The sequence below is a fragment of the Pelophylax lessonae genome, assembly GCF_965119305.1.
Source record: "Pelophylax lessonae genome assembly, chromosome: 3".
Lineage (NCBI taxonomy): Eukaryota > Metazoa > Chordata > Amphibia > Anura > Ranidae > Pelophylax > Pelophylax lessonae.
In genome coordinates, this window is record NC_138770.1 from 77,478,964 (window position 1) to 77,767,321 (window position 288,358).

Consider the following 288,358-nt stretch of genomic DNA (forward strand, 5'->3'; position numbering starts at 1 on the left):
CAGCACCTCCAGTCCATGTGCCCTTACCTCGCCAGCCACGCATTTTTGCTCCAAGGCTATATTTGGACAAGCTGCAGGATTCTGATATCAGGAGGAAGTTCCAGCTCGAGCGAGGAGCTATTCTACACCTCTACCAGCTGATAGAGAACAAAATTACATCGGATACACAGCGTGGCCATGCGGTGCCCGGCATGGCCAGGTTGCTGGCCACTTTGTATATTTTAGGGTGTGACAGCTTCCAAACCACTTCTGTAAGTAAAATGGGCTTTAGCCAGGCCACAGTTTCCAGGGTGTTCATGTTGGTCATTGATGCCATTGTGGAGATTGTGCCCCAATTTATCCACTAGCCACAGAATGAAAACGAGTGGAATGAAGTGAAGTTGGGTTTCTACCAGCGGGCACAGATGCCGCAAATCCTACGGGCAATAGATGGCACCCACATAACCATCAGGCCGCCAAGGAGCCATGAAATGGAGTATCGGAACTGCAAGCAGTACCACTCCCTGAACGTCCAATTGGTGTGTGACGCCAAACAGTGCATAATGATTGCCAACACAGGTCACCCAGGGTCGTGCCATGATTCCAGGATGTTACAAAACAGTACTCTGTACCAGCAGTTTGAAAGGGGCGAAATGCCAGAAGGGTGGCTTATTGGTAAGGTCTTATTTTGTGACAACAACATAAACTGTAAGGTTACATAGACATATGAATAAGCTACATCGGTGTACACCCTGATTAAAGCAAAGCCTACATAAAATGTATGTGTTATGAGTTGGCAGGCTGTTTGCACACAACCAGATCATCAGCTTACCAGCTCACAACAGAAACATTTCCAAAGTTGTCTTTAAGTCAAATGAAGGTGGTTACCCAATGTGTAAATGCTGTCCGAATGCCACACAAGCAAAACATAAAAGTGATTCCAATGGTATTGCCATATCCCGAAAGTCCTTTGCATAAGTGAGTCAATATTGGTTTCCTCACTATAGTGTAAGATATCTTCCAGAAGTAATGCCTATGCTAATCTAATTGTAAAAAAATATGGGGAAAGGTGGAACTTTCAATAGAAAGACACCACTTTTGGTCTCCTTTTTTCCATTTAGATTAGGGATTTAGGCAGTTAGACATAGTTGAGATGTTTCATATGAGTTTTTGCACACAGATGAGCAGGTTGTTTTGAAAAATGCATCATTGTCTCCCATTTTGATGAGTCATCTAAAGTCACATGATATGAAGAACTAATGTATATTTTTTTGTCTTTTCAGGGGATGCTGGTTACCCGCAGCTGACGTAGCTGATGGCTCCAATCAGGTACCCCCAGGGCCGAGCACAACAGAACTACAACAGGGCCTTGTGGAGAAGCCGGAGCATCATTGAGTTGACCATAGGTCTTCTCAAATCCCGGTTTCTCTGCTTGGCCCGGCCTGGGGGGGAACTCCTGTACTCTCCTCCAAAGGCTTCCAGGATCATCCTGGTGTGCTGCGTGTTGCACAACATGTGCGTTGCCCGGGATGAATCCTGGGAGCTGACAGAGGAGAGGGAGCCAGAGGTCCATCAGCTGGCGGCCTCCAGGCGGCGGAGCACCGCTGCAGGGATGGCCACCCGGAATGACCTGGTCACTAGCCACTTTACATGTAAGTACTGTAACCGCTCGAGATACGGCATGTGTATTAACTTGCTAGTTTGCAGAGTTGACACTCACAGGGAGACAGATGGTAATTATCATCTGCCAATGACACTTGCCATTCTAGATAAAGTGTAGTCAACATTCCTAAACTGTGTTACTTGAGCAAGAACACGCACCTCAAACCATAAACATGTTGGTATTGTAAATAGTGGAGAGGGATCAGAAGAGCTGTCAGGTGTTTAGTTGTGTCTATGCCACCTGTGTAGTTATTGACAAAATGAAAGGCTGCTTGGTATCTTATGGTTTCATAATTTTTCAGAATCTGGACATCTTGTATTGGAATCATGGCACGTACCCTGAGAAGCCTGTGGTGATGGGCTGTCTGGCATCACAGGTGTGTATTCAAATGTTTGCATTAATGATTTCTGGTTTGTGTAAGTTGCGTGAAAATGTGTTATTTCACTCGTGATGTAGAAATTAAATGAAGTTAAAAATGAAGCAAGCGGACAGTAAGATGTGATTTTCATGATGAAATGGCTTATCCTTTGCTTTATTTTTTCCAGGAGTGGTACTGCTTGCGGTTGTAGCTGGTAGAAACCCACCTTCATGGACTCCACTCGTCTTCATTTGTGGTCAGTGGATATTTTGTGAGGCACATGCCCAGAGCTGGCCTCGATGACCAACATGAACACCCTGGAACTTCAGAAGTGGCTTGGAAGCTGAACAGCAACCTGGCCATGCCTGTCCTCTATGAGCTGGTAGAGGTGCAGAATTGCTTCTTGACTCTGCATGAACTTGCTCAAGATATCAGAATCCCGTATCTTTGCCTAATGTAGCCATGGAGCAAAGATCGTGGGCTGGCGCTGTAAAGGCACACGGACTGGAGACTGTCAATATTACCTTGCTGCATCCCTCCTTATGCTGTAATTCCATGAAAAATAAATACTTTTGAACGGAACATGTCTTTATTTTTTTGTGGGTGGCTACAGACTAAAGGGCCATACACACTATAAGATTTTCTGAAGACTTTTTCCTTCAGATTTACCTTTTCTATGTAGTGCAAGGACCTGCCAGATTGCATACAAATTGAAAGTGTTTAGGTTTGATCTCATATTATATGGTTTTGGTAAGTCTAAAGGAAAAAGTTTTCAGAAAATCAATCTTATAGTGTGTATGGCCCATTAAGCTGCCAATGCCGGAGCTTTGCACTTTGCATGCTGCTTGTACTGGTGATGTGAGGGGTTGGAATGTAGGGTAGGGATGGGACAGTGTTGTGTTGAGGTGTGAGGCAAAGTGTAGTGTTGGACTATGAGGGTCTGTGTTGTTCAAATATGGAGAGAGTCCAATATCAGACACATATGTTTATTGTTCCGGAAATTCTAACAACCATGGTAAATGTCTAAACAATTGCAGCTCCAGAAAAATAGGACCACACTCATACAATTAAAATCGCATTTGTTCCATTAATGCGTGGGATATTTGTGGAGATGGTCAGCCTCGAACCTACGGCAGAGGGAGATGCATTACAGAGGCTATGTGCATGAACCCACTAGACCACAGTGCTATGTGAAACTACTCTGTGCACAAAGTCATAAGTATGAGAATTTGAGAAGCCGCGATCGCCAATCAGCATAGCTTAACGCCGCTGACGGCTAAATTAATTGTTGCTGTCGCGCTGTCCAATTCGCCACTGTGCGAGTTAATTAATTGGAAAGCGGCGAGAAATAAACAAGCCAAAGGAGTCTTAAGCTGGAGGTTTAATAAATTCGGCCCATTGTGTCAGCATTTATTGCACTGGGTTTATTACAGATATTTATTTGATGGTGTTATATCATTGTCACTGTGCTGCACTTTACATATATTCATATAAATACATGGCGGGGGGGGGGGGGTATGATCACCATGTATAAATACATGAGGGGGGATATGATCTCCATGTAAAAATACATAAGGGGGGATATGATCTCCATGTATAAATACATAAGGAGGGGGGGATATGATCTCCATGTATAAATACATAAGGGGGGGATATGATCACCATGTATAAATACATAAGGGGGGATATGATCTCCATGTATAAATACATAAAGAGGATATGATCTCCATGTATAGATACATAAGGGGGGATATGATCACCAAGTATAATACATAAGGGGGGGATATAATCTCCATGTATAAATACATAAGGGGGGATATGATTTCCATGTATAAATACATAAGGGGGATATGATCTCCATGTATAGATACATAAGGGAGGATATGATCACAAAGTATAATACATAAGGGGGGATATAATCTCCATGTATAAATACATAAGGGGGGATATGATCTCCATGTATAAATACATAAGGGGGGATATGATCACCATGTATAAATACATAAAAGGGGATATGATCACCATGTATAAATACATAAGGGAGGATATGATCTCCATGTATAAATACATAAGGGGGAGATATAATCTCCATGTATAAATTGTGACAGGAAGTCAGGTAAATCTGTGAGTGTTGTCACAGATGGGAGATACACTTCTGCTTGGTCTAGACAACTCACCAATTACTATAGGGAGTCGGCTGCAGAAGCCAGCAGAAATGTCTAAAGACGTTGAACAGACTTCAGCTGTTCAGAATGAGGAAGTTAAGGCCTCTATAATTTGTCCAAAGGAAGTCTATTGATCCCTGCCTCCTGACTGTAACGCTCCTGCGTTTTACGTATGATGTGGATTTTCAGCTGCAGAAATATTCCACTTCAGTAGTCATGTAGAGAAACGCTGAGACACCATTCCCAACTCTCAATGACTCATCATGTGTGGATGATCTCAATTCAGCAAGTAAATACACACACTCAATAAGATGTTTCCTAGAGTGACTTATGTATATAGTAACACAGTGATGATAGGCTGAAGAGACAGGTTGGGTAGAGATGGTAGATGACAGACACTTGAAAGGAAATGTTCTTGAAAGTAAGATAGTAGCAGATGGGATGCAGATAGGTTTAGCAATCATGTATGGTAGTAGATGACAGAGTAGCAGGTGGACATACAAGAGAGATCAACCCAGTGCAAGAACAGGTGGTAGTAGGCTCAAGAGCTAGCAATCTTAGATAATGCAGATGTAGTAATAGTCCTTAGTATGCAGAGCTAGATAGTGTAAGCTTTAGTATAAAGGTTATAGAGGTTTCCCCTGTGGGGTACTTATCACTAATAGCAATGTAGCAGAGGAGAGGTTCGGCAAGAGCGGATGATCCGGTAGCGGGATACAGGGATCAGCGCAGCGTGGTTCCGACAGCGAGGTATGCTTGCAAGCATGAGAGCTTCAAGACAGGTTAGCATCAAGGCACAAAGCAGTTTGAACGAACACATGTGAGTGAGAGCCGGCGATCTAAATAGCCATCCAGTCCGGCGCTCAGTGATGACAGCATCAGTCTTAAAGGTGTATGCGCACCTTACCAAAAGAGAATGGTGGGGCGCATACACTTATGAAAGAGTAATTAGGGTACCCAAAGGTACCAGAACATTACACTGACGCTGTGTGAATAGAGGAGGACAGTCAGACGTGTGCCTTCTGAAGCCGTGTGAGCATTGGAGAAGGGAACCCCTCCTGAAGCGATGTGCGCTAAGGAGGGTAAAAAGTGTGAAGACTACTCAAGGTGAGGTCTTGGACTGTTTCTATGTGAAAAGAAATAAATGAACTATTTCAATGTGAAGAGAAAAGCGACATGTTCAATGTGAAGAGAAATGGGACATGTTCAATGGACATTTGTTGTATGAAAAGAAAAAACATGGACTATTGAGTGTCTGCTGTAGGATCAGCAAAGTCTGCCCAACAGTAGGTTGGGGACAGACTTCCTTAGGTAGGTTCCTGTGTGTGAGAAGGTAGCCGCACACAGTGGCAAGGATTTATTTTGTGTTTTATTTTATTTTGGATGTTTTTGATGCTTGCACTTGTGTGAAGAAAATTGCATGAATAAACCAAACTGTTGTTTGCAACATCTTCTCGGCTATCTCCCTGTGTAACTAACCCCCCAAAAGGGGTCATCCACGCCCGCCACCGAGCTAATCCCTCACATTTGGTGGAGGTATGCATTGGGCAGAAGCAGAAATCCCTGCAAAGAAGCAGAAATCCCTGCAAAGAAGTTCATCTGTTATATGAACGTTATCTGGTGCATAAGATTGCACGGTCTGTGTGTGCAGGAGAGGAGATCCTGCAAGAGAGAGGAAAACTACTTGATTTAAAGAGACAGTGGTCTCAAAATTTTTTTCTGGACTTTGAGAAATTTGTTGTTAAGTGACTGAAGATGCCCCATTTCAGGCTCAAAACGCCTGAAAGTAGCAAAGATAGCTGAAATGAGAGACCGAATTCTATGGATGGAGGGGGTGTTACCGCCTGAACGAGCCCCATCCATGCCTGAATGGAGTCTGCTAAAGAGAAAGGTTGTTGTCCCTAGCAACACTGGGGCAAATGCGGATCTTCAGCGGAGCGTTGCAGCTCAACAACAGGCTCATCAAGAGAGCATGGCAGCTCACCAAGAGAGCATGACAGACTGGAAACAGAGATACCGGCAGCAGATGGAGGCCCTCGGTTTGGAGGAAACCGAGTATGTGTGCAGGGCTGAGCTGGAAACCTTGCAACAGAGAATGGAGGAAAAGGAACAAGCCCTGGAGGTACACTTACAGTGGGAAGAAACCACTGCTCTTCTTTTTTCCGAGTTGAAGAACCGTAGAGAGACTATAATGGAGAAAGATATCATCCTCATGGAAAAGGAAATGGAAATTCAGACTTTGCAGGAACAGAATGTCTCTCTGAAAACTACCTTGTCTCTCAGCTACAAGGAGAAAAACGAGAGAGAGGCTAAATTACTGAGTACTGTGTATGAGCTCACCACTTTGAGCAATGTGGTAGATGAATTACGTATAGACTGTGAAAATTGGAAAGCTGAAGACCAACGTGTCCAGCAGCAGTTAAAAAAGAAAGAAGCCTGTGTGGCAGAATTACATTCTCATTCCCAGAAACTAGCCAATGAGGTGAAGGCTCTTATGCAGGGAAAAGGAGATTCTGAACACAAGAGGAAAAAAGTAGAGGCACAGCTGCAGGAATCGCAAGTTAAGGTGTCAGAAAGTTACCGATTGGGTGCTAAGCTGTCAGAGAAGGCAAACCAACTGCAGGTTGAGTTGGACAATGTCACAAATCAGCTTTCTCAAACAGACAGCAAATCTAGAGAAATTGCCAAAGATTTCTCTATCTTGGAATCGCAGCTGCTCTTGCAGGAAGAGAGATGTCAAAGGCTGAGTTTGAGCACAAAACTCAAAAGAATGGAAGATGAGAAAAATGGCATCCTGGAACAATTAAAAGAGGAGGAGGAAGCAAAGAAAAACCTATCAGAGCAAGTCGCAACACTGCAAGCTCAGATAGCAGATATGAATAAACGAATGGAAAAAAGCGTTTGTTCATTAGAGAGTGTTGAAGATGTGAAAAAAAAAAAACTGCAGGAAGACCTTGAAGCTGCTAATCAATGCTATGAGGAAAAAACAGCTGTTTATGACAAGCTTGAGAAGACCAAGACAAGACTTCAGCAGGAATTGGATGAACTGAGTGTGGATCTGGATCACCAGAATCAGATTGTGTCCAACCTGGAGAAGAAGCAAAAGAAGTTTGATCAGATGCTTGGTGAGGAGAAGACTGTGTCTGCAAAATATGCAGAAGAACGTGACCGTGCAAACGCAGAGGCTCGGGAGAAAGAGAGCAAAGCCCTGTTCTTGGCTCGCTGCTTGGAGGAAGCTCTATAGTGTAAGGTTGAACTAGAAAGAGTTAAAAAACAGCTGTGTACAGAGATGGAAGATTTGGTCAGCTCCAAGGATGATGTTGAGAAAAGCGTTCAGGAGCTAGAAAAGTCTAAGCGAGCCTTAGAACAGCAAGTAGAAGAGATGAAGACTCAGTTGGAAGAACTTGAAGAGGAATTACAGGCGACAAAGGATCTTTCCCAAAGACGGGATAGTGTGCCTGATGCAGCTTTTAAAAGGATCAGTGTTTTGTGGTCTGTCCTGAGTGAGCATCAGAAATTTGATTACATGTTGCTTGAATCACCCCTCTGGAATAAACAGTTCCTTCAAAAACTTCAAGCACTGGAAAATGTATCATTGGAACTTCAGCAAACAAAGGAGCTGTGTAAGAAATGTGATGATTTCTCAGTTCAGGCTGAAAGTCTAGTGAAGAAGGCAAGTGATGTAAAGCTTGGAGAAAAAAGCAAACACCACCTAGTGGAGAGAACTAAGACTGTTGATGAAAACGTGAAGCAAATTAATAAGTGCCTTTCCGGGAATATTTCCAAAATGGAACTGGTGAAAGACAGGTGGCAAAAGTTTGATTGTGATCTTGAGATGCATTCCATGGGGAGTGCAGATAAAGAAAAGGAACTAGATGACCTTGAACGGTCAAATAGTTCAGCAGATATGCCATTCAACCAAATCACGGAAATACTAAAGGAGCTACAAGGGAAAAGTAGTGCAGTAGCAGAAAGGGCATTGAAGAAACCTGTAATAGACTGTGTTGTTGCCTTTGACCCATATGTTGGTGGAAAGAAAGTTGATGGTGTTCTGGTTGGCTACTTCTGTGAAGAATCTGGCAAGAAATATAAACTGGATATCAAATCAAATGTTAGGCCTTTACTGCGACTCGCTCAGGAGGGCGAAAAGCTTAAGACGTTGATGAGTGCAAATGCTTCAGATCTGCCTCTAAATATGAAATGTTTTGTGAATAATATTGATATCTCTGGAAAAAGGAACAGGGGTCACTTTGAAGAAATGTGTGACAGCCTGTTGTCGCAAATGGAAGGTCCTCTGCACAGCATCTTAGAGCAAGCCAAGCTCAAGAAAGAAGATCATTCCCTTTTTCAACAAAGAGTCAATGATTGTGTACAGCCGTACGGAGAGGCAGGGCCGCTGTTAGAAATCATGGGGCCCCCTACAGTCTACCTGATGAGGCCCCATTTGATCCCACCGTTGGCCCTGCCCTCTGCCCCACCCCTAGCCCTGCCCTCTGCCCCACCACTGGTCCCTCCCTTGACTCCACCTGTTCAGTTTGTGTTTGCATGCACCATACAATGGACAAGGGTGGAATTGTGATGGCTCTATGGGTGACCATTTGTAAATCTGCTCTGGAAAAAAATAAAAAGATGCAGTCCTTTTCCATAGTTTTTTCTATCCTGAACAGACATAGCGCTAGGTGTAAACCTAAATAGTGCTTTCAATTAGGTCCACAAGAAAAACTGACAGGTGGCCCTAACTGGAAAGCTTGGAAAGTTCTAAACCTCTTCACGCCGGACGCACGCATCAATACAGCCTCTTGGCGGGTGGACCAGAATGTACACATTGCTGTGCAGAAAGCGTGCGCCCTGTGCGCTCCCTGGACAGTTATTGGCGATTAAAGGAAATCTCCTAATCTCTACTTGCGATTGGGAGCTTTCCGATAATGTGTCCGCCAATCATGGTCAGGAACACTGCCCCACCTCCCAGCATCAGAAACCTCTTAAAAAGCTTGGAGGCACTGGCATTAAGGGGTTAAAGAGGAGTGGTTGGGGCAGTAAAAATTCACAGCCCCTCCCCTCAAAACACAAATGTAAAGTATACTCTTACTGTGTCTTCTGAACATCAGCATTAGGATATATACAGAGTACAGCAGGCTCACAGCACATCACATTGCAGTTCATTGCTGACTTTATCATGGCTGTACCGGGCTGCAGTCTGTAGCACTCAGTACAGCCATAACTGAACAAAGTCAGCAATGAACTGCATGTGATGCACTGTGACAGAGCTATAGATCGCCTGCTGTATTCTGTGTATATCCTAATGCTGATATTCAGAAGACACACTGAGGATTCTGTGGACTGTATCTGAATACTAGTGTCACTCACTGTGTGATGCTGCCATGCTGCTGCCTCCGCAGCTGGGTCTAGTGCTGCTGTTTCTCCCTGTCACTGTCAGCAGCCTCCACTCGGTCTCTGCATCTGTCCTGATAGAGCGGGACATGTACATAAAATCACTCCGCCAGAGCAGGCAGCTGACTGACTGACCGGAACTAGATCTTAGCAGAGCAGGTTGCAGCATAGGGAATGTTCTTACGCCCCGAAAAAGATTAAAAAGTCCCTGCAATGCTGCGACCTCCTGAGCCCCACAGCTGATCTGATGGGCCCCAGAAAAATGTGTTTATACACCCCCAAAGCATGTAAGAGTGAGGAGGGTGTATTTTAGTAAGCCCTATTCCCTATTTCTTTATTTGGCAGACACTGACTACAAAGCTTTTGGGGCCCCTAATGGGGCCGGGCCCGGTACAACAGGGCCGGTTGTACTGCCCTATCAGCGGCCCTGCGGAGAGGTAACTCAAGTAACAGACGTCAAGAGTCCCTGTCCATATTAGGAGAATTCTTAAGAATACATGCAGACTCTCTAGGGGTCCTTCAAACCTTAAAAGAAAAAGTAGTGGGAACAGTCAGCGTGGATAAAGACAAAACAGGTCCACCAGAAAAAGTACAGATATTACTTGGAACAAAGCTAAGTGAAGCAGAGGTTCTCAAAGTTTTGTGGAAATCATTTATTGATTGCAGAGAAAGGCGGCTCAAGACTGTTGAAGACATTAAGACTAGCACAATTGAGTTGCCCATGGATAACGGTCCTCCATGGCGGATAGGACAGATGGTTATGCAGGACAAACTTGAGAAGGAGCGAAATAATGCCAAAAATGCAGTTGAAGAATGTGTATATGAGATGAGGGACAAGCTGTCTGACGTTTATGAGAAATCTGTCAATGAAGAGGACAGAAACAGTTTCATCCTGAAGCTTGAAGATACAGAGAAATGGCTATATGAAGATGGAAAGGATCAGCCAAAACAAGTGTATATAGACAAACTAACAGACTTAAAGAAAGAGCCACCCCTACAAGCATTTCAACAAAGGTTAGCAGTTGTTAATGAACTGGGGAGGGAAATAAATTCGTATCAGCATGAAAGACAGTGGCTGATGGAAAAAGCAAAGCAGATTGCCCAGAAGGATGTATCTCTGGCAGCTGAAGCAGACAAAGAATCGAATAGACTGAACATTACTTGGGAAGATACTAGGAGGCTTATCAGTGAGAGTCAAGAGCAGTGCCTGACACATGCGTGCCTGGAAAACTGTGTCCCAACCCCAGGGTTGAGACAGGGGGGGGGGGGGTATGTGACAGGAAGTCAGGTAAATCTGTGAGTGTTGTCACAGATGGGAGATACACTTCTGCTTGGTCTAGACAACTCACCAATTACTATAGGGTGTCGGCTGCAGAAGCCAGCAGAAATGTCTAAAGACGTTGAACAGACTTCAGCTGTTCAGAATGAGGAAGTTAAGGCCTCTATAATTTGTCCAAAGGAAGTCTATTGATCCCTGCCTCCTGACGCTGTGTGAATAGAGGAGGACAGTCAGACGTGTGCCTTCTGAAGCCGTGTGAGCATGGGAGAAGGGAACCCCTCCTGAAGCGATGTGCGCTAAGGAAGGTAAAAAGTGTGAAGACTACTCAAGGTGAGGTCTTGGACTGTTTCTATGTGAAAAGAAATAAATGAACTATTTCAATGTGAAGAGAAAAGGGACATGTTCAATGTGAAGAGAAATGGGACATGTTCAATGGACATTTGTTGTATTAAGAGAAAAAACATGGACTATTGAGTGTCTGCTGTAGGATCAGCAAAGTCTGCCAAACAGTAGGTTGGGGACAGACTTCCTTAGGTAGGTTACTGTGTGTGAGAAGGTAGCCGCCCACAGTGGCAAGGATTTATTTTGTGTTTTATTTTATTTTGGATGTTTTTGACGCTTGTACTTGTGTGAAGAAAATTGCACGAATAAACCAAACTGTTGTTTGCAACCACTTCTCGGCTATCTCCCTGTGTAACTAACCCCCCAAAAGGGGTCATCCACGCCCGCCACCGAGCTAATCCCTCACAAAATACATAAGGGGCATATGACCTCCATGTATAAATACATAAGGGGGATATGATCTCCATGTATAAATACATGAGGGGGATATGATCTCCATGTATAAACACATCAGGGGGGAAATGATCTCCATGTATAAATACATAAGGGGGGGTATGATCACCATGTATAAATACATAAGGGGGGATACAATCTCCATGTATAAATACATAAGGGGGGGGGGATGATCACCATGTATAAATACATAAGGGGGGATACAATCTCCATGTATAATACATAAGGGGGATATAATCTCCATGTATAAATACATAAGGGGGGATATGATCACCATGTATAAATACATAAAAGGGGATATGATCATCATGTATAAATACATTAGGGGGGGGGATATGATCTCCATGTATAAATACATAAGGGGGATATGATAAAGGATTAAAGTGTTTGATATGCGAAACATGTTAACAAAGTACCGACATCCCAGTTGAATAATCAATATGTGGTAGAAAAGGACTACCAAAAGAAGTGGATGGGGGCTCGAGGTGTTCGAGCCTTCATCCAGAAGATACATGGAGAGCCATGGATGAGCATAGAAAGGAAAGAAATGTAGGGAGGGGGAAAAGCAAAGGCTGGGTAAAAAAGGGGGGGACGAGGGACAGAAAATGAAGAAGAAAAGAGAGGGAGGGGAAGAGAAGGGGAACAGGAAGAAGGGAGAAGAGAAAAAAATATAATATAGAAAAAGAGGAAAGAGAAGAAAAAAGAAGAACAAAGAGACAAAAAATAGAAAAATGAGAAAAAGAGAAAGAAAAAGAAGAAAAAAAGGAAAAAAAAAAAAAAAGAAGAACAGAACAAAGTTCCAAGAAAGAATATAAATGAGGGCTGGTGGGATTTTAATGGTACCGTAGAAAAAATCATAGAAAAGGTGATAAAATCAAGTATTTTATTTATACATCATTAAAAACCAGGTAGGGGAAAACATTTGTATATGTATAAAAACATATCAGCGGATACAAATAGTACAGTAACAAAGGTATGGACAATAAGTGATGATAGATTTATAGCTCATCCGGTGTGCAAGACCTCGGAGAATTAACCCAACATGTTTCGCAGCCTGTGTAGGGCTGCTTCTTCAGGGGTCTGTAACATGCTATATAAGAGGAGAGTTTTAATAAACCTATGTAGAAACAAAACAAGTAATGAATAAACAAATAAAATACAACTTAATGGTTAAACATGCACATGCGGCTCCTGTGTGTACAATGCACAGCCCATCACCACAAATCATCACCCGGCAGTGCACCAAGGAGGGAGAGAGCCCGGGATCCCCACAATACGTCTTACCCACGGATGTGGAGGAGAAATAAGACAAGGGTAGTCAAATGGCGTAAGTGTTGTGAACCAACCAAGGTACCCCGAGGGATACCAGTAGGGTTCGAAAAATGAAAAGAGAGAGCACACCAAAAATTTCCAAAGGGATATCCAAGGGAAGTGTTTGCTAAGGCAAGTAAAAGTAAAAATAGAACTTGAAAGGCAATAAATTTACCTTTAATGGTACTGAATTATATATGACTCGATAATGAGACCGAGTGATTTGGAACCCTAAAGCTCCTATCTCTAAAGAGAGAAATATAGAATATATTAAAAGGCATAACTGATCCTAACAAAGAAGCAACTTAGAAGGACAAAACGAAAGGAAGGGAAAAGGGAAGGGAGCCAGAGAACATAGAAAGGAGAGAAAAAGGGATAAAACAAAAGAAGCAACACAGGGAAAGAAAGAGATGGGGAGAAAGAATGGAAAGGGAGACAAAACACACAACAAGCGTTAAAAAAGGAAAGGAGAAAAAGGGGGTAGGAAAAAAGGGGGGGAGAGGAGGAAAAACAAAAAAGGGAAAGCAAATGAATGAAAAGAAAGGAGACGTGAAAGAGATGACTACCTCACAGAGAATGCTGATAAAATATGGAGAGGCCGATTGAGGAAGAAGCAAACAAGCGTCTATAGCTGCAGTGGGTAGTGTCTAATTGTCATGCTCGTTCTGAGGTACGCCAGAGGGAACCACCTATAGGTATCCAGCATTCTCTGTGAGGTAGTCATCTCTTTCACGTCTCCTTTCTTTTCATTCATTTGCTTTCCCTTTTTTGTTTTTCCTCCTCTCCCCCCCTTTTTTCCTACCCCCTTTTTCTCCTTTCCTTTTTTAACGCTTGTTGTGTGTTTTGTCTCCCTTTCCATTCTTTCTCCCCATCTCTTTCTTTCCCTGTGTTGCTTCTTTTGTTTTATCCCTTTTTCTCTCCTTTCTATGTTCTCTGGCTCCCTTCCCTTTTCCCTTCCTTTCGTTTTGTCCTTCTAAGTTGCTTCTTTGTCAGGATCAGTTATGCCTTTTAATATATTCTATATTTCTCTCTTTAGAGATAGGAGCTTTAGGGTTCCAAATCACTCGGTCTCATTATCGAGTCATATATAATTCAGTACCATTAAAGGTAAATTTATTGCCTTTCAAGTTCTATTTTTACTTTTACTTGCCTTAGCAAACACTTCCCTTGGATATCCCTTTGGAAATTTTTGGTGTGCTCTCTCTTTTCATTTTTCGAACCCTACTGGTATCCCTCGGGGTACCTCGGTTGGTTCACAACACTTACGCCATTTGACTACCCTTGTCTTATTTCTCCTCCACATCCGTGGGTAAGACGTATTGTGGGGATCCCGGGCTCTCTCCCTCCTTGGTGCACTGCCGGGTGATGATTTGTGGTGATGGGCTGTGCATTGTACACACAGGAGCCGCATGTGCATGTTTAACCATTAAGTTGTATTTTATTTGTTTATTCATTACTTGTTTTGTTTCTACATAGGTTTATTAAAACTCTCCTCTTATATAGCATGTTACAGACCCCTGAAGAAGCAGCCCTACACAGGCTGCGAAACATGTTGGGTTAATTCTCCGAGGTCTTGCACACCGGATGAGCTATAAATCTATCATCACTTATTGTCCATACCTTTGTTACTGTACTATTTGTATCCGCTGATATGTTTTTATACATATACAAATGTTTTCCCCTACCTGGTTTTTAATGATGTATAAATAAAATACTTGATTTTATCACCTTTTCTATGATTTTTTCTACGGTACCATTAAAATCCCACCAGCCCTCATTTATATTCTTTCTTGGAACTTTGTTCTGTTCTTCTTTTTTTTTTTTTTCCTTTTTTTCTTCTTTTTCTTTCTCTTTTTCTCATTTTTCTATTTTTTGTCTCTTTGTTCTTCTTTTTTCTTCTCTTTCCTCTTTTTCTATATTATATTTTTTTCTCTTCTCCCTTCTTCCTGTTCCCCTTCTCTTCCCCTCCCTCTCTTTTCTTCTTCATTTTCTGTCTCTCGTCCCCCCCTTTTTTACCCAGCCTTTGCTTTTCCCCCTCCCTACATTTCTTTCCTTTCTATGCTCATCCATGGCTCTCCATGTATCTTCTGGATGAAGGCTCGAACACCTCGAGCCCCCATCCACTTCTTTTGGTAGTCCTTTTCTACCACATATTGATTATAAGGGGGATATGATCTTCATGTATAAATACATAAGGGGGATATGATCTCCATGTATAAATACATAAGGGGGATATGATCTCCATGTATAAATACATAAGGGGATATGATCTTCATGTATAAATACATAAGGGGGATATGATCAACATGTATAAATACATAAGGGGGGATATGATCTCCATGTATAAATACATAAGGGGGGATAGGATCACCATGTATAAATGCATAAGGGGGATATGATCTCCATGTATAAATACATAAGGGGGATATGATCTCCATGTATAAATACATAAGGGGGGGATATGATCACCATGTATAAATACATAAGGGGGGATATGATCTCCATGTATAAATACATAAGGGGGGATATGACCTCCATGTATAAATACATAAGGGGGGATATGGTCTCCATGTATAAATACATAAGGGGGGGATATGATCTCCATGTATTAATACATAAGGGGGGATATGATCTCCATGTATTAATACATAAGGGGGGATACAATCTCCATGTATAAATACATAAGGGGGATATGATCTCCATGTATAAATACATAAGGGGGGGATATAATCTCCATGTATAAATACATAAGGGGGGATATAATCTCCATGTATAAATACATAAGGGGGGATATGATCACCATGTATAAATACATAAGATACATAAGAGGGGATATGATCACCATGTATAAATACATAAGGGGGATATGATCTCCATGTATAAATACATAAGGGGGATATGATCTCCATGTATAGATACATAAGGGGGGATATGATCACCATGTATAATACATAAGGGGGGGGGGATATAATCTCCATGTATAAATACATAAGGGGGGGGGATATGATCTCCACGTATAAAAACATAAGGAGGGATATGATCAGCATGTATAAATACATAAGAGGGGATATGATCACCATGTATAAATACATAATGGAGGATATAATCTCCATGTATAAATACATAAGGGGGAGATATAATCTCCATGTATAAATACATAAGTGGATATGATCTCCATGTATAAATACATAAGGGGGATATGATCTCCATGTATAAATACATAAGGGGGGTAATGATCACCATGTATTTTTTTTTTTTTTTTGAAAATTTATATTTATTGAAATTTTACACAAAATAACAGACAACACTATGCCACGCAGGGCAGCACTCACAAACAATGACAACAGGTCAAACACCCCCCATACATCCCCCCACCCACCCCCCCTCCCCAGGCTCCACCCAGTACGTCCAGCACAGAAACAAAAGCCCCCAGCAGTAGTATATATACCCCTCAATTCTGTCCCAGCAAAAAAAGAGCAAGGTCATAGAACATAGAGACTAGTCCAGCACAGAAACTGTAATCAGCAACCTCAGGCCTTATTCAAGAATCGGAGAAACATCTAAGCATTCAACTAGCACACAATGAGCATGAGAATATCATCATCGGTCGTGACCACCCCCCCAGGTAACCCTGAACAGCACCACAACAAAAATCTAAGGCTGCTCAACGGAGGTCGAGGCCGGGGAGTCTATCCATGTTTTGCACACTTTATCAAATTTGCGAGGACATCCCCTACTGAGATACGTAGCCTTATAGAGCGGAGTCACTTTATTAACCAGACCCTTCCAAAAGAGGATCGTGGGGGCTAAGGGGCTTTTCCAGTGTAAGAGCAGGGCCTTGCGAGCATAGAAAAGAAGCAGACTGACCAGAGTACGAATGGCCCTCGCGGGGGCCAAGCCATACACCAACCCCAAGAGACAGACCTCTATGGAATTGGGGACCGGAATCTTAACCACCTCCACGATGCAAGCTAACACAGATGCCCAATAGTCCTTGACCACCGGGCACCTCCAGAAGACATGGCTGAAGTCCGCCGGAGAATGCGAGCAACGCCAGCACTCCGCCGAAGCCATCTGATAAATGCGTGCCAGCCTCGCCGGCGTGTAATAGATCCGATGTAAAAATTTAAAGTGAATCAGGCGGTCCCTCGCAGAGACTAGGTAGGCGAAGGGGGAACTCCACATATCATCCCAGTCATCACCATCTAGGTCAGGCACCTCCTCCACCCAGCGTTCCCTACACCTACGTACAGCTAGCGGAGTGGTAGCAAACAATTCCTTATACAACTCCGAGAGAGGCTTCCGCATATCCGCCGCATGTATCGCCGTTTGAATAGTTGAGGCTTTAATCACCACTCGGGGGGAACCGAACTGCGCCACAAATGCGTGGCGGAGTTGAAGATATCCAAAAAAATACTGATTCGTTAGATCATAACGCGCCTTCAGGGCATCAAAGGTGCACAGCTCCCCGCCGGAGACAATATCCCCCAGCAACTTCACCCCTTTAATAGCCCAGATTGCAGGATCAGGGATCGAGGCAAAATGAGGAAACTTGGGGTTCCACCACAGTGGGGAGGCCGGGGACACACCAGTTGCTCCCAGCTCCACCAGCACCCGCATATGGTCCCAGGCTTTGATGGTGGAACGCATCGTTCCTGTCAGCCGAAATTGAGCCTTGGACCCCCGATGTAGCAGAAGACGAAGGCTCTCGTAGGAGCCCAAAACAGCCGCCTTCAGCACCGTGGCAGAATCCCCATCGTCCCCCGTAAGCCAGCGACGTGCCACCACTCCCTGCCCGGCCAGGAAATATTTATAAAGATCGGGTAAAGCCAGTCCCCCCTGACCCCAGGGCTCCTGCAGCACCTGCATACCAATCCTAGGAGGGGAGTTGCCCCAGATAAAGGAACCTATCAGGCCATGAACGCGGCGGAAGAACGAACGTGGGACCCACACCGGAGAATTTCTAAGGAAATACAGAAAGACAGGGAGAAGTTTCATCTTCACCAAATTAATGCGCCCTAGAACCGACAAAGGTAAGTCACGCCACACCTCCGCCCTGCGTTTAAAGACATCCAGCAATGGGTGAAGATTTAGAGTGAGATAATCTGCCACCCTCGCCGACACCCTGACTCCCAGGTAGGTGAACTCAGTCACCCATTTCAATGGCAACGCTCCATCAGCTGCAGCAATAGCACCGGGATCAATAGGGAGCATGGTGGATTTATCCCAATTAACCCTTAGGCTGGAGAATTTTGCAAAAGTATCTAGGATAGTGAAGACCGCCCGCAGGAAAGCATTGGGATCCTTCAAGAATAAAAGCATATCATCCGCATAAAGCGCCAGACACTCTTTAATGGAGCCCACTTCCAGCGCACCCACCTCTGGAGACGCACGCAAGGCAATAGCCAAGGGTTCTATCATCAGGGAGAACAGAAAGGGCGAAAGAGGGCAGCCCTGCCTAGTCCCTCTACCCACCGCAAAAAAGGGGGACAGGGACGATCCAATCTTCAGCGCCATACGCGGGGAAGAATACAAGAGGGAAATCCATTTTCAAAATTTAGGACCAAACCCCATGCGCCTCAGCACCACCCCCATGTACACCCAATCCACCGTGTCGAAGGCCTTGGCAATGTCCAGGGACACCACCACTCTAGTGCCAAGAGAGGCATGGGACACCTGCAAATGTGTAAACAAACGTCGAAGGTTGGTGTCCGTGGACTTGTCCGGCATGAATCCGGTCTGGTCAATGTCTACCAGGGAAGGCAAGACCACCGCCAGTCTAGTAGCCAAGACCTTCGTGAGTATCTTGAGATCCACATTGAGCAAGGCAATGGGGCGGTAGGAGGAACACAGGGTGCAGTCCTTACCCGGCTTGGGCAGGAGAACAACATATGCTTCGAGCATGGAACCCGGCAGGGCCCCCTGATCGAAACACGCAGCATACAAAGCCTGGAGCCTGGGAGCTAAGGAGTCCGAATATTGCCGATACCATTCCATCGGGAAACCATCAGGGCCCGGGGATTTATTGGGGGGGGGGAAGGACGAGATGGCTTTCTCAATTTCCTTCAACGTGATGTCATTGTCCAACCAGGCACTGTCCTCACCCTCCAAGACCGGAACCGGCAACCCAGACAAAAGGCGCTCCAACTCCTCCAGGTCATATGCAGGCAGGGGTGAATAGGTACAAGTAGAAATGTGAAGCCGCACTCAGATGATTGAAATCAAATGAAAATGTCTTTATTCTTCAAAAAGTATCCAGGACAAACAGACAGTGTGAGGAACAGAATATGTCCAAGGTAGACGCGTTTCACGGCTCGAATGGCCGCTTACTCATTACCAGGTGGTAATGGGTAAGCGGCCATTCGAGCCGTGAAACGCGTCTACCTTGGACATATTCTGTTCCTCACACTGTCTGTTTGTCCTGGATACTTTTTGAAGAATAAAGACATTTTCATTTGATTTCAATCATCTGAGTGCGGCTTCACATTTCTACTTGAATCTTCCTGGACGGCGGATCCAGCCAGCACCTGTTTGGACACACACCTGAGCGGCATTCCCCATTCCCTTCCCCCATACAGGGGTGAATAGGTGTCAGAATAGTAATCCATGAAGACCCGGGAGATCTCCCCCTCTCTAACCAGTTCCCCTGAACTAGACGTAATACATGGAACACTTACCGAAGTCCTCTGATCCGCCACCAAAAAAGCCAACAGCTTACCATTTTTGTCCCCCTTCTCAAAAAGTGACTCTGCTCTATGTTTAAGATTGGCATGCGCAAATCAGTATCCAACAAAGCCAGACGCCTCCTGGCCTCCTCCAGGGCCGCATAAGTCGCCGGTCCCGGAGTAGCCGAGTATTCCTCCTCCAACCTTCGGACCTCCAGCAGAACAGCCTCTCTAGCAGCATTAGCCTCCCTACGGGACGCCTTAATCGCAGAGATGTAATGACCCCGCATCACCGATTTAAAAGCATCCCACAGGACCACCCCAGCCGTGGATGAGGCATTATCTTCCCAATATGCGGGCATATGGGGCTCCACCTGTTGCATCACCTTTTCAGTCTGCAGCGAACCCGGTGAGAGGCGCCATGCACCCCTAGTCCCACCAGCCCCCACCCGCAGAGTCAGCATCAGTGGATTATGATCGGAGAGACCACCCGCCAAATAAGTGGCATCCTGCACCAATGGAAGACAAGACTCATTAGCAAAAGCTAAATCTATCCTGGACGCCGTTCTGTGCACCCCAGACCAGCAGGAGTAGCCCCGCACCCCAGGGTTCTTCCAGCGCCACAACTCCGTAAGCTGAGCCGCAGAAGACCAGGACACAAGTTCAGGGGACGACAGTCTACCCGGGTTAGAGGAGTCCAGTCCACCATCCAGAATAGCATTAAAATCCCCCGCCAATATAAGGGGAAGGTGCATATAAGGGGCCAAGGTCACCAGGAGATCCACCAGAATTTGGGAGTGGAACGGGGAGGCAAGTAAACACTCACCAGTACCACCTGCCGGTGAAATATCTCCAGGAGAACAATAACATATCGTCCGCCAGGATCCGTAATTACCTTTTGAATCGAGCAGGGTGCATTCCTACCAAGCAATATAGACACCCCACGGGCATACGTGGAGTACGTGGCGTTGAAGATCCTCTGAATCCAAGGTCTCTTCAAGGCAAGCACCCTGCCCCCATCCAAATGCGTCTCCTGAAGGAGGATAACATGAGGTTGAACAGCTTTAATATACCGAACTACAGCTGTGCGTTTCACCTTGTCATTGAGACCTCGCACATTCCAGGACATAATCTTAAACAACTCAGCCATAGAACAGCAGAGGGGCACACATCAGGAGGGAGTCGGAAGACCAAGCACAGCCCAGGGGCCAACCGATCCCCCCACTCCATCCATACATCTAGCAATACACATACATAAGTAAAATAAACATTGACCACCGGATGGAGCCTGGAGCCAAGAACAAAAACATCCCTGCTGTGATACCAAAAACTGAAAAAAGAAAAAACACAACAGGGTATCCAGCCTGATCCCAAAACCCAGCAAAAAATTCAAAGGCATGGCTGCAACATACAACTGCAGCCGGCGTTACTCGCGTCTACCAAAGGCAGCCCTAAAAAAGGCCGTCTGTTCGTCAGTCCCAAAAAAGGTAAAGGAGAAAAAGAAAAACCAGAGTCAAAAACATCCAAAACAAGTTGGTTGGTTGAAGAAAAGGCAAAAAAAGAGTGTCAAACTTAAAAAAAGTCAAGTTCAACAACGTGTATGAAACAGAGCTCCGATGAACTGTAGGTCACTCCACAGCCCCAGGGACAGAAGCAGAGGATCCAACCCAGGGCAATCCAGGGAACTTCAGGGCAGGCTCATCAATGTAGGAACTGTAAAGGCCCCCCCAGCAGCAATTATAGAGCCCAACAAGTAGTAGACAGGAGCTCCAAGTAGGGGGCACAGCGGATCAGAACACCAAGAGCCCCAGATAATCCTGGAGAACAGGGTCACAGGAGGAGATTAAATGGATTCCAACCAGTCCGCAGCCTCCCCAGCCGAGTTGAAGAAAAGGACGGATCCCTTATAATCCACACGCAGGCGGCTCAGGTACATCATGCCATATTTCAAGCCCTTGGTCCTCAGGAGTTTGTGCACTTCATTGAAGGATCTGCGTTTTTTCTGCGTTTCCACAGAGAAATCAGGAAACAACATTATCTTGCTGTTTTCAAACTGCAGCTCCTCCTGTCTCCTGGCTTCAGAGAGAATGCGGTCCCTGTCACGGAAGTTCAAAAAGCGGACCAGAAAAGGGCGCGGGGGAGCCCCGGGCAGGCGAGGCCCAGTGGGAACCCTATGGGCCCTCTCCACCACATATGTCGGGGGAGGGGGAGGCAGCTTGAGCAGATCACAGAAGAACTTCTCAGCAAACAGTGTAGAATTTGATCCCTCAGCCTTCTCCGGCAATCCGACCACCCTGATATTGTTGCGACGCTGCCGATTCTCAGCATCCTCCATTTTGTCTGCCATAGCATTCACCTGGGCCTGCATAGCAATGAGTTGCGCCGAATGGGATGCAGGACATCCTCCACCTCAGAAATGCGGCTTTCAGTTTCAGTCAGGCGCCCCCTTATCTTATCTAAATCATGTCGGATCAGGGTACATTCAGAGGCCAGGTTGTCAATCCGGAGCATCAAGGCAGTTTTAGAGGCATCTATAGCAGCCAGGATGGGAGCAGTGATATCCCCCCCCTCCAGGTGGCCCCCCAGTCTGTCCAGCGGCCCCCAGTAATGACCCCTCGGGTACCATAGGCTGTTCCATAGGAGGGTTTCCAGCCCCCGGCAGACATCTTCCCCGACTTTGAGGAGGCTCGGGCGCCTGTGGCTGCTGATGGAGAGGATGAGGCCTGCACTGGCAAGATGGCGACGGCCGCTCTCGCGCCTCGCGGTGGGACCGATCGTTGAGGCCGCGGGGTCGGTATCGAAACCCCGGATTTTCTCCCCGGCATTCGTGCCCCACCTGTGCCCGATGCGGAGGAGGGCAAAACCGCCGTGAACCGAGGCACAGGGGCCGCGGATGGAGCCAGATTAAATCAGGATGGAGAGGAGCTCTGAGAGGACACGTCCGGCACCTTCTACATCCCGGCCACAAATAATGATCACCATGTATAAATACAAAAGGGGGGATACAATCTCCATGTATAAATACATAAGGGGGAGATATGCTCTCCATGTATAAATACATAAGGGGGGATATGATTTCCATGTATAAATACATAAGGGGGGATACAATCTCCATGTATAAATACATAAGGGGGAGATAAGGGGGGATATGATCTCCATGTATAAATACATAAGGGGGGATAGGATCTCCATGTATAAATGCATAAGGGGGATATGATCTCCATGTATAAATACATAAGGGGGGATATGATCTCCATGTATAAATACATAAGGGGGGATATGATCACCATGTATAAATACATAAGAGGGGATATGATCACCATGTATAAATACATAAGGGGGATATGATCTCCATGTATAAATACATAAGGGGGATATGATCACCATGTATAAATACAGAAAGGGGGATATGATCTCCATGTATAAATACATAAGGGGGGATATGATCACCATGTATAAATACATAAGGGGGATATGATCTCCATGTATAAATACATAAGGGGGATATGATCACCATGTATAAATACAGAAAGGGGGATATGATCTCCATGTATAAATACATAAGGGGGGATATGATCACCATGTATATATACATAAAGGGGGATATGATCTCCATGTATAAATACATAAGGGGGATTTGATCTTCATGTATAAATACATAAGGGGGAATATGATCTCCATGTATAAATACATAAGGGGGGATATGATCTCCATGTATAAATACATAAGGGGGATTTGATCTTCATGTATAAATACATAAGGGGGAATATGATCACCATGTATAAATACAGAAGGGGGATATGATCTCCATGTATAAATACATAAGGGGGATATGATCACCATGTATAAATACAGAAAGGGGAATATGATCTCCATGTATAAATACATAAGGGGGGATATGATCTCCATGTATAAATACATAAGAGGGGGTATGATTTCCATGTATAAATACATAAGGGGTCCATATATTGAACTTGGTGAAGAGTTATCACTTTCAGGTCATGAATGAAGACAAGGGGGCACTCTTTACATCTAGAGGAAAAGATATTTAACCTCCAAACACTGAAAGTCTTCTTCACTGTAAGAGATGTGGAATAGACTCCCTCAAGATCTGGTTCTGACCAGCTCAGTAGATTGTTTTATAAAAGTCTGGATTCTTTTCTAAATGCACATAATATAACTGAATACTAATATTTATAGGTAACAACCTCAGGGGACGTTGATCCAGGGAATATCCAATTGCCTCCCAGGGGATGCTATTTTTAACACTTATTTGCCTATTGGCCCTGAAAATGGGCATTTTTGATTTTGCTCCAATTGATTCAGATGAGATTTGGGATCGAAGGGGCCTTTCAGGTTTAGTTTGGATTTCAAAGGGGACCCCACAGGAATTCATTGAAAAAGAAACCCCCTTAGGTTTGTGGGACTTTAAGGGTAACAGTAAAGGCTCTCTTAAGAGAAATTTTTTACGTGTAATAAAGATAAAATTTATTTTGAAAAGGTGTAGTTATAACAAATAATCATCATAAACTGTACATATTTATAATCATAGACTCGAAAAAAGCATGAATGATACAATACAGTTATAGGTACATAGCAGAGTCCAACGCGTTTCAAACCGTTTGTTTAGTACATAAATCTTCCTCAGGGAATCTGCATATGTTCCTGAAATACATAATTGAATATAAATTCCAAGAAACAGAATATACATAGGCATTTTACAATGAAAGTTTTTTTTACATGAAAAAAATATTATTTGCATCTGCGACCACATGTTGCCCTGAAAATGCCCTGGAAAGCCTATTGCTTATCCAGGATACCCCTAGAGAAGAAACCTACTCCCAAAGATTAGGGGGGGAAAAGAAAAAAAGGGGGGGGGAAGGGGGAAAGATAAAGAGACCCCTTGTGTTGAAGAACATACCTGCAAAACAGTAGAGTCCAATAGGGTTCCCCTTCGGGGGGTAAAACTCCCATGCGTTGAGAGCTAGAGTCAGGTATAAAGATTTATTCTTTATCTGAAACAGCGAGTATATTTATAAGAAACTGTCAGAGATCCTGGATTGATGTAAGTATATTTACAAACATTGTTACAGAAAATATTCATGTAAATTCACCTGTTATGATGATTTTCGTGTAGACATATAAAAAAGAAAAAGAAAAAGGGAACGAAACCAGGAAAAATAGGGAAAAAGGAGAAAACAGATTTTTCCCAAAGAAATATTATTATCTTCCGATGTATATATCTCCCAGATTTATTATAATAGGATCCTATTAGGGGAGAAGAAGATGTGTCTTTTCAGCTTTTGTAAATCAGGATAACGTATATAGCATATTCAGTGATTCGAATGTAGTAACTCTTACCTCACTAATTTATTGGAGGGTGTGGGGTATCCCATCGGTCTCCAAGAGTAAGTTGAGGTAAGGGTTTTGGGGAAACCTGTATCTTCCTAATGGGAATATAGATCCTTGCCTGAAAGGTATATGACAGGGAGAATATGCATATGTAGGTATACATTTTTACATATCTTAATGTTAGTTGTAAATAGGTATTCCACCTATAGAGATTATACCGTTCAGACTGAAGCCTGTCGTCACCGTATCCAGTGGAGACAGCGGCGTATCATCCCATGAGATATAGGATGTAATCTAACGTTACTCGTCCTATGGGTCCTGATAATAACATAAGGAGAAAATAAAACCCTCTTTCAATAAGTTGCCATAACGGTTAAGAAAGAAGTTTTGCAGGTCTCCTCCAGAGTACTCACTGTTCTGTGTAGATATCAGAGGGATAAACGTCCTGTGTTGCATCGGAGAGATAGCTCTCCGTTCTGGCTCTCGGCGTCCCCTTAAATACCCAAGTGTCCGAGAGTCTCGTAGTGATTCCCACGGGAACTTTGTAGGTGATTACGTCATATCCGTCTTTTGCCACCGGAAGTTCCTCGGACTGGCGGTGACATCACATCCGCCCAGATCAGGGGCTCCGATGTGTGTCATTTCCGCCTGAAATGCCCGGAGATGATTCCGCTGGACTGGCGGTGACGTAATATCCGCCCTTCTCTCTAATAGACTCCACTGTATGTCCGCCTTAGTTATAGCGGTATAGTCATACAGTGGGTACATAAATGGGGAATAATTTTTTAATTAAATTTTATTTTTTTCAGGAACGTAGAAAAGAGAGGGAAAAGGAAGGAGGAGGAGGAAGATTTTCCTCTCTCCAAGTTGAGTTTGATTTTTATAAATATTATTAAAGTAAAGTTCGTAATTAGGATAAATAATGCCTCTCTATATCGTATATGGAGACTGCTAATGGACACTTATTTTGAAAAGGGGAAATCTCTAAAAGATAACGCCCCGGGCACGGGTAATGCGTATATCCCCTGGAAAAAATTATCCAGGGGTTTCAGGATGAAACATATGGAGCATTGCAACCAACTGTTAACATCCCGAGAACGCTCGTTTCTCCAGATGTTAGGGGCCTATTGATGGTCCCCATAGGAGATGTCTCACCCGTGCCGGGCTCTCATTTGCAGGGGAGCCCCCCGAGGGGAAAGAGAAAAAGAATGATACAAAATGATTATAAATATGTACAGTTTATGATGATTATTTGTTATAACTACACCTTTTCAAAATAAATTTTATCTTTATTACACGTAAAAAATTTCTCTTAAGAGAGCCTTTACTGTTACCCTTAAAGTCCCACAAACCTAAGGGGGTTTCTTTTTCAATTTATGACGGGATTATGGTAACCAATTACCTGGTAGCTATCTACATTATTCTATACCCCACAGGAATTCATACCATCCCCTGTAAAAAAAAATAATGAAAAAAGTATGGAGTCCATATCCAAGCCTGCCTGGCCAGGAAAGGGGAGGACATACATGCACTTCCCTCGCCTCCTGAACCATACCAGGCCACATATCCTCTACATAGGAAGAGTACCTTGTCAAATTAATTTACTTATGGTTGAAAAGTTGAACAAGTCCAATGTATGAGCTTGTATCAGGGAAGATGAGGAATCTGTAGAACATAAGGCATCGGGAAATGTATATATGTCTGTAGAAAACAGGGGAGATATTGAAACTCTAATTCATGTTCACCTGAATATAATCCAAAGAAGAAACTCCACCCAAACCATGAGATTGGTCAGAGACTAACTGGTATCATTCTGTGCAATGCCAGACTGGGTCTTGGTAAACCTCCATGACAAAGCCCCCCCCCCACCAAATTGTACTCACCAGATCATGCACAAACAAGTATGCTTGGGTGGTGCATAGAGTTAGGTAAGTTGTATGTGCCTAACTGTTCATGGACAGTAATGTAAAAACAAGTCCAATGCATTCCAGGTGGGTGAAACCTCAGAAGCTCCTCAGAGACTGAAGGGATGTCTGCAGAAAATACAAAAAAACAATAGAGGGCACCGATCTGGGTGCATAATGAAGTAAACAACCAATGTAAACTCACATGTTAAAAAAAACATGCTCATGTCATCATGATGATGGCTGGATGAACCACTGTGACCCGGAGTGTTGGTGAAGCATCCAGAGATATCACTGCTCAAGGATGCAGAGAACTGCCAAGTTGGTAAGAACCAGGAAGAAGTCTGGGAACACAGAATCCCATGGACCGGAAGTAAAGTCAGTGCCAGGAACCATGGATGGGGGCATGGCTTACGCATTTCAGAGCTGCCTAGCTCCTTTCTCAAAGCCTAGGGGGCAATGACTATGCTAATCGGTATATGTACACACTAAGGGACAGTTATAATCAATTGTAAAGTGGAATACCAGAAGACTGCTGTAATTAGTGACATATGTAGCATGAATATAAGATTTAAATATGCATACAATAAATGGAAATACCATGCTCAGCATTATTAAAAAAAAAAAAATGAAAATAAAATGAATAATAATGAAAATAATCTTGTTCCAATTAGTAAACATAGAAATATAATATGGGGTAATCCTGCATTCCACGGCTCCTGGACTAATTCCTGGTTCCTGACCAACTCTGCATCACTCTCCAGGTCACAGGGGTTCATCCAGACATCACCACATTGACATGCCGATCATTTCTTTTAACAAGTGAGTTGCCATTAATATGTTTTTAATAAACTGTATACTTCAATACTGCACCCAGATCAGTGCACTCTTTTTTTTTGACTCACCAGACCTTGGCATGGCATTGCTGGTGAGTCCCCACAGTCCACCATCTGCTGGTGAGTTCCCTCCTCTCATCTGCAATGGTATCTCCTGTACAGCTGCAGAAGGCACCATAGACTCTTTGGATGGGGAGGACATCAGATGAAGCATGTCACCTCTCCAGCACCCCCATGCTTCTCTCTGCATAGGCAATCACCAAAATGGCCATGTGACAAGTCATGTCCCAGGCTGCATTTAGAGGTTCATCTCACCCTCCACCCTTCCCTCACATTAAACCACTGTGCACAGGGCAGCTGCTCCTCCTGGATCCCCACCCACCCCCTTGTCTTTGCCCTGTACCCTCATGTAGTGTTGACTTACCAGCTCCAGGCCCAGATGTGAACAGCAGGTCATCATCACAAAGAAGAGCAAAACTACCAATAATCCATATGCTTACCTCCCCCCCAAAAAAGTCTACACAAGTCAAAAGGAGAAGTGTGACGAAGGCAGTGTCAGACCCCTCCTCTTCTCACCAACTCGTTACAAAGGACTGGTCAACCTCACACCGCGCGGTCACTGATATAAAAAAATAGCACTCTCTGCCTCACTCTGCACAAAGATTCTCCAGCTCACGAGACCACAACCTAGGTGCCGACTGACTAAGAGGGAGAGGCACTGGGTTAAGGTAACTAAGCAATTAACCCTTTCAACTGCCAGAGTCAGAAACATAAAATAAATGACTGTACACACACGGTCATCACAGAAAGGTATATTCAGGGATGTATCATGTAGTAGCGATCTGCAACAGACAAGGATTCTGTATTTGTGTTCAACCAATAGAGACAGTTTTAGGATTCCGTGTTCGTGTTTGGCCAATAGAGACAGTTTTAGGATTCTGTGTTTGTGTTCGACCAATAGAGACAGTTTTAACACTTTTCAAAATATGGTTTAATAATAAAAAGGTGCAAAAAAAAAAAGGCGCAAAATTAAATATTTACAGAAAAAGTGTGTCACAAAGAAACAAAGAGACAGTAATGCAACAACTTTTTATTATAATTTTACTTTTAACAAGATTGCAGTCAAAGAATCAGGAAATAGTAAAGGAAGAAATCCAATTGGTCAGGAAAATGACTTGTCTGGAATGTGGAGGCGGAGTCGGTAATAATTTGTGTACAATACAATACACGACGTGTTACATTATTATAACAAAGTATTGTAGAAAAGATCACACCATAGAAAATGGGGGAAAGGAGAAAATAAACCCGGATATGAAGATGACATTGGTGTACGAGGAAAACCTTAACAATTACCAACCTTTTATTCTCCATGGCCTCTGCTTTCAGAAAATATGTTTGGGGGTTTTATCTAATCTTTAGGCCCAAATGAATTTTGGACCGCCCCTGTGACGTCACGTTCCTGCAGTCCACGAGCGAGGTGTGCGGTCCACCGTGACCTCGGCTCAGCCCGGGACCTTTCCCTCTGAGCTCCATGTTGTTTTCTTCCATCCAACCACGCTGTTGGACGGCTTCTGGGAGAGAGAGCCTGCAGGGAGCCTTGTGAATGAACCCTTGTGATGTCTCATCATACCTGCTTTTATTGCCTATCATGTACTGTAAGTGACTCGTGATTCTATGTAATAAATGGTTTACATTGTACTCAGAGGCGCCTTCCTCTTTCCTTTTTACATTCCTCCTTCCTGACTGGGGTGGAGGAATGAATGTTAGTAGAGTAGTTGCTGAGCAGTTTGAATGCTTTCCATTGGTTTAAAAAGGAAAATACCATATTTGGCGATTGGATGCTGCTAATTCCTATGATACTTAACGCCAACTAAAGGCCAAATGCAGCATTTTCCATGTAAATGAATAGTTGGTTTAATTAACTTCTATCCTTCAGTATGTACTGTACCCATCAGTGTATGAGTATGATACCAGTTACCAATATGAAGCCATGTCTGATGAAAGGAAACTAAGGGGTCTACTTCTAGAAAATTCATTGGACGAAAAGGACAGTCATTCATCCAGCCATGACAAATTCTGGCCATACTTTAGCACAGGGATTTCCTAAAATCCTCAGCTATATCTAGTGGACATAATGGGATATTTTTCCTGAAATATCCCAGTCACAAAAAATAGCGCAACACGATTTGTTATTGTTATTATTATAGCCAGTAGAAGAAGCCAATGATCAAATAAAATAAAATATGACCAAAACCCTTCACAGCTGGGGTAATGCTGGTCACATTCATTCAACATTATTTTAAATAGACCTCTATGTGTTTGTGGAATCTTACACCACAAAATGTACTCAGCCAATGAAAGGTAATGACTCCATTTTTTTTTTCTACTGCTATCAATGGCCAACACGGTACAACACTTCATCCATGTCTCTGAAGATCTCTGATCTCCTTATGAAGTGTTTCTTTCATGATGAAGATCAGCCATGGAGTATATCTGAGGTGTATATCATAGTTACATAGTTAGTCAGTCAGGTTGAAAAAAGACACAAGTCCATCTGGCTCAACCAATAAAAAAAAAAAAAAAAAAAAAAAAAAACAGTAATGAAAACCCAACCATACAATCCCATATACACAATCCTATACCCGCATTTGATCCAGAGGAAGGCAAAAAACCCCAGAAAAGCTTGATCCAATTTGCTACAGCAGGGGAAAAAAATTCAGGGTGTGCTTCTTCCCCACATGAGAGCTGTCATGTCCAGCAACATTCATATAGGAGACATTTCCTGTACTCAAGGCACTAATACACCTCGAGGGTTGTGTGGGATCTCTGATGTACAGGAAGACAGGACTTCAGTGAGGAACAATTCCCTCACTCTGGAAAGGAAAGTGGCTTCTCCCCTGTGTGAGATCTCTGATGTCTGTAAAGAGTGGACTTCTGTGAAAAACATTTTCTGCACTCAGGACAGGAATACGGCTTCTCCCCTGTGTGAGATCTCTGATGTCTGTAAAGATGGGACTTTTGTGAAAAATATTTCCCACACTCAGAACAGGAAAACGGCTTCTCTCCTGTGTGATATCTCTGATGTGTGACAAGTTTTGATTTTTCAGTAAAACATTTCTTGCACTCAGGACAAGAATACGGCTTCTCCCCTGTGTGAGATCTCTGATGTGTATAAAGACTGGACTTCTGTGAAAAACATTTCCCGCACTCAGAACAGGAATACATCTTTTTCCCTGTGTGCAATCTCTGATGTCTGTAAAGACTGGACTTGTCTGAAAAACATTTCCCACATTCAGGACAGGAATACGGCTTTTCTCCCGTGTGTAATCTCTGGTGTGTGTATAGATGGGACTTCCGTGCAAAACATTTCCCACACTCGGGACAAGAATATGGCTTCTCACCCGTGTGAGATCTCTGATGTGTGTAAAGTTGGGACTTTGCTGAAAAACATTTCCAGCACTCAGGACAGGAATATGGCTTCTCCCCTGTGTGCAATCTCTGATGGCTGTAAAGATTGGACTTCTGTGAAAAGCATTTCCCACACTCAATACAGGAATATGGCTTCTGCCCCGTGTGAGATCTCTGATGTTTGTAAAGACTGGAATTGTCTGAAAAACATTTCCCACACTCAGAACAGGAATACGGCTTCTCCCCCGTGTGAGATCTCCGATGTGTGTCAAGATAGGACCTCCGTGAAAAATATTTCCCACACTCAGAGCAGGAATATGGGTTTTCCCTCATGTGGGAAATTTGATGTCTGTAAACATGGGACTTCACTGAAAAACACTTCCCACACTCGGGGCAGGAATATGGCTTCTCACCTGTATGGGATCTCTGATGTGTTTGAAGATTGTACTTATGTGAAAAACATTTCCCACACTCAGGACAGGAGTATGGTTTTTCACCCGTGTGAGATTTATTATGCACGTCAAGCCGACATTTAAAATGGAAACACTTCCCGCACTCAGTACAGGAAAACCTCTTATCTGTTGGAAGGACTGCACCGTCCCTCACAGTCTGAGGTTCCTTAGGATAAGAGGAATATGATGGTCCGGCACTGTCCCTCACAGTCTGAGGTTCCTCAGGATAAGAGGAATACGATGGTCCGGCAACGTCCCTCACAGTCTGAGGTTCCTCAAGATAAGAGGAATACGATGGTCCATCTACAATGTGTGGTGCCGGATGGACATTTGAGGTAGCCGGGTTTTCTACTGGACTATACTCAGTGATGTCCTCATCTTCTACTTTACAGTCTGGAGACAAAGTGAGACAATCCTCTGAGGTTTTCCTCATCTCCCATCCATGTACTAAAATAGAAATACAAAGATTATTACTAGACATCAGCAGATTGGTTCCCCTAAACCAGGACTCCGCCCACATCAAGCAGCTTTGTCTCTGAGGATCTTACAAATCCACCCTCAAGGTAACTAGTAAATGGGTCCTCTGATCTCCTACCAGTCCATTATTCTTTATTCATGGACCTTAGTCAGAGAGTGAGGAAACAACAAGAACTGTCTTTTATAGCAGTGACAGTGATGAGGGGATTATAGGACGAGTGTCCCCAGCCCCCTCTATCACTCATTGCCATCTTCCCAACACAAGAAGTACTGCACTTCCTTATTTAGTCCATGATTAGCCCCACCAGAAGTCAGAGAGTGAGGATGGGGGGAGAACAACCAAGATGATGACTAGATTGATCCTGAAGATCACCATCATTGGGTTATTGTATGTACAGCAAGAGTCAGTAGGAATATGTAATGTACAACATAGAGTATATCATGCAGGAGTCAGGATTTTATAATGTACAAAACAAAGTATATAGAGTGGAGGACAGGAGTATGTAATGTACAACATAGAGTATATAGTGCAGGGGTCAGGAGTATGTAATGTACAACATAGAGTATATAGTGCAGGGTTCAGGGCTATGTAATGTACAACATAGATTAACCACTTGCCGCCCGCCCACCGTCAAATGACAGCAGAGTGGTGCGGCTCGTGTTCTGGGACGATGTCATATGACGGCGCCCCAGAACGGCCGCTCTTGCGTATCCTCGGGGGCACGCAGCATGGTGATCGTGGCCGCTCCGTGTTCCCAGGACACGGCGCGACCCTGATCTTGGTAAAGAGCCAATGACGTGGCTCTTTACCCATGTGATCGGCTGTGTCCAATCACAGTCAGTCACATGTCAATGAGGAAGTGCCATTTATCAGCGCTCCTTGCCTCACACTGTCGGCTCCTCCTCAGAGGGAAGTGCCCTGATTATAGTAAAGTACAACATAGTAAGAAAATTGTGCCCAATCAATGCCCATCAGTGGCACAAAACAGTGCCCAATCAATGCCCATCAGTGACACCAATCAGTGCCCATTAGTGATGCCAATCAGTGCTCATCAGTGCCTGCTCATCTATGCTGCCCATCAGTGTCGTCTGTCAGTGCCCATCAGTGCCGTCCGTCAGTGCCACCAACTAGTGCCACCTATCAGAGCCCATCAGTACCACCTATCAATGCTTATCAGTGTGGCATATTAGTGCCTCCTCATCAGTGCCAATCAGTGCCCATAACTGCCACCTCATCAGCGCAGCCTATCAGTGCCGCCTTATAAGCGCACATCAGTGAAGGATAAAAATTACTTATTTACAAAATTTACTGACAGAAATGAAGAAAAACTTTTTTTTTTCAAAATTGTCTGTTTTTTTTTAGTAAAAAATAAAAACCCAGTTGTGATTAAATACCACCAAAAGAAAGCTCTATTTGTGTGAAAAAAAATGATTTCGGTACAGTGTTGCAGGGGTCAGGAGTAAGTAATGTACAACATATAATAAATAGTGCAGGGGTCAGGAGTATGTAATGTACAACATAGAGTATATAGTGCCGGGGTCAGGATTATGTAATGTACAACATAGATTAAATAGTGCAGGGGTCAGGAGTATATAATGTACAATATAGAGTATATAGTGCCAGGGTCAGGAGTATATGATCTACAACATAGATTAAATAGTGCAGGGGTCAGGAGTATGTGATCTACAACATAGAGTATATAGTGCAGGGGTCAGGAGTATGTAATGTACAACATAGAGTATATAGTGCAGGGGTCAGGAGTATGTAATGTACAACATAGAGTATATAGTGTAGGGGTCAGGAGTATGTAATGTACAACATAGAGTATATAGTTCAGGGGTCAGGAGTATGTAATGTAGAAAACAGAGTATATAGGGCAGGGGTAAGGACTATATAATGTAAAGCATTGAGTATATAGGGCAGGTGTAGGAACTAAGTAACATACAACACAGAGGGGTACTGTGTGTACCAGCTTTAGTAAATTTTCCCAAGAGTATATAGTGCAGAGGTCAGGAGTATGTAATGTACAACAGAGTATATAGTGCAGGGGTCAGGGTTATATAGTATACAAAAGAATATATGTTTCAGGGGTCAGGACTATTAAATGTACAAAATATAGTATGATGGGCAGAAGTGACTTCTATGTAATGTGCAATATACATTATATACAATGTAAGGGTCACAAATATAAAAAGTACAATATAAATTATACAGTGTAAGGGTCAGGACTCATAATATTGGTATTCAGTAATCAGAGGAAGCCTAAATGTTTACATCAGACAAGTTGCAGAGGTCCCACACCACTGTCTCCCATCTCCTGAGACTGCACTCTGTGACTTGGGTATGAGAATATACAGACATATCCCTCCAACCGGCACAGCCAGCAAACAACAGAACAAGTAATCCCGGGAGAATTGTTCTGTCAGAGATCTTACTACACCCCGGCACGGGGAAGAAAATCCAAAGCACATACCCCAGGCGCCTAGGTCTGATACCACCTATGGTGAAATTAACATTTTGCTGCCAGCTGAACCCCAGAATCTGCATAAATCCAGTCTAGAGAAATAAATTGTGTCTGCAGCACAGAAAAGTAAGATTATCCAAAAGAATTACAGGAATACAGGACGGGGAACACAGCTCAGGAAAGTGACCAGGGGATTACAGGCTGATATCACCCAGTCCCTGCCCTACTCTGGGCCAAACAGTGAGCAGTATGGGTGGAGGAATGTATTTAGTGTTAATGCCCCACCTGTGCTGATCTCTGTAGGCGTGTCCTTCTCTATAAATGTCCCCGTTATTCCATCCTCCTTCATAGACTGCTGATCATCCCTCTCATACGTCTCTTCTTCTTCTGCTTTAACCTCAACTTTTATATCCATCAGATCTTGACCCTAAAACAAGAAAAGGATTGAAATATCAACTGTAAAACATAAGCTTTTATCTTGTAACATCACATTTACAAAAATCAACACATCCTCTCTATGATTCCATGTTCTAGATGCCACCAACCTTGTAATGGTGGGAGATGGTGTGATCTTCCAGTGTGGAATCCCAGGAATACAAAGGACGGGGACATCTCTCTGGTGGGTTTCTGTAACTGGTATGCTCCACCATGGTCTCCTGGTACAGATCTTTGTGTTCTTTTGTATACTCTGACTCCTCCATCACCCCATCCTCATCTTTTATCTCTTTACCATCAACTTTAGAATCTCTCAGGTTTTCACTCTGAATAGATAATAAAAATGACATCAATGGTAACAATGCAGATAATGTACAGATCCTAATGATACTATCAGTGATTGTTCCTCATCTACCTGATGAAGGTGAGGGATGGTGTGACCTTCCTGTGTGGAATCCCAGGAATACAGAGGACTGGGACATCTCTCTGGTGGGTTCCCATTGCTGGATCCATCTGTAGGAAACACACACACTGACTGAATACATTGTTTCTATGTGTTTATCAGATGATGGGGGATCTAGGTGGAGCCTCCGTACTGCTCTCTCCTTCACAATAAAGTCTCCTCTTACCCGGTGATGTGAGGGGCGGCTGATTCTCCATCATGACGTCCTTGTAGAGGTCCTTGTGTCCTTCTAAATACTCCCACTCCTACATGGAGAAATAGACAGTGACATCCTGACACCTTATAGGAACCTGACACACACAAAGATACAGTCACCATCCAGACACATCCCTTGTCTGTTACTGGATAATGTCCCAGAATTCCCAGCACCGCTCACCTCTCCTGTCAGCAGCTCCATCATCTTCTTGGTGACTTCTAGAATCTTCTGCATGTTGTGTCTCTCAGGTCTTAGGAAGTCACATGGAGGCACTGTGATGGTCATATTATCTCCAGACTTCAGAGGAGGAAATGTCTGTATTGAAGAACCAATAGGAATATCATGTTAGAATCCCAGAATCCTCCCAGCCTCTCCGGTCAGGTCTGTGTTTTATTAATAGAGATAAGAGTGATGTCATGTGACCTCCCAGAATCCTCCTCACCTCTCCGGTCAGGTCTGTGTTTTATTTATAGAGATAAGAGTGATGTCATGTGACCTCCCAGAATCCTCCTCACCTCTCCGGTCAGGTCTGTGTTTTATTTATACAGATAAGAGTGTTGTCATGTGACTTCCCAGAATCCTCCTCACCTCTCCGGTCAGGTCTGTGTTTTATTTATAGAGATAAGAGTGATGTCATGTGACCTCCCAGAATCCTCCTCACCTCTCCGGTCAGGTCTGTGTTTTACTAACAGAGATAAGAGTGATGTCATGTGACTTCCCAGTATCCTCCTCACCTCTCCAGTCAGGTCTGTGTTTTATAAATAGAGATGAGAGTGATGTCATGTGACCTCCCAGAGTCCTCCTCACTAGTGATGGACGAACATTGGCCGGGGCGGTCGCGAACGCTATCCGCAAGTTCGCCGCGGGCCCCATTGACTTTAATGGCAGGAAAACTTCAGGTCATATTTTGTGGGCGCCTACGTGTCGTCTATAGACATGTCATCATCGACGTCACCTTCCCCACCACTAACATTTGAGATCTCGGAGTAGGCAGCAACAGCGGGGACCAACCTCCTTTGGCTGATCTGGGTACTGTCGTCAGACTGCTGGGTGGCGGCTGTTGCTACCTCCTCTTCCTGATCCGATGCCAAGAATGGCTGCGCATCGCAAATGTCTTGTGATGGATCGGAAAATAATTCCAGTGACTCAAGTGGAGGGTATATGGTGGTGGTGGTGTCTTTGGGGGTGCACACAGCAGAGAGTGAAGAGGGTGCAGATAGAGAGGATGAGGAGGGTGCAGAAGAGGAAGGCTGAGTGAGCCACTCAACCAAGTTTGGTGCGTCCTTTGACGTAATTGAACGCACCTTCTGAAACTTCACACTTTGGCTCCGGCCTACTGCTCCTGCTCTACCCCTACCACCCCTGCGTAAGGGCCTGCCTCTTCCTCTGCCTGTCATTTTTAAATTACCCTGTGACAAAAGTCTCTAGAGAAGTGCAGTATACAATGCCTTGCGAAAGTATTCGGCCTCCTTGAACTTTGCGACGTTTTGCCACATTTCAGGCTTCAAACATAAAGATATAAAACTGTAATTTTTTGTGAAAAATCAACAACAGGTGGGACACAATCATGAAGTGGAACGAAATTTATTGGATATTTCAAACTTTGTTAACAAATAAAAAACTGAAAAATTGGGCGTGCAAAATTATTCAGCCCCTTTACTTTCAGTGCAACAAACTCTCCAGAAGTTCAGTGAGGATCTCTGAATGATCCAATGTTGACCTAAATGACTAATGATGATAAATAGAATCCACCTGTGTGTAATCAAGTCTCCGTATAAATGCACCTGCACTGTGATAGTCTCAGAGGTCTGTTTAAAGCGCAGAGAGCATCATGAAGAACAAGGAACACACCAGGCAGGTCCGAGTTACTGTTGTGGAGAAGATAAAAGCCAGATTTGGATACAAAAAGATTTCCCAAGCTTTAAACATCCCAAGGAGCACTGTGCAAGCGATAATATTGAAATTGAAGGAGTATCAGACCACTGCAAATCTACGAAGACCTGGCCGTCCCTCTAAACTTTCAGCTCATACAAGGAGAAGACTGATCAAAGATGCAGCCAAGAGGCCCATGATCACTCTGGATGAACTGCAGAGATCTACAGCTGAGATGGGAGACTCTGTCCATAGGATAACAATCAGTCGTATACTGCACAAATCTGGCCATTATGGAAGAGTTATCTTAAAGATATCCATAAAAAGTGTTGTTTAAAGTTTGTCACAAGCCACCTGGGAGACACACCAAACATGTGGAAGAAGGTGCTCTGGTCAGATGAAACCAAAATCGTACTTTTTGACAACAATGCAAAAGGTTATGTTTGGCGTAAAAGCAACACAGCTCATCACCCTGAACACACCATCCCCACTGTCAAACATGGTGGTGGCAGCATCATGGTTTGGGAATGCTTTTCTTCAGCAGGGACAGGGAAGATGGTTAAAATTGATGGGAAGATGGATGGAGCCAAATACAGGACCATTCTGGAAGAAAACCTGATGGAGTCTGCAAAAGACCTGAGACTGGGACGGAGATTTGTCTTCCAACAAGACAATGATCCAAAACATAAAGCAAAATCTACAATGGAATGGTTCACAAATAAACATATCCAGGTGTTAGAATGGCTAAGTCAAAGTCCAGACCTGAATCCAATCGAGAATCTGTGGAAAGAACTGAAAACTGCTGTTCACAAACGCTCTCCATCCAACCTCACTGAGCTCGAGCTGTTTTGCAAGGAGGAATGGGCAAAAATTTCAGTCTCTCGATGTGCAAAACTGATAGAGACATACCCCAAGCGACTTACAGCTGTAATCGCAGCAAAAGGTGGCACTACAAAGTATTAACTGAAGGGGGCTGAATAATTTTGCACGACCAATTTTTCAGTTTTTTATTTGTTAACAAAGTTTGAAATATCCAATAAATTTTGTTCCACTTCATGATTGTGTCCCACTTGTTGTTGATTCTTCACAAAAAATTACAGTTTTATATCTTTATGTTTGAAGCCTGAAATGTGGCAAAAGGTCGAAAAGTTCAAGTGGGCTGAATACTTTCGCAAGGCACTGTATGTGGAAGAAGGTATATAACACCCCGCTTCAATATGTGGTATTGGGGGGCCACTGGTCTATCACACCAGTTCTACAAAAATTGGCCAGTAACTGTTGTCACTGTGTAGCACAGTTAACGCAGCAAAAGAGGCAGGATTTTTGCAGGACACAAATACACTTATAAAAGTATACTGTTAGATAACACCCCACTTCAATCTTTCATTTAGGGGGGGCCACTGGTCTATCACACCAGTTATACAAAAAATTGGCCAGTAAGTTTAGCACTATGTGTAGAACAGTTAATGCAGCAAAAGAGGCAATATTTTTGCAGGACACAAATACGCTGTTATAAAAGTATTCTGTTAGTTAACACCCCGCTTCAATATGTGGTATTGGGGGGGCCACTGTTCTATCACACCAGTTCTACAAAAAATTTGTCAGTAACTGTTGTCACTGTGTGTAGCACAGTTAACGCAGCAAAAGAGGCAACATTTTTGCAGTACCCAAATACACTGTTATAAAAGTATATTGTTAGATAACCCCCCCGCTTCAATCTGTCATTTAGGGGGGCCACTGGTCTATTACACCAGTTATAATACTTTTTTAAAAGTGCTTTTGTCACTGTTTGTAGTATTGCTGCAGAAACGCTCACCACACCAGTCACAATGCTGCACAGTGCACAATACAAATCCACTATAATATGCTTTCTATATTAGAAAGTATATTTTAAGTTTATTACACCCCTATATAGTGCACTGCACACCAAAGAATAGTACACCTATACCAAATACCAGTCCTTGAAAGGACTTTTGTGGACCTATAACAGAGCAATCTGTGTCACTGACAGTCTGTCCCTGCTGCACACAGCAGACCTCTCCCTACACTGACAAAAAGCAGAATGTAAAATGGCAGCCAGGTCAGGTCTATTTATAAGGTAGGGGGTATGTCCATGTGCTGAAATGTCTCAATTGGCTGTCCTGTTCCACCTGATGGATGTGTCATGGGTCAAAGTTCTCCCCAATGTAAACTAATATGGCCGCCGCGAACAACGCCATATGTTCGCAATATCAGCGGACTGCGAACGAGCAAGGTTTGCCGCAAACCACTTGCCGGGCGAACCGCAAGGCCATCTCTACTCCTCACCTCTCCAGTCAGGTCTGTGTTTTATTATTAGAGATAAGAGTGATGTCATGTGACCTCCCAGAATCCTCCTCACCTCTCCGGTCAGCAGGTAGATGATCTCCAGTGTGAGGTTTAGTATCTTCTCAGTCATGTGACTCGGGTCCTCCTCCATCCTCATTGGTGCCGTCATGTATGAAGGTTTCCCTGTAGACAGATAAGCTGGATAACAGAGAATTATCTGGATTGGTATTGGTTGTACAATAATAGGATGAGGATATCAGGAAGTAATAAGGTCAGTATGGTTTAAAAGTGGTTGTAAGGGTTCAAGGTTTTATACCTTCATGCATTCTGTGCATGATGGTAAATATCCTTCTGTGTGCAGCAGCCCCCCTGTAAGCGATGGGCATGAGTGCCTCCGTTCTCCGGGGACTCTGCCTCCTCATGGCTGCTGTCAATCACTGAGCTAATCAGGAAAAAAAGGGGCAGGCGGGGCTGAGCCACAGCTTTGTGTGTCAATGGACACACAGAGCCACAGCTCGGGAGAGAGCCTGCTTGGGTACCCCCATTGCAAGCTGCTTGTGGGGGCAGGAGGAAGATGCCAGGAGCGCCAGTGAGGGACTTGAGAAGAGGAGGATCCAGTTGCTGTGTGCAAAACCATTACACAGAATAGGTAAGTATAACATGTTTGTTATTTCTAAACAAAAAAAAGACTTTTATATCACTTTAAGCACTATTGTTCCCAGTGAGAAGATATTAAAACTGGACAGTTTAGTGATTGCTATGATTTTTGGAGTACAGGGGTCTCAAATTCCATTATCTATGTTGGGTCTGAGCAGGGCCGAAAATAGGGAGGGGGCCGGGGGGGGGGGGGTGTGCCTTGGGTGCCACATTCAGAGGGGTTCTGCTGCAGCTGACAGGAGTAGTGACAGCGGCTTCACTACCCCTGTCAGCCAGCCCATAGGAGTGAGAAGGAGAGAGCCCAGATGCAGTGTGGGCAGTATTCACTCTCCCCCTTCTCCTTCCTACCAGTGCGATGCTCCTGCTGCCTGCCTGTACCGTTCTCCCATTAAGCGCCCTCCCGGATCTGCACTTCTCACAGCCATGAGAGATGCTGAAAGGATAAGTGTGAGCAGCAGAGGATTCTGCATGGCTGTGTGCTGTGCAGCCTTCCCAGAAAAGTTTGTGCATGGGGTGCATGAGGAGAGGAAGGAACATGCCAGGTAAGCTCTTCCCTGGGCAGGCACGGCTCGTCTTCTTCTAGGACCAGGAGTAGTAGAGGGGAGGCTGATCCTTCTCTCTCATTACACACAACCCATCTTTCATCTGCAGCTGGCAGTAACAAGAGCAGCTGCAAGATCTCTTCTGTCTTCTTACTATCACACTGCTCTAAAGCTCTGCACATACCCCCTCCCCCACAGTCCTTGATTGCTAGGACCACTGGCATCCTAACAACCAATGACATCACTTGTTTGCACCACCCCCCAGCTCTCGGAGGAGGAAAGAACTTCCCCATTCATATTTGCTCTGCCTTGCAGCTCCCATTGTTCTGCCTGATACAACCATGCTGGTTAGGTAGGGGGGCACACTAATATAAAGGGGGGCACAGTGAGGTAAGGAGGCACACTCATGAAAGGAGGGTACACTAATGTAAAAGGGGGGAGGATTTGATGTAACAGATGATGCTCTGATGTAAGCGGGGCTCATTGATGTAAGGGGGGGGGCTTATGTAGGGGGAAGCTCTGATGCAAGGAAGGTACTATTGTAAGGGAGGCACTGATGAAGGGGGACAATGATGCAAGATGGGAAATTAATATAAGAAGGGACACTGATATAAAAGGGGAACTGATGTGGGGGGGGGGGGGCTCTGATGTAAGGAGGAATTGATCTCAGGAGGGACATTGATATAAAGGGGGAACTGATGTAATGAGGGGCTATGAAGTAAAGGAATACTAATGCAAGGTGTGGCATTGATATAAGAGGGGACACTCGTGTAAGGTGGGGAACTGATGTCAAAAGGAATTCTGATAATAGGAGGGGCTCTGATATTAGGGTGGGATTGTAAAGCAATGGGGGGCATAGATGTAAGGGGGAACACAAATGAGGGGGGGGGACTGATGTTAAGGGGGATTCTAAAGTAATGGGGTACTCTGAAGCAAGGGGGGCAATGATGTATGTGGGGAATTGTTACTGATATAATGAAATAATATTGTAAAAAAAATAATACAATTGTATTACACAACCCACTGCCCTACTGACACTGTCCTCTTCAGGATGGGGGCATTGAACTGAGACTTTGCCCTGGGTGAAAGAATGTCGAGCTTCCCCACTGGTGTGAAATGAGGAGGAGATCCAGGAATCAGGATAAAGATCAGGACAAGCAACAGAGGAGCGCATCCAAGAGATGAAGCCAGGGTCACTACACAGAAAATCAATCCAAGGAAACAACAGGCAGGACAAGGAATAGCAAGAAGGAGCTCAGAGACAAATGAGAATATTGCTCACTCAATGGGAGATTATCTCAGCATGACTTGAAATTTGCTTTGACTGTACAAGCTAGCTAAAAAAGTTAGGAAACAAATTTTTGTAGCGTAGTGTGAGTTGCAGAGCCCGGGCAAGTCAAGTAATTTGCAAGGTGCAGGGTGCAGAACGTACAACATGGGATGCAAGATAAGAGTGTCAGACACATGGTGCAGAATGTAGGTCATGGAATGCAGGGTGCCAGAGAAGGGTTCAGGACATGGGGTGCAGAACATAAGGCTTGGGGTGCAGGACATGAGTTGCAGGATGCAGAACATGGGGTGCAGTGTGCAGAACACAGGACATCGGGTGCAGGGTGTAGAATATGAGGTGCAGAAAGTGGGACATGGGGTGCAGGATGAAGAATGCAGTACATGGGATGCAGGATGAAGAATGCAGGACATGGGATGCAGGATGCAGAAGACAGGACATGGGATGCAGGGTGCAGAAGACAGGACATGGGATGCAGGGTGCAGAACACAGGACATGGGATGCAGGGTGCAGAACACAGGACATGGGATGCAGGATGCAGAATACCGGACATGTGATGCAGGATGCAGAACACCGGACATGGGATTCAGGATGCAGAACACAGGACATGGGATGCATGGTGCAGAACACAGGACATGGGATGCAGGGTGCAGAACACAGGACATGGGATGCAGGGTGCAGAACACAGGATATGGGATGCAGGGTGCAGAACAAAGGACATAGGGTGCAGGATGAAGAATTCAGGACATGGGATGCAGGATACAGGACATGGGATGCAGGGTGCAGAGCACAGGACATGGGATGCAGAACAAAGGACATGGGATGCAGGGTGCAGGATGAAGAATGCAGGACATGGGATGCAGGATGCAGAACACAGGACATGGGATGCAGGGTGCAGAACAGAGGACATGGGATGCAGGGTGCAGAACAGAGGACATGGGATGCAGGGTGCAGAACAAAGGACATGGGGTGCAGAACACAGGACATGGGGTTCAGAACACAGGACATGGGGTGCAGAACATAGGACGTGGAGTGCAGAACACAGGACACGGGGTGCAGAACATAGGACATGAGGTGGAGGGTACAGGTCACACTGCAGGATATGTGAGGCAGGAGAAGGGTGCAGAATGGAGGACATGAGTGCAGGCTACAGAACATAGGCTGAAGGGTTCAGGTCACTAAAGGACATGGGGTGCTTGGTGCAGGGTGTAGGACAGTAATGCACTCCCCCTGTGTCCTCCTGCGTGTCATGTACTTCTCCCCCAGCAGTGTGTGAGAGCAGAGTGGATGCAGAGGACAGTTTGTGTACATAAAGCAGCGTGTCCCTCCCTGGCTGCTTTCTTAGCCGGCTGCTTTGCAGGATTGTCCTGGTTACTCTTGTAAGGACTCTGTAGTCCTGTCTCTCAGCACCTTGTAGGGATCTTTGTGACAGTGCCGAGGTGGCGCCATGTTGGAGATTCGGTCCCACTCCTTCCTCTCTGTTCTGCTGGAGGGCTCTGCAGGGAGACTGTGGGTGGAAGCAGGAGCCGATGGTGACAGTAATGCGGCCAGGGAAAGGAAAAAGATCAGCAGCGGGAGCTCAGTGAGATGAGTCTCTCATGCCGCACTCTGCTGCTGTCCTGCCCAGTCCACCCCTGACTTCACAGGTCAGGTGCCACCGCTGCCGCCTCCTCCTTTGATTCCCTCACCCTCCCGCCAGGCCCCGCTCCGAGCCATATTCCTGTCTGAATAATGTGTCCGGGTTTCAGGCAGGCACATTATTCAGACTAACAGTGAGAATGGGCTGACAAGAGCCCAGGTGCTAGGACACCATTTCTAGTCGCCATGGCAACCTGGTGCCTGGGATTTGTTAAATCTGGCTTAAAGCGGAGTTCCGGGCAGAGAAACGATTTTTTTCTGAACATACCCCCGGGACAGTCAGGGCTAGCACATTCCACAATGGCTAGCCTCTGATCTGTCCCGGTTCGCACTTACCTGTAAGAAGAAATACTTACTTAGAAATTTTCTTCCACAGCGTTTCCATCTCGGTTGTGGGCAGCTGAAGCCGGCGCGGTCCTCTTCTCTGTCTTCTTCCGCGTCTTCGTGTCCCAGAATGCACTGCACCGGCCCCTCTCGTCACTTCCGGTGCGGCGCCGCATTCCTAAACAGCTTCTGGGCATGCCCAGAAGCTGTTTAGCGGAGGAAATCAGACGTCGCCCGGAAACGACGAGCGGGGCCGGTGCGGCAAATTGATTCCTGGGAGCTATGACGTTTAGCTCCCAGGAATCATCGCGAGGCAGGAAGTGACGGGGTGAGCCTCGGCGCTGGAGGAGGAAGCTGTCATAGGTGAGTATTTACGATCTTCAATAAAAAGGTGAGTAAACAAAAAAAAAAAAATAACTATCCAATTCCTTTTCAGGTGAGGCATACCTAGCGGAGGGGCACAAAAAAAAAAAATATTTTTTGTGCCCGGAACTCCGCTTTAAGGTGACCATATATACATGGAAATTCAGCTGGTTCAGCAGGGATTGGTCACATTTCCATCCATGTGTGGTCACTGCCGGATAAAAGTCACTCTATCAGCGGCTGCAGCCAATAGCATCATCACTGATCTGTGTATTCTGAGAGCGGAGGAGCGCCGCCCATTGTCAGAATACAATAGTCCAGCTGGGAGGATTCCCCCATCCCCCTCCAATGTGTGGATGGAGGAATCACTTCAGTTTTTATCACTCATCCCACTGGCTAAACGATAAAACTGAATGATGTATAGCCAGATTTGGAAGGAAGATATATTATTCATCAACTGATCCCCCTGAAGGGGTTAATGTAGGTTCCACACTATATATGTGTGTATCATCATCTGCTGGAGATAAAAGACGTCACAGTGACTATGGAGGAAGAGGACGGACATGACGGGGGGGAGGGTTATTGGGTGTAAATAGAAAATAAGATCTTATTACCTCCTCTACTGCCACTTGCACCAATGTCTTCTCTCTACTTCCTCCCAACTCACCTCTCACCTGGAACTTCCTGTGTGTATCTGACATCACTTCCTGTCTGTACCTGGCATCACTTCCTATCTGTATTCCATAGAGACTTCCTGTCTGGGAAGAAGTGAGATCACCACCTTGTGGAGCTCAGAGGAACTGCAGCCCTGAGAAACGTCTGGTAGTGTAAAAACGGCCTTGTGCTGTGTGTGTATGTACTGTATATCCTTATAGATGGGTCATCTCCACTCCCACCAAGGGGGATAGAAATATATTACTGCTCGGGGGGGAGACATTTTGGCACTTTTGATTTTGCAGTAAAATTGATTGCAGATTTAGTCATGAAGAACATCTGTTATATGGATACAAAGAACCCCAGCTGAGAGTAAATGGTGGAAATGGCTTCTGATCCCCAGATTTGGGCAAGTATGTCACCAATATAAATGGAAAAAAACCTGTGCTGTGTGTAACAACTCAAATACCTACAAAAATAACTTATACCGGACTGCTGCTGTAACAAGTATTCCCTTTATCAACTAGAAGAGCATTATGTGTCACAGCGCTGTCCTATTGTGTGTGCACATAAATTATCAAATACACTAAAATATGTGGATACATTCATATATAAAGTGCTAGGTGCTCAAAATAATATTCTCTGCGGATCTACTGCTTCCACTTTACACCTACTTCGTTGATCTTAATCATCTTGATCAATAAATCAAGGAAACTGAACCATGTGCAAATTTATATACAACATAAAGTGCTTTGTGCTCAATATGCTGTTCCCTGCAGATCCACTGCTTCCACTTTGCACATACTTCTTTATTCTTATAATATTTTCTGCTATATTAAATAACCTAAAAACCTGTGAAAATTCATGTATCTATACAATATTTTGTACTCAATATAATGTTCTCTGCAAGTCCACTGCTTCCACTTTGCATCTACTTCAATTAACTTATTTTGCACCAAAAAAAAAAGTCCACAAATTAATGAAAAAGTTGATAAGGTGTGAAAGTGCTCCGTGCTCCAAACTGTGCCAACTGTAGTGTAGCCACGCCTTCTTCCACCTCTTACACACGTGATGGTGAGGGCACCCCCTTAGTAGTGCTTCCCTACTCACCAGAGCAATATGACTCCCAGCTTTTCAGCTACCAGAGTCACAAACATCCTTCACACTCTCCTCACCTCCGATGGCAAAGGAACTGGATCCTCCCCTTGCTCACTCCTGTAAGTCTGCTGCACTTTCTGTCAGTCTCCCTCCTAGACTCGGCTTCCTCCTCCGACCGCTGTTCCAGCAGGAGCTCCGCCTCTTCATACACACTCAGGGAGGAGAGAAACACAGTACATACACACACAGCACAAGGCCATGTTCACACTACAAGACGTTTCTCAGGGCTGCAGTTCTTCTGAGCTCCACAAGGTGGTGATCTCACCTCTACCCAGCCAGTAAGTCTCTATGGCATACAGACAGGAAGTCTCTATGGAATACAGACAGGAAGTGATGTCAGGTACAGACAGGAAGTGATGTCAGGTACAGACAGGAAGTGATGTCAGATACAGACAGGATGTTCCATTTGGTAGGACGGAGAGATAAGACAATGCAGGAATTGGCATCAGAGGAGGTAATACCTAGATTAACCCCTTCATGGGGGATCAGTTGATGATTAATATATCTTCCTTCCAAAGCTGGCCATACATGGCTCAGTTTTATCGTTCAGCCAGCGGGATGAGAGAAAAAGACTGAAGCAATTCCCCCATCCACACATTGGAGGGGGATGGGGGAGTCCTCCCCACTGCACTATTGTATTCTGACAATGGGGAGCGCTCCTCCGCTCTCAGAATACACAGATCAGTGATGAAGCTATTGGTTGCAGCCGCTGATGGAGTGACTTTTATCCGTGACCGATCCCTGCTGAACCAGCTGAATTTCCATGTACCTATGGTCACCTCCCCTCCCCTCCCCCTCATCTCCTTCATTATGGAAGTCATGCTGCTATAATCTCCCATTGGCTGAGCAATATTCTGATTTGTCTCCTTCTTGCTATTCCTCGTCCTGCCTGTTGTTTCCTTGGATTGATTTTCTGTGTAGTGACCCTGGCTTCATCTCTTGGGTGCGCTCGTCTGTTGCTTGTCCTGACCTTTATCCTGATTCCTGGATCTCCTCCTCATCTCTCCTCCATATCCTCTTACACAGCTTTTCTCCACACCTGCAGTGACCCTGGGGGGTGGAATCTTGGCACCAACATGCAACGAAATCCATCCCCACCATTAGGAGCTACGTTACCTGCTCACATGAGAGCTTACTTTCACACATTCCTGACAGATTTCTGTATGGTAAATATCAAAGTTCACTCTTCAGTTTAGGAGAGGTAGGACCCACCCAGGAACAATGATTTGGTTTGCATGGGAGCCTCCTATAGAAGGCCCCTCAAATCTCCCCATCCAAATTTCCCTCCATCCAGAGTCGATATGTCCTATGACATCACACTGACCTCACAGCTCCTTCTTCCAATGTCCATCCACCTGTCTTTTTTTCTGATGTTCTTAGGATGTGGGTGGACACTTGGAGTCCTCACTTGCAAAGTGGGACTGTTGGTCCTGCATTGTATGTAACAACATCAGAATGCCTGAAACAAGATTTTACCTCGAATAGTGTGGGGGTTCCTGTGTGGGTAAATAATACCTCAGCCTGAAGTGGGGCTTTGATAAAAATGGATGCCTGAATGGAGAGGTGAGGAGGATTCTGGGAATATAATCTGATTTTACTATTTGTGTTCAGATCTAGAGTTTTTCTCCTGTGAAGTCTGGAGATCATATGACAATAGGATGTCACTGTTTATTTCTCCATGGAGGAGTGGGAGTATTTAAAAGGACACAAGGACGTCATGATGGAGAACCAGCCGCCCCTCACATCACCAGGTAAGAGGAGACTTTATAGTTACATAGTCAGTCAGGTTGAAAAAAAAGACACAACAATACACACATACCAGGCGCTCCTGGGGTGCCTGTGGGATGGAGGGTGAAAACAAGCCTGTGCGGCTCCCCAGAGATTGCTATGCTGCCAACCAACGAGCATGGGATGGGTGCTATCACTGATAAGACACATAAATGGCAGCACATAGACACACTGGGAAGCAAAGGACAAAAAGCCAGGTGAACGTCCAGTAGAAAAGATTGGTCTATTGGTATTGGGGACCAAAGAAAGAATCCATTAAAAAACATACGTCACCCAGGAATGGAGATGGACAAGGGCACCGGCGGCGAGCAATGTGAGACCTGGGAAGTCAATGACCAGAGACCGCTGAGCAAGTTCAGAGCCGGAAACTACCCGGCGCAGAGATGGAATAACTCCGCTGTTTTTCCGGTATAATGATGTAAACCGGAAAGGCGCCACTTGCGGGGAAATCCAGGGACCAGGATGGAACGCAGTCTATCTTGTTGACATGACTACATGTTTCACGCCTAGCACTTTATCAATGACTTGGTGCGTAAGTGGCGCCTTTCCGGTTGATGTCATCATACCGGGACAACAGTGGAGTTACTCCATCTCTGCGCCGGATGGTTTCTGGCTCTGAACCCGCTCAGCGGTCTCTGGTCATTGACTTCCCAGCCCCCACGTTGCTCGCCGCCGGTGCCCTTGTCCATCTCCAGTCCTGGGTGACGTATGTATTTTAAAGGATTCTTTCTTTGGTTCCCAATACCAATTACCTGGTAATCTTTTCTACTGGACGTTCACCTGGCTTTTTGTCCTTTGCATCCCAGTGTGTCTATGCGCTGCCATTTTTATGTCTTATCTGAAAAAAGACATAAGGCCATCCAGTTCAACCAACAAAAGAGAAAAAAAAATCATACAAACCCATATATACAATCCTATACCCGCAGTTGATTCAGAAGAAGGTAAAAAACCCCAGCAAAGCATGATCCAATTTGCTCCAGCAGGGGAAGAAATTCCTTCCTGAACCCCCAATAGGCAATTGGATATTCCCTGGATTACCTTTACCTATAAATGTGAGTACCCATTTATATTATGTACACCTAGGAAAGAATCTAGGCCTCTTTTTTAAGCAAACTACTGAGCTGGACAGAGCTAGCTCTTTAGGGAGTCTAGGAGTAAAGGAGAGGGCATTAAAAAGAGTCTACTCAGATCCCCCATCATCTGATAAACACATAGAAACAATGTATTCAGTCAGTGTGTGTGTTTCCTACAGATGGATCCAGTAATGGGAACCCACCAGAGAGATGTCCCCATCCTCTGTATTCCCTGGATTCTACACAGGAAGGTCACACCATCCCTCGCCATCATCAGGTAGATGAGGAACAATCACTGATAACAATCATTAGGATCTGTACATTATCTGCATTGTTACAATTTATGTCATTTTTATTCCATATTCAGAGTGGAAACCTGAGAGATTCTAAAGTTGAGGTTAAAGAAGATATAAAAGAGGAGGATGATGAGGATGGGGTAATGGAGGAGTCAGAATCTCTAAAAGAACACAAAGATCTGTATCAGGTCACAATGTTGGAGTCATGCAGCTACAGAAACCCACCAGAGAGATGTCCTCATCTTCTGTATTCCAGGGATTCCACACAGGAAGGTCACACCATCCCTCACCATCATCAGGTAGACGATTGACAATTATAATTTATACACAGCATGTTTGTTACAATGAATGTTTTATTATATATTCAGAGTGGAATCCTCGGGGATGAGAATATTGATGTTAAAGAAGAATATAAAGAGGACGATGAGGAGTATGGAGTGATGGAGGAGTTTTCAGAAGGACACAAGGATATGATGGAGACACCTAATACAAGGAACCCACCAGAGAGATGTCCCTGTCCTCTGTATTCCTGGGATTCCACACAGGAAGATCACACAATCCCTCACTGTTACAAGGTGGGTGTGACTGAGAATTTAGAACATGGACTTATGGGGACAGTGTGTGGATTCTTTTTATGTGATGACAATAAAAAAGCTTATATTTTACAGATGATATTCTCTCTCGTCTTCTTGGTTTAGAGTGAAGATCCAATCGATATAGAATTTGAGGTGAAAGCAGAAGAAGAGACGTATGTGAGGGATGATCAGCAGTCTATGGAGGAGGATGGAATAACGGGGACATTTATAGAGGAGGACACTCCTACAGAGATCAGCACAGGTGGGTCATTAACACTAAATACATTCCTCCACCCATACTGCTCACTAATTGGTCCAGAGTAGGGCGGGGACTGGGTGATATCATCTCAGATAATCTTCCTTCTCTGCTGCAGACACAATTTATGTATCTAGACTGGATTTATGGAGATTCTAGGGTTCAGCTGGCAGCAAAATGTTGATTTGTGCAATAGGTGCTACTCATCCAAAGCGCCTGGGGTATGTGATTTGGGTCTCCTTCCCCATGCCCAGGTCTAGTAAGATCTCTGACAGAACAATTCTCCCGGGATTACTTGCTCTGTTATTTACTGGCTGTGCCGGGTGGAGGGATATGTTTGTATAGTCTCACACCCAAGTCACTGAGTGCAGTCTCAGGAGAGGGGAGGCCTCTGCAACTTGTCTCATGTAAACATTTAAGCTTCCACTGATTACTGAATACCAATATTATGAGTCCTTACACTTACACTATATGCTCTGTCGGGGCCTGGATAAGTGTAGGAGGGGGGGGGGGGGGTGGAAGGTACAGGAGCCACGGGCACAGCTATTCACTGGAGAGGGATGCAGGTGGAGTGCGGTGATCACATACTACAGTGCTTGTAAAAGCCAGCCTGAGGGATATCATTGTATAAAAATGCACAGCAGACAGTGCACTGATTGCGGCTGCGGCCCACACCAGACCCGGCACACACAGTACTCTTACAGAGCTGCAGTGGGGAGCTGAGTGGTGGAGCAGTCCCTGCGCTCCTCCTGCACCCGGCAAGTACTACTGGAAGACATACATACATACTCTGTCAGATGGACTGATCTCCGCCCAACAAATGATTCCTAGTCCCGCCCTCTGACATGACGTCATTCAAAAGCGGGGACAGAGATAGTGGTGCCGCAGAGGAGCAGGTATGCGGAACTGAGCAATACAAGCAGCAGGCGGAGGAGGAGAAGTAACAAGTGTAAAGTTCTGTTCATTTACAGAGACTCCGTCACAATCTTCTACTGGGACCTGGACTGCTTATCACCTTAGGGAGTGGGGGGGGGGGGGGGGGATGGGATTAACTACCTAACACTGTCATTAGCTAGTAATGTGTGTCACAAATTTATTAGTAATCAGTGGCCTTGTTAATTAACCCCTAATGTCGCAGCACAAAGGGGTTAATTACCACTGCCACTGACCACCAATGGGGAGGGATATCTAAATGCCACTGACCACCAATGGGGAGGGATATCTAAATGCCACTGACCACCGATGGGGAGGGATATCTAAATGCCACTGACCACCAATATGGATGGATATCTAAATGCCACTGACCACCGATGGGGATGGATATCTAAATGCCGCTGACCACCAATGGGGAGGGACATCTAAATGCCGCTGACCACCAATGGGGAGGGATATCTAAATGCCACTGACCACCAATGGGGAGGGATATCTAAATGCCGCTGACCACCAATGGGGAGGGCTATCTAATTGCCACTGACCACCAATATGGATGGATATCTAAATGCCACTGACCACCAATGGGGATGGATATCTAAATGCCACTGACCACCGATGGGGAGGGATATCTAAATGCCTCTGACCACCGATGGGGAGGGATATCTAAATGCCACTGACCACCGATGGGGAGGGATATCTAAATGCCTCTGACCACCGATGGGGAGGGATATCTAAATGCCACTGACCACCGATGGGGAGGGATATCTAAATGCCTCTGACCACCGATGGGGAGGGATATCTAAATGCCGCTGACCACCGATGGGGAGGGATATCTAAATGCCGCTGACCACCGATGGGGAGGGATATCTAAATGCCACTGACCACCGATGGGGAGGGATATCTAAATGCCACTGACCACCGATGGGGATGGGTATCTAACTGCCACTGACCACCGATGGGGAGGGATATCTAAATGCCGCTGACCACCGATGGGGAGGGATATCTAAATGCCGCTGACCACCGATGTGGAGGGATATCTAAATGCCGCTGACCACCGATGTGGAGGGATATCTAAATGCCGCTGACCACCGATGGGGAGGGATATCTAAATGCTGCTGACCACCGATGGGGAGGGATATCTAAATGCCGCTGACCACCGATGGGGAGGGATATCTAAATGCCGCTGACCACCGATGGGGAGGGATATCTAAATGCCGCTGACCACCGGTGGGGAGGTATATCTAAATGCCGCTGACCACCGATGGGGAGGGATATCTAAATGCCGCTGACCACTGATGGGGAGGGATATCTAAATGCCGCTGATCACTGATGGGGAGGGATATCTAAATGCCGCTGACCACTGATGGGGAGGGATATCTAAATGCCACTGACCACCAATGGGGAGGGATATCTAAAAAGCATTGCCACATTGATCATCATTGCAGAGCGATTAAAGTATAATTCCAGCATAAACATATCTAGCCTTAAAAATGAACCCCCCCGGCTCTGCATACTAACTTATTTTCAGGCTGCTCCAGTCCGGTCATGTGATCTCCCCTTTGTGTTCAAGCAGTGTATGCAAGGGAGAGGAGGGAGCGCTGGTGTCAGGAAAGCAACGGCAGGGGAAGGACTCTAGGACCCAGAATCTGTCAGGGTTCCAACGGCAGGGGAAGGACTCTAGGACCCAGCATCTGTCAGGGTTCCAACGGCAGGGGAAGGACTCTAGAACCTGGCATCTGTCAGGGTTCCAACGGCAGGGGAAGGACTCTAGGACCCGGCATCTGTCAGGGTTCCAACGGCAGGGGAAGGACTCTAGAACCCAGCATCTGTCAGGGTTCCAATAGCAGGGGAAGGACTCTAGGACCCAGCATCTGTCAGGGTTCCAACGGCAGGGGAAGGACTCTAGAACCCGGCATCTGTCAGGGTTCCAACGGCAGGGGAAGGACTCTAGAACCCGGCATCTGTCAGGGTTCCAATGGCAGGGGAAGGACTCTAGAACCCGGCATCTGTCAGGGTTCCAAAGGCAGGGGAAGGACTCTAGGACCCGGCCTCTGTCAGGGTTCCAAAGGTAGGAGAAAGACTCTAGGACCCGGCATCTCCACCAGTACTTCGCATGGGCCTTTATAAGGAAGTCTGTCAGTGGTTGAAGTTGCTGTTTGATCTTGAGCTTGTTACCTGTGTTCCTGTGATTCCTCGCTCCTGTGATCCTTAGTTACTGAACTGGCTTGTTCCTGACCTGTCTCCTGCCTGCTCCAGTCCTCCACCCCAGCTTGTCTTACAGATACCCTCTGCATGCGTCTTGTGTTTGCCCTCGGCTTCCCACCTGACTTTGTCTGCTCTGTTACCCATCTGGCTCCTGATCCTGGCTTGTACTGACTATCCTCCTGACACAGTGATTCTACAGACCTGTCACACCTCACAGTTGCCATCTGCCTGCAGCCTCTGCTCAATACATCAGCAGTATCCCTGAGTCCATTGTCACTTAGGGGTGTACTCACTTTTGTTGCCAGCGGTTTAGACATTAAGGGCTGTGTGTTGAGTTATTTTGAGGGGACAACAAAATTACACTGTTATACAAGCTGTACACTCATTACTTTACATTGTAGCAAAGTGTAATTTCTTCAGTGTTGTCACATGAAAAGATACAAAAATGGGAGGGGTGTACTTACTTTTGTCAGATACTGTATACACTGGCAGCAAAATGTTGATTTTCACCATAGGTGTTGCTCAGCCTAGGCACCTGGGGTATGTACCTTGAGTCTTCTGCCCTATGCCCGAGTCTAGCAAGATGTCTGCAATAGGTGCTACTCATCCAAAGCGCCTGGGGTATGTGATTTGGGTCTCCTTCCCCATGCCCAGGTCTAGTAAGATCTCTGACAGAACAATTCTCCCAGGGTTACTTGCTCTGTTATTTGCTGGCTGTGCCGGGTGGAGGGATATGTCTGTATAGTCTCACACCCAAGTCACTTAGTGCTGTCTCAGGAGATGGGAGGCAGCAGTGTGGGACCTCTGCAACTGATTACTGAACACAAATATTATGAGTCCTGACCCCTGAATTATATATTCTATGTTGTACATTACATACACCTGACCCCTGCACTATATACTCTATGTTGTACATTACATACTCCTGACCCCTGCACTATATACTCTATGTTGTACATTACATACTCCTGACCCCTGCTCTGTATACTCTATTTTGTACATTACATACTCCTGACCCCTGCACTATATACTCTATGTTGTACATTGCATAGCAGATTTATGCTCTATCCCCTCTACCCACTGCTATAGATACACATAATATGGATTCTCTTTTGTTACACCCATTTCCTACCAGCTGGACATTTTATATCTGATGATTTGATTGGAGCACAGTCTTTTACATGGTGATAATAATGGGATAACATCCTTAAAGCGGAGTTCCGGCTGAATTTTTTTTTTATAAGCACCCCTGGAAAAGTAAACTGTCCGCTGTTTTGTTTCTGTGCAGCATGTCTCACTTACTTTATTCTTCTGTACAGCGCGGCCATCTGCAGTCTGGGCATCTGAAGTCACACTGTTTTTCCTTCGGGATTCCGTGCATGCTGGCTACCCAGCATGCACCTCCCATTCTCACACATGCGCAGTGCGTCGCAGTGAGTCCCACAGCTTGCTACGAGTGGGCGATGCCCATTGACTCCTGGGAATAATGACACTCCTCTCCCAGGAGCAAATGTAAAGCAGGAAATGACGTAGGAGGCTGCGGCGTAATAAGGAGGAAGTGAAGAGATTTTTCAGCAAAAATATGGTAAAGGAACCGAAAAAAAAAATCACTAAATTATTTTTAGCATGTAAAAAAGTTTGCATTATGGGAACTCTAAAATGTGTCCGGAACTCCACTTTAACCACTTGCCTACTGCCCACATTTACCCCCTTCCTGTCCAGACCAATTTTCACCTTTCAGCACTCTCACACTTTGAATAACAATTACTCAGTCATGCAACACTGTACCCATATAAAATGTTTGTCCTTTTTTCACAGAGATGGAGCTTTCTTTTGGTGGTATTTAATCACCACTGGGTTTTTTTGCAGCATAAAATTTAAAAAGACCCAAAAAGTTAAAAAAAAAAAACAAACAAAAACAAATTTTTCTTAATTTCTGTTATAAAATTTTGCAAAGTTATACTGCTACATTGCTTTGGTAAAAATAACCCAAAACACTTTTTGAAAGTTATGGAGTCTACAAGCTATGGTGCCAATCACTAAAAATCAATCACACCTGATGTACTCACGGCCGATCTCATTTCTCGAGACCCTAACAAGCCAGGAAAGTACAAATACCCCCCAAATTACCCCTTTTTGGAAATTAGACATTCCAAGGTATTTAGTAGGAGGCATGGTGAGTTTTTTTTAAGTTATTACTTTTTCCCACAACTCTTTGCAAAATTACGTTTTTTTATTGTTTTTTTTTTTTCAGAAATATTGTCATATTAACAGATTTTTTCTCACACGGCATATGCATACTTGCAACTACACCCCAAAATACATTCTGCTACTCCTCCTGAGTATGCGATATCACATGTGTGAGACTTTTACACAGCCTGGCCACATACAGAGGCCCAACATCCAAGGAGCACCTTCAGGCGTTCTAGGAGCATAAATTACACATATAATTTCCTGACTACCTATCACATTTTTTAATGCCCTGAAGCAACAGGACAATGGAAACTCTTTACAAAATCACTCCATTTTGGAAAGAAAACACCCCAACGTATATTCTATGAAGCATTGTGAGTCTTTTGAACATGCCATTTGCCGAGGCTGCTCCTTGTTTTTGCTGGACAGAGCTGCAGCTCCTGTGTTTTGTATGGAGTGTGTCCTGCCCGCTGTGTGCAGAGGCTCCAGTGGAGAGGGTAGGCTGCATACATTTTGCTATCGGCAGAGGTGGGTGCTGCGTTCTAATTAGGGTGCACTGATGTGCACTAATGCACTGCACTGATAAGCTGGCACTAATGTGCACTAATGAGGCGGCATTGACAGGCGCTGATGCGGATCCACTGTTAGGGTGGCACTGATGCGCACTAACTGATGAGCACTAATAGGGCACTGTAGTGGCACTGATAAGCACTGTACTGGCACTAAAGAGTACTGTAGGGCAGGGCAGGGCCAGCCTTTGGGGTGTGCGAGCTGTGCGGCCGCACAGGGCGCCATGGGCAACAAGGGCGCCGTGAGGCCATCACAGCTCGCAGAAGATCAGGCCGCACAGCGGGAGGTAAGCGGCTCTCTGATGTGGGGGGGTGCTCTGTATGTGGGGGGGGGGGGGCTCTGATGTAAGAGGTTTTTGTGTGGGGGTCTGTGATGTAAGGGGGCTTTGTGTGGGGGGTCTGTGATGTAAGGGGAACTCTCTGATGTGGGGGGATCTGTGTGTGGGGGGGCTCTGATGTAAGGGGGCTTTGTGTGGGGGGTCTGATGTAAGGGGGGCTCTCTGATGTGGGGGGCTCTGTGTGTGGGGGGGGGCTCTGATGTAAGGGGGCTTTGTGTGGGTGGTCTGTGATGTAAGGGGGGCTCTCTGATGTAAGGGGGGGGCTCTGTGTGGGGGGGTCTCTTATGTGGGGGGTCTCTGATGTAAGGGGGGCTTTGTGTGGGGGGCTCTCTTATGTAAGGGGGGGATCTGTGTGGGGGGGGCTCTGATGTAAGGGGGCTTTGTGTGGGGGGTCTCTGATGTAAGGGGGGCTTTGTGTGTGTAGGGGGTCTCTGATTTTAGGGGGGCTTTGTGTGAGGGGTCTCTGATGTGAGGGTGGCTCTGTGTGGGGGGTCTCTGATGTTAGGGGGGCTTTGTGTGGGGGGTCTCTGATATGAGGGGGGGTCTCTGATGTAAGGGGGGCTTTGTGTGGAGGGTCTCTGATGTGAGGGGGGCTCTGTGTGGGGGGTCTCTGATGTAAGGGGGGCTTTGTGTGGGGGGGTCTCTGATGTAAGGGGGGCTTTGTTTGAGGGGTCTCTGATGTGAGGGTGGCTCTGTGTGGGGGGTCTCTGATGTTAGGGGGGCTTTGTGTGGGGGGTCTCTGATGTGAGGGGGGCTCTGTGTGGGGGTTCTCTGATGTGAGGAAGGCTTTGTGTGGGGGGTTCTCTGATGTGAGGGGGGCTTTGTGTGGGGGGACTCTGATGTGAGGGAGGCTTTGTGTAGGGGGTCTCTGATGTGAGGAAGGCTTTGTGTGGGGGGTTCTCTGATGTGAGGGGGGCTTTGTATGGGGGGGCTCTCTGATGTAGGGGGGCTCTAAATTAAGGGGGGCTTTGTGTGGGGGGTCTCTGATGTAAGGGGGGCTCTGTGTGGGGGGTCTTTGATGTAAGGGGGGACTAAGTTATTAGTGACCATAAAAAAGAAAAGTAACATAAAGTGAAAAAAAGATGCAAGAAAATGCGCGCGCGGTGGGGGGTGCCACAGGATTAGCTTGCACAGGGCGCCTGAACACTTAAGGCCGGCCCTGCTGTAGGGCACTGATAAGCACTCACAGATGGGCTCTGTAGGGCAGTGAGGTGCACTGATGAGCACCGTAGGGCACTGACATGCACTGATGAGCACTGTATGGCACTGATGTGCAATGTAGGGCACTGATGTGCACTAATGAGCACTCACTTGTGGACATTATAGGGCACTGATAAGCACTCACAGATGGGCTCTGTAGGGCAGTGAGATGCACTGATGAGCACCGTAGGGCACTGACATGCACTGATGAGCACTGTATGGCACTGATGAGCATCGCAGCACTGATGTGCAGTGTAGGGCACTGATGTGCACTAATGAGCACTCACTTGTGGACATTATAGGGCACTGATTAGCACTGTAGGTCACTATAGGGCAATGATGAGCACTGTAGGACACCAAACAGAATGTAGAAAAACTCACGATCCAGCGACCATTCTCACCTTTCCTCACACTCGGTATCGGTGTGAGAACAGAACTGAACCAGGCATAACCCTTGTTTGTTGACAGTGATTGCTTTATCATTGGACAGAGTGATCACGTGGTAAAGGGTCACTGTGATTGGCCTTTACCCCAATCCATGATGTGCTGGGTCCATGAAGCCAGAGATCAAGGACACTTCTGTATGCATGCCCCAGGAGGCACATGAGAAGCAAAAGTATGGGACGCCATCATATGACGGCGTCCCAGAACCAGCCAGCTGCGATGTAGCTGTCATTCAGCTATAATGTGGTCGGCAGTTGGTTAACCACCTCAGTACTGTGCCATAGCCAAAAGACGGCTACAGCGCAGCTCTCTTGTTCTGGGAGGGCGTCCATGCACCCCCCTGGGGCATGCATCAGGCATGCTCTGTGACCACTGTGTCCTTTGTACACAGCTGATCAACGATTGAGGTAAAGGGCCAATCACAGCAGCCCTTTACCATGTTAACAGCTGCGTCCAATCACAGCTGATCCCATATAAACAAACTTGCTGGTTATCAGCATTTCTTTTCCTGATGTGCTGTCACAGTGTGAGGAAAGAAGAGCAGATAATTGGAAATCCTGATAGGGCACATTTACACTGATAATCAGAGTACTAATCACCAGTGCAGCCCAATCATTGCCTATCAGTGCCCATCAGTACAGCCTCATCAGTGCCTAGCAGTGCAACCTCATCAGTGCAGTATCATCAGTGTCCATCAGTGAAGAAGAAAAATTACTTATTTGCAAAACAACTTTTTTTTTTTTTCAAAATTTTAATTTCTTTGTTTGTTTATAAAAAAAAAAAAAAACCCAGTGGTGATTGAATACCACCAAAAGAAAACTCTACTTGTGCGAAATAAAAATGATAAAAAATTAATATGGGTACAGTGCCAGCGCAATTGTTATTCAAAGTGTGACAGCGCTGAAAGCTGAAAATAGGCCTGGGCAGGGAGGGGGTGAACTTGCCTGGTATTGAAGGGGTTATACTTTGGAACCTTACCCAATGATGGTGGTCTTCAGGATCAGTCCAGTCTTCATCTTGGTTGTTCTCCCCCATCCTCACTCTGTGACCTCTGGTGGGGCTCAGCCCCGCTGTTATTCATGACTAAATCATGGACTAAATAAGGATGTGCGGGACTTCTTGTGTTGGGAAGATGGCAATGAGTGATAGAGGGGGAGGGGACACTCATCCTATAATCCCCTCATCACTGTCACTCCTATAAAAGACAGTTCTCGTTGTTTCCTCACTCTCTGACTAAGGTCCATGAATAAAGAAATGAACTGGTAGGAGATCAGAGGACCCATTTACTAGTTACCTTGAGGGTGGAATTGTAAGATCCTCAGAGACAAAGATGTCTGATGTAGGCGGAGTCCTGGTTTGGGGGAACCAATCTGCTGATGTCTAGTAATAATCTTTTTATTTCTATTTTAGTACATGGATGGGAGATGAGGAAAACCTCAGAGGATTGTCTCACTTTGTCTCCAGACTGTAAAGTAGAAGATGAGGACATCACACAGTATAGTCCAGGAGAAAACCCGGCTACCTCAAATGTCCATCCGGCACCACACAGTGTAGATGGACCATTGTATTCCTCTTATCCTGAGGAACTTCAGACTGTGAGGGAGGGTGCAGTTCTTCCAGCAGATAAGGGGTTTTCTTGTCCTGAGTGCGGGAAGTGTTTTTCAAATAAGTTCAATCTTTGCAGACATCAGAGATCTCACACAGGGGAGAAGCCGTATTCCTGTCCTAAATGCGGGAAATGTTTTTCAGACAATTCCTGTCTTTACAGGCATCAGAGATCTCACATGGGGGTGAAGCCCTATTCCTGTTCTGAGTGTGGGAAATCTTTTTCACAGAAGTCCAATCTTTACACACATCAGAGATGTCACACGGGAGAGAAGCCGTATTCCTGTTCTGAGTGCGGGAAATGTTTTTCAGTTATTTCCATTCTTTATACACATCAGAGATCTCACACGGGGGAGAAACCATATTCCTGTGCTGAGTGCAGGAAATGTTTTTCACGGAAGTCTGATCTTTATGCACATCTGAGATCTCACACAGGGGAGAAGCCATATTCCTGTCCTGAGTGCGGGAAATGTTTTTCACAGAAGTCCCATCTTAACACACATCAGAGATCTCACACGGGGGAGAAGCCGTATTCCTGTCCTGAATGTGGGAAATGTTTTTCAGATAAATCCAATCTTTACCAACATCAGAGATCTCACACAGCGTTGAAGTCTCTTTCCTGTCCTGAGTGAGGGAGTTGTTCTTCGCGGAAGTCCTGTCTTCCTGTACATCAGGGATCCCACACAATCCTCGGGGTGCATTAGTGCCTTGAGTGTGGGAAGTGTCTTCTATATGAATGTTGCTGGACATGTGGGGAAGAAGCACACCCTGATATACACCTCAGATATACTCCATGGCTGATCTTCATCGTGTAAGAAACACTTCATTAGGGGAGATCAAAGATCACCAAAGACATGGATGAAGTGTTGTCCCGTGTTGGCCATTAATAGCAGCAGAAAAATAAAAATGGAGTCATTACCTTTCATTGGCTGAGTACAGTTTGTGGTGTAACCTTTCACAAACACTTAGAGGTCTATTTAAAAAAACTTGAGAAACATACGTACCTCTCCCGCAATGCTCAACATAAGTTTGCTGCAATATGGTGTAGTTGGATAGACACAATGGAATAATATTAAAGATGAAGAAACCCCAAGAGATTAATCACAGAGTGCCATATATTAAAAAAATGACTTTATTGTAGAAAAATGCAAACACTATAAAAATAAGTGAAAATACACCTTCACCAATTATTTCATAAAATTGACAGCGTTGTCATAGGGGAAAGGCATCTGTTTCACACACTCCTCCATTCAAGCATCCATCTATCTAATAAGGGCATATAAGGCAATATAAATGTGTGGGTAATACTAGATAAGCCCAAGAGTAATTAGATGATACAAACAGTAAGGTCCGATTCCATGAAGAATGAACTGTGTTACTGATCATGGCAATAATAAAAATAGATCACCATACATGCTGGGGGGGGGGGGGGGTCAAGTTAGGAGAGAGGGATTGAAAGACGGTGTAGATGTTAGCGAAAATTGCAGCTGGTGGACTGACACAATAACTGCACAGTAGATTGAAGATCAGTATGAAGTGTATGGTGCATCCAAAGTACCTGGTAACTGGCTGTACACTTGAATAAGACTGCTGATATTTATGTAGATGAAGCAGTATAGCCAACTTGAAAGCCAGCACTTCATTGAAACTGTCAGTGTTCAATACTTGTAACCTGTCCTGGGGAGATAAAGCCCGGCTGGGGCTGATCTTTGCTCGAACAGTAAAACCACACACAAACTGGCTGAGGAGTGAAAAGACAGTTCCTGCAGTCAGCTCAATAGTAGATGTAAGAGGTGTGTGTGTTGAAGTGCCAATGAGGCAATGCAGGATCACGACAGGTTAAATAAGCAATGTTCATGCAGAGATAATCAAATGCCGCTGGTCTCAGCAATCACAGAATGTAAGCTGACGCTGGGAAAATACTCTGTCTCTGGCTAAGATTCCTAGGATTAGCATGCAGTCTCTCTGCTCCTTAAGCACATAAGGACCGCTCACGTTTCTGCTATTGCAGCACATCGCTGGATTCCTCCCTGTCTCGGTGGCTCGCGCGTACCGCCGGAGGCTCGCTCCCCCTGTGTTTAGACACAGTGGGAGTCGGGCCAGAGGAGGAGAGGTGGCGATCACTGTCTCTCCTCCCCAATCGTCGGGGAAAGACTGAGGAAATCCGCCTGCTTGGGTAAACAAAGCGGGCGGATCTTCTCTGTGACAGGCAGAAACAGATCACAGGATTCAGCATAGCTAAACCTGCGATCTGTGTCTGTGTCACACAACCCCCTCCCCCCACACACGTCAGTAAGAAAAGCATGAGGCACACATTTAACCCCTTGATCACTAACAGTGTTAACCCCTTCCCTGCCAGTGTCATTATTACATAACAGTGCTTATTTATAGCACTGATTACTGTAGTAATGTCACTGGTCCCCCAAAAGTGTCAAAAATGTCAGTTAGGGGTCCGATCTGTCCGCTGCAATGTCGCAGTCCCGCAAAAAATCGCAGATCGCCGCCATTACTAGTAAAAAAAAAACAAAAACAATAAAAATGACAAATCTTTCCCGTAGTTAGTAACTTTTGCGCAAACCAATCAAAATACCCTTATTGCAATTTTTTTATATAAATATGTAGCAGAAAACAAATTGGCCTAAAAGGTTAAAAAATTTTGATTTGTAAATTTTTTGGGGGGAAAGTTATATATCAGAATTGTGAAAAATATTGTTTTTTTTTTTCAAAATTGTCGCTCTTTTTTTCAAAAATGAAAAATCGCACAGGTGATCAAATACCACCAAAAGAAATCTCTATTTGTGGGGGGAAAAAGACCTAAATTTCATTTGGGTACAGCATAGCACGACCGCGCAAGTGTCCGTTAAAATAACGCAGTGCCGAATCGCAAAATATGGCCTGGTAAGGAAGGGGGTAAAATCTTCCGGTCTTAAAGTGGTTAAAAATACGCTCATTGAAAATTTTTTTGTCAAAGACATGTAGCTTAAAACATTTTGGCCTAAATATATGTCAAAAATGGAATATATTGGATATTTTTTAACTGTGAAAGTAGAAAATGTCAATTTTTCGCAAAATTTTTGCTCTTTTTTTTATTAATATCGCAAAAAATAAAAAACGCAAAGGTGATCAAATACCACCAAAAGAAAGCTCTGTTTGCGGGGAAAAAAGGACGTAAATTTCGTTTGGGTACAGCATTACATGACCGCGCAATTGTCAGTTAAAGTCACGCAGTGCCAAGTTGAAAAAAGTGGCCTGGTCATTAAGCAGCCAAATCCTCTGGGGCTAAAGTGGTTAATATCTTCTCAAACGATCCCGGGATATAGCAGGCATGGAGGCTGTGTGGCAGGAGTCTATTCCACAGAGAAAATCACAACATGGTGACGTAGCACTGACATGTTTCGTTCGTCACTACCAAGCTTTCTCAAAGAGACACAATGGGCCTGTCTAATAATCTTTGATGAGAAAATTGCTTTTATTGTTACTTGTGGGATATTTATTAGTTTGCCAAGAATTTTAGAGGGGTACAGGTACATTGATATTTATTTAATGGTAACTTGTGGACTTAGTGCTGTGTATATATATATATATATATATATATATATATATATATATATTTTTTTTTTTTTGCTAGTTTGTTTACATTTTTCTATTTTTTTTTGTTTTTATTTTGTGTGATAGTTTGTCTATGTTATTCTGTACTTGTAAAGAAAAAAATCTCAAAATAAAATTTGATTTACCACTTACCCACTGGGCACTTACATCCCTTTCCTAACCAGACCAATTTTCAGCTTTCAGTGCTCTCACATTTTGAATGACAATTACTCAGTCATGCAACACTGTACCCATATGACATTTTTGTCCTTTTTTTTTTTTTTACACAAAAAGAGCTTTCTTTTGGTGGTATTTAAAGCGGAGTTCCGGCCTCAGAAATGTTTTTTAGCTAAAAATCCCCGGGACAGTCAGGGCTAGTACATTCCATAATGGATAGCCTCTGAACTGTCCCAGGTTGCGCTTACCTTTTAGAAGAAATACTTACCTTAAAAATTTCTTGTCCAGCGCTGCCATCTCAGGTGTGGGCAGCTGAAGCCAGAGCGTCCTCTTTGGTCCCAGAATGCCCTGCACCAGCCCCGCTCGTCACTTCTGAAGCAGGCGCGTCATCCCTGCACAGCTTCTGGGCATGCCCAGAAGCTGTTTAGCAAGGAATGACGCGCCTGCACCGGAACTGACGAGCGGGGCCGGTGCAGGCGCATTGACTCCTGGGAGCGATGACGTTCAGCTCCCAGGAGTCAATGCAAGCAGGAAGTTATGGCGCGGGCCGCAGCCGCAGTGGGAGGAAGTAGAAGGAAGGTAAGTATACTTTCTTCAAAAACAAGAAAAAAATTGTGAGTATCCAATTGTTTTTTAGGGGATTTAAAGCAAGCGGATGGCCCAAAGTTGTTTTTGAGGCCGGAACTGCACTTTAATTGTAGCACCCTCCTAGGTAGGTGCTACTGCGAGACTATAGTTTTGAGCTCTGTCTGCTTACCAGAGGAGCTGCAGGTATGTAACGCCGCAGAGTGCTCCGGGTCCCGTGGCTTCCCCGGAGCACTCGAGGCGTCCTGCGGGCTGCAGCGCTCCCGTCATCGTCCCCGACCGTGAGCGCTGTTCCCCCGCATCTGCACTACTTACCCGCCGGGTCCCGTCATCTCGGCCGCTCGGTACACGCCGGGTTCCTTCCTCCTCCCGGCGCGCGCGGCCCCGCCCCCTAGGGCGCGCGCATGCCGCTGCATTGAAATTTAAAGGGCCAGTGCACCACTAATTGGTGCCTGGTCCAATCAGTACCAAACCATATAAAAACCCACTTCCCCTTCCTGTCCTTGCCGGATCTTGTTGCCTTTAGTGCCTTGAGAAAGCTTTTGGTGTATCTTTCCCTGCCTGTGTATCTGACCTTCTGCTGTTGCCCCTGACTACGAACCTTGCCACCTGCCTTGACCTTTTGCTCCTTCTGACCTTGCCTTTGCCTTGTCCTTCTGTACCACGCCTGAATCAGCTGTCTTTGAGGTTGAGCCGTTACCGGAGGATACGACCTGGTTGCTACCGCCGCAACAAGTCCATCCTGCCTTGCGGCGGGCTCTGGTGAAAACCGGTAGTAACTTAGAACCGGTCCCCTGGTACGGTCCACGCCAATCCCTCGCTGACACAGAGGATCCACCTCCAGTGCAGTCATCTACCGCCAGTCTGGACCCTGACAGTAGATCCGGCCATGGATCCCGCTGATGTGCCCCTGCCTACTCTCGCTGACATCTCTACCGTGGTTGCCCAGCAGTCCCAGCAGATTGCTCAGCAAGGTCAACAGTTGGCACAGTTGACCGCCATGTTGCAACAGCTCCTTCCCGCACGGCAGCAGCCGCCTGCTTCTGCTTCCGCTCCACCTCCGCAGCCGGTGGCCGCCACCTCCGCTAGAATCCGTTTGTCCCTCCCGGACAAGTTTGACGGGGATTCTAAGATGTGCCGGGGATTCTTGTCCCAATGTTCCCTGCACCTGGAGATGTTGGCCGACCAGTTTCCTACGGAACGGTCTAAGGTGGCCTTCATGGTCAGTTTAGTGTCTGGAAAGGCCTTGGTCTTGGCCACGCCGCTCTGGGACCGCAACGATCCTGCCACTGCCTCCGTCCAGTCCTTCGTTTCTGAAGTCCGCAGTGTCTTCGAGGAACCTGCCCGTGCCTCCTCAGCCGAAACAGCCTTGCTAAACCTCGTCCAAGGAGACGCTACAGTAGGCGAGTATGCCATACAGTTTCGCACCCTGGCCTCCGAACTGACCTGGAATAACGACGCCCTCTGCGTGACTTTTAAAAAGGGTTTATGCAGCCATATCAAGGATGCTCTGGCCGCACAAGAGATACCTGACTCCCTGACGGAACTCATCCAGTTGGCTACTCGCATAGATATGCGCTTCCTTGAAAGACGTCAGGAACTTCGCCAAGAAAAGAATCTTGTTCGCAACAGGCGATATCCACGCCTGGCACCTCTCTTCCAACAACCTTTGCAGCCGGTTACTGTGCCTTCCGCCGAGGAGGCCATGCAAGTGGATCGGGCTCGCCTGACCCAGCAAGAAAGGTCTCGCCGGAGGAACGAGAATTTATGCCTATACTGTGCGAGTTCCGAACACTTTTTAAAGGACTGTCCAGTTCGTCCACAGCGTCAGGGAAACGTTCGCACCTAGTGAACGTAGGAGAGGCGTCGCTGGGTGTAAAGTCTTCCTCTCTGATTGTTCCAGTACGGATTTCTTCTGCCGCTAAAGTCTCCTTCCCTGCAGAGGCCTTCTTGGACTCTGGTTCTGCAGGAAACTTCATTAAAGCCTCCTTCATCAACCGCTTTAGCATTCCTGTGATCCGTCTCGTCAAGCCCTTCTTCATTACTACAGTTAACGGAGAGAATCTGAACTGTACCGTGCGTTATCGCACAGAACCCGTGCTCATGACCATAGGGGTCCTCCACCAAGAGACCATTGAACTTTTTGTTCTACCAAATTGCACTTCTGACGTCCTTCTTGGCTTGCCCTGGCTCCAGCGCCACTCTCCTACCCTCGACTGGACCTCTGGGGACATTAAATCATGGGGGCCTACCTGCCTCACTCGTTGCCTCAAGTCGGTACCTACTAGACAAGTTATCGTCTCCTCACCCTTGCTCGGCCTTCCTAAGGCCTATCAGGACTTTACCGACGTCTTTTGCAAGAAACAGGCGGAGGTCTTACCACCACATAGACCCTATGACTGTCCCATTGATTTGCTTCCCGGTACCACACCACCCCGTGGCAGGATTTACCCTCTCTCCATTCCTGAAACCAAGGCCATGTCGGAATACGTTCAGGAGAACCTCAAGAAAGGTTTCATCAGGAAGTCTTCTTCTCCTGCCGGAGCAGGATTTTTCTTTGTCGCCAAAAAAGATGGGTCACTTCGCCCATGTATTGACTACCGCGGTCTTAACAAAATCACGGTAAAGAATCGCTACCCTTTGCCTCTCATCTCGGAGCTCTTTGACCGTCTGCGCGGAGCAAAGGTCTTTACTAAGCTTGACCTCAGGGGCGCTTATAATCTCATCAGAATCCGTGAAGGAGACGAGTGGAAAACCGTTTTTAATACCAGAGATGGCCACTTTGAGTATCTCGTCATGCCTTTCGGCCTGTGCAACGCTCCTGCAGTCTTTCAAGACTTTGTCAACGAGATCTTCCGGGACATGTTGTACACCTGTGTAGTGGTCTATCTTGACGACATTCTAATCTTTTCCTCCACCCTGGAGGAACACCGTCGCCATTTTCGTCAAGTACTCCAGCGCCTTCGTAACAACCATCTTTATGCCAAAATGGAAAAATGTCTTTTTGAACGTAACTGTCTTCCGTTTCTGGGATACCTAGTTTCTGGACAAGGTCTCCAAATGGACCCCGACAAACTGCAGTCTTGGATTGGCCACGCCCCTCAGGACTTCGTTCTATTCAGCGTTTCCTTGGATTCGCCAACTATTACCGCCAGTTTATTCCCCACTTCTCCACTATCGTGGCGCCTATTGTGGCTCTAACCAAGAAAGAAGCCAATCCGAAATCCTGGCCTCCCCAGGCTGAAGAAGCCTTTACTCGCCTTAAAGCCGCCTTCGCCTCCGCTCCTGTCTTGAATAGGCCCGATCCTCTGAAACCATTCTTCCTGGAAGTAGATGCCTCCTCTGTTGGAGCCGGAGCGGTTCTTCTTCAAAAGTCTGCTAAAGGAAAAAACACCACCTGCGGCTTCTTCTCAAAAACTTTTTCCCCTCCTGAAAAAAACTATGCCATCGGAGATCGTGAATTACTAGCCATTAAGTTGGCACTAGAAGAATGGAGACATCTTCTGGAAGGGTCCCTTCATCCGATCACCATCTACACTGACCACAAAAATCTCTCGTACCTACAGTCTGCCCAGCGCCTTAATCCACGCCAGGCCAGGTGGTCATTGTTCTTCGCCCGATTCGCTTTCCAAATCCATTTTCGTCCGGCTGATAAGAACATAAGGGCGGATGCCCTATCACGTTCCACCGATGCCTCCGAGGATGAAACCCTTCCTCAACACATCATTCCTCCTGAGTGTCTGATTTCAACTGCCCCTGCTTCGCTGGTATCAGTCCCTCCAGGGAAAACATTTGTTCCTCCACGTCTTCGCCTACGGACTCTCAAATGGGGTCACTCCTCTCACCTGGCGGGTCACGCTGGAATTAAAAAGATGACTCAGCTAATTGCCAGACACTATTGGTGGCCTTCCTTTGAGAAAGACGTAACGGAGTTCGTCCAGGCCTGCACTGTCTGCGCACGTGTTAAAACTCCCCGCCAGAAGCCTGCAGGTCTTCTCCTCCCTCTGCCAGTTCCTGAACAGCCTTGGTCCCACATAGCAATGGACTTTGTCACGGATCTTCCCGTATCCCATGGCAACACAGTCATATGGGTGGTGGTTGACAGGTTTTCAAAAATGGCACATTTTGTCCCGCTTCCTGGTCTCCCTTCTGCGCCACAGCTGGCGAAGCAATTCTTTTTGCACATTTTTCGTCTCCATGGTCTCCCAACACATATTGTCTCCGATAGAGGCGTTCAGTTTATCTCAAAGTTTTGGAGAGCTCTCTGCACCCAATTAAAGATCAAATTGAACTTTTCTTCTGCCTACCACCCTCAGTCCAATGGACAAGTGGAGAGGGTTAACCAGATCCTTGGTGACTATCTGCGACATTTCGTCTCCTCCCGTCAGGATGATTGGGTCGACCTGTTGCCCTGGGCTGAATTTTCTTACAACTTTAGAGACTCTGAGCCATCCACCAAATCTCCGTTTTTTGTGGTGTATGGCCGTCACCCGCTGCCCCCCCTCCCCATTCCCACTTCTTCTGGAGTTCCTGCCGTTGATGACCTGACCCTGGACTTCTCCTCCATATGGAAAGAGACTCAAAAGTCGCTCACCTTGGCCTCTTCTCGCATGAAGAGACATGCAGATAGGAAAAGAAGAACTCCTCCTGTCTTTGCCCCTGGGGACAGAGTGTGGCTCTCTGCCAAATACATCAGGTTTCGGGTCCCCAGCTACAAACTCGGTCCGCGTTATCCCGGGCCTTTTAAAATCAAAAGCCAAATTAATGCTGTCTCTTACAAACTCCATCTTCCTCCCTCTCTCCGTATTCCTAACTCCTTTCATGTATCCCTCCTCAAACCCCTCATTCTTAACCGATTTTCCTCCAAGGTCACCGTTCCTGCTCCTGTCTCTGGGTCCTCTGACGTCTTCTCAGTGAAAGAGATCCTCGCCTCCAAGGTCGTCAGAGGTAAAAAATTTTTTTTGCTTGACTGGGAGAATTGTCGTCCTGAGGAGAGGTCATGGGAGCCCGAGTCCAATATTCTCGACAAGGAGCTCATCCACAGGTACCTGGGTTCCAAAAAGAGGGGGAGACCTAAGGGGGGGGTACTGTAACGCCGCCGAGTGCTCCGGGTCCCGTGGCTTCCCCGGAGCACTCGAGGCGTCCCGCGGGCTGCAGCGCTCCGGTCATCGTCCCCGACCGTGAGCGCTGTTCCCCCGCATCTGCACTACTTACCCGCCGGGTCCCATCATCTCGGCCGCTCGGTACACGCCGGCTTCCTTCCTCCTCCCGGCGCGCGCGGCCCCGCCCCCTAGGGCACGCACGCGCCGCTGCATTGAAATTTAAAGGGCCAGTGCACCACTAATTGGTGCCTGGTCCAATCAGTACCAAACCATATAAAAACCCACTTCCCATTCCTGTCCTTGCCGAATCTTGTTGCCTTTAGTGCCTTGAGAAAGCTTTTGGTGTATCTTTCCCTGCCTGTGTATCTGACCTTCTGCTGTTGCCCCTGACTACGAACCTTGCCGCCTGCCTTGACCTTTTACTCCGTCTGACCTTGCCTTTGCCTTGTCCTTCTGTACCGCGCCTGAATCAGCTGTCTTTGAGGTTGAGCCGTTACCGGAGGATACGACCTGGTTGCTACCGCCACAGCAAATCCATACCGCCTTGCGGCGGGCTCTGGTGAAAACCGGAAGTAACTTAGAACCGGTCCCCTGGTACGGTCCACGCCAATCCCTCACTGACACAGAGGATCCACCTCCAGTGCAGTCATCTACCGCCAGTCCGGACCCTGACAAGGTAAATCTATAATGTTCTCTTCCTACCAGAGAGCAGGATCTGTTAGTGAGGTCTGCTCAATATGCGATTCATTCAGTCTGGAGGGTGTTTCATGCTGGTCCAATAGGGAGGAATTTTGGACAGTGGGAGGAAACCCGACGAAGGATGCATAGGCTTTTGATACAGTCCTGGTGATTGGCAGAGGGCAGGTTGCCTCGGTACAAACTAGGGGATATTTTGGAATATTTATTTATTTTGTATTTTTATCCTAGTAATGGTGGTGATCAGTGACTTATAGTGGAACCTGGAGAGTGTGGCGGAAAATCTGACACTAATTGATGCTGGGGGGGAACTGGCCAACTGACACTGACATCATTGTGCTAGACTCTGCTCTGACCCTGTATGTGCCCCATGCAGTACAGAAAATCATCAGTCATGTACATACAGGACATGTGTCATTCAAACGATGTGTTACTTTAACCCCTTACCTACTGAGCACTTTCATCACCTTCCTGCCCAGGCCAATTTTTAGCTTTCAGCGCTGTTGCACTTGGAATGACAATTGCGCAGTCATGCAACATAGTAGCCATATGACATTTTTATCATTTATTTCACACACATAGAGCTTTGTTTTGGTGGTATTTAGGCACCACTGGGGGTTTTATTTTTTTGCTAAACAAACAAAAATAGACTGAAAATAAAAAAAATAAAATAAATAATAATCATTATTCAACGCTTGTTATAACATTTTGCAAACAGGTAATTTTTTTCCTTGCAAACATAAACAAAAAGAAGGGCGCACCAGCCTAGGGCATTATCCTCAGTGGGCTTTTATTAAAGAAGTATTAAAAATTAGATACTCACAAACATGTGATATAAACCAGCATATCAATTCCTTTGAGCATCGTCCATATTATAAGTCCAATGTCTCGTGAAGACGAAAAGCTGACGCGTTTCGAGGCGATGCCTCTTCCTCAGAGCCTAAGGGCCATGACTGGGTCCTTGGTTTAAATATAGTGGAGAAGACTTCCTCATTACCTTTGAGATTGGGGGAGGAGATGCCACCCTAATGGGCGTGGCTACACAACCAATCGACCAAACCATAATATAGACATATACAAGGCTATACATCTCAATATACATGGGTGCTGTGCTCCCACCTTGATGACTATTTGCCCATATCTTACATGTAAAGTAGCAACAATAGTGATGCTTATCAGGTTCATACCAAACCATATGACCATCCACACATATGAAATCCATAAACCCAAGGGACAGAAGTCACATCATAACTCATAGCAATTACTTGATACCCTCCATAAGGTCACCCAAAGCCAAATATGTATGCACAACATCCATGTGAAGGGCAATGATTCACTGTGTCCAAAAGGATGGAAAAAATAGGAGCAATTAAGACGAATGATAGGCGTTAGACCCAGCCACAGTGGCAAGAAGATTTTTACCTTTGCTGATCACTTGTTGTATTCAAGCTTTACTTAATGCTGCCTTTCCTGTGGCACTGCTATAATGATTCCATGATTACATGAGGTGGAACGCACGCCGTCTAGGTCCGGGACAGCCGTGCGTTCCACTGTGATGACGTCACTTCCGCCCTGTCAGGATTATTGGGGAGATTAAATAAAAGAGAAATGGAAATATATCATATTCTGTTTTATATAGAAATTTTGAGCAGTGGCGTCCATGTTGTAGAAGGTCACTGAAAGATCAAACCTCCTTTTAGACAAAAGTGTCTATTCAAGAGATTTCTAAAAGGTTTACACAAACATGCTGTGTTAACTTAAGGTAATAAATAAATAGATAGCCTGTTGACTTTCTTTAGATAAAGTCTAGCTGACGTTATACCAAGATAATCTTGTTTGTGTGGTGATCATAAACACTAGTCAAGTATTCTGTGTTTAAACCCATATAAAAATAAGATTTAAAGATACATTATAATCCTATGTAAGAGAATATTAATAATGAAGTATATATATATATCAATAACATACCTAGATATGTTGGAAAATGTTCTATATTATATCTTGTTTCATGTGCTTTCTAAATTCTAGTTTTAACTGTTATTGATGACTCATCACTGCATGTCAAGAAAGATTTAAAGAACCTTTGTAAGTTGTAAGAGTGGTCATAAAACTTTTCTGACCTTGCCAGAAGTCTAGTCTAGAAGGTCTGGGATTATAGGCTCTTTGTCAATATAAGGTTCAAAGTTTATTTGTTATATTGCTATATACTGAATCTAAGAGCAATACAATACTGCCATCTTTGGTGATTGACTGCTACTAATTGAAGTCTTAGGTTGAAAAGTAATTTCCAATATATCTATATATATATATATATATATATATATATATATATATATATATATATATATATAGTGACAGTGCAGTCAGCTGTGAGGGTGTATGTCGCCCAGGATATCTCCAATCCTGTGACCAGGTGTTAGGAATAGCCAGCACACTGATTGTGCAGGTGGATCTGGGCCTTTTAACACAGACAGGACCAGGGTTCTGGGCTCCACCCTCCCAAGGAGTCCTGGCAAGCAAGGGAGAAGTGTGCAGGTCTGCACGGTGCAGTCTGACAGAGCAGACATAGGGCCAAAACCTGTGGGCCTGAGCAGCAAGGAAGCTGTAAAAGGAGAGTGTCAGGAAGGGTACAGAGTGTGTACCAAACAGGGACACTGTTACCGGGTCAAGAGGACCGAGGTCAAAGCCTGAGGAGCAGTGCTGACCAGAGAGCCAGGTGGCTTGGTATTATTCGCCTATTATTTCTTTACTGCTGTGTAAAGTTGAAACCCCTGCGTGGGAAATCCTGGATGGACTGTTTTCCTTTTCTTTAATAAAAGTGGGCCAACAAGCCCTAGAAAGGCACAACTGGCGTGGACTCAGCTCACTGGTAAGCTCTACATTTAAGCTAAAATAACCCCCAAATGTTACAATATATATATATATATATATATATAATATTTTTATGGTGTTACCAGATCCAATCCTTACCTAGATACATGATGGACATATTAGATGGACATGTATATTAGATAAGAATATGGATAGATTTTTATGTTGTTTTTATGATATTCTTAAATGGAGAAATCATATAGTTTTAATATCCAATATACTGGACAACCAAAAGGTGTCACCCAATGACCTCACCAGTTAATAGATAAGTTAGCCCAACCAATGGGGATAAAGTTACTCCTTCTGGGTTTGACTTATGGTAATTTTACAGCCCTTTTGTTCAATACAATATAAAAAGGGAACCCCAGATGTGGGAGAGACACATTACATTACTGACAACATACATTACACTTACAACACACACGCTACTCACATCCATACATATACTCATTTATACATACTCCATTTTGCTCTATCAATAATCTGAAACTTTGAAGGACGCCAAACTAAACTCCTCCCTAACTGGCCACCATTTTGGGAAGGCAGCCATCTTAAGGACTCTGGTAACGACCATTTTAAGCTAGCAGCCATTTTAATTATGGTAAATATACCTTGCTGTTCATTTGATTAATATTTAATATCATTTATTTCCTTCCTTACATGTTTTACATTTCATGCTAAAGGGTAATGAGATTACAATCCCAGCCGTATGAACCATGTAGGGTTTTCCTTAAAAACTGATTTTTGTTTTTATACATTTTTATTAATATCAGATTTAGCGCAATATTAGCGATCTAGTCTCCCGTTTTGCATAGCTTATTCTCGCTCCATCTGCAGTGGAGTGACTGATGGCTGCGCAATTCGCAGACAATTGTGGTCTGATTATATAGAACATTTAAATATGGTTTCTACTATACCTGGGGAAATAGTAATCTTGCTTTATTTTTACTTTCATCATTGAGCTACAAATCACATTGCATTTATCGTTTTAAGTTTGTATTTTATGTAAAGTTATCTTTTTGTGTCATCTCAAGTTTAATCATTTATTGTGATTACATGTCTTGTGAATAAATATTCTTATATATTCCCTACTGTAGACTGTTTTCACTAAGATTGGTGTATGCTTTTAAAAAGAAATTAATCGATTAAAAAGAACTTGTTACATATTGATTTGTGGAAATAAGTTGAGATTCTCCTACCTTACAGATCTTTGCTTATTTACATAAATGGAGACACTGTTATATTCAGAGCAGTATAAATATTCTGACAGCCCGCATCATCAGACGGGCTGTGGAATGCAAGCTGCCGTGCCCGGAAGAGCCATGCGCACCGCAATGACACCAGCGGAAATAGCATCACTGTCTAGCTACCCTCCAGGATTGGACATCGGAACCATGAAAGGGACCTCCCTTCTATTGTGTCCCATCAAAAGTAACCGGACTTGTCCTATCCCTTGGTGAATAAAGGAGTGCATATGTGAGAAGGGTACATATTTCACATGATAAGGGAAATCCAATAATACATATATATGTATAAATACAAAACATGATATATATATATATATTGACAATATAGCACACGATAAAATTCAATAAAACATTCTAATAAAAAATTCATTGGTCTCTAGTCGGTCCAATAAGGATAGAAGAACCCAAATATTCATTCACAATTAAAAATATATTAAAATGATTCAATTGGTAATATGATATGAACCCTATGTTGAGAATAATAATAATAATGATGAGAATATTAATAATAAAACCTCTCATTGTTAAAACCATGGTTGGAAACTAAAAAGGTGTATAGACTCCAATGGATGAATAGGCTTCAACAAACCAACTTAGCGCACTATATATCTCCTCCAAAGTGCTATAGTCTATAAATCAAAATGTATCAGCATGCAGTTGAAAATAAAGAACGACTCAATAGTGCATAAATGATATATGTGAAGGCCGAACAGCCCACATAGATCCTTTTGGGTGCATACCCATGTATGTGTATGGACTCACACCTACCTATACTGCTATCATAAATTCCACCTATTGGTGTTCCATACACATATGAAGACTCACCTACGGGATGAAGAAAACACCCTACCAGCTACCTGATGGTGTAGTACCCTGATACAAGAGAAATAATGAATTCCAATAGTAAAACACTTCCATATCTAAAGCTAAAGAGAAGGAATGGGACTGATAATTGCCACTCCAAAAGAGAACTAATGGTGAGAAATACCTGAAAGGAACTGAAAAATGTGCTCAACCCAAATGTGCTTGGAGGCAGATGTTGATATATTCAAGACTAAGTTAAACTCCGTACCTAATAGGAATACAAAGTTCAACCGGGGACAGTGTGGAGAGTACTTTGATGGATGTCATACTACTAAGAGGAAAGGCGAGGGATGGAGAGAGAAACTCACAGGAAGAATACTGAAAGGGAACAGGCGAATTTGCTATATTTGGGCAGGATCAAATCCAAACCCAAAATCAAAGGATGAAAATGGGAGTACTGTTTAATACTATAGAACACCTTGAATCTCTAGATCTACGTTTAGGCCTCCTGGGGCCATAGACCCTAGGGTGAAGATCCAATACGATTCCCTCCTACATAATTTTTGGAATCTGGCCCCTTCATCTGGGTCCTTGTTTATTAATTCGATACCAAAGACTCTCAGACCCGTCGAGTCCCCATTGTGGTACTGCTCGAAGTGACGAGGTATGGAGTAACTGTTCCGATCCTTAGTGCCTGTTTTGGTTTTCCTATTCAGGATGCTACATTTATGTTCTCCAAACCTCACCCTGAGGGGGCGTATTGTCCGTCCCACGTACAGTAGACCGCAAGGACAAACAATACCATAAATCACATAGTTGGTACCACAATTGATGAATTGTTTTATTTTCCTACTACGGCCATCCGAGCCAATGACTTCGATCTTCCTATGCCACATGTAAATACAGGTTCCACAGTTCTTCACTCCACATCTGAAATTGCCTTTTTGGTCAAACATAGTGAACCAGGGATTGCTCAAGGATACACTCCTTTGAACTTTAGCCTTCCGAACCTTACTAGGGGCAATTTGACTCTTAAGGTCCCTGGGTTTTCTGAAGACGACTTCCGGAACTGGGGGTAGGATCCTGTTTTAGGATTTTCCAGTTACGCTTCAGTGTGCACTGTATGTCAAATGCCTTGTTGTTGTACATGGTGCTAAATCTGGTAATCCTTGCTTCAGATAACCCACTAAGCTGTTTATTGGACTTAGCACCCTGGCATGCACTCTTAGCCTGGAAACCGTCATCTGAGTCAGCATCCCTCCCATATAGCTGCCAGTATTTGGTGTAGGCTTCTTCAATGAGACTCTCTTTATACCCCTTCTCCAGGAATTTGTTCCTTAAGATCAGACCCTGTTCCTCATAGTCTGTAACTCTAGTGCAGGTCCTCTGTAGTCTACAGAATTGGCCATAGGGTACATTCCTAATCCACCTGGTATAATGATTGCTCTTCGCGTGGAGGTACAAACTATCCCCACTCTGTTAAAAATGAGTCTTAGAAATGATACTCCCATCTACAGCGGCTCGCAATTCCAGATCCAGGAAGACTAAATAGTTGTCATCCATCACATGAGTGAAAGAAATATCAAAGGGATTGTTACTACAATGTAGAATAAATCCATCCAACTCTTCCACTGTACCATCCCAGATAATAAGTATATTGTCTATGTATCTAGCATAAAGTGCCAGGTGGGCTCTGTAGGGGTTATTATTCCATATGTATAGATCGTCCCAGTACCACATGAAGAGGTTTGCATAACTGGGAGCGAACCTAGCGCCCATAGCAGTGCCCCTGGTCTGCCTATAATACTCATTAAGGTAGATAAAATAGTTGTGATTAAGCGTGAAGCTTATGGAATCCACCAAAAACTCTGCTTGGAGGGGATGCAGATTACTAGATTTTAAATAGTAATCCACTGCTGCAAGTCCAAATTCATGTTTTATAGATGTATATAAGGATGAGACATCTAAAGAAACCAATTTGTACCGTTGTAACCAATGTACAGGTGCCAAAATATTCAACATATGCCCCGAATGCCTAACATATGATGGCAATGCCGTAACTAAATCCTGCAAAAAGGAATCAATATAGCATCCTAGGTTGCTTGTTAAACCCTCAATGCCCACTATAATGGGTCTTCCAGGGGGATTTCTCTCATCTTTGTGTATCTTGGGGATATGGTAAAAATGGGGAGTTTTTGGATGCTGAATGTACAAGAAATGGTACTCACTTTTAGTGATGATATTCTTCATTAGAGCATCATCTAAAAGTGTCTTGAGTGTACTTTTATATCCATTTAATGGGTCTTTCAGAAGCCTTTCGTATGTCTCATCATCGCCTAATAACCTGTAGGCTTCTGCTAGATACATACTCCTATCTTGTATTACCAGACTCCCCCCTTTATCAGCCTGTCTGATGATCACCTCATCCCTGTCTTTAAGCTCTTTAATGGTATTTGCCACAGAAGGGCCATCAAGGCCCATTGTTTTCTGCCCACAATTCGGTCTTTTATGATCCCTCTTAGCACACAGTTGTTTTAATTCCCCAAGGACCACCCCATAAAATACGGGAATATAGTTACCCCTGGCCCAGTGTGGAAAGAAGGACGATTTAGGCCTAAAATTAGTATGGATAATGTCTCCATTATCACCGAATGCAGGGAGATCCATTGTAAGATCATCACACCCCCCTTCCTGGAAAAGATTCTCCAAGATGATAAGAGTTTCATCATCCGTTGTTTTTTCAGGATTCATAGAAGATTGGTTGGGGGCTGTGGTAACTTCTTTCCTAGATTCTTCTGTCGTATCTTTTTTCAGGGCATAATATCTTTTGACTGTCAGGCCTCGAATATATTTATTCAAGTCCACAAAAAGGTCAAATTTTATCTGGGGCAAAATTCAAACCCCTTCCGTAGCAAATTGAGTTCAGTGTCAGAAAATACCGAACTAGACAGGTTATATATTTTAATTGTGGACTGACTGTCTATCATATTCTTCCGCTTTTGCACCTTCTTTCCTCCCCTTGTGCCTCTTTCTCTTTGTTCTCTTTTCCTCACTGATTGTCTCTGAGGGAGTGAGTTCTGATATTTTGCTGCTGTGGGTGTGAATCCCCCATAGCTCCCTTCCCTAAAAAACGAGAAGAGTTTAATTGCTTGTCCCCTACTATTTGGTGACAGATGGGTGGGACCAGGATTATCGAGTATGTCCGTCCTAGCATATTCTTCTCCCATAGGGGAGGATCCTATAATAGCATTATCTGTTCTGCTTGGAGTACGTTCATTTCCATCCTCTAGAACCTTACATTGATCTAGTACATTCTTATCATTACTCCTTGCAGGGGGTTGATAATTGGACTTATCGCCACCGCCATCTCTTTTATCATTATGATTACCATTCCTACTATTATTAGTATTGTTATAATGTTGGGGATAGCGCTTATTTTTCTTCCTACTGCGGGATCTGTTGGGCCTAAAGTGATTGGCAGCTTCACCATCCCTGGACTCATTACTATACACCCTGTTAGCAAATGAGTCCCTCTTCCAATTCAGCTCCCTCCCTTCCTGGTGGTCCAACCTGTCTCTCAAACTTCCCTGATTTTTTGCTAATCAATTCAGTCTCGAAGCTGACTATCTGATCGTTTACCTTACCATCCCATGTGTTGAAGGATGCCAAATCTACAAATGAGGGCAATTCCTCTTGTATATTTTTCAGATCCTCCCGAATAGTTTCCAAGTTCCTTTTCCTTTGGGTTACAATAGATTTGAGAAGATCTTTATTACATTCCCTCAATTTGGCAAGCCAATCTGTTTGTAAGTCCTCATCCAACCAAAAACAAGTCTTAGTGAGTCTGAGGCCTCTAGGTATCCTATTTACCTCCAGATATTTCTCCAATAGAAGAATATCCCACCATTGAGTCATTTCTTTCTCCAAGGTATGCTTAAGTTTATAGAAAAGAGACACCATGGTATCTTCTCTATCAACAACTGCTGTGTCCTCCTAAGTTCCCTCTCTTCTATAGAAAGGACCATGTTAAATGTCCCTTTACAGGCGGGCAAGTTTTCTTCATTCTTTACAGTGAACATGTAAGTGCTTTGGAAAATTTTGTCAAAATACTATATTGTATTTAATTTTGTCTAAGTGACACATGACTTACATACTAATTATTTTTAGACCACTTCCTGCGGGCACCCCTGAAGAAGGAGTTCGGGTCAATACCCGCGGTTCATTTGTGGTGCATTTCACTGTTGTATATTATGTCTGTATAACTTGCCAGCATTTTAACATATTTTTCTTGTTTTGTATATATTTACTTTTTCAATAAAATTTTCAAATAAATTGTGTATCTTGATATTACCTAGTGCCTTAAAAGTCCCGCCCCAAGGGGAACTCTATTGCTCTTGTATCTCTATTTGGGATGTGGCACTCAAGGGACCACCCCACATGAATCAAAGTTTCTTTGACATTTTTTAAATGAAGGCGCCTCTGGAACAGGTAAGTGAAACAGCTGCACTACCTGCCATTATGCAGGGCTGCGGGCATACTACAAGGGATGCAGTGCTGCGGGCATGGTCCACCTGTACCATGCCCACAGCACTGCATCTCCTGTAGTATGCCCACAACCCCGGATCCTCTTGTACCATGCCAGTCACCCTGCATTCTCCTGTACCATGCCAGTACTCTGCATTCTCCTGCACCATGCCAGTACCCTGCATTCTCCTGCACCATGCCAGTACCCTGCATTCTCCTGTACCATGCCAGTACCCTGCATTCTCCTGTACCATGCCAGTACCCTGCATTCTCCTGTACCATGCCAGTACCCTGCATTCTCCTGCACCATGCCAGTACCCTGCATTCTCCTGTACCATGCCAGTAGCCTGCATTCTCCTGCACCATGCCAGTACCCTGCATTCTCCTGCACCATGCCAGTACCCTGCATTCTCCTGTACCATGCCAGTACCCTGCATTCTCCTGCACCATGCCAGTCACCCTGCATTCTCCTGTACCATGCCCGCCGCCCTGCATTCTCACCCTAGGCTTATACTCGAGTCAATGATTTTTCCCATCTTTTTGTGGTAAAAGTAGGGGCCTCGGCTTATACTCGGGTCGGCTTATACTCGAGTATATACGGTACTCCAAAAAGAAAATTGCGATGCTGAGCACCTTGCTCCTGCGCTCAGAACCAGGTTCTCAGGCTGCCTCTATCCCGGAACTCCCACTTGGCATCCACTATGGCTAAGCCTTGCTGCCCTCTACGACCGGGGAGGTTGACAAAACACTGCAAACATAAACAAAAAGAAGGGCGCACCAGCCTAGCGCATTATCCAGAGTGGACTTTTATTAAAGAAGTATTAAAAATTAGCTACTCACAAACATGCAATATAAACCAGCATATCAATTCCTTTAAACAACGTCCATATTATAAGTCCAATGTCTTGTGAAGACGAAAGGCTGACGCGTTTTGAGGGGATGCCTCTTCCTCAGAGCCTAAGGGCCATGACTGGGTCCTTGGTTTAAATATAGTGGAGAAGACCTCCTCATGACCTTTGAGATTGGGGGAGGAGATGCCACCCTAATGGGCGTGGCTACACAACCAATCCCCCTGGAAGACCCATTATAGCGGGCATTGATGGTTTAACAAGCAACCTAGGATGCTATATTGATTCCTTTTTACAGGATTTAGTTACGGCATTGCCATCATATGTTAGGGATGCGGAGCATATGTTGGATATTTTGGCACCTGTACAATGGTTACAACGGTACAAATGGGTTTCTTTAGATGTCTCATCCTTATATACGTCTATAAAACATGAATTTGGACTTGCAGCAGTGGATTACTATTTAAAATCTAGTAATCTGCATCCCCTCCAAGCAGAGTTTTTGGTGGATTCCATATGCTTCACGCTTAATCACAACTATTTTATCTACCTGGATGAGTATTATAGGCAGACCAGGGGCACTGCTATGGGCGCTAGGTTCGCTCCCAGTTATGCAAACCTCTTCATGGGGTACTGGGAGGATCTATACATATGGAATAATAACCCCTACAGAGCCCACCTGGCACTTTATGCTAGATACATAGACGATATACTTATTATCTGGGATGGTACAGTGGAAGAGTTGGATGGATTTATTCTACATTGTCAGGGCCGGCGCTACCTGTAAGGCGACCCAGGCAGTCGCCTAGGGCGCAACGACAGCAGGGGGCGCCAGCATCCTACTTGTTGCACTGTCTGCAATGACTGTATGCCGGGCGGCGCCCCTCTTGCTGTGCTAACCACGTTGTGTGTGTCGGCTCGGCCTCGGCGGCGCCCTCGGCTCGGCTCAATCCGCATGTCTGTGTGGGCAGCGTGTGATGTGGGTCTCCTCTCCTGGCTGGCTGGCTCCGCTCCAGCCTCCGGCGTCTGAAGGCTTTGCGTCAGTCAGTGGCCGCGCATGAGCACTAGGCGGTTCCCACTGCCCTGCCGATGACGTCACCCGGGGGAGGACTCAGAGACCGGGCGGGCGGGTGCTTCGCATCCAGCAGGAGTGGGAAGAACATTTTGAATCAGCCAGCGCTGCGCAAGGACCCGTCCCCAGACCAGTCCTCAGACGGTCCCCAGATCCAGCCATCCAGGATCAGGAAGATCCATTCATCCAGCCAGGAGAAGAGGACCTGTCCGACTCCGACCTGGTGCAGCCTGCCGTGCTGGTGCCAATGTGCCATTTTGAACACATTATAAAAACACAGTTTATGGTGAGTGAAAATGGGCATTTGTAATTGGTGGTATATTCAGTGAGGGAGCTCAGGGAGGGAGGGGTAACATTACATTTATCCTTGGGATGGAGTATGTATACTGTAATTTTTTTATTGTGGCTGTTTTTTCTTGAAAAAAATCTTCTCTACTCTTGTATTCTGCCTAGTGCCGGTTCACATTATTGCGGCTGCAGAGATCGCATGTAATATTGGAGCGCACTGCTCCTTCATTACATGCGATCTCATGTGCGGATGCAAATTCAGCCATACACTTTGTATGGCTGAATTTGCAGCGCATCCGCACCAAACTCGCACAGGACCCTTTTTTTCAGCCGCATCAGGATCGGATCGCATAGTGGTTCACACTTGTGCGATCCGATCCAGTGCGAACTGTCAGATCGCACTGCGATATGCGATCAAACTGGGGGTGTCGTTAACATTTAATTGACACGCCCTGCGTATCGCATATGGCAGTGTGAACTGCCAGATGTGCGGATGCGATGCGGGAACACGCTGCGAATTCGCAGCCTTCCCGCATCGCACAAGTGTGAACTGAGCCACTCCCATATGCGATATGCAGGGGGTGTCAATTAAATGTTAACGACACCCCCAGTTTAAATGATCTGACAGTTCGCACAGGATCGGATCACACAAGTGTGAACCACTGTGCGATCCGATCCTGATGCGGCTGAAAAAAAGGGTCCTGTGCCAGGGCCGGTTCACATTTGTGCGATCACAGAGATCGCATGTAATTCGGAGCGCACTGCTCCTAAATTACATGCGATCTCTGTGCAGTGCAAATTTCAGCCATACAGTTTGTATGGCTGAATTCGCACCGCATCCACACCCAACACGCACAGGACCCTTTTTTTTTTATCCACAGCAGAATTGGATCGCATAGTGGTTCACACTATTGCGATCCGATTCTGTGCGAACTTGCAGATCGTACTGCGATATGCGATCTGATCTGGGGGCGTCGTTTACTTTTAATTGACACCCCCAGCGTATCACATACGACAGTGTGTATGTTGTAATGCACTTCAGAATGTTTATGTATTAAACTATTAAAATTTGCACTTTATTTTACATTATGGCTTTTTGTGCTTTGGGGGGGGCCAAAAATCCTTGCACCGGCCCTGTACATTGTAGTAACAATCCCTTTGATATTTCTTTCACTCATGTGATGGATGACAACTATTTAGTCTTCCTGGATCTGGAATTGCGAGCCGCTGTAGATGGGAGTATCATTTCTAAGACTCATTTTTAACAGAGTGGGGATAGTTTGTACCTCCACGCGAAGAGCAATCATTATCCCAGGTGGATTAGGAATGTACCCTATGGCCAATTCTGTAGACTACAGAGGACCTGCACTAGAGTTACAGACTATGAGGAACAGGGTCTGATCTTAAGGAACAGATTCCTGGAGAAGGGGTATAAAGAGAGCCTCATTGAAGAAGCCTACACCAAATACTGGTAGCTATATGAGAGGGATGCTGACTCAGATGACGGTTTCCAGGCTAAGAGTGCATGCCAGGGTGCTAAGTCCAATAAACAGCTTAGTGGGTTATCTGAAACAAGGATTACCAGATTTAGCACCATGTACAACAACAAGGCATTTGACATACAGCGCACACTGAAGCGTAACTGGAAAATCCTAAAACAGGATCCTGTCTTGGGAAGTCTCCTACCCCCAATTCCGGAAGTCGTCTTCAGAAAACCCAGGGACCTTAGGAGTCAAATTGCCCCTAGTAAGGTTCAGAAGGCTAAAGTTCAAAGTAGTGTACCCTTGAGCAATCCCTGGTTCACTATGTTTGACCAAAAAGGCAATTTCAGATGTGGAGTGAAGAACTGTGGAACCTGTATTTACCTAAACGAAGATCTAGAGATTCAGGGTGTTCTATAGTATTAAACAGTACTCCCATTTTCCTCCTTTGATTTTGGGTTTGGATTTGATCCTGCCCAAATATAGCAAATTCGCCTGTTCCCTTTCAGGATTCTTCCTGTGAGTTTCTCTCTCCATCCCTCGCCTTTCCTCTTAGTAGTATGACATCCATCAAAGTACTCTCCACACTGTCCCTGGTTGAACTTTGTATTTCTATTAGGTACGGAGTTTAACTTAGTCTTGAATATATCAACATCTGCCTCCAAGCACATTTGGGTTGAGCACATTTTTCAGTTCCTTTCAGGTATTTCTAACCATTAGTTCTCATTTGGAGAAGCAATTATCAGTCCCATTCCTTCTCTTTAGCTTTAGATATGGAGGTGTTTTACTATTGGAATTCATTATTTCTCTTGTTCCAGGGTACTACACCATCAGGTAGCTGGTAGGGTGTTTTCTTCATCCCGTAGGTGAGTCTTCATATGTGTATGGAACACCAATAGGTGGAACTTATGATAGCAGTATAGGTAGGTGTGAGTCCATACACATACATGGGTATGCACCCAAAAGGATCTATGTGGGCTGTTCGGCCTTCACATATATCATTTATGCACTATTGTTATATGTTCTTCTCAACATAGGGTTCATATCATATTACCAATTCAATCATTTTAATATATTTTTAATTGTGAATGAATATTTGGGTCCTTCTATCCCTATTGGACCGACTAGAGACCAATTCATTTTTTATTATTATGATTTATTGAATTTTATCGTGTGCTATATTGTCAAAATATATATATAATGTTTTGTATGTATACATATATATATGTATTATTGGATTTCCCTTATAATGTGAAATATGTACCCTTCTCACATATGCACTCCTTTATTCACCAAAGGATAGGACAAGTCCGGTTACTTTTGATGGGACACAATAGAAGGGAGGTCCTTTTCATGGCTCCAATGTCCAATCCTGGAGGGTAGCTAGACAGTGATGCTATTTCCTCCGGCGTCACTGCGGTGCGCATGGTTCTTCCGGGCACGGCAGCTTGCGTTCCACCGCCTGGCTGATGATGCAGGCGGAAGTGACGTCATCGCAGTGGAAGGCACGGCTGTCCCGGACCTAGACGGCGTGCGTTCCACCTCGTGTAATCATGGAATCATTATAGCAGTGCCACAGGAAAGGCAGCATTAAGTAAAGCTTGAATACACCAAGTGATCAGCAAAGGTAAAAATCTTCTTGCCACTGTGGCTGGATCTAGCGCCCACCATTCGTCTTAATTGCTCCTATTATCCATCCTTTTAAACACAGTGAATCATTGCCCTTCACATGGATGTTGTGCATACATATTTGGCTTTGCGTGACCTTATGAAGGGTATCAAGTAATTGCTATGAGTTATGATGTGACTTCTGTCCCTTGGGTTTATGGATTTCATATGTGTGGATGGTCATATGGTTTGGTATGAAGCTGCTAAGCATCACTTTTGTTGCTACTTTAAATGTAAGATATGGGAAAATAGTCATCAAGGTGGGAGCACAGCACCCATGTATATTGAGATGTATAGCCTTGTATGAATATATGTCTATATTATGGTTTGGTCAATTGGTTGTGTAGCCACGTCCATTAGGGTGGCATCTCCTCCCCCAATCTTAAAGGTCATGTGGAGGTCTTCTCCACTATATTTAAACCAAGGACCCAGTCATGGCCCTTAGGTTCTGAGGAAGAGGCATCGCCTCGAAACGCGTCAGACTTTCGTCTTCACGAGACATTGGACTTATAATATGGACGTTGCTCAAAGGAGCTGATATGCTGGTTTATATCAACACATATTTGAGATATATAATTAATTTTTTTTGATATTCATCGATCACTTTTTTGGATTGTTCTACTATCATGTATTTTTGATGTATTGATTTATGAGCACTATCTTTATTCACTTAGGAGAGTTTTCATCACCACATTTATATTTAAGATTATTATGGGATTAGATTATCTTAAAGCAGTTTCTTAGTGATTTTTACTGCTGTGAATTTGCATATACCTATAAGATCCCATTTCTATTTATTTGTTAAACCGGTATTCAGATTTATTGGAAGACAGACACTGGATTTATTTACTTATGTGATTCGGATTTTTTTACGGATACGGATTCACTACTTTTCTCTTCAATATCAGATAGATCTCCCTATATTTGTGGCTTTTAGGAATATTATAAAATTGGAAATATTTATTTTTTTAGTAGCTTCACAGCGATTGTGCGATGATGCGACTATAACAGTGTGCTGCTGTTGTCTGGCATTTATCCCTTATCTTTTATTTGATCTGTTTTATATTTGAGAATCAGAAGGTGGCTTTTTATATTTATATTCTAATTGCTATTCTAGACCTATTGAAAGATAGACATTTATATGTTTCAGGTCTCTGATTAGTTTTAAGATTCGGATTTTAGATTCGGATTGTAACATGAAATTAATTTTTTCCTTATATATGTGACCACAATTATACGGATTTTATACATGGTGTTACCTTAGACCTATTGGAAGACAGACATTTTATTCGTTTTAGGTCTTGGATTATTTTTAAGATTCAGATTTTTAGATTCGGATTTTAATATGAGATAAATTTGTTTCTCTCCTCATATATGTGACCACAATTTTACGGATTATATACATGGTGTTTTCCATCATAGCATATCAGAGATATTAGGGAGCCTAAGTTGAAGCTCCCTTTGAGATTTTCCTAACTTGCGCCGACTCACTCTACTATTTTATATTTATACTGGTATGGAGTGAACATACTAGAGTTGGCTGCATGTGGGGTAGGATTGGATCCTAATCTCATATAGTTTGATCATCTACAATCGACGTTTATAAGAGATTTATTTGCTACAGCTGATTAAAATCAGAATTATCACTCGTATACCGTATACGGAAGTGACAGCGCGCATATCACCCCTTACTTCTACCATTAAGATAAAAAACCTTCCGCTTTTACAAAGTATATATATATATATATATATATACGTATATATATATATATATATATATATACACATGTGTGTGTGTGTATATATAAATATATATAAAGTACAGTAAAACTGCAGGAAAGGGCACTGGGGGGCAAACTAATGTGAATTTATTTTATTTTATATTGTAATCAGTGTGTTTGTGTGTTTTACTATTTGAATTTGCCGCCGGTTCCACCCCCCTGCGAGCATCACGTCCTTAACCAATCAGCAGGACCGGTATCTGCTCCTTTGTGCAAGGAGAACCAGGATGAGAACTGCCAGAGCCCTACAAAATGACCTCCAGCAGGCCACTGGTGTGAATGTCTCTGACCAAATAATCAGAAACAGACTTCATGAAGGTGGCCTGAGGGCCCAACGTCCTATAGTTGGCCCTGTGCTCACTGCCCGGCACCGTGGAGCTCGATTGGCATTTGCCATTGAACACCAGAATTGGCAGGTCCACCACTGGCACCCTGTCCTTTTCACAGATGAAAGCAGGTTCACCCTAAGCACATGTGACAGATGTGAAAGGGTCTGGAGAAGCCGTGGAGAACACTATGCTGCATGTAACTTCATTCTGCATGATCGGTTGGGTGGTGGGTCAGTGATGGTCTGGGGAGGCAAATCCATGGAGGGACGCACAGACCTCTACAGGCTAGACAATGGCACCCTGACTGCCATTAAGTATTGGGATGAAATCCTTGGACCCATCTTCAGACCCTATGCTGGTGCAGTGGGTCCTGGGTTCCTCCTGGTGCACAACAATGCCCAGTCTTATGTGGCGAGAGTATGCAGCCATTTACTGGAGGATGCAGGAATTGATACCACTGAATGGCCCCACGCTCGCCTGACCTAAATCCAATAGAACACCTCTGGGACATTATGTTTCAGTCCATGCGATGCCGCCAGGTTGCATCTCAGTCTGTTCAGGAGCTCAGCGATGCCCTGGTCCAGATCTGGGAGGAAATACCCGAGGACACCATCCGTCGTCTCATTAGGAGCATGCCCCCGACGTTGTCAGGCACGCATACAAGCACGTGGGGGCCATACACATTACTGAGGACCATTCTGAGGTCCTGCAATGACATTTCAGCAAAATGGACTCGCCTGCTGCATCATTTTTTCACTTTGATTTTCGGGGTGTCTTTGAATTCAGCCCCCTGTAGGGTGATAATTTTCATTTCCATCAAACGATGTGGCATCCTTTCCTTCCTAACACATTACCCAGTCCATACCAGTATAAATCCTAACACATTACCCAGTCCATACCAGTATAGATATCCAGCATGATATTTTCCCTATTGAGATCTGATATGTTTTCAAAGTGTTCCTTTCATTCTTTGGAGCAGTGTATGTTGGTCGAGCATTTTAAAGTTTAAAAGAGATCTGTGGTGGAACTGGGTGCAATCACAACACCAAACTATGACAACTAACCAGATCAATGATACCACCCAACCAAACATCACTAAGTAAGTGTGAAACCATACTTGCATAATTACCCGAGCTGATATCTGGAGAAGTTTCTTCCTCTTTAACTGCACCCATCATCCCAACCTCCTCTGTAAAATGCTGATCACCCCTCACATACGTCTTTAACTTTATAACCTCAATTTGTACATTTATCAGATCTTCATCCTAAACCAACAAAATGGCAGAAATAATATTAAATACAAAAAAATAACAATAATAGAAGAATGATATCACTTAGGGCTTGGGATCATTTTCCTACATTCTCATCTACCTGATGATAGTTAGGGATGGTGGGATCTTCCTGTGTGGATTTCCGGGAATACGGAGGACGGGGACATCTCTCTGGTGGATTTCTGTAACTTGATGACTCCACCATGGTGTCCTGGTACTGCTTTCTGTGACCTTTTGGAAACTCTGCCTCCTCCATTACAAAACCCTCATCATACTCCTCTTTTATCTCTTCTTTAATGTTCACTTGTGTGGAATCCTGGGAATACAGAGGAGGGAGGCCTAGGACACTTCTGGCATCAATTGGGAGAAGTTGGGATTCTTTCTTTATCCCCCACCTCTGAAGGCTGGACCACGTGTGTATATGTGCAGTGCAGCCGGGGTAACATTAGGAGTGACACAGTGTCTATGTCTGTGTTGGGAGGCACAGTTATGCATCCAGAGTATTCATGGAGTTTTTCTGAGTTCTGTAAGCAGCTGGCAGTTTCCCATAGACACCAACCCTAGACATGAATAGTTGCAGCCTGGAAGACTACTACTGGCAGACACCAAAGGTACATGGGGGGCAACACATACATACTCCTTCTGGATGGGCGCAGCGATGACCACTGACAGGCTGGGTGGGTAATCACCTGGGGTAACCAGTGCACAGTGCTCTCTCAGCTCACAAGGATCGCTGTATCAGCATCAGTCCTACTAAGGGTTTGCAGGCCTTATGTCTACAAGATGGCAGAGAGGTGGGGGTCAATGTCTTCTTTTGGGGCTCTGCTCACCTAAAGGGTATTTCTGATACCTCTGGGGCACCTTCCTTACAATTCCTGTGTGATTATGGAGAAATCTGCATTTGCTTGGTTGAGGGACAGCATAGATTCTAGGATTGGTGCCAGTTGGACTGTTTAGGTCACAAAGGGGGGCGTTCTGCTTCTCCTGCCCTCTCCTTATTATAGAGGGGAGCTGATAGAGGAAGTAACAGAGGCAGATGTCATTTTTTTTCCACTGAAAGTGGGGTAGGACCATTTCCAACAACCTGCTGCTCCTTCTACTTCAACAATATGGTTAATTTGCTGCTCTCGGGCTTTGGGATTTCCACTACAGTCCCCAGTTCTAATAGGAGCCCTGGGCATCCACATCTTAACAAGGGTCTTCACTTGGGTGAAGTAGGACTTTTGCAGGTTTTGGAAAGGGGTGATAGTGGATAAGTGGGTTCACAGCACAGTGGCTTGCGACTTCGGGTTAGTTATTCAGAGCCTTTCCCCTCCTCACTTGACACTTCATATTTTTTTCAATGATTCTACAAAACAGATTTGTTCCTTTACAAACTTGCAATCCTCCTTTCTTTCAGGAGGGTTTAATGTTTATCCTCAATTTTTTTATGGGTCCAAGACCAGAAGGTGATGTTTGCTCTATTCTAGATCTAAATTCATTGTGACAGTTCTGGATAGAATTCCTGCATTCAGTGGCGGTCTTCCTTGCATCAGTGGACATGAAGAGTATCCACCTTTATGTATCCCCCTCTCTAGAAGTCCCTGTCATTTATGGTGGAGGAATGTCATCTTTAGTGATGGGCTGAACAACCAGAACTCTCGAACAGGGAAAGTTTGGACCCGAGCCGCAAACTCTATTAAAGTCTATGGAACCCGAGCATGAAAAATTAAAAGTTCCCATTTTGAAGGCTTATATCTAAGGCTTAGTTATTGACTATAAAAAGTGCATGGGAACCCAGGGAACTGCCCTGGGGGACATGTATGAATGCAATTTTTTTTTCAAAAAGATTGTTTTAAAAGGAGCAGTGATTTTAATGATGCTTAAAGTTAAATAATAAAAATTCCTTTAAATCTAGTGTTTGAGGGGGTCCCCTTAGTCTACCTGTAAAATGGTGCATCTGTATGGTGTGTAGAACTTGCTGCAGCAAAACTGACATTTATAAAAAAAATTATTTTAAATTTACTCACGGTTGCAGGTCATTGCTGGACATTAAAAAAAAAAAAGAAAAAAAAATGGCGTGGGGTCCCCCCCCCAATGCATAAACCCCACGCCAACATTTAAAAAAAAAAATGATGTGTGGTTCCCCACAAAATCCATACCAGACCCTTATCTGTGCATGCAGCCTGCCAGGCCAGGAAAGGGCGGAAGAAGAGCGAGAACCCCCCCCCCTTCCTGAACCATACCAGGCCACATGCCCTCAACATGGAGGGGTACTTTGGGGAAGGGGAGGCTCTGAAAACAAGGACCTCTTCCTGACAATCCTGGGCAGTGGTTGTAAGGGGTCTGTGGACAAGGGGCTTATCGGAATATGGAAGTCCTCTTTAACAATTGTCAAAAACTGGTGTACTGCTTTTATTTAATTTTTACACTTCTTTTTGGTGAATTAGTAGGGGTACAATTTACCCCTACTCATTTACTTGGGGGGGGGGGGGGTTTGGGGGCCCCCTTGTTAAATGGGGCTTCCAGATTCTGATAAGCCCCCCGCCTGCCGACCCCCACAACCACTGCCCAGGATTGTTGGGAAGAGGCCCTTGTCTCCCATCAACATGGGGACAAGGTACTTTGGGGTGGGGGGAAGAGCCCCCCCCCTTGTTAAGAGCATGTGCCTGGTATGGTTCAGAAGGGGGGGACGCATGTTCATCCCCCCCTTTCCTGACCTGCCAGGCTGCATGCTCGGATAAGGGTCTGGTATGGATTTAGTGACCCCACACCATTTTTGAAAACAAATTTGGCATAGGATTCCCCTTAAAATCCTAACCAGATCTAAAGGGCCTGGTTTGGACTGGGGGGGCCCCTACGCTGTTTTTGGTTTTTAATTATATTGCCGGCAATGACTTGCAGCCGGGCAACCCAATGAAAATGTCAGTTTTTTCTTTAGAAATATCAGTTTTGCTGCAGTAGGTGCTTTACATGCTAGAGATGTGCCACCACACAGGCAGACTAAGGGACCCCCAGGCACGATATTTAAAGGAATTTCTCATTTTTATTGTTTCACTTTAAGCATCATTAAAATCACTGCTCCTTTAAACAATATTTAAAACATTTTATTTGTGTTGATAGTATAGTATCAAAAAAGTAAAAAAAGAAAAAAAAATGGTGCATACCCGGCCCCCCAAAATGTAAAAAAATAAATGCATGGGGTCACCCCACAAATTCATAGTAGACCCTTATCTGATGGTCTGGCAAGCCAGGAAAGGGGGAGACAGTCAAGCGAGTACCCCCCTCCCGAACCATACCAAGCCAGGATATTTTTTTCCATGCCCTCAATATGGACCCTCTTGCCCCAAAGCACCCCCTATTTTAATGAGGACAATTGCCTCTTCCCAACAACCCTGGGTGGTGGTTGTGGGGTCTGCATGCAGGGGCTTATCAGAATCTGGAAGCCTCCTTTACCAAGGGAACCCCCAGATCCCACCTCCGCTATGTAATTGAGAAGGGGTACATAGTACCCATACTCATTCACCATAAAAAAGGAAAAAAGCTGGGTTATACTTACTGATAACTCCTTTTCTAATAGTCTTCCAGGACAGCCCATGAGACGTTAGGCTCCTCCCCCAGGGACAGGAAACACATTCCAAAATTAAAATAAAAGGCGGTCCCTTAGTCCTCACCTTCAGTATTTCATGAGAACCACAGGACACCCTGTAAAACATATACATAGATATATAGACACATATCATACTTTATACATAATACCAGATAGTTTGGGTGGGAATCTGGCTATCCTGGAAGACTATTAGAAAAGGAGTTATCAGTAAGTATAACCCAGCTTTTCTCAAAGTCGTCTTCCAGGACAGCCCATGAGACGATGAGCAAGCACTTACCAGTCTAGGGAGGGACTACTGCCTGGAGCACATTTCGACCAAATGCCTGTTCCTGAGAAGAGAGGAGGTCCAGGCGATAATGTCTAACAAAGGTCGAAAAGTTAGACCAGGTAGCTGCCTTACAGATTTGGTCTGGTGAGGCACCGGCCCTTTCAGCCCAAGACGTGGACAATGCTCTAGTAGAGTGTGCAGTAATGAAAGGTGGAGCCACCTTCTTCACTATATAGGCTTCTGTGATAGCCTGTTTGATCCATCTAGCTAAGGTTGCCTTAGAAGCTTTTTCCCCTTTATGGGAGCCGGAAAATTGTAAAAACAAAGTATCAGTCTTCCTGAAGGTTTTAGTCACCTCCAGGTATCTCAGGAGGGCTCTTCTGACATCCAAACAGCTAAATTCTTTTTCTTTATTGTTGTTCGGGAAATTGCAAAAGGAAGGAAGGACTATGTCCTGAGTCCTATGAAAAGAAGAGACCCTTTTGGGCAAAAATCCTGGATCTGTTTTTAGCACAATCCTGTCATCAAAAATCATAAGAAAAGGTTCTCTGATTGAGAGAGCCTGTAATTCGCTAACTCTTCTAGCTGAAGTTATAGCTACTAAAAATAAAGTTTTTAGGGTGAGCATTTTTACTGACAGGTCTACCAAGGGTTCAAACGGACTGGTAACCAGGGCCTGGAGTACCAGGGATAGATTCCAGGCTGGACACGTTTTAAGCACGGTTGGCTTTGTCCGGGCAATTGCTCTGAAAAAGGCATTCACATTTGGGTCTTCTCTAAGGGAAAACTGAAGAAAGACACTAAGGGCGGCAGCCTGTACCTTTAAGGTCCCTAAGGAGAGACCTTTGTCTATGCCTTCCTGAAAAAAATCCAAGATAGTTGGTATATCTGGGGAATGTCTCTGATTCTCCATCATCCAAAAATGAAATTTCTTCCAGATTTTAGCATACATTTTCCTAGTGACCGGCTTTCGACAGCTGGTCAATGTTTTGATGACTCTGTCTGAGAACCCCTGAGAGCCTAGTATTTGTTCCTCAGATACCAGGCCATCAGGTTTAGGCTCCTGAGAAATGGATGGACCACCGGACCTTGTGTTAAGAGATCTGGTCTCCAAGGTAAGGTCATTGGAGGTTGCGCTGCCAACGCCTGAAGGCGTGCAAACCATGGCCTTTTGGGCCAGTATGGGGTTATCAGGATCATCTCTGTGTCTTCTAGGATGAATTTCTGAAGAACCTGTGGGATCAATCTGATCGGAGGAAATGCGTAACAGAGTCTGACTTTCCAGGGGTGGGCGAAGGCGTCTATGCCTAACGCCTGATCCCCTTGAGTTATGGAAAATAATTTTTCTGTTTTCCTGTTTGCCTGGGAGGCAAATAGATCCACTACCGGTAGGCCCCATGAGGTTGTGATTTTGAGAAACACCTATGGGTTGAGGGACCAATTGTCCTGGTTCATCTGGTGGCGGCTGAGATGGTCTGCCAGATAATTCTGCTTCCCTTTCAGGTGAATGGCCGAAATGGATGTTAGGTTCCGCTCGGCCCAGACAAAGATTTTCTGTGCAATGGTTTGTAGGCCCAGACTTCGAGTACCTCCCTGCTTGTTCAGGTACGCTACCGTTGCTATATTGTCTGACCTGATCTGTAGATGGCTCCCTTCTACCTCTACCTGAAAAAACTCCAAGGCCTTTTGGACCGCCATAAGTTCTTTTTGGTTTGATGAAGACTTCCTCTGTGCTGGGGACCATGTACCCTGCGCCCATCTGTCCTGCAGATATGCTCCCCATCCGGAAGCGCTTGCATCCGTGGTAATCCTCTGTGATACCTGGATGGTCCAGCTTAGCCCTCTTGATAGGTGAAGAGAGGATCTCCACCACCAAAGAGTCCTTTTTATCTTGGTGGGAATCCTTACTTTTTGTTCCAAGGAACTTGACTGCCCATCCCAATTCTGTAGAAAGAATTTTTGGAGTGGACGTTGTTGGAACCTTGCCCAGGGGACTGCTGGGAAACAGGAGGTCATCAAGCCTATCACTCTTGTGACATCCCTCAGAGAGACCCATAAGTTGGTCTGTAAAGAGGCAACCATCAGGTTCATTTTCTCCATCTTGCACTGAGGGAGGAAGATCATCTGATCCCGTGAGGAGATTTCGTAACCCAGGTAGGTCACTCTTTGTGAGGGTACCAGGCAAGACTTTTGTCTGTTGATTATCCAGCCTAGGGAAGTTAAGAATTCCTGAACTATGAGGAGGTCGGCTTCCAGTTTCTGGTATGATTCTGCCACTACCAAGATGTCGTCCAGGTAGGGGGTGATCATGATAGCTTTTAGCCTTAGAGGGGCTAGTGCTTCCCCTAGGACTTTGGTAAAAATCCGTGGGGCTGAGGACAGCCCGAAGGGCAGTGCCCTGAACTGGAAGTGCTTGACTTCCGGTCCTATCTTTACTGCTAGCCTCAGGAATTTCTGATAGGATTTGTGTATTGGGATGTGGAAATACGCATCTTTCAAATCTAGGGTTGCCATGAAACACCCTGGGAACAATAGGTTCCCTATGGAGTATATTGATTCCATGCGAAAGCGTTTGTATGCTATTGAAAGGTTCAGATTGCGTAAGTTCAGGATCAGTCGATGACTTCCTGAGGGTTTTTGAATCACAAAGATGTGAGAATAAAACCCTGTTCCTTGTTCTTCTCTGGGGACTGGGATAATTACTTTTTGATCTAATAGGTCCCCTAACTGAAGACTCAAGGCGGAGGCCTTGACTGGATCCCTGGGAAGATTTGTGATCAGGATCCTTTCTGGAGGTTGAAGACAGAACTCCAGCCTGTGTCCTTGGCCTACTAGGTCCAGAATAAAAGGGCTGGAAGTAATCTTCTTCCACAGTGGGAGGAAGGCCCCTAATCTTCCTCCCACTCTGAGAAGGGAGTCATTGGGGCTGGTTGGGGCGTTGAGGAGGGTTAAACAGGATGTTACCCCTCCCCTTTCCTTTATGCCGCGTCCAATGTTTTTTGAAATTTTGCTGAGTTTCAAAAGACTTCTGCTGTTTGCCCCTGCCACGAAAATTCCTCTGAGCATAGGGGAACTTTTTCTTATCTGGGAATCCCTTCTTTTTATCCGCTGTACGCTCCAGGGCTTCTGTTAGGCCTGGGCCAAAAAGGTGGTCGCTTGTGAAGGGAAGACCACAAAGGCGAGATTTAGAAGTAACATCTCCCGACCATGTCTTGATCCATAGGCTTCTTCTGGCCGTATTAGCCAAAGCTGAGGTCCTTGCTGCCATTCTTACAGCTTCAGCTGAAGAATCCGCCAGGAATCCAATTGCCTGGAATAAGAGTGGAAATGATTTATTAATCTGTTCCCTCGATGTTCCTGCAGTCAAGTGTGTTTGGATTTGAGATAGCCACAGCTCCAGGTGTCTGGCTATGCAGATGGATGCCAGGGCTGGCTTTAAGCTCATAATGGAGGCTTCCCAAACCCTACGCAAAGAGATATCGGTTCTCTTATCCATAGGGTCTTTTAGTGCTCCTGAATCCTCAGATGCCAAGTCAGTTCCTTTGGAGATTCTGGCAAGAGAGGCATCCAGCTTAGGGATTTTGTTCCAGGGCTGTTCCCCACTGTCGTCAAATGGATACCTTCTTTTTAAGTTTCTTGGAAAAAAAGGCTTTTTATCAGGAGAATTCCATTCCTGTTTAATCACATCCAATAGTGAGCTATGCACAGGGAACACTCTAGCATGCTTTTTATGACTAGCGTACATTAAGTCATGCTTAGAGAGATGCACTTCTTCCTCCTCAATCTCTAGAGTGGTATAAACCGCTTTGAGTAGGTCATCTACATCCTCCAGGCTCAGTTTAAAGTTGGAGCTATCATGGGAAACATTGCTTTTTGGTTCCTCTCCTGATCCTGATCCCTCTGCAGAAGAGTGGGAAGAAGAAACTTCCTCCTCCAAAACCAATGGGTCAATTAGGGATGGTGGAGCCTGAGCTGGGGTGGAAGGTTGGGCTGGTGCCTGCATCTTTTCAATGAGAGTCCTGAATGAACTAAACGTACTTTTTAGCTCATCTCTCACTGAGGACAGCATTTTCTGGGTAGAGACTGCAGGATCGTCTCTGACCAGTTTAGCTATGCATGCCCGGCACACTGCTTTGTTCCAAGAGGAACTCAATTTTTCTCCGCATACAGCACATTTCTTTTTGGGGGGCTGAGGTGGGTTATTGTCCTGAGCCTTGGCCTGGAAGATAAAAGACAAGGGAATTATAATTAGGGATACTTGTCCTCCTCCCATCTCCCGCTTTTCCCCCTCCACCTTGTGGATAGAAAAGAGGGAGCGGTGCTGCTTAACCCCTGCCCCTAACGATAGAAAAGAGAGGGGGGAAGGGGAACGGAGTTCCTAACAGGTACCTGCAAATAGGGTGTCGTTCCCCCTTGCTTACCTGAGAGGTGCCGATGCCAGAGCCGACTTCCGCCGCCTGTGCGGTTACTGCCGTGGTGTCCATCGCTCTGTATGGTGGTCCCAGCAACTGCTGTTTCCCCTAACATCGGTCGCCCATTTGAACTCTCTGTTCGCGCCTTCGGAAACTGGAACGAGGGTTTCCGGCGCCCGCGGATGCCGTCACTGCGCCGGAAGTGACACTGTCACTTCCCGTGAGGCCAGAGTGGATACGCTGAGTTCCGCCCCCTCCGTTTTTGGCGCCAACTTCAAAATTTTCTTCCGAAGTTAGCGGTTCACGGGTACACAGCACTGCTGCTCCAAGGAACCGGCCGACTAACGGAGTGGACTCCCCAACGCTCCACCAGACAGCATCCGTAGTCCTGCCGAGAGGCCAGGAGAGCAGGAGACAGCGGTCAGCCCCTATTGCGGCACTAAGGGGTACCGCTATGGGCCGAGGAGATGCATCTTTCCAAGTCTTTCCATGGACAGTCCAGGAGACCGGGAGCTTCAGTTCCAGGAACATGTTACCCCCTGTCCGGAGGAAACACTAAATACTGAAGGTGAGGACTAAGGGACCGCCTTTTATTTTAATTTTGGAATGTGTTTCCTGTTCCTGGGGGAGGAGCCTAACGTCTCATGGGCTGTCCTGGAAGACGACTTTGAGAAAATAAAGTTATGAGCCAGTTTTTGACAATTCCTTTATTAAAAAATAAAAAAACAATGTCCCCGGATGTAGATCCATTGTTAATCACGAAAAAATGCTCCGCCCGTCAAATGACTTCTTCGCCAGGTGACAGTTCTTAACCACTTAAGCCCCGGAGGATTTGGCTGCTCAAGACCAGGGCCTATTTTGCAATTCGGCACTGCGTGGATTTAACAGATTTGACCGATTATCTCCTACTCTATTTGCTTTTGGACGATCCCTGAAAACCCTTCTCTTCAGAGAAGCCTATCCTACCCCCAACCAACAATTGTACATTTTTTTTCTTCATCAGCTCATCCACCACAGTTATTATCGCTTGGCCCTCCCTCTTAGATTGTAAGCTCTAACATGCAGGGCCATCTGATTCCTCTTCTATTAAATTGTATTGTAACTGTTTGGCGCAATGCTGTAAAGCGCTGAGCAAACTGTTGGCACTATGGAAATCCTGTATAATAATAGTATATGACTGCCTAGTCCAGCCATTCTCAGCCAGGGTTCCTCCAAAGGTTCCTAGGGGCTCCTTGTCACTTCCTTGGGCTGTATATGGAAGTGTCACCTACCAGCCGTTTCTGGAAACTGAAGCTTGTCATCATTGCACCGACACACACAATTTTTTTCATTTCATATATATTTTTTATTTTAATTTTAATAAGAGTGCAGAAAGAAATGAATAAATCCAATTGGTGAGAATGATCACTTGTCTGGAATGTGGAGGTGGAGTCAGTAATAATTTCTGTACAATACAATACACAACGTGTTACATTATTATAACAAAGTATTGTAGAAAAGATCACACCATAGAAAATGGGGGAAAGGAGAAAATAAACCCGGCTATAAAAGGTGACATTTGTGTACGAGGAACACCTTAACAATTACCACCATTTTATTCTCCAGGGCCTCTGCTTTCAGAAAATATATGTTTGGGGGTTTTATCTAATCTTCAGGCCCAAAATCTGCATTTTACCATGTGTGCAAAAATAATGCAGAAACAGCTCTGGCAGTGACAGTGTTAATGTGAACTTGATGGGATCACTCTGCTGTGGTCACATTAGAGCTCCCCCTAGCTGCAGCCTAGTAATAACATTGCTAGGAGGTCTATTCATTTATCTGCTACATACTTCCCATCTTTATATAAACGTCTCCTGACATTTATGGGTCAATTCATAAATAATTTGCACAGCAATTTATCTGGTGAAAGTTCATGTACATTCCTTCTGTGATTAGGACGAAGTGGGGAATATTATTTGGGCTATTTGTTAAGCCGATTGAGGTATTTCTGGTTTTGTATTAATAGTTTGGTTTGATATTGTAATTTTATTTTATTGATGACTTTCAATGTCTAATGTACTCAGAAATGTATGAATATGATCTCAGGTATTTTTATGAAACCCCCCGGAAATAGTAAACTAAGGGGTCTATGCAAGCAATATGTTGGGTGAGGGTGACAAACATTCATCCAGCTGTGACAAATTGTGACAAATTCTGGCCGTAATTTAATAAACACAGCAATTCCTTTGATCGTCAGCTCCAACTAGTGGCCATAATAGAGTATTAGTTCCAAAATGCCTCAATCAGAAAAAATAGTTCAATACCGCATTATGGCCACTAGATGGACCCAATGATCATAGGAAATCGCTGTATGAAATAAAATAAGACCAGCATTTGACATGGATGAATGAATGCTTGTCATACAGTATATGTTCATCTATTTTTTTAGAAATATACCTCTAAGTCTCTACTGTTGTTTTGTTTGCATCTATCCAGTAAGGTTACTTTGTAGTATAAGCAAGGAAGCTTGGACCTCTGCAGTGTATAAATGTGTTTTTACTAAACAAAAAGCTTTACATACAAAACTATTACAAATATAGCAATACAATACAAGACTGACAGCTATATAGTACATATATCAATCAAGATGCTGGTACAGACCTTCCTTGGCATTATGGAGTCCTCCTGTCAACTTATCCCTAACACCATGGAAGGTCTGTACCAGCCAGAAGAAGCTATACCTGAAGACGCTTTCGTCTGATCTCCAGCAACTGCTTATAGAAGCTTTGGTCCTCGTTGCCAGTGGAGATCATGAACCCACTCTAACCTGAGTTAAGTAACTTTTAAGGGTATTTCTACTGTTTACAGACCATAGGCTGCTTATTTGCTAGCAAGTAGGTAGCATCTTGCTTGTTATAGGTATATCTGTCAGTCTTGTATTGTATTCCTAATATTGTAATAGTTTTGTATGTACAGCATTTTTGTTTAGTAAAAGCACATTATTACACTGCAGAGGTCTGAGCTTCTTTGCTTATACCGCAAAGTAACCTTACTAGATATATACATGCTAAACAATTGGGGGCTCATCCGGGATATTGAGCTAAAGTTCAACTGAAGAAGACCTGTTTTTCTGTGGTGTGTTGTGTAGCTTGTGCTAAGGTAAAAATGTTGTGTAAGTTGTTTAGTAAAAGCACATTTATACACTGCAGAGGCCAGAGCATCCTTGCTCATTCCGCAAAGTAACCTTACTATATAGACGCAAGCAAAATAACTGTACACCACAAAAGTTAGTAAACCAACAAACTGATCTCCTTATGAACTGTTTCTTACATGTAGAAGATCAGCCATGGAGTATATCTGAGGTGTATATCAGGGTGTGCTTCTTTCCCACGTGTCAACCAACATTCATATAGAAGACATTTCCCACACTCAAAGCACTAATACACCTCAATGTTTGTGTGGGATCCCTGAAGTACAGGAAGACAGACATCAGTGAGGAACAATTTCATCATTTAGGACAGGAATACGGCTTCTCCCCCATGTGAGATCTCTGATGTGTGTTAAGACTGGATGTCTGTGAAAAACATTTTCCACACTCAGGACAAGAATAGGGTTTCTCCCCCGTGTGAGATCTCTGATGTCTGTGAAGATTGGACTTATCTGAAAAACATTTTCCACACTCAGGACAGGAATATGGCTTCTCCCCCGTGTGAGATCTCTGATGTCTGTAAAGACTGAACTTCTCTGAAAAGCATTTTCCACACACAGAACAGGAAAACGGCTTCTCCCCCTTGTGAGATGTTTGATGCTTATTAAGACTATACTTCCTTAAAAAACATTTCCCGCACTCAGGACAGGAATACGGCTTATTCCCAGAGTGATTCATCTGATGTGTGACAAATGCTGATTTTTGCATAAAATATTTCCCACATTCAGAACAGGAATAGAGTTTTTCCCCAGTGTGCAATCTCCGATGTCTGTAAAGATTAGACTTATCTGAAAAACTTTTCCCACACTCGGGACAGGAATGCGGCTTCTCCCCTGCATGAGATCTCTGGTGTCTGTAAAGATTTGAATTATCTGAAAAGCATTTCCCGCACTCAGGACAGGAATACGGCTTCTCCCCCATGTGAGATCTTTTATGCACATTAAGACCATATTTAGAACGGAAACATTTCCCGCACTCAGGACAGGAATAGGGCTTGTCTACCATGTGAGATCTTTTATGCTCATTAAGACGGGATTTAAAACGGAAATACTTCCCGCACTTAGTACAGGAGAACCTCTTATCTGTTGGAAGGACGGCAAAGTCCCTCACAGTCTGAGGTTCCTCAGGATAAGAGGAATACGATGGTCCATCTACACTGTGTGGTGCCGGATGGACATTTGAGGTAGCCGGGTTTTCTCCTGAACTATACTGTGTGATGTCCTCATCTTCTACTTTATAGTCTGGAGACAAATCCTCTGAGGTTTTCCTCATCTCCCGTCCATGTACTATAATAGAAATACAAAGATTATTACTAGACATGAGCAGATTGGTTTACCTAAACCAGGACTCCGCCCACATCAGGCAGCTTTGTCTCTGAGGATCTTACAATTCCCCCCCCTCAAGGTAACTAGTAAATGGGTCCTCTGATCTCCTACCAGGTCATTTCTTTATTCATGGACCTTAGTCAGAAAGTGAGGAAACAACAAGAACTGTCTTTATAGGGGTGATAGTGATGAGGGGATTATAGGATGAGTGTCCCCACCCCCTCTATCACTCGTTGCCATCTTTCCAACACAAGAAGTCTTGCACTTCCTTATTTAGTCCATGATTTAGCAATGAATAACAGCAGGGCTGAGCCACCCCAGAGGTCAGAGAGTGAGGATGGGGGGGAGAACAACCCAGATGAAGACTGGAGTGATCCTGAAGATCTCCATCATTTGGTTACTGACTCCTCCATCATTATCACTTTCTGTTTAACTACTTGCCGCCGCCTATTACGGCGGAGCGGTGCGACTATTGTTCTGGGCCGCCGTCATATGACGGCGGCACATTCAGGCAGGGCAGGCGCGCGATCGTGTGCGCGCCGCCCTGCACTGCTGGTGTCGGCGTGTCCCCGGAACACAGCCCATCACCGGCAGGGGGGAAACAGCCAATGGGCATGGCTGTTTCCCAAGTGATCGGCTGTGTTCCAATGACACAGCCGATCACAATAGAGAAGCCCAGAAGATGACCGCGCATGTGCGATCAGGAGCGCGCTGCGAGGTCATGTCGGTGGCTCTGTGTTCCCTAGGAACACAGCTAGTCACTGACAGTGACTGTTTACTATGTGATCGGCTGTGAATCCATTCACAGCCGATCACAAAATGTAAACACAGAGCAGTAACTCACTGTTACTAGCTCTTCTCCCCTCACACAGTTTCCAGTGTGAGGAGAGCAGAGCCAGAAACAGTGAGTTACTGCTCTGTGTACCTGTCAAAGTAAAATCACACAAATAAACTTGTCCCCACACAGTCCTCAGCCCCCCCCCAATTGCACCTGTCACCCAACAGTCACCTCATCAGTGCCCAGAAATTGACACCCATAAGGCTACGTTCACATGTGAGCGTAGCGATTGCGGGCAGAATCACCGCGATTCTGCCCGCGTTCCGGAAATCATTGCAAATCGCGGGACGCCTGTGCGCGGTAACATCACGCAAACATAGCATGACGCCCAAAAAAGGTACAAGAGTTTCTTTGGGGCATCATGCGTTGTTTGCGCGATGTTACCGCGATTCAGCAGGCTGAAAACGCGGCAACATCACACAGCGTTTGGGGTAACGCACAGGCGCCCCACGATTTGCAATGATTTCCGGATCGCGGGCAGAATCGCGGTGATTCTGCCCATGATCGCTACGCTCACATGTGAACGTAGCCTAAAGTTCACCTGAGACTGCCGTCAGTGCACCATCGCCCGTCACCTGTCACCCATCGGTGACCATCACCCGTCACTGGTCACCCCATCAGTCATCGTCCCCTGTCACCCTATCAGTCATCGTCACCTGTCACCCCATCAATCGTCGTCACTTGTCACCCCATCAGTGATCGTCATCTGTCAACCCATCAGTGACCGTCACCTGCCACCCACCAGTGATCATCCGCAGTCAACCGTCACCCGTCGCACAGCCCATCACAGCCAGCATATCAAAAAGCATGTACAGCAGCGCGGAGGCCCTTCAGGTCCTCTCCATGACTGATGAGAGCACCGGGGAGCTCTCATCAGTATCCGAATCCATATCCGAATCCGATTCGGAATTTGAAATTCGCTAATAGTAGCGGATCGGAGATGGACTCGGAATATTCCTGTACACTTTCCTTTATCCAATGTATTTTGGGGTGCAATTTTTGCTATATACATGCAACCACTTACCGACCGCCTAACAACTATATACGTCGGTCATTAAAAGCTAAATACTGGGGTTATGGCAGCAGATAGCTGCTGTGACAGAACCCACTGTCACTGTGTGTTTTGGAGGGGACTGTGCGCAAGCCTCCTACGGACAGACTATGGGCCAGAAGCTACTGGAGTTTGGCACTGCAGCCTTTTGACTTTACCATCCACTACTGCCCTGGGAAGCAAAATGGCAACGCTGATGGGTTGTCCCGGCAAATGGAACTCAGCCCCTAACCTAAATCCGGACATCCCCAAGTTGACCTGAAAAGGGTCAAGCCGGGTCTGCCGGAGTGTTCCACAAGGGGGGAGCACTGTGACGGATCACCCTGTCCCTGGATTGTAAACCCCTTCGTTTCATTTTCCTACGAGTTTGGGACATTGGCCTTTTATTGCATTTTATTTTCTCTTTATTCATCCTCAGAACAAAGGAAGATGGCAGGACTCATGGCATTGTGTTAATGTAATGTAATGTTACAGCCCATCCCCCCCCTCCTGTTCCTGTGTGTAAGGGTGTGTATTCATGACACAGACACTTGTCTGAGCTGGAGACATCTCTCCGCAGGGGGTGTGTACTAAGACTGCCTGGTTCAAATGTACAAATGTTCAGTTCTCATTGGTTGGTCCTTGTCTCATTCCCCCCCCCCTGCAGGGCTAAGGGGAGTGCCCCTTAGCTGTGTGTAACTGTTGTCTTGGAATGTAATAAACAGTTTAAGCTCTGCATGGTTAACCCTCAACACCTGTGTGGATTGTCTCGTGATTGAGGGGTTACGGGCTGGGTATGGCTTCTCCGCAGGCTGTGGGTGCGTTTGGAAGACAGGAGACCGAGGTCCGGCGGATATGCCCAGCTGGGGTACAAAGATCCGTTACAGCTGCCATAACCCCTGTATTTTTTTAAACGGCGGGCGGTTGGCTTTCAGATAAGGGTGGTCCCAGTGGCGGATTTGCCGCGGAATTACCCTTACGGTGCAGGGGAAGAGGTGCCCCCCCCCTCCCGCCGCATCCCAGACGTTTTCCCAGCTTACCGGACCCGCCGGCAGCGGGAAAACTATCCGGTCCCGGATCCTCAGAGAGAGGAAGTCGAGTGAGGGCAAGATGGCCCTCACTGGAATCTATGGTCTTGGAGGACCGGAGCTACGTCAAAAGTCGTTGCCTAGCAACCGGTTTAAAGGGCCGCTTTTTTTTTTTTTCTTTTTTAGTGTAGTTGCGAGGTGTGAGGTCTTTTTGACCCCAGATCTCACAATAAAGAGGACCTGTCATGCCTATTTCTATTACAAGGGATGTTTACATTCCTTGTAATAGGAATAAAAATGATCAAAACATTTTTTTTTTTAAAACTGTGTAAAATAAAAAAATAATAATAAATAAAATAAATAGGAAAAAAAAAATGAAAGCGCCCTGTCCCCGTTAGCTCGCGCGCAGAAGCGAATGCATACACAAGTCCCACCCACATATGTAAACGGTGTTCAAACCACACATGTGAGGCATCGCCGCGATCGTTAGAGTGAGAGCAATAATTTGAGCCCTAGACCTCCTCTGTAACTCTAAGCTGGTAACCTGTAGAAATTTTTAAAATGTTGCCTATGGGGATTTTTAAGTACCAATGTTTGGCGCCATTCCGTGAGGGTGCGCAATTTTGAAGCATGACATGTTGGGTATTTAATTACTTGGCGTAACATTATATAATTGGGCTAAATTTACTGTTTTCCTATATTTTAATTAAAAAAAGTGAATACTTTTCAAAAAAATTGCATTTGGAAGACTGCTGCGCAAATATGGTGTGATAAAAAATATTGCAACGATCTCCATTTTATTCTCTAGGGTCTCTGCTAAAAAAAAAATATATAATGTTTGGGGGTTCTAAGTAGTTTTCTAGCAAAAAAAATGATTTTAGCTTGTAAACACCAAGTGTCGAAAATAGGCCCAGTCTTAAAAGTGGATAAATGGACAACTTTGTGTAAAGTGCTACTTGGATGTTAGGCCTCTGTATGTGGTTAGGCTGTGTAAAAGTGTTACACATGTGGTATTGCCATACTCAGGAGGAATAGCAGAATGTATTTTGGGGTGCAATTTTTGATATGTACATGCTATGTGTTGGAAATATTTCATAAATGGACAACTTTGTGTAAAAAAAAATGCATTTTCATTTTCTTTCCACAGTTTCCAAAAACTTGTGGAAAAAAATGACACGTTCAAAAGACTTATTATGCCTCAAAAATTATACGTTGGCGTGTTTGCTTTCCAAAATGGGGTCATTTTATGGGGGTTTCCATTGTCCTGGTGCTCTAGGGCCTTCAAAAGTGCAATAGGTTGTCAGGAAATTATATGTGTAATTTATGCTCCTAGAATGCCGGACGGTGCTACTTGGATGTTAGGCCTCTGTATGTGGCCAGGCTGTGAAAAAGTCTCACACATGTGGTATCGCCATACTCAGGAGGAGTAGTAGAATGTGTTTTGGGGTGTAGTTACAAGTATACATATGCTGTGTGAGAGAAATAACCTGTTAATACGTCAATTTGTAAAAAAAAAAAAAAAGAAAAAAAAAAATCTTCATTTTGCAAAGAATTGTGGGAAAAAATTACCACTTCAAAAAACTCACTATGCCCCTTATTAAATACCTTGGAATGTCTACTTTCCAAAAAAGGGTCATTTGGGGGGTATTTGTACTTTCCTGACTTTTTAGTGTCTCAAGAAATGAGTACATTAGGTGTGATCAAGTATGATCAATTTTCAATGAATAGCACCATAGCTTGTGGACTCTATAACTTTCACAAAGACCAAATAATATACACTTATTTGGGTTATTTTTACCAAAGATAAGTAGCAGTATAAATTTTGGCCAAAATTTGTGAAGAAAAATTACTAATTTGCAAAATTTTATGACAGAAACAAAGAAAAATGTGGTTTTTTTTTCAGAATATTTTCAGTTTTTTTTTATTTATAGCACAAAAAATAAAAAACCCAGTAGTGAATAAATACCATCAAAAGAAAGCTCTATTTGTGTGAAGAAAAGGACACAAATTTTTTATGGGTACAGTGTTGCATGACTGAGTAATTGTCATTCAAAAAGTGAGAGCGCTGAAAGCTGAAAATCGGTCTGGGCAGGAAGGGGGTGAAAGTGCACTGTAGGCAATTGGTTAAGGTTCCGAAGTTGGAGGATGTTATCACATTATTATCAACATGTAAAAGTCTGTCCTCCAATCAGATCATCAGATATAAAATGTCCAGCTGGTAGAAAATTAGTGCAAAAGAAGTAAGGACTATGTAATGTACAACTTATATTGAATACAAAAGTTAGGACTATATAGTATTAGAATGATGTAATGTACAACATAGAGTATATAGTGCAGGGGTCAGGAGTATGTAATGTACAATATAGAGTATATAGTGCAGGGGTCAGGAGTATGTAATGCACAACATAGAGTATATAATGTAGGGATCAGGAGTATGTAATGCACAACATAGAGTATATAGTGCAGGGGTCAGGAGTATGTAATGTACCACATAGAGTATATAGTGCAGGGGTCAGGAGTATGTAATGTACAACATAGAGTATATAGTGCAAGGGTCAGGAGTATGTAATGTACAACATAGAGTATATAGTGAAGGGGTCAGGAGTATGTAATGTACCACATAGAGTGTATAGTGTAGGGATCAGGAGTATGTAATGTACCACATAGAGTATATAGTGCAGGGATCAGGAGTATGTAATATACAATATAGAGTATATCCACTTGACCCCCGGAAGATTTTACCCCCTTTATGACGATAAGAGCAGTTTTTGCTATTTAGCACTGAGCTATTTTTTTTTGAAAGGTGTTTATTTAAATTTTTGCATAACAGTAACAAAAAGAAAACACAAGGGCAACATTGCCCATAAAACAAGTGTAAGGCAAGCATGTAAATTACACAAGGGTATCAGAAGACATCTTAACCTAACACCACAGAAGGGGGGGGAAGGGGGGGGAATAGAGAGGGGCCAAACGGCCCAAATCAAGGGGGGGAAGGGGAAAAAATGGGATGCGTACCACAAAGAGCCAGGAGGGCCAAGCAACTGCGAGGCTACACTCCCAACCGGTTGTCACAGAGATGGGGGGGGGGGAAGGAGAAAGGAACACACCAACAAGACTAACCACACCATACACACCCACACATCCACAATCACACACCGTCCCCTACCTCCAGGTACCCACCCCCCAAGATAAGGGGGGGGGGGTATAGAACATACAACTCATGTAATAAAACAAATATAAACCGCATGACATCCGGGGCTACTCAGACTCAGTCGAGAGATAAGCTGGAGGGCAAAGGGGCATCTGCCCAATACGAGTCTTCAACATCAAGCCAGGGCTGCCAGACATTAGTGAATTTTTTAGGACACCCTCTACTCTTATAAATTAGCTTATAAAGCGGAACATCACTGCGCACCAAAGTATAGAACTCCTGTATGGTAGGCGGTTCAGCCCTCTTCCAATGTAACAAAACAAGTTTCCTGGCATAGAACAGTAAGATGCGGAGCAGGATCCTAGGGCGTACACGATGTACAATGTCATTAAACACACCCAGCAGGCCTACCTCAGGAGTAAGAGGGGCCGACAGGTGCAGTTTATTAGTAAAAAAGGCAAAAATAGATGTCCAGTAACCTTTAACATGGGGACAGGACCAGAACATGTGGAGCAAGTCCGCAGCAGGACAGCCGCACCTAGGGCAAGCGGCTCCCGGGGCTACCCCCATACGGACCAACTTCTGGGGTGTATAATGCAGATGATGGATACATTTAAACTGTATTAACCTATTGTTTGAACTAATAAGATCCTGAAAACAAACCTCCGTGGCCTCCTCCCATGTCTCCTCTGTCAGGTCGGGCAAGAGCGCGACCCACCGGCCCATGGCCGTTTTAAACGGGTCAGCACCCGCCGCCTGCAGCCTCATATAAAACGTAGTGACCATTTTATTTATCCCTTCAATAGACAATAACAGCTCCATCGGGGATTCCCCGAGCTCCAGGGTCAGCCCCGCAAACTGCGCACGGGCGGCGTGGCGTAATAACAGGTATTTAAAGAAAAAACGGTTGCTCACACCATGGTGGGCCTTCAGGTCATCAAAGGAAACAAAATGAGACGACCGAAAGACGTGAGAGACATGGGTCACCCCAAGTCCAGACCACCAGCCCGAATCCGGATGACCATAGAGCTCGGGGAAGTTGTGATTATCCCATAATAGGGCATTGGGAGACACAGCAGGCGTCTCCACTAACAACTTATTACCAGCATGCCAGGCCAACCACCCTACCTCCATAGGAGAGTTACGGGAGCAGCGTCTAGGGACAGATCTGTGTAGGGCATCCGTAGCCTGTGCCTGCGAGCCATGCATGGCCAATACGAGAATGGTGGAGGAGTTACCAGGAGAATCGCCGAGGCCATCATACAAGTACGTAAGCTGGGACGCAATGAAGTACTTATAAAGGTCTGGACACGCCAGGCCCCCCTGGAATTTGGAGGCCTGGAGAGAGGACCTGGCCATGCGAGGGCGGGAGCCCTGCCAAAAAAAGGAGGTAAGGGCAGAGTCAATTTTGTTGAACAACCGCCTAGGTAGAAAAACTGGGGAAGCCCGAAAAACATAAAGGAATTTAGGTAAGTAAATCATCTTAAAAATGTTAATCCTGCCAATGAGATTCAGTGGCAGCGAAGACCAGGTACGCAACCGAACCTCCATGTGGGCGATAATAGGCTGTACATTCAAAGAGCTATAGACCTGGAGATCCGTGTGTACCTGTATCCCTAAGTATTTAAACGCTGTAGAGAGGGAAACGCCAAAACGCTGCAAAAAACTATAATCCGCGGGTGGGCCAAGCGGAAAAGCCACCGATTTATCCCATCCCACTCTAAGGCCGGACACCCCGCCGAACTCCTCCACCACTCCCAGCAAGGCTTCAAAGGAGGACTCTGTGCCATCCAGATATATGAGGGCATCATCCGCGTACAGCGAAATTTTCTCCTCCAGGCCACCACAAAGGATACCACCCACCGTCACCGTCTGTCGCACCGCCAGAGCCAACGGCTCAATGGCAAGGGCAAACAGTAGCGGCGACAGAGGGCAGCCCTGCCTAGTACCACGGTGGAGGGAAAAGGTCACAGACACATCCTTATTCGTACAAATTCTGGCTAGCGGCCGTGAGTAGAGCAGACGCACCCATCTGATAAACTGGAGGCCAAACCCCATCTTCGACATAACCTGCCAAAGGAAGTCCCATCTCACAGTATCAAAGGCCTTCCGAATATCGAGAGACAACACCAGGCCACTCCTCGCCTCCTTAGTTGCAGTGTATTGGTGTATATGGAGCCTGCGAATATTATCATACGTGCTCTTCCCAGGCATGAACCCATTCTGATCGGGATGGATAAGGGTAGTTATAGCTTTAGCGAGGCGGGTAGCCAAAAGTTTTGCAAGAATCTTCACATCACTGTTAAGCAGCGAAATAGGTCGATATGAGTCACACAGTAAGCCGTCTTTGTCCGGTTTGGGCAGTACCACGATGAGTGCCTCCCGCATAGATGCCGGGAGTTCACCCTCATCCAGGGCCACCTTATAAAGGTCCCGCAATCTACTGGCAAGAACCCGGGGTACTCCTGGTACCATTCCGCGGGCAAGCCATCGAGTCCTGGTGTCTTATTAGATGGCAGGGAGCCAATAGCCGTCTCGATCTCCTTAGTTGTCAAAGGAGCGTCCAACATCAGCCTGTGGGCATCGGACAACACCGGAAAGACCAACGAGTCCAAAAACCCCACAAGCTCGGTCTCGTCAACCGCCCCCCCGCTCCGAATACAAATCGGAGTAAAAGGAGCGGAATGTCTCATTAATTCGCAGTGGGTCCGCCACTACCGAACCATCAGTCGTTCTAATCTGGGCAATCGATCGGTCCACGTAATCCGCCCTGGAGAGAAAGGCCAGAAGTTTACCATTCTTCCCACTATGTTCATGCAGTCTAGCAGCAAGATACAGTTGCTGTTTACGAGTCATGTCAATCAAGTGTAGTTTAAGGGCCGTATGAGCCCCAACCAGGACATCCCGGAGCACCAGAGTAGGGTCGGCAGCGTAACGAGCACGCGCAGTAGCCAGGGAGTCTTCCAGCTCACGCAAAGCAGCCCGGCTGGAACAGAGATGGGCCGCGATGCGGGAGATGTAGGCGCCCCGAGTAGAGGCCTTAAAGGCATCCCAGCGGGACCCCGCGGTAGAGGAGTGAGCATTAAATTCCCAGTAGGAATTCATATCCTGGAGGACCAAGTCCCGCAGTTCAGGCACAGAGACCCATAAAGGGCTGAATCTCCACGTTCGAAAAGCGACCCTGTGGCCCAACATCAATTCAACCATAAGTATAGAATGGTCCGAAAGCGTCTGAGCAACGTAGTCCACAGAGTGAACCAAAGGCGTCATGTCAGAGGAAGTCAGGGCATAGTCAAGCCTGGAAAGAGCATTGTACGTTCTAGATTGGCAGGAATAAACCCTCGCCACCGGGTGGCGCAGGCGCCAGACATCAACATAGTTACACGAGGCACACCACTGACTGAACAGCCTAGACTCATGTTGGGAGAGGCCGCAAGCGGTCCAGGATAGGGTCCAGAACCGAATTAAAGTCCCCCAACAGGAGAGTAGGAACACAGGGAAATTCAGCCAACCCCACACTCAGGTCCGAGAAGAAGGCAGCCGTAACAGGAGGAGACACGTACACCACCACCAGGAGGAGCTGTACCGCATGTATTTGGCAATGTAAAAATATGTAGCGGCCAAACGGGTCTGTGAGCACCCTGGAACACACAAAGGGCAACCCCTTACGGATCAGTATGGAGACCCCCCTAGCGTAATTAGAGTAAGTGGAGTGGTAGGAACTAGAGACCCAATATTTGTGTAGCGCACGGATGCGAGAGCCAGTCAGGTGCGTCTCCTGCAAACACAGGACATGCGGCTTATGGCTCTTCAGGAAATCAAACAACATGGCCCTCTTAAATTTTGAGTTCAGACCCCTCACGTTCCAGGAGACACACGTGACCCGTGACATAGATAAATTATCAGATAAGCAATGAAGGGCTGTAAAACCCAACAACCCATATCCCCAGATACTGCAGCGTGATCCCGGAGGCAGAGGAAGGCCACAGAAAAACAGTCACACACATACACCTCATACACACAAACACACACCCAACCAAACAGAAAAGACATAAGACAAGAGGGGGGACAGGGCTCACAAAAAGAACAGCCCCAGCCCCCCAGCACACAAACAATCAGGGAGAAAAAAGGAGGGGGGAGGGGGGAAAAAACAAAATAACCCCTCAGAATCCCCTGCCCGGACGCCCAAAAGAAAAAGAACAAAAAAAACAAACTAGGCGCGGGCTTTATCCCAAAAACTTGTACTGGAAGCGAGAGAACGTGGCCAGCCAGGGTCAGTCGGCTAAGACCAACCTGGGCAGTGTCCCCAGCATGTAACCAAAGGAAAGTACACAACTGTAGTGTTCAACAAGTCAAGGGGAAAAAAGATGTAGAACAAGGGGGAATCAAAACAAGGCAGCCCCTAGCTCTAGGAGGGGGAGCTCCCCTCACCAGAAGGGCTGTAAGGCATCCTAACACTCCCAGAAAAAGAGTCCAAGTGGTCCTGGGCGGGAGACGGCCATCACCAAACTGAACCAAAACAGCATCCGAGAAGACAGATCAGGTATCAGGGGCTCGGTGTCCAGACCCCCGGTCTTGGCGAGGCAGGGACTCCAACTAGGAAACAACAGCAGCAGGAGACTGGAAAAAATGTGCTTTATCTTGATAGGTGACTCGAAGGGTAGCAGGAAACATCATGGAGTATTGCATAGCCCTTTCCCGGAGCATCTGCTTGGCTTGTTGATACTTAGCCCGCAGAGTGCGGACCACAGGAGAGTAATCCGGGTAAAGAGAGACCACCGCATTGTTAATCTTCAGGTTCCCTTTAATTCTGGCAGAACGAAGGATAGAGTCCCTGTCCCTGTAGTTCAGGAAGCGAATTATCACTGTGCGGGGGGGGGGGGGGGCTGCCCACAGGGAGAGGCCTACCTGGTACCCTGTGAGCCCGCTCAATCACAAAGCATGTGGACAGGGAATTTTGGCCAAATTCCTCCTGGAACCAGCTTTCCAGGAAGGACACAGGGTCAGACCCCTCAACCCGCTCTGGCAGCCCCACCAGCCGTACGTTATTACGGCGTAGACGGTTTTCCAAATCGTCCATCTTGTCCTCCACACTTTTAAGCCTCTTCCCGCACTGTCTCAAATCAGGGACCAGGGGGTGTACAGTGTCCTCCAAGTCACTAATGCGACGTTCTGTTTCAGTAACCCGGTCCCGGACTTTGCTCATGTCCTGGCGCATGATAGTAATGTCCAGCTTGAGCTCTGCCACCTTCCCCATAAGATCGGAATGATTTACCTTGAGGGCCTGCAGAACGTCCTTCAGGGTGGGTTCCTGCACCGGATCGTCATCCATCCCATCCGCGCTGGGGGGACGTCTGGGAGAGAAGCTCCGGAGGAGCCGAGGCACCCGGTGAATGCGGTGAAGAGGCTCCGGATGCCTCCCCAAACAGATCCGGAGTGGAGGCCGGGGAAGGCAGAGGCATGGTGGAGCGGCGGCCATCTTGGCAGGACCGGGTGGTAACGCTCATCCTGGCCGGAGGCTGCTTTTTCCTCTTGCCCATCCACCGAAATGGCAACCGGAGGCACCCAGAACACTGCACCGAACTCCCGCAGCAAGAAAAAACGAAAAAGGAGCGTAGGATTCCAAGGATGGAGCAGGATTACAGCGAGGGGAGCTCAGAGCCGCCAAAAGCACGTCCGCTCACATGTCCCGCTAGCCACGCCCCTCAGCACTGAGCTATTTTAAACGCTTCAATACCGGGCACTTTCACCACGTTCCTGCCCAGGCCAATTTTTAGCTTTCAGCACTGTCACACTTTGAATGATAATTGTGCGCTCATGCACCGCTGTACACAAATTGAATTTTTATAATTCTTGGAGACAGATAGAGCTTTCTTTTGGTGGTCACCACTGGGTTTTAATTTTTTTGTTAAAAAAAAAAATCTTAGTTTCTGTTTAAAAATTTAGTAAATAGGTAATTTTTTCTCCTTCACAGGTGTGCACTGATGAGGCAACACTGAAGGGTACTGATGAGGAGGCACTAATATTCAGTACTGATGGGCACTGATAGGTGGCACTAATGAACTCTGATAGGTGTCACTGATAGGTGGCACTTATGGGCACTGATAGGCAGCACAGATTGACGACCTTGATGGGCATTGATGATCAGGCACGGATAGGAACTGAAAGGAAGCACTGACTGGCATCACTGATGGACACTGTTGGGGTTGCACTGAATATTTGTGCAGGTCTACCCTGGGAGGAAATGCCTCTGATCACCTCTCTTCATACACTGTCAGTGTGAGGAGAGGAAAGCCGATAACAAGGGATGGGCTCAGGCGTGTTTGGATCGCAGTCAAAACCCACCTGAGAAATCCCTCCAGGAAGTCATCACTGCACATCACCAATCACAGGCAGCCTAGTCAGGGTGTGTGTATGTGCAGCTGCGGGCCAGGAAATGCCTCACTGCCTAGGATTGGCGGTGTGTAGTGAGGGCTGCCTGGCGGGATTGGTCAGGTGGGTTGGGACTCTGATCCAAACACGCCTGAGCCCATCCCTACCGATAAGTGGCATTTCCTCATTTACATGTGATCAGCTGTGATTGGACACAGCTGATCACATGGGTAAAGAAACACGGCTTAGGCTCTTTACAAAGATCGGGGATGCCCAGGGACACGGCGTGCTGCCGATCGCTGCCCGCCCCCCGCGGGTTCACAAGCATGGCGAGAGTGGGATGATGTCATATGACGTTGTTCCAGAACAAGAAAGCCACCCCCTGCCGTCATTTGTCTATACAGCGTGCAGGAGAGGGTTAATCAGATATTGCGCGGTCATGCAATACTGTACGCAAATTAAATTTTTATCATTTTTTTTTCACACATTTATGCCTCGTTTCCACTGAGTGGTACGGTACGGTTCGGTTCAGTACGGTACGGTACACATTGCATTTCCACTGCCAATAGTACCCTTTTCATGATAGGCGTGGTGTAGCTGGTCACAGCAGGAAAGCTGTGATAGACGATTCTCTGTCAACCAATCAAAGTTCTGCAGAGTGTAGCTCCACCCAGTTGGTACGGGTCTAATGTGCTTGGTACCCCAACGAAAGGGTACCAAAAAGTGGTACGGTACGGAATTAGGGTACCATTCATAATGGAAACGGCTTAAATGGCGTACCGTACCGAACCGAGCCGTACCAGAAAGCTCAGTGGAAACACGCCATTAGAGTCTTCTTTTGGTTGTATTTAATCACGGCTGTTTTTTTTGCGATATAAATAAACAACATTCTTTAGCTATTTTTCAAAAAACAATATTTTCTACTTTATGTCATAAAACATATCCAATAAAAATCTAATTTTGGCACAAAATGTATTCTGCTACATGTCTTTGGTAAAAAAAAATCCCAAATCAGTGTATATTATTTAGTTTGGAGGATAGATATAGTATTTACTAACTATGGGATATACACTGTGCAAAAAAATGGTAAGAGTTTGAATGGCCCCAACGCTCGCCTGACCTGAATCCAATAGAACACCTCTGGGACATTATGTTTCGGTCCATCTGACGCCGCCAGGTTGCACCTCAGTCTGTTCAGGAGCTCAGTGATTCCCTGGTCCAGATATGGGAGGAAATACCCCAGGACACCATCCGTCATCTTATTAGGAGCATGCCCCAACGTTGTCAGGCATGTGGGGGCCATACACACTACTGAGGACCATTCTGAGGTCCTGCAATGATATCTCACCAAAATGGACTCGCCTGCTGCATCATTTTTTCACTTTGAATTCAGCTTTCTGTACGGTGATAGTTTTCATTTCCATCAAACGACGTGGAATCCTTTCCTTCGTAACACATTACCCAGTCCATACCAGTATAGATCCGAACACATTACCCAGTCCATACTAGTATAGATCCTAACACATTGCCCAGTCTATACCAGTATAGATCCTAACACATTACCTGTATAGATCCTAATACATTACCCAGTCCATACCAGTATAGATCCTAACACATTACCCAGTCCATACCAGTATAGATCCTAACAGATTACCCAGTCTATACCAGTATAGATCCTAATACATTACCCAGTCTATACCAGTATAGATCCTAACACATTACCCAGTCCATATCAGTATAGATCCTAACACATTACCCAGTCCATACCAGTATAGATCCTAACACATTACCCAGTCCTTACCAGTAAGGATCCTAACACATTACCCAGTCCATACCAGTATAGATCCTTTACCAGTATATGTCCTAAAACATTACCCAGCCCATACTAGTATAGATCCTAACACATTACCCAGTCCATACCAGTATAGGTCCTAACACATTACCCAGTCCTTACCAGTATAGATCTTAACACTTTACCCAGTCCATATCAGTATAGATCCTTTACCAGTATAGGTCCTAACACATTACCCAGTCCATACCAGTATAGATTCTAACACATTACCCAGTCCATAACAGTATAGATCCTAACACATTACCCAGTCCATACCAGTATAGACCACTTTTTGCAATATCGTATAACGTTTATATTGGTCAGGCAACACACTGACACCTTTGCTGCCATTGTGCTATGTGCTGGGTGTTCAGTGTGACCCTGCGCCTTTAAGGAGGGGTGGGCTCCCTCCAGTCACCTGTCCTCCATCTATCTCATCAGAATGCATGTGCTTCCATTGTGGAGACTCTTTAAAGGTTGAGTTAGGGACTGCAGATATCAGGGTGCCTTGGCGCGGCCTGCAGCTTACGCATGTATTTGCAAATGTGTGCAACTAAACCCCTGTTTTTAACGCATACCGTTAGACAGGTTAATTTGGCTGGTTGCTGGCTGGTTGGTAAGTAATGACTGGAAATCCCTTCGTTTTTGATCTGCGTTTGCCCTTCCAGTGCTCCTTATTATCAAGACCAGTTATAGGTGGGGGAGGTGACCACTTTTTGCAATATCGCATACCAGTATAGATCCTAACACATTACCCAGTCCATACCAGTATAGATCCTAACACACTACCCAGTACATACCAGTATAGATCCTAACAAATTACCCAGTCCTTACCAGTACATATCCTAACACATTACCCAGTCCTTACCAGTATAGATCTTAACACATTACCCAGTCCATATCAGTATAAATCCTTTACCAGTATAGGTCCTAACACATTACCCAGTCCATACCAGTATAGATCCTAACACATTACCCAGTCCATACCAGTACATATCCTAACACATTAACCAGTCCATATCAGTATTGATCCTAACACATTACCCAGTCCATACCAGTATAGATCCTAACACATTACCCAGTCCATACCAGTATAGATATCCAGCATGGTATTTTTCCCCATTAGGATCTGATGTGTTTTCAAAGTGTTCCTTTAAATTTTTTGAGCAGTGTATAATAAATAACTAATGAATCATGATGTACTGATGGAGGATTTCATTTCCTCCATGACCGGGCACAGCCAGCATACAACAGAACAAGTGACCCCAGGAGAATGGTTCTGTCAGTGATCCAGTTAGAACTGGGAAATGCGGCGGGAAACCCAAGGCCTATACTCCAGGCGCCTAGGTCAAGCAACAACTACTGTGAAAGTCAACATTTCCAGCTGAACCCCATAATCTATACAAATACAGGAGGGGAACACAGCTCAGGAAAGTGACCAGGGTATTACAGGCTGATATTCCCCAGCCCTTGCTCTACTCTGGACCAATCAGTGAGTAGTATGGGTGGAGGAATGTATTTAGTGTTAATAATGACCCACCTGTGCTGATCTCTGTAGGAGTGTCCTCCTCTAGAATTAGCCTCATTATTCCATCCTCCTCCATAGACTGCTGATCATCATTCACATATCTCTCTTCTTCTTCTTCTGCTTTCACCTCAACTTTTAGATCTATCAGATCTTCACCCTAAACCAAGAAAATGAGAGTGAATATCATCTGTAAAATATATGCTCACATAAAAAATCCACACATCACCTTTATGTCCCTGTTCTAGATGCTCTGTCCCACCAACCTTGCAATGGTGAATGATGGTGTGTCCTTCCAGTGTGGAATCCCGGGAATACAGAGGATGGGGACATCTCTCTGGTGGGTTCCTGGTATTAGGCGACTCCATCATATCCTTGTGTCCTTCTGAAAACTCCTCCATCACTCCATACTCCTCATCCTCCTCTTTATATTCTTCTTTAACAACAATATTATAATCACAGACGTTTCCACTCTGAATATATAATAAAACATTAACTGTAACAAACATGCTGTGTATAAATCAGAACTACCAATAATTGTCAATCATCTACCTGATGATTGTGAGGGATGGTGTGATCTTCCTGTGTGGAATCCTGGGAATACAGAGGACGGGGACATCTCTCTGGTGGGTTCCCATTACTGGATCCATCTGTAGGAAACACACACACTGACTGAATACATTGTTTCTATGTGTTTATCAGATGATGGGGGATCTAGGTGGAGCCTCCGTTCTGCTCTCTCCATTACAATAAAGTCTCCTCTTACCCGGTGATGTGAGGGGCGGCTGATTGTCCATCATGACGTCCTTGTAGAGATCCTTGTGTGCTTCTAAATCCTCCCACTCCTCCATGGAGAAGTATACAGTGACATCCTGACACCTTATAGGAACCTGACACACACAATAATACAGTCACCATCCAGACACATCCCTTGTCTGTTACTGGATAATGTCCCAGAATTCCCAGCACCACTCACCTCTCCTGTCAGCAGTTTTCATAAATAGTAAAATTAAATGACCTTCCCAGAATCCTCCTCACCCGTAAGGTCTGTATTTTTTTTAAAGGCCTACTTCAGGGACCCCCCCCCCCCATTCTGTAGGTTAAAGGCTTGGCATAGGGAATTCTGACATCATTACATAAAATACAGGATTAACAGTTCTGCTTTGGTTGCGAGGATGAAAAGGGTCCGCCCACATCCTAAGAGCATCGGGGAAAAGAAAAAAAGAGCCAAATGGAGGGACATTGGGAGGAGGAGCTGTGAGGTCAGTGTGATGTCATAGAATTCTCTGACTTACCTCTTCAGAGGCCCCTTAAAGAGAAAGTAAACCCTCCTCTGCAACTTTTATCTATAGGTAAGCCTATGATAAGGCTTACCTATAGGTACTGTAAATATCTCCCAAACATGTACCGTTTAGGAGATATTTACCTTACATGCAGCCAGTGACATCACTGGCGCATGCGCTCTGAAGGAACGGCCGCTGGTGCCGTTCTTTCAGAGCCCCGTGTCGTGACCGTCCGCTCCCGCGCGGGAGTGACGTCACCGCGGCTCCGGCCAATCGGATGGCTGGATGCCGATATCCCGGAAGACGGGCGACTGAACATGTCGCCCGTCATAGAGGTAAGCAGGCGGCATGGCGGAGGCTCGTTCTAAGGTAAGTATTTCATAATGAGCTAGTAAACGATGCATACAAGCTCATTATGTGTTTCTCTTTCAGGTTGAAAAAATAAAAAATTGGGGTTTACAACCTCTTTAACCACTTGCCGACCGCCGCAAGTACATATACTATGGCAGTCAGCCCCGTGCAGGCAAAGTGACGTACCGGTACATCACTAGCCTGTGAGCCAATAGGGGGCGAGTGCTCGCCTCTGGAGGCGCGCTCCCGCCCCGCTCATTCACGGACACCTCTGCGCGAGTGACTGGCGGACCCGCGATCATCAGTTACAGAGGGAGAAAGGCAGACAACTAATGTAAACAAAGTCGCCTGTCATTCTCCCTTGTGTAACAGCAGAGATCAAACAGTCCTACTATGTAGGACCGTAGATCTCTGCTGTTACATGAACAACCACATCTCTGCACAGTTAGAAACACGCCCCTAGGGACACACTTAACCCCTCCTTCTCTAATAAAGTTAATCCCTTCCCTGCCAGTGTCATTTTTACAGTAACAGTGCATATGTATGGTGGGTGGGGGTTTGACTCAGATGCCAGAATTTGCAGTGAGGTGTGCCAACATCCCTGTTAATGGTTATAAGTTTATTGGTTCCTCAAGCCAAAGAAAAAAGTGGGACTTTTAAGGCAGTAATTCAAATTACTGCCTTAAAAGTCCCACTTTTTTCTTTGGCTTGAGGAACCAATAAACTTATAAACAGTGCATATGTATAGCACTGATTACTGTAGTAATGTCACTGGTACCCCCAAAAGTATCAAAAATGTCAGTCAAGGGTCCGATCTGTCCGCCGCAATGTCGCAGTCCCGCAAAAAAAAAAAAAAAAAAAAAAAAAAAAAAAATCGCAGCTCGCCGCCATTACTCGTTAAAAAAAAAAAAATGACAAAAACCTTTCTTTTAGTTAGTAAACGCAATAACTTTTGAGCAAACCAATCAAAATATGCTTATTGCAATTTTTTTTTACCAAACATATGTAGCAGAAAACAAATTGGCCAAAAATGTTAAAAAAAAATTATTTTTAAATTTTTTTTGGGGAATTTCATATAGAAAAATGTGAAAAATATTGTTATTTTTTCAAAATTGTCGCTCTTTTGTTGTTTATAGCGCATGATCAAAAAATTGCACAGGTGATCAAATACCACCAAAAGAAAGCTCTGTTTGTGTGAAAAAAAGGACGCCAAATTTGTTTAGGTACAGCTTCGTACGACCGCACAATTGTCCGTTAAAATCATGCAGTGCCGAATCGCAAAATAGGGCCTGGTCAGGAAGGGGGTAAAATCTTCCGGGGCTTAAGTGGTTAAGTCTTTCAGCTTTACTAAACCCTCACAGCCCCTCAAGCCCTCTACTTTCCACAGAGGCCTCAGAATTTTCCTCCCTCTGACACCAATGATGGAACATATTCTTCATGGCAGGCTGGGGAATGTTTTCTTCCTTCTGATGTCACAGTGACTATGGAGGAAGAGGACGGGCATGACGGGGGGGGGGGTTACTGGGTGTAAATAGAAAATAAGATCTTATTACCTCCTCTGCTGCCACTTCAGCAACGTCTCCTCTCTACTTCCTCCCAACTCACCTCTCACCCAGAACTTCCTGTCTGTATCCTACATCACTTCCTGTCTGTATTCCATAGAGACTTCCTGTCTGGGTAGAAATGAGATCACCACCTTGTGAAGATCAGAGGAACTGCAGCCCTGAGAAACATCTGGTAGTGTGAGCACGGCCTTGTGCTGTGTGTGTATGTACTGTATATCCTTATAGATGGGACATTTCCACTCCCACCAAGGGGGATAGAAATATATTACTGCCTAGTCCAGCCTTTCTCAGCCAGGGTTCCTCCAAAGCTATTGTGGAGCCACTTATTTGGAGGGTGATGGAGATCTGGTGAGCGCACAATCTGAGTGTGAGCACCAAGAGAGCATGGGTTTGGTGTTTGGGGAAGGAGGAGTTTTGTAGTCCACTACACACAGCTTGCTAGAGCATATACTGAGATTTGGGGGTGGAAGCTCTGAAGGTTTTGGAGACATTTATTGGTGGTGATATCATTTATTGAAGTATAAAGGAGACGTTGGATAGACTTTGGGGTCACTTTATGGTTGATCACTGGATACTGATGAGGGGAAATGCGTTGATGATTTATCACATCTTTTACGTTGATGATAAGAGGGTGGGATTTATGGATATAAGGGGAGGGGTCATTGTATTTATCACCTATTTCCCGATGCTGGACCATGGATGCAAGAAGCTGACACTCTATAAGAAGTCTTGTCTCTGCCAGCTGGGGAAATAGCGAGTGGGAAAACGAGTTGTTGAGGATTTGAATAGTAAACTCCTTCATTGTTCCTGGTCCCAGCCAGAAAACTGTTTGGAGGATTGGAATAGTAATCTCCTTCATTGTTCTCAGCTGGGAGTGTCGGGGGTTTCATTGACTTGTACCCAACTTCAATTCCACAACAAACTCTTCTCTAGGAATCTATGAATTGTGGAATAGATTGTGTCTGTGGCCCAAAAATGACCTGCGCTGTTTTTTTTTTACTGACATTTAATGCTTCCTAATCCACTGCGCTAATATTTTCTGACATAAAACATTGGAACTACCGCCATTTTATTCTCTAATAGGGAAATGGGAGCTAATAGGCAGCAGGAGATCTGCTGAGACATAGAAAGGGAAATGGGTGCTAATAGGCTGCAGGAGTTCTCATAAGAAAAAAGGAGGGGGTTTAAATGAAGCAGATCTCCTGCAGCCTATTAGTATCTATTTCCTCTGCTGAGAATAAAATGGTGGTGGAATTATTTTTTCCTTTTTTTCATTTCATTTATCTTACTAAGTTGTGTGTTCATTTACTGCTCACCCGAACGTTATACCACCCACCAGAACATTATACCCACCCACCAGAACATTATACCCACCCATCGGAACATTATACCACCCACCAGATCATTATAACCACCCACCAGAACATTATACCCATCCACCGGATCATTATACCCACCCACCAGATCATTATACCCACCCACCAGAACATTATACCACTCACCATAACATTATACCCACCCACCAGAACATTATACCCACCCACCAGAACATTATACCACCGACCAGAACATTATCCCACCCACCCACCAGAACATTATAAGCCACCAACCCACCAGAACATTATACGCACCCACCAGAACATTATACCCACCCACCAGAACATTATACCCACCCACCAGAAAATTATACCCACCCACCAGAACATTATACCACCCACAATAACATTATACCACCCACCAGAACATTATACCCATCCGCCAGAACATTAAACCCACCCACCAGATCATTATACCATCCACCAGAACATTATACCCACCCACCAGAACATTATACCCACCCACCAGAACATTATGACCACCCACCAGAACATTATACCCACCCACCAGAACTCCACCAGACAAAGCATCACACTGCCTCCGCCGGCTTGTCTTCTTCCCATAATGCATCCTGGTGCCATCTCTTCGCCCACATCCCTTGCAGCCCCATACACAACAAACTGCAATGCCCATTTCTTTGCTTTAAAAAAACAACAACTTCATGGAAAACATGTTTACTTGCTGCCAAATATACCCCGCCCACTTCCAGATGACACTGTAATGAGATAATCTATATTATTCACTTCACCTGTCAGTGATCATAATGTTATGGCTGATCAGTGTACAGTACATACACACTAAAATATGTGGATACATTCATCTATAAAGTATTAGGTGCTCAAAATAATATTCTCTATAGATCTACTGCTTCCACTTCACACCTACTTCATTCATATCATAATAGTTGCAGCTATATTAAATAAACTAAAAACCTGTGAAAATTCATGTAATCATACAATAATTTGTGCTCAATATAGTGTTCTCAGAAAGTTCACTGCTTCCACCTTGTAACTATTTCAATTAATTTATTTTGCTAAATTAAATCCACAAATGTATGAAAAGTTGATAAGGTGTGAAAGTGCTCCATGCTCCAAACTGTGCCAGCTGTAGTGTAGCCACGCCTTCTTCCACCTCTTACACACGTGATGGTGAGGGCACCCCCTTAGTAGTTCTTCCCCACTCACCAGAGCAATATGACTCCCAGTTTTTCAGCTACCAGAGTCACAAACATCCTTCACACTCTCCTCACCTCAGATGGCAAAGGAACTGGATCCTCCTCACTCACTCCTGCAAGTCTGCTGTGCTTTCTGTCAGTCTCCTTCCTAGACTCGGCTTCCTCCTCCGACCGCTGTTCCAGCAGGAGCTCCGCCTCTTCATACACACTCAGGGAGGAGAGAAAGGGGAAGGATATACAGTACATACATACACACACACACACACACACACACACACACACACACAGCACAAGGCCTTGTTCACACTACCAGACATTTCTCAGGGCTGCAGTTCCTCTGAGCTCCAAAAGGTGGTAATCTCACATCTACCTAGACAGGAAGTCTCTATGGAATGATGTCAGGTACAGACAGGAAGTGATGTCAGGTACATACAGGAAGTTCCTGGTGAGAGGTGAGATGGGAGGAAGTTGAGAGGAGACGTAGCTGTAAGAGGCAGCAGAGAAGGTAATAAGATTTTATTTTCTATTTACACCCAGTAACCCCCTTCATGTCCGTCCTCTTCCTCCATAGTCACTGTGACGTCTTTTATCTCCAGCAGATGATGATACACACATATATAGTGTGGAAACCTAGATTAACCCCTTCAGGGTTAGAACATTTCCCCACTTTTGGGACCAGAACATTCTCTTTATTTTGAAGATAAATTCTAGTAATATGTTCCTCTAAACAAACAGCACTAATAATAAATAGACAAGACAATGACCATCTTGACTAGAGATGGGCTCGGGCGTGTTCGAGTTTGCACATGCCCGATCCCGCCAGGAATCCAACATTGCACTCCGCTAATCACAGACAGTGAGACATTTTCCGATCCGCAGGTGCACAGATCAGTAAATGTCTCACTGCCTGTGAATGTTGGAACGCAGTGTCGGCTTCCTGGCGGGATCGGGCACGTACAAACTCAACCACGCCCGAGCCCATCTCTAATCCTGACCATACATGGCCTACAAAGGGCAATTATTACACAACACAGGCAGCAAATGGGCAATCATTTCAATATGCAGCCAACACAATGATGAGTGAAAGGGTCATGAGTATGAAGCCCCTTACATTGCTGGTCAGGAGGAAGAAAACATTCCCCAGCCTGCCATGAAGAATATGTTCCATCATTGGTGTCAGAGGGAGGAAAATAGTGAGGGCTCTGAGGGAAGTATAGGAGCTGAGGGGATGTGAGGGTTTAGTAAAGCTGGAAGACTTTAGGGGCCTCTGTATGTATATAGGTATGTACCTCTGTATGTAATGTGTCTGAAGGACTCTGAGAATCTTGAGAGGTTAGTCAGGCTTCAGGGCTCTGAGGGAATAGGGGGCTGGAGGGATCAGGCGACTCTGAGGGACAGAGGGGGGTCTATGATTGTCCTCCCACCCCACCTGCACTTATTTTTCAGACCTTACAGAACTGGCAATCTTAACCATCTTATTGTCCCACTGGTCACGTGATTTGTTCTGGAATATTATGTAAGATGAAGAAGGGAATTCCTTCATTCGTTGGTGAGCACTTGTTCTTAGAGGAGTCCTGTTTCAGCTGCAAACCAGCTCAGAAACCAAACAAATCCAACAGAGAAAAGGGAAATTCTCATCTGGCAGGCTAGGAGGGTCCAAGGTCTTCCAAGGTGTAACAAATCCAAAACAGTCCAGATTAAGGCCTATTGCACATGATACTCCTGTTTGAGCATTTCGCAGCTTGAAAAAGCTCAGTACAGCTTCTTCTTTTTTTTTTTTCTGAGCTAAAATATAGCCCATTAATTGTAATGTGGCTGTGCACACAGGTGTGTAAACAAGCGCTGTGCAAAATAGAAAGATCGGCATTTTTGGTCAGTATTTTAAGCCTCGATGCACGCAAATACACACCAATACGCTTGAATACACGCAAATACATAGAAAAAAAAAAAAGCTTCAAGCTGCAGTGTGCAAGAGGCCTAAATGTATTCTCATGGGGACAGAAGTCTTAAATGTACAGCAACTCTCCTATTACCGCCCCTCACATCCACATATTATTGTGACCAATACCATCCAAATAATTCTTACCTTCATTTCCCAAAGTTATCCGTCTACAAGGAGACCTGTATAGATCAAATGGTGGCACCAGTGAAGATGGAGGAGGACCAAAGTCATATGACTGAGAGGATACTAACACTCTGAGATCATCTACCTGCTGACTGGAGAGGTGAGGAGGATTCTGGGAGGTCACATGATGCCATTCTTATCTCTAATAATAATACACAGACCTGACTGGAGAGGTGAGGAGGATTCTGGGAGGTCACATGACATCACTCTTACCTCTATTAATAAAACACAGACCTGACCAGAGAGGTGAGGAGGATTCTGGGATTCCAACATGATATTCCTATTGGTTCTTCAATACAGAGATTTGCTCCTCTGAAGTCAGGTGATCATATAACCATCACAGTGACTCCATGTGACTCCCTAAAACCTGAGAGACACAACACGCAGAAGATTCTAGAAGTCACCAAAAAGATGATGGAGCTGCTGACATGAGAGGTGAGCGGTGCTGGGAATTCTGGGACATTATCCAGTAACAGACAAGGGATGTGTCTGGATGGTGACTGTATCATTGTGTGTGTCAGGTTCCTATAAGGTGTCAGGATGTCACTGTCTATTTCTCCATGGAGGAGTGGGAGTATTTAGAAAGACACAAGGATCTCTACAAGGACGCTATGATGGACAATCAGCTGCCCCTCACTTCACCGGGTAATAGGAGATTTTATTGTAAAGGAGAGAGCAATACAGAGGCTCCACCTAGATCCCCCATCATCTGATAAACACATAGATACAATGTATTCAGTCAGTGTGTGTGTTTCCTACAGATGGATCCAGTAATGGGAACCCACCAGAGAGATGTCCCCGTCCTCTGTATTCCTGGGATTCCACACAGGAAGATCACACCATCCCTCATCATCATCAGGTAGATGAGGAACAATAACTGATAGTATCATTAGGATCTGTACATAATCTGCCTTGTTACCATTGATGTAATTTGTATTATATACGATATGGAAACCTCGGGGATGATAATATTGATGTTAAAGAAGAGTATAAAGAGGAGAATGAGGTGTATGGAAAGATGGATAAGTTTTCAGAAGGACACAAGGATATGATGTAGCCACCTAATACCAGGAACCCACCAGAGAGATGTCCCCATCCTCTATATTCCCGGGATTCCACACAGGAAGATCCCACCATCACTCACTATTACAAGGTTGGTGGGACGGAGCATCTAGAGCATGGACTCATTGAAGTGATTTTTTTAAATGTGATGTCACAATATTGAAGTTTATGTTTTACATATGACCTCTTCTATTATTTTCTTGATTTAGAGTGGAGATCCAAACGATATAGAATTTGAGATTAAAGTAGAAGAAGAGTGGTATGTGAGGGATGATCAGCAGTCTATGGAGGAGGATGGAATAACGGGGACATTTATAGAGGAGGACACTCCTACAGAGATCAGCACAGGTGGGTCATTAATAGGGATGAATAAGTAGGTATAGTATCACTCGCGCCTCTGGAGTATTGGGTGTGTAAAGGGAAGCCGCTAGTTCAAACAATGGGTATAGTTTATAAATGGATATAGGTAAAAAACTGCACTAAACCCTATAGTGGAGGGCTAATCTAGTCCACGGGTTGCGCCTGTGTGTGCTCGGGATATAAAAGAAAAAAGGCTCCTCGTGTAGACAGTTAAAAGATCCTCTTTATTGTAAAAACTTCACGCAGTAACAGATTTTACTATTTCATAATTTTACAAGTACAACTGTGACACTTTTTTTCTTTCTTTTTTTTTTTTGCATATTAATTTACTAAATGGGCACAAGGTAGTAATACCTTAACACAGAGCAATTTGTTTATGCATTTTTCATGATTATTGTCACACAACCAATATTGTGGTAGGATTATATTAGCCCTCCACTATAGGGTTTAGAGCAGTTTTTTACCTATATCCATTAATAGGGATGCACCGACCCAATATTCGGATCAGATATCGGCCCCGATACTGGCAAAATAGCTGGATCGGGGATCGGTAAAATTTAGCAGACCCACGGGCCGATCCGGGGCGTCGCTACTATGTTGCATGTTAATGCTACTCTCCAGGCTTCTGACCCTCCCTCAATCACTTCAATAAGAGAAAAAAAAGCTTTTACTCATCTAATTCTAAAGTTGCAGGCATTCTTCTTCTGTTTATAGGGGGGGGGGGGTCGTCTTTCTTTCAGTATCCACATCACTGGCTGTGTGATGTGGACATTTCCTATTGGATGTCCAGCAGCAGGATTTAGAACAGTGACATCAGCGAAAGGGGATGGCACTGGCATATCTGCAGTGCTAAATTTACCGTTTAGTAAGTTTTGTTATAAGGTATCTGCCGATCCCGATACCGATCCGGAAGTATTATTTTGTTATAAGCTCACAAAACAGTACTTCCGGATCGGTATCGGGATCAGCGGTTTCACAAAGCCAAAGATCAGAATCGGAACCAAAAAAGTCAGGTCGGTGCATCACTAGTCATTAACACTAAATACATTCCTCCACCCATACTGCTCGCTGATTGGTCCAGAGTAGGGCAAGGACAGGGTGATATCAGCTTGTAATACCCTGGTCACTTTTTCCTGAGCTGTGTTCCCTGTCCTGTATTTTTTTTTTTCTCTCGGATAATCTTCCTTCGCTGTGCTGCAGACACAATTTATGAATCTACACTGGATTTATGGAGATTCTGGGGTTCAGCTGGCAGCAAAATGTTCATTTTCACCAGAGGAGTTACTAGATCTAGGCACCTGGGGTTAGAGTCAGGACAAGGGATGGGCAGGAGGGGCGGCTGCCGTGGGCAATGTGGTATCATGCGAGGTGGGGGTTGAGGGGGGGGACCACCGCAAGGAAATTGAGGAGGGAAGGGATCTGTGTTTGGAGGAGGAATTTAAGGAGCAGCAGGGGCTAAGAATTGTTATAGGAAGGGAAATTTGGGTGTGTGCTAGAAGTGGTGATTCATGGGTGATTTGTGTTGGGAGGGGGTGGGAGAAGGGGATTTGTGCTAGGAGGGTAAATTTTGGGGGGTTTGTACTAGAATAGGTGATATGGTAAAGGGGGAGATTTGTACTAAGGGGAGAATATCTTTTGGGGGGGGGTGGAGGGATTTGTGCTAGTAGGGATGTGTCATGCAGATTAGTGCCCAATTGGAGGGTGGGGAGATTTTTGCTGAGACATAAAGCTCATACATATTGTGGGGGGGGGGGGGGCGGCGCAGTTTGGCATGTTTGTCCTGGGATATAGGTGACCTTTTACCGGCACTGCCTGGGATATGTGCTTTAGATTTCTTTCCCCATGCCCAGGTCTAGTAAGCTCTCTGATAGAAAAATTCTCCTGGGGTTACTTACTCTGATGTTCACTGGCTGTGCCTGACTTATGAGTCCTGACCCTTACACTGTATAATTTATATTGTACATTACATATTCCTGACCCCTGCACTATATACTCTATGTTGTACATTACATACTCCTGACCCCTGCACTATATACTCTGTTGTACATTGCATACTCCTGACCCCTGCACTATATACTCTGTTGTACATTGCATACTCCTGACCCCTGCACTATATACTCTATGTTGTACATTACAGAACCCTGCACTATATACTCTATGTTGTACATTACATACTCCTTACCCCTGCACTATATACTCTATGTTGTACCTTTTTATACTCCTGACCCCTGCACTATATACTCTATGTTGTGCATTACATAGTCCTGACTTCTGCTCTCTCTCTCCTCTACCCACTGCTATATATACACATAATATGGATTCTCTTTTGTTACACCCATTTTCTATCAGCTGGACATTTTATATCAGTAGATAGTGTCCCGCACATCAAGGTTTACCTGGCGTAGGTCCAGACTGAGACTGCCATTTACTATCATACAGCAGGTCTTGACTTGATGTGTGGCTCCTGGGACACCTAGTCACCCTCTACCCTCTACCATTTACTAGTTACCTTGAGGGGAGAATTGTAAGATCCTCAGAGACAAAGCTGCCTGATGTGGGTGGAGTCCTGGTTTAGGGGAACCAATCTGCTCATGTCTAGTAATAATCTTTGTATTTTTAATTTAGTAGATGGACGGAAGATGAGGAAAACCTCAGAGGATTGTCTCACTTTGTCTCCAGACTGTAAAGTAGAAGATGAGGACATCACACAGTATAGTCCGGGAGAAAACCCGGCTACCTCAAATGTCCATCCGGCACCACACAGTGTAGATGGACCATCGTATTCCTCTTATCCTGAGGAACCTCAGACTGTGAGGGACAGTGCTGGACCATCGTATTCCTCTTATCCTGAGGAACCTCAGACTGTGAGGGAGGGTGCAGGACCATCGTATTCCTCTTATCCTGAGGAACCTCAGACTGTGAGGGTCAGTGCCGGAACATCGTATTCCTCTTATCCTGAGGAACCTCAGACTGTGAGGACCATCGTATTCCTCTTATCCTGAGGAACCTCAGACTGTGAGGGACGGTGCCGGACCATCGTATTCCTCTTATCCTGAGGAACCTCAGACTGTGAGGGACGGTTCCCTCCTTCCAACAGATAAGAGGTTTTCCTGTACTGAGTGTGGGAAGTGTTTCTGTTCTAAATATGGTCTTAATGTGCATAAAAGAACTCACACAGGAGAAAAACCATACTCCTGTCCTGAGTGCGGGAAATGTTTTTCACAGAAGTCCACTCTTAACAAACATCAGAGATCTCACTCGGGGCAGAAGCCGTATTGCTGTTCTCAGTGCGGGAAAAGTTTTTCACAAAAGTCTCATCTTTACACACATCAAAGATCTTACACGGGGGAGAAGCCATTTTCCTGTCCTGAGTGCGGGAAATCTTTTTCACAGATGTCCTATCTTTACACACATCAAAGGTTTCACACGGGGGAGAAGCCGTGTTCCTGTCCTGAGTGTGGGAAATGTTTTTCAGACAAGTCTTCTCTTTACAAACATCAGAGGTCTCACAAAGGGGAGAAGCCATTTTCCTGTCCAGACTGTGGGAAATGTTTTTCACGGATGTCTCATTTTCACACACATCAAAGATCTCACACGGGGGAAAAGCCGTTTTTTTGTCCTGAGTGTGGGAAATGTTTTTCACAGAAGTCCACTCTTTACAAACATCAGAGATCTCACAAGGGGGAGAAGCCGTATTGTTGTCCTGAGTGCGGGAAATGTTTTTCAGTGAAGTCCACACTTTACAGACATCAGAGAACTCACACGGGGGAGAAGCTAATTTCTTCTCCTGAGTGAGGGAATTGTTCCTCAATGAATTCCTGTCTTCCTGTACACCAGGGATTGCACAAAACCCTTGAGGTGTATTAGTGCCTTGAGTGCGGGAAATGTCTTCTATATGAATGTTGCTGGATATGTAGGGAAGAAGAACACCCTGATATACACCTCAGATATAATCCATGGCTGATTTTCATGTAAGAAACAGTTGATAAGGAGATCAGAGATGACCAGAGACATGGATAAAGTGTTATACCGTGTTGGCTTTTCATTGGCTGAGTAAATTTTGAGATGTAGAGTGGTAAGTAGAGCCGTGAAATAAAGGAATCACCTTTAGAATGTCTTGCTTGTCTGTGTGACGGTTACTGATAATGATATAGAGGGTTACAGAGCTAGAAGCTGTGTGATCCCATATATCTTTATCAGTAAACTTTACACAGACAAGACAGAAATTCTGAAGTTGATGTCCTTCATTTCAAGGCTCTACTCACCAGTGGTGACCCCAAAGCATGTCTCTCTGTCTTAAGTCCATCCTTCTCACATCCCCCCAACAGGAGGGAAGGAGAACTTGGAGATAAACTAGGTGAGAACGTCTTTCCTTTGCTCCTGTGTGGGTTTTTGGTGGCTTGGCGGAGTGCGGCCTGAGAGGTAACACTGCTTATCTTTATATTTCTACATATCTTGTCTGGGTGGAGGTTATTGGTTGGAAAATATTTATACTGTTTGATATTCTGTAAAAAATGTCGGTTTTCCCTTTGAAGGGAGATATTATGTGTGGTTTGATGAAGGGATTGGCTCTATTGTTACCACTTCACTTACATGTATAGTTTTTATAAAACAGATGAACAAATATGACAAGCATTCATTCATCCATGACAAATGTTGGTCTTATTTAATGTCATTCAGTGATTTCCTATGATCATTGGGTCCATCTAGTGGCCATAATGCAGTATTGAACTTTTTCCTGATTGAGGTATTATGGCCACTAGTTGGAGCTGATGATTATAGGAAATCATTGTGTTTATTAGAATATGAAAACAGTAAAAAAAAGTTCAGCGCTAAAAATACAATAAAATGAAACACTTCAATGTCCTTGTAAAATGCATCAATGGCTATAAAAGAAATCAGAAATGTCCATAATAAAAGATCCCAGGAAAAGTGCACAGTGCTCCACTCAACAAGGTGCTCACATTAGGTGTCAGAATCCTTCACCAATATTACAGCCTCTCACCTGAGGGCTGTAAGAAAACAGCCTTAATCAGATACCAGCACAGCACAACGATTACTCCAAGACGGATCGTCAGACATTTAAGGATATCCCTTTCACTCAGGCACAATTGAAGATGTTCCCCAGAAAAGCAAGAGGCGGATCTTAGTGCATTATGTATGATATATTTATTGAACAAACAACAAGACAGGGGTCATTGACCCTCCGATTTTAGGCGAGAATAGGCTGTTCTTGTTTTTATCTGGCTTCCATGCCTGTGGTAGATGTGTGGCTTGTAAGACCTCGAAATCTAATATTAAAAAGAGGATTTCTTAGCATGCACCATGGGCTCATCTTACAAAATCAAGGATTTGATCACCTGTGCGTCGACTGGGGTGGTCTACATGCTGGAGTGCAATTGTGGACTCCAGTATGTGGGCCGTACCACTCGGACGCTACAGGTGAGAGTAGGAGAGCATATGAGCAGTATTAGAAAGGGCAAGAAAGCCCACCATGTTGTCCAGCACTTTAAACGCTTTCATAATAAAGACCCCAGTGGATTAAAATTCTGGGGAATTGAGAAGGTGAAAAAGCACTGGAGGGGGGGCAACTTTGTACGACAATTAAGTAGAAGAGAATCCTTCTGGATCTTCGAGACTAGAGTAGGGGTACCAAGAGGTCTTAATGTGGATTTTGACCTTAATTGTTTCATTTCAGACCGGTAATCTTTTTATTATTTTTAATATTTAATATGTTGTTTTATATGTATTAAAAATGTGATGTATTTTAATATAGTGTGTATTCAGAGACTGCGGGTGACATATCATGATCCCCTCTGATTTTTGTTATATACATGAAACTGTTTTTATAGAAAATTGTTTTTATAAAAAATCGGTTTTACATGTTAAATTGTTTTTACTCATATTCCAACTGTGTATATATGTCATACACAGTTCAGCATTATATATAGAGTTTTATTTATTATTGTTGATAGCATTACACCTTGTCTTTGAGCATTTAGGACAATCTTGGATAAAGTGAACTCTTGCCTTAGTTCCGGTCCAAATGATTATCTGCCGTTCGAGTCCCGGAACTAACTACAGCTGTTATAGAGCGGGTGTGTGTTGTGCTTCCGGTCCGGCGTCCTGCGTTGCTATAGCAGCAACGATGCTATCGGATGAGGAAGTGTAAATGCGGCTATAAGAAGGTGACGTCCGACCCTCCGCCCATACGCTGAAAAAGTCCCGCCCACGGACGATACGCGTGCGGAAGGGGGAGGAGATTGTGACGTCACCCGCAGTCACTGTCGGCAGAGCGAGGCTCTGCACAGCTTGTAAATGTGAACCGCTACTTTTTCTTCTACATCAAGTAAGAGGCTGTCTTGTTGTTTGTTCAATAAATATATCATACATAATGCACTATGATCCGCCTCTTGCTTTTCTGGGGAACATCTTCAATTGTGCCTGAGTGAAAGGGATATCCTTAAATGTCTGACGATCCGTCTTGGAGTAATCGTTGTGCTGTGCTGGTATCTGATTAAGGCTGTTTTCTTACAGCCCTCAGGTGAGAGGCTGTAATATTGGTGAAGGATTCTGACACCTAATGTGAGCACCTTGTTGAGTGGAGCACTGTGCACTTTTCCTGGGATCTTTTATTATGGACATTTCTGATCTCTTTTATAGCCATTGATGCATTTTACAAGGACATTAAAGTGTTTCATTTTATTGTATTTTTATCGCTGCACTTTTTTTTTTACTGTTTTGATATTACTGGTTTTATATTTACCTTGGTGTCAGCTGCTTTTTATATTTACTTCGTTTTTACTTGCTTGCGCTGATATAATTCTTTTGCTATTTATTAGAATATGGCCAGAATTTGTCACGGCTGGACACATGCTTGTCACACTCACCCAACATATTCTTTGCATAGACCCCTCAGTTTCCTATGTCGGGAGGGGGGGGTGGGATTTATACAAATCCCTGAGATCACACCCATGTATTTATGAGTACAGTACACATTGAAGGACATAAATACCAGAGCTGTGTTTGCATTTTTTTTCACACATGGTAAAATGCAGATTTTTGGCCTGAAGATTAGATAAAACCCCCAAACATATATTTTCTGAAAGCAGAGGCCCTGGAGAATAGAGTAGTGGTATTCGTTAAGGTGTTCCTCGTACACAAATGTCACCTTCATATCCGGGTTTATTTTCTCCTTTCCCCCATTTTCTATGGTGTGATCTTTTCTACAGTACTTTGTTATGATAATGTAGCACTTTGTGTATTGAATTGTACACAAATTATTACCGACTCCGCCTCCACATTCCAGACAAGTCATTTTCCTGACCAAATGGATTTCTTCCTTTACTATTTCCTAATTCTATGACTGCAATCTTATTAAAAGTAAAATTATAATAAAATAAATGATTAAACATAAATAAAAGTTGTGTGTCGGTGTAAGGAGGAAAATCTTTGGTACCCAATAGATGACACTTTAAAAGCCGCTACAGGTCATGAATGTAGAGTTCACCATCAGTAACTTCCAGAGGGCAGTGGTCAGGAGCATGTCGTATACAGTCCTGTGTATAGAGTGCAGTGGTCAGGAACATGTCATACACAGCGCCGTGTATAGAGTACAGGGGGTCGGAACATGTCATATACAGTCCTGTGTATAGAGTGTGGTGGTCAGGAACATGTCATACACAGCCCTTTGTATAGAGTGCAGTGGTCAGGAACATGTCATATATAGTCCTGTGTATAGAATGCGGTGGTCAAGGAACATGTCATATGCAGCCCTGTGTATAGAGTGTGGTGGTGAGGAACATGTCATATATAGTCCTGTGCAGGCCCGGACTGGGACAAAAAATCGGCCCGGGCATTTTGGACTGAGCAGCGTGCAAGGGGGGGTGGCGGGGGGGGGCGTGGCGTTCGTCAGGATGGTTGATGACAGGATTTAATGTTACAGGATGTGTGGATTCGATTACGGTACCTTTTTTAGTTTAATCTGACAGACTGGGTCCAATTTAGATCAGAGCTGCCATATGATGCTGTTTTTTTTGTCTTACTTTAAATCCTGTTTTGATGGTTGAGTCCTAAAAATAGTATGAAGCAGCACAAGACGAGGGTTACTCTAATCAAGGGGTAGACAACCTTTTTGGGCACAGTGTGCCAAAAAATGTTTTCAAAGAAATTGGGAGTGCCAGATACATAAAAAACAACTGTCAAATTCATATAAAGTAACTGCTGTAAACCGCTTGAATAATAGTAAGAAATCAAGTGAGCTTTGCACCTTCACAAATCAGATCACCCCAATTCCTGCACCATCACACCTCAAATCACCCCAATTCCTGCACCTTCACACCTCAGATCAGCCCCAATTCCTGCACTATCACACCTCAGATCAGCCCCAATTCCTGCACCATCACACATCAGATCACCCCAATTCCTGCACCTTCACAAATCAGATCAGCCCCAATTCCTGCACCTTCACACCTCAGATCACCCCGATTCCTGCACCTTCACACCTCAGATCACCCCAATTCCTGCATCTTCCCACCTCAGATCACCCCAATTCCTGCACTATCACACCTCAGATCAGCCCAATTCTGCACCTTCACACATCAGATCAGTCCCAATTCTGCACTATCACACTTCAGATCACCCCAATTCCTGCACTATCACACCTCAGATCAGTCCCAATTCCTGCACTATCACACCTCAGATCACCTGGCAGGCTGGCACTGGCAGCAAATATTTTATTCAAATCAGGATTTCTTCTGCAAATAGGCTGGCACTGGCAGCAACAATTTTATTCAAATCGGGATTTCTTCTGCAAATAGGCTGACCTGGCACTGGCAGGCATAGTACTAGACTAGTACTATGCCTGGCTGCCATTGCCAGGCCAGCCTATTTGCAAAATAAATCCTGATTTGAATTAAATTGTTGCTGCCAGTGCCAGCCTATTTGCAGAAGAAATCCTGATTTCTTTGAATAAAATTGTTGCTGCCAGTGCCAGCCCAGCCTATCTGCAAAAGAAATCCCTAAGCAGAAGTCGCTCCTCTCTCCAGTCCTCCACTTACCTTGGGTGTGCTGTGCTGTGCGGTGCGGCTGCAGAGTGCTCCCGCTGGACATAGTACAGGAGATGGTCAGAGACTGCAAACATGATACAAGAGATGGTCAGAGACTACGGACCTGATACAGGAGATGGTCAGAGACTGAGTACATGATACAGGAGATGGTCAGAGACTGAGGACATGATACAGGAGATGGTCAGAGACTGAGGACATGATACAGGGGATGGTCAGAGACTGAGGACATGATACAGGGGATGGTCAGAGACTGAGGACATGATACAGGGGATGGTCAGAGACTGAGGACATGATACAGGGGATGGTCAGAGACTGAGAACATGATACAGGGGATGGTCAGAGACTGAAGACATGATAGAAGAGATGGTCAGAGACTGAGGACATGATATAAGAGATGGTCAGAGACTGCAGACATAGTACAGGAGATGGTCAAGAGACTGCGGATGTGATACAAGAGAAGGTCAGAGACTGCAGACATGATAGAAGATAGGACACTAAGGGGGCCGGAGAGCACAGGGAAAGCAGATAGCACTGGAGGAGCTGAAGGGCAAGGGGTGGGGGGGACTGGAGAGAATTAAAGGGGGGGGGTTTGGAAAGCATTGCAGGGGGGTTGGAAGGCGCAGGGTGTGGATAGCACTGGGGGGGGGGGGGGCGGGCAGGGAAAACCAGGGGGATGGAGAGCATGGGGGGGGGGGACTGGAGAGCACGGGGGGGCTGGAAATCACTTAGGGGGGAGCCAGGGAGCACAGGGGGTGGAGAGCACTGGGGGAGCCAGAGAGCATAGGGGGAGATGAAAAGCACTGTGGGGACTTGAAGAGCACGGGGGGGAAGGCTAAGGAGCACGGGGGGGGGGGCTAAAAAGAGCACAGGGGGTTTAAGAGCACTGGGGGGCTAAGATCACTGGGGAGGGGGGCTAAGATCACTGGGAGGGGAGGAGGGCTAGGATCACTGGGTGGGCTAAGAGCACTGGGGGGGCAGTAAAAGAAGTTGAATAGGAGGGGATGGGACAGCTCAGCTGCATATAGAGAAATTGATATTTCCATATTTCTCCTGCAGCCGCACAATGCCTGCAGAAGGGAGAAGGAGAATCATCCATCCATCCAGTGGCAGCAGGAGCCGGAATAGGGAAACATCAAATCCTCTATATGCAGCTGAGCTGACCCATCCCCCTCCTATTCAGCACACATGGCCGGGGCTGCACAGGCTGCACTGCAGGCAGTCACTTACCTTCTCTCCCCGCCGCCGCCCCCCCGCGAGCAGCCCGGAGTCAGACTGAAGGTCAGGAGCTCCCATCTGCAGCTTCTCTTGATTGATCATTGTTGCCGATGCGGGCTGGGCTGGCCGCGCTGGGCAGGACATCGGCGGCCGCGGGAAAGAACACACACTCACTGAATTCTTGACTTCCAGGCTGGCTCCGCGGCCAATCAGCCTTCTGCTCAGGGGGGTGTGACTCACACTCCCCCTGAGCAGAAGGCTGATTGGCCACGGAGCCGGTGTAGCTGGCAAGTACACTGGCCGGCGGTCGCAGTGGGGGAACGTCTTCTAGCACTGTCTGTGAATCTGATGACTCTGAGCTGAGTGAGAGCAGCGCCGCGGCCCACCGGGACAATGCCCGGTCTGCCCTATGGCCAGTCCGGCCCTGGTCCTGTGTATAGAGTGCGGTGGTCAGAAACATGTCATATACAGTCCTGTGTATAGAGTGCGGTAGTCAGGAAGATGTCATATACAGTCCTGTGTATAGAGTGCGGTGGTCAGGAACATTTCATATACAGCCAAAGGTACAGAGTGCAGAGGTCAGGGACATGTCATATACAGCCATGTGTATAGAGTGAGGTGGTCAGGAACATGTCATATACAGCCCTGTGTATAGAGTGCTGTGGTCAGGAACATGTCATACACAGCCCCATGTATAGAGTACAGGGGGTCAGAACATGTCATATACAGCCCTGTGTATAGAGTGTGGTGGTCAGGAACATGTCATATACAGCCATGTGTATAGAGTGAGGTGGTCAGGAACATGTCATATACAGCCCTGTGTATAGAGTGCTGTGGTCAGGAACATGTCATATACAGCCCTGTGTATAGAGTGCTGTGGTCAGGAACATGTCATATACAGTCCTGTGTATACAGTGCTGTGGTCAGGAATATGTCATATACAGCCCTGTGTATAGAGTGCGTTGGTCAGGAACATCTCATATACAACCCTGTGTATAGAGTGTAGTGGTCAGGAACATGTCATATACAGCCACAGGTACAGAGTGCAGTGGTCAGGAACCAGAGTAGAGTTTAAGAACCATGCCAATCATATAGTCACTAGTAGGGGTGAATGCCATTAGATAGGGATGAGCATGACTATTTCCAACTGTCACTAGTTGCTTAGAAAACAGAAGCTGCTGGCATCCTTACCAACCACTGACGTCACCCGGCCCATTCACTTACATGGTTGAAAATTTCTGGTCACTTGATAAAATGGGAGAGGAATGGAGCAGGTTACCATTGCCTACCGACCACATGGCCATATGTGGGAAATGATGTCCCCTATTAAAACTTTTTTTCTTTGTAAGTGTCAGTGCTAAAGAAAAACATTGCTCCCGGCCGCATGGAAGTTAAAAAAAATGTAATTGCTGCATCTTCCCCAGAGCAGTGCCCACTCTTCCCATATCCCGTGCTATTTTTGATACCTCCTTGCCTATTAGCCCAAAAAACGGGCATTTATAATCTGACTCTGACAGATTCAGCTCCCATTGATTGCAATAGGGTTCCAGTTGGATGTTTATACTTCTTTGAAGTTCACTGAACCCTCCTCAGACTGAACCCAGGACAGTTCAGGTCATCACTAGCCATTGGGTGTAGAGCAGTGGTTCTTAACCTTGTTGGAGGTACTGAACCCCACCAGCTTCATATGCGCATTCACCGAACCCTTCTTAATTGGAAAAATAAAACATGATTTTATGAGTCTAGTCTCGGGAGGGGCACTGCCAGAAAATAAGGTGTTGTTTACAGAACTGAATTAAACGTATCATACAAAGTAAAATGTACAGAGGTCAGTAGTATGTAGGGCAGCGTACAGAGGTCAGTAGGCTGTAGGGCAGCGTACAGAGGTCAGTAGGCTGTAGGGCAGCGTACAGAGGTCAGTAGGCTGTAGGGCAGTGTGCAGTAGTGAGTAGTTTGTAGGGCAGTGTGCAGTGGTCAGTAGTTTGTAGGGTAGTGTACAGTGCTCAGTAGTTTGTAGGGTAGTGTACAGTGCTCAGTAGTTTGTAGGGTAGTGTACAGTGCTCAGTAGTTTGTAGGGCAGTAGCGAGGTCAGTAGCATGTAGGGCAGTGTATAGGGGTCAGTAGTTTTTAGGGTGGTGTAGAAAGGTCAGTGGGATGTAGGGCAGTGTACAGAGGCCAGTAGCATGTAGGGCAGTGTATCCGGGTCAGTTGATTGTAGGGAAGGATAGAGTGGTCAGTAGGCTGTAGGATGGTGTACAGAGAATAGGGCAGAGGACAGGAGTTGACAGGACAGAGGATAGGACAGTGTACAGGGATCAGTAAAGCCACACACCAGGGGGCTGGGAGGGCACACACCAGGGGAGGGTCAGGAGGGCACACACTGGGGGGGGTCAGGAGGGCACAAACCGGGGGGTTATGAGGGCACACACCAGGGGGTTGGAAGAGCATACACTGGGGGGAGGATCAGGAGGACACACACTGTGGGGGAGGGTAGTGAGGGCACACACCAGTGGAGAGTCAGGAGGCCACACACTGGGTGTCAGGAGGGCACACATCAGTGGTTGGGAGGGCACACACTGGGGGAGCCAGGTGGGCACACACTGGAAGGGGGGGGGGGTGGGGAGGCATACCATGGGGTATCAGGAGGGCACACACTGGGGGGGATGGGAGGGCATACCACGGGGTATCAGGAGGGCACACTGGGGTGGGGTTGGGAGGGCATACCATGGGGTGTCAGGGGGGCACACACTTGGGGGGGTTGGGAGGGCATACCATGGGGTGTCAGGAGGGCACACACTGGGGTGAGGGGTTGGGAGGGCATACCATGGGGTATCAGGAGGGCACACACTGGGGGGGTTGGGAGGACATACCATGGGGTGTCAAGAGGGAACACACTGGGGGGAGGTGTTGGGAGGGCATACCATGGAGTGTCAGGGGGGCAAACACTGGGGGAGGGGTTGGGAGGGCATACCATGGGGTGTCAGGAGGACACACACTGGGGGGGAGGTGTTGGGAGGGCATACCATGGGGTATCAGAAGGGCACACACCAGGGGGAATTCACAATGCTTATTGAGCTAAATGAAAAGGACATGCATTTTCATTTGTCAGCTAACAGCACCTCTATGCTAAGCTGCAGTAACTCAGCAGACTTAGCATAGAGGTGCTTGCAAACTAATCCACCATGTACAGCTAGCTGAGCCTACCTCCAGGAACATTCACTCGGCTCCCTCTGCTCAGCTGCTCACACTTCCCTCTTCCAGGCGGGCGCGATCTCCGTGGTCAGGTACATCCTTATCCCGCCCACTCAAGCAGCAAGCAGCCTGCAGGAGATAGGCTGGAAACCTGCTGGGGGAGGTACAGGGGGCAGAGCGTCAAGTGTCTATGTGTAATGGCTGTGAGTCGTCCCGACCGCAGCTCTGATTTCCCGGGGGGGGGGGGGGCTGGCCTCACAATCAGTAATATTTTCTCGGGGGGAGCAATTGCCCTGTTGCCCCCCCGCCGAACCCCTGAGACTGACTCACCGAACCCCTGGGGTTCGATCGAACCCAGGTTAAGAACCACTGGTATAGAGTGATAATAATGATAACAGCACACAAGAAGAACTGTTCCATCGGCCGGGTCCCAGGAACATTGTGAGTACTGAGGAGTTCTTATTACATTCTCACACAGTTTAGGGCAAACAAATTGGGCTCAGAATAGAACAAACTAAATACATTAAAAATTAAGTAACATTTATAATTTTTTTAAGATCTCCATTATGTTAGTGGGTAACGTCCCACAATAGTGATGAAGTGACCTGGTGCACCTCCTACTCCGTATATACCTTCCTTGAACAACCATTAGAAGGTAAATACTGCTGTTAAGGTAAATTGCTTGTTTGGAAGATCCTGGATCTAAAGAATCCACGGACCATATCCAGGATAGGAGGGTGAACCCTACCTGTCAAGTGCTGGCTGGGGCCAGTATAGAGGAGGGTGCAGATAGGGAAGTAAAGGCTCCAGAGGTAGGTAGCTGGGTTACAGTTAAAAGGTGGTGTAGAGGAAAGAGTGGCAGAGGCTAGTCTGGAGTTGATACATCCCAACAAATATACCAAGTTTCATGATGTTGGGGATATCACCTAAGGAGAAGGGATGAGCTTCGATCTTTCGAATGACAAACAAATGTGCTTCATCGTGAGAAATTTTGAGCGCCCATAATGCACTGCGCGCACAGCGCATTATGCGATTGGCCAAAGCATGCACCCTGACCTCTTGCTTTGGCCAATCAAATGATTTCTGCCATGATTGGTCAAAAGGCGAGCTGCCTTTAGACAATCATGGCTCAGGGGCTAAGTACACAGCCCACACTATATAAAGGCTGCTTGCACAGCCGCGGCGTGTAGTGTGATTGTGCGGGGGAGGAGACAGGGAGAAGAACATGTTTGAGGCAGAGAGAGAATCGTTTTTTGCAGTTTTTCAGACAGTGCAGTGAGACATTCCTTGCAGTGTGAGTATAGGGAGGGAGAGGATCGTGTTTTTCAGGCATGGAGAGCAAAGTGATTTGCAGTTTTTCAGACAGTGCAGTGAGATATTGCTAGCAGTTAGGCAGGCAGAGAGATTTGTGCTTTTTACAATTTAGGAGATCAGATAGTGAAGTATATGCAGTAGTGCATACCATACACCATATACCATACATAGATCTCTATCTATATATAGGGCTATCGATTACATCATATCAGGTCATAGAGTATCTTATCGGTCAGATGCATATACCCTATATTGGGCTCTATCCACATCATGTCCGAAAGGCCGACAAGGAGAGGAAGACGCTCTCAGGCCATGAATAGAGGGCAAGCAGCCTCTGTGTCCACAGCAAAAAGTGGTATTCACAGTCGAAATGCTGCATCCTCTGCAGGCTGGGCATGCCCGTCCTTTATTTCCAGGGCTATTTGTGTTATTCAGCCACAACATGGGGAATAGTTGGTGGAATGGATAAATAAGCCGTCCTCATCCTTTTCATCCTCTGACACCTACGATCACAGTAGTTTGCCTTCCACTGCAGCTGCCAAAGCAGCCCGTTCCACAGGCTCCTTCTTCACAGCTACTCATTCTGTCGCCCCACCATCATGCACGGAGGAGTCACCTGAACTATTCGATCATAGTGTCAGTGACATGCTGCTGGAGGATGCCCAGCAATTAGAAAGCTGTGATGTTGGTTCCCAGGTTGATGAAGGGAATAACATGAGCCTAGAGAGAGGGATGACAACGATGGGAAGGAAACTAGCAGTCATGTTCCCACAGCTGCAGCATACTGCCAAGTTTGCTCCAGTGACGAGGAGGGAGGGGATGATGAGGTCACTGACTGTACTTGGGTGCCTGACCGGATAGAGGAGGAAAGTGAGGGAGAAGAGGAGCAGGAGGAGGCACAACTCCAATGAGGCAGAATGTGCTCCAGGCGCCACCATAGGAGTAGCCAACCTATTGCGTCACAGCACAGAGCTCCACAGGTGCAAGGTGCTGCAAACTCCCAGCGGACTTTAAAAAGTTCATTAGTGTGGGCTTTTTTCAGCACATGTGCAGTAGAATTGCAACATCTGAAGCGGATCAAGCATGGCCAGAACACCAGCCACTTGGGCCCCACATGTTTGACAAGGCATATGCCGACCTGCCATGCAGTCCGTTGGCAACAGCATCTGAAAGAGCCACAAGATCAAAACAAGCATACTTTCCCTTGCTCCTCATCTGTGATCTCTAACCCTACTATACCTTATGCCTTCTCAAATACCAGTATTGAGAGGGATGATGGTATAGCAATGAGTGCCACAGAGACTTGCACCCAATCTGCTAGCAGTACACCACCGCTTGATTTGAGCAGCAGGCAAATTTCACTACCCCAGTTGCTGAACTATAGAAAGAAATACTGTCCCAGCCATCCACATGCTCAGCGTATTAATGCTAGCTTGGCCAAATTGCTAGCATTACAGTTGCTGCCTTTTCATCTGGTAGACTCTGCTCCCTTTCGCAAATTTGTGGAATGTGCTGTACCACAATGGCAGGTACCAAAAAGGCATTTTTTTTTGCCTAGGCCATTCCGGCTCTCTACCGTCATGTAAAAGGTAGTCTTTTGGCCTTGTTGGACAGCGGTCAGCAGGAAGGTGCACATTACTGCTGACTCAGGCATGGACAAGGATGTTACATTTCATTCACGGGACACACTGGGTAACTCTGCTGGCAGCTGAGAAAGATGCAGGACAGGGTTCGGTGTTGCAGCTTGTTTTGCCACCATGCCTCCAAAAAGCTGGTGCTGGTTCTGCCACATCTGGCTACTCCACCACCTCCTCCTCCTTCATGTCCTCTTCTGCTCAATTGTCCTCTGAAGCAGAAGTGCTCCCTATGAGCAAGCAGTCAGGCTAAAATATGCCATGCTGTGCTTCAGTTGGTCTGTCTAGGGGATAGGAGTCACACCGGTGAAGAGATTCTGTCAGCTCTGCAGGGGCAGGCTCAGAGGTTGATGCCGCGACAGCTTGAGCCAGGAATGGTTGTATGCGACAATGGCACCAACCTTCTCTCCGCTCTCCAACAGGGACACTTAAAACATGTTGCATGCTTGGCACAATCTGGTGGTGCAGCGTTTCTTGAGCAGATACCCGGGCTTCCAGGATCTCCTGAGGAAGGCCAGGAAAGTCTGTGGCCATTTCAGCCATTCGTTCAATGCCAGTGCTCGCTTATCTGACATTCAACGGGAATTCAACCTGCCCACCAACCGCCTCATTTGTGACATGCGCACCAGGTGGAACTCAACATTGACAATGCTGCAGCGGCTGCACATGTAGCAGAGGGCCATCAATGAGTACCTGTGTAAGTATGGCACAAGGACAGGATTAGGGGAGCTTGTTTTTTTTTCGCCACGCCAGTGGCTTTTGAATAAGGATGCATGTATCATCCTCTCACCATTTGAGGAGGCCACAAGGATAGTGAGCTGGGATGATACTTGCATCAGTGACACTATCCCGCTAGTCTACCTGCTGGAGCACACGCTGCATGGAATCATGGACAGGGCACTTGAGGCAGAACAGCGGGAGGAAGAGGAGGACTTCCTTTCCTCACAAAGCCCCTTTTATGCAGATATCATTCCTGCAGGGCCACAAAACACGGAGGAGGAGGAGGATTTCGTCAGCATGGATGTAGAAGAAGAGGATAGCATACAACAGTCTTCAAGGGATGGTTTTGATTTCCCAGAAACCCCAGGAGTTTTACGTGGTTGGGGAGAGGTTTCTCCTGCTGACAAAGTCATCCTTAGTGACCCAGAGGACTCAGAAGCTCATGCCTCCTCCAACTTACGTTGCATGAGCTCCCTGATTCTGCAAAGCCTGCGAAAGGACCAGAGGATTTGTGGTATCAAGGAGAGGGATAGTTACTGGTTGGCAACCCTTCTTGATCCACATTACAAGGGTAAAGTTGCAGAGCTCATCCTGAGCAGAGGATGAAACATCTTGAGGCCTTGAAAAAAGATTTGTGTACCGCCTTTCCAGACACTGGGAGGTCAACATTCCCCAGACGTGTTTCTGAGGCATCGTTCAGCCAAAGAACGAGCAGTGGAGAAGGCCGCCAGTTGACCGATGCCTTTAAACAGTTCTTTTGTCCTCAGCAGCACCCAGGGCTGTTAGGTTTAAGCAACCATCGCCAGCGTCTCCATCATATGATGCATGATTATCTAGGCGCAAGAGCAGACTTAAAGATCTTTCCAGCTGAGCATCCACTCGCTTACTGGGTCTTGAGGATGGACCACTGGCCAGATCTTGCTCAATATGCAATGGAGCTACTGGCCTGTCCTGCTTCCAGCATGCTTTCCGAACGGACGTTCAGTGCTGCTGGAGGTTTTGTGATGGACAAAAGATTGCGTCTGTCTAATTTTTCTGCACTTGTATGACAGGTGCATACAATTTAAATGTTGTATGTCATTTTTAACAGCAGGCCCTGTCCCTGTGCCCTGCTAACTGTGAGGGGTTATGGTGTTCAGGCACCACCAACACCAAAGGCCCTATTTTTGGCACCTGTGTAGTCCATGCAATATCAAATTTGCATGGAATTCTTACCAACAGGTCCCATTCCTGCACCCAGCAAGAGTAACTGCGAGGCCTTGGTTACGGTGCTCAGGCACCACCTTCCGCAAAGGCCCAATTTTTGGCACTTGTATAGCACATGCGATTTCAAATTTGCATGGAATTCTTACCAGCAGGTCCCATTCCTGCACCCACCAAGACTAACTGCGAGGCCTTGGTTACAGTGTTCAGGCACCACAAACAGCAAAGGCCCAATTTTTGGCACTTGTATAGCACATGCGATTTCAAATTTGCATGAAATTCTTACCAGCAGGTCCCGTTCCTGCACCCAGCAAGAGTACCTGCGAGGCCTTGGTTACGGTGTTTAGGCACCACCAACACCAAAGCAAAGGCCCAATTTTTGTCACCTGTATAGTACATGCAATTTCTAATTTGTATGGAATTCTTACCAGCAGTTCTCGTTCCTGCACCCAGCAAGAGTAACTGTGAGGCCTTGGGTACGGTGTTCAGGCACCACCAACAGCAAAGGCCCAATTATTGTCACCTTTATGACAAGTACATGCGATTTCTAATTTGTATGGATTTTTTAGTGGCTGGGCCCGTTCCTGCGCCTAGCAAAAGTAACTGCGAGGGGTTACGGTGTTCAGGCTCCACCAACAAACAAGGCCCAATTTTTCTGAATGCGTATGACAAGTACATGCGATTTGAAAATTATATGTATATTTGTATATGACATTTTTTGCTTTAGAAATGTCAGTATAGCTGCAGCAGGCTACATACATTGTAGAGATGCAATACTTTACAGGCACATTCAGGGGTCCCCCCAGGCACGATATTGGAAGGAGTTTTTCATTTTTATAGTTTCACTTTAAGCCTCATTATAATCAGTAAATCACTGCTCCTTTAAAAACGATTGTTTTTAAAAACTTAATTTTCATTGCTACATGTTCCCCAGGTCAGTACCCGGACCCCCATACACTTTTTGGGGCAATAACTTGCATTTAAGCCTTCAAAACGAAACCATTTGATTTTCGAGGTTTGAGTCCCATAGCCTTCAATGGGGTTCTTTTTTTCCAACTAACTTTTCCACTGTTCGCGGTGTTCTGGTGCAAACCAAACTGGAGGGGTGTTCGGCTCATCACTACTCCCTGGTTATCTCTCGCCTCAACTACTTCAACTCCCTCCTCATTGGCTTACTTTTACAAAGGCTATACCTCCTTCAGTCCCTCATGAATGCTCCTGCCAGACTCCTCCACCTTACAAACCGCTCAGCATCTGCTACCCCTCTCTGCCAATCCCTTTATTGGTTGCCACTTACCCAACAAATTTAAATTGAAAATACTAACGGTAACTTACAAAGTCATCCACAACTCGGCCCCAGCTACACCACTAACCTGGTCTTAATATGCCAACCAAATCATCCTGTTTGATTCTCCCCAATATCTCCTGATTTCTAGTTCCCTTGTCACCTTCTCCCACCTCCAGGACTTCTCTCGAGCCTCTCCTATCCCATGGAAATCCCTACCCCAATCTGTTAGACTATTTCTTACGCTACCCACCTTTAGGTGTTCCCTGAAAACTCATCTCTTCAGAGAAGCCTATTCTGCCCCACCTAACAACTATATTTTTATTTTCTCCATCACAGTTATTACCTTTTGTATCACTTGACCCTCCCTCCTAGATTGTAAGCTCTAATGAGCAGGACCCTCCGATTCCTCCTGTATTGAATTTTATTGTAATTGTACTGTTTGCCCTAACATTGTAGATCCTGTGCAAACCGTTGGCACCATATAAGTCCTGTATAATAATAATAATAATAATAATATATGACTGCCTAGTCCAGCCTTTCTCAGCCAGGGTTCCTCCAAAGGTTCCTAGGGGCTCCTTGTCACTTCCTTTGGCTGTATATGGAAGTGTCACCTACCAGCTGTTTCTGGATACTGAAGTCTGTCATCATTGCACGACACACACACTTTTTTTTTTCATTCAATATATTTTTTATTATGATTTTAATTTTAACATGAGTGCAAAAATATGAATAAAATGGTAAAGGAAGAAATCCAATTGGTGAGGATGATCATGTGTCATTATTATTTTGTGTACAATACAATACACAACGTGTTACATTATTATAACAAAGTATTGTAGAAAAGATCACACCATAGAAAATGGGGGAAAGGAGAAAATAAACCCGGATATGAAGGTGACATTTGTGTACGAGGAAAACCTTAACAATTACCACCATTTTATTCTCCAGGGCCTCTGCTTTCAGAAAATATATGTTTGGGGGTTTTATCTAATCTTCAGGCCCAAAATCTGCATTTTACCATGTGTGCAAAAATAATGCAAACACAGCTCTGGCAGTGAAAGGGTTAGTGTGAGCTAGATAGGATCATTCTGCTGTGGTCACATTAGAGCTCCCCCTAGCTGCAGCCTGGTAATAACATTGCTAGGAGGTCTATTCATTTATCTGCTCCATACTTCCCATCTTTATATAAACGTCTCCTGACATTTAGGGGTAAATATTAGAACATTTACATAGCAATTCTCTCAGGGACAATGCATGTACATTCTTTCTGTGTGATTGGGGAAACAATGAATGTTATTAGGGGATTTGCTGAACTGGTTGAATATTTTACATTGATTTAAAATGGAAAATGTGGCATTTGGACACTAGATGGCGCTAGTTACTGTGATACTGAGCACCATTTAAAGGCCAAATGAGGTATTTTTGGTTTTAAATCAATGGTTGGTTGAATCCTGTGTTTTTTTAATTTATGTCCTTCAATGTGTACTGTACTGATAAATACATGGGTATGATCTCAAGGATTTGTATGACCCCCCTACCGACATAGGAAACTAAGGGGTCTATGCTAACAATATGTTGGGTGAGTGTGACAAGCATGTGTCCAGCCGTGACAAATTCTGGCAGTATTCTAATAAACACAGAGATTTCCTATAATTGTCAGCTCCAACTAGTGGCCATAATGAGGTATTAGTTCAAAAATACCTCAATCAGGAAAAATAGTTCATTACTGAATTATGGCCACTAGATGGACCCAATGATCATAGGAAATCAATGAATGACATAAAATAAGACCAACATTTATCATGGATGAATGAATACTTGTCATATTTGTTCATCTATTTTATAAAACTAAACATGTAAGTGAAGTGGTAACTATTGAGCCAATCCCTTCATCAAACCACACATAATATCTCCCTTCAAAGGGAAAACCGACATTTTTTACAGAATATCAAACAGTATAAATATTTCCCAACCAATAACCTCCACCCAGACAAGATATGTAGAAATATAAAGACAAGTGGTGTTACCTCTCGTGCCACACTCCGCCAAGCCACCCAAACCCAAACAGGAGCAAAGCTAAGAAGTTCTCACCTAGTTTATCTCTGAGTTCTCCTTCCCTCTTGTTGGGTGATGGGAGAAGGATGGAATGAAGACAGAGAGACACGCTTCGGGGTCACCACTGGTAAGTAGAGCCTTGAAATGAAGGACATCAACTTCAGAATTTCTGTCTTGTCCGTGTAAAGTTTACTGATAAAGATATATGGGATCTCACAGCTTCTAGCTCTGTAACCCGCTATATCATTATCAGTAACCCCCACACAGACAAGCAAGACATTCTGAAGGCGATTCCTTCATTTCACGGCTCTACTTACCACTCTACACCCCAAAATTTACTCAGCCAAAGAAAAGCCAACACGGTACAACACTTTATCCATGTCTCTGGTCATCTCTCATCTCCTTATCAACTGTTTCTTACATGATGAAGATCAGCCATGGAATATATCTGAGGTGTATATCAGGGTGTGCTTCTTCCACACATGTCCACCAACATTCATATAGAAGACATTTCCCACACTCAAGGCCCTAATACACCTCGAGGGTTGTGTGGGATCCCTGATGTAGAGGAAGACAGGACTTTAGTGAGGAACAATTCCCTCACTCAGGACAGGAAAGCAGCTTCTCCCCCATGTGAGATCTCAGATGTGTGTAAAGATTGGACTTCTGTGAAAAACATTTCCAACACTCAGGACAAGAATACGGCTTCTCCCCCGTGTGAGATCTCTGATGTGTGTAAAGATTGGACTTCCGTGAAAAACATTTCCCACACTCAGGACAGGAATACGGCTTCTCCCCCGTGTGAGATCTCTGATGTGTGTAAAGATCGGACTTCAGTGAAAAACGTTTCCCACACTCAGGACAGGAATGTGGCTTCTCCCCCGTGTGAGATCTCTGATGTGTGTAAAGAGAGAACTTCCGTGAAAAAGATTTTCCGCACTCAGAACAGGAATGTGGCTTCTCCCCCGTGTGAGACCTCTGATGTTTGTAAAGAGAGGACTTCTCTGAAAAACATTTCCCACACTCAGGACAGGAATACGGCTTCTCCCCTGTGTGAGATCTCTGATGTGTGTAAAGATTGGACTTCTGTGAAAAAGATTTCCCGCACTCAGGACAGGAATACAGCTTCTCCCCTGTGTGAGATCTCTGATGTGTGTAAAGATTGGACTTCTGTGAAAAACATTTCCCACACTCAGGACAGGAATACGGCTTCTCCCCTGTGTGAGATCTCTGATGTGTGTAAAGATCGGACTTCTGTGAAAAAGATTTCCCACACTCAGAACAGGAATGCGGCTTCTCTCCTGTGTGAGATATTTTATGCTTATTAAGACGGGATTTAATACGGAAACACTTCCCACACTCAGTACAGGAAAACCTCTTATCTGTTGGAAGGACGGCACCGTCCCTCACAGTCTGAGGTTTCTCAGGATAAGAGCAATACAATGGTCCCGCACTGTCCCTCACAGTCTGAGGTTCCTCAGGATAAGAGGAATACGATGGTCCGGCACCTTCCCTCACAGTCTGAGGTTCCTCAGGATAAGAGGAACACGATGGTCCTGCACTGTCCCTCATAGTCTGAGGTTCCTCAGGATGAGAGGAATACGATGGTTCGGCACTGTTCCTCACAGTCTGAGGTTCCTCAGGATAAGAGTAATACGATGGTCCATCTACACTGTGTGGTGCCGGATGGACATTTGAGGTAGCCGGGTTTTCTCCTGGACTATACTGTGTGATATCCTCATCTTCTACTTTACAGTCTGGAGACAAAGTGAGACAATCCTCTGAGGTTTTCCTCATCTCCCGTCCATGTACTAAAATAGAAATACAAAGATTATTACTAGACATGAGCAGATTGGTTCCCCTAAACCAGGACTCCACCAACATCAGGCAGCTTTGTCTCAGAGGATCTTACAATTCCCCCTCAAGGTAACTAGTAAATGGTAGAGGGTGACTAGGTTTCCTAGGAGCCACACTCAAGTCAAGACCTGCTGTATGATAGTAAATGGCAGTCTCAGTCTGGACCTACGCCAGGCTACGCCTTGATATGCGGGACACTCACTATCTACCGATATAAAATGTCCAGCTGGTAGAAAATGGGTGTTACAAAAGAGAATCCATATTATGTGTATACCGTATATAGCAGTGGGTAGAGGGGAGAGAGCAGAAGTCAGGACCGTAATGTACAACATAGAGTATATAGTGTAGGGATCAGGAGTATGTAATTTACAATATAGAGTATATAGTGCAGGGGTCGGGAGTATGTAATATACAACATAGAGTATATAGTGCAGGAGCATGTAATGTACAATATAGAGTATATAGTGCAGGGGTCGGGAATATGTAATGTACAACATAGAGTATATAGTGCAGGAGTCTGGAGTATGTAATGTACAATATAGAGTATATAGTGCAGGGGTCAGAAGTATGTAATGTACAATATAGAGTATATAGTGCAAGGGTCGGGAGTATGTAATGTACAATATAGAGTATATAGTGCAGGGGTCAGGAGTATGTAATGTACAATTTAGAGTATATAGTGCAGGGGTCGGGAGTATGTAATGTACAACATAGAGTATATAGTGCAGGAGTATGTAATGTACAATATAGAGTATATAGTGCAGGGGTCAGGAGTATGTAATGTACAATATAGAGTATATAGTGCCGGGATCAGGAGTATGTAATGTACAATATACAGTATATCCACTTTACCCTTGGAAGATTTTACCCCCGTTCATGACGACAAGAGCATTTTTTGCTATTCAGCACAGAGCTACTTTAAACGCTTCAATACTGGGCACTTTCACCACCTTCCTGCCCAGGCCAATTTTCAGCTTTCAGCGATGTTGCACTTTGAATGACAATTGTGCGGTCATGCACCGCTGTACCTAAATTACATTTTTATAATTTTTTTGGGACAGATAGAATTTTCTTTTGGTGGTCACCACTGGGTTTTAATTTTTTTGTTAAAAAAAGATCTTAGTTTCTGTTAGAAAATTTAGTAAATAAGTATATTTTCTCCTTCACGGGTGTGCACTAATGAGGCTGCACTGATGAGGAGGCACTAATGAGCACTGATAGGCAGCACTGATAGGTGGCACTAATGAGCACTGATAGGTGGCACTAATGAGCACTGATAGGTGGCACTGATAGGAGGCACTTATGGGCACTGATAGGCAGCACGGATTGACAACATTGATGGCCACTGATGAGCAGGCACTGACGGGCACTGACTGGCATCACTGATGGGCACTGTTGGGGCTGTACTGATAATCAGGGCATTGAATATGTGTGCAGGTCTCCCCTGGGAGGAAGTGCTTCGGATTGGCTCTCCTCTGTTCGTACACTGTCAGTGTAAGGAGAGGAAAGCCGATAACTAGGGATAGGCTCAGGCGTATTTGGGTCAGAGTCCCAACCCACCTGAGCAATCCCTCCAGGAAGTCATCACTGCACATCACCAATCACAGGCAGCCCAGTCAGGGGGTGTGTATGTGCAGCTGCGGGCCAAGAAATGCCTCACTGCCCATCCCTATCGATAACCGGCATTTCCTCATTTACATGTGATGAGCTGTGATTGGACACATCTGATCACATGGGTAAAGAGACACGACATCGGCTCTTTACTGAGATTGGGGATGCACTTTGTCCCGCCGATCGCCGCCTGCCCCCGCGGGCACACAAGCATGGTGAGAGCGGGATGATGTCATGTGACGTTTTCCCAGAACAAGAAAGCCACCCCGCCGTCATTTGTCTATACGGCGGGCAGGACGCGGTTAATCAGCAATTGCTCGGTCATGCAAAATACATTTTTATCATTTTTTTTCCACACAAATAGAGTCTTCTTTTGGTTGTATTTAATCACCGCTGGTTTTTTTTTATTTTTTGCAATATAAATGAGAAACAATATTTTCTACTTTCTGTAAAAAAAAAAACATATCCAATAAAATCTAATTTTATCACAAATTTAATCCAAAATGTATTCTGTTACATGTCTTTGGTAAAAAAAATAGACTAGCCTGCTGCATCATTTTCTCACTTTGATTTTTGGGGTATCTTTGAATTTAGCCCTCTGTAGGGTGATAATTTTCATTTCCATCAAACAATGCAGCATCCTTTAGTTCCTAATACATTACCCAGTCCATACCAGTATAGATCCTAACTCATTACCCAGTCCATACCAGTATAGATCCAAACACATTACCCAGTCCATACCAGTATAGACCCTAACACATTACCCAGTCCATACCAGTATAGATCCTAACACATTACCCAGTCCATACCAGTATAGATCCTAACACATTACCCAGTCCATACCAGTATAGATCCTAACTGTAATGTTCTGGTACCTCTGGTACCCTTATTCCACTTTCCATTCCGTGTATGCGTCCCACCATTCTCTTCTGGTAGGTGCGCATACACCTTTAAGATGCTGTCATCACTGAGCGCCGCAGAGCGGCTATTTCAACCGCCGGCGTTCTCACTCACATGTTCGTTCAACCTGCCTTGCATCTATGCTTACAAGCGTGTCTCGCTGTGGAACCTCGCTACAGATCCCTGTATCCCGCTACCAGGATCACTTCCTCAGACTCGAACCTCGCTACTGATCCCTGTATCTCGCTACTGGATCACTTCCTCATCACCGGACCCTTCTACTACTATACTATAGTGATAAGTACCCCGTAGGGGAAACCTCCATAACTTACACTACTACTATTGCATTACAGACTGTTACTACCTATCCATACTATCCTATCATCTGCACTGTTACATAGATTGCTAGCTCTTGAGACTACTACCATCTATCATCTGCACTGCTGCATAGATTGCTAGCTCTCCTGTCTACTACCATCTATCATCTGCACTGCTGCATAGATTGCTAGCTCTCCTGTCTACTACTATCTATCCTTGCACTGGGTTAGTCTATCCTGTATTTGTCATCTGCTGTCCTCACCATCTGTTAGCATACTCGATACTAACCTATCTGCATTCCTAATTACCATCTTGAACTCTCCTGTACAAACCTATCAAGTGCTTACCATCCTTGTCACTGTTCACACCTGTCCCTTCAGCACATCACCTTCATACTATCATATATATCCTATCACTCCAGGAACATCTCATTGAGTGTGTATATATCTGTATGTTGAAGCTGACAGGCCCACGGTGATGAGTCCTGGAGAGTTGGATCTGGTATTCAACACATCTCTACATGACTACTGAGTGGAGATTTTGCAGCTGTAAATCCAGCCTATAACAAAAACGCAGGAGCGTTACAGATTGAACGAACCGTAAAAATGGATTCAGCAGAATTACCCACTCAAGTGACAAAATTAACACAACAAGTAAAAGCGTTAATACTTGCTCTGACTGACGTACAAGAAAAGAATCAGACTTTAAACACAGCAGGTAACCCAGCTCTCACGGCTTACTGCTGTTCAGCCTCCTGAACCTAAAATAAACCCCCCTCTAGTGTTTACAGGTGACCGGAAAAAATTTCAGGAATTCAAAAACGCATGTCAATTGCTTTTTTTGTTAAAGCCTCGTACATACCCCACTGATCAAATAAAAGTCTGTACCGTTATTTCATACTTGACGGGTGATCCACGGGCCTGGGCAGACTCTCTCTTTGAGAATAATGATCAGATTCTCAACACCTATTCTTTATTCCTAGCGGAACTCACCAGCTTATATGATGACCCCAATAGGCAGAGTACTGCTGATATGCAGTTGAGGGCCTTGAAACAAGGAAGGAGACCTGTAGAAAACTTTGTATCGGAGTTCAAAAGATGGACCCTTGATTCAGGGTGGAATGACACATCTTTGCGAACTCAATTCAGACTCGGGTTATCGGAAGCTGTTAAAGACGAGCTCGCCCGAGCGGATTTACCTGGCACCTTGGAGGCCTTGATACAACTTAGTATCAACATCGACAGACGACTGCGAGAAAGAAGGGCTGAAAAGATGGGAATGCCATTGTCTAGTCCTTCTCGGATTTCGGCCGTTGACCCTACTCCCATGGATGTAGGAACCATACGCCCACCTTTAACGACTACTGAACGAGCTAGAAGAACATCCAGAAATCTCTGCATGTATTGCACATCCCCGGATCATTTGATAAGCACCTGTCCCCTTGTTCGCAAAAAAGAGGGTGAGTGTTCACATGTCTTGCTGGGAGGATTAACGACTTCCTTTTCTAACCCCTATCTTTTTGTTCATTTAATATTACAGTGGGACCAAACTAGGATCACCACCAAGGCTATGGTCGACACTGGATCTTGTGGAAACTATATTGATACACACCTTGTTACCTTAAATAAAATACCTATTATTTCAAAATCTAAGCCTGTTTCTGTTAGTTTCATTAATGGTATTCCACTGTCTTCTGGTCCAATCACCAACCAGACACAGGCACTCCTTGCCACTACCAACGAGTCACATGTGGAGACCATCACTTTTGATATACTATCCTCACCCCATTTTCCTATTATTTTGGGACTTCCCTGGTTACACACACACCAACCAATCATAGATTGGAAAAAACGGACTTTGGTTTTCCCTTCTCACTATTGTGAGAATTTGTGTAACCTCCCATCTTATGGGAAGATTCTGTCTGTGGTGTCAGATGAAATTGCACCACTATGCTATCAGGATCTGTCCGAAGTGTTCCTTGAGAAAAATGCTCAAGTGTTGCCTCCCCATAGGGATTACGATTGCACTATCGATCTACTCCCTAACAGCAAATTGCCTTTCGGACATGTTTATCCCCTTTCACAGGATGAACTTTCTCACCTCAAGGAATACTTGGATGAGAATTTGACAAAAGGGTTCATTAGACCCTCTACTTCTTCCACTGCTGCAGGACTTTTCTTTGTCCGCAATAAGGATTCCAGTCTCAGGCCTATTATCGATTATAGGCAATTAAACACCATTACGATAAAGGATCGCTATCCTTTGCCGCTTATCCCTGAACTTATTGAACAAGTGCGTGGGGCTACTTATTTCACCAAATTAGACCTGAAAGGGGCATACAACCTAATCCGAATCCGTGATGGGGATGAGTGGAAAACAGCATTCAGAACCAGATACGGACTATTTGAATACCTTGTGATGCCATTCGGGCTATGTAATGCTCCCGCAGCTTTCCAAAGATTCATAAACGACATCTTTAGAGACTTACTTGATGTCTGTGTTGTAGTATACCTAGACGATATACTTATCTATTCTCGATCTATGCCTGAACACATAAAACATGTAAGACTTGTGTTGTCCAGACTGCTCTCACACAGTCTATACATGAAATTAAAAAAATGCCTATTTCATAAAGAAGAAATATTATTTCTAGGATACTTCATATCCAAAACTGGAATTAAGATGGATATGAGTAAGATATCCTGTATTCTAGACTGGCCTATACCAACAACTCGTAAGGCCCTACAGCGATTCCTAGGATTCTCGAACTTCTATAGGAAGTTCATCAAGAACTTTTCCGCCATTGTGAGACCTCTCACACAACTGACAAATATAAAAAAAACATTCAAATGGTCAGAAGAAGCAAATCAAGCTTTCTGCTTGTTAAAATCAAGCTTCACTTCTGATCCCATACTACGCCATCCAGACCCATCCCTCCAATATATTCTAGAGGTAGATGCGTCAAATATGGCAGTAGGAGCAGTTCTCTCCCAACGACCAACAAACACTTCATCACTCCACCCAGTTGCTTTCTTTTCAAAATCACTAAGCAGCCCAGAGGTGAATTACCCAGTGGGTGAAAAGGAGTTGCTTGCCATAAAATTGGCACTGGAGAATTGGCGACATCTGCTCGAAGGTACCCAGTTACCAATACTCATATATACAGATCATAAAAACCTTCAATACCTCCAGACTAACAAGACTCTTTCCCACCGGCAGGTACGATGGTCATTATTCTTTTTAAGATTTAATTTCTTAGTGACCTATACGCCTTAGTGTCAGTGGACCACTTGACAAAGATGGCACATTTCATCGCTATCCGTAGACTACCTTCATCCAAACAAACAGCGGAACTACTGATGAAACATGTGTTCAAGTTGCATGGAATTCCAAAGACTCTTTTGTCCGACCGTGGTTCACAATTTATCTCTAAATTTTGGCAAGCACTTTGTTAAATTTTACGCATTGAGCGAAAGCTCACTTCTCCCTACCATCCTCAGACCAACGGACAGACTGAAAGAGTCAACCAGTGCATTGAGCAATATCTACGCTGCTACACATCATACCTGCAGGATGATTGGGTGGATCTCCTTCCTCTAGCGGAATTTGCTTACAACAACGCAACCCACAGTACTACGAAGCAAAGTCCGTTCTATTTGAACTATGGGTTTCATCCCACTCTTCTTCCACCACGCATCCTGCCATCGAGTAACCCAGTAGCCTCAGATTACCTTACCCAAATAAAAGACTCTTTGGGTTTACTCAATACTACCATATCACACGCTCATAGTCAACAAAAAAGGTACTACGACCTTCGTAGAAGACCTTCTCCTCAGTATGTTATTGGGGACCTCGTTTGGCTATCAACAAAAAATTTAACATTAAAGATCCCTAGCAAAAAGCTTGGGCCTTTATTCTTGGGACCCTTCCCAATCAGGAAACGAATTGGAAAAGCTGCAGTACAGCTCACCTTACCGGCAGATCTCAAGATCCATCCCATCTTCCATGTGTCGCTATTGAAGCCACATGTTCCTAACCAAGGAATAAGGCCTACCATCCCACCTCCACCTCCTGTACAAGTTGAAGGCGGAGAAGAATATGAGATAAAGGAGATTCTGGATTCTCGTATCCACAGAAGAAGACTCCAATATCTAGTACGATGGAAGAACTATGGGCCCCAAGACGACATCTGGCTGGATACCTCTGATATACATGCCCCTAGACTGATTCGCAATTTTCACTCGAAATACCCGGAAAAACCAGTTCTAGAGGCCTTCCGGAGCCGGCCTTAAGGGGGGGGTACTGTAATGTTCTGGTACCTCTGGTACCCTTATTCCACTTTCCATTCCGTGTATGCGTCCCACCATTCTCTTCTGGTAGGTGCGCATACACCTTTAAGACCGATGCTGTCATCACTGAGCGCCGCAGAGCGGCTATTTCAACCGCCGGCGTTCTCACTCACATGTTCGTTCAACCTGCCTTGCATCTATGCTTACAAGCGTGTCTCGCTGTGGAACCTCGCTACAGATCCCTGTATCTCGCTACCAGGATCACTTCCTCAGACCCGAACCTCGCTACTGATCCCTGTATCTCGCTACTGGATCACTTCCTCATCACCGGACCCTTCTACTACTATACTATAGTGATAAGTACCCCGTAGGGGAAACCTCCATAACTTACACTACTACTATTGCATTAAGGACTGTTACTACCTATCCATACTATCCTATCATCTGCACTGTTACATAGATTGCTAGCTCTTGAGACTACTACCATCTATCATCTGCACTGCTGCATAGATTGCTAACTCTCCTGTCTACTACCATCTATCATCTGCACTGCTGCATAGATTGCTAGCTCTCCTGTCTACTACTATCTATCCTTGCACTGGGTTAGTCTATCCTGTATTTGTCATCTGCTGTCCTCACCATCTGTTAGCATACTCGATACTAACCTATCTGCATTCCTAATTACCATCTTGAACTCTCCTGTACAAACCTATCAAGTGCTTACCATCCTTGTCACTGTTCACACCTGTCCCTTCAGTACATCACCTTCATACTATCATATACATCCTAGCACTCCAGGAACATCTCATTGAGTGTGTATATATCTGTATGTTGAAGCTGACAGGCCCACGGTGATGAGTCCTGGAGAGTTGGATCTGGTATTCAACACATCTCTACATGACTACTGAGTGGAGATTTTGCAGCTGTAAATCCAGCCTATAACAAAAACGCAGGAGCGTTACACTAACACATTACCCAGTCCATACCAGTATAGATCCTAACACATTACCCAGTCCATACCAGTATAGATCCTAACTAGAGATCGACGGATTATCGGCAACACCGATATATCGGGGGCCGATATGCACTTTCCCCAATATACCTGTATTGGCCTTTGGATTTACCGATATTGCTGATATTCGTGACGTCATTGCGTAGTTTGCGGCATGCGCTTCCGTGCAATGGACAGCTCTTAGGCCGCCTCCCTCTGCCCCCTTACAGTGTCTTTTACCCACCATGGCCACACTGGAGTCTGCATGCGGCACAGGTGGTCGGTTGGGAGAGTTGGGACAGAGTTCTTCTACATCTAGTGAGTGCAGTGACCAACAGTCTGACACACGTTCTGTATTCTGTTCTGTGATAAGTGATAACAGTGACCAACAAACACTGCTGCATCATTTTTTCACTTTGATTTTTGGGGTGTCTTTGAATTTAGCCCTCTGTAGGGTGATAATTTTCATTTCCGTCAAACGGTGCAGCATCCTTTAGTTCCTAATACATTACCCAGTCCATACCAGTATAGATCCAAACACATTACCCAGTCCATACCAGTATAGATCCTAACACATTACCCAGTCCATACCAGTATAGATCCTAACACATTACCCAGTCCATACCAGTATAGATCCTAACACATTACCCAGTCCATACCAGTATAGATCCTAACACATTACCCAGTCCATACCAGTATAGATCCTAACACATTACCCAGTCCATACCAGTATAGATCCTAACTAGAGATCGACGGATTATCGGCAACACCGATATATCGGGGGCCGATATGCACTTTCCCCAATATACCTGTATTGGCCTTTGGATTTACCGATATTGCTGATATTCGTGACGTCATCGCGTAGTTTGTGGCATGCGCTTCCGTGCAATGGACAGCTCTTAGGCCGCCTCCCTCTGCCTCCTTACAGTGTCTTTTACCCACCGTGGCCACACTGGAGTCTGCATGCGGCACAGGTGGTCGGTTGGGAGAGTTGGGACAGAGTTCTTCTACATCTAGTGAGTGCAGTGACCAACAGTCTGACACACGTTCTGTATTCTGTTCTGTGATAAGTGATAACAGTGACCAACAAACACTCTGACACACGTTCTGTAACACAGCCGCCGTGGCCACATACCCACCCACCACCCACAGCTGCCCGGTGCCAGCCAGCAACCCAGTCCCACACAGTCCACTGTATAGTGTGTACCAGCCAGCCAGCCAGCCAGCCACAGGCCCTGCCTGAGTCCTCCTCCTTACTGTACCAGCTCAACAGCCACAGGCCCTGGGAGTGTACGTGCCAGAACCGCCACCACACAGGGTGCCAGCCAGCCACAAAAGGTTGCCTGCCAGCCATCCAGCCACTAAAGGGTGCCAACCAGCCACCAAAGGTTGATGACAGCCACCCACCCGGTGCCAGCCAGCCACGAAAGGGTGCCAGCCATCCAGCCACCCACCACAGGGTGCTAGCCAGACAGCCACCCACCACAGAGTGCCAGCCAGACACCCACCCACCCACCACAGGGTGCCAGCCAGACAGCCACCCACCCACCACAGAGTGCCAGCCATACAGCCACCACAGGATGCCAGCCAGACAGCCACCCACCACAGGGTGCCAGACAGCCACCCACCACAGGGTGCCAGCAAGCCAGCCACCCACCACAGGGTGCAAGCCAGCCACAGCAGGGTGCCAGACAGCCAGTGCCACCCACCACAGGGTGCCAGCCAGCCAGCCACCACAAGGTGCCAGCCAGCCACCACAGGGTGCCAGCCAGCCACCCACCACGGGGTGCCAGACAGGCAGCCACCAACCACAGGGTGCCAGCCAGCCAGCCACCCACAACAGGGTGCCAGCCAGCTAGACAGCCACCGACAACAGGGTGCCAGCCAGCTAGACAGCCACCACAGGGTGTCAGCCAGCCATTTTGTTTAAGCCTATATTAGTGTCTGACTCTTTCTTGTTTCAGTGGAGATGGATGGAGATAGAAAAATTAAAAGTGTGGCCTGGGAGTATTTCTCTTCTCCATCTCCAGGAAAATCAGTAGCACTGTGCAACACATGCAAAAACAATGTGAGCATGGGATCAATAACTGCAAAAAACAAAAATATGTCTAATCTTTGGGGCCATCTAAGAGTTCATCATCTTGAATTGTATAATGCAGCACAGAAAAAACAAAATGAATCACAAGGTGAATCATCCCTATCCCAGGCAACAATAACAGATATGTTTCAGAAAAAAAATAGGTGGCAAAAATCAGATGGAAGATCCCAAATGCTGGACAGAGTAATCACTGAGATGATGGTGACTGATAGGGTTGAGCGAACATGGACTGTATTGTTCCGCATCGTACCGGACTTTTGGGTGTTCGGTACCCGGACATGGACCCGAACATTTTACTGTAAATTCGGGATACAGTCCGTTGTTCGGTAATTTTATTTCATGTTTTGGCGCGGTTTTAATGGCGCAGTTTCAACAGTTGCAGGGCAGCCAATCAACAAGCGTTTAACTGGTGTGTCCTTAGAAGCCATCACAGCCATTCCTAATAATGGCATGGCTGTGATTGGCCAGTGCAGCATGTGACCCAGCCTCTATATAAGCTGGAGTCACGTAGCGCCGCACGTCACTCTGCTCTAACTACTGTAGGGTCAGGTTCCTGCTGCTGATTTGAGGGAGAGATAGGAGAATATTGTAGGGGCAGACTGGAGATTGCTTTCAGGGAAAGAATAGGAGAATCTTCTTTAATCAGACAGCAAAGTACATCGATTTTATTGTGTGGGGGTGCAGTGCACAATCTTTTTGCCCTGACCTGAGCCCAGTGAGGAGGAGGGAGAAAAAATAAACTTTTATCAGTCTGTTAGGTGGGCGGCTTGCGGCGTGTAGCAGCCATGTAATGCAAGCTCAGTGCATATGTGTCTGCTTAATCTGGATTTAAAAAAAAAAAAAAAAAACAACTTTTTTCCTTCATATTTAAGGCTCGGTTCACATATATGCGATGCGGGAAGGCTGCGAATTCGCAGCCTGTTCCCGCATCGCACACGCACCCCCGGCAGTTCACACTGCCATATGCGATACGCTGGGGGTGTCAATGTAATCTTAACGACACCCCCAGTTTGATCGCATATCGCAGTGCGATCGTGCAGTTCGCACAGGATCGGATCGCACAAGTGTGAACCGCTGTGCGATCCGATCCTGATGCGGCAGCAAAAATGCCTCCTGTGCGTGTTTGCTGCGGGTGCGATGCGAATTTAGCCATACAAACTGTATGGCTAAACTCGCACCGCACAGCTGATCGCATGTCATGTCGGAGCAGTGCGCTCCGACATGACATGCGAACCCCGCACACGCAGTAGTGTGAACCGGGGCTTACTGTGACATACAGTGTTTAGACACTGCTGTTCTAATCTTCTATTCTAAAACCACCAATTTAAGGGGAAAAAAATATTTTTCAGTTTTTCATTCATACGTTACTGTGACATAAAGCCTTTCTAATCTGCTATTCAAAAATCACCAATTCAAAGGGAACATTTTTTTTTATATTTTTTCCTTTACATGTTACTGTGAGATAAAGCCTTTAGACACTGCTGTGTTCTAATCTGCTCTTTTTTTTTTTTTTTTTTTAATTTCTTTATTTAGGAAGAGGTTGCAGAATAAACAGAGTTAACACTGATTTGCGGCACTGGTGGACACTTATTTGTGGCACTGATATGTGGCACTGGTGGACACTGATTTGTGGCACTGATACGTGGCATTGGTGGACACTGATTTGTGGCACTGATACGTGGCACTGGTGGACACTGATTTGCGGCACTGATTTGTGGCACTGATACGTGGCACTGGTGGACACTTATTTGTGGCACTCATATGTGGCACTGATATGTGGCACTGGTGGACACTGATTTGTGGCACTGATACGTGGCATTGGTGGACACTGATTTGTGGCACTGAAAAGTGGCACTGGTGGACACTGATTTGCGGCACTGATACGTGGCACTGGTGGACACTTATTTGTGGCACTGGTGGACACTGATTTGCGGCACTGATTTGTGGCACTGGTGGACACTTATTTGTGGCACTGATTTGTGGCACTGATACGTGGCATTGGTGGACACTGATTTGTGGCACTGATACGTGGCACTGATGGACACTGATTTGCGGCACTGATTTGTGGCACTGATACGTGGCATTGGTGGACCCCTATTTGTGGCACTGATACGTGGCACTGGTGGACACTGATTTGCGGCACTGATTTGTGGCACTGATACGTGGCACTGGTGGACACTTATTTGTGGCACTGATACGTGGCATTGGTGGACACTGATTTGTGGCACTGATACATGGCACTGATGGACACTGATGGACACTGATTTGCGGCACTGATTTGTGGCACTGATACGTGGCATTGGTGGACACTTAATTGTGGCACTGGTGGACACTGATTTGCGGCACTGATTTGTGGCACTGATACGTGGCACTGGTGGACACTTATTTGTGGCACTCATATGTGGCACTGATATGTGGCACTGGTGGACACTGATTTGTGGCACTGATTTGTGGCACTGATACGTGGCACTGGTGGACACTGATTTGCGGCACTGATTTGTGGCACTGATACGTGGCACTGGTGGACACTGATTTGTGGCACTGATGGACACTGATTTGCGGCACTGATTTGTGGCACTGATACGTGGCATTGGTGGACACTGATTTGTGGCACTGATACGTGGCACTGGTGGACACTGATTTGCGGCACTGATTTGTGGCACTGATACGTGGCACTGGTGGACACTTATTTGTGGCACTCATATGTGGCACTGATATGTGGCACTGGTGGACACTGATTTGTGGCACTGATTTGTGGTACTGATACATGGCACTGGTGGACATTGATTTGTGGCACTGATACGTGGCACTGGTGGACACTGATATGCAATGCAACACATATCTCCCCCCACATACATGCTGTTGTAAAGATGCAGACATGAAATCAGACACAAGGCAAGACATGCAGAACACATTGAACACTTACCTTTCTCATGCTGCTGCTTCTTGCTCAATGTCGACCACCCTGAAATAACTTTGGCAGCTATTTCCTCCCATGCCCTCTGCCTCTTATTCCTGTTCTTATAATGAATATTTTTAGTGTCATAAAGACAAGGAAAAGTCCGGATAACTGCAATAAAAGCTTCTGCTTCTAATAAGAAATTGGTTTCTTCCATGTTGCCGGAAAATGTGCTCACAGAGGCGTGCCAAGGGGGTGGAGAGCTGGGTGGAGATTTGTGCTGTTTGAGCTGATCAGGAGCAACAAAACGCTTGTAAAACGCTTGTAAAACGCCTGTGAAACGCCAAATAACACTTTACATTGATGTCTATGGGACAAAACGCCTGTGATCTGCCCAAAAAGAAGCTCAAGTACTTTTTTGAGCATTGGGCGTTTTCCTTAGGGCGTCAAAACGCTCAGATGTGAACAGGGGTCATTGCAATGAATGGGATTTGCCTTGTTGGGCGTTTTGAGAGCTGATCAGTGAGTAGAAAAACGCTCCAAAAACGCCCAAAAAGGAGAAAAAAAAAAATAATGATACAGTACAATCTGACAACAACATCATAAACATAGTTTCGTCAAAAAGATTACATTAGTTGGAGGATGAACATGGTCAACTGGACCAGAAAGGTGGTGTCAAACCCCTCCTGGACGTGTATAGTAACCGTCATATCATAGGAAACTAGGCTGATGGATTTGGAGATAAGTAAACAACCTCAGTTATATAAAACTTGTGAGTGTCAAGTACCAGGGTAGTACTGATGGGCGGGCTCCTGTACAGAACAGGAGCAAGAAACCACAACTCCTAACCATGGAGTCAGTCGGGGAATGAACAAGCAGTTAAGTATAAGCTACAGAGGGCCCCAGACTTGGGGAGAAAGTGAGGATACATACAGTGGTGAGAGTAGGGGGTAAGTGGCAGGAACCATAGGGTGTAGAGGAGAAAAGCACAGGGGGGGGGAGGGGGGGGAGGAAAGAAGCAGGAAGGAAGCTGATGGGGCTGGCGTGACCCCGATTCCCGGGCCCATACCCCCCACGCCCTAGCCAGAGACAGAAAGCTCTTGCAGGTAGGCGTCTTTACACGTGAAGTGATCCCACGGTCTCCATTTGTCCCGAAAAGCCTGTTCCTGATTGTGCAGAGTAGCTGGCAGTTCTTTCATGTCCCGAAGCTCCTTCACCCTAGAAAACCATAAAGATCTCGTGGGTGCAGCAGGCGATCTCCAGCAAAGGGGGATGCAGGCTTTGGCAGCATTTAAAAGCTGAATTGTGAGAGAGGACTTGTATTTTTTAACTGGCCGTAGGGTGAGGTGCAGTAAACATGCTGCAGGATCATCCACCACGTCCACGTTAGTAAGTTGTTTGATAATGCCGGCCACCGCTTGCCAAAGCGGTTTCACCGACGGGCATTCCCAATAAATATGGAACATCGTCCCAGTGGCGTTGTTACAGCGCCAGCATTAAGCCGATACCTGCGGGAAACAACGATGCAAGAAAGATGGCATCCTATACCAGCGCGAGGGCCTTGTATCCCGTTTCCTGTATCTTAGTGGCGATAGAGGATTTATGGGCAAAGAGAAGAATCTTGTCCCTTTGGGTTTTCGTGAAAGTGGTACAGAGGTCAGATTCCCAGTGGGCGAGAAAACGGGGGGGGGGGGGGGAAGTCAGCAGGGGGACTGTTCAGCGCCGCATAAGCATCAGAAAGGGTGTGTCGTGTTGGTTCCCGTCTGTGGCAGATCCGTTCCAGGTCAGTCAGTGGTCGAGAGATACCGGGGAGGCGGAGGGCCGCCCGGAGGAAGTGCCGAAGCTGGAAACCCCCCAAAAGTCCAATAGAGGGTTCACGGTCCCCATCCACCCCCCGTGGAGAGGCCACCGTCACTCCCCAAAAAGTCAACAAGGTGCACACGGCCCACAGTAGTCAAGCCGCGGAACCCACCACCATCCAGCCCTGGAGGGAAGTCCGGGTTTCCCAACACGGGCAGCATCGGTAAGGGGAGCTATGAGACCGTAGTGTGTAGGAACGTATCTCTGACAACAGTGAGAGTACATCCCAAAGTGGGATTTCCTCACAACTCCCTTGGGAGAGGTGTAGATATCCACGGCTCACTGTTACTAGTACCACCCGAGTCTTCCAATTTCATGGCCACCCAGCGCTTTGCCGCCGAGTGGCAATGCCAATCAATCAATCTGGTGAGGTGGGTCGCCCTGAAATAAGATTTAATGTTGGGCAAACCCACCCTGGCACACGTCTTGGGGAGATATAGGAGCTGGAGTTTGATGCGGGGTCGGCGGTGGGAGCCGATAAATTCCCGGAACAGAGCTCGACGGAAGAAGCCAGCAGGGAGGCGCACCGGTAGGGCCTGTAGTAGGTAGAGGATTCATGGCGGAGTTGTCATTTTTAGGGCACTGCATCTGCCAAACCAAGTCAGGGTGAGAGAGTGCCAATGTGTCAGGTCAACTTTAATTTGAGGGAGGAGAGGGGCGAAATTAGCCTCGTAGAGAGCCGAAGGGTCAGGCGTGATATTAACGCCAAGGTACCTGATAGAGTCAGCGGCCCAGCTGAAGGAGCCAACGAAATGCAGGCACTCCACAACCGCCGCTGGGATGGCAATAGGGAGGGCAAAGGACTTAGAGAAGTTGATGCGGAAGTAGGAGAGGACACCGTAATGGTGAATGGCCCGGATCAATGCTGGGAGCGACTTGCGGGGGTCAGTGAGAAAAAAGATCAGGTCATCGGCAAAAGCGGCGACCTTATGAGTCCCGGAGGGTTTGTGATATCCCGTGACTTCTGACTCCCTCCGAACCATACAGAGAAATGGCTCCAGGGTAAGGATAAAGATTAGTGGCGAGAGAGAGGGCACCCCTGGCGAGGCCCATTGGTGATGGGGAAGAATTTGGAACGGGTGTCATTGACCCTAACCGCCGCTGAGGGGCGCAAATAGAGGGACAGGATCCAGGACATCATGGAAGGCCCGAGGCCAATATGGGTCAAGACTGCCTGGATAAATTGCCAGTTGACCCTATCAAAAGCCTCCAGTGTCACTTCCTCAATGGGTACGAGCGTCTCTATAATATTGGCTACTATGTCCCACTGATCTGCAGTAGGACAAGAATGTCCTCAAAGTCCATATTCACCAGAATATATAGTGAGAGCTCGCTTCTGCTCCAGCATCCTCTGTAACATGTGTAGCGTTGAGTTCCATCGTGTTGGAACAGCCTGTATAGGTTGTTTTAGGGTAGGCCAAAGCAATGGCTTATAGAAGATATTCAACAGAAGGTGCAGGAGGTTCCTCCTGAGGAAAAGAAAAAAAGTCTAGGACAAGAAGAGAAGGTTTCTGATGTGGAAGAGGAGGATGCAGGAGAAAAATGTCCCAAAAAGACAACGGACAGAAGAGAAAATTCATCGTGGTCAAATAGAAGCAATGTTCAGCGTTTTATTGGGGCCTCTCACAGAGGATTCATCAGAATCTGCAATAATGAGCCTGGATGATGAACTTCATCTCTATTTGAAGGAACTAGTTATTGACAGAAGAAGTGATCCTCTTCAGTGGTGGAAAGAAAATGAGGCACGCTATAAAAGACTTGCTTCTCATGCTAGAAGATACCTTTCTGCTCCTCCTTCCTCAGTACCAAGTGAGCATGTTTTTAGTGAAGGGGCAGCAATTTATGAAACTAAAAGAAGCCGCTTAACTTGTGAACATGCTGAAATGTTCTGCTTTCTGTACTATAATATTGTTTTACTTAACTGGGAGTATTGATTTGAAAGTGTAGCTAGTCTATAGTGTAGTGTCTGTCCACCAGTCAACTGAGTCTAACCAATTCACTGTCTAGCTTGTGTCTACCTATTTCTTTCTAGCAGTTTTTCTAGAAAAAAAGACATAGTAGTATATACAGTGGATTAGAGTCAGTGCCAGTGGACTACTGCTGCAGTAAAACGCCACTCACTGCTGCAATAATTTAATCACTACTTACTGCAGTAGTGATTTAACCACTTAAGCCCCGGAAGATTTTACCCCCTTCCTGACCAGGGGGTTTTTTGCGATTTTTTACTGCGTGACTTTAACGGACAATTGCGTGGCCGTGCGACGCTGTACCTAAACGAATTTGACGTCCTTTTTTTCCCACAAACAGAGCTTTATTTTGGTGGTATTTTATCACCTGTGCGCTTTTTACTTTTTGCGCTATAAACAAAAAAAGAGCGTAAATTTTGCAAAAATAACAATATTTTTCACATTTTGTATATGAAATTCCCCCCCCAAAAAATGTAAAAAATAAAAATTTTTTAACATTTTTGGCCAATTTGTTTTCTGCTACATATGTTTGGTAAAAAAAAAAAAAATCGCAAAAAGCGTATTTTGATTGGTTTGTGCAAAAGTTATTGCGTTTACTAACAAAGGGAAAGATTTTTGTCATTTTTGTTGTTTTTTATTTAACGCGTAATGGCGGCGATCTGCGATTTTTTTGCGGTACTGCGACATTGCGGCGGACAGATCGGACCCTTGACTGACATTTTTGACACTTTTGGGGTTACCAGTGACATTACTGCAGTAATCAGTGCTATACATATGCACTGTTACTGCAAAATGACACTGGCAGGGAAGGGGTTAACTTTATTGGGGAGGGAGGGGTTAAGTGTGTCCCTAGGGGCGTGCTTTTTACTGTGATTGGCTGTGGCTACTAGTGTAGGAACAGTGATAAACGGTCCTACATAGTAGAACCGTATGATCACGGTTTCTACACAGGGGAGAATGACAGGCGGCTTGTTTACATCAGCTGCCTGACTTTCTCCCTCTGTACCGACGATCGGCGCGTGACCGGCGGACATCGGGTCCGCCGGTCACACGCACTGACTTCCCTGTGAACGAGCCCGCTGGAGGCGCGCGCCCGCCCGCTATTGGCTCACAAGGAAGTGACAGGCGAGCGACGTAGATCTACGTCACTCTGCCTGGCCGGGGCTGACCGCCGCAGTAAATAGTCGTGTGCGGCGGTCGGCAATCGGTTAACCACTAAAGCCCCAGCCCTATTTCGGACACTTTTTGTTTACAAGTTAAAATCAGTATTTTTTCCTAGAAAACTACTTAGAACCCCCAAACATTATATATATTATTTTAGCAAAGACTCTGGAGAATCTAATGGCGGTCATGGCAATATTTTTTGTCACGCTGTATTTGCGCAGCGGTCTTTAAAACGCCATATTTTTGGAAACATTTTGAAAAATCACATTTCACTGCATTTAAAAAATACTAAACAGTAAAATTAGCCCATTTTTTTTATATATTGTGAAAGATGATGTCACACCGAGTAAATAGATACCCAACATGTTACGGTTTAAAATTGCGCGCACCCATGGAATGGCGACAAACTACGGTCAATAGAAATCTCAATAGGCAACGCTTTAAAATTTTTTAACGGTTACCAGTTTAGAGTTAGAGTGTAGCTCTTTTTTTTAATTATTGCTCACGCTCTGGCGATCGCGGCAATACCTCACATGTGTGGTTTGAACAGCGATTTCATTTGCGGCTCGACTTCCGTATACGTTTTTTTTGTGCGCGAGCTAACGGTGACTGCGGTGGCTAAATTTTTTTTTTTTTCCCTATTTATTTTATTTATTTTTTTAACTTTATTACAGGTTTTTTTTAAAAAAAAAAATCTGATCACTTTTATTGCTGTCACAAGCAATGTAAACATCCCTTGTGACACCAATATGCAGTGACAGGTACTCTTTATGGAGGGATCGAGGGTCTACTACACTCCACTACACTTCCATGTATGCAAAACGCCAAAAACGGCGTTTTTGCATACAGCCGTTTTTTAAATTTGCCGCCTTTTGCAGCACAGTAACTCGGAAGTGACATCATGGACGCCGCCTCCGGGTTACGTCATCGGAGACCCGATCAAAGCCGTTTCCGGCTTTGTTCGGGACTCCATCCAGCCGGTGGACGTGCTGGCTGGGTGCTCGGGTCTCCCGATGGGGCGGGAGGCCCGTTAAAAGTCACGGAAGGCGGCGGGAAGGGGGGGGGGGGAAATCCCCTCCCACTCCCCCGGGTGAGGATCGAGCGGCTCCCGAAAGCCGACCGTTGGCACTAAACCACGGTACCGGGATGGTGCCTCTAGCTAGAGGCATCATCCCGGTATAACTCTGCAAAGTTACCCGACGTACCCCTACGTCACTTTGCGGTAAGTGGTTAAAGTTATTGCAGAGAGTGAGTGTTCTACTGCAGCGGTAGTCACTGACTCCAGTCCAATCCACTGTGACATGTGTAGCTGTTGCCTTGCTTTTCTTCTAGCAGTATTGCACTAACTGTAGTAGTTGCAATGAGTGCCATACTGCACACAGAGGTAGTCCTCCACTGACTCAGAGTCCAGTCCAGGCCAATCCACTGTGACATGTGTAGCTGTTGCCTTGCTCTTTTTATAGCAGTTGTGCAGTGTGTATGTGTATTTATTGTGTAGCTGTTGTTGTTGCCTTGCTTTTTTTCCTAGCAGTTTTGCACTGACTGCACTGCAGTAGTGAATTAAAAATATTGCAGTGAGTGAGTCCACTACTGCAGCACTTTATTATACATTGGTATTTTATTAAAACAAATGTAAGGTATACAACAGCCAAGAAACAATGGCAACAAAGCAGTTACAAAGAAGACAGTAAATATAAAAAGGATTATACACATAATGACCATACAGCCACTAGAAAAGTTAAACACAATAAACCATCTCAAAACTGCATTGTAAAACGAGGATCTGACAATTTATATAGCTCTTGCAGCCCTGGGTTATACCACAGCAGAGTATTAGGAGACTGATTAAAGGATGAACCCCCTAGGCGTTTATTACAAATATGGGTAATCTTATACGAGAGCCTTCAAAATCCCTGTCCCACCCGAAGGGTAGGGACCTTTGCTATACAATGAATTCAGGAGGGCCTCGTAGGAACCCATCACGGCTGCCAAAGTAATAACCGCCGCATTCGGGAGATCAGGGAAGAACCAAGCATGAACATGAGTCAATTGGGATGCTAGATAGTAGGCTTGGAGATCTGGGACCGCCAGACATCCCGCCATGTTAGGGAGTTTCATGGTATTCAAGGAAATCCTGGCCAGCCTCTCCTCCCAGATGAAAGATGTCAGTATGGTCTCGATAATTTTAAAAAGTGTTTTAGGGAGATACACCGGGGGCCTTCCAGAAATGATACAGGAAACGGAGTAGATATATCATTTTAAAAATATAAATTCTTCCCATCAGATTAAAAGGCAGTTTGACCCAGGTGGACAGAGTCATCTTGAGTCTCTGTACCATCGGGGCAATATTATCTACATAAGTTTGTATGGGCTGCTGGACCGTCACCCCCAGGTATTTAAATTTGGACAACACCTGAAGCGCATGTGGAATGACTATGCTAGATGACAGTGCAGGATCAAATGGGAAGACCACCGATTTGTCCCAGTTAACTTTAAACTCAGAGTACCTCCCAAAAGTTTCAATCACCTCCAGACCCACCGTCAACGACCCCCCCCTCATGATCCGCCAAGTAAAGAAATCTCCCGTCCTTCCTAAGTAAGGCAGCCAATGGTTCTATGGCCATGGCAAGCAACAGGGGCGACAAAGGGCACCTCTGTCTGGTACCACGACACACAGAAAATGGCTCTGTGATACTGCTGTTAACTCGTATCGAGAGATTGGAGAGTCATATAGTAACTTAACCCATCTAATAAACTTCGGCCCAAAACCCACCTGTGCAAGAACCGCAAACAGATATGTCCACTCCACAGAGTCAAATGCCTTATGAGTGTCTAAAGACACAACTACCCTGGTGTCTGGTGCCTCCATAGGGATTTGAAGATTTGTGAATAGACAGCGCAGGTTTATTGCCGTGGAGCGTCCCGGGATAAACCCCGTCTGATCCGGATGAATAATTTTAGAAATGATTGAGTTCTCTCTGCGGGATAAAACCATAGCCAGAATCTTAACACCCACATTAATTAAGGAAATAGGACGATAAGAGTCACAATATCTGGGGTCCTTGTTCGGCTTAGGAATTAGAACTATTAGGGCCTCCCGAAGGGAGGTCAGAAGCACCCCACTATCAAATGCTTCAGAGTACAGGGTCAACAAGCACGGGATGAGGAGCTCCGAGTAAGCTCCATACCACTCAAATCGGAAATCCATCCAAATCCGGCGTCTTATTGGCAGCGAAGGAGGTTATAGCTGCCGCAATCTCCTCAGTGGAGATGGGTGATGCCAAAGATAACCTATCAGCATTATCAAGCGTAACTAGTGGGACTTGTTGTAGATATGCATCCAGTTCATTCTGGGTATAGGAAACCTGAGATGTGTACAAGGATTGAAAAAAGGAGACAAAGGCCTCCATGATATCCTCCCTCGTAGTACAGAGGCGGGAGATCCCATCATAGATTGCTGAGACAGCTGTGACCGGATGCTCAGAGTGAGACAGGAACGCCAAAATGTTACTATTCTTATCACCATATTCAAACAACCGTTGTTTTTGATATAGCGACTTTTTCTGAGTTTTTTCCAAGAGCACAAGGTCCAATTGCCGGGCACTATCTCGCCATAAGGAGTAGTGCAATTCTGCTGCAGTCGCTGTCGACTGTAGAGACTCTACCTTCCATGCCCTATCTTCCCTCAATTAATGAATCACCCCCGCAACCGCTCCCCTCATGGTGGCCTTAAAGGCATTCCACACAAAAGTCCCAGAGGCCGTCTCCTGATTGACCAACCAAAAGTGGGCAACCTCCTTGACTGTAATATTGAAAAAAATTTCCTCGGACAACCATAGGGGGCTGAGCCGCCAAGTCCTATATCCCCGAGCTGAGGAAAGGCCAAACTTCATCAGCATCGGGGAATGATCCGAGATGGCCCTAGGGAGATACGAGACTGCCAACATCCTGGGAAGCAAATCAGGAGACACAAGACACATATCGATTCTAGCTAGAGTTTTATGAGAAGCAGAACAACAAGAAGATTTCTTGCTGTCCGGGTTCTTCCCTCTCCAGCGGTCCACCAGGTTGTACCTGGCAAGTGAGGCCGCCAGAGAGGAAGAAGTCAGGGCATCTTATCCAATGCCGGGGATAACACAGAGTTAAAGTCCCCTGCAAGCAGAACTGGCCCCTCCGCCACTTGGAGGAGCTGGGTCATCATAGTGTCCCAGAAGGCCAAGGTGAACGGAGGAGGGACATAAATAGACACAAAGGTATATACCACATTATCAATTTGTAGGAGCACTATTGCATATCTACCATACATATCTGTAACTACATGTTTAACCGTGCAGCTAAGGGAGCGCGCAATCAATATCGTCACTCCCCTAGCATAATTAGAAAAGGTAGAGTGAAAACTGTGCGCAATAAAAGCCCTCTTCAGAGCCAGAGTTCTGGAACCTGTTAAATGAGTTTCCTGCAAGAAAATTATATGAGGTTTGTATTTCTGAATGTAGTTAAACACCAAAGCCCTCTTAACTCTGTCGTTGAGACACCTAACATTCCAGGACAAGATTGTTAAAGTTTCCACAGCCATTGTAATGGTATTAGCTGTAGAACCATGACTCCAAAAGGAGACAGTCCCCCTAGCGGATACCAGGGGAAAAACATAGTCCAAAAACAGCGCCAGTCCCAAAAAAAAAAAAAAACAGAAAAAAAAACATAAAAGTACATAGGTCGGAAAACAGTCCCCAACAGTAACCCCAGACCCCCCACCCTGCTCGTAACCCCAACTGTCACAAGCCTCAGCCCCAAACTAAACCAGGTATATAACCATAGGGGAAAAACAGACATCTGTGTTGTTCATGCGGACCTCCGGGGCCATAACGTTCACCTCATACATAGGTCATCCAGACCACAGGAGTATATGAAACACATGGAGAGGGAGCATCGAGGTCCACATTGAAAACAGGGTAACAGGATAAAAAGGGGGGACAGATCTTCTGTTCTGCAAAGAAGGGCCCCCAAAGTAGCATGACACGATAAGGCCCCAGCCAGGACATGGAGAATCAAACTGGCGGATGGTCAGATGGACAATGTCACTTCATCAGCACTGCAGGAGTTGGGGAATCAGGCTCTGCCCAGGGAATCCAGCCATTGATCAGAATCCGCAGGATCCAGAAAAAAGCGCACTTTACTTTTGTACACCACCCTCAGTTTTGCAGGGTAGAGCATGCTATAAGGAAGGTGCCGTTCCCTGAGGTGCTTTTTCACATTTTCACATTAAAAAACGCAGCCCTTTGTTTTTGCGTTGTTGCAGAGAAATCAGGAAAAATGGTAATGATGTTGTTATTAAAACTGAGATCCGCCAACTCCCTAGCCTTCCTCAATGCGGCATCTCTGTCTCTGAAATGAAGAATGCGCGCCAGCAATGGTCTGGGCCTAGCCCCCGGGATGGGAGCTCGGGAGGGGACTCAGTGGGCCCTCTCAATTGCAAAGAGGGGGGAAAAGGTGTCGGTCCCAAGGACCTCCGCATCCAGTCCATAAGGAAGTCCTCTGTATGTCCACCTTCCGCATCCTCAGGGAACCCCAGAAAACGGAGATTGTTACGGCGCAGGCGGTCCTCCATGTCCCCCAACTTTGTGGGACATCCCTACCGTACTTGACCATGTCCGGTGGGGCCAGGAGGCTTCCAGGAGTCGTCAGGAAGTGGACCGATGCAGGTAGGACAACAGATGATACAGGATTCTGTGCGGATTAATCAGTGGCGGCGGAGCTGTCTAAAAATGCTCCTCACATCCCGTAAATCGAAAACGCCCCCCCCCCCCCAACTTTATTATACATTAATGCACAATCAGATGATATGAAATGCTAATGTCCAACTCCTTGCAATTGAATTTTTCCTATCAGTTTTTATGCAGTTAAGGTGTGAAGAACGAGCACTTGAACATGTTAAAAATGTTAATAAATAAAGATTAACATGTTTGTTAAGAGATTTGTGTTGAAATTTGTGTTTTTTTTGGCAAAATTTTACATGTGTGAAAATATCGGCCAATATCGGCTGATACCGATATGATATCGGCGAAATATCGGTATCGGTAACGAAAAAACGATATTGGTCGATCACTAATCCTAACACATTACCCAGTCCATACCAGTATAGATCCTAACACATTACCCAGTCCATACCAGTATAGATCCTAACACATTACCCAGTCCATACCAGTATAGATCCTAACAAATTACCCAGCCCATACCAGTATAGATCCTAACACATTACCCAGTCCATACCAGTATAGATACTAACACATTACCCAGTTCATACCAGTATAGATCCTAACAAATTACCCAGCCCATACCAGTATAGATCCTAACACATTACCCAGTCCATACCAGTATAGATACTAACACATTACCCAGTTCATATCAGTATAGATCCTAACACATTACACAGTCTATACCAGTATAGATCCTAGCACATTACCCAGTCCATACCAGTATAGATACTAACACATTACCCAGTTCATATCAGTATAGATCCTTACATAGTTACATAGTTACATAGTAGGTGAGGTTGAATAAAGACAATAGTCCATCCAGTTCAACCTGTGTAGGTGTGTGTGACTGTAATCATCTAACATAGCCCTCAATCTCCTGATCCTTGAGATGTAAGTCTAAGAGTCTTTTGAAAGTCACCATACTACCCGGAGAAACCACCTCTTGTGGTAGACAATTCCACAATCTTGTAGCCCTAACAGTAAAGAACCCCCCACGTTGCCTGAGGTTAAAACGCTTCTCCTCTAATCGCATTGTATGTCCTCGAGTCCTCATGCAATTCCTTCGAATGAACAGCTTTTCTTCTAAGCTGAGATCCCCATTAAGATATTTATAAATTGCTATCATGTCCCCTCTCAGACGTCTTTTCTCCAGGGAAAATAAATCGAGCGATTGCAGCCGCTCTTCATAGGTAAGGTCCTCCAACCCCCTAATCAGTTTAGTTGCCCTTCTCTGGACTTTCTCCAGCTCCAACACATCCCTCCTGAGGACTGGCGACCAGAACTGGACAGAATACTCCAGATGCGGTCGGACCAGAGTTTTATAAAGTGGAAGGATTATAGTCTTATCTCTGGAATACATCCCTTTCTTTATGCATGCTAGTATTCTGTTGGCTTTGGAAGCTGCCGCTTGGCATTGCATGCTGTTGCCTAATCTATCATCAACTAAGACTCCCAGATCTTTCTCCATTTTTGATTCCCCCAAGGGTTCCCCTCCTAACGTGTATTGTGTTTTTATGTTTTTGGTCCCCAAGTGCAAAACCTTACACTTCTCCACATTAAACCTCATTTGCCATGTCGTTGCCCACTCCGTAATTTTGTCCAGGTCATTCTGTAGGATATCTGCTTCATGCTGTGCAGTTATTGCCCTGGCCAATTTTGTGTCATCTGCAAAAACTGATAACGAACTACTGATCCCTTCCTCAATGCTGTTTATGAATAAATTGAACAAGGTTGGTCCCAGGACTGAGCCCTGGGGCACCCCGCTTACTACCTCAGACCAGTCTGAGTATGCGCTGTTTATTACTACCCTTTGGACACGGCCTTTTAGCCAATTCCGTATCCAAGAGCAAACCCTGCTGTCGATACCTGCAGACCTTATTTTATAAATTAAGCGCTTGTGGGGAACTGTATCAAACGCCTTAGCGAAATCCAAGTACACCACATCCACTGGTCTCCCCCTATCTAGCTCACAGCTCACTTCCTCGTAGAATGCTAAGAGATTGGTTTGACAAGATCGCCCATTTGTAAACCCGTGCTGGTTACTACTGATGATGTTGTTGTCTTTAGCATACTCTACGATATAGTCCCTTATCATCCCCTCCAAAAGTTTACATATTATTGATGTCAGACTGACAGGCCTATAATTTCCCGGGATATGTCTCTGGCCCTTTTTGAATATCGGAATCACGTTAGCCTTCCTCCAATCCCCTGGTACATCTCCTGTCCTAATACTGTCAGCAAAGATCAGGAACAGTGGTCTAGATATAACCATACTGAGTTCCTTGAGCACTCTCGGATGTACGCCATCCGGGCCTGGTGATTTGTTTGTGTTAAGTTTATCCAGTCTTTCCCTGATTTCCCCCTCTGTTAGCCATAGTGGCAAGTCCTGTGTATTACTACTAACCATACAGTCATGGTCAGTGTACCCTTCCTTTTCCTGCGTAAAGACTGACGAGAAAAAAGAATTCAGCACGGTTGCTTTTTCAGTGTCCTCTGTAACCATCCTCCCATCATCGCTAATTATGTGTGCAATATGCTCTGCCCTAGTTTTTTTGCTGTTGATATATTTAAAGAATTTCTTTGGTTTTTTTTTACTATCCTCCGCTATTTGTCTCTCAAAGTTGATTTTAGCCAACTTGATTTCGTGTTTACACTTCTTATTTTCCTCCTTGTATTGCTGGAAGGCCGATACGGTGCCCTCTGATTTATATTTCTTGAAGGCCAATTTTTTTCCCCTAATAAGTTTTTTAACGCTACGGTTTAGCCTAACACATTACACAGTCTATACCAGTATAGATCCTAGCACATTACCCAGTCCATACCAGTATAGATCCTAACACATTACCCAGTTCATACCAGCATAGATCCTAATACATTGCCCAGTCCATACCAGTATAGATCCTAACACATTACCCAGTCCATACCAGTATAGATACTAACACATTACCCAGTCCATATCAGTATAGATCCTAACACATTACCCAGTCCATACCAGTATAGATCCTAACACATTACCCAGTCCATACCAGTATAGCTATCCAGCATGATATTTTTCCCCATTGAGATCTGATGTGTTTTCAAAGTGTTCCTTTAATTTATTTGAGCAGTGTATAATAAAAAAATTAATGAATCCTGATGTACTGACGGACGATCTAATTTCCTCCATGACCGGGCACAGCCAGCACACAAAAGAACAAGTGACCCCCGGAGAATGATTCTGTCAGAGATCCTGTTAGAACTGGGATATGAGGCAGAAGATCCAAGGCCTATACTACAGGCGCCTAGGTCAAGCAACACCTATTGTGAAAGTTAACCTTTCCAGCTGAACCCCATAATCTACACAAATACAGGAATACAGGAGGGGAACACAGCTCAGGAAAGTGACCAGGGTATTACAGGCTGATATCACCCAGTCCTTGCCCTACTCTGGACCAATCAGTGAGCAGTATGGGTGGAGGAATGTGTTTAGTGTTAATGACCCACCTGTGCTGATCTCTGTAGGAGTGTCTTCTTCTAGAATTATCCTCATCATTCCATCCTCCTCCATAGACTGCTGATCATCACTCACATGAGTCTCTTCTTCTTCTGCTTTAACCTCAACTTTTATATCTATCAGATCTTCACCCTAAACCAAGAAAATGAGAGTGAATATCGTCTGTAAAATATAAGCTCAGATAAAAAAAATCTACACATCGTCTTTATGTCCCTGTTTTAGATGCCCCGTCCCATCAACCTTGTAATGGTGAGGGATGGTGTGATCTTTCTGTGTGCAATTCTGGGAATACGGATGGGGACATCTCTCTGGTGGGTTCCTGGTATTAGGTGGCTCCATCATATCCTTGGGTCCTTCTGAAAACTCCTCCATCACTCCATACTCCTCATCCTCCTCTTTATACTCTTCTTTAACAACAATATTATAATCCCCGAGGATTCCACTCTGAATATATAATAAAAAATGAATTGTAACAAACATGCTGTGTATAAATCAGAACTACCAATAATTGTCAATCATCTACCTGATGATGGTGAGGGATGGTGTGATCTTCCTGTGTGGAATCCCGGGAATACAAAGGACGGGGACATCTCTCTGGTGGGTTCCCATTACTGGATCCATCTGTAGGAAACACACACACTGACTGAATACATTGTTTCTATGTGTTTATCAGATGATGGGGGATCTAGGTGGAGCCTCCGTACTGCTCTCTCCTTTACAATAAAGTCTCCTCTTACCCGGTGATGTGAGGGGTGGCTGATTGTCCATCATGACGTCCTTGTAGAGATCCTTGTGTCCTTCTAAATACTCCCACTCCTCCATGGAGAAATTGACGGTGACATCCTGACACCTTATAGGAACCTGACACACACAATGATATAGTCACCATCCAGACACATCCCTTGTCTGTTACTGGATTATGTCCCAGAATTCCCAGCACCGCTCACCTCTCCTGTCAGTAGTTTTCATAAAATTAAATGACCTTCCCAGAATCCTTCTCACTGGTAAGGTCTGTATTTTTTTAAAGCCCCACTTCAGGGATCCCCCCATTCTGTAGGTTAAAGGATCAACAGTTCTGCTTTGGTTGTGAGGATGAAAAGGGTCCGCCCACATCTTAAGAGCGTGGAAAAAAAGAGCCAGATGGAGGGACATTGGTATGAAGAGCTGTGAGGTCAGTGTGATGTCATATAATTCTCTGACTTACCTCTTCAGAGGCCCCTAAATTCTTTCAGCTTTACTAAACCCTAACATCCCCTCAGCTCCTATACTTCCCTCAGAGCCCTCAGTATTTTCCTCCATCTGAACACCAACGATGGAACATATTCTTCCTGGCAGGCTGGGGAATGTTTTCTTCCTCCTGACCAGCAATGTAAGGGGCTCTATGCTCCATACAACTGTACTCCATCATTGGGTTGGCTGCACATTGTAATGATTGCCATTGGCTGCCTGTGTAGTGTAATATTTGCCCTTTGCAGGGCATATGGTCAGGATGGTCATTGTCTTGTCTATTTATTGTCAGTGCTGTTTGTTTAGAGGAACATATTACTAGAATGTATCTCCAAAATGCAGAGAATGTTACGGCCACATAAGTGGGTAAATGTTCTGACCCTGAAGGGGTTAATCTATGTTTCCACACTATATATGTGTGTATCATCATCTGCTGGAGATAAAAGACGTCACAGTGACTATGGAGGAAGAGGACGGACATGACGGGGGGTTACCGGGTGTAAATAGAAAATAAGATCTTATTACCTCCTCTGCTGCCACTTCCAGCAACGTCTCCTCTCTACTTCCCTGGACTCACCTTTCACCCAGAATTTATTATTTATATCTGACATCACTTCCTGTCTGTATTCCATAGAGACTTCCTGTCTGAGTAGAAGAGAGATCACCACCTTGTGGAGCTCAGAGGAACTGCAGTCTTGAGAAATGTCTGGTAGTGTGAACACGGCCTTGTGCTGTGTGTATATGTAATGTATATCCTTATAGATGGGGTTATCTCTACTTCCACCAAGGGGGATAGAAATATATTACTACCTAGTCCAGCCAGGGTTCCTCCAAAGCTATTGTGGAGCCACTTATTAGGAGGGTGATGGAGGTCTGGTGAGCGCACAATCTGAGTGTGAGCACCAAGAGAGCACGGGATAGGTGTTTGGGGAAGGAGGTGTTTTGTAGTCCACTACACACGGTTTGCTGGAGCACATACTGAGGTTTGGAGAAAGAAGCTCTGGAGGGTTTTTGAGACATGTATTGGTGGTGATATAATTTATTGAAGTATAAAGGAGACGTTGAATGGACTTTGATGTCACTTTATGGTTGGTCACTGGATACTGATGAGGTGAAACGCGTCGATGATTTATCACATTTTTTACTTTAATGATAAGAGGGTGGGATTTATGGAAAGGGGAGGGGTCATTGTATTTATCACCCAATTCAGTTTGTTAGCATTTCCTGATGCTGGACAATGCAAAAAGCTGACACTCTTTAAGAAGTCTTGTCTCTGCCAGCTGGGGAAATAGCGAGTGGGAAAACTAGTTGTAAAGGATTTGAATAGTAAACTCCTTCATTGTCCTGGTCAGCTGGGGAAATATTGACTCCCAAACCTTCCCAGCCAGAAAACTGGTTGGAGGATTGGAATAGTAATTTCCTTCATTGTTCTCAGCTGGGAGTGTCGGGGATTTCATTGACTTGTACCCAACTTCACTTCCACAACAAACTCTTCTCTAGGAATCTATGAATTGAGGGATAGATTGTGTCTGTGGCCCCAAAATGACCTGCACTGGGTTTTTTACTGACATTTTCTGTTTCCTAATCCATTGCACTAATATCATGTGATATAAAACATTGGAACTACCGCTATTTTATTCTCTAATATGGAAATGGGTGCTAATAGGCTGCAGGAGATTTGCTGAGATATAGAAGGGGAAATGGGTGTTAATAGGCTGCAGGAGATCTGCTGAGACATAGAAAGGGAAATGGGTGCTAATAGGCTGCAGGAGATCTGTTGAGACATAGAAAGGGAAATGGGTGCTAATAGGCTGCAAGAGATCTGCTGAGAGGTTGAAAAGAAGCAAATCTCCTACAGCTTATTACCAACCCCCACCCCCATTTTTCTCAGCAGATCATTATACCAATCCACCAGAACATTAGGACTAGTGATCGACCGATATCAGTTTTTCGTTGCCGATACCGATACCAATATTTTACCCATTGCGTATCGATATCAGCCGATATTTTCATACAATTAAAAAAAATATTTATCTTTTATTTTTATCACTTGAGAGGTACTCTTATGGAGGGATCTGGGGGTCTAAAAGACCCCAAACCCCTCCTCTGCACTTAAAATAATTCAAAACACCAAGTTTGGCTGTTTTGAATGCTGTCATTTTTTTTAAACTGGCGCCGAGTACCCGGACATGACATCACTTCCGGGTTTTTACATGGAGACCCAATCAGAGCCAAATGCAGCTTTGATCGGAATCGGCGGCCGTGCAGGCTGGTTGTCCGGGTCTCCCAGTGGGATGGGAGACCCGGGCGAGCAGCGGAAGGCGGCGGGAGGGGGGGACGTCCCCTCCCGCTCCTTATAATGACAGCCGAGCAGCTTATCATCGGTTGTCATTACAAGACAGTCGACCGTCGGCTATGGACGCTGGTACCGGGGTGATGCCTCCAGCGGCAGGCATCACTCCGGTACAAGCACTTTCTGAAATATCAGCAAAATCGGTCACCTTGGTGGACGATTCCGATATATTGGGGAAAGTGCATATCGGCCCTCGATATATAGGCTTTCCCGATAATCGGTCGATCCCTAATTAGAACCAACCCCCAGAACATTATGATCACCCACCAGGATATTATAACCACCCACCAGAACATTAGGACCACCCACCAGAACATTATAACCACCCACTAGAACATTATCATCTAATACTCTAGTATTGAATAGGCCCCTTTTTGCTGCCATCAACGCATGGGCTCCGTCAGACAAAGCAGCACACTGCCTCCACCAGTTTGCCTTCTTCCCATATTGCATCCTGGTGCCATCTCTTCCCCAGGTAAAAGATGCACACGCACCCGCCCATCCACATGAGGGAAAAGAAAACGTCATTCATCAGACCAGGCCACCTTTTTCCATTGCTCTGTGCTCCAGTTCTGATGCTCACGTGCCCATTGGAGGCCCTTTTGGCTGTGGACACGAGTCAGTATGGACACCCTGATCGGTCTGCTGCTACACAGCCCCATACACAACAAATTGCAATGAACATTTTTTTTTGCTTTTAACACATCGACTTCAGGGACAACATGTTCACTTGCTGTCTAATATATCCCACCCACTCTCAGATGCCATTGTACTGACATAATCAATGCTATTCACTTCACCTGTCAGTGGTCAGAATCAGTGTTGGGGTAGTTACTCAAAAAATTTAACTAGTTACTAGTTACTTCTGTAAATTGTAACGAGATTACTTTACTAGTTACTGCATTTGAAAAGTAACTTCACTACTTATTACTTTACTTTACTCTTCAATAATTGACCATGTAGAAGAAGATACATGACACTCTTTCTGAATAGAGTTTATTGTATAAACAGGCTTTGGGAAACATGAGAACAAAACCTGAAAAAACAGAATAAAACATAAAGTGCAACAAAAAGTCATAAACTTCATCCCTCTCTATTCTTCGAAATAACGAATGTATTGCACGGCTTGGGTTACGCAGGAAAGCGCGTTCCTATAGCCTAGTAAAGTAGTGTAGTTACCAATATTAGTATTGTAACTAGTTACGTTACTTCGTTACCAAAAAAAGTAATGTAGTTACTGTAATCCGTTACTTTGTAACTCGTTACCCCCAACACTGGTCAGAATGTTATGGCTGATTAGTGTACAGTCCACACACACAGCACAAGGCCGTGTTCACACTACAAGACATTTCTCAGGGCTGCAGTTCCTCTGAACACCACAAGGTGGTGATCTCATTTCTACCCAGATAGGAAGTCTCTGTGGAATAAAGAAAGGAAGTGATGTCAGATACAGACAGGAAGTGATGTCAGATACAGACAGGAAGTGATGTCAGTTACAGACAGGAAGTTCCGGGTGAGAGGTGAGTCGTAAGGAAGCAGAGAAAAGACATTGCTGGAAGTGGCCGCAGAGGAGGTAATAAGATCTTATTTTCTATTTACACTCAGAATCCCCCGTCATGTCCGTCCTCTTCCTCCATAGTCACTGTGATGTCTTTTATCTCCAGCAGATGCTGATACACACATATATGGTGTGGAAACCTACATTAACCCCTTCAGGGTCAGAAATTTCCCCACTTTCGAGGCCCGAACATTGTTCTCATTTTGGAGATAAATTCTAGTAATATGTTCCTCTAAACAAACAGCACTGACAATAAATAGACAAGACAATGACCATCATCCTGACCTACATGGCCTACAAAGGGCAGATATTACACTACACAGGCAGCCAATGGGCAATCATTACAATATGCAGCCAACACAATGATGGAGTGCAGGGGTCAGGAGTATGGAGCCCCTTACATTGCTGGTCAGGAGGAAGAACACATTCCCCAGCCTGCCATGAAGAATATGTTCCATCATTGGTGTTAAACGGAGGAAAATACTGAGGGCTCTGAGGGAAGTAGAGGAGCTGAAGGGCTGCGAGAGATTAATAAAGCTGGAAGACTTTAGGGGCCACTGAAGGGGTTTTGTAGCTGGAGGACATTAGACCCTTGAGGGGGTAGGCTGTAGGGCTCTGAGGGAATAGGGGGATGGAGAGCTCAGTGGACTCTGAGGGAGGGAGGGGGTCTATGGGTCTGTGATGGCCCTCCCATCCCACCTGCACCTTTTTTTCAGACCTTACAGAACTAGCAACCTTAACCATCTTATCGTCTCACTGGTCACATGATTTGTTCTGGAATATCAAGTAGGATGAAGAAGGGAATTCCTTCACGTATTGGTGAGAACTTGTTACTGGAGGAGTTCTGTTTCAGCTGCAAACCAGTTCAGAAAGAAAACAAACTAAACAGAGAAAAGGGAAATTCTCATGTGGCAGGTGAAGAGGGTATTGAGCCCTCCAAGATGTAACAAACACTAAACATTCCAAACTAAATGTGTTCCCATGAGATCGGTAGTTCTTAAATGTACAGCAACCCTCCTATTACCCCCTCAAATCCACATCCTATTATTGTGTGACCAATACCATCCAAATAATTCTTACTTTTATTTCCCAAAATTATCTGTCTACAAGGAGACCTGTATAGATCAACTGACGGCACCAATGGGGATGGAGGAGGACCGGAGTCACATGACTGAGAAGATACTAAACCTCACCCTGGAGATCATCTACCTGCTGACCGGAGAGGTGAGGAGGATTCTGGGAGGTTACATGTAGAGATATGCCGGTTTTCGGTAATGTGATATATCGGGGTATCGCATACACACGGTATTGTTATTGTGGTCATGTTTAAATCCCGTGTTTTTCTGCTCTCCAAGTCTGCCTTTTGCATTGATTCTTTTCAGTGAATGGATGACTCGTATGAAACAGTTCACCTGTGACTCACTCAATAGAGACAGATCTGGTAATATGATCCTAGAGTGAGAGAGCTTAGCTCCTCCCTGCAACCAATCAGACGGCTCCCAGCACACTGACATGCTGGAAAGTGGAACCAACCTATCACAGTTCAGAGTCAAGAGTACTTAGTACAGCCGACCAGTTACTGAGTCACAGAAACGTCACACCCAATCAATGATCAGGTGGCAGCAGTGATGAAGCACAGACAGCGGGGACACAGGCTGGATGAGAAGAGATCAAAATTGAGATTCAGCATTTAACCCTTTAGTTACAGTGTCAGCTCTGCAGGACACACATCTCTATATACTGTCTCTGTATGCTCTCTGTATATTAGAGCATCAGCTCTGCAGGACACACATCTCTATATACTGTCTCTGTATATTAGAGCATCAGCTCTGCAGGACACACATCTCTATATACTGTCTCTGTATATTGGAGGGTCAGCTCTGCAGGAAACACATCTCTCTATATACTGTATACTGTCTCTGTATGCTCTCTGTATATTAGAGCGTCAGCTCTGCAGGACACACATCTCTATATACTGTCTCTGTATTCTCTATGTATATTGGAGGGTCAGCTCTGCAGGAAACACCTCTCTATATACTGTCTCTATATCCTCTCTGTATATTAGAGTGTCAGCTCTGCAGGAAACACATCTCTCTCTATATACTGTCTCTGTATGCTCTCTGTATATTAGATCGTCAGCTCTGCAGGAAACACCTCTCTATATACTGTCTCTGTATGCTCTCTGTATATTGGAGGGTCAGCTCTGCAGGAAACACCTCTCTAATATACAGAGAGGATACAGACACAGTATATAGAGATTATAGAGAGGGGGAAGCTGCGCTAAGTGACACAAAACCTATATCAAATTGAGTCCAAACAAAAGTCCCAAAATTGTTTTGATATGTGTAAGAATAAAAAAAGTCCAAATATTCAAACGAATATCCACCCGTGCAGAAAATAAATGAAGTTACTGCTTACCAGATGTAGCAGTATAATGAGCCTTGCATGTAAATAGCACGGTCGCGGCGTGCTGACGTCACCCTTATGAGACGCTCAGGCGGGTGTTTGAAGCTGTCCGGCCGGCAGCTTCGATTCAGCGCATTATATGCTTTGTATGTAAGTGCATTACTTTTTATCCTTTATTTGTAATAACGGTTTTACACTATGGATATCTCCATTATTATTTATATGTGAATCTTGGGGCCATATCTGTGGGTTGGCCTCTACACCACCAGGGACCGGACTTGTTTATAGGGGATTGGATAACACATCCAGGGATACCCGAATCTGTGAATTGGCATTTATTTGCTTATCTCTGGTAAGCAGGTTATTCTGAGTGATCTTATACGCCTATCTACCCACATTATCTGGTAATTACACTAGGATTAAGGTGGTGGCTTATCCTACGGCTTCTATCTTTCATTTGGGATTGCTGTGTATTGATTTGCCTATATATATCATTTATCTGGTAAGCAGCCTGTGATGGTGGCGGTCCTTACTAGCACTTTTCTTTTCTGATGCACACGGGAGTGGTTTCATACACTTTATTATACAGTATCACGCTATGTTTTTTTATTTGTTCTTTACTCCAACATCCATGCAATTGCGATCTCGGGACGGCTATCGCTGGTGAGGAATCCTTCACAGATTTTCATCTGGCTCGGCTATTTACATGCAAGGCTCATTATACTGCTACATCTGGTAAACAGTAACTTAATTTATTTTCTGCACGGGTGGATATTCGTTTGAATATTTGGACTTTTTTATTCTTACACATATCAAAACAATTTTGGGACTTTTGTTTGGACTCAATTTGATATATGTTTTGTGTCACTTAGCGCAGCTTCCCCCTCTCTATTGTTTATTTGATGTTTGTCACATATTAAGTTGCTGCTACCCCATATTTTCTAGATATTTAGCGCAGTTTCTTTTCCCTTTTTACAGTATATAGAGAGGTGTGTGTCCTGCAGAGCTGACATTCTAATATACAGAGAGGATACAGTATACTGTATCCTCTCTGTATTTAAGAGTGTTAGCTCTGCAGGACACACATCTCTCCATAAACTGTCTCTGTATCCTCTCTGTATATTAGAGGGTCAGCTCTACAGGACACACCTCTCTATATATACTGTCTCTGTATCCTCTCTGTATATTAGAGTGTTAGCTCTGCAGGACACACACCTCTCTATATACCGTCTCTGTATCCTCTCTGTATATTAGAGTGTTAGCTCTGCAGGACACACACCTCTCTATATACTGTCTCTGTATCCTCTCTGTATATTAGAGTGTTAGCTCTGCAGGACACACATCTCTCTATAAACTGTCTCTGTATCCTCTCTGTATATTAGAATGTTAGCTCTACAGGACACACATCTCTCTATAAACTGTCTCTGTATCCTCTCTGTATATTAGCGAGTCAGCGCTACAGGACACACCGATCTCTATATACTGTAACCTCTCTCTGTACATTAGAGTGTCAGCTCTGTGGGTTAGTTCTATGTATATGGTATACAGGGGTTGCTGTATGAAGTAAGGTTGAGTCAGAGTTTTGGTTCACATACTTGTCAGTAGACTCAGCAAGTGAACCAAAGAATAGATTCAATGAGTAGGTTGAAATGATCCGATTCACTTAAAAGAATCAAACTTGCCATCACTAACCCCCACTTTTCCCCGCGGTGTCCGGACTCCCGGCTCAGCTCTCCTTTACTAGAATGGAGCCGCTACTTCCTGTATAGGACCGGTTCACAGGCGGAGTGATATCAGATGCACTCCGCCTGTGACAGGAGGAGCCATACACAGGGAGCAGCGGCTTTGCTCTCTACTGCAGCCGCATGCTTCCTCCCGGGCTTAGCCACAGACAGACACAGTGCCTACTACAAGCACATCTCTGCAAGTACCTACCCACTACTATTACCATATACTGTCACTGTGTGTGTGTGTGTGTGTATATATATATATATATATATATATACAGGCAGGGCAGTCCACATTACAATATTATACAGTCATCAAGCAGTGTCTGGCCTACCTGGTGATGACCGGTCCTGGCGCTCGGCTCCGATCCGATGGCCTGGTCAGTAAAGGGGCAAGTCCTTGCGCTCCACAAATGGTTAAACCTGCAGGAGGAGTGGTGTTTTTATCTATAAATGACTTTACTATTGCTTTAGGCCTGGTTCACATGTATGCGGGTTGGCGGTTCACATGTATGCGGGTTGGCGGTTCACATGTATGCTGGTTGGCGGCTCACATGTATGCGGGTTGGCGGCTCACATGTATGCGGGTTGGCAGCTCACATGTATGCAGATTGGAGGTTCACATGTATGCGGGTTGGCAGTTCACATGTATACGGGTTGGAGGTTCACATGTATGTGAGTTGGAGGTTCACATGTATGCAGGTTGGCGGTTAACATGTATGCGGGTTGGCGGTTAACATGTATGCGGGTTGGCGGTTAACATGTATGCGGGTTGGCGGTTAACATGTATGCGGGTTGGCGGTTCACATGTATGCGGGTTGGCGGATCACATGTATGCGGGTTGGCGGTTAACATGTATGAGGGTTGGCGGCCCACATTTGCACAGGCATAGCAGCCCATTGATTTGAATGGGCTGCTATGCCTGCGTTTTCAGCTGAAAAAAGGTGCATGCAGCATTGAAAAAAATGCAGTGGCCGTGAAATCCATCCTGCTTTTGCATCACGCGACTTACCTGCAGTTCCTGCACACGCCAACTGTGTTTTTAAATGCTGGGCCCACATATATAAAAACGCAGAAAGCATGCCAGAGCAGGAACTGCGGGTAAGTCGCATGGTGCAAAATCAGGATGGATTTCACGGTCACAGCATTTTTTTAAATGCTGCATGCACATTTTTTCTGCGGGAAATGAGGACATATCAGCCCAAGCCCATTCAAATCAATGGGCTGCTATGTTAAATAAAAGCACCGGTCCTCCTGCAGGTTTAACCACTTGTGGACCACAAGGATTTGCCCCCTTAATGACCAGGCCATCGGATCGGAGCTGAGCGCCAGGACCAGTCACCAGGTAGGCCAGACACTGCTTGATGGCTTATTTTAGGCCTGGTTCACAGAGTCTGTACTGACTGACTATATAATTATGTGCAAAAGTGAACCAAAGTCCCTAAATTCAGCAATGAAATTGAAGTGAGGTAGAAATGTAATAATTGAATACTGTGATAATACCGGATATCGTGGCAAAACCTTAATCAATTAATCGCAGCATGGAAATCTGATACCGTCACATGCCTAGTCACATGACATCATTCATATCTCTATAGATAAAATGCAGAACTGACCGGAGAGGTGAGGAGGATTCTGGGAGGTCACATGACATCATTCTTATCTCTATAAATAAAATGCAGAACTGACCGGAGAGGTGAGGAGGATTCTGGGATTCTAACATGATATTCCCATTGGTTCTCCAATACAGAGATTTCCTCTGGTGAAGTCAGGTAATCATAGGACCATCACAGTGCCTCCATGTGACTCCCTAAAACCTGAGAGACACAACATGCAGAAGATTCTAGAAGTCACCAATAAGATGATGGAGCTGCTGACAGGAGAGGTGAGCGGTGCTGGGAATTCTGGGACATTATCCAGTAACAGACAAGGGATGTGTCTGGATGGTGACTGTATTATTGTGTGTGTCAGGTTCCTATAAGGTGTCAGGATGTCACTGTCTATTTCTCCATGGAGGAGTGGGAGTATTTAGAAGGACACAAGGACCTCTACAAGGACGTCATGATGGACAATCAGCCGCCCCTCACATCACCAGGTAAGAGGAGACTTTATTGTAAAAGGAGAGAGCAGTACGGAGGCTCCACCTAGATCCCCCATCATCTGATAAACACATAGAAACAATGTATTCTCTCTTCTGAAATTCCCACAATCATTCTTGGTGACTTCAACATCCCTGTTAATCTTTCCACTCCTGCTACTTCTAAACTTCTGAGCTTAACCTCCTCTTATGACCTAAAACTATGGACACGCTTCTACTACCTTTAATGGCAACTGCCTTGACCTCATGTTCTCCTACTTATGCAATCCTCACAACCTTTCCTACATTCCATTCCCTCTCTCTGATCACCACCTCATTCGTTTCACTCTCTCCTTGTCCTCCGCCTTGCCTTTCAACTACCGAACAATTACCTGTAGAAACCTTTGCTATCTTAATCCTTCATTTCTTTTTTCTGGTACAGAAGGACTACAACATAATCTCATCCCTGTCCTGCCCCCACCTGGCCAATTCTGTCCTCAACAGTTCACTGTCATCCACTCTGGATGCCTCGAGTCGGCCACCCTCACTATACACAGAATTCGGCCCCGACCGCTACAACCCTGGCAGACAGACAATACCAGAAGCCTCAAAAAATGTAGTCGCGCACTTGAGCGTCTGTGGCGTAAGACTAAGTCACAGCAAGATTTCAGCCAATATAAATCTGCCCTCCAAAAATTCAATTTCAGCCTCCACACTGCCAAACAGACCTATTTTATCACTCTCATTAACACCCCGTCACACAGTCCCCATCAACTCTTTTCTACCTTCAGCGCTCTACTTCGTCCTCCATTACCTCCACCCACTAACTTACTCACTGCCCAAGAGATTGCCAATCACTTCAAAAATAAGATGGATACAATTCGGGATGAGATCTCTACTCTACAGATATCTCCCTCACCTTACACTCCTTGTCCTCCTGCACAATCAATACTTCCCTTGTTTAACCACTTTAACCCCGCCCACTGTACATTTACTGCGGCACTCTGCCGCTGCTGGGCAAAGCGACGTAGCCCTACGTCGCTCACTCAGGAGACTGTAGGAGAGCGCGCCGCCGGAGGCGCTCTCCCGCCCCCGCTCGTTCCCTGGGGAGCCAGCGCATGTGACTGGCGGCTCTGATGGCCGTTGGCCACTCGCGATCTCCCACAGCTGAGAGAGGACAGACGGCTGATGTAAACACAGCCGTCTGTCATTCTCCCTGAAGTGATCACAGAGGCTATGTGATCCTTCTATATAGGATCGTATGTCTTTGTGGTTACTTCACTAACCACGCCCCCTGACAGTTAGAATCACGCCCCTAGGGACACATTTAACCCCTTTAGCTCCAGTAAAGTTAACCCCTTCCCTGCCAGTGTCATTATTACAGTAACAGTGCATATATTTAGCACTGATTACTGTAGTAATGTCACTGGTACCCCCAAAAGTGTCTAAAATGTCAGTTAGGGGTCCGATCTGACCGCCGCAATGTCGCAGTCCTGCAAAAAAAAATCGCAGATTGCCACCATTGCTAGTAAAAAAAAAAACAATAAAAATGACATAAATCTTTCCCGTAGTTAGTAAACACAATAACTTTTGCGCAAACCAATCAAAATACGCTTACTGCGATTTTTTTTTTTTTTACCAAAAATATGTAGTAGAAAACAAATTGCACTAAAATGTTAAAACATTTTGATTTTTTACATTTTTTTTTTGAGAATTTCATATAAAAAAATGTGAAAAATTTTGTTATTTTGTTTGTATAGTATACTAGTACTAGTATATCCCATAATAGGGAACAGGGGCCCTATTATGGGATATACTGTGAGAGACACCCTATTATGGGATACACTGACTGAGAGTGGCACAAACCCCACAGTACAAACCCCTCAAGCACAAACCCCTCAAGCACAAACCCCACAGTACAGGCCCCCTAGCACAAACCCCACAGTACAGGCCCCCTAGCACAAACCCCACAGTACAGGCCCCCTAGCACAAACCCCACAGTACAGGCCCCCTAGCACAAACCCCACAGTACAGGCCCCCTAGCACAAACCCCACGGTACAGGCCCCCTAGCACAAACCCCACGGTACAGGCCCCCTAGCACAAACCCCACGGTACAGGCCCCCTAGCACAAACCCCACAGTACAGGCCCCCTAGCACAAACCCCACAGTATAGACCCCCCTAGCACAAACCCCACAGTACAGGCCCCCTAGCACTAATTCCACAGTACAGGCCCCCTAGCACAAACCCCACAGTACAGACCCCCTAGCACTAATCCCACAGTACAGGCCCCCTAGCACAAACCCCACAGTACAGACCCCCTAGCACTAATCCCACAGTACAGGCCCCCTTTCAATGCAATGACCAGTGTACATGCCCCCTTTCAATGCAGTGACCGGCGTACATGCCCCCTTTCAATGCAGTGACCAGCGTACATGCCCCCTTCAATGTAGTGACCAGTATACATGCCCCCTTTCAATGTAGTGACCAGTATACATGCCCCCTTTCAATGCAGTGATCAGTATATAGTTACATAGTAGGTGAGGTTGAATAAAGACAATAGTCCATCCAGTTCAACCTGTGTAGGTGTGTGTGGCTGTAATCATCTCACATAGCCCTTAATGTTCTGATCCTTGGTTGTAAGTCTAAGAGTCTTTTGAAAGCCACCATACTACCCGCAGAAACCACCTCTTGTGGTAGAGAATTCCACAATCTTGTAGCCCTAACAGTAAAGAACCCCCCTCGTTGCCTGAGGTTAAAACGCTTCTCCTCTAATCGCATTGTATGTCCTCGAGTCCTCATGCAATCCCTTCGAATGAACAGCTTTTTTTCTAAGCTGGGATCCCCATTAAGATATTTATAAATTGCTGGTTAAGCTTATACAGCCTTTCCCTGATTTCCCCCTCTGTTAGCCATAGTGGCAAGTGCTGTGTGTTACTACTAACCATACAGTCATGGTCAGTGTACCCCTCCTTTTCCTGAGTAAAGACTGACGAGAAAAAAGCATTCAGCACGGTTGCTTTTTCAGTGTCCTCCGTAACCATCCTCCCAGCATTGTTAATTATGTGTGCAATATGCTCTGCCTTAGTTTTTTTGCTGTTGATATATTTAAAGAATTTCTTTGGGTTTTTTTTTTTAACTATCCTCCGCTATTTGTCTCTCAAAGTTGATTTTAGCCATCTTGATTTCTTGTTTACATTTCTTATTTGCCTCCTTGTATTGCTCGAACGCCGATACTGTGCCCTCTGATTTATATTTCTTGAAGGCCAATTTTTTTCCCTTAATAAGTTTTTTGACGCTACGGTTTAACCAGCCAGGTTTGGCTTTGTCTCTTCTAAATTTATTTCCCATAGGAATGCACTGCAAGATGCATTTGCTTAATATGTTCCTAAAGCATTCCCATTTTTCCTCTGTGGTCAGTGATCCCAAGGTTTGGTCCCAGTTAACCCTTTCCATCAAGGAGTATAATTTTGGAAAGTTTGCCCTTCTGAAATTTAGTGTTCTTATGTTCCCCACTTGCTTGTTATATTGTTATTTATACTAAATGTGACCATCCTGTGATCGCTAGAGCCCAGGTTGTCCTGGACTCCTACCTCAGAGATTAAGGTGTACGTTTAGTAACCGGTGTTAAAAGGGTGTTAAGTGGTGTTAGGCTTTATCACAGAGAATCAAGGTGATAATTTCCTAAGACGTGTTTAGTAACCCGTGTTAACTAAGGTAGGAACCAAATATCACGTCTCTTCACCTTCCGGTGTTGTCTCTGTGATAACTACAGTGTTAGTATAGGAATGTACCTGTTTACTAACCCGTGTTAGCTCAGAAGAGTCTTAAAACCAGTGTAAACTTGGTGTTAAATCTCCTGAATTTAACACCTAGTCAGACCAGGTGTTAAGGCCTTTTTTTCAGTGTAGAAGAGGAATTTTACTGCACATTGTGGTCAGTAAGTGCTTCAAGACAACACTATTGTAGACTGCAGGGTATGTGTTCATCTAGAACCCTGTGTCTGCAGCACTCACATATCACGCATATATAATGGCAGAGCAGAGTGGACATCTGTGCTGAGAAAGGAGAGCAGTAGACCTCAATGACAGAGAGGTGCATATTTCTTACTGCATGAGACCACTATCTTAACCACTTAAGCCCCGGAAGATTTTACCCCCTTCCTGACCAGGGCCTATTTTGCGATTCGGCACTGCGTGTTTTTAACGGACAATTGCACGGTCCTGCGACGCTGTACCTAAATGAAATTGACGTCCTTTTTTTACCACAAACAGAGATTTCTTTTGGTGGTATTTGATCACCTGTGCGATTTTTTGATCATGCGCTATAAAAAAAAAGAGCAACAATTTTGCAAAAATAACAATATTTTTCACATTTTTTTATATGAAATTCCCCCCCATTTTAAGGGCCGATTCACACCATGCCAGCACATGAATCACACAGAAATGCACTGTGAGTTCCTGTGCGATCAGAAGGCATGCAAAATTCATTCCATTTGTGATCTGCAGTGGGTGTCAATAGAAAGGTAATGACACCCCAAATGCAGGTTGGAAATGCAGTGCGTTTGCCCGCACTGGATCGCATAGTACTTTTGTACCATGCGATCTGGTTACAGTGCGGTTTAGCGTAGTGCGATTTTAGCCCATTCAGGGCCAGTTCATAATATGCCTACACATGCATCACACAGAAATGAGCTGTGCATTCCTGTGCGATTTACATGTGGTTCTATGCAGTGCCATTTCAGCCAATTTGTTTTGAATGGGCTAAAATCACACCACGCTGCACCAAAAGTAGTGCATTCGCTACTTTTTAAACCGCACTGTAATCAGATCTTTTGTACCGTGCAGTCCAGTGCGGGCAGATGTGGGAAAATGCAATGCGTATGCAACCTGCTTTTGGGGTGTCATTAACTTTCTATTGACACCCACTGCAAATCGCAAATGGAGTACATTTTGCATGTAGTCTTATTCGCATAGGAATGCACAGTACATTTCTGTGCGATTCATGTGTGGGCATCGTGTGAACCGGCCCTAAAAGAGAAAAAGAAATGTGTCTGGAAATGAATGCAGTTAGCTAAGGTGGAAGGGATGGCAGGGTAATATTAAAAAAAATCTTTATTCTTTTAATAAAAGTGTGTATAGGTTTTAAATGTGTGTTTTTTTTTTTTTTTTTTTTATTGGCTATATTTTAACCCCATAACTCTAGCCCTAACCCTAGCCCTTACATAGTTACATAGTTAGTGAGGTTGAAAAAAGACATCAGTCCATCCAGTTCAACCCATGATGCGTGTGTGTGTTTGCTTTTAACCGTACATTGTATACCCATGTATGCTGTGGTCTCTAAGGTGTCCATCTAATAGTTTTTTGAAACTATCAATGCTCCCTGCTGATACTACTGCTTGTGGAAGAGAATTCCACATCCTTACCGCTCTTACAGTGAAGAACCCCTTACGCACTTTAAGGTTAAACCGCCTTTCCTCTAGTTTTAGTGAGTGGCCACGTGTCTTATTGTATCTCCTTTCTCTGAATAGTTTGTTCCTTATGCTCGGGTCACCAGTACAGTATTTGTACATTGATATCATATCCCCCCTCAATCGTCTTTTCTCCAGAGAGAAAAGGTTCAGTGCTTATAGTCTTTCCTCATAGCTGATGTCCTCCATTCCCCTAATTATTTTTGTTGCCCTTCTCTGGACTTTCTCCAGTTCCAGCACATCCTTCCTGAGGACCGGTGCCCAGAACTGGACAACATACTCCAGATGTGGCCGGACCAGAGTCTTGTAGAGTGGGAGAATAATCTCTTTATTTCTGGAGTGAATCCCCTTTTTTATACATCCCAGTATTCTGTTGGCTTTGCTTGCGGCGGCTTGGCATTGCATGCCACTGCCAAGCTTGTTGTCTACCAGTACCCCCAAGTCCTTTTCCATCCTAGACTCACCCAGAGGTCCCCCCCCTAGTGAGTAGCTTGCTTTCTGGTTTCTGGCCCCCAAGTGCATTACTTTACATTTTTCAACATTAAACCTCATCTGCCATGTAGTTGCCCACCCCGTTATTTTGTTCAGGTCTGCTTGCAAGGTTTCCACATCCTGCATAGAAGATATTGGCATGCCTAGTTTAGTATCATCTGCAAATACTGAGATTGTACTAGATATCCCCTCCTCTAGATCATTTATGAATAAATTAAACAGGATTGGTCCCAGGACAGAACCCTGGGGGACCCCACTTTCCACACCCGCCCAATCTGAGTACTCCCCATTAATCACCACCCTCTGTACTCTCCCCTGGAGCCAGTTCTCTATCCAGGTACTCACCTTATGGTCCATACCTACCTTCCTTAGTTTGTACAGTAATCGTTTGTGGGGAACGGTGTCAAAGGCCTTTGCAAAGTCCAGATACACCACATCCACAGGCTTACCTTTATCTAGGTGGCAGTTCACTTCATCGTAGAAGGTTAATAGATTGGTTTGGCACAAACGATTTTTCATGAATCCATACTGATTACTACTTATAATACCGTTTTCATTACTAAAGTCTTGTATGTGGTCCCTTAACATCACCTCCAAAATTTTGCAGACTACTGATGTTAGGCTGACCGGCCTATAGTTACCCGGGATATATCTCGGCCCCTTTTTAAATATTGGTACCACGTTGACTTTTTTCCAATCAGCTGGCACCATACCCGTCTGTAAACTATCCTTAAAGATCAAGAATAATGGTCTGGCAATCACCTGGCTGAGCTCATTAAGAACCCTCGGGTGCAAGCCATCCGGTCCTGGGGATTTATTTATTTATTTAGCCCTAACCCTAATTCTAATTTTTTTTCTGGTTCTGGACATGCTACAGAGCTGAAAGTTCACAGGTACACTTTTTAGACCCCCCCCCCCCCCCCAGACAATAAATCCAAAGAATTTTTTTTTTTTTTTAATTTTTTTTTTAATTTTTCCAATAATTGGCTCTCTATCAATCAAAAATGACAAATTTTAAGAACTGTTTGTTGTGTGATTTAGTGTCTGGGGGGTCTAAAAAGTGTACCGGTGAAGTTTCAGCTCTGTAGCATGTCCAGAACCAGAAAAAAAGATAATTTTTCAGTAGAGCAGGGATGGTGGGACCCTCCTTTTACATCTATATGATCTTTTTTTTCTGGTTCTGGGCATGCTACAGAGCTGAAACTTCACAGGTACACTTTTTAGACCCCCCCCGACACTAATCCCAAAAAAGTCATGCCTGCCTCCAAAAATGCCTGATAAATATATAGAAAAAAAATAAATAAAAGCAGACTGAAATACCAGCCCTAAAAAGGGCTTTTTGGGGTGTTGTCAGGATGCTGTCCTTACAGCAGGAGTGGACACAGAACACTGGCCTAGCTAATGATTTCCCTATCAATTCAGCAGCAACAGCAGCCCTCTCCCTGCTCGAACTAACTCTGCAGCTTCAGAATGAATCTAAGATGGATGCTGCCCTTGCTTTTTTATAGGAGGTGGGAGGGTCTGGGCGGGAGGGTATGCTGATTGGCTGGAATGTGTCTGCTGACTGTGAGGTACAGGGTCAAAGTTTGCTCAATGATGATGTATAGGAGGCGGCCCTAACATCGCATATGTTCGCCCGCCGAGGCGAACGCGAACATGCGAAGTTCGCCGGGAACTGTTCACCGGAGAACAGTTCGGGACATCTCTAGTCAAGAGTCCGATCTGTCCGCCGCAATGTCGCAGTACCACAAAAAAATCGCAGATCGCCGCCATTACTCGTTAAAAAAAAAAAACAATAAAAATGACAAAAATCTTTCCCTTGGTTAGTAAACGCAAAATTTTTGTGCAAACCAATCAAAATATGCTTATTGCGATTTTTTTTACTAAACATATGTAGCAGAAAACAAATTGACCTAAAATGTTAAAAAATTTAGATTTTTTGGGGGGGGAAATTCATATAAAAAAATGTGAAAAATATTGTTATTTTTGCAAAATTGTTGCTCTTTTTTTTTTTTATAGCGCATGATCAAAAAATCGCACAGGTGATCAAATACCACCAAAAAAAAGCTCTGTTTGTGGTAAAAAAAGGACGTCAATTTCATTTAGGTACAGCGTCGCAGGACCACGCAATTGTCCGTTAAAATCACGCAGTGCCGAATCGCAAAATAAGCCCTGGTCAGGAAGGGGGTAAAATCTTCCGGGGCTTAAGTGGTTAAGATAGTGGTCTCATGCAGTAAGAAATATGCACCTCTCTGTCATTGAGGTCTACTGCTCTCCTTTCTCAGCACAGATGTCCACTCTGCTCTGCCATTATATATGCGTGATATGTGAGTGCTGCAGACACAGGGTTCTAGATGAACACATACCCTGCAGTCTACAATAGTGTTGTCTTGAAGCACTTTCTGACCACAATGTGCAGTAAAATTCCTCTTCTACACTGAAAAAAAGGCCTTAACACCTGGTCTGACTAGGTGTTAAATTCAGGAGATTTAACACCAAGTTTACACTGGTTTTAAGACTCTTCTGAGCTAACACGGGTTAGTAAACAGGTACATTCCTATACTAACACTGTAGTTATCACAGAGACAACACCGGAAGGTGAAGAGACGTGATATTTGGTTCCTACCTTAGTTAACACGGGTTACTAAACACGTCTTAGGAAATTATCACCTTGATTCTCTGTGATAAAGCCTAACACCACTTAACACCCATTTAACACCGGTTACTAAACGTACACCTCAATGTTCCTTTACTGGAGTCAACACAACACGGTTTACTAAACAGCCTCACAGCCGGTGTAAAAATTGGCGGTGTTAGAGCGTGTTAGGAGAACGGTGATAATGCAAGAACTAACAGCGGTTACTAAACGTAAACCTATGTCTGGTTCATTAGTGATCAATAGATCCAGGACTGCGTTTTCTCTGGTAGGGGAATCCACCAACTGTGACATGTAATTATCCTGTAAGGTTTCCGTGAATAGACGGGCCTTCTGTGAGTGTGTAATCCCCTCATCCCAGTCAATTGCGGGATAATTGAAGTCCCCCAATATGATGACTGATCCCAATTTTGCCACTTTACCCATTAGTGCTAAAAATTCCAGCTCTTCCTCCTCCCCTTGGTTAGGTGGCCTATAGCAAACCCCCACAATAACTTTCCCCTTTTCTCCTTCCCTATGGAGTTCAACCCACACAGATTCTAAATCCATGCTCATCCCATCCGTAATGTCACTCCTTTCTATCACCTTTATATTCTTCTTGACATAGAGACATACCCCTCCCCCTCTTTTTCCTCCCCTGTCCTTCCGGTACACCGAATACCCTTGGATATTGGCCAGCCAGTCATGTGAGGGGTCGAACCAAGTCTCTGTTATTCCCACAAGGTCTATGTCATCTTCATGTACTAACATTTCCAACTCATCCATTTTATTAGCTAGGCTCCTGGCATTAGCATATACCCCTCTTAGATTTACAGAAGTTAAACGTGATTGGCGGTTATGTTTATTCCTGTTTGGTCTGAGAATTTCCCGCACAGACCTGCCAATTGACGTTGTGGACCTACTGTCGCTGCTGACCCTAATACTGCCTTCAGTCCTCTGCTCCCTCCTGACTGATTCTACTTCTGAGCCCTCCCCCCCGTCTCCTAGTTTAAAAGCCCCTCCAACTTGGTGGCCATCTTTCTCCCCAAAAGAGCTGTACCGTCCCCATTAAGGTGCAGCCCATCCTTACTAAAGAGCCGGTAGCCAACTGAGAAGTCAGCCCAGTTCTCCAGGAACCCAAACCCCTCCTTCCTACACCTATTCCTCAGCCACTTGGCTTGCCTCTCTGGTGTGGCTCGAGGTACAGGCAGTATTTCAGAGAAAACCACCTTGGAGGTCCTTTTCCTCAATCTATTACCTAAGTCCCTGAAATCGTTCTTTAGGATCCTCCACCTACCTTTTAACTTTGTCATTAGTGCCCACATGCACCATGACCGCTGGGTCATCCCCAGCCCTGCACAATAATCTGTCTGCCAGATCTGCGATGTGCCGAACTCGGGCGCCCGGTAAACAACAAACTGTTCGGTTCAGGAGATCTTTTTTACAGATTTCCCTCTCTGTCCTCTTGATAATTGAGTCCCCCACTACCACAACCTTTCTAACCTTTCCTGAGTTACGGCCCCCCTTCTTCCTGGAGCCGTCCCTCCCCTGGCAGCTGGTGGAGGGCGCATGCTCCAGCACTGCCACCCCTGAGTTGATATCCCCCTCAACCTGCAACTCGGCAAATTTGTTAGGGTGTACCAACTCAGGACTGGCCTCCCTGACACTCATCCCTCTACCTTTCCTAAAAGTCACCCAACTGCGTACCTCTGCTGCTTGCGTCTCCTCTATTCCTCCCTCCTCTATGCTGGCCCCTGCCAGCGCCTGATGGGTAATGTCCAAGCTCCTTTCCAGGTTGTTGATGCTACGCAGTGTTGCCACTGTGTTCTGTAGGTCCAGGATCTGGTCTACCAGAGCAACAAGTCGCTCACATCTTGCACAGCAGTATTCGCTCATCAAGGAACGCATACATGCAGCAAGAAGTGCACTGAGTGGCATCACCAATCCTGTTGGACATTATTACCCACTACTCTATGGGGATAATATTAACGACCTGCTCTTCCTTACCTACACTACCTCTGTCTCCCCTGGTACTAAACCTGGGGTACTCACCAGTCGCTAATATACTAACCAGTCACTAAGATACTCACCAGTCGCTAATATACTAACCAGTCGCAAAGATACTCACCAGTCGCAAGGATACTCCCCAGTCGCAAGGATATTCACCAGTCGCAAGGATATTCACCAGTCGCAAGGATATTCACCAGTCGCAAGGATACTCACCAGTCGCAAAGATACTCACCAGGCGCAAAGATACTCACCAGGCGCAAAGATACTCACCAGGCGCAAAGATACTCACCAGTCGCAAAGATCCTCACCAGTCGCAAAGATACTCACCAGTCGCAAGATACTCAGCACCGTTGGTCAGTCGCAGAGCACCTCTCAGTCTATAGTAGCCCCTTAGTAACCTGTATTGCTTGTAGTTTATGTACTTGTATGTAGTTTGTACTTGTAGTCCCCCCACCAGCCCACCCCCTACCAGCAGATCAGCTCAGTTGTTTCGTACTTACGTCCCTCGGTCTTGGTCTGGTCCCGGTCCTGTCAGGTCCTTGTCTCCGCCGCTGCTGCTGCTCTGTCCACGCACTGTCTCTCTGGTCCGCTCAGACACCGCTGCTGCTGCTTTGTCCCCGCTGCTGCTGCTCTGTCCCCCGCACTGGTTCCCTGGTCCGAGGCTCCGAGGATCCTGCCTCCTGCCGCCAGCTTCCTAGTGCGGCTTCCCCCCCCACTCTCCCCCGCACGTGCGGCTCCTCCTCCGCTCCTCCTCCACACACACACAGCTCACAGCTCTCCTCGCTGTGTGTGTGCGTGCTGTGGATCGCTGTGGATCGCTTCCGGTATACATGCCCCCTTTCAATGTAGTGACCAGTATACATGCCCCCTTTCAATGTAGTGACCAGCATACATGCCCCCAATGCAGAGATCAGCATACATGCCCCCAATGCAGTGACCAGCATACATGCCCCCAATGCAGTGACCAGCATACATGCCCCCAATGTAGTGACCAGCATACATGCCCCCAATGTAGTGACCAGCATACATGCCCCCCATGCAGAGATCAGTGTGCGTGCCCCCATGTAGTGACCAACATACATGCCCCCAATGCAGAGATCAGCGTGCGTGCCCCCAATGTAGTGACCAGCATACATGTCCCCAATGCAGAGATCAGCATGCGTGCCCCCAATGCAGTGACCAGCATACATGCCCCCAATGCAGAGATCAGCGTGCGTGCCCCCTTCAATGCAGTGACCAGCATACATGCCCCCTATGCAGAGATCAGCGTGCGTGCCCCAATGCAGTGACCAGCATACATGCCCCCAATGCAGAGATCAGCGTGCGTGCCCCCAATGTAGTGACCAGCATACATGCCCCCAATGCAGAGATCAGCGTGCGTGCATGCCCCCTTCAAAGCTGACAGTGAGTGTCAGTGTCAGTGACATGATAACGATGACAGAGTCAGACTCAGACAGTGTGTTGGCTAGGCGCCCCCCCCCCCCCGAGGCATCACGATCACAAACTTACCTCACTCAGTCAGGGCGGACTGGATGGTGAACTGCCACTGCTGAATCTGGACTCTGTGATGCGAAGAAGCTGAGATTTGGTTTCACTCACTGCTGCCTACCACTGGACTCGGTCGGTCGTCAGTCGTCACGAACTTCTTCTGCACAGCAGTCTGACTCTCCAATCCTCCTCACGCGCGGCTCTCTCTCAGTCTCCGAGTCCGACGGCGCCGGCGGGCGGGTAGGTGGTCACGTAACGCCGGGATGCATCACGTCACCAGGTCCCGGGATGTCCTCCTGTGTGATTGGTCCAGGCTGGAGTCTGGACCAATCACAGCCAGGGCATCAGGAAAGTGGGGAGTGTCGGGGCACATTGCTCTGCGCCCCGATGACCCCCAGAAGGCCGCCAATCGGCGTCTCTGCCTGCCTCACGTGGGGGGCAAAACTTCACCCACACCCACCACTAGGTCCGGCACCCCTAGTGGGCGCTGAAAATGGAAATTTTTTTTTCATCTTTTTTTTTTCCGGCCACAGATGGGGGCCCCCTATAGACAGGCCGCGACTGGCTAAAACCAACAGTCATTACTAAGTACTCTTTGACCTCTCTGCTGCCTTTGATACAGTTGACCACCCCCTCCTCCTCCTCCTCAAAAAAGTAAATTTGCTTGGTCTCCGTGACTGCGGTTCACATCTTACCTATCTCACTGCACCTTCAGTGTCACTTAAAACTCCACTTACTCCTCTGCAACTCCTCTTACCTTTGGTGTCCCCCAAGGTTCTGTCCTTGGACCTCTACTATTCTCGATCAACACTTCCTCCCTGGGTCAGCTAATAGCCTCCCATGGCTTCCAATACCATCTCTATGCTGATGACACCAAAATCTATCTCTCTACCCCTCAGCTCACCCATTCGGTCTCCTCCCACATCACTGATTTACTAACAGACATATCAGCCTGGATGTCACACCATTTCCTCAAACTGAATCTATCTAAAACTGAGCTCATAATATTTCCTCCCCCACGTGCCCCTTCCCCTGAATTCTCTGTCAAGATCAATGGCACAACTGTACGTCCTTCCAAACATGCCAAGGTGCTAGGGGTAACACTGGACTTTTTAACCAACGACACCACCAAGCTTCTAGTCCCTGGTTATCTCTCACCTCAACTACTCCAACTCCCTCCTCATTGGATTACCTTTACACAGACTATCCCCCCTTCAGTCGATAATGAATGCTGCTGCAAGACTCATCCACCTTACCAACCGTTCAGTGTCCTCCACCCCTCTCTGCCAATCCCTTCACTGACTTCCACTCACCCAACAAATAAAATTCAAAGTACCAACAATAGTTTACAATGCCATCCACAACCCTGCCCCCAGCTACATCACTAACCGGATTTCAAAATATCAACCAAGCCACTCTCTTCGGTCCTCCCAAGACCTCCTGCTCTCTAGCTCCCTTGTCACCTCTTCCCATGCTCACCTCCAGGATTTCTCCAGAGCTTCTCCCATCCTTTGGAACTCTCTACCCCAATTTGTCCGACTGTCCTTTAATCTATCCATATTTAGACGATCCCTGAAAACGCTTCTCTTTAAAGAAGCCTATCTAGCTTCTAATACACTTTTTCACTTTCTCCATCAGCTCATCCCCCACAGCTATTACCTTTTGTATCAATTGAACCTCCCTTTTTTAGATTGTAAGCTCTAAAGAGCAGGGCCCTCTCATTCCTTTTACACCAAATTGTATTGTAACTGTAATATCTGCCTTAATTTTGTTAAGCAATGCGCAAACTGTTGGCGCCATATAAATCCTGTATTATAATAATAATAATAATAATAATAATGTATTCAGTCAGTGTGTGTTTCCTACAGATGGATCCAGTAATGGGAACCCACCAGAGAGATGCCCCTGTCCTCTGGATTCCACAGAGGAAGGTCACACCATCCCTCAACATCATCAGGTAGATGAGGAACAATCACTGATAGTATCATTAGGATCTGTACATTATCTGCATTGTTACAATTGATGTCATTTTTATTATATATTCAGAGTGGAATCCTCGGGGATGTTAAAAAAGAGTATAAAGATGAGGAGTATAGAGTGATGGAGGAGTTTTCGGAAGGACACAAGGATATGACGAAGCCACCTAACACCAGATGTTCCCGTCCTCTGTATTCCCGAGATTCCAGTCAGGAAGATCACACCATCACTCACTGTGACAAGGTTGGTGGGATGGAACATCTAGAACATGGACTCATAGAGACGTTGGGGTTGATTTACTAAAGGCAAATAGACTGTGCACTGCAAGTGCAGATGCTCCAGAGCTTAGTAAATAAGGTAAAGCTTCACTTTGCAAAGAATACCCAATCACATGCAAAGAAAAAAAATGTATAATTTAGCTTCCCCTCGGATATAGAACACACTTATAGAGCACAGTATATTTGCCTTTAGTAAATCAACTGTGGATTCTTTTTGGTGATGTCACAATATTTAAGCTTATGTCATACAGATTTTATTATTGATCTTTCTTTTGGTTTAGGTTGAAGATCTGATAGATATAAAAGTTGATGTTAAAGCAGAAGAGGAGACTTATGGAAGGGATGATCAACAGTCTGCAGAGGTGGCTGGAATAACAGGGACATCAAAGATCAGCACAGGTGGGTCATTAACACTAAATAAACTGCATACTCCTGACCCCTGCACTATATACTCTATGTTGTACATTACATATCCTGACCCCTGCACTATATACTCTGTTGTACATTACATACTCCTGACCCCTGCGCTGTATACTCTGTTGTACATTACATACTCCTGACCTCTGCACTATATACTCTATATTGTACATGACATATTCCTGACCCCTGCACTATATACTCTATGCTGTACATTACATACTCCTGACCCCTGCACTATATACTCTGTTGTATGTAGCACCCTCCTAGGTAGGTGCTAGAGAGTAAGAATAGTTTTGAGCTCTGTCTGCTTACCAGAAGGACTGTAGGTAAATCTATATTGTTCTCTGCCTACCAGAGAGCAGGATCTGTTAGAGAGGTCTGCTCAATGTGCTCAGGTGCAACTTGTTCTATCTGCAGATTATTTCACACTAGTCCAATAGGGCAGCAAGTTGAACAGTGGGAGGAAACCTGACAAATTAGTGCACAGGCATTTGATACAGCCCTGGGGATTTGGCAGAGGAAATGTGCCTCTGTGCATACTCCTGACCCCTGCACTATATACTCTGTTATACATTACATCATTCTGATACGATAAAGTCCTATCTGTTGTATCTTATACATAATGTTGTACATTACATAGTCCTGACCCCTGCACTATATACTCTATGTTGTACATTACATCATTCTGATACTATATAGTCCTATCTGTTGTATCTTATACAATATGTTGTACATTACATAGTATGTACACATAATATGGATTCTCTTTTGTTACACCCATTTTTTACCAGCTGAACATTTTATATCTGATGATTTGATTGGAGCACAGACTTTTACATGTTGGTAATAATTAGTGATGGGCTGAACCCCCCCCCCCCCATGGTTCAGTTCACACCAGAACTCCAAAACAGTTAAAAATAAGCGTATATTGATTGGTTTTCGCAAAAGTTAACAAGTCTACAAACATTGCGGCAGACAAATCGGACACAAAGTGACACTTTTTGGGGACCAATGACACCAATACAGTGATCAGTGCTAAAAGAATGCACTGTCACTGTACTAATGACACTGGCAGAAAAGGGGTTAACATCAGAGGTGATCAAAGGGTTAAAAGTGTTCCCTGGGAGTGCCTACTAACTGTGTGTGGGGGAGGTGCTTTCATTGGGGGAAGACAGAGATCCATGTTCCTGCTTAGCAGAAACACAAGATCTCCATCTTCCCCCCTCACAGAACGGTGGTCTACCTTGATTACATAGACTGCCTTTCTGCCTCTCTCACAAATAATTGCCAGGTGCCAGCGAACATCGGGTCCACCAGACACACTGATTGGCTCCCACTGTGTCCAATCACAGCAGGGGCGGGTTGCCAACGACACACGCACCCTAGACCCTATGCACGAAATGACGTACAGGGACATCATTTCACGCAGGAGGGCCACCCTGCCGCAGTATATTTGCGTGGAGTGGTCCGAACATGAAAAATCTAAAGCATACCTCCCAACTTTTGAACTTCGCAATGAGGGACACTAAAAGAGGAATATAACCGTAGCGTGCCACCGCAAATTGTGGGTGTGGCCAATTGCGTAGCAGTGGGAGGGGCTTAAGGGATGGGGCAAACAAAACCCAGACTTCCTAGTACTCATAAAATATGCTTTGATTGCTCAGCCTACCTTAAAGAAGAACTTCATTAAAATAGTCAGAGACTGCATAGCAACCAGCAACTGTTGAGACAATGAAGACTTTGGTGAGAAGTATATAATGTACAGTATTGTGTATATAGTGCAGAAGAGTGTAATGTACAGAATGCAGGAGACAGGAGTATGTAATGTACAGAATGCAGGAGACAGGAGTATGTAATGTACAAAATGCAGGAGACAGGAGTGTGTAATGTACAGAATGCAGGAGACAGGAGTATGTAATGTACAAAATGCAGGAGACAGGAGAATGTAATGTACAAAATGCAGGAGACAGGAGTATTTAATGTACAAAATGCAGGAGACAGGAGTATGTAATGTACAGAATGCAGGAGACAGGAGTATGTAATGTACAGAATGCAGGAGACAGGAGTGTGTAATGTACAAAATGCAGGAGACAGGAGTATGTAATGTACAGAATGCAGGAGACAGGAGTGTGTAATGTACAGAATGCAGGAGACAGGAGTGTGTAATGTACAGAATGCAGGAGACAGGAGTATGTAATGTACAGAATGCAGGAGACAGGAGTGTAATGTACAGAATGCAGGAGACAGGAGTATGTAATGTACAGAATGCAGGAGACAGGAGTATGTAATGTACCGAATGCAGGAGACAGGAGTATGTAATGTACCGAATGCAGGCGACAGGAGTATGTAATGTACAGAATGCAGGAGACAGGAGTATGTAATGTACAGAATGCAGGAGACAGGAGTATGTAATGTATAGAATGCAGGAGACAGGAGTATGTAATGTATAGAATGCAGGAGACAGGAGTGTAATGTACAGAATACAGGGGTCGGACTCTGCACCATCCACCCCCCAGCTCTATCCACCCCAAATGCCCATCCCAGCTCCATCCACCCCCCATGCCCATCCCCATCCCAGCTCCATCCACCCCCCAGCTCTATCCACCCCAAATGCCCATCCCAGCTTCATCCACCCCCCATGCCCATCCCAGCTTCATCCACCCCCCCAGCTCTATACACCCCAAATGCCCACCCCAGCTCCAGCCACCCCCCCAGCTCTATACACCCCAAATGCCCACCCCAGCTCCATCCACCCCCTCACCGGCTCTATACACCCCAAATGCCCACCCCAGCTCCATACACCCCCCTAGCTCCATCCCTCCCCCAGCTACATTCACCCCCTTCCCAGCCTCCCATCCCAGCTCTATCCATTCCAAACACCCACCCCAGCTCCATATACCCCAAATGCCCAACAAAGCACCATCTACCCCCCAGCTCCATCCACCCCAAATGCCCACCCCAGCTCCATCCACCCCAAATGCCCACCCCAGGTCCATACATCCCTCCCCAAACTCCATCCACCCCCCCCCCCCAGCTACATTCACCCCCTTACCAACCTCCCGTCCCAGCTCTATCCATCCCAAACACCCACCCCAGCTCCATATACCCCAAATGCCCAACAAAGCTCCATCTACCCCCCAGCTCCATACACACCAAATGCCCACCCCTGCTCCCTACACCCCTCCCCCAGCTCCATCCACCCCCCCAGCTCCATCCACCGCAAATGCCCACCCCAGCTCCATACACCCCAAATGCCCACCCCAGCTCCATACATCCCCCCCCACCCCTCAGCTACATTCACCCCCTTACCAACCCTTCCGTCCCAGCTCTATCCATCCCAAACACCCTGCCCAGCTCCATATACCCCAAATGCCCAACAAAGCTCCATCTACCCCCCAAGCTCCATACACCACAAATGGCCACCCCAGCTCCATCCACCCCCCTAGCTACATCCCCCCCCCAGCTCCATCCACCCCCCCCCAGCTTCATACACCCCAAATGCCCACCCCAGCTCCATACACCCCTCCACTAGCTACATCCCTCCGTCAGCTCATTCCACCCCCCCAGCTACATTCACCCCCTTCCCAACCTCCCATCCCAGCTCTATCCATCCCAAACACCCACCCCAGCTCCATATACCCCAAATACCCAACAAAGCTCCATCTACCCCCCAGCTCCATACACCCCAATGCCCACCCCAGCTCCACACACCCCCCCGGTCCATCCAACCCCCAGCTACATCCACCCCAAATGCCCACCCCAGCCCCATACACCCCCCCCCGGCTAAATCCCTACCCTAGGTCCGTCCATCCACCCCCCTCGCTAAATCCCTCCTCCCCCAGGTCCATCCATCCCCCAAGTCCATACACCCCCCCCCAGCTCCATCCACCCCAGCTCCATACACCCCCCCGGTTAAATCCCTCCCCCAGGTACATCCATCCACCCCAGCTCCAAACAAACCCCCCCCAGCTACATCCATTCACCCCAGCTCCAAACAAACCCCCCCAGCTACATCCACCCTCCACCCCTCCCCAGGTACATCCATCCACCCCAGCTCCATACACACCCCCCGGTTAAATCCCTCCCCCAGGTACATCCATCCACCCCAGCTCCAAACAAACCCCCCCCAGCTACATCCACCCCTCCCCCAGGTACATCCATCCACCCCACCTCCAAACAACCCCCCCAGCTACATCCATTCACCCCAGCTCCAAACAAACCCCCCCCAGCTACATCCACCCCTCCCCCAGGTACATCCATCCACCCCAGCTCCATACACCCCCCCCCGGTTAAATCCCTCCCCCAGGTACATCCATCCACCCCAGCTCCAAACAACCCCCCCAGCTACATCCACCCCTCCCCCAGGTACATCCATCCACCCCAGCTCCATACACACCCCCCGGTTAAATCCCTCCCCCAGGTACATCCATCCACCCCAGCTCCAAACAACCCCCCCCCAGCTACATCCACCCCTCCCCCAGGTACATCCATCCACCCCAGCTCCATACACACCCCCCCAGGTACATCCATCCACCCCAGCTCCATCCACACCCCCCGGTTAAATCCCTCCCCCAGGTACATCCATCCACCCCAGCTCCAAACAACCCCCCCAGCTACATCCACCCCTCCCCCAGGTACATCCATCCACCCCAGCTCCATACACACCCCCCGGTTAAATCCCTCCCCCAGGTACATCCATCCACCCCAGCTCCAAACAACCCCCCCCCAGCTACATCCACCCCTCCCCCAGGTACATCCATCCACCCCAGCTCCATACACACCCCCCCAGGTACATCCATCCACCCCAGCTCCATCCACACCCCCCGGTTAAATCCCTCCCCCAGGTACATCCATCCACCCCAGCTCCAAACAACCCCCCCAGCTACATCCACCCCTCCCCCAGGTACATCCATCCACCCCAGCTCCAAACAACCCCCCCCCCAGCTACATCCATTCACCCCAGCTCCAAACAAACCCCCCCCAGCTACATCCACCCCTCCCCCAGGTACATCCATCCACCCCAGCTCCATACACACCCCCCCGGTTAAATCCCTCCCCCAGGTACATCCATCCACCCCAGCTCCAAACAAACCCCCCCCCAGCTACATCCACCCCTCCCCCAGGTACATCCATCCACCCCAGCTCCATACACACCCCCCCAGGTACATCCATCCACCCCAGCTCCATCCACACCCCCCGGTTAAATCCCTCCCCCAGGTACATCCATCCACCCCAGCTCCAAACAACCCCCCCAGCTACATCCATTCACCCCAGCTCCAAACAACCCCCCCAGCTACATCCACCCCTCCCCCAGGTACATCCATCCACCCCAGCTCCATCCACACCCCCCCGGTTAAATCCCTCCCCCAGGTACATCCATCCACCCCAGCTCCAAACAAACCCCCCCCAGCTACATCCACCCCTCCCCCAGGTACATCCATCCACCCAGCTCCAAACAAACCCCCCCAGCTACATCCACCCCTCCCCCAGGTACATCCATCCACCCCAGCTCCAAACAAACCCCCCCCCAGCTACATCCACCCCTCCCCCAGGTACATCCATCCACCCCAGCTCCATACACACCCCCCCGGTTAAATCCCTCCCCCAGGTACATCCATCCACCCCAGCTCCAAACAAACCCCCTCCCCCAGGTACATCCATCCACCCCAGCTCCAAACAAACCCCCCCAGCTACATCCACCCCTCCCCCAGGTACATCCATCCACCCCAGCTCCATACACACCCCCCCCAGGTACATCCATCCACCCCAGCTCCAAACAAACCCCCCCCAGCTACATCCACCCCTCCCCCAGGTACATCCATCCACCCCAGCTCCATACACACCCCCCCGGTTAAATCCCTCCCCCAGGTACATCCATCCACCCCAGCTCCAAACAAACCCCCCCCAGCTACATCCATTCACCCCAGCTCCAAACAAACCCCCCCAGCTACATCCACCCTCCACCCCTCCCCAGGTACATCCATCCACCCCAGCTCCATACACACCCCCCGGTTAAATCCCTCCCCCAGGTACATCCATCCACCCCAGCTCCAAACAAACCCCCCCCAGCTACATCCACCCCTCCCCCAGGTACATCCATCCACCCCAGCTCCAAACAACCCCCCCCAGCTACATCCATTCACCCCAGCTCCAAACAAACCCCCCCCAGCTACATCCACCCCTCCCCCAGGTACATCCATCCACCCCAGCTCCATACACACCCCCCGGTTAAATCCCTCCCCCAGGTACATCCATCCACCCCAGCTCCAAACAAACCCCCCCAGCTACATCCACCCCTCCCCCAGGTACATCCATCCACCCCAGCTCCATACACACCCCCCCAGGTACATCCATCCACCCCAGCTCCATCCACACCCCCCGGTTAAATCCCTCCCCCAGGTACATCCATCCACCCTAGCTCCAAACAACCCCCCCAGCTACATCCATCCACCCCAGCTCCAAACAACCCCCCCCCCAGCTACATCCATTCACCCCAGCTCCAAACAAACCCCCCCCAGCTACATCCACCCCAGCTCCATACACACCCCCCCGGTTAAATCCCTCCCCCAGGTACATCCATCCACCCCAGCTCCAAACAAACCCCCCCCAGCTACATCCACCCCTCCCCCAGGTACATCCATCCACCCCAGCTCCATACACACCCCCCCAGGTACATCCATCCACCCCAGCTCCATCCACACCCCCCGGTTAAATCCCTCCCCCAGGTACATCCATCCACCCCAGCTCCAAACAACCCCCCCAGCTACATCCATTCACCCCAGCTCCAAACAACCCCCCCAGCTACATCCACCCCTCCCCCAGGTACATCCATCCACCCCAGCTCCATCCACACCCCCCCGGTTAAATCCCTCCCCCAGGTACATCCATCCACCCCAGCTCCAAACAAACCCCCCCAGCTACATCCACCCCTCCCCCAGGTACATCCATCCACCCAGCTCCAAACAAACCCCCCCAGCTACATCCACCCCTCCCCCAGGTACATCCATCCACCCCAGCTCCAAACAAACCCCCCCAGCTACATCCACCCCTCCCCCAGGTACATCCATCCACCCCAGCTCCATACACACCCCCCCGGTTAAATCCCTCCCCCAGGTACATCCATCCACCCCAGCTCCAAACAAACCCCCTCCCCCAGGTACATCCATCCACCCCAGCTCCAAACAAACCCCCCCAGCTACATCCACCCCTCCCCCAGGTACATCCATCCACCCCAGCTCCAAACAAACCCCCCCCAGCTACATCCACCCCTCCCCCAGGTACATCCATCCACCCCAGCTCCATACACACCCCCCGGTTAAATCCCTCCCCCAGGTACATCCATCCACCCCAGCTCCAAACAAACCCCCCCAGCTACATCCACCCCTCCCCCAGGTACATCCATCCACCCCAGCTCCATACACCCCCCCCCAGGTACATCCATATACCCCAGCTCCAAACAAACCCCCCCCAGCTACATCCACCCCAGCTCCATACACACCCCCCCCCGCTAACACCGCAGCAAGAGGTAGTGAGTTCCAAAAAGGACACTAACCTCTTGGAAGAAGTAAGGGACACAGGGAGATCCAGATGACAGATCGCAGAGACCTCAACTCCCGGGTCCCGCTGCACCCGCCCCCAGGTCCTGCTCGGCAGTCGGCACTTCCTGTAATCATGTGTCAGTCAGGGGAAGATAACTCCGCGGCCGCCTGACACAGACGGTAGTTAAAATGTGCAGGAGTGAATCTCGCAGACTGTGTCAGGCGGCCGCGGAGTTATCTTCCCCTGACAGGTTCCTGATTGTCTCCCACTAGAGCGATCACGGCCGGCGCAGCGGAGCTGGGAGGAGGAGGGGGAGCAGAGATGGCTGGCCACATTTTCCGGGACTTCAGCCCGGCTTCCGGGACCGCGGGACTCCCGCCAAATTGCGGGACAGTCCCGCGGAATCCGGGACGATTGGGAGGTATGTCTAAAGTGCCATTTTCAAGGCTTATATGCAAGTAATTGGCCCTAAAAAGGGTATGATGGCCCGGATACTGACCTGGGGGACATCTATCAATGCAACATTTTTTTTAAAACTATCGTTTTTGGAGGAGCATTTTTAGGATTTTATTGATGCTTAAAGTGAAACAATCAAAAGTGAAAAATTCCTTCAAATATAGTGCCTGGGGGGCCCATTTAGTCTGCCTGGTAAGGGGCGCATCTGTACCATGTATAGAACCTGCTGCAGCAAAACTGACATTTTATAAAGAAAAAAATGACTTTTAAATTTACTCGTGGTTGCAAGCCATTGCCGGCAAAACAAAAATAAATGGTGTGGGGTCCCCCCCATGCATACCAGACTTGTATCCCCCACCCCCAAACCATGCCAAGCCACATGCCCTCAACAAAAAGACATGAGCCAGCTTTTACAATTCCTATATTAAGAAAATAAATAAAAACTATGTCCCTTATTGTGTATCCATTGTCAGTCATGTCTCCATCCACCGCTAGACCCGTAAAATAAAAAAGCGCTCTGTTAGTGAGGAAGGTTGACCACCGAATACATGCTCCATTGGGTGACAGTTCTTAAATATGTAGCACCCTTGTCCTAAACAGGGCTGCTAATAAATTTAGCTGTGCTAGGTGGTAGCTAGCCTGTCTAATTTGTAGTCTTTGTGATCATTGGATTTTCCTCCTAGGCCTGGTTTAGCTGTGGTTTCTCCCTTTTCTCAGTAGGTGGCACTGTTACCTTTGGCAGTAGTGTGATGAATTACAGTGAGTCTAGGTTATGAATATGTATGCTTCTCTCAGCCAATCATACTGGTAGCTTAGCATGCTGGGAGAAGGTATGTATTTGGAGGAAGTCAGGTGATCCTTGTCCTCTCCACCCATAGTCTAGGTGGGTGTGTGAGGAACAGCTGCTGCTGGGTAGGCCTGAAGCCTGAGGCCTAGCTCAGGGCTCTGTATGGGAGAACCTGCACATTACCTGGAAGCATGAAGGAAAGGATGGAGACCTGAGATGAAGTAGCAGAGGTGAATCTGCCATGATCCGGGGAACCATGGAGAGCCTGGAAAGCATCAAGATGGAATCATCCAGAAAGTTCCTGCACCTTCCGTGAGTTGAATACTGTTGCTATAGGAGACAGCTCATGCTACAAAGTACAGATTGCTGGTTCCAGCTTGAAGGCTCTTTTTCTGCACTGCTGTCTACATTTTGTCTAAGGAGTCTGCCAATCTGCTGTACTTGTTCAAGGGCGTCCTGTGTCCTATCCCTCTCTCCCACATTTTTTCTGTTGTGAGAAATAAACTTGTTCAAGCATAAAAGTGACCGGCGCCCATCTTTCTATTTTGTACACCACCCACCATGCCTAGTAACCTGCACCCTGAGGAGGAATGTCGGCCCTCCCTGTCTCTGGGGGTCAAAGCCAGGCCTGGAGGTTGGGGGGGCGCTACAAATAGGTAAGGGACGGGCCCACCTGGTGACATCACCGACCCAGTTTGCACCGGTCGGTGATGCCACATGGGGGTGCGGCCACCAGGTGAAGTCACCAGGTGGCTTCGCCCCTTACTGATTTAGGAACTGTCAGGTGGAAGAGCATTCGGCAGTCATCCTTCCTTACAGACGCATTTTTTTTTTTTCTTTTATTGGGTCCGGCAGGGCGGGGGGGCATCATGATTGATGATGGATTTACATTGAGAAGCATTGTTTTTTAAATAAGGTAAGTGGCAAAAATTGGCTAGTTTTTTTATTTTTTCACACTTTTGTGGTGGGGGGATCTGGGGGCCCCCTTGTTAAAGGGGGCTTCCAGATTCCAATAAGCCCCCTGCCCACAGACCCCCACAACCACAGCCCAGGGTTGTCGGGAAGAGGTCCTTGTAACCATCAACATGGGGACAAGGTGCAGGGTGCTTTGGGGTGTGGGGGGGGGGGGTGGGCAGAGCTCCTCCTGCCTCAAAATACCCCCCATGTTGAGGGCATGTGGCCTGGTACAGTTTAGGAGGGGGGGACCACTTGCTTGTCCCCCCCTCCCCTTCCTGGCCTGCAAGGCTGCATGCTCGAATAAGGGTCTAGTATAAATTTTAGGGGGGACCCTATGCCGTCTTTTTTAAATTCTGTGTGGGGTTCCCCTTAAAATCGGTTCTGCACCCATAGGGCCAGGTATCGATTGGGGGGGATTCCACACCGTTTTTCCCCAATTTTTTTTTTTTTTTTTTATGCCAGCAATTATTTTTTTTACATTCAGCTTTAAGCAGGGAAGCCCGCTGACAGCTGATGACTCATTCGACATTAAGGACTCAGCGACCAGCTTCCTGACCCCGCTTCTTAAAAACCTATTGACTGCACCGAATGCACAGAAAATTAACAGGCGATGTTTGGGCCGAACCCATGCTCGGCCTGAACCACTCGCCCATCCCTAATAATAATGTGATAACATCCTCCAACTTTGGAACTTTAAACAGAAAGTGATAATGAGGGAGGAGTCAGTAACCCAATGATGGTGGTCTATAAAAGACAGTTCACATTGTTTCCTCACTCTCTGATTAAGGTCCATGAATAAAGAAATAAACTGGTAGGAAATCAGAGGACCCATTTACTAGTTACCTTGAGGGGGGAATTGTAAGATCCTCAGAGACAAAGCTGCCTGATGTGGGCAGAGTCCTGGTTTAGGGGAACCAATCTGCTCATGTCTAGTAATAATCTTTTTATCTCTATTTTAGTACATGGACGGGAGATGAGGAAAACCTCAGAGGATTGTCTCACTTTGTCTCCAGACTGTAAAGTAGAAGATGAGGACATCACACAGTATAGTCCAGGAGAAAACCTGGCTACCTCAAATGTCCATCCGGCACCACACAGTGTAAATGGACCAACGTATTACTCTTATTTTGAGGAGCCTCATACCAGGGAGAAGCCATATCCCTGTCCTGAGTGCGGGAAATGTTTTTCACAAAAGTCTGATCTTTTCAAACATCAGAGGACTCACACAGGAGAGAAGCCGTATTCCTGTTCTGATTGCGGAAAATGTTTTGGACGAAAATCAGAACTTGTCGATCATCAGAGGTGTCACACAGGGGAGAAGCCATATCCCTGTTCTGAGTGTGGGAAGTGCTTCCGTGTTCACTCCACACTTAGGGTGCATAAAAGATCTCACACAGATGAGAAGCCACATTCCTGTCCTGAGTGCGGGAAATGTTTTTTACGAAAGTCTGATCTTTTCAGACATCAGAGGACTCACACGGGAGAGAAGCCGTATTCCTGCTCTGAGTGCGGAAAATGTTTTGGACGAAAATCAGAACTTGTCGAACATCAGAGGTGTCACACAGGGGAGAAGCCATATCCCTGTTCTGAGTGTGGGAAGTGCTTCCGTGTTCATTCCACACTTAGGGTGCATAAAAGATCTCACACAGCTGAGAAGCCACATTCCTGTCCTAAATGCGGGAAATGTTTTTCACAGAAGTCCAATCTTAAAATACATCAGAGATTGCACATGGTGGAGTGAGCCAAGCCATTTTCCTGACCTGTGTGCGGGAAATGTTTTTCAGATAAGTCCAGACTTAATATTCATCAGAGATTGCACACAGGTTAGAAACTGAATTCCTGTCCTAAGTGTGGGAAAGGTTTTGTACAAAAATCAGAACTTGTCACACATCTTATTTGTCAAACAGGGGATAAGCCATACTTCTGTTACAAGTGCAGGAAATGTTTTCTATGAAAAACAGTACTTGTCAGACATCAAAGGACTCACATGGGGGAAAAAAAGGATTTCTGTCCTGAGTACAGGAAAAGATTCTATGTAAAATCAGAGCTTCGCACGCATCAGAGATCTTACATGCAGGAGAAGCCGCATTCCTGTCTTGAGTGAGAGGAATGTTCCTAACTGAAGTGCTGTCTTCCTGTACATCAGGGATCCCACACAACCCCCAAGGTGTATTAGTGCCTTGAGTGCGGGAAATGTCTTCTATATGAAGGTTGCTGGACATCACAGCTCTCATGTGGGGAAGAAGCACACCCTAATATACACCTCAGATATACTCCATGGCTGATCTTCATCATGTAAGAAACACTTCATAAGGAGATCAGAGATAACCAGAGACATGGATGAAGTGTTGTCCCGTGTTGGCCATTGATAGCAGGAGAAAAATACAAATTGAGTCATTACCTTTCATTGGCTGAGTACATTTTGTGGTGTAAGCTTTTGCAACTATTTGAGGGTCTATTAAGAAAAAAAAATAGTTAAACAAATGTGATCACCATTTACCCAGCTGTGATGGGTTTTGGCCATATTTTATTTCTTATGAACATTGACTCATCTAGGGGCCATAATGACACTTATTGTCCTTCATCAGGTATGGCTTCATACTAATACCTGAGATCATACCTTTATGAGTGTAACGGATCAACCAGCACCTCAACCTGGTACCTCCGTTGACGGATGCTCCTAGTGCTTCCCGAGGGCTCCAAGCACTCCACCAGACACCATAACCGCCTCAGACCCCACGAACCGCCGCAGCTTGGTTAGGGTCTCGCCGTCTCCTACCCACCCTGGACCTATGACAAGGCTCCAGGTTCCCGTGGGTGAACCTCTCCCCAGAGAGTGCAGCAGAACAAGCTCTTACACAAGCTCTTACAAGAGCTTAGTGATTATCCAAGGGAGTATGGAGGACATAGCAATCCCTTGCAGCCGATTCCCCCAATGAGAAACAGGACTCTAGATTGTGGGTGAACTATCTCTACTTTATTAAACAAAAACCAGACTTGTATACAGTTTTTCCCCCACAAAGTTACCGCCCAGGTGGACCTTATTGAGAACAGGCCCTGACATTCACAATCCAATGAAACAGAGTTTTACACTCCCATACAGTGTACACAAAAGTATACAATGTGGGAAAATCCCCCCTCCCCCTTAGCATCCAATCCACATGCATCCCATAATAAGTTTCTCTTAAGGCAGACAGACAGAACAATGTGAGGTCATTAACACTTAACAATGAGACAGGGGCAATCCACATTCCCTCCCAATACACAAACAATAGGGAGAACCTTCGAATAAACTGTTGGTGCAAAACACCTGTCCCCTGCGCTCTGAGTGGTGCAATCCTCTATCCAGCTGGGCTATAAACTTGCAGATGTCGAAAACTATAGACACGGCAACTCTGGAATGCTTCAGCCTTGCAGCCCCTTCACAAGACCAGGGAGGTCTGGAAACTCTAAAACAACAGACAAACACAAGGGCGCACCGGCCTAGTGCATTATCCTTTGAGCAGGTTTATTAAAAGAAGTAGATTAAAAATACTCACAAACGAGTTCTTAATAAAAACACATCAAACAAAGTATAAAATCCTCAGCAGCGTGGTCAGGATCCGATCTTCCCGAGGCTGGTCTTCTAAGCTGACTTAGGTGTAATAAGTTAATTAGCATGTTAATTGGGATTAGCCATGAGTCAGCTGTACCTCGTTATCTAACTATTGTGTGATGTTTTGGGTAAATATTCATGTAGTGACTGACATACTTCTTAAGTGTATAAAAGTCTGTTTCTTGTTTAATAAAGGAGTTAATTCACCCTCAATCTAGAGTCCTGTCTCTTATTGGGGGAATATGCTACAAGGGATTGCAATGGTCTTCCATACTCCCTAGATAATCACTAAGCTCTTGTAAGAGCTTGTGTAAGAGCTTGTTCTGCTGCACTCTCTGGGGAAAGAGAGCTTCGCCCACGGGAACCTGGAGCCTTGTCGTAGGTCCAGGGTGGGTAGGAGACGGTGAAGTGGCAAAGATGGCTGCTTGTACAAAATGGCTGCAAAGTATTAATCTCTTGTCTCTGTCTTGATTTCTTTCATGTTTCATGCAACTTTTAAAAGCTAAAATATATCTGATAAGCTAAGATATTCTGCAACAATGGAAATTCCCAATCTCTCAGAATACGAACCCTGTCTGGATATCTTGACCACAGGACACAATTATATCTTCTACAAAAGTCCCTTGGAAAGTACCTGATGAAAATTTCAGGCTTCGCAATATAGACTTTTAATATTAAACTTACTAAAACATTCTGCTAATTTCGATTGGACAATAATATATTAATATAACCTACTTTTCATACGTCATATTGTATATTTAAACTCAAACACGGAAGAATAAAATCCAGATCACTTTGATTCAACCATTTTGAGTCTTGTCTAATCTCTATGTAGCTACATATTTCTGATTTGGTATCACTGACTAACAGGTAACAGGTATTTGTACAAGAAAGGAAAAGATTCCACTACATCTTGGCGAGCTTGAGCCCAGGAGAGGTAGACGTCATTTGCAATGGAGTGAGACACCTGGACTGCGCTGGGAACACTGAAAAAAAAAAAACGGCCAGGTAAGCCCATTGTCTGCTTACAATGTTTTTTCAGTCTTCTCAATGACGTCTAGGTAACTTTATTTTTGACGTAATACCCTCTTAAAAGCACCTAAACTCTTAGTCGGTGTATATATTGTTGCTACTAAAATTTGTTGCGAAAGGTGGGATTGGGTCAACCCTCACCGCTGTGGATGTCTTGGACACGCAGAAACGTGACCCACGATGTGTTTTGGTAAGCAGTCTCATTTCAGGGTGTCCATTTGAGATGCAGCAAGCATTACAACCATGTAACTAATTAACCTGTCATTCTATATACTCCTGAGGTTTTCTGCCTCTATGCTCTAGTGCAGTGGTCCTCAACTTCGGTCCTCAGGGCCCACTAACAGGCCAGATTTTAAGTATTACCTTGGGGAGATGCAGACTAGAGCACTGCAATCATTGAGCAGCAAATTATATCACCTGGAATGTATTTCAGTTATCTTGCAAACCTGGCCTGTTAGTGGGCCCTGAGGACCAGGGTTGAGGACCAAGGCTCTAGTGTATATATATATATATACATACTGTATAAATATATGTGGTAATAGTTTGGTTCTAAGTGAGAAATTATCTGCCATAGTAATTGTTTAATCCATAAAAATAAATATCAGAAACGAGTCATATGTTCCAACAAGTGATATTCCCCAAATTAATAGTGATCACCAATAAGTTCATAAAATAGTCCCAATACGATGAATATATACATGAAAGTAGAAAAAGCAATAAAAAAATGTAGTCCCTGCGACTGTGTGTCGCTAAATGTGAAAATCGCACTGTAGTAAGTTCCAATGAGTGGATGTTGTTCTCTATGGCGACTTGTAAATCGAATTCTAGTAAACAGGGCTGCTTACCAAATGTAGTTGGTCTTCCAAGTGAATGGACAGACCTTGGCTCACTTTAAAAAAGAAGATGATGGCAGGATCCAATCACTAGACTTCTCACCAGTATGAGGGAGGAGGGCTCTCAATGGCAGGTGTTCAAAAAACCATATATGGCAGATAAAAGAAAAAAGCACATAGTGTAATACCGCACATACAATGGAAAAGTAAAGGAGGTAGAGAATTGCACGCACATGAAATCCTTATAAGTACCGTGTATCACTGCTAAACACAGTCAGAGAAAAGAAGAACCGCAGATCCCAATAGATGGCAAACAGCACACACTAAGCACTTGGGAGACAATTGTACACCCGTGGATGATCACCAAAAGAAAGCAACTAATTAAGCCACTTACCAGATGCACACGGTCACCCAAGGGATAGACCTCACCAAGTATTTGTGGACACTCAAGGGATACCTCAGGCATAGTATTGCGATGTATGGACAGTAAGGTGACTGTCATTGGCAATGTGCGGTCCTGTAGATGCAGGGCATCACATGTGCCTCCCTGTAACGCTCCTGCGTTTTTATTGTAAGCTGGATTTGCAGCTGCAGAATCTCCACTCAGTAGTCATGTAGAGATGTGTTGGAATACCAGATCCAACTCTCCAGACTCATCACTGTGGGCCTGTCTGCTTCAGCATACAGATATACACACACTCAATAAGATGTTCCTGGAGTGATAGGATGTATATGATAGTATGGTAGTGATGTGCTGAAGGGACAGGTGTGAGCAGTGACAGTAATGGTAAGCACTTGATAGTAATGTTCAGGAGAGTAGTAGATGGTAATAGGTAGAATGCAGATAGGTTAGTAATCATGTATGGTAACAGGTGGTAAGGACAGCAGATGACATAGACAGGATAGACTAACCCAGTGCAAGGATAGATGGTAGTAGACTCAAGAGCTAGCAATCTATGTAACAGTGCAGATGGTAGAATTAGTATGCATAGATAGTAACAGTCCTTAATGTGCAGAAGATGATAGTGTAAGTTAGTTATGGAGGATTCCCCTGTGGGGTACTTATCACTAGTAAGGTTTAGTAAGTAGAGGGGTCCAGTAGTGAGGGAGTGATCCGGTAGCGAGATACGGGATCAGTTGCGAGGTTCCAGTCTGTTCCAGGTAAAGGCAAATAGCTGGAGGTTCCGACAGCAAGACAAGGCTTGTGAGCATGTAGACACACATTGAACGAACAACGTGAGAGAGAATGCTGGTGATTGAAATAGCCGCTCAGCGGCGCTCAGCGATGACGTCATCCGTCTTAAAGGTGTATGCGTTCCACCTAACTAAAAAGGTGGGACGCAATGTTTGAAAAGGAAAATGGTAAATAAGGGTACCAAAGGTACCAGAATCTTACACTCCCCCGGGAGCTGTGGTGGTAATCCCTGCGGTCCTTAAGTGTCTGCCTCATGTAATAATGCAGTAAGCAACATGTGGTGTGTCCCAGATCCTAAGTCTATAGGTCCATGTGTGCAGCTCCCCCCCTTATTCACAAGGTTGTTTAATTTTAATCTAAATACATCACAGTCACTTTTTTGTCAGATTGTTATTTTTAGCACAGAAATCCATCTAATTTTTCATAGTAATTGTTTGATCATTGTGGAAGAACAGTAGGGGATTGTTTTTTACTGTCCAAATGCGAACCCAGGTCAGGGACCCGGGAGATCTAAGGCAGTTTCTATTACAGGGTAATATTGAGATAATGGGTAATTGGGTTACCACTGATTCAGCAGACCAGGGGTCAGCGCCAAGGGTCATTAGGACCACTGCCTTAGATTATATGCTCCGGGAGCATGGTTTTTGTGTGACAGCGTATTGCGGTTTTTGTAAATGAAACATTCCAGTTATAAGAAAAGGCACTTTTGATATATGGCAGATTCCTTGCAGAGTGTATGAAGCAGACTTAGTGGAAGCTGATTTGTTAGCAGCAGTTTTATGTGAAAGGGAAAATACAGCAGGCTCTTTTTTTTTTGTATAAAGGAGGAAGTGACCCCCCCCTTCTTACGTGGCTTCTTCTCCGTGATACAGAGACAGGGGAGAAGATTGTTTCTCTATCTGATAAACAAATAGGATATGAAAATTATAGCTAATGAAAAATATTCCGCCCGTGGTGTCCGTGAGAAAGAGAATCTTGGTGCAAAGTTTTGAAAAATGGCTGCTTTCTAAGGGGGTTCAAATGTAAATATCTTTGTTCCTATAATAGTTATAGAATTAATTTTTGGACATTAAAGCGGAGTTCCACCCAGGGGATACTTTTTTTAATAAAAATACCCCCGGGACAGTCAGGGCTAGTACATTCCACAATGGCTAGCCTCTGATCTGTCCCGGGTTGCACTTACCTTTTAGGAGAAATACTTACCTTGAAAAAAGTATTCTCCAGCGCTGCCATCTCAGGTGTGGGCAGCTTGAAGCCAGCGCGATCCTCTTCTGCGTCCTCTTCCTTCTTATTCGGTCCCACGATGCACTGCACCGGCCCCGCCGTCACTTCCGGTGCGCGCGTGTCATCCCTCCACAGCTTCTGGGCATGCCCAGAAGCTGTTTAGCAAGGTATGATGGCGCTTGCACCAGGAACTGACGTCGGAGCCGTTGCAGGCGCATTGATTCCTGGGAGCGATGACGATCAGCTCCCAGGAATCATTGCAAAGCCAGGAAGTGACGAATCGCCGTGGCCACCGAGGGGAGGAAGAGGAAGTAAGGTAAGTATATTTTCTTCTAAACCAGGTAAGTAAAAAAAAAAAAAAATTGCGATTATCCATTTGTTTTTCAGGTGACCCGGAGCGAGAAGATGGAGGTAAGTTTAATTTTAGGGTGGAACTCCGCTTTAAGGGTTACCCCAATTAACGTGACCATTGAATCCTATTGGCACTGAGCCAAAAGTTTTAAATTAGATTAACTTTTTATCTGATTATAGTATTTAAGTGGTATTTTTGGGGCACCCTCCATAACCAAAGGAGAACCTCTGGTCAGATTTTTGTAAAACTGGGACAAAGTCTTTAGAGGATATTTGTTTGAAAGATAAAAGTACGTTAATTCCTGTCATTATGGGTGTATAAAAGAAAGTGACCTACTACAAATTGTGTGAAGACAGGACATTAAGCAAAGGATTGCAGTCCCCAAGAAGAGACAGTGAATAAGGGATTCAGCCAACCTGTGTCCGCATATCCCATCAGAAGCGCAGATTCAGCTGATGTTCAAGCAGCTGCCTTTTGATCCAGGAAGAACATTCTTATGTGTCATGGGGGCGGCTAGAAGCATTATTAGAAAAAAAAAGTTGCCTAAGGGGTTAATCAGTAAGAAAACAGTAGCAGGGGTGGGGCTGGGAGGAACTATCTGCCCACTCCAAGAAATAATGGAAGTAATTTTAGAGATGAAAAAAACACTAAGTTAGTGACTCGACTGTTTCAGTTTCAGATGCCGTTCAGATAGTTTGTCTAAATTAACTGAAGGAGGGGGTTACAGGTTGCCGCAGCCCTTTCTCTCCCAAATTATATGAAGCCTTTTACTCTAATTTGTAACGAGTTGAATAAGACTTGTATCTGGGGTTATCACACAAGAACATGGAGGTAGGTAAAAGCCACTAGCATATGTTTCTTGCCCACTTGACCCTGTGATAAAAGGATCCTCAGCTGTGTGTGGGCTGTAGCAGCCTGCAAGGAGCTGCTGGATAAAACCAAACAACTTTTATAGTTTTGGGACATCCTCTGATTATAATGGTCCCACATGTTGAGTAGCGACCATATCACAATAAAACGGTGCAATGTGTTGAAGCCAGTTTACTTTCAGTACAGCAGCAGGCAGTAGAGGGGGAGGAGAAAGTGTTTGTTTAATACCCCTCAGGACTGCTGTAAGCTGATGCTAGCAGTGTCCGAATCTTTCAGCCCTGCCAAAAAGGCTCCTCTCTCAAGCCCTGATGAGACCCTTTATGTAGATGGCTCATGTTTCTACACAGAAGAGGGCAAGCCTGTAACTGGGTATGCAGTAGTAACCACAGTAGTAACAGCAAAATAAATAAATTAACAAAAGGAAAAAGGGAATGCAGAGGCATTAAATCTAAAGTTTTAGGCACAAGCCGCTGAGCTGATGGCTTTTGCAAAGGCCTGTGAATTTTCTAAATCACAAAGGGTTAACATTTACATTGACATGATTTTGGTCCTATTTTTGAGAGCTTGTACCTTTTTGACCTCAGCTGGTAAGCCAATAAAGCATGCAGACTGTTCTTAATCTTCCAGTGTCCCACCAAGGTGGCCATTTATTTTAAAAACCAAGGCACATGCAAGAGAAGACACAGAAGAAGCTGCAGGAAATGCAAGGGCTGACAGGACAGCGAAAGAGGCTGCACTGAACAAATCCCTATATGGGTACTGATATTTGCAGGAAAGCAACCAACTCCGGTAAGTATGGAAATCTTGATATCATGAATGGTACAAAAAACAAGTTGAGTAAAATAATAGCAGAAACAGGTAGAGTACCTACCTATTGTTTTGCATTTTTTTTCCCTTGTCAGGAACACTCCCAAGAGAGGTGAAGGTACTCTTTGGGTGCTCTCCTGAAGCAGGTCTCTATTTACCACAGCAATTGCAAGCCACACACTCAGATCTCACTAGATGTGTTGCAGCGCTTTAAAAGCAATTGACAAAAATGCATAACAGTGTGTTTTCATCCCTACGAGATCCAAATGAGGATACTAAAAGTCATTAAGTAAGGCTTGGTGATTGGGTAGTAATCAGGAGACACATCAGAAGGAGTCTCGGTTTGACGGGCTACTAAGAGTGCAATTGGTTACACCAACATCCCTCAAGGTAGAAGGGAGAGATACATGGATTCACGCCAGTCATTGCAAAAAGGTGGTACAATGGAACAGACAACCCAAGGCCTAATGCACTGTTAAAGTTTAAATACCAGAAAGTCAGGATACTCAGGGTGCTAGATACGTTCACAATTACACCCAGAGTCCCAGACTATACCTGTGCTAGTAAACCCACTTGCATTAGAGGATCTAAATCAGACATAGTTTTCGAAATCCTATAGAAAATTACCAGTGCACGAAAGAACATGTTAGTTCCCCTGAAAGTTGCAGGTCTAATCAAGAATCCTACAGTGTGTATAGCGTTCTATGGAAATAAAACTGATGTAGGGAGGGTGGACTGTTCGCAAGCACTGATAAACATATCCTGCCCACAGCTGACTGTGAACAGCCCATAAAATGAAACTTGCATGCATTACAGAAATGAAACTGTTAAACATAAAATATAAGCCATATTAAATGACAATATGGACATTTCTCACCTAGGAGAAGCCCTCAGGTTTCTGTTGTTCATGCAGAAAAGTTATTAATACCCATTTTCGCCCAAGGGTGGTCACATTTGGTGTTGGGAATCTATTATTATAATTATGTCTGTGGCAAATAAGGCCCGTAGTTGACTTTGAGTGTGCCACAGGAACATGTACTATAGCCTCTTTACTTCCAATGGTGTCCGCCCTTCCTAATGAACACAGTCCTTTGGAGGATTTGCCTTATCCTAAGTATCTCCTAAAATGAAGAAAGTAGGGGTATTCATATTGATGTTTATGATAATTATGATCTCTAGTTACCTGTTGAATTAAAATAATTATGTGTTTGGTTGATAAGGTTACCAAGGCCAAGGAGACAACCTATTTCAACTCTATGCGGAAATAAAAAGTGATTGATGATGCTGAGTATGCTGTAATGGGACATCTGTGACCTCAACCCCCCATGTATGAAGAAACAATTTCCGCCTCAGAACCTTACCAAGACTCGGACACCCCCACTGAGGTTTGCCCTCTGGGCCAGTGTTCAAGCATAAGGGGCTGCTCCCTTGGAGGGATCGGATGAGTGGATAGGTAGTTAGGGTGATCAGTAAATTCTCAAGAGGGGGAAAATGAGGTGGCAAGATGGCTGCTTGTACAACATGGCTGCAAAAAGTATTAATCTCTTGTCTTTCTCTTGATTTCTTTCATGTACCATGAGCTTTCAAAAGCTAAAAATATATCTGATAAACTGAGATATTCTGCAACTTTCAAAATTCCCTATCTCTCCTAAAGAGGAACTCCGTCTGGACATCTTGACCACAGAACAATTTATATCTGAATCAAAAGTCCCCGAAAAATTCCCTGATGAAAATCACAGACATCGCAATATAGACTTTTAACCCTATGCTTACCATAATAAATTGCTAACCCTGATTGGACAATAATATCTTAATGTGGAAATAAGAGGGAATTGTGGGACTTTAAATGAGGGATTTGCCATGCGCCTCCATTCCTAATCAATGTATACAAAAAAAAAGAGAGGTTGGGACTTTAAATGAGAGACATGAAGGGTCGGCAGGGAAATTGTAAACGACATTTATTGGTACATGTAAATTGCACATACTGTACATGACAGATGAGAAATATTAAACACCAAAATCATATTGAATAAACTGGTAAAAGCTCCCCAAATAATTGCATATTACCAAATACTGTAAGGCTGATTTCCAATAATATAAAAGTAAGAAGGGTAATCAAAACATAAAGAATTGGAGTTTCAGGTAGTAGAGTAGTTCAGTATAATACAGACATCATAGCCTCAATGCGTTTCGTGGACCCAAATCGCCACTTCGTCAGGAGTAGATGTATGTGTGTTAGTATTCTATAAAAATAGGAAATATGGGCACAAATTAGGATAATTACAAAAGATAAAAAAGGGGGGGAGGAAGGGGGAATATACCCCCACAACCCCCAAAAACTTACATAGCAGCACGCAAGATAGCATTGAAACTGGAGATGGCCCCTATTGTCTCCCCCGGGAGCTGAGGGCACACTGGCAGGGGGACAAGGCGGAAACCGTCGCACACATGGCATAATTGGGCTGGGGTGGATGAAGTGAAAAGACCAAGAGTACAGCACTGTATACATATGTCTGTAAAGAAATATATGTATAATAAGTATATCTATAAATATTGAGGATAAAGTATATAAAAAATAGATAATTGTATACGGGTAGGAAAGTATCATATTGATATTGATGGGGTGTGCTATGGATGAAAAATAAGAATGTGACAATGAGTAGTGAAAGTGGGATAAGGAGGTGTGGAAATAAATAATAGGCTAAGAAATGGATAAAACAACGTGATGACATGAAGGAATAGTGGTGAGGGAAAGCCCAGAAAGACAGAAGGGGGATAGGAGGTGATATGCAAAGGAGTGAGAGTGAAAATAATAGAATAAGATTGCGAAACGCTCGGAATTTACCCCGATCTCCGGAATATTTTTCAGGGGTAGGGACCCGAGGTTCCGGTGGAAGCATCACTACTGTGGGGCTGGAGGCTGGTCCTGCAGCAGATGGCGCAGTGGAATCTGCCGGGAGGGTTGCAGAGCGCAATCGTCCCTCTAACTGTGTATAGCCATCCTGAAGCGTCCTCACGGCTTGAGACAGGGCTGCTAGGTATTGGCAGATCTCCTCTAACGGTGAAGCCTCTCTTGCAGGTTCCAACATAGCTGTCTTGTACTGTTAGGGTGCTGGTGGTAACCTGATGACAGAGATAGGCCCCGATGTCCGCTAGAGGGCGGAGCTTGGACGGAACCCCCAAGGTAAGTGACACAGGCTAGCCTGAGGTGCAGAGTCTAAGTATCCACCGGTTTTCGCCAGAGCCTCTGGTGGTGAGGATGGACTTCGCTGCGTGTGGATACCAGGTCGCGGTCCTCAGGGTCGCCCCACCAAGGGAGAACCGATCAAGGTCCGAAGGCAGGTAAACAGACAAGGGAGATCCGAGAGAATGGTCAAACAAGCCGGGGTCAGGACGGGCAGCAGACGAGCGGAGTCAGGAACAAGCCAAAAGGTAAACAGGAAATCAGCAGCAAACAGGTCACAGGTTCAGGAACAACGGCAGGAGTTGAAGACAAGACAGCACTGAACCTGTGTGCTGATCCAGCTTAAATAGTGCTCTTTCCTGATGAGAAGGGTGGAGCCGGAATAGCCTGTGAGTTTTAACTCATCCTCTGCCAGAGCCTTCCTGACAGGTTCCTAACAGATGTCTTGGTCACTTCAGATATGAGATCCTTCTTTCAGCCAAACCATCGACAGCTGTACTCCCGATCCAGCATGAGGGAACGCCTAGACCGACAGGTGTCCGTCTAAATCGGGTTAACGGCCGATGTGGACGCTCTGAGTAGTGATGGACCCCTGGACTACTGGGTGGGCAGGCTTGACCTCTGGCCAGAGCTTGCACAATTTGCAATGGAAATGTTGGCTTGCCCCCCATCCAGTGTCCTGTCTGAAAGGACGTTCAGCGCAGCAGGTGGGATCGTGACCGATAAGTGCACTCGCCTAGCTCATGACAGTATAGACAACCTCACATTTATAAAAATGAATGAGGCATGGATCTCTGAGGAATTCAACACGTGACCAGTGGACCAGGTTTCATTGAAATTCCTCCACCCACAACAATGGTCCTTGGCTTCGCTACATACAGCGGCATAAAAGGCATTTCATGTCCATTGAATGGCAAATGTTTGGGGCCTTTCAGGACCGACAATTATTTTTTCTGTGAATGCCTAATGTACCTCCAGCCACCAAATACTAAGTTCTTTTGCTGTCAGTTCAAACCATGTGAGCTAATTTTTGGAGCCTATACAGGCCGACACTTACGGTTCTGTGTACTGTGAACGCCTACCATACCTCTAGCCATCAAAAACTAAGTTTTTTGCTGTCAGTTCAAACCATGTGAGCTAATTTTTGGAGCCTATACAGGCCGACACTTACGGTTCTGTGTACTGTGAACGCCTACCATACCTCTAGCCATCAAAAACTAAGTTTTTTGCTGTCAGTTCAAACCATGTGAGCTAATTTTTGCAGCCTATACAGGCCGACACTTCTGTATACTATGTGAATGCCTAATGTACCTTCAGCCACAGAATACTACGTACTTAGCTGTCAGGTAAATCCATGTGGGCTAATGTTTGGGGCCTGGAATGGGCGACACTTACTTCTGTATCCTGTGAATGCCTAATGTACCTTCAGCCACAGAATACTACATTCTTAGCTGTCAGGTAAACCCATGTGGGCTATTCTTTGGTGCCTTTTATGGCCGACACTTACTTCTTTATCCTGTGAATGCCTAATTTTTCAGACTGGAAATTAAAAACAATGGGTCTGTAAAAGTTCCGCCAAATTGTGGAATGGATGTGGACCCATTTTTCAGATGTGTGAATGGACCCTATATGTATTAGACAATGTATTTACTGGCTGCTGTCAGTTCTGGCAGATTTATGAAAAAAAAATATATTTTTTGCTGTAAAAAAAAAAATAAAAAAATTTAGGGCAACTTTTTCAATTGAAATGCTTCTGTTATGACATTGTCCATGTGCTGGGACTATTTGTGAACAGCTAGTATGTCTTTTGTGGCTGCAAATATGACCTAAAGATTTTTAAAGTTCGCCTCCCGTTAAAGTCAATGGAGGCCAGCCGCGAACTCGCGGTTTGCGGACTTTTGAGAAAATTTGCGACTGGCGTTCGCGAACCGCCCCGGCCGATGTTCGTCTATCACTATTCAGCACTTTGGTGTAGTGGTCTATGCTCATAGACAAAGACTGCTAGGTCATGAGTTCAAGGCCCAACCATAATAACACCCTGTGTGCTCACAGTTGTGTGTCATTATTTTTTTTTTGCCACATAGTAATACATTGGCTACATCACCTAAAATTGCATGTCAATGGCCATGTATATTCAAGAAACAGACATGCATATGTGCAGGGTGCAATTATGCATTTGCCAAGTTTCAGTATTTATTTACAGTTGTCTAAAATTTAAGGAGGTGATGGCACACTTGGGATTTGAACTCATGCTCTCAGTGTTTATAGATAGGAACACTAACCACTAAACCATTGAGCTGAGCATGATTACCCATGGAATATTTAGTCCCATGTTTCAATAGTTAACCACTTCCTTACAGGGCAGTTACACCCCTTCCTGCCCAGGCCAATTTTCAGCTGTTGCATTTTGAATGACAATTGCGCGGTCATGCAACCCTGTACCTAACACAAATGTATGACATTATTTTCACACAAATATTGCTTTCTTTTGGTGGTATTTGATCACTGCAAGTTTTTTTTATTTTATTTTTTATTGGCAAAAAGAAGACCTAAATGTTTGACCCCTAAAAAAATGTGTTTTTGTTTATGTAATAAAATTTGGTAAATCAATATGTTTTTGGTTGCACTGACGAGCATTTATAAGGCTGCGCTGGCAGGCACTGATGAGACACTAATATGCAGCACTGATGGACACTGATAAGCGGCACTGATATGCAGCATTGATGGGCATTGATAGGTGGCACTGATGGGCAATGATTGGCACTGATGGGCAGGAATGATAGATGGTAATGATGGGCAGCACTGATGAGGAGGGCACTAACAGGCTCCCTGAGCACTGATTGGCATCAATGATGGCACGGGTGGGCATCCCTGGTGGCCATGGGTCAGAAATCCCTGGTGGCTCTAGTGGCATCCCCCAAGGGTCTGCACTGGTAATCAATGCTCTGATTACAAGCATAGACCCCCCCCCACACACACACTTACTTTGCATATGAATGCCATTTCTTCACAGCTGAAAGTGGCCCTCACCATGATTAGCCAGTTGATTGTGACCACTTGCTGGAATGTGTGCAACCCAATTTGGTGTCATTTCTGGTCCAGGGCGAATGCCAATGTGCCATTTGCAATTTATTTTAAATAGATTTTGCTTTATGTTAAAAATGGTGCACACAGACAACTAAAATGTATTGGAAATGTTTTACCTAGGCCAGTGATGGTAATGCTTAACCCCCCCCCCCCAGATGTTTTTGCCCTACATTTCCCATAATGCTCATGTACTCTGCAGTGTAGGTGAGCATCATGGGAAATGCTACAAAACACCTGTTGCCGAGGTTCATCATCACTGACCTAGGCCAACTAAAAAGGTGAGTTTGGCTAAGATCAAGTGTAGTATCTGTTCTTATCAGTTGGTATGGACCTTGATGGTAAGTATCGGCAGGGGCTGAAATGAACCAGGGCGCTCCAGGTGAAACTGGGGGACTGGGAAGTAGGCACTGTCAGAGAAAGCCGGATGGGTCCGCTGCCTTCTGATTCGAATGGGTCCGCCCCTATCAGTTTGAAGGGAGCGAGAAAGCCGGTGCAGCCCCCGGTTAGTACTGCTCCTGGAAGTAATATGGATGGCAGTGGGAGGGCCTTTCCTCCTGGGTTGAATCTGGCCTACAAGGGAGGGCCTTTTTCCCCAGTTGAAGGCAGGCTCTCCCTAAGCTGTCTACGTTCCAAGCCTCCTGGTAGGTAAGGGCTACACTGGGTCTGGTCGGGGGCCGAGACCGAAAAAGCCCGAGTTGTATGTGCCCCTGGGGTGCCTTAATTCTCACTGGTGAGGGGCAGCTCGCCTGAGTTTTTTGGCACCTTGGTCACTGCACATTCACACTTTTTCCGCACCTGCCTTTTGGCCAGCACCAGAGGAATTTTTCATTCCTGGCCGGGGGGCCTGTCAAGGTCTTGCACTTTGACACTACCCAGCACTTCCCTTTTCCCCACTCTTTCCCTTTTCTTTGTTGTGTGTTCACGTTTGTCCCTTTTTGGTTGTACTGTTACTGGCACGACAAGTATGGCGTCGGTCCTCGGGCCTGCCCTGAACGTCTTGGGAGGGGGAGGATATGGCCTTCTGGCTTAGTTCACCCTCTCTCATGGGGTCTCCCTTCGGGGGAGCCCCACCAAGTACTTGGGGTGGGCTGTTTTGGCAGTCCCCCCTGGAGAACGGGGTCTGCCTGGCTTCGGCTGGGCGGGCTATAGTGAGTACCTCAGTCCCCGTCAGGAGCTTCACGCCCCGGGGGATCAGGGTTATGGCCCTTCCTCTTCGGAGGAGGGCTATGTGTACGCCTTGTGCACTTTTTGTGCGTCTCATGTTTTGCGTGTGTTCACTTTTTTATGCACCGGGTGTAAGTCTTTTGAGTATGTTTCACACACCACAGGCTTAAAAAAAAAAACGAAAAAACTAAAAAGGTGAGTGAGCGCTGTAGCAATCTTTTATTTAGTAATCATTTTTAGTGATTTTTTATTAAATGTTTTGGTTACTTTCATCCACACAGGCTGAATGGAAATTTTGTATTATTCCTTAATTTATATATATTTTTAGCTAAATCTATACATATATACTTTAATTATTTCTTACAATTTAGCCCCCCCACACACTCCCCCCCCCCCACACACACTCCTCCTCCCCCCACACACACACACACAAACTCCTCCCCCCCACACACACCCACTCCTCCCCCCCACACACACCCACTCCTCCCCCCACACACACCCACTCCTCCCCCCCCACACACACTCCTCCCCCCCCCACACACAATCAACCCCCCCCACACACACTCCCCCCCATACACACCCCATTCCCCCCGCCATACACACTTTGCTGGAGTAAAGGGAGAAACTCTACCCCTGTACACGGAGAAACCCTACCCATGTTCATACTGTACTGCCATTGCACACACACAAGAAATGGATTACATTCAATAGACACAAAAGATATCTGAATTACATCCAGACAAATATGAAGAAAATAAAACAAAAAACCAGGAGCTGTGTACAAATGAATAAGCTTTATTGAACATGTATAAAACATCCGTAATCACTCAAGCAGGCATGTGAAATGTCCCCCCCCCCCCCAAAAAACCCCCAAATCAAGTAATCTTTATTCAAATTACAGTGCAAAGATACAACATATGATGAATAGATAGAGCTTACAATATCCAACAGTCAAGCAAAATAAGTTGTAGACACCTTAGTATTAAGCATAAAACATACCCAACATACTTTTATGGTTATTGTTTGCATTGTTTGCTGCCTTTCCATTTAAATACCATCAAATCAGTAGAACATACAGCTACACAGAGGCATGAAAATAAAAAAACACATGTATAGAGTACATAAAGACACACTTTGCAAAAACTATACAAAACATTTAGAGCATGAAAAGTATTCATCCAACAAAATACACTTACTTGCAATATGTGTCCTTAGGCATGCCAGTAAACCCCCCACCCCCAAAAGCAAATTCAGACATAAAGACATGTGGCCCTGCCATAGGCCAAATGATCTGCTCTTAAACATCCCTTTATATAACCTTGGTTAAACTACACCCACCCAGTATAGGAAACACCCAGCAAAATAATTAATTGGGTCTGTTGATTCCTAAACCAAAATTACCAGTTCACTAAGGAATGAGTGTTTGGCTGGCCATACATGATCCAATTTACATACAATTTTCTGTCCAATTTTCTTGAAATTTACCTTCAAGTATGTAGTACGAAGGCCTGCCTAATTAGATACAAGTGAATGTGTTGTTTAGCTTTGACCTCACATTATGTGGTTTGTGGTAGATCTAACAGAAAATTGTACAACAAAAGTTGAACACGTATGGCCAGCCTAATGGGCCATACACACTATAAGATTTTCTGAAGACTTTTTCCTTTAGACTTACCAAAACCATATAATATGTGGTCAAACCTAAACACTTTCAATTTGTATGCAATCTGGCAGGCCCTTGAACTACATAGAAAAGGTAAATCTGAAGGAAAAAGTCTTCAGAAAATCTTATAGTGTGTATGGCCCTTAAGTCTAAATGAAAAAGCCACTTTGTGCTCATGCTGAGATTATTGAAAGCATTTCTTATGTGTGTTGACTTGATGTAGTATTTTTGTTTAAAAAAAAAAAAAGGGCAATATAGCAAATGTTTGGAGCATGAGCAGCTGAACCCAGAAATCTTTCAGAAACAAAAAAACCAAAAAAAAAAAAAATATATAAATTATATTTTGGGGATATATATATATATATATATATATATATATATATATATATATATATATATATATATATATATATATATATATATATATATATATATATATGTATATATGTATTTGGGGTTGTTGAATTCTGAGTTCTGGGGTTCCACTGCATATGCTCAATCTATTTGCAAATTCTGAGATTTTCAAGCTCAAACACTTATATAGGAAGCAACACTAATATGGCTCCCCACTCAACAAATATTCATTTCACACATATACAATGTTTTATTTTTGGGGGGAAGCCATATTAGTGTTGCTTGTCATATATAACAACAAACAATTGTAGGTAGTTCAGGTATTTGAACACCTAAATACACTGTTGCACAGCAGATGTGCTAACCACTTAGCTACCTGGTGCTAATGAAATTTTTCAAAGCATGTGTGATTTCTTTAAATAAAAAAAAAAAAAAAAAAAAATATATATATATATATATATATATATATATATATATATATATATATATATATATATATATGTGTGTGTGTGTGTATGTGTGTATATATATATATATATATATATATATATTTGAGAAAATATGTGATCAAGAGCATTGGATATTATCTTTGGAGGAAATTAAGGACTATGCACACGCACACACACACACACACACATATATATATTGCACTATAGTCAGTTTATATTTTGTCACACCACTGCCATCTAGTGGTAAGTTTATTTAATCAAGCTCAATTTCTAATAGTTGTATTTTGGGTACATAATTGCAACATTTTGCAAAACACAATTTACACAAACATAATCACTTTGTTACATTTATTTCATAATATATGCCACTGATAGTTTCTTAGCCTATCAATTTATATTTAAAATACTAATTTTTCACAGAAATAAATGTTTTAAACACCTATATATAATTTCCAAATTTCCAGCATGCAGGATTATTTTTATAAATTTGTTGATTTTATACAGTTTCACTTGGGAATTGTGGTCTCTGAGGTTTTTTTTTTTTGTTGTTTTTTGTTATCTTTATACCAAACATACATGCACTGGCACCTTAAAAATTTATATAGTTTGATTCGATTAGTCCATCAAAAAATTATAATAAATAAAAATAACTTGAGCTTGAATTGGGTCTAAATAGAATATATAGCCATATAGTGTTGCTTTTCATATATATATATATATATAGGCGAATCAATAAAAAAACATATATACATATAATTATTTTTTCGGCATCTATATATATATATATATATATATATATATATATATATAATATGTGTGTATATATCTATATCTATAGATATACACACACACACACACACACACACACACATATATATATATATATATATATATATATATATATATTTTGTAAATCATATATATATATATATATATATATATATATATATATATATATATAGACATGCATAGATATGTGCATTTCTCTCATTAGCGCGGGAATAGCGCCATTTTACAGCGAATTTGCGGCAGTATTTGCCGCAATTCACTATAACTCCCACTAACGTTTTCAAAAACGTTATTTTTAGCCTATTTTTTGGTATGGAGCATGAGCACATGGGCTACCTGCCAGAAATAGACTCTGGAGCTATTTTTGCATTTTACACTTTTATTAACCACTTGCCGACTGCTGCAAGTGCATATACTGCGGCGGTCAGCCCCTCACAGGCAAAGGGACGTAGGGGTACGTCACTAGCCTGTGAGGCTCTGGGGAGCGAGCGCGTGCTGCCGGATGTGCGCTCCCGCTCAGTCACGGACCCCCCCCCGTGCGTGTGCCCGGCGGACTCTGGGGAGCGAGCGTGTGCTGCCGGATGTGCGCTCCCGCTCAGTCACGGACCCCCCCCCCCCCCGCGCGAGTGTCCGCCGGGCACTCGCGATCGTCCGTTACACCGGGAGAAAGGCAGGCGGCTAATGTAAACAAGCCGCCTGTCATTCTCCCCTGTGTAAGAATAGTGATCATACGGTTCTGCTATGTAGGACCGTTGATCACTGTTCTTACACCTCAAGCCACAGCCAATCACAGTTAGAAGCACGCCCCTAGGAACACACTTAACCCCTCCCTCTCAAAAAAAGTTAACCCCTTCCCTGCCAGTGTCATTTTACAGTAACAGTGCATATGTATAGCACTGATTACTGTAGTAATGTCACTGGTAACCCCAAAAGTGTCAAAAATGTCAGTCAAGGGTCCGATCTGTCCGCTGCAATGTCGCAGTCCTGCAAAAAAAAATCGCAGATTGCCGCCATTACACGTTAAAATAAAAACAACAAAAATGACAAAAATCTTTCCCTTAGTTATTAAACGCAATAACTTTTGTGCAAACCAATCAAAATACGCTTTTTGTGATTTTTTTTTTTACCAAACATATGTAGTGGAAAACAAATTGGCCTAAAATGTTAAAAAATTTTGATTTTTACATTTTTTTTTTGGGAATTTCATATAAAAAATTTTGAAAAATATTGTTATTTTTGCAAATTTGACGCTCTTTTTTTGTTTATAGCGCATGATCAAAAAATCGCACGGGTGATCAAATACCACCAAAAGAAAGCTCTGTTTGTGGGAAAAAAAGGAAGTCAAATTCGTTTAGGTACAGCGTTGCACGACCGCGCAATTGTCCGTTAAATTCACGCAGTGCCAAATCACAAAATAGGCCCTGGTCAGGAAGGGGGTAAAATCTTCCGGGGCTTAAGTGGTTAAAATCTTTTTTTTCTACTTAACTTTTTCACACATTTTAAAAGCAGGTTAGCTCAAGATCATATAACACATCTTTCCCACACATTTTTTATTTTCTTCCTGCCATATTTTGTGATTTTGAACAAAACAGTCCACCTTTTAGCTGGACTGTTTTTAAGTCCAGTCCTGACGTTATTTGATTTTAGTGAATTTCACACTGCTCATAACGTTTCTGATGGAGTTATAGTGAATTGCATTTCCACCTAAAAATAGTCAAAATTGAGGTAAAATAGAACTAGATCAGCGTTGGAGGTACAGTGAATTAGGCCCAAAGTGTAATTTCTTCAGTGTTGTCACATGAAAAGATACAATAAAATATTTACAAAAATGTGAGTGGTGTACTCACTTTTGTGAGATACTGTATATGGCAGACTTTGGGAATGTCTAATTTCTATTTTTGGAAAATGTTGAGTTTTATCTGTTCATTCTGTAATCCTGGTACTTCTTTATATTATAGGTCTAAGTGTATTCAGCACAGTGACAATCTTGTGCACTCACTGTTAGTTAGCGGCACTTAGGTCATAAGTTCAAATTCTAACCATCTGAATGTAGCTCTGGTGCTGGTGAATCTTTAAGCGCAGGAGTGATTGCACAAATGCAAATGAAAACACTGCACAGTAAAACGTGTTCAATACTGTGTGATTGTTTCTATTTTACAGATTGATATTCTTGTCACATAAAATACCATTGCATACATTTGGAGCATTCAAATTCTGTTCACAATCATGCTGATGTGGCTGTGGCACATTGGCGTTCGCTTAGTTTCAGCATTCGCAGCTGGCTAAAATTTAAGCAGGTGATGGCATGCCTGGGATTTGAACCCATGGTTTGAATGTTTATAGATAGGAGTGCTAACCACTAATGAGCTGAGCACAACTATACTTAGAATATTAAGTAGGAGCATGCTTGATTAACGTAAATCTCATAATATATATTGTGCTCAAATGCATGATCAATGTGAAATTGTCACCAATTTGTAGCTTTGACTTGTTTTGCGGTTATTTATATGTTTATATATTTATATTGTAAGAGTTATATCTCTATTTTATATATATATATATATATATATATATATATATATATATATATATATATATATATATATATATATATATATTGTGACAGGAAGTCAGGTAAATCTGTGGGTGTTGTCACAGACGGGAGATAAATTTCTGCCTTGTTTAGACGATTCACCAATTACTATCAGGTGTCGGCTGCAGACGTAGCCAGAAAGGTTTAAGGACGTTGGAAAGCTTCAGCTATTCAGAATGAGGAAATTAAGGCCTCTATAAGTTTTCCAGAGGATGACTACTGATTGCTGCATCCTGAGGCTTTGTGCGTTAAGGAGAGCAGTGAGCTTAGAGACTTCTGAAGGTGAGGTGGTGTGGACTTTTTCTGTGTGAAAAGAAAACAAATAGACTATTGGTTTTCTGCTGTATGACCAGCAGTGTCTGCCCAGCAGTAGGTTGGGACAGACACCATAGGTAGGTTCCTGTGTTGTGAAGGTAGACGCCCCAAGTGGCCAGGGTTTATTTTATGTTTGTTTGATTTATGCTGTTTGGATGCTTGCACTTGTTTCCAGCAAATTGGAAGAATAAACCATAGACCGTTGTTTTCAACCACTCCTCAGCTGTCTCTCTGTGTAACGAACCCACCCAAGGGGTCACCCACACCCGCTACCGAGCCAACCCCTTACACATGGTGGAGTGCTGCGGGCAGTTAAAGTAAACCCATACTGGAGGACATACTAAAACAACTGGCTATAGCAAATGCAAATCAACAGCAAGCAAATGCAAATCAACAGCAGGCAAATGCAAATCAACAGCAGGCAAATGCAAATCAACAGCAGACAAATGTGGGTTTTCAGCGGAGCCTTGCAGCTCAACAACAGGCTCACCAAGAGAGCATTGCAGGCCTGGAAAAGAGACACCAGTAGCAAATGGAGGCCATCGTGAAACAGCTTCAGAGACAGCAGACCGAGGCTGGGAGTCAGGCCAGTAACATACCGACTTTTCAGGCAAGCCATTTATTGCCAAAGATGACTGCAGATGAGGACCCTGAGATGTTTCTGACCATGTTTGAAAGAACAGCGGAGAAAGAGAGTTGGCCTAAAGAACAGTGGGCTGGACTAGTGGCCCCCCTATTATCTGGAGAAGCCCAAAAGGCATTGGAGCTTGCAGATGCAAAAACTATGATCGATTAAAAGAGGAAATATTGGCACGTTTTGGGGTAACCTTGGATGTCCGTGCTGAGCGGGTCCACAATTGGAGTTATCAGCTGAGGAAGCCACCTCAGTCACAGATGTATGACCTCATCCATTTGGCTAAGAAATGGCTGTAGCCAGAAATTCTGTCAGGACCAAAAATTTTGGAACGAGTAGTCGTGGACAAATTTCTTAGGTCTCTTCCTAACACCCTGCAGAAATGGGTGAGCCATGGTGGTCCGGAAACCGCAGACAAACTAGTAGACCTGGTCGAAAGGTACCTAACAACAGAGAACTTGACCTCTTTCCCCAGAGACGCACAGACTTTTCACCCCAAGACCAGACCCTCCCCACCTATAGGTAAGACTACATCAAGGGATGGGGGTGGAGAGAGGGACCAAAGAGCAACTAGAGGTATTATCGGGACTACTGCTAATGTTTGGCGAGAGCGGCCTGGAAGACCCATCCCACAGGAGAGGACCAGAAGGTTGATTTGTTACCGTTGCCAGGAAGAGGGACATGTAGCAGCGGTTTGCCCAGCAGGTGATGAACCCATGCAGTGTGACTTTCTGACAGAGAGACGACAGTCCCTTTTACAACCACATGCACTGCAGTAAAGGGGAATGAGAAACCTTTTTATAGAATGTGCTTAGATGGTAAAGATGTTTGGTATTGTTGGATTCAGGTAGCCTGGTCACCTTAGTGAAAAGTGATCTAGTGGTGGGAAAAACCTTACATCCTAAGAAAATGGCTGTAGTTTGTGTACATGGGGACACTCGAGAATATCCGGTGACTACGGTTTCCTTTGAAACCTCCCTCGGTAACTTGTGTCACCAAGTGGGTTTAGTTCCCAAACTGCCACATGACGCCATTATGGTAAGGGATTTCCCAAAGTTCCGGGAACTCTGAGATTGCCCAGATTCCCCAGTAGGTGGTTCTTCTGAGCCTGAAACATCTACTCCAGAATCCTCTAACTGGGAGGATTCTCCTGAGTTTCCTTTCTCAGTCTTAGCAGGGGAAACACCAGTTCCTAGGGAGGAGCCTGCTACCTCAGAAGAGGAACAACGGCCGATAGAGTTTGATGACCTCGAGGTGCACCAAGAAAATTTTATCACTGAGCAATTGAGGGACCCCACATTGTTAAGAGCCTGGGAGAATGTAGTGAAGATAGATGGGGAGTTAGTTAACCCTGACGAGAGGATTGCCCTCCCTTACTTCATTATTGAAAGGGACCTGTTATATCGAGTGTCACAGAGGATAGAGGACACCCTTGAGCAACTGGTAGTGCCTAAACCGTACCGCAAGATGGTTTTGAAACTGGCCCATGGGCACATTCTTGGGGGACATTTTGGAGCAGAAAAAACCCGGGAGAGAATCACCCAGAGGTTTTATTGGCCTGGGATCACTAAGGAAGTGGAATTGTACTGCTCTTCCTGTCCAGTGTGTCAGATTATTGCACCCACGCCACATTTCCGCAGTCAAGGTCCCTTTTGAGAGGATCGCCATGGACTTGGTTGGCCCCTTACTGAAGTCCACTAGAGGGCACCAGCACATCTTGGTAATAATGGACTATGCCACCCGTTACCCAGAAGCGATTCCTCTCTGAAATACCTCTGCTAAAACCATTGCCAAGGAGTTATTTCAGGTTTTCAGCCGTGTGGGTCTTCCTAAGGAAGTCCTAACTAACCAGGGCACCACGTTTATTTCTAGGGTGACCAGAGAACTTTGTAAACGCCTGAAAGTGACCCAATTACGTACCTCAGTATATCATTCTCAAACAGACGGGTTAGTGGAGAGGTTTAAGAGAACTTTAAAACAAATGTTGAGGAAAGAATTGGGATTATCTGCTCCCTTATCTGATGTTTGCCATAAGAGAGGTTCCCCAATCATCCACAGGGTTCTCTCCATTTGAGCTGCTGTATGGGAGGCACCCCTGGGACCTACTGGACATTGCCAGGGAAACATGGGAGAGTGAAAGTTCCCCTCATCGAAGTGTGATTGAACATGTGGCACAAATGCAAGATAGAATTGCCCAAGTGATGTCGATTGTGAAGGTACATTTAGCCCAAGCCCAGTTGGCTCAACAAAGGATTTACAATCGTGGGGCCCAGGTCCATTCTTTTGCACCTGGTGATAGGGTGTTGGTGCTGGTCCCCACGGTTGAAAGTGAATTCCTAGCCAAATGGCAGGGTCCCTATGAAGTGTTGGAGAGAATGGGGGTGGTGAATTATAAAATTAGCCAACCGGCAAGACGAAAACCTGAGCAGCTCTATCACGTGAACTTGTTAAAACCATGGAAGGATAGAGAGTCCTTGGTCGCTGAGACTACCCAATTTTCTGCTCCATTTAACCTGGCTGTCCCTGAAGTTGGGATAGCAGAGACTCTGTCCAAAACTCAGAAACAGGAGGTTAAAGAATTTGTGCTCCGTAATAGGGAGAAGTTTTCAGACCTGCCAGGTTGGGTCTCCGGAGTTAAACATGACATTATCACCACACCAGGGGATAAGGTCAAGTTAAAGCCTTATAAAATTCCAGAAGCCCAGCGAGAGGCAATTCGCCAGGAAGTAAAAAAAATGCTTGAGTTGGGGGTGATAGAAGAGTCAAATAGGGATTGGTCCAGTCCCATTGTCTTAGTGCCCAAACCAGATTGAAGTTGGCGGTTTTGTAATGACTTTCGCCGCCTGAATAAAATCACTAAGTTTGACACCTATCCTATGTCCCGCATAGATGAACTGATTGATCGCCTAGGCACTGCCCGGTACATGACGACGTTAGACCTGACCAAGGGTTATTGGCAAATTCCTCTCTCGGGGTCGGCCAGGGAAAAAACAGCATTTGTAACTCCAGACGGATCTTTCCAATATCGGAGGATGCCTTTTGGGTTACAGAATGCTCCCGCCACATTTCAACGCACCATGGATAAGACCCTTCGGCATCATTGAGCCTATGCTGCTGCATACCTCGATGACGTGGTCATCCACAGTGAGGATTGGGACTCACACTTACCTAAAGTTCAGGGTGTGTTGGATTCCATCTGGAAAGCCGGGTTTACAGCCAATCCAAAAAAATGTACCATTGGGCTAGAAGAGGCGAAGTATCTGGGGTATACCATTGGAAGAGGTCTAATCAAGCCCCAAATAAACAAAGTTGAGGCTATTCAGGATTGGCCACGTCCCACCAACAAGAAACAGGTTTGTGCATTTTTGGGGATCGCAGGTTATTATCGCCGTTTTATTCCCCATTTTGCCTCACAGGCTGCTTCCCTGACCAATTTGACCAAAGGGAAGGAGTCTGTCATGATCAAATGGACTCCTGAAGCAGAAACAGCTTTCAGGCTTTAAAACAGGCCTTATGTAGTCAGCCAGTTTTAAATTCGCCTGATTTTTCACGGGACTTTGTGGTTCAGACAGATGCATCAAATGTGGGTATAGGAGCTGTAGTGTCCCAGATTATCAAGGGGGAAGAACACCCTGTTATGTACCTCAGCCAAAAGTTGAAGGCCCATGAGGAGAATTATGCCACCATTGAGAAAGAGTGTTTGGCGGTGAAATGGGCTTTGGATTCTATCCAGTACTACCTCCTGGGTAGACAGTTTGAACTGGTGACGGATCATGCCCCATTGAAGTTGATGGCACAGAACAAGGAGACCAATAGGAGAATAAATAGGTGGTTCCTGGCCCTTCAGGAATTTAGTTTTATGGTAACGCATCGCTCCGGTGTTAAAATGGAGAATGCAGATGGTTTGTCCCGAGTGCATGCGTGCCTGGCAACCCGTGTCCCAATCCTAGGGTTGAAACAAGAGGGGGGGGGGTGTATGTGACAGTAAGTCAGGTAAATCTGTGGGTGTCGGCACAGACGGGAGACACATTTCTACCTTGTTTAGACAATGCACCATTTACTATCAGGTGTCGGCTGCAGACGTAGCCAGGAAGGTTTAAGGACGTTGGAAAGCTTCAGCTATTCAGAATGAGGCAATTAAGGCCTCTATAAGTTATCCAGAGGATGAATACTGATTGCTGCATCCTGAGGCTTTGTGTGTTAAGGAGAGCAGTGAGCTGAGACTTCTGAAGGTGAGGTGGTGTGGACTTTTTCTGTGTGAAAAGAAAACAAATAGACTATTGGTTTTCTGCTGTATGACCAGCAGTGTCTGCCCAGCAGTAGGTTGGGACAGACACCATAGGTAGGTTCCTGTGTTGTGAAGGTAGACGCCCCAAGTGGCCAGGGTTTATTTTATGTTTGTTTGATTTATGCTGTTTGGATGCTTGCACTTGTTTCCAGCAAATTGGAAGAATAACCCATAGACCGTTGTTTTCAACCACTCCTCGGCTGTCTCTCTGTGTAACGAACCCACCCAAAGGGTCACCCACACCCGCTACCGAGCCAACCCCTTACAATATATATATATATAGCAAACTTGAACATAGATAAAGAGAGACTTTATATTCTTCTCAAATACAAAATCAAGCTTACGGCGCCGAGCAGCAGTACACTTCCAGGGCCATGTGCACCCAATTTTGTGGTAATGCATTTCTAGGTCGGCCTGGACGAATGCATATGTTCGCGAGTGAGCTATTGCGCCCTTGTGAACATCTTTTTGTCTTTTTTTTTTCTGTTGGTGTTTAGAGAGGATTTAGTTGACATCTTTCATGGTTACTACGGCCCTCCAGCTGTTGCTGAACTACACATCCCATGAAGCATTGTAAATCTCTGACATTCACAGACATAACCAGGCATGATGGGAATTGTAGCTCCTGAATAGCTGGAGGGTCAAAGTTTGGACACCCCTGAGCTAGGCCAACTAAAAAGTGAGAGTCATGAACCAGCATGTTTTTGAAAATATTTGCATTTATCTCTCAGCCCCCATATTACATTCTGTCTTCTTTATTAAAATTACTTGCACATGTGCCAAAGAAAATTAGTAGGTATGCAATTGGATTTTAGAACACTTTGAAGAGGTGCAAATAGTGCACACTTCTCAAACATTTATTTCTAGTCTGCAACAGTAAATCATAATGCAATAAAAAAAACAATTTATTAGAACATTAATATCAACATTTGGTACATTGTACTAGACACACAAAAAAAAACATGGCAATTATGAAACAGCATTTTACAATATGGTTAGAAGGGTCCTAGTCCAAACAGCTTACAATCTACAAGGGTAAGACAAATAACTGCACACACCTTAACATTCACATTATACAACGGGAATACAAATAGAGCTGATAAGAACCAGCACAATCATTTTAGGAAAACATCAAAAGTTTAAGTGCAGGATAAGCAAAAGAGACAAAATGAATACTAAATCCAAAAAGGTAGCAATTGAAAAAATACACATACATTTAGAGCCGGTTCACATTAGAACGATCCGACTTGCAGGGGCGACCTCACAAGTCACGGTACGCTGCTCGCACCGCGACCGCGGAGCGGCTGGCACGGACTTCATAACATTGAAGTCAATGCAGGTTGCTCCGGGTCGCCCCAAAGAAGCCCTGGACCCTTTTTGTAAGTCGGAGCGACTTGTGTCGCTCCTATTAGAACGGGTCCACAGCTTCCCTATGGCAGGCGACCTATGGCGACCAGGTCGCCTGACAGGTCACCGCAGTGTGAACCGGCTCTTACGATTAGGGTTAGCAGGAGGCTCCCAAACAAACTTGGTCAGACCTGACAAAGACACACAATTTTGAAGACATGCCCACAAATCATTATGCACACTATCTATATCCCCCCCCCCGCAAAAAAAAAAGTCATAACAAATATAAGCAAGGACTATGGCCTATTCACAGGCAAAGCAAACCACACTAGTGCAGGCTTATATATAACATAGGTTGGATTGATAGCACACCTATATCCACCCAGTAATGGACACGCCCACCAGTGTAATTTTGTCTCTTCATGCCTTAAGTACTCACACTTGTGGCTAAGGAACACACACTCTTGACAAATTAAAGAATGCAACAGCATATGTATTCGTGCAGTGTAAACTGAAAAAAGACAAATGTCCTTGGCTCAGGCCATGATCAGTGAGAACAAAAACAAAACTATTCAAGTTGTAAGTTGTTGGGCATGTGGAGGATACAAAGCAGAAAATGTCAACTTTGTGAGGGCTGCATCACACAAATTGTTGACAAAATACATCCATCATTCAGCATCAGCATACAACATTAAAATAGAAGTGCAGGATCACATATGCCCCCATACACAGTTCTAGATAGGGTGAAAAACCACAGTCACTTTCTTTAGAATGTAATTTCTTGGTTTTCCATTATATGAAACCCATCAGAGATATAATACATTGTGAAAATGAAACACCAGACAAACTTCTACCTAAGTGGTGGAAGATTTATGATTCGAACCAACGACCTCAGTGCTACAAGGCAGAAGTTCTAACCAGTTAGCCACTGTGCTGCCACATGCGTGGAGCCTCCATCTCTGTGGTGTTAAACAGCCCTAAGGGTGCCTAAAGTTAATCAATACACATGTACCCTGGAGGTCCTGAGTGCCATTGACCAACCTGTTTCTGTGATATGCCATCTGGGTCCAAGGCTGGGTATGTCTGATTACTGTCAGCATGCTCCTATAGGACAATCTCTAATTTTGAGGCTTTTTTGTTGGTAAGAGGCTGCAATTGGTGTTGGTGTGGAATACATAAGGCTGCTTCTTTTCCTTCCCCGTGGAACACATATGGCAAGATTTGCAATGGTGATTGAACCCTCCTACACAAAAAAAAATTACATTTTTGTAAGAACTTACCGTAAAATTATTTTCTCTGAGTCCTCTGACAGACGCAGCCTCTCCATAGTTTCTTCACCAATTGGTAATGCGCCCTCTACAGGAGTAAGACTAGGCAGTGAAACTTTATAGAAAACTTTTCACCAGACACACCCATAGGGGCTGTCCCTCCAGACATTACCCCAGACACACTGTGCTTACTAATCAGTTTTGTAGCAAGCAGTAAAAGGAAAAGACAACCAACCCCAAAATAGAGGGGCAAGGGGCTGCGTCTGTCAGAGGACTCAGAGGAAAGAATTTTACGGTAAGTTCTTACAAAAATTCAATTTTCTCTTATGTCCTAGGACAGACGCAGCCTCTCCATAGTTTCTTCACCAATGGGACGTCCCATAGCAGTGTAGGCATGAGGGGTGGGAAGAACGCAACAAACCACCGTTAACGTTACATCAATACTATAACAAAAAACATAGCCAACAAGGCCACAGAAGCTCAATCAACAGGAGCTAACCCCAAAATAAAAGTTCACTCCAGAAAGAGAAAACCAAGTCTCTTCAACAAACAGCAGCCTGCAAAACTTTGCGGCCAAAGGAAGCATCCGAGGATGCCAACAATCAATCTTGTAGAATTTTGTAAAAGCGTGTACAGGTGACCAGGTTGCCTCTTTACACACCTGAGCCACAGAGGCCTGTTGCGAAAAGCCCAAGTGGAACTCAGCGCTCTATTAGAACGCGCCCTCACAGGGAAAGGAGGAACCTGACCCTTTAGTGAATAGGCCTGAACAACAGTCTGCCTGATCCATTTCGATATGGTTGCAGAGGACGCAGTTGAACCCCTACGAGGTCCCTCAGGAAGGACAAACAGGGAACCAGACGCCTGAAAAGATTCCGTGGCCAACAGGTAAACCCTGATCGCCCGAACTACATCCAGCGAATGCAAAGCAAATTCCTTGGGATGCTTGGTCTTCGCACAAAGCAAAGGCAAAACAACACTTCAGTGAGGTGGAAGGCAGACACCACCTTAGGGAGAAACGACCTTAACCCTATGAACGACCAGATAAGGTGAACGGCAGGACAGAGCCGCCAACACAGACACCCTGCGAGCAGAGGTGATAGCCACCCGAAAGACAAATTTCAGGGACAGCAAAAGCAGAGAGATTTCTCCGATACCCGCAAAAGGGGGTCGTTGCAGAACGGACAAAACCAAATACAGATCCCACAGAGGCAAAGGGGATCTCCTTGGAGGTGCCAGATGACACACCCCATGAATAAAGGTGCGAATCAAAGAGTTAGTCGCCAAGGGACGCTGGAAGTAAAAAGCCAAGGCCTAACACCTGACCCGTAAGCGTGCCCAAGGCCAAACGCTGCTCCACATCTTTCTGCAAGAAAGCCAAGACCCTCGCCACCAAAAAGGAGCGACCCTTGCGACTCACACCAGTCAATGCACGTCTTCCAGGCACAATGATAAACCTTCCTGGAGGCAGCCTTCCAAGCTCTCAGCAAGGTAGGAATCACAGCATCAGAGAGACCTCTGTCCCTCAACACCTGGCTTTTAACAACCATACCGTGAAAGCCAGAGACCAGAAAGCAGAATGGAAAATCAGCCCTTGAGACAGCAGATCTTCCCTCAGAGGCAGCCACCAGGGAGGCTCGATGACCATCTTTACAAGGTCTGCGTCCCAAGACTGGCAAGGCCAGTCTGGGGCCATCAGAATCACCTGCACCCTTTCCCCCGCCAATCTGCGGAGGAACCTGGACAACAGTTGTATCAGAGGAAAGGCATAAATCAGCCGACATCACGTCCATGGCGTCTGCCAGTGGATCTCGAGACCTGGTCACAAACCTTTCCCTTGGTGATTAATGTAAGCCACAGCCGTGGCATTTGTCTGATTTGCCCCCAAACTGGGAGACCGTGGAGTCGAGACGTCCAATGGAGCAGGCAGAGTTGTATCACCCTGAGCTCCAGAACAGTGATCGATAAGGAAGATCGACCAACAGGGATGAGTGATAAATGGGAACAGGGCTAACACCCGGGTCAAAACCCTGCTGAAGACTCAGGATTCCCGGGCACCGGGGTGAATAAAGACCCCTGAAACCTTTCCTGCCATGGAACCGGCACCACCCCACCCTGTGCAAGTGGAGCCTGTGGAGCCTGCACCGCCTCCCCGGGATCCCACAAACGACCTGGAGACAAAACAGAGACCTGGTGGAAAGAACCTGTCCGCCGAGAGAGACCAAAATACGGTCTTGAACCCTGAACAAAGTAGTTTGTGAATCCATGAGTCCTGAACCATAGACGCCCAGGGTTCTGAAAGGCAACGCAGACGTCCCCCCCACCCCCGAATTGGGTGAGGGTGTCCCTTCATGCAGAGGAATCATCCGCTGAACCGGACTGGCTAGTCTCGGGCTCACCCGACCAAGATTTCTCATCCTCCCAGGAGGCACTGTACAGTTTACCTGATTACTGCCCCCGAGGCAGGAAAAAGCCCCTGAGCCTTGAATGAAGGTCCCCGCTTACTTCGGGGCGCTGTACCCTTAGCGGATTAGGGGAGAAGGGTACTCTTAGAACCTTGATTAGCTCATCTAAGGAGTCACCAAAAAGGCATTCTCTCAAAAAGGGAAGATCAGACGTGGCCTTCTTAGAAGCCTGATCCGCCGACCAGCTCTTCAGCCACACCCTGCGGCGAAAGGCAATCCCCACCACAGATACTCTCGCGACCAGGGGAACCTCGTCCAGGGCCACATTCACACAGATATACCATGGCCTGGGCCATCTGATCTGTGAGCTCTATGAGAGTTGGAGGAGCAGACTCAGCCAGCAAGTTGTTTTTAAGCACCCTAATCCATTCGGCAACTGAGAAACCAGTACGGAGGCAAACAGCCTTGAGGAGCAAGCCCGCCACCAAGTGCAGGTGACGGGAAAGAGATTCCATGCGCCTGTCCACTGGGTCCTTAAACACCGGGGAGTCCTCCACGGGTACCACCGTGGACTTATTCAACCGGGAAACAGTTTGGTCCACCTTAGGTGACACTGTCCAGCAATTGGAAACGAGTCAGCAAAGGGGTAACGGCACTAAAAGCGCTTGGGCACCGCCAACATATGCTTAATGTGCCACCATTGCTCATTCATGATAACGTGAAACTCCTGGGGCAAGGGCAAACCTGACGCGACTTCTGGGCTTTGCGGGAGCTGAAGACAACCCGCTTTCCTGACTGTGGGCTCATCATCAATTTGCAAAGTCTCCCTGACTGAGCGAACCAGTGCTTCCACAAAGGTGCGTTCCCACGCTGCAGCCGAGGAGGACTCATCCTCCTCGCCATCTGAGTGAGGACAGAGACCCCTCTGGAAGGGCGTTGTCCATGGCAACCACATCAGGCTCTGAATCAGAAGACAGAGGGCATCAGCCATTTTTGGATAGCAAATTGTGTCATGACAAGATCTTCTTTGGACGCCAGAGTTTCTATGGCTGCAGACAGAGACACTAAGAAAGGCGATCCGGATGGCTCTGATGCACAAATAAGATCAGTGGGGAAATTTTCACTTTGGGACTCCATTTTGGCAAGATATTATTATACAGGACTTATATAGCGCCAACAGTTTGCGCAGCGCTTTACAATGTGAGGGAAGACAATACAGTTACAATACAGTTAAAAACAGGAGGAACTAGAGGGCCCTGCTCGTTAGAGCTTACAATCTAGAAGGGAGGGTCAAGTGAAACAAAAGGCAATAACCGTGGGTGATGGGTTGATGGAGAAAATAGAGGTACATTTGTTAGGTGTTGGTAGGATAGGCTTCACTGAAAAGGTGGGTTTTCAGAGATCGCCGAAAAGCTAATAGAGTAGGAGATAATTGGACAGAAAAGGGTAAGAAGTTCCATAGAATTGGAGAGGCTCTGGAAAAGTCCTGGAGGCGAGCATGGGAAGAGGTGATGAGGGGGCTAAGATAGACAAAAAGGTACACTGGCCCTTTAAATGCGCGATCGCGGTCCGTACCGCTAAACCACGTTACCGCTGGAGTCACCCTTTAGCTAGCTGATATCCTGATAGGAGCAAAGTGTGTCCCAGGAATGCCCAAAAGGATAAAAGGCCCCCTTACTGTGCCAGAACCTGGAGCAGCTGCTGCTCTGCACGCTGTCCACAGCAAGTGAAAACTTCTGGAGGAAGTGACCAAACATCACTAGACGCCGAACCCCCTGAGCCACAACAATATGGTGCCATAAGAAAGCATAGGAAATCACAGGGAAAATGGCTGCCGCTCATACAGCGCGGCCTGCCCACATCCAAAATAGCGGCTGAAAACTGCGCCAGCAATCAGGAGCCCAGGGAACAAGGCCACTGCGTGAATCCACCACAGGGAACCCCTCCAGGACCAGGTAGTAGCTACCCCCCCGCCCAGGCGTAGACGCCACTATAGCGCCCCCATGGGGAGCAGGGAGGGCAGGAATGTCCTGACAAGCCAGGGGGATCTTACAGAGACAGCAGCTCTGCCATCCCCAGGAGTGGACCTACATCTCCCCCACAGGCGACTGTCCCTTGGACACAGGGGGCATTGTATCAATCACCATACCATGGGGCTCCGCTCCGAGGCAGCTCGCCTCCCACCCTGAGTGGGGGTGCTGCCAGCCAAGAGGGGTACGCTGCAACTTAGGGAGTTCCAGGTTGACGCGTCCCAGCGAAAAACGCCTGTTCACAGGCTCATCCACATCCGTCGGGGCACCATCGTGGCGAGGCCTGGGCAGACCACAACCTGCTCACCCTCGTTGGCCAGGCTGGGAGATCATAAGGATCTAGATTATCCAGTGCGAAACCCCAGCCCGGCTGTCCCTTGTAGTTCCCCAGGAGGATGCCCCTGACACTAGCTAGCGATAGTGAGCAAAGAGAAACAAACATTTCTCAAAGAAAAATAAAAACTAAGACCAGAGTCCCAGCAGGGAAACATAGGTCCTACTCCTAACACTAGGCAGCAAGAAACTGATTAGTAAGCATGGTGTGTCTGGGGTAATGTCTGGAGGGACAGCTCCTATGGGTGTGTCTGGTGAAAAGTTTTCTACGAAGTTTTACTGCCTAGTCTTACTCCTGTAGAGGGCGCATTACCAATTGGTGAAAAAAACTATGGAGAGGCTGTGTCTGTCAGAAGACGTAAGAGAAAGTAAATTTCTTGGGTCATTTACCTATAGGTGATGGAATTACTTCAGTCAGTAGTTCTGTTTCTTGATTTATTCTGTGATATTTGGCGTTTATTGGTGTGAGTGTAGAATATTGCTGTAACCATCTGAATTTGGGCAATGAGATTTTGATTAATGATATTGGTACACATAATACATTTTTGTGGTGAAAAAGCTTATCATTTGGAAATACTAAACACACAACATTGTTACTCATTTTAAATTTGTCACAGCAATGGTATTGTGTGTGGTTTGTGAAGACAGCCGTGGGAGTTTCATTTAAGAAACATGTGAGATTGAGAGCAGCAAGTGCATTATATACCATATACTTATCAGATGTCAAACAGCAAAGTGACTGAGCATACTCAGTGTAACCAGAGATATGGCTCAAACGGCAAAGTCTCTCTCTCTTTTCAAGATGCTGATTAGACAGCATTATTGCACAGGTGTGCCTTAGGCTGGCCACAATAAAAGCGACTCTAAAATGTGCAGTTTTATCACACAGCACAATTCCACCGATGTCGCATGTTTTGAGGGTGCGTGCAATTGGCATGCTGACTGCAGTAATGGCCACCGAAACTGTTGGCCGTGAATTGAATGTTTGCCTACCATAAGTCATCTCCAAAGGCGTTTCAGAGAATTGGGCATTACATCCAACCAGCCTCAAAACCACACACCATGTGAAACCACAACAGCCAAGGACCTCCACAACCAGAATCTTCTCCAAGATCATCTGAAACCAGGCAGCCAGATTTGACGTCCTTTTTTCCCACAAACAGAGCTTTCTTTTGGTTGTATTTGATCACCTGTGCGATTTTTACTTTTTGCGCTATAAACAAAAAAAGCGTAAATTTTGCAAAAACAACAATATTTTTCACATTTTTTTTTTTATATGAAATTCCCCCAAAAAATGTAAAAATCTAAACTTAATATTTTTGGCCAATTTTGTTTTCTGCTACATATGTTTGGGGGGGGGGGGAAAATCGCAAAAAGCATATTTTGATTGGTTTGCGCAAAAGTTATTGCATTTACTAACTAAGGGAAAGATGTCATTTTTGGTGTTTCGGACCCTTAACTGACATTTGACACTTTTGGGGTTAACACTGACATTACTGCAGTAATCAGTGCTATACATATGCACTGTTACTGCAAAATGACACTGGCAGGGAAGGGGTTAACTTTATTGGGGAGGGATTGGTTAAGTGTGTCCCTAGGGGCGTGCTTTCTACTGTGATTGGCTGTGGCTACTAGTGTAGGAACAGTGATCAACGGTCCAACATAGTAGAACCGTCTGATCACTGTTTCTACACAGGGGAGAATGACAGGCGGCTTGTTTACATCAGCCACCTGACTTTCTCCCTCTGTACCGACGAGTAACGGGCGGACATCGGGTCCGCCGGTCACACGCACTAAATTCCCTGTGAACAAGCCACGGCAGGTGCGCGCTCGCCCGCTATTGGCTCACAAGGAAGTGACAGGCAAGTGACGTACCGGTACGTCACTCTGCCTGGCCGGGGCTGACCGCCGCAGTATATAGTCGTGCGGCGGTTGGCAACAAGCTACTTCTAAGCTGCCAAGTCACTTCCTGTGCCCCCTTGGTGATTGACAAACTGTGGCATTGTTTGATGAATTTGTACCAGACACCCCTGAAGAGGAATCATACAAAGATTGATCGCTTGGAAATGCACACCATGCAGGGGATCAGGAAGAGAAATATCCAGTGATCAGCACTAGGGTCTGAGGAAGAGCTCCCACCACTGTTCACCACCCATCCGGCTTCAAAAATGTGGTGTCCACCATTTTTAAAGGGAAACAAGGAAATGGCCACCGAGGCTACACTAATATGGCAGCTGAAAGATGGCATAAAAGGCTACAAGAAAATGGCAGCCCCACGTGGCTATTGGGAGGCACCCCAGGAGTTAAAAAAAAATCCCAACAGAAGGGGTGGCCCTAGCAGTGGCCCCCCCCCCACCAGGCCCATCCTCCTCCCAAAGTTTGATCGTCCAGTCTCTGGCAGTGTGCTCCCACCCACCCCCCCATTGCCAGCTTACACCCCAGAACTGACCTAAAATGGTCGACCCAATGGGGGGGCAGATAAAGGGTGACCAAGGCCTGCAGACCACCGAGAAAGGGGAGGGAAGTTTTTGGGAAGGAGGGGGGGGGGGGGGGGGGGGGAGTCCAGAGGTTGGACCATCCCAGGGAGGGGCCCATGTCCACCCCGAAACCCTCCAGGGGTGGGGTGGGGGTGGGGGGGACAGCTACTTACCACACCAGAACAGGGTGAGCACCACTCCAGACAGACCCACTATCATGTGGGTGCCGTCGGCCAAGAGGAACGCTGCAACTCAGGCCAATGCCAGGTCGTATGCGCCCTTGCGTGAAGTTCAACTCGCAGGCCAGCCCCCATCCAGTGGAGCTTATGTCATGGCTGACCTAGCGTGGATTGTAGATTCTCATCGGGAACAAAAGAGAAAAGAAATTTTGCCAGGACCAAAGATCGCAGCAAAAGAACTAAATCCTGACTAGGCAGGAAAAGAAAAACAGAGTACCTATATTGCGAGTGGGCGTATACCCCCTGGGACAGCCCCATAGGCTTAGTAAAGTTATTTTCTGCCTAGTTTCCTACTCCTGTAGGGGGCAGTAAAACAAACTTAGTCAAGAGGAGCTGTGTCCCTCAATGAACAGAAAAAAAAAAATATGGTTGTTTTGCTAGTCTGTCAAAGAAAGCTGCCATTTGTACCCAAAGAATGTTGACCACCACACCCTTCTACGCCATCTTGTAGGTTGGAGATCTAAGATTATAGGACCGAAGTGGAAGAAATCTGCTTCTGCCTACGCCAAGTACAAAAGGTTTTCCAAACCTCAAAAAAATTTCCTATATCTTTCCCTCTTGGGGTTTGATAGGAAATTTCCCTCAGAATCTGGATAAAACTTTATCCAGGCCTGGGTTCAAACAGCAAGCACCCTTAAAAAAGGTAGGCCACACAGTTTTACCTTTGACATAAATCACCTTCCCATGCTTAACTTAAATGGCCCTCCTGGCTGAATTTATTAGGGCACCAGTTTTACCTGAGGCTTCTGACTCGACTGCAGCATCAGCCAGGTAGGTCGACAGCTTTCCCTGTAACTGAACAGGAATCTAGAACTTCGATACTTATTTCCCTGTAAAAGGTGCTTAGTAAGTCTTTCTATCCAGAAGTCTTCATTCCTGGCAATGCAGGTTGCAGCCAACACTAGAGCCATAATGGATATATTAGCATCCCATGCTTTCTGTAGCAGAGACTCCCCATGGCATCTTTGATACTGCCTGTATCCTCAGAGAGATTAGATCTTTTAGCCACCTGGGAAGCGAGGCATCCAGTTTAGTAGGACTTTAATGTTTCCACCTCTTCCTTAAAGGGGAATCTTCTTTCCACACTTGTCTGACCAAACTCCTTTCAGGAACATGCCACTCTTGGAAGAATTAAATGCTTCAAGGACTGGTGTACAGGAAAATACTAGGGACTAGTTTGAAACCAACCCCCTATCCTGTGGTCTGCTTGGGAGGTTTGGCATCTCTTCAGTGGCATTAATAGCTTGGAGTACTTCTAAGTCCTCAAGACTGGAAGGGGGGGGGGGGGGGGAATAACATAAACTCTCCTGATAAGGACCCTCAGGGGTTAGCTCTTCTGGGTCTGCTACCTGAGGTATGAAAGAGGTGTGAAAGGACTGTATAGTGGCTAACATTTCCTCCTGAAGAGTCTTAAGGAAATCCTTCATTAACCCTGAAGCATCCTTATTAGCCAACTTAATACATAACACAGGCATTCCTAAACCTGCCTCAGGGGGTACCATCTGACTCTAGGTCTATGGGTGAGAAGAAAACCCAAGTTTGAAGTGGGACATTTTTAAGCAGCTGTTAACCGATTGTTTCCTGTAGGGTTGATGGAGCCTTTCATCTCAGGTGTTAAGGCCCCAGAAGGTGAGCAAAAATGGTTTCCAGCATGGCTTTGGTTTATAGTGCAAATTAACCGAGGTGATCAAAGCTCTTACAAATAGAGATTTGGTTACTGTATCAGACAACCGCACAATTGTCAGTTAAAGTAACCGTGCTGAATTGCAAACCTTCTAGGGCTGAAGTAGTTAGTAGCAGAGCTAATTAACTGGTCATGAAGGAACCTTCTGTAGCTCGTGAATAGGTAGGCTGAAAATCAATAATGTGGAATTTAAATTGCCCAGACAACACTTTGAAGGATCCTTTCCATTCTACAAGCGACATACCTTCACAATACAAGTATGCACCTTCTCAATGAACTCTTAGCTGTTTCAGACATACCATTTCCCTGAGGCTACATTCACACCTGAGCGTAGCGTTTTTCGCGCGTTTTTTACCGCGATTTTACCGCGATTTTTTACCGTGATTTTACCGCGATTTTTGTGCAGGCGTTTTTAGATTGAATAGAGATCAATGGAAAACGCCTGTAATCTGCCCAAAAAGAAGCTCATGTACTTTTTTGAGCGTTGGGCGTTTTGTATACAGCGTCAAAACGCTCAGATGTGAACAGGGGCCATTGAAATGAATAGGATTTGTCTTGTTGGGCGTTTTGAGAGCTGATCCTAGAGCAGAAAAACGCCCCAAAAACGCCTACATGTGAACGGAGCCTTAAAAGTGCAAACTAACCAGTCATGTCGATGTGCTAAATTCTACAACTATACCCTCATCGCTATCTGCAACGCCTCTGTCAGTTGTTGTAGAGACTGCGGACCTAAACCATTTACCTCAAACCTTTGCAAAGGTAAGGGGGGTCACTCAATTGAAAATCCCTGGCCAGGAGGACCACTATGGTTTTCAAAAGATGGGGCAGGCTTCCAGCTGGGATTAATTTGTGCTACATGGAGGAAAAACTTTTCTTTAAATTTCACAAAACGCAAGAAAGAAACCAGAGACCAGCTGCAGATCATATGTTACTGTATTTTGACAATCATACAAGGCAGTTTCAGAATGAAGTTTACCAAGTGCTAGTTTAGAAAAAAGTGAAGAGGAGATTCAGTGCAATTACATTGTGTTAACACCTTTGCTTTTAAGATACATATCTCCCCCCTCCAACTCCCTTTACAAAAATGAACAGTGTCCAGTCTTATTCTTTAAGGTCTTCTGGAGTTTCTGGACGCTCAACAATCTGAGGGGCAAATGGTCCCACCACCCAAGTCAGCGGGGCGTTTGCCATTACGTAGCTGAAAAGCTCATTGACGTGTTCGTGAACCTGAGTGGCTTTTGCACGGCTCTGTGCCAGAATTCCAGCCGAAAGATCACCAAGTGAGCGAACGGAGGCAAATGAGGTGTGCAGTTCTTGTACGTTCTGCCGCAGGTGCTGCATGCGCTCCTGGATGTTGGCTGGAAGGCCTTGGGCCCCAGATATTAAGGTGAAACAAGTTGTCTGAAGCTGTTTAGTCATCATTTGGGTCATGCCGAGTACTCTTGAGTCAAGGGCCTGTAGAAGACAAGTCTATTAATCACAATGTAATAAGTCTTTGATAGATAAAAATAAGTCCAGTGGTACAGAAAAGACAAGTTATAAAAAAGGTGCACCAAATGGAAATTGCAGTGCCAAAAATGAAAATGCAGGATGCACTTGGCCAAAACTGAAGATGACAGTATTAAAATTTATATATTAATGTTATGCACTTGAATGAATATGAAGTTCAAAAAAATGTTATAAATTCTATGTAGTCTTCATACTGGTTCATTGCACTTGTTGTGTTAGCCTCGGTTTACACTAGATTAGGTCCAAATTTACTGCAGATTCCACACTGCATCAAAATCCCAACCCACTCATGCAAACCGATTGCAGAGTGTCAAGTTAATCACACCCTGAAAAACCAGCTTGCAAGTTAAAGGGCGATTTGCACAAATCTAGCCAATTCTGGTGCAGACAAACACACCCCTTTACACAAGGCATGTTTTTGTTTAAAGAGGTTGTAAACTCTGTAAAGTTTTTTTTTTTACAACCTGAAAGAGAAATGCATAATGAGCTAGTATGCATTGCATACTAGCTCATTATGAAATACCTACCTTAGAACGAGCCCCCGCTGTGCCGTCCGCTCACCTCTATGACGGGCGACATGTCTAGTCGCCCGTCTTCCGGGATCGCGGCATCCAGCCATCTGATTGGCCGGAGCCGCGGTGACGTCACTCCCGCGCACGGGAGCCAACAGTCACAGCACGGGGCTCTGAAGGAACGGCACGAGCGGCCGTTCCTTCATAGCGCATGCGCCAGTGACGTTACTGGATGCATCGAAGGTAAATATCTCCTAAACTGTACATGTTTTAGGAGATATTTACAGTACCTATAGGTAAGCCTTATCATAGGGTTACCTATAGGTACAACTTGCAGAGGAGGGTTTACTTCCTCTAACAGCAAGAATGAATCAAAAACACTTGATCTACAGTTTGATGCAGCTTGAGTCACATGACCTATGAAAAAACACAAAGCACAGTAAAATTGTGTGCATTACTAGCACCCGTCTTGCAAAATGCAGAAACCACCATTTAAGGCCAATGTTTCAGCTGCCAAAATCTGCATTTCTTGTTAAAAAGGCATACGTTCACATTATGTAGTCTGTACATTAAGCTGACCCCCCCCCCCACATTCCATGAGCAACTCCCTCCCCCCCACCCCCTAAACATTTACCTGACTCCTCTTGATCTAGCATGGTGTCCCATCAGCATCAGAGCTGCGCTCTCCCTCAAAGGGAATAGAGGCAGCAGCAAGGGCCATTGGCTCCAGGTGCTGTCAAAACCTGTGAGGAGGGAGCAGGGGCATGGCTGCGCTGCACTGTCTATGGAACCACACAACCCAGTTGAGGAGCGAGCCCACACAAAATACCCCATAACAGCCAACTTGCTATGAGACAATTGCCAAGAAGTCGACAACACCAGCAGGGAGACCACAGAAGAGGTGGTAAGGGGTTGCTCTGTGCTCTACCATTGCACAGAGCAAATATGTAAAAAAAAAAAAAAAAAAAAAAAAAAACACATTATGTAAAAGGATCAAAGGCATCATAACAGTACTCCACACACTGCCTCTATGGGCTAGGCTAATTGGGCTAGGCAGAGTTAATGTGAACATTACGCACTTACTCCATCAATCCCTTAATTTGGGAAGGTTTGGAACCAGTTTGCCACACTTCCAGTCTGAGATGCATCAGAGCAGAAGGGAAAAGGGAGTTGTGAAATATATAGACCCTCAATCACCCTATGGCACAAAGCATTGCATGTGATAGTTGGATGTATAACCAGAGTACCCCATGGACCTTCGAACTCATCTTGTGTAAAAGATGCAATATCCTGCTGCATTTGGGAGTGCCAGCAACAATGTTTTGTAAACTGAGGGATAACCTGCATAGAAAACCTAAAATTGTCAGATCTAAAGTGAAGCTATAAATGGGCGGATAAACCACATTCAGATCCATGCAAAAAAATGCAATAGTCATTAAAAATTGTCTATATGTATGCACTGACATGTAATGAGTCTTGGAATACACACTGATATTTATATCTACCTTCTCCTAAGCCAGGGAGAAATTCACATGAAACGTTTTACTCAAGTCCAACCACACATCCAGAGAGCCATAGGTACTGTGAATGTAAAATCTGGGACCATCACTCCCCCCATGTACAATTGGATGCATGTTACTCATAGATGGAAGCTGGGGATCATGGTTGTATTGTTCATACTTTAAGATACTTATCTAGTAGGGCAATTGACATTCCTCCATTACAGGGACTTCTATAGCATCAAGAATGTGGCACAAATATTAATCCATAGATTGCAAGCTCAGTAAGGGACTGATGTGAATGTACAATATATAAGGCTCCCAACTCACATACTAGGGCCAATTAACCTACCAGCAGACTTAATTCCTGGAGGAAAACAGGCATTGCGCTTGTGTCCTCTGCCCCAATTTCAGAATATTGCTTTTGGTGTAATCACTACTTGGTAAGCTACATACCAGTGCACTGTCCTTCCTGTGATCAACTCCCAGCTGACTAGGCCAATAACTGGGGAGTGGTGTCAAGGTCCCTTGAGTCAGCTAAGCTCATGTGGCCCTACACAATTTTAACTTGGTTTAACATTCATATTAAAGGAAAATAAAGTGGTGCTGGCTTTTTGGTTTTATGAAAAAGGTGTTTTATTCAAGTATAATTAGTACCTGGAAGGAATCCCAAAATCTACCATGTTCATAAGTTGTAATACAGACCACTTCTCATAATCCCATTACCTGATCCTCACATCCATTTTCACCAGCAGCAGAGGTTTCTGCTTTTGGCTGCTGTTTGCTCCAATCCACCCATAGTTGGTGCAGCTTCTCTTTTCCTCCCTGAACACTTTGATTGAAAGACTCCACCTTGAAATAATGCGAGGGGGGACAAAAGCAGACAATGACTACTTCCAATTGATTGTGCGCACAGGTCACATGTATTAAATGTACCGAATTCCTACCAGATCAAAAGTTTGGTGCAGTTGTGACAGAACCTCTGCAGTGCTTGTTTGGGCGCTCCTCACCTTGCCCAACGAGTGCTGGTATGCGCGGTGACGAATTCGTGAAGACAAGGAGCCCAGGCGCACATAGTAAGTCTGCTGATCTCTCTGCTGCTGCAATGGTGCAACCTCAAAACCCTCCACAGTGGCGGCAAGCTTGGCTGTATTAAAAAATAATTCAGACATAATTCATTACAGTCCAAACATTTACATAACTCAGGTACAAGCTCTCGAATCTCAAGTGTTCGCATTCAGCCAGGTAACAAGACATGTGTACATAGTATCAAGTGTAGTCTTTGGGATAAGAGCCCTTTACCAAATCTTGAGGCCAACATGACATATATTCACTAACATGCTTAAGTGAACGTGTGCCCAGGACTATGCCCATTAGGTATTTACATAAACCAACATCCTCATTAACTTTTATAGCTATAGAAATGTTAAGGTCAGGGGCAAAATAATCCCTACTTAGTACACCTCTGCAATACATGCAGATTTAAGACTCATCTTTTAAAAAGAGAACCCCCTTTCACCTGCAAAAACTGGCAACACATTGCTTGCCTATATCCACACTGCTTCTCTGCAGCCAGTGTGCTCCCACACCATATTGAAAAGTTTGTCCTCTGCAGAGGTGCATGCTGAAGCCGATGGAAATTTTAGTAAAAAAAAGGAATGTCTGCTTTAATAACCTTGGATACTTCCTCTCCCAATCTTCATAAAGAGTAAGGTGTTCTATAGTTCAGCAAGGGAGAACTGGGCAGGGCAACCACCACTACTTGGGATTTTGGCACAGCCACCTTGTTATGCGAGCTGACGTATTGCTGGATATCAGTTGATCCAACCAGAAATCTATGCAGCATTTTGCATGACAGTGCTGGGGCCTGGCCACTGGCTGCTCCTGATGTATTGACTCATTTTTCCAGGTGCTGCTGTGAGTGTCAAGTATGGACTACTTTACAGTGCCTCCCGTAAAGTACCTGTTCCTTTGCTAGCATGGTGAACGAAAGACCTGGACTAAGTCTTTACTATAGCATGCTTCTTGCAACCTAGACTAGGTCAGTTTATGACACCAGTTACTATATATCCTAAGGCATTGCCAAAATGGTATACAAGATCTTAAAAAAGACTGGCCCAACTATAGATCAATGGAGTTCAGTTGGTTCTGCACTCCTGTAACCAGTTTTCAGCAGACAGAGCTGGCCCAGGCACTGAAAAGAGCCAGACCATATGGTCAAGATCTGCCTAGAAGCCTGGGCCAACAGCTCAGTCTTTGATCCACTAAGCCTAAACCAGCCACCCCTGTCCCTTCCAGGGCTCAGCACTCTAGTGAGTGCTGAAGGGGCAGAGAGTGGTGACTGGCAGTCTCTGCAGGCTGACAGCTGAATGATCGGTGCTTGATTCCCGCAGTTTTTAGTCGGGGGGGGGGGGGGAGGGGAGGGATCACAGCTGCAGCTGGGAATTATTGTTGCAGCCATCTAGGTATGATTGTTTTTGCAATTCCCATACTTTTAAAGCAGCATTAGGCCCAAAAGCAAACATTGCAGCATAGCATTTCTTAGATGTGATGGCTGCATTGGTTTTGTGACTTTTCACCTGGTGATCAGGCCAGTAAGTCTTGGTTCAATAAACTACAGATGAAACTTATGCAAGGTAGAAGTTAAACCTCCCAGAGAACTCAGTCAGTTCTTAGGTACAAAGCTCTGATACACAGCCCTCTGGCAGCTCACTATCACTTAAAGGACTTGTCCCTTCTGACTGCACAGGAAGGGAGAAGCAGCACATGACCATTGCAACACAACCTTTTAGGTTGTTGACATTTTACCAGATAACAACCCAATTCCATATGACTGCTTTAGCTACTTACACAGTTCTTCATCCGTCATGGGAAGGTAGTGATCAACCCATTCCTCTGTTTTCCCCAACACAGTATTCACACCGCTGGTCACAAACTGTCCCACATGAGACTCCATAACTGTTGAAACTGCAGATCGAGTGGCATTGATGCTGCCCTGAATGGCTCCTGTTGCCAGGCCCATGACACCAGACACAGCACCAGACACCACACCAGTTACAGTATCCCGAGCACCTGTCACAGTGCCTGTAACTGCACCAACAACTGCATCACGAGCTCCTGTCACCAGAGACTTGGCATCAGATACCACCTGTGGGGTGGGAGAAAAGGTTCACTCAAAAGTTCAAAGTATTCAGGTGTCTTGGCAGGACCAAGACTATTTTGTTCCATCCCACTGTAGGGTCCCCCTTAGCTACGGTAGAACCAACACTTTATTCTTACACAACTGCACATTTCCCTGCCTTGGCAATGTTAGAAACAAGTCCTATTCTGTTAGACCCACTGTAGATTTTCTTGCTTTGGCTTGACAAGTGAGACTATGCAAAGTTGGTTTACTTGTGTCAATCAGCCCCCACTCCAGTGAAGTGGAGAACATGCCCTCTTGCAGAAAATGTACTAATCAGCTCAGGGTTCAGAAAAGAGCCGATAATCAGAAGCCAACTTTTTAGTTTCAGATAACAGAAATCAAAGTCTAAGGTTATCATGCAACAAAGACCATACAACTCACTGCTGCAAGAAATGCAGTAGCAGGACTGTTGCAGCAGTTGTTGCATGCTAGATTGGTGGGCAAGAAGCACTTGTGGAACCACACAAAGCAATCCACTCATACCCACCTGCAGAGCAGGAGTGTGATGGGAGTCAAGTGTCAACTTGAAAGTGACACATTGTTTGACAGTTTCATTATGAAATTAATGAGTTATGAAAAGTAATGAGGGCCATAAACGGATCATAAAAACTTTATTGGATTTTTTAATCAAATGGGGTGCAACAGGGTGATTAAAGTACACTTAGCCATCTGAGCAACTTATAGTCCAAGACCTAAAGAGAAGATGGGGGCTCCCTAATGCAACATTCAGTTATTTCAGAGTTAAGGGTGGCTTTTGGCTTTCTTAAAAAAAAAAAAAAAAAAAAAACTAAAATCTCTAGCTAGATACACTTTTACATCCTTTTGTTCATAGATTTCCATTTACCTTCAACTATGTAGTGCAAGTGCCTGCTTGCATACAAATTGAAAGTGTTTAGATTTACCAAAACCATACAATATGGGTTTAAATCTAAAGACAATTGTATAGTGTATATGGCCCATAACACCAACCTATCTAACCCTGTAAATAGGTGTTCTACATACCTACACCTTTTTTGAAGCCGATCCAGTCTGCAGAGCTTCCACTGCTGGAGACCAGAGGACACAGCTGACAATGACTAAAAATGAATGGGGAGTGATGTCATCCATAAACTTACTATGGGGCTTCTGTTGTCAGCTGTGTCCACTGCCCCCGCCTCCACTGACATCAGTGTGGGATAGGGTTACATATACCGATTTCTTTACAGGGTTAGATAGTGGATGTCTGTCAATGCAGGGATTTTAGGGTTAACTTGGTCTTAGTTTTACACTTGCCAAGCCTAAAGTAAGCCCCAACTGTAGTTTACAAACAGGATCCCTTAAAAAAAAAAAAAAAAAAAAAAAAAAAGTACATAGGCAATCCCCTCTCGAGCCACCCTGTCTGCATCCATTGACACAGACAGGGCAGGTCTGCCCCACTCCCTTGTCAGATTTTGATTGACAGCAGCAAGAGCCAATGGCTCCCACTGCTTTCAGACCAGTAACGAAGGACAAAGCCAAGAGAACATACACCATGCTGGATTGAGATTGGCTCAGGCAAGTATAATGGGGGGGGCTTGGGAGTTCTTATACAAAGGTTTACCTTTACCTTTATGCAGAGGACGCATTAAGTATTAGATCCATTTTGATTAGACTGGCAGATCAAAGGCAGGTGACCACCAATGAAAAGTTTTGGTAAGAGCATTTCAAATCACCATGTAGTAGGCACTTACCTCATCAGTTGGTTTCTGGAGAATAGGCAGAGAGGATTCCAGTTTATCCAGACCTTTGCAAGCCAGGTCATTAGCAGTTGCAACTGAAATAAGTTAAAGAAGTCAAACTAAGCACAACTGACTAACTTCTAGTGCTCAAAGAAAGCATAAGACTAAAATAGACCTGACACTTAAATATGGGGGGGGTTCTACAAGTCTTGAGGTCTTGCATTTCTGCTACTCTGACAAAGGAGCAGAACCCTGAATTACACAAGTGGCAGTTTTCATTGGCGGATTGTGGCAGTCAATGTTCATCTTACTAGATGCAGGACTATAGGCAACCCCCCCAATCTTTTGAATAGAGCAAGGAAAGTTTATAACCCCTGTATTTATGCCATGTGTCTCACTAAGGTTTTTCCCTTACTGTTCCATACCCAAACAGGAAGTGAGGGCAGATTCCTGCAAATTAAGAAATGCTCTTGGGGACAGCCAGGTCACCAGAACTAGTGTCCCCATTGGTGAATCTCCTTATGGGGGCACAAACCGCATTAAAAACCCTTTTAGTTTTGGAAGGGGTGGAGAGAGATTGAAACCTCAACAGCTGTGCATTTAGGTGCTCTTCATGCCAGGACTGTTGCGAGATGAGTTTGCAACGAAAGGCTATGCTGAGCCTACACTTATGTCAAGTGCTTCTTAGGCTGGCCATACATTATACATACAATTTTCTTCTACAGCTTTCCTTTAAATTTACCAAAGCTACATAATATGAGGTCACACCTAAACACAATTTTGTATGCAATCAGGCAGACCTGTACTACACACCACATTAAACAGGACCTGTCCTGCCTATTTCTATTACAAGGGATGTTTTACATTTCTTGTAATAGGAATAAAAGTTACACTTTTTAGAGGGGCAGTGTAAAAACAAGGTAAGAGACAATTTCAAGCGCATTGTCCCTCCGAGCTTGCACACAGAAGCAAACGCATATGCAAGTCGGGTTCAAACCACACATGAGGTATCGCTGCAAAAGTTAGAGCAAAAATTTTAGCCCTAGACCTCCAACTCTAAACTGGTAACCTGTAGAAATTGTTAAAGTGTCGCCTATGGAGCTTCTAAGTACCAATGTTTGTCGCCATTCCAAGCACATGCACAATTTTGAAGCATGACATGTTGGTATCAATTTGCTTGGCCTAATGTTCTGTTTTTTCACATGGTAAAGTAGAGCATTTTTTCTTTTAGTTAAAAAAAAAAAAAAAAAATTGCATTTGTAAGACCGCTGTGCAAACACGGCAACAATCTTTATTTTATTCTCTAAGGTCTCAAAAAAACAAAAAAAAAAAAACATGTTTGTGGGAGAGTGCCAACTAATTTTCTAGCAAAAAAAAAAGATTTATTTATGCCCAGACACTAGCAAGAGTAAGAATCCGCACAAGGGGACAAACTTCATGAGAGGCATTTCGGTAGAAACCTTGATAGTTTTTGCTTCTATTCCATCAAATTGCCATCCTTCCCAAAACGAATATACAGAACAAAATAATCCTAGCTATTAGGACAAAGATGTCCTTTAGTGTAAGGGATATAAATGCACTGAAATGCGATTCACATGAAGGTTATAGCAAGAACTGGGGTTTAATATTTAGACATTTTTCAGTTCAGTTTTTTTATGCTGGCTGCAAGTGTCCAGTAATATTTACTTTCTATAACCAATGCAATTGCATCACCACTTACTTTGTGGCTCCAACCTGCTTACAATGGGCTTTGATCCAGTGACTGCAGCCCCAGTTAAGGTCTTTGCTCCCATCTCAGCGACGTCGCACACGCTGCGGATGTAGGGATGACTGTCCTTGGTAGAGGTGTATGCTCCACTGACCATACTGCAGGCTGAGCTCACTAGGGGCATATTGGCAACACGTTCCACCAAATTCTAGAGAAAAAAAAAAAAAAAACACTACATGATCTATCCAAATCCAGCAACAAAACCAAAGTCAATCAAGCCTTACCACCTACTTGAGCGCTTATTTTGTAACCTTGAGTATAAATGAAAGTCAAATAGGCAGTTTTTTTTATAGACACAAGCTAACCGTAGAGAATTTTGCAAACACATACTTCACCATGTTGCAACATTGGTGTGATGCTGCAGCTGTCCCTTGCCAGCTATAAGCCCATGAAATGAGCAATCACATGACTGATCGTCAGTTCTCAGTCTGCTTGGAGCAGAGACCAGTGACTACTCACCCTGCCCCCCTCCAGAACTTTGTGGAGTGCCAGGAAGGGGGAGCAGTTGGCTGCATACTGAAAGGCCGAGCCATCTGGACAACATGGTCAGGATCCTTCTCTAGCCAGGAGTGGCTCTGACATCAGCTGAAGGCAAATTTTAGCCTATGGTTGGCTGATTCTGGGTCTGAGAGCAAGCATATGTGCACTCCTGTGATCCAGAAGAGGAGACATTCGATCACACTTATGGCACTTTTCCACTGCAAGTACCGGCCTCGGCTCTACTCAGCCCTGCTTGGCCCGGTTTGCTTTTCCACTGCTGGTACGGTGTTGGAACGGTTCGGTACGTTATGGTTTGCTTTTCCACTAAAGTAGTACTAAAGTTAAGTGGGTGGGATTCTCTGACCAATCAGTGGCTAGTAGTGACTGCATGCAAAGGATTGTGGGATATGGTACCTGTTGGAACCACAATCGAGTAGGTACTGTTTTTGAGAGCCGTACCGTTCAGTTCCATGCAGTGGAAAAGCGCCACTGTACCGTTCCTACACTGTACCATGCGGTACCAGCAGTGGAAAAGCACAAAAGCGAGCCGAACCGTTCGGTTCCATGCAGTGGAAAAGTGCCATTAAAATCAAACACAGGCCTTCCACCTCCTGAGCTGCCAATGAGATCACACTGGAGACATGGCGATGAGGCTACACACTATATTAAAAAAAAGGGAAACAAACCAAGTTAAATGTAGCCATCTACATTTTTTGATAGGTCCACTAAAGGCAACGCCTGCCTAGGAATTACATCATCATGCTCACTTGCACATGTAAAATCTGAATAGCCTTAGGAAAGTTGGAGTATAAAACCTCAGACCAGTTGGAAAGATTGGGAAATGTCATGACCTGAATTGGCTATATAGCAATTGAAATACTGAAATTGTTTGAGACATTAGTTTCCAGGTGAGAATTTCTCATCTCTTTAACATGTTACATTGGTTTGGTTTAGTTTGACCAGCAACTTTACCATACTTATGGTGATCCCTCCGATAGTTACAAGGTAGAGAGGTGGAACAGTGACACCATGCTTCCCACCACATCCAATCAGAAAATTATAGCATTTTCTCAATGAAAACTGATGGTATTCACCGTCACTGGAAGTGAAACAGATAATGGTTTGAATTGCTTCAGATGGGACAGTCATTTGTCAGCAATATTTATATAGAAATATGAAGATTTATTCCAATTGTCATGAAATCTGTAATTCCTAAATGTGTGCATTACATATCCCTCAATGTCAGACAGGTTTCCCCTATTGTTTGAAGCTGGAATACACATTATCTCAATCCCCAATGTGAGACACAGACTGTCACTGGCAGCCTTATCCTATTGTTTGTGTATTGGGAGGGAATGTGGATTGTGTCATCCCATTGTCTAATGTTAATGACCTCACATTGTTCTGTCCAGATGGCTAGATGGTTTAGGTTAGGGGGGGGGGAGGGATTGTGTACACTGTATGGGAGTGACTTGAGTGTAAAACCCTGTTTCTATTGGATTGTGAATGTCACGTCCAGTCCTCAACAAGGTCTACCTTGGTGGTAACTGTATAAAAGTCTGTTTCTTGCTCAATAAAGAGAGCTAGTTCACCCTCAATCTAGAGTTCTGTCTCTTATTGGCGGAAGATGCTACAAGGGATTGCTATGGTCTTCCATACTCTCTTGGATAATCACTAAGCTCTTGTAAGAGCTTGTTCCTGCTGCTCCCTCTGGGCAAATGTTCACCTTATGGTACAAGCTGGACTAATGTAAAAATATCCACACATGGAATCCTTTGGTTCTAAAGCCCAAACATTAACCCAACTGCATTTTGTGCATCAAGGTAAAAAGATTTTAAGCATTTTGGCCCCTCACCCCCTCTTATACTTACCCGAGCCTTCATTTGATCCAGTGCTGTGCACATCTGCAGCTCTTCTCTCCCCTCACTTTTTGGGTCTCACTGGCTTTGCTGGGGCACCCGGAGCCATTGGCCTGCCTACAGTTACTATAACCCCATCTGCCCTATAAAGTCAAACCTGAGGATATTGTGAACCAAGCAGTAGCTTGGACAAGAAGTCATCCCAACATAGAAGTCCAGTTAGATGTGACCAGCTAGTAGCTATACCATGACCTGTATAAATGGGAACCTTCACACTCAGGTGGTGGAACACGACCTTTAGGTGGATAGAAACAGCCAGATACCATGGCAGGGTGATCTGGCTGTTGGGAGTGCCTAGGACAGAAGAAACCAGGGGCTGGTTCAGCAAAACAAGCACCACCAAAACAAGTTTTTGTATTGACATGCCCTCTATGCCCTTCAACTCCTCTCCCTTCCCCCACAAAATGAAAATAGATTCATCAGTATGACGCTTATCTTTTGGACACCTTCCAGGCACTGGGACTGAACCAGGTTGGCAGTTGTGTAGGAATTACTGCTGACTGGCTCAGAGGTTGAGAGTATAATAGTCAGATCATGGTTTCTGCTGCGACATTCTGGGGATAGCAGATGGCGTTGTTTGCGATGCAAGTAGAAGATCCATGTAAAGTTAGCTTGCTTACAGTGCTGGTGGGACATTCTCCACCCTCCCCACCCCAAGTTGGCAGACTACACTTTCAACAGCAAAAGTCAGATTTGGCCCTCCCATGTCCTGTCCTGATGGGCCAATAACTAAGGTTAGGCCGATATCCAGGAGACCCAAAGGCTGGCTAACCAATAAAGGAATGTTCCTCAAGCCAAGAGATGTTTGCGCTTTCCCTCCACAGCAGTCATGTCCAAAGTCTGGCCCGCGGGCCAGTTGTGGCCCGTCCTTTCGTTTTATACAGCCCCCTGAGACACAGCTGACTTTTATCAATGTCTCTCTTGAGACTCCTCACATCCCCGCCCAATGCGATGGCTCAGGGGCGGGGCCTCTCCTCCCTTGGCTGCTCCCGAGTCCCGCTCAGCTCTATCTGCCCGGCACCGCCCACGACTGTGCGTCAGTGCGGAATGAATTTAAAAATTGCATGCCCCATCGCCTTCACCGCACACAGCCACCTGAGGATCTTGTGGAGCTGACCGAGGAGGTGTCACTTCTACAATCCTACTGCTTGTTTCTGCAAGTGTATTCATAAAGCACTAATGCTTATATATGTGTAGATTTAATTTAAATGGTTCAAATGTCAGGCAAAAATGGTCGGCCCTTACGCATGTTCACTTCATCAAATCTGGCCCTCTTTGAAAAAAGTTTGGACACCACTGCTCTACAGCATCCAACAAAATATATGGGCATGGTGGACTGACCCCCATTACAGCCATCAAAACACTGATTTCTGTTCAAGGTGTACCAACCCTTTAACTCATGGTTTAAGTACCTTCTAGTTCCCTACCTCAAGAGATGCTAAAAGGACTGTTTAACAAACATGTTATACTTGCCTGCTTTGTGCATTGGTTTTGCACAGGAGCAGTCCCAATCCTATTTCTGGGTCCCCCGCCAATGGACTGGCTCCTCCTGCTTAGTGCCCCCCATAGCAAGATTGCTATAGGGGTACTTACAGAGCCAAACTTCTGGATAAACTGTCCCTTTTGCCCACACAGCCAATGGCTCCTGCTATGTGACCCAATGAGGGCGAGACCCAGGATAGCAGCAACTCTCGCTCGCACATTGCTGGATTGAGATCGGGGGGGGAGAATCAGGTGGGTTTAAGGGGGAGCTGCTCCCAGAAGTTTACCTTGAAGCATAGAACACATTAAAGTTAAAAAAAAAAAAAAAAAAAAAAAAAACACCCTTTAGAACCACTTTAAAGCCTTGAAGAATAAAGTTGATACAGCCCTAAAGAAGCTGCTGCTGAAAGCCCTGACGTGAATCACATAACCATGCTGAAGCACTGGCTGCCACCAAACAGATCAGTGTTAAGGCACAGCCGTGTCACCCTTTGGCAGAGCCCAAACCTTTGAGAAATCTAGACAGTTGTTTCAGAGCAGGAAAGTGTAAGACATAAGCCAAAAATGTCTCTTTGGGGGGTAATAAAATTTGTCTCAATGTTCCTTTAGGTCCCATGCACCCTGTTGTAGACCCAATGCATGGAGCTCAGGCTTTTAGCTGCAGGTGGTGGTCACAGGTGTCTGTCCAGACCCACTGCCAGCTGCCTGACAACCTGATAGCAAGTATGGCAGCTGACAGGGTGGGACGGTGCACAGTTGGGGTCCAAATTTAGGGCAGTATGCACCCCAAGACACTGCCGTCAATTCAGGCAGTTCTTACTCAACACTGAATATATCAAGTCAACGACAAAATTCTTAAAATTACTGACAGTTCAGATCAGGAAGCCAGTGGTAATTAAGGCCAACTCTGGGCTTGCATATGGCGGGGCCAACTCTGAGCTTGCCTATGGCGGGGCGTCATTACTCAGCAGTTAGTGCCTGTGCTGGGAAGCGGTCATGTGAGCTTACCGCACAGCACAATCTCCCCAGCCTCGTTTTGCTGCTGGCTGGGAGTGTTCCCAGCAAAAAGCTAAACGCCAATGGGGACTCCGCTGATGTCATTACCTAAACAGGCATTGCCCATACTGGGGAAAGGACAGGTCACAGAATAAGTCCCCACCAGGTGTGGGTCACTTTTCATTGACCGCACACAGCAGGGGCAGGCTGGAAAGCAGCTAGCAAACTAAACATCTAGCAGGGGTTGGCAGCGCATTTATCGCAAGCGACTTACCACAGAGGTGTCAGTGAAAGTAATAGTGCCTCATTGTTAAGTCAGTGGGAGGAATAGTCCCTTAAATCATGGGGGGGGAATAGTGCCCCAACAGTGGGAGTAATAGTTCTCCACAGATGGGGGGGGGGGGGGGCAGTGAAAGGAGTAGTGCCTCATTGTGTCAAATAGGAGGAATAGTCCCTTAAATCATGGGAGGGAGAATAGTGCCCCAACAGTGGGGGGGAGGGAATAGTCCCTTAGGTGGGGGGGAGAAAGGGAACAGTACCCCAAAAGTGGGGTGAATAGGCCCCCACAGATGGGGGGGCCAGTGAAAGGAATAATGCCTCATTGTTTGGGTCAGTGAGGAATATTTTCTTAAATAGGGGGGGGTGTGAGGGGGAAATCGTGCCCCATCATTGGGAGGAATAGTCCCTTAAATCATGGGTGGGGGAATACTGTGCCAACAGTGTGAGGTCTAGCTCCTCACAGATGGGGGGTCAGTGAGAGGAATAGTCCCTTAAATCCATGGGGGGGGTGCGGGAATACTACCCCAACAGTGCGAGGTCTAGCTCCTCACAGATGGCGGGTCAGTGAAAGGAGTAGTGCCCCATCAGTGGGAGGAACAGTCCCTTAAATCATGGGGGTGGGGGGGGGGAATACTGCCCCAACAGTGTGAGGACTAGCTCCTCACAGATGAGGGGTCAGTGAAAGTAGTGCCCCATCAGTGGGAGGAACAGTCCCTTAAATCATGGGGTGGGGGGGGGGGGGAATACTGCCCCAACAGTGTGAGGACTAGCTCCTCACAAATGGGGGTCAGTGAAAGGAGTAGTGCCCCATCAGTGGAAGGAACAGTCCCTTAAATCATGGGGGTGGGGGGGGGAATACTGCCCCAACAGTGTGAGGACTAGCTCCTCACAAATGGGGGTCAGTGAAAGGAGTAGTGCCCTATCAGTGGGGGGAACAGTCCCTTAAATCATGGGTGGGGGAATACTGCCCCAACAGTGTGAGGTCTAGCTCCTCACAGATGGGGTCAGTGAAAGGAGTAGTGCCCTATCAGTGGGAAGAATAGTCCCTTAAATCATGGGGGGGCATACTGCCCCAACAGTGTGAGGAGCCCTCACAAATGGGGGGGGGGGGGTCAGTGAAAGGAACAGGGCCTTATTGTTTGGGTCAGTGGGAAGAGCCACCCCTAAATCACAGGGAGGGGGTGGTGAGAGGGAAATAGTTAGTGCAGGAATAACCCCTAAATGATCGGTCCTCAAACTACAGCACTCAAGCTGTTGCAGAACTACACATCCCATGAGGCATTGTAAAACCCTGGCATTCACAAACAGGACTAGGCATGATGGGATTTGTAGTTCCTGAACTGGAGGGCCATAGTTTGAAGACCCCCAGCCCTAAATTATGGGGGGGGGGGGGGAATAGTGCCCCAACAGTAAGGAATAGTACCTTAAATCATAAGGGGGGGGGGGGGGAAGGGAATAGTACCCAAACAATGGGGTGAATAGTTCCCCACAGATTGACAGATTGGGGGGGGGTCAGTGAAAGGAATAATGCCTCATTGTTAGGGTGAGTGAGAGGAATCGTTTCTTAAATTATGGGGGGGGGGGGGGGGGTTGTGCCCCATCAGTGGGAGGAATAGTTCCACACAGATTGGGTCAGTGAAAGGAATAGCACCTCATTGTCAGTGGGAATAACCCCCAAATCATGAGGGGGGGGGGGGAATAGTGCCCCATCAGTGCGAGAAATAGTACCTTGAACCATGGGGGGGGGGGGACCCCCACAAAGGCAGCATACAGAGGGCCACAGTATGGAGGCCACTGCTCTAATATACAATAGAGATAACTGGTTGCAATGTTACATAGGATCTGTTCCCAGGAACTATGAACGTATTACTGTAATATAGAAATATCAGCTCCTGTGTAACAGTCATGTGTATTGGAGGATCTGTCTATGGGAATGGATGAACACATACATGATTCTTATCCCCAGGGGACAGATCCTGGAATACACAATACAGATGATTGGTTACAATGTTACACAGGATCGCTCCTGGAATGATAGAATACACAGCAGACAGTGGTGTCCGGGGGATACAATGTAACAGAGGGTTCCCCGGGCTCCTCACCTGTTGCTCGGGGCTCTGCTCGGTCAGATCGGAGGTGTCGGTACCGTTGGAAGCCATGTCGGAGTCTCCGGTGCAGAGTGATGATAGATATCCCGGTCTGTAGAGAGATCACACTACAAAGACAAACACAAGACAGCCAAAGGGCATCAGCGCCACGTGACACCAAAAAAAACTTCTCGTCTGCTAACAGCAGGCGTGACCACATCCCGCCCTGAATACTCACCAGCTCCTCCTTGCGATTCCTCTACCGCCTCCCACACTCGCCTTATAAGCGGGGAGTGACGTCAGCGCTTGATAGGGTTACTGCGAGAGAGGGGCGGGACCTAGGAGAGAAGGGCGGGGAGAGTTGTTGGCGGTAGGGGTCAGGGTCCTGGCTGCTGTGATTGGGGTGGTCACGTGTCCCCTGTTGTACAAACAAGTGGGGCTGTCAGTGAGAAGTGAGAGAAAGTAATATTATATTATATGTAGCTGTATTCTCATGTCTTCCTTTAGTATAATCAGCCTCTGAAAGTTTGCTGTGTGGAGTCTCCGCCTATACAATGGTTGCTTTCATTTGCAGGGTCGCCCTGGAGCCACCCTCATAGTTGCCAACTGTCCCAATTCTCCCGGGACGTTCACAGAATTCAGACCCATATCCCAGGAAGAGTCGCGGAAAATTTGCTTTGTCCCTGGGCTGCCGCAGCTTACATCAGTAAAAACATGGCCGAGGGCCAATTTTCCAACTGCGCATGCGCTGCTCGGGCGGAGGGGGGCCATGCACAATGACATCATGCTGCCCAGGGGTCAAGTCATGGGAAAAAAGTGCGGGAACTCACCCAAGATCCCACCTCAAAAATAAAAAGTGAGTGTGTGTATATATACCTTTTGAGGAGCGAGGGCCACTTTAGCGACTTGGTAACCAGTCATAAGCCACAATCAGTGTCGGACGTACAGGGGTCGCTGGAGTCGCCATGGCAACCGGGCCCTATGCTGCAGGGGGCCTGAGAGGGACCCCTGAATGTATAGAGAGGAGGAGCCGCAAACGCGAACTGTATATCGGCGCTGAGGGAGCTGGTCTCACATTGGAAAGTGAAAGCACAGTGTGTGCTCTCTGCCTCCCCCTACAGTGCAATACGCGGCAGGAAGTTAAGGTTCAGTACTGCGCTTTTTAACCACTTGCTGACCGCTCACTGAGCTGGTACTGCGGCAAAGTGGCTCGTTATCGTCCAGCGACGTAAACTTATGTCGCTGGATCCCGCCCCCTCTCGGCGGCGCGCACGCGTCGCCGGAGGCTCGCTCCCGCTGTATTCAGACGCAGCGGGAGTCGGGCCAAGGGAAGAGAGGCATTGATCACCGCCGCTCTTCCCTGATCGTCGGGGATCGAGTGAGGAAATCCGCCCACTTGTGTAAACAAAGCGGGCGGATCTCCTATGTGACAGACAGTGACAGATTACAGGATTCAGCATAGCTGAACCTGCGATCTGTGTCTGTGTCACACAATCCCCTCCCCCCACACACGTCAGTAAGCATGAGGCATACATTTAACCCCTTGATCACCAATAAAGTTAAAGTGGAGTTCCACCCTAATTTTATACTTACCTCCATCTTCTCGCTCCGGGTCACCTGAAAAAGAAATGGATAATCACATTTTTTTTTTTTTTACTTACCTCGTAGCGAAGAAATATACTTACCTTACTTCCTTCTTCCTCCTTCCTCGGCCGCGGCCCGTCGCCACTTCCTGGCTCTGCAATGATTCCTGGGAGCTGAACGTCATCGCTCCCAGGAATCATTGCGCCTGCACCGGCCCCGACGTCAGTTCCGGGGCGCGCGCGTCATCCCCTTCTAAACAGCTTCTGGGCATGCCCAGAAGCTGTGGAGGGTTGACGCGTGCGACCCGGAAGTGACTTTGGGGCCGGCGCAGGGCATCGTGGGACCGAAGAAGGCGGAAGAGGACGCCGAAGAGGATCTCGCTGGCTTCAAGCTGCCCACATCTGAGATGGCAGCGCTGGGCAAGATGTTTTCAAGGTAAGTATTTGTCCTAACAGGTAAGTGCAACCCGGGACAGATCAGAGGCTAGCCATTGTGGAATGCACTAGCCCTGACTGTCCCGGGAGTATTTAAAAAAAAAAAAAAAATTCCAGGGTGGAACTCCGCTTTAAACCCTTCTCTGCCAGTGTCATTATTACAGTAACAGTGCATATTTATAGCACTGATTACTGTAGTAATGTCACTGTTACCCCCAAAAGTGTCAAAAATATCAGTTAGGGGTCCGATCTGTCCGCCGCAATGTCGCAGTCCCGCAAAAAAAATTGCAGATCACCGCCCCGCCATTACTAGTAAAAAAAAAAAATAAACAATAAAAATGACAAATCTTTCCCGTAGTTAGTAACGCGATAACTTTTGCGCAAACCAATCAAAATACGCTTATTGTGATTTTTTTTACCAAAAATATATAGCAGAAAACAAATTGGCCTAAAATGTTAAAAAATTAGATTTTTACATTTTTTGGGGGGGAATGTTATATATCAGAATGTAAAAAATATTGTTTTTTTTTTTTTTCAAAAATCGCCCAGGTGATCAAATACCACCAAGAAAAGCTCTATTTGTGGGGAAAAAAAGGACATAAATTTAATTTGGGTACAGCGTCGCACGACCGCGCAATTATCCGTTAAAGTAACGCAGTGCCGAATCGTAAAATATGGCCTGGTCAGGAATGGGGTAAAATCTTCCGGTCTTAAAGCGGTTAAAAATACGCTCATTGAGAATTTTTTTTGTCAAAGACATGTAGCTAAATACATTTTGGCCTAAATATATGACAAAAATTTAATATATTGGATATTTTTTAACTGTCAAAGTTCGTGAGTGTTGTGCAGATCGTGAGTGTTGTGCAACTGAGTGTCAAGTGAGTGAAGCGGAGTACCAGAGGGTGAGAAGGTAGCGTTAGGAAGCCAGGAAATAGCCACATAGGATAGACTTAAATTGCTGAATCCCCATTAGATTAGATTAGTAGGTACAATGCCCGGCGGGTGTGGAGATGCGACTCGGTGTACATCTTGTGATATGTATGCGTTCCTCAGACATGTGATTGAGGGCGAATACAAATGCGCAAAATGTAAGCACGTTGCTTCCCTGGAAACTCAGGTCCTGAATCTAGGGAAGCAGCTGGCAACACTGAGACGAATGTCCATACCGGAGGAGAGCCAGGATCGTACCAGTCAGGTGCAGACAGGGGTCTGCACAGAGGTGGGCGGAGTATTGGAGGTGCAGGCATCAGAGCAGAGTAGAGGGGTGACAGTTAGGAGGGGTAGAAGGGGTCAAGGCAAGGAGGCTGATCCTGGGCTGGAGCACCCCAATAGATGCGCCCCGTTGTGTGATGTTGGGGAAACCAGTCAGGGACCAGCATTGCTGGAGCAGAGCGACGCCCCTAGCTGCCAGGGGAAGAACTCCTCCAGTGAGGCCCGGGAGAAAGGGAAAGGAAGGACAGGTGCTGGTGGTAGGGGACTCAATTATTAGAAGGACAGATAGTGTAATCTGTGACAAAGACCGTGTGCGCCGAACAGTCTGTTGTTTGCCGGGCGCTCGGATTCGGCACATCGCGGATCGGGTGAACAGATTATTGGGTGGGGCTGCGGAAGACCCAGCTGTCATGGTACACGTGGGTACCAATGACATAGGCAGAGGAAGATGGAGAGTCCTAAACGATTTCAGGGACTTAGGCGCTAAGTTGAGGACTAGGACCTCCAAGGTAGTATTTTCCGAAAAATACTACCTGTACCTCGAGCCACACCAGAGAGGCAGCGGGAGATTAGGGAAGTTAACAAGTGGCTGAGGAGCTGGTGTAGTAAGGAGGGTTTCGGGTTCCTGGAGAACTGGGCCGACTTCTCAGTCGGCCACCGGCTCTTTGGTAGGGACTGATTGCACCTAAATGGGGAGGGTGCAGCCGTACTGGGTGAGAGGATGGCCACAAAGTTAGAGGGGCTTTTAAACTAGGGAATGGGGGGGAGGGTACAGATGTAGAATTAGCCAGTGGAAAGCAAGTTTCAGAGGGCAGAAATGGGGGCATTAGCGGTAGGGTGTTCGGAGCTCCTAAACCCAGGGTGGGTACGGGGAAAATCAAGAGAGCAGCCTAAAAACATCAAACGAGGATATATGTAACCGGTCAAAATTAAGAGGTTTGTATACCAATGCCAGAAGCCTGGCCAACAAGATGGGAGAGCTGGAGCTACTGATGTTTTAGGAGGACTTCGATTTTGTGGGGATAACTGAGACTTGTTTTGACAGCTCTCATGACTGGATGGCGACCATTCAGGGGTATTCCCTTTATCGCAGGGATAGAGAAGGTAAAAAAGGGGGAGGGGTATGTCTGTATATTAAGAACAGTATACAGATAAATATGAGGGATGATATTAATAATGGAGCTATGGATGAGGCAGAATCCCTATGGGTAGAGCTTCAAAGGGAAGGCACGGTGGGGAAGGTAATATTGGGCGTATGCTATAGGCCCCCCAACCAGAGGGAGGAGGGTGAGGCGGACCTCATGTTACAGATAGGATTGGCAGCAAGGATGGGAAATGTCATTATAATGGGGGACTTTAATTATCCTGATATAGACTGGGCAGAAGGAACTCAGCCAAGGCTAGGCAGTTCCTAAATGTTTTGCAGGACAATTTCATGGGTCAGATGGTGAATGCACCGACGAGAAACAATGCGGTACTTGACCTGCTGATTACCAACAATTCAGACCTGATCACGGATATAGAAATACGGGACAACTTAGGGAACAGTGACCATAGGTCAATTGGTTTCAGTATTAATTACAGTAATATGAAACACAAGGGTAATATAAGGACACTGAATTTCAAAAGAGCCAATTTCCCTAAACTGCGCTCGCTGTTAGAAAATATCAAATGGGATAGAACCCTGGGAACAAAGAACACGGAGGAAAAATGGGAGTGCTTCAAAAGCATACTTAACAAGGGGGTGGGCCAGTGCATTCCAAAGGGAAATAAATTTAAAAGAGCAAAACTAAACCCTGGGTGGCTAAACTCCAACATAAAAATGTATATTAGAGCTAAAGAAAAGGCATTCAAAAAATACAAGACTGAGGGGTCATTGGCAGCATTTAAGCATTACAAAGAGTGTAATAAGAAATGTAAAGATGAAATCAGGGCGGCTAAAATAGAACAAGAGAGACATATAGCGGAGGAGAGTAAAAAGAACCCCAAGAAGTTCTTTAAGTATATAAACAGTAGGAAAGCGAGGCCAGAGCACATTGGCCCCATAAAAGATGATAAAGGAAAAATGGCCACTGAGGACAGAGAAAAGGCGGAAGTGTTAAATCATTTCTTCTCTTCAGTCTTCACAAAGGAGTCGGGGGGCTACACGAACCTTGCTTGTAAGGCCGAACTAAATAATACACCTCAGGAAGTGCCGCCATGGCTAACAGAAGATAGACTTAGAGCTAAACTAGAGAAACTTAACATAAATAAATCCCCGGGACCGGATGGCTTGCACCCGAGGGTTCTTAATGAGCTCAGCCAGGTGATTGCCAGACCATTATTCTTGATCTTTAAGGATAGTTTACAGACGGGTATGGTGCCAGCTGATTGGAAAAAAGCCAACGTGGTACCAATATTTAAAAAGGGTCCGAGATATATCCCGGGTAACTATAGGCCGGTCAGCCTAACATCAGTAGTCTGCAAAATTTTGCAGGGGATGTTAAGGGACCACATACAAGACTTTAGTAATGAAAACGGTATTATAAGTACTAATCAGCACGGATTCATGAAAAATCGTTCGTGCCAAACCAATCTATTAACCTTCTACGATGAAGTGAGCTGCCACCTAGATAAAGGAAAGCCTGTGGATGTGGTGTATCTGGACTTTGCAAAGGCCTTTGACACCGTTCCCCACAAACGCTTACTGTACAAACTAAGGAAGGTAGGTATGGACCATAAGGTGAGTACCTGGATAGAGAACTGGCTCCAGGGGAGAGTACAGAGGGTGGTGATTAATGGGGAGTACTCGGATTGGGCGGGTGTGGAAAGTGGGGTCCCCCAGGGTTCTGTCCTGGGACCAACCCTTTTTAATTTATTCATAAATGATCTAGAGGAGGGGATATCGAGTACAATCTCAGTATTTGCGGATGATACTAAATTAGGTATGCCAATATCTTCTATGCAGGATGTGGAAACCTTGCAAGCGGACCTGAATAAAATAACGGGGTGGGCAACTACATGGCAGATGAGATTTAATGTTGAAAAATGTAAAGTAATGCACTTGGGGGCCAGAAACCAGAAAGCAAGCTACTCACTAGGGGGGGAACCTCTGGGTGAGTCTAGGATGGAAAAGGACTTGGGGGTACTGGTAGACAACAGGCTTGGCAGTGGCATGCAATGCCAAGCCGCCGCAAGCAAAGCCAACAGAATACTGGGATGTATAAAAAAGGGGATTCACTCCAGAAATAAAGAGATTATTCTCCCGCTCTACAAGACTCTGGTCCGGCCACATCTGGAGTATGCTGTCCAGTTCTGGGCACCAGTCCTCAGGAAGGATGTGCTGGAACTGGAGAAAGTCCAGAGAAGGGCAACAAAAATAATTAGGGGAATGGAGGACATCAGCTATGAGGAAAGACTACAAGCACTGAACCTATTCTCTCTGGAGAAGAGACGATTGAGGGGGGATATGATATCAATGTACAAATACTGTACTGGTGACCCGAGCATAAGGAACAAACTATTCAGAGAAAGGAGATACAATAAGACACATGGCCACTCACCAAAACTTGAGGAAAGGCGGTTTAACCTTAAAGTGCGTAAGGGGTTCTTCACTGTAAGAGCGGTAAGGATGTGGAATTCTCTTCCACAAGCAGTGGTATCAGCAGGGAGCATTGATAGTTTCAAAAAACTATTAGATGGACACCTTAAAGACCACAACATACAGGGGTATACAATGTACGGTTAAAGGCAAACACACACACACACATCATAGGTTGAACTGGATGGACTGATGTCTTTTTTCAACCTCACTAACTATGTAACTATGTAAAAAGTAGTAAATGCCAATTTTTTCGCAAAATTTTCACTCTTTTTTTATTAATATCGCAAAAAATCAAAAGCACAGAGGTGATCAAATACCACCAAAAGGAAGCTTGTGTTTGTGGGAAAAAAAGGACGTAAATTTCGTTTGGGTACGGCGTTGCATGACCGCGCAATTGTCAGTTAAAGTCGCGCAGTGCCAAGTTGGTGGTAAAGTGGTAAAGTGGTTAAAAAGGCTTTCTCTTTGTATGTGTAGCACCCTACAGGTAGGTGCTAGGTAAAGGTATAGTGGGCCTTGTCTGCCTAACAGCAGAGCTGTGATTTATTTAGTCAGGGTGTCATGGTTTCCAGGTGTGCCTGCTGAAGGGGGAGTCTCCCCACTGGCTCCTGTGAGAGAGTTCTCATAGGGCGGTGGAGGAAACCCAATCAGGGGACACATTCAGGCTTGTAACTACCCCAGAAGGCAGATTGTGCTGCAAGGGATTCTGGGAGTGGGTATAAGTTTGGGGGTGGCACATGCCACAATGTCTTTGGCGGGAGCAGAGTCCCAGGAAGGAGAGTGCGGTTGTCTCTCCTCCTGTTTGGGGAAAGAGGATGTCTCTAGGTGTCGCCTGAGAATCCAGAGAGTGCTGAGTTGAGCTGAGGGGATCCGGTGTGCCGAGAACCTGCGGAGAGAGAGAGGGGTTCAGTCCCAGGAAAGTCTACACAGGTCGTGAGTACTGAGGATTGCCCCTTGGGGTCTGCTTGAGTTGAAGGGGACCACTCCGGAAGAGGTTCTGGGATCCAGTGCAAGCTAGCGAAAAGGGGGTACCTAGGTTGAGGACCCTGAAGTTACAGGGGGGGGGGGGTACATAGACAGTGAACCCCGAAGGATTCAAGGTTAAAGGGGGCACCTACTATTGGGCCCTGAATTGTACAGAGAGTGTGCCAGTTGGGATTTACAGTTCTACAACGTACTACCTCGAGCCAGAGCAAGGCGGGAGGGAAGTATTTAGTGACTTGTTGCAGTGTAACAGTGTCGGTGGTTCTACAATTTCACAGTCCTGGATCTTTTGGACTTTAAGTCAAGGATTCAGCACTTCTATTAAGCTACAGAGTATTCTCAGAGTTAGTGAGCGTTGGCTGGCACCGGCTGGCATCAACGAAGCGCCAAAGGGCATTTTTTCAGGAACCAAGTCCCAAGTGTACATAGTTAAAGCCTAAAGGAGTATCCCACTCATTTCCTTCTCCCATCCCCTTTATCTACAATAAAACAAGAAAACCAGGATGCCGGAGTTGTCCATGTCTCAGTCTCTACACCTAGGGACGCAGCTCCCATGGGCTGGAAAGGCAACCGGTAACAATGGCAGACCCACATCAGGCCACAGGCCTGGAAAACCTGCTACATTTGGGGGCTCGTCCGAGATTTTGCCATTAGTTCCTGGGCCAGTTGCCCTTGGCAACGGCACAAGAAAAAGTCCAAAAAATCAATTTTTGTGTCCGCAACTGCTACCTAAGCGCCTGGCCGGGTGTGAGACTGCAACTGCGGGAGGCAGGGAGAGTGGTTTGAGGCTTAAAGCCCACATGGAGGGATGCTTGTGGCACCACAAATGCTCTCAAAGAGACTGTAAAGTGACCAAGATTTTTCATATAGACTATGAGATGTATTCTGCTATCAGAAAGTGGAGAGCAGGAGGCAAAGGTCTCAGGATGCATGAATGCAGCCACTGTCTAATAGCAAGGAGTCTGGGTGTGGACAGTCAAGCTGGCGTCAAGGGTCCAAGGGAGGACAGAGAAGTGGGCGCCGGAGGTTCTAGTGAGGACAGTAAAAATGGAGGCCAGGGGCACGGGGAAAGAGGTGCCAGGGGCTGGGTGGTGGCGCACGCTATGTGGAAGAATTTTGGCCGTGCATTTGACAGCGGGACATTTATTCTGTATAGTTTCTTCACGCATACTGTGGGGATCGTAGTCGGCCATGCCGAGACGGACAGTGGGGCTAGTCCTGGAGCCAGTATGGAAGATGAGAATTGCACGTGTGTGGCAAGGAAGAGGAGTATTGACCATGCAGTCGGTAGCGGGATGCTGCTATTGCCGAGCAAGGAGGGACAGCTGGCTTTAGTCGTGAAAAGCGCAGTGAAGACCCTAGTGCAATTGAGGTATATCTAGCAAGTGATATACTCCGCTTTGCAGCTACTACCCAAGTGTTTGCAGCGCAGCAGCATGGCAGGGGAATAGTTACAGTACCTCGCAGGAAAGCGCGCCACGAACAGGACTGCCCAGAGGGAGGAGTAACCACCCAGTATGGTGAATGGGTGGAGACAGTGGGAACATCCAGCCAATCAGGAATGGCCCAGAGGATCCTATTAATATCCCCTCCTCTGAGTGCGGCCGTGTGGCGAGACACGTGTAGGAGAAGGAGGCATGTCGTTCACCAGAGGAGCGAAGAGTGTTCCCGCTATGGCTACCACCATGGCCGAAAACCCTGCAAAGCAGAGCTGAGAGCAGATCTACCCGCCTGATCCCCCGCTAGTTTGGGATACCGGTATCCGGGGTGTGCGGAACGGCGGACTCACGTTGTGCACCGGAGGAAGTCGGGAGTTCCTTGGAGTGGTATGTCCCCAGTGTGCCACTGTAACACTGAGGGTGCAGGCGTGGGTCCAATGTGGGAAATGTGGTGATTGGCTGCTCAGGGCAGAGAAGAGCGAGGGCTGTCCCAAGAAGCTTGCAGTTATGTGGGAGACAGGCCTCACTCAGGAGGTGACTGGGAACGAGTCAAAGTTCCTCCACGGAGCAGGAAGAGGCATCTTCAGGCTGATGATGCAGATGGAGGGGCTTACAGTCTGCAGGAAGGGAGTTTGGTCGCAGAGCTCCATGGGGAGGGGATCCGTGTCCACCCAAACGGTAGGGACCCGGACAGAAGTATCGTCGGTCAGGGCCCTATCGGAATCGGCCCCTATAGGTATTCCCCAGCCTGTCCAAACAGAAGTTGCCCAGGTGTCCTCTTCCAACGCCAGTAGTGAGGGTGAGAAGTGTCCTGTCAGAGTAGATTCCCCATCTTTCTACTTGAAACATGGCTCCTTGGAAGAAGGTATGGATGACTGGGGATCCATGGAAGAGACCGAGTAGGAATTGGTCCCGAAGTTGCTCCCCAGGTCCCGAAGTTGTGCCTCTAGACAGGGAGGCTCAGGAAGCTATTGAAAGAGGGGAACTGGCCCAAAAATTGTGGTTCTATGATGCCTATGTCACAAGGGTCCCAGACCCCCCCCCCCCGGGAAAAATTGCTAGGGCCAGGGACCAAACCACGGCCAAAGAGTGCACACCCCATTTTCTCCACCAGGGAGAGGTAACCGGAAAACCCTTCCCAGGTTATCAAAGATGCAGTGGTGGATGCAAAAGAAGGTGGCATTGGAGTATGGCTACAACTACCCCTATGCTCCCTGGGAAGTCATGCTCCTAGTGGAAAAGTTCAGAGACTGGTGGTGCGATGAACTTATTTGGGACTATCTTTTCGTCCCAAAGCCGTACCAGGACTCTCCGGAGGAAGGGCTAAAGGAGAAGTTTGCTAAAGTCAAAGCTCAGTGGTACTATGGACGCTCTATTTACATAGATAGAGTGGAAGTCCATCGCCCAGATGGGTCAAGACATGCTTGGTCCATCCGGGTCAGAAATGAACAAGGGGAGTAAGTCCAATTGCCCCACCCGGAGTATTACATCTGAGTTTGTTAGAGTTCTTTAAAAACAAGTAGGACTTAAGAAGCAGCAGGAAAAAAACAATTTTGTGTGGCCGGCTGGCTACCACAACTGACCAAGGAAACTTTTGAGATGATACTGAATCCAAGTTGAGAAGTATTGGGAGTTCAACCAGACCCCTTGGGACATCGGGCCAGGGTCCCTTTTGCAAAGTCAAGCGCTGTGATGTCATGCCTTTGGGACCATTGGGTCTGGGGATTTTGGGAAGTTATTTGTGTGCTAGGTCTTTTGGGCCATCGGGCCGGGGCCTTCTGTGGATTACAAATGACTGTGTGGGACTTCATCCACAGTCTGTACAAATGAAGATGTTGCTACAAGACACAAAGTTCATGAGTGCTCAAGAACTTTGGTGTGGGGTGCTCGCTGGACCCCTGTGATGTTTCCCTGACTCAGCAGGACTGTAGGTCAGGAGACCCCATGACCTGCCCTGTTTCCTCATAGAAGTGCTCAAAGGGACAGCAGAGGGTGCTGTGTTTCACTTCAACAAAGAGGACTCTGTCTAGACAGCCAGTGTTAGGGGACAAGTTCTTCCAAGTTAAAGGAAAAGGTAAAAATAATTAAATTGCGGCATAGTCTGTATCGGTACGTGTGAGATACACCTTCCAAATTTTTGGGGCGCATCTTCCACCGCCGAGGATTGCAGGGTGCTTCAGTTTGCCTCCTGTTCCGAACTCCTCCTACTCCTCATCCTGCCTTTAGGATACAAAAAATTGTAATCGGGGCCTAGTCTGGGTCTGTACGTGTGAGATACACCTTTTGATATCATATTTTCTATTCCGCTATTCAATCTACACCCTTTGGGGTAAAAAGAATTAAATTGCGGCATAGTCTGTATCGGTACGTGTGAGATACACCTTTCCAATTTTTTGGGCGCATCTTACACCGCCGAGGATTGCAGGGTGTTTCAGTTTGCCTCCTGCCTGTTCCGAACTCCTCCTACTCCTCATCCTCATCCTGCCTTTAGGGTACAAAAAATTGTAATCGGGGCCTAGTCTGGGTTTGTACGTGTGAGATACACCTTTTGATATCATATTTTCTATTCCGCTATTCAATCTACACCCTTTGGGGTAAAAAGAATTAAATTGCGGCATAGTCTGTATCGGTACGTGTGAGATACACCTTCCAAATTTTTGGGGCGCATCCTCCACCGCCGAGGATTGCAGGGTGCTTCAGTTTGTCTCCTGTTCCGAACTCCTCCTACTCCTCATCCTGCCTTTAGGGTACAAAAAATAGTAATCGAGGCCTAGTCTGGGTCTGTACGTGTGAGATACACCTTTTGATATCATATTTTCTATTCCGCCTTTCAATCTACACCCTTTGGGGTAAAAAGAATTAAATTGCGGCATAGTCTGTATCGGTACGTGTGAGATACACCTTTCCAATTTTTTGGGCGCATCTTACATCGCCGAGGATTGCAGGGTGTTTCAGTTTGCCTCCTGTCTGTTCCAAACTCCTCCTACTCCTCATCCTCATCCTGCCTTTAGGGTACAAAAAATAGTAATCGGGGCCTAGTCTGGGTTTGTACGTGTGAGATACACCTTTTGATATCATATTTTCTATTCCGCTATTCAATCTACACCCTTTGGGGTAAAAAGAATTAAATTGCGGCATAGTCTGTATCGGTACGTGTGAGATACACCTTCCAAATTTTTGGGGCGCATCTTCCACCGCCGAGGATTGCAGGGTGCTTCAGTTTGGCTCCTGTTCCTAACTCCTCCTACTCCTCTTCCTCATCCTCTAACGCCTCCTCATCCGGTCAGCATAACACCTTCACCACAAACTTCAGCACAGCCAGGGGTAAACGACAGCAGGCAGTTTTAAACTTGCCTGTTTGGGTTAAAAATCCCACACTGCGCAGGAGTTGTGGAGGAGCATGGAACAGCAGACCAATGAGTTGTTGGTGCCAGCGAGCCTCAAGCCCGGCCTGGTGGTGTGCGATAATGGGCGAAATCTCATAGCAGCTCTGGCCCTAACTGGTTTGACGCACATCCCTTGCCTGGCGCATGTGCTGAATTTGGTGGTGCAGAGGTTCCTTTAAAATTACCCCGATATTTCAGAGCTGCTGCAGAAAGTGCGGGCCGTCTGTGCGCACTTTCGGCGTTCTTACCCTGCTTCTGCTCGCCTGTCAGCGTTGCAGCGTAACTTCGGCTTTCCCGCTCACCGCCTCATATGTGACGTGCCCACAGGGTGGAACTCCACCCTGCACATGCTGGCAAGACTGTGCGAGCAGCAGCAGGACATAGCGGAGGTTCATCTGCAGCACACACGCGTGAGTTGCTCTGCAGAACAGCACCACTTCACCAATAACTGGGCTTCCATGCGAGACCTGTGTGCCTTGTTGCGCTGTTTCGAGTACTCCACCAACATGGACAGTGCCTATGGCGTAGTTCTCAGCGTTACTATCCCACTTGTATACCTTTTTGAAAAATTGCTGGATGATGGATGAGGAGGAGGAGGAACCATGTTCACAGCAGGGTGGCACCCAGGCCAGCTCGTGGCCATCACTGGTGCGTGGCTGGGGGTATACAGAGGACACAAACGATACACCTTCCACAGAGGGCAGCCTTTTGTTGCCTCTGGGCAGCCTGGCACACATGAGCGATTACATGCTGCAATGTCTGCGCAACCACCACCAAGTTGCCCACATTCTAACTTGTGCTGATTACTGGTTGGCAAGTCTCCTGACAGGGACATAGGGTTTCCATGATCTGCCTAGCCAGAAGGCCTGGCAGAACCCCGTTCTTCATGGTAGCCGAAGCCCCCTCGAATACTAGGTCAGGGGTGCTCTCCCGAAGAGAGACCAAGACGTTCAGGGACAGTCCCAAGGACCTACACCCTACTAATCAGATTATGTGTGCAAATAAAGTGTACCGCCACATTACAAAAAGACAAACGTGAAACACACAAACAATAAAGAGTGTGGGAAAGGGAGGTGGAGAAGTGCAAGTCCGAAGCTTTAATGAAAGGACAAAAACACACAAGGGAGAGTTGGGGAAGGGGAAATTCACTAGACCTCCTCTTCCTCCATGAGATCCATTAGGTTATAGTCTCTGAGCAGACTATGGACCAGTCTGCGACAGTCCTCAATGGGCATCCTCTCTCGCTGGTGGATAAGGCACTTTTTGGCGCACCATAAAGCGTCCTTAAAGGAACACAGAACCTGCCAGGCGTTGTCAATGTCCTCTTGGGAAAAAGTTCCACCAAATAATCCATTTAGCACACCAAAGTGTGTGATGGCAGTCTGTGGTACAAAGTCCTTAAGTTCAGGTTCCAAGGCCCTAAACAGGCTCTGTGCAAAGGGGCACTCCCAGAAAACCTGCAAAGCAGTTTCCTCCTGGATGAACTATTCCTCTATTCAATATACACCCATGCGGGTGAAAATAATTCAATTGCGGCCTAGTCTGTACGTGTGAGATATACCCTTTTATATACTTGTCTTCTATTCCGCTATTCAATATACACCCATGCAGGTGACAAAAATTAAATTGCGGCATAGTCTATATGTGTGAGATGCACCCTTTTGGATACTATTTTTCTATTCCGCTATTCAATATACACCCATGCGGGTGAAAATAATTCAATTGCAGGCCTAGTCTGTACGTGTGAGATACACCCTTTTATATACTTTTGTTCTATTCCGCTATTCAATATACACCCATGCAGGTGAAAAAAAATTAAATTGTGGCATAGTCTGTATGTGTACGTGTGAGATACACCCTTTCAATTTGTTTGGCGCATCTCCTTCCACCACCGAGGATTGCAGGGCGCTTCAGTTTACATCCTGTTCCTAACTCCTCCTACTCCGCTTCCTCATCCTCTACCGCCTCCTCATCCAGTCAGCGTAACACCTTCACCACCAAATTCAGCAAAGCCAGGGGTAAACGACAGCAGGCAGTTTTAAAACTTGCATGTTTGGGGGAAAAATCCCACACCGCACATGAGTTGTGGAGGAGCATGGAACAGCAGACTGATGAGTTGTTGGTGCCAGCGAGCCTCAAGCCCGGCATGGTGGTGTGCGATAACGGGCGAAATCTCATAGCAGCTCTGGGCCTAGCCGGTTTGACGCACATCCCTTGCCTGGCGCATGTGCTGAATTTGGTGGTGCAGAGGTTCCTTCAAAATTACCCCGATATGTCAGAGCTGCTGCAGAAAGTGCAGGCCGTCTGTGCGCACTTTCTGCGTTCTCACCCTGCTGCTGCTCGCCTGTCAGCGCTGCAGCGTAACTTTGGCCTTCCCGCTCACTGCCTCATATGTGATGTGCCCACAAGGTGGAACTCCACCTTGCACATGCTGGAAAGACTGTGCGAGCAGCAGCAGGCCATAGTAGAGTTTCAGCTGCAGCACGTACGCGTGAGTTGCTCTGCGGAACAGCACCACTTCCCCACCAATAACTGGGCCTCCATGCGAGACCTGTGTGCTTTGTTGCGCTGTTTTGAGTACTCCACCAACATGGCCAGTGCCGATGACGCCGTTGTCAGCTTAACTATCCCACTTCTATGCCTCCTTGAAAAAACGCATCAGGCGATGATGGAAGAGGATGTGGCACAGGAGGAGGAGGAGGAGGAAGAGGGATCATTTCCATGGCTTTTAGGGCAGTCATTTACAAGTGGCTCCGAGGGTGGGTTCCTGCACCCACAAACGCCAGGTACACAATTGTCCAGCAGGGGCACAGTTCTGGAGGATGAGGAGGAGGAGGAGGAGGAGATGGAGGAGGAGATGGAGGAGGAGATGGAACCATGTTCACAGCAGTGTGGCACCCAGGCCAGCTCATGGCCATCACTGGTGCGTGGCTGGGGGGGATACAGAAGACACAGACGATACACCTCCCACAGAGGACAGCCTTTCGTTGCCTCTGGGCAGCCTGGCACACATGAGCGATTACATGCTGCAGTGTCTCCACAACGACCGCCGAGTTGCCCACATTCTAGCTTGTGCTGATTACTGGGTGGCCACGCTGCTGGATCCCCGTTACAAGGACAACGTACCATCCTTAATTCACTCACTGGAGCGAGATTGCAAGATGCGCGAGTACAAGCGCACGCTGGTAGACGCGATGCTGCTGGCATTCCCACCTGACAGCGGGGCCACAGTGGAAGCACAAGGCCAAGGCAGAGGAGGAGGAGGAAGAGGTCGCCAACGCAACCAGGGCACCGCCAGCACCTCAGAAGGCAGGGTTAGCATGGCCGAAATGTGGAAAAGCTTTGTCAGCACGCCACAACAAACAGCAGCACCAGCAGCTCATATGGAACATCTTAGCAGGAGGAAGCATTTCACCAACATGGTGGAGCAGTATGTGTGCACACGCCTACATGTAGTGAATGACGGGTCTGCCCCTTCAACTTCTGGGTCTCCAAATTGGGCACATGGCCTGAGCTTGCCCTTTACGCCTTGGAGGTGCTGGTGTGCCCTGCAGCCAGTGTATTATCTGAATGTGTATTTACCACGGCTGGGGGCGTTATCACAGCAGCCGCCTGTCTAGAGACAATGTGGACAAGCTCACGTTCATTAAAATGAACCAGGCATGGATCCCACAGGACTTTTCCGTACCTTGTGCAGAATAGAGATGGATACCGACCTTACCCAGCCATTGTTCTATTTTTGATCTTTCTCACTCTTTTGGGGTGTACCCTAATTTAAAATGACTGAAAAAAAGCAGTGTTGGCTACCTCGTCCCCCTCCACCGCCGCTTCCACCTACACCGCCACATCCACCGCCACCTCAACCTCCCTCCTACTCCATATGGGCCTCGTCCTTCACAGATGAAGAAAATTGTTTTATTTTTCTGTTTTTTTTGTTGTTTTAAGTTATTTCCCTATCCACATTTGTTTGCAAAGCACTTGCCATGCTCTTAACTACATTTTGCTGCCATTTGCAGCACTCTAGCCCTTTCCATTGGGGTTTTAGAGCCATTTTAGTGCCTGAAAGTTCGGGTCCCCATTGACTTCTTTTTTTTTCAAGTTTGGCCGAACCCATGCAGGTGTCCGCTCAACTCTAGTTAATACCATTAAAATTATACCATATAATAAATTCATTAAAATCAATTATAATAGGTGTGTGACAATAGGTGTTGAATTAACTAATAATACATTAATAATTAAATGAGGGGAGGAGCCTGATATTAGAATTTATTATATTAAAATTATATTAAAAGGGAACCAAGATTTTAAGGATTAGATATAAAGCAATTTATATCCATATCTATATTCATTCCTTTTGGGTATAGTGTACATAGCTGGTAAATCCACTTGGATTCATTGCTTGATACCGCAATCCTCATGTTTTTCCCCCTCCAATGAGGTTCGATTATGTCTATTCCACAAAATGTAAGTAAAGAGGGGTCTTTATTGTGTTTTAAACGGAAGTGGTTGGAAACGCTATGGTAGCGGAAACCTTTCTTAATGTTGTCTATGTGTTCCCCTATGCGTGTTTTCAAGTTTCTAGTAGTACGTCCCACATACTGTAAATTGCAGGGACAAGACAAAAGATAAGTGACATATGTACTCTGACAGGTTATTAAACTCTTAATTTTGTATGATTTATTAGTAACATTAGATGTAAATTCTAACGTTCTTTTTTTTCTTAATGCTGACTGTTTTACAAGGTTTGCACCTTCCACAGGTAAAGAATCCTTTTAAATCAAGGAAGGTACAGAGTTTTTTTGGGGGATTTGGGACATTTTTTGCTAGTTTATCCCTCAAGTTGGGGCCTCTCCTATATACTGTATGAACTTCGGTTTCACTGGTAGAATCTCTTTCAGTTGTTCGTCCCTTAAGAGTAGATGCCAGTGTTTGTGGATTATCGCCTCGATTTCTCGATGGCAGATATTATAATTAGTAATAAAAGCTAGATCATATTCTTTGGTCAGTTTCACTCGATCTTCCAATAACTTCTCCCTATCCATTTGGTCAACTTCTTTTTTCACCTTTATTAGTTCACTTGATTTATATCCCTTCTCCTTGAATTTAGTCATGAGAGTTTCTATCTGCTCATCTAATGTTTGTTGGTTTCCGCAGTTTCTTTTCAGTCTCATCATCTGTCCTTTCGGAATGCCTTTAATCCAATTTTTATGATGACAGCTGTGAGTAGGTATATAACTATTCCTATCGGTAGGCTTGAAGTGCGTTCTAGTAGATATTTCTCCTCCGCCTTCTGGCATCTTAATTAGCATAA

General features: G+C 45.6%; 3 protein-coding genes and 1 long non-coding RNA gene across 4 annotated transcripts; 1 reads left to right on the forward strand and 3 right to left on the reverse strand.

Moving 5' to 3' along the window:
• Positions 1-30,420: 30,420 nt before the first annotated feature.
• LOC309550363 (uncharacterized protein) lies at positions 30,421-182,831 on the reverse strand (the record flags this gene model as incomplete). The annotated part of the gene is made up of 5 exons (XM_082250759.1): positions 30,421-31,745; positions 148,362-149,213; positions 149,373-149,557; positions 176,940-177,081; positions 182,787-182,831. 5 exons carry the CDS (start codon positions 182,829-182,831, stop codon positions 30,567-30,569), a joined length of 2,403 nt encoding a protein of 800 aa, XP_082106885.1. The 3' UTR covers positions 30,421-30,566.
• On the reverse strand, positions 35,224-117,550 carry LOC309551093. Its single transcript, XR_014225054.1, has 3 exons — positions 117,527-117,550; positions 117,313-117,410; positions 35,224-35,261 (listed from the first exon to the last, which is right to left on the reverse strand). It is a non-coding gene; the product is annotated as an uncharacterized lncRNA (long non-coding RNA).
• A 280-nt stretch (positions 182,832-183,111) lies between the features above and the next one.
• On the forward strand, positions 183,112-214,546 carry LOC309550364 (gastrula zinc finger protein XlCGF66.1-like; the record flags this gene model as incomplete). Its single annotated transcript, XM_082250760.1, has 6 exons — positions 183,112-183,311; positions 187,971-188,105; positions 188,192-188,315; positions 202,260-202,348; positions 202,438-202,559; positions 213,904-214,546. Exons 1-6 carry the CDS (start codon positions 183,228-183,230, stop codon positions 214,544-214,546), a joined length of 1,197 nt encoding a protein of 398 aa, XP_082106886.1. The 5' UTR covers positions 183,112-183,227.
• A 39,571-nt stretch (positions 214,547-254,117) lies between these two features.
• On the reverse strand, positions 254,118-270,530 carry LOC309551085 (perilipin-3-like; the record flags this gene model as incomplete). The annotated part of the gene is made up of 7 exons (XM_082251533.1): positions 270,444-270,530; positions 263,138-263,333; positions 261,430-261,512; positions 259,387-259,684; positions 257,484-257,683; positions 257,263-257,388; positions 254,118-254,471 (listed from the first exon to the last, which is right to left on the reverse strand). Exons 1-7 carry the CDS (start codon positions 270,498-270,500, stop codon positions 254,118-254,120), a joined length of 1,314 nt encoding a protein of 437 aa, XP_082107659.1. The 5' UTR covers positions 270,501-270,530.
• Positions 270,531-288,358: the final 17,828 nt, after the last annotated feature.